The 243,619-nt window shown below is 43.9% G+C and overlaps 1 protein-coding gene across 1 annotated transcript; it reads right to left on the bottom strand.

Annotated features, from left to right (window-relative positions):
• Positions 1–11,289: 11,289 nt before the first annotated feature.
• On the bottom strand, positions 11,290–236,266 carry zbtb16a (zinc finger and BTB domain containing 16a). Its single transcript, XM_067970901.1, has 7 exons — positions 236,192–236,266; positions 222,337–223,634; positions 139,497–139,594; positions 95,564–95,650; positions 33,763–33,933; positions 23,040–23,207; positions 11,290–17,746 (listed from the first exon to the last, which is right to left on the bottom strand). Exons 2-7 carry the CDS (start codon positions 223,545–223,547, stop codon positions 17,517–17,519), a joined length of 1,965 nt encoding a protein of 654 aa, XP_067827002.1. The 5' UTR covers positions 223,548–223,634; positions 236,192–236,266; the 3' UTR covers positions 11,290–17,516.
• Between the last annotated feature and the right edge of the window lie 7,353 nt (positions 236,267–243,619).

Here is a 243,619-nt window from a genome sequence, read left to right as displayed (position 1 = left end):
TGAAAGCTAACCACATCTCGTCCCTCCCTTTCTATCGGAGAGGGCTGTATATTAACTACAGCTCCTCAGTCTATAGCCACAATGCAAACTGCTTCCCTTTAAAAACATTGCTGCGTTAATTGTTCTTCTGAGAAATAGGTCAGTTTAATACTTCATTAGTTGCTATTAGCTCTTCCGATGGTGTCCTTGGGGGAGAATAGGCTTCGAGTTCTGGGAAATCAGCCTCTCGCTAACGAATCATAAGACACCTTGTGACTCCCAAAGGACCAATTTGGCTGCTGGGTCATTTCATCAGAACTGATAATGACAGAAAACATTAAAAAAAAGTAGGGAAATGAGAAAAGGCCGTTTGTTTGTTTGAGCCCATTCTTCCATTTAGAATCTGAACAGTCGCCGACTCTCCCTAATTTGTTAAATCTCTACATGGAAGTGAATAACCCACGTAATGTTTCCCAAAGGCACAAACTCTGCAATTAACTCCCAACTGGAAAACTCCAGGATATCGATTGAAGAGGAATAAGCTGCTCCCTGAGTGAGTCGGTGGGTAAATGTAATGCCCAGTGTGGGAATGAGCCATACCGATTAGAAGGCCATGGGTTTAATCTCCAGGCTGCGCTGAAAGGGTAGACGTAGAGGAGATGTTTCCACTTGTGGGGAAGACCAAAACTAGGAGCCATAAGTATAAGATAGTCACTCATAAATCCAATAGGGAATTCAGGACAAACTTCTCTACTCAGAGAGTGGTGAGAACGTGGAACTCGCTCCCACATGAAGTGGTTGAGGCGAATAGCACTGATGTGTTTATCTAGCTTCCCCTTAAATGCATCAGGGAAATAGAAGGATATGCTGATAGGGTTAAATGAGGTACGGTGGGAGGAGGTGGTGTTGAGCATAAACACTGGCATAGACCTTCTGGGCCGAATGGCCTGTTTCTGTGCTGTAAATTCTATCATCTCGGCCAGAGAAGCTGTAAGGGTCACCACATTTTGCCTCAGTGCCCACTGGCTAGAGGGGAAACACGATCCCGGGTCCCGCTCCTGATTGCTTTCAATCGACCCCTGTGCATCTTTGCGGTGTTGATGGAAGACAGGATCAGACTCAGCTGTGATCCCTACATGGATCGAGTAGCCTGTCAAAACTCATCCGCTCGGACCCTTCCCCCCTCCCCCCTCCTCACGATCAATGGCCGCTTGAGTGAACTACTGGACGGTGGCCAGCACCAATGGAGCCTGAGTCAGCATCTCCGGGGTGGGGAGGGGAGAGAGAAATCGAAGAAGGAAAAATAAACCCTTTTCCATTCATTCCAAGAAGGAGACACAGGAATTTGGAAACAATGAAAGCTTTTCAAACTCTTACTGTACGTCACAAAATAAAACAACGCTGATAGTTACCTTTGTTTCTATTTTTACATTTTGTCTTGTAACGCATGGATAGCCTGGCAAGGCTCATCTTTCGTGATATGGCTCCATGCCAATTCATATCTGTGGTTCCTTGTATGCCAAGTTGTCGATCGTGGCTGTTGGAGGTGTTTCTCCACAGCCTGGAGTAGACAATCAGGTTAAGCTTACACACCTCTTAGCACCTGGGAGCAGGTAACGTGGACACCTGGGAAGGTACCATAAGGACATGAAATGAGAAAAGGCCACTGAACCTATTAAGTCTGCCCCTTCCACACAACATGTATAACCTATCCTCTACTCCATTCTTATAATCTCCCAAGGGAAGGCTCTGTCTGGAATACTCCCTGATCCCCAAAGGTGAACAAGAGAAACTTGATAGAGTGTTCACCCACCCTCATCTTTCTACTATTCAATTCTGCCCTCAACAGACAACTCCTCCCCAGTTTTGACTGGGAGTTCTTAGCACAGCCTCCCTGTCAGAGCAGTGTGTAGCGTGAATGATTAAAAAGGAGGTGGGTGTAAACATTTTTTTTTGGCCACCTTGCCTGCCTTGAATGGTGTAGAGAGTACTCAGCATTTAGAAGGCCCTCGATCTCACTGGCCCAGAAATTGCCCTGAGCGGCGAGTGAACCTCGCCCACTGCTCGTTAGTTATAAACTCACCCACAAACTATTCGCAGGCTTCTGGGCAACAACTTGCTTCAATGGCGAGCTGCAAGTGCGAGCTGTGTGAGCGGGCAAAAAGACCTCTCCGTCCCCATAGCCAATTAGCTTGAAGCATCCTTGAGAGAGTCAGAACCAGGGAGTGAAAGCTGCAACAGTTAATTCAATGCAAAATAAGTTAGAGAAAGCAAAATAAAGAGAGGGCAAGAAATATCAAATTAAAAGACAGAGATAAAAGAGACAGAAAGAGAAAGTAAAAAAATGTTTTAATTATTACATTTCTTTTATATAAATGTCCAACAACAATTAAAATCGGAAGTAATGAGACTCCACATTTTTAAAAGTTAATTTTCAGTGCCAGAGAGATTGTTTGGCAGTCATTAAGACTTACCACATCGTTAAAAGCTAGTTTAGGCCTAAAAAAAAACAGCGGACCTTTTATATGGAGAGATTGGTTCGTTTCCAGCTGGACAGTGCAGAAAGCTCGTGCTGGTTCGTTCAGTCGGTGAGATGTCCTTTCCCGCACAGCTTTCAAACCAGCAAGGCAAATGGTAGAGCAATTTCCGGATTTCCGTGTTTGCTTGCCGTAACTTGCTCTTCCATTTGCCCTGAGATAACGGTGAGCCCTGTTAGCCTCACCGTTATTTCATGAGCAATTTCCGGGCCATTGTCTGTGACACTTTGATGATTTTATTAGACTGTAACAGAAAAACTATATCAATTTAGCTTTTGTACGCAGTGCCCATAATTTCTGACCTCAAAAGGAACTCCCATGTTTCCTTCATTGCTAAAGATGCCACCAAGAAGCTTAGTTTCCTCTTCATTTCCCCTCAACAGCTCTCTACAAAGCCCATACCTGCCCAGGATTTAAGTCCTGCTCCTGTACCTGGACTCTTTCTTCTGACACCTCTTTCACACTCCTGGACAGGATACAAGAAAAACATGTCATTTAATGGATGATCCTTCTGTCATCACTAGCCTCCAACCTCTGTCTCCCTTTATTACAACCTTTCTTGTCTACCTCTAACTTGTCAAGACCCCTATTGGTTATTGCTCTTGTGAACTCTCTTCTCTTGCTCCTCCTAAGCCCTAAATACACCATCCTATATACCCTTCCTCCTGTCTGTATCCTCACACTGCTGAACTCAATTCTTATTGCGCCATCTGCTATTCTGACTCATTGTTTATCTCCTTTAGTCTTGCCTTTATCCGACAATCTACATCCTCTAAAAAGAGTGTTTCCTGATTTATTTGGTCTTCCTTTCTAAAATGCTGTACGATGGGTCTTGGCCCTTCCCCCAGTCTCTCTCAAAACAAAACACCAGAGGCTGTGATTTCCATCAGATAATATTTAAGGGGAAGTTAGATAAGTACATGAGGGAGAAAGGAACAGCAGGATATACTGATAGGGTTAGATGAAGCAAGGAGGAGGCTTATGTGGAGCATAAACGCCGGCATGGACCAGTTGGGCTGAATGGCCTGTTTCTGTGCTGTACATTCTATGTCATTCTATGTAAATCACGAACCCACTTCTGTTACAATCTCACAGCAGTTTCACAAAGTCACTTAACTGCTGTAACCACCCACATTTTCATCTACAAGTGAGCAATGGGAAAAGAGTTTCTTTTTTGAACTAAAAATGACGCAGGGTTGAATTTTGGTTGAGTTCTCCAGATCCCCTGTTGTAACGTCTGCCGTTTCTCCACGGTTCCCACCGATCTTCCACCAAAGTTGTGGCAGATCATCGGGAAAACCCCAGCAGAAATTCCTACCCGCAGTTTTCGGTACGACTGGGAGACCATGAATCATATTCTGACCTGTGCAGTATATGTCATAACTCACCCTGGTTTTTGCCGCCCAGGATTTATTGGGACAACCTCCCTAGTGGAAACTATAAATAATGTTTCATCAATCTCCAGTCAGTCTCCTCCAAACATAACCACGTAGTTGATTTATGGGCCAATAATGACCTGTTGCTTTGATATTTAATAGCACGGGAACTTTTCAATGTTGGACATCAATCAGTGCTACTGGTGCCAAACGTTTGAAATTGGTATAATTTATGCTTTTCAACACTGGTCACTTTACGAACTATATATTATCTGTTTATGGAGCTTTATTGCCACCTAACTGATCCTTCATTCTTTCCTTCCTTACCCTCGAGAAGATCAAAACTGTGGAACTCCTTACCTCCCTCAGTCTTCCTCCTACAATCTACAGGTTTTTAAACCCTAAATTTGACTTTGCCTAACCATTACTTCTTGATTTATCTGGTGTTTTATCCCCACTTTTTTCAACATTGATGACATTTAGCACTATAAGGGCAGCCATTATCTCTACCTCTACACTAATCTTCCCTTAAAAGTCTTATATTTGATAATGAAACACAACATGAATGGTATATTGCCCCTCCAAATTATTTTGCCTATAGGAACAAAGGAAGAGGAGTAGGCCATTCAGCCCCTCGAACCTGTTCCGCCATTCAATGAGATCATGGCTGATCTGCATCCTAACTCCATCCATCCGCCTTGGCTCCATATCCCTTAATACCCTTGGCTAGCAGAAATCTACCGATCTCCGATTTTGAATTATTCATTGAGCTAGCATCTACTGCTTTTTGTGGGAGAGAGTTCCACACTTCTACCACCCTTTGCGTAAAGAAGTGTTTCCTAACTACTCTCCTGAATGGCCGAGCTCTGATTTTAAGGTTGTGTCCCCTTGTCCTAGACTCCCCAACCAGCGGAAAAGTTTCTCTCTATCTACCCTATCACTTCCTTCCAAAATCCTAAATATCATTCTCTTATTTAAGAAAATATATTTGCATTTGATTCCAGTTAATGTTTTTTCAGGGCCTTGTTTCTTCCTCTCTCCAGTTTTCTCCTCTCCTCCCTCGAAGCAGCAGAGTTGTCTTCCTGGAAGGTAAAAATCAGCCAGCGTTCCCACTCCCGATCACAGTCTGACGACTCCTGTTTCAAAGTATCGGGACCTAGATCTTGGGCGAGGGCAGGATTGGGCGTGGCTGTGATGCTTCCCATAGTTTAATAGCCCGCTGGCATGCCCTGTCCAGTTCCGTACCTGGATAGCACTAGATGGCTATCAGCCCCTACGGAATCTCACTCGGGCAGCAGGCAGCATTCGCGGTAGACTTGGGCTAAGTGAAACGAGCAAAGGAAATGAGTGCATGTTTGTTGTATGAAAGCTATTTTTGTGAATTGATTTATTTTATTTTAAATGTTTGAGTAAGGTCACCCATCCGCAGATTCATTGCGGTCTCCTATGACACAGTAGCACATGACCACAGTCACTTTCAAAACCCCTCTGCAGATATTTATGACTATTTCAGTATGATAGTGATCTGCCTTATGGTTAGCAGGTAAAATCAATGTTTTGTTATGAATTATTCCACCTTGCCTTTATCTGGAAGCAGAGTTCAAATGGGACATTTATAGAATCCATTTGGCTTAAGTATTTGAATAACAACAACCACTTGCATTTATATAGCGCCTTCAACATAGTAAAACGTCCCAAGGCCCTTCACAGGAGCGTAACCAGACAAAATTTGACACCAAGCCACATAAGGAGATATTAGGACAGGTGCAAAGAGGTAGGTTTTAAGGAGTATCTTAAAGAAGGGGAGAGAGGTGGAGAGGCGGAGAGGTTTAGGGAGGGAATTCCAGAGCTTAGGGCCTAGGCAGCTGAAGGCACGGCCGCCAATGGTGGGGCGAAGGAAATCGGGGAATGCGAAAGAGGGCAGAATTGGAGGAAAGCAGACATCTCGGAGGGTTGTAGGTCTGGAGGGATTTGAACACGGGGGATGAGAATTTTAAAATTGAGGCGCTGCCGATTGGGAGCCATTGTGGGTCAGTGAGCACATGGGTTGATGGGTGAATGGGACTTGGTGCGAGTTAGGATATGGGCAGCAGGGTTTTGGATGAGTTCAAGTTTACAGAAGGTGAAAGTTGGGAGGTCAGCCTGGAGAGCATTGGAATAGTCGAGTCTGGAGGTAACAAAATCACGGATGAGGGTTTCAGGAGGTTACACATGGTCATTTGGATGGAAGGTTTTATTTCTGTGTGTTGTTTTTGGCTGGGACTGCATGGTTTGGTGAGAAACACATTCACACCATCAGGAAATAAAGAACTGAAAATCTAAAATTCTGTCACAACTGATTGTGTAACTGATGTTCTTATGCAAAGACTGTCAATCAATGGAGCTTAGTCGAGAGTCCCTTAAACAGACAGGAAGCTGTGGTTTTATTACTGTCGACGTCAATGTGACTCACCAACATTTTGTCATCTTTCTAGAGGGTCACTTTCAGGGATGCACAACCTTACAGGGTGATGGGTCAAGGGTCACACCGGTTTGGGAAAAGTGACCTCAGAGCGATGGGGCAAGGGTCGCACAGATGCGCGACTGGCAGTATAACTTGGGTCTGCTGACTCCACATTGTTCTAAACCAGTACTGCCCACAAACTTTAACGGATTGAGTGAAGAAAATATGTGCGGGAAAACAGAATGAGTGAGTGAGAGAGAAGAGAAAAAGGTAAGTGTTTTTGAACTGGAATTTGCATAATTGTATTATTTATGTAAATTAGGTCTTAGAGTGAAAGCTGAAAGGGAAATGTGCATTTAATACAGGAGAAAGCAAGATTAGCTTAATATCTACCAGGGGTGTGGAGAAAGTGCGAGCATGAGAGCAAGGAAAAGGAGAGTGTGTTCGTGTGTGTGTGTGTGTGTGTGTGTGTTCTCGTGTGTGTGTGTGTGTGTGTTCTCGTGTGTGTGTGTGTGTGTTCTCGTGTGTTTGTGTGTGTGTGTTCTCGTGTGTGTGTGTGTGTGTGTGTGTGTGTGTTCTCGTGTGTGTGTGTGTTCTCGTGTGTTTGTGTGTGTGTGTTCTCGTGTGTGTGTGTGTGTTCTCGTGTGTGTGTGTGTGTTCTCGTGTGTGTGTGTTCTCGTGTGTGTGTGTGTTCTCGTGTGTGTGTGTGTGTTCGTGTGTGTGTGTGTGTGTGTGTGTGTGTTCTCGTGTGTTTGTGTGTGTGTGTTCTCGTGTGTGTGTGTGTGTGTTCTCGTGTGTGTGTGTGTGTGTGTGTGTGTGTGTTCTCGTGTGTGTGTGTGTGTGTGTGTTCGTGTGTGTGTGTGTTCGTGTGTGTGTGTGTGTGTGTGTGTTTTCCGGTGTTCCATTAATATCCCATTACAGGTTGGAGTGAATTTAAAATGAGGACAATACACAGTAGGTAGTCAAACATCACCACATTTCCAATGTTCAATTCACGAGGCCTGTGATGGGAGAAATAATCGTGAGGTAACGTAATACAATCGTCCCATCCTGTCGCGTTTAGTGCACTGCATCACTATTAAATAAACATGTAAAATCGATCAGAATTAATAATATTTTGGTTTCATATTTTGGACATTTTTGCTGGGCAGATGGCGAGGGGTTGAAATTATAGAAAATAAATTGAGGAAGTATGGAGTGGGTGGAGGGGGGCTGGTCAAAAGCCTGGTCTACAGCCAGACCGGAGAACCAATCTTCCTTCTGCCCTTATGAGGCGACACACAGCCTTTGTTCAACCACCGCAGGGATGGCCCTGCTGACACAGCATCCTGTTGTCAATTATTGACCGGCAAAAAACAAGGAATTAATTTATTTTGTGACTTTTTTTTTGCTCGTCAAAACAAGGAATGTTAATTCTGGTGAATGGGATGGTTTTCATTTCAGAGACCCAGTGCCAGCATCGAAGTATTCTCAGGTCAGGTGGCGCATGCTTAGATGCAGAGTAAAGCTCCCTCTACTCTGCCCCATTAATAAGCCTCAAAAGTACAGTCTCAGCAGACCTTGTACCTCACCGGTGTGACATTTTCCACACAATTTGCATTTATACAGTGCCTTTAACGTAGTAAAACGTCCCAAGGCGCTTCACAGGAGCAATTATCAAACAAAAATTTGACACCAGGAGATATTAGGTCAGGTGACCAAAAGCTTGGTCAAAAGAGGTAGGTTGTAAGGTGCGTCTTAAAGGAGGAGAGAGGTAGAGAGACGGAGAAGTTTAGGGAGGGAATTCCGGAGTTCAGGGCCCAGGCAGCTGAAGGCACGGCCGCCAATGGTGGAGTGATGGAAATCGGGGATGTGCCACTTACTTTTGCGGCCTCTCCAAGTGAGATTGGCAATTTCGTGCTGTGTTAAGAGCAGTTCTGCACTGTGGGTTCACACCCACTGAGAACTGGTTTGAGACTGCCAAACTCATTTCACGTAGAGCATTTCCAGGAGGCAGCGAAGGAAAACTTTTAATCCCATAGTCTGAGCTGATTCAAATTAAGATCCTGGATGAAAGGGCAACGTGCTAACTCACTGCACCAGCGTCCCCCTGATTTTATAATGTTAATTAAGTGAATCTTTTCTTTTAAGGGTCCCTGACCTCAGCTCTGATAGCGAACACCTCTTGATAATTCCAACTAAATTAGTTATTTAGTATTTATCCTGTATTAGGAGACTAAGTATTGACTGTTAGAATATTTTAAGTGCTGAGCACTGATGATATCAGGGGAACTGAGTGACAGGAAACACACACACACACACACACACACACACACACACACAAAACCTGTCAAATGCACATTTTGTCCATCACACACCAGATGTCACATAGGCAAAAAGTTTGTGGTTTCCTTGCCAAAACAATTAAACTCTGATTGACCCAACCACGTGTTTACTTAACAACAATTATACTCCCTAGTCTTGGATACAAAATTGGATTGACGACAGAAGACAGAGGGTGGTTGTGTTTCAAACTGGAGGCCTGTGACCAGCGGTGTGCCTCAGGGATCAGTGCTGGGTCCGCTGTTATTTGTTATTTATATTAATGATTTGGATGAGAATTTAGGAGGCATGGTTAGTAAGTTTGCAGATGACACCAAGATTGGTGGCATTGTGGACAGTGAAGAAGGTTATCTAGGATTGCAACGGGATCTTGATAAATTGGGCCAGTGGGCCAATGAATGGCAGATGGAGTTTAATTTAGATAAATGTGAGGTGATGCATTTTGGTAGATCGAATCGGGCCAGGACCTACTCCGTTAATGGTAGGGCGTTGGGGAGAGTTATAGAACAAAGAGATCTGGGAGCACAGGTTCATAGCTCCTTGAAAGTGGAGTCACAGGTGGATAGGGTGGTGAAGAAGGCATTCAGCATGCTTGGTTTCATTGGTCAGAACATTGAATACAGGAGTTGGGATGTCTTGTTGAAGTTGTACAAGACATTAGCAAGGCCACACTTGGAATACTGTGTACAGTTCTGGTCACCCTATTATAGAAAGGATATTATTAAACTTGAAAGAGTGCAGAAAAGATTTACTAGGATGCTACTGGGACTTGATGGTTTGACTTATAGGGAGAGGTTGGATAGACTGAGACTTTTTTCCCTGGAGAGTAGGAGGTTTAGGGGTGATCTTATAGAAGTCTATAAAATAATGAGGGGCATAGATAAGGTAGATAGTCAAAATCTTTTCCCAAAGGTAGGGGAGTCTATAACAAGGGGGCATAGATTTAAGGTGAGAGGGGAGAGATACAAAAGGGTCCAGAGGGGCAATTTTTTCACTCAAAGGGTGGTGAGTGTCTGGAACGAGCTGCCAGAGGCAGTAGTAGAGGCGGGTACAATTTTGTCTTTTAAAAAGCATTTGGACAGTTACATGGGTAAGATGGGTATCGAGGGATATGGGCCAAGTGCAGGCAATTGGGACTAGCTTAGTGGTATAAACTGGGCGACATGGACATGTTGGGCCGAAGGGCCTGTTTCCATGTTGTAAACTTCTATGATTCTATGATTCTTAAAGGGACACAACTTTTCCTCAGCAGCAGAATAATACATTTCACATTACATGGTACAACACCCTTCTCTTTATAAAACAGCATTTTATTAAATTCACCACGAGCAAGGCCACAGGAGATCTGCATACATTTATAAAGAGTGCAGGGCATAAGGTACTCCTCTGCAGCAGAGGTAGAGTTCAGTAAACACACACAATTGAAATCAATAGCCCACTGAAGCATTTCACATTATGTTTATACCAAAGGTAGTATTCATTTAGCACACATACCCTTGTCAAGTTCAGTAATTCATCCAGATCTCACAAACAGGGGCGAACGACCAATTAATGAGCTTTTGGTGGCTGGTTGAGGACACCAGGAGAATTCTCTGCTTTTTTTTGGATGGTGCCATGGGTTCTCCATCATCGAGCCTCTTTGGGATAGAGTGGCCAACTCTGGTCGAACGTATTCCTGGAAGTTTCCTCCAATCCTCCACTCTACTGCCATTGGTCAACCAACATTTCCATCCTCACAGCCCACCACCAAAGCAAAAAGCCTCTTCATTACCCAACTAGATGATTCTAGACTGTTTAATCAAACATCCTTCTCCACCCCCATCTCCAATATTTTTATAACTAATAAACAGAAGTGTTCAAAGAAAATGAAAAAAAAACTTTTCTTTTAATGCCCGATGATTTTTCTCCTGGGTTTTGCTCGCAGCAGCGTCCGGGAGATTAATCTACAATTCCTGGAGACTCCAGGCCAATCCTGTGTTGGCAATCGTGTTCCTGAACTCGGTTAAACCTCTCATCGAAAAGTGGGACTTTCAAAAGTTCAGTGCTCCCTCAGTACTAACTGAATGCAAACCTAGATTATGTATCAAGATCTGCTGTGGGGGGAAACCACGATTCAAAGATTTTTTAAAAATTAATTCTCCAGAAGTGGGCATCACTGGCAAGGCTGGCATTTATTCCCCATTCCTAGGTCACTTCAGATGGCAGTTAAGAGTCAACCACGTTGGCGTGGGACTGGAGTCACATATAGGCCGAGACCGGGTAAGGACGGCAGATCCCTAAAGGGACATTCGTGAACCAGTTGGGTTTTTAATGACAATCCGACCGCTTTTAACTGATATCAGCTTTTTATGTCCAGATTTTTAATACTGAATTCAAATTCTCAAAACTTCCACAGTGGGATTTGAACTTAAATTCTCTGGGTTATTAGTCTAGGCCTCTGGATTAATAATCCAGTGACATAACCACTAGACTGCTGTGCCCGGCTTTTAAAAGCAGCCCAACAGCAAGACTCTATGGCCCAAGACAAATTGTTGGGCACCACTGGGTTGTACCTTGTGGAGACCACTTCATGGACAAGTTGGTGGAAGTGATACCCTCAAAAGAAAAACAACAGACACACTTGAAATGCATTTCATCATTTATTTTTTTTCTAACTGCAGATTCAAGGTATACAACTGAAACAATTGTTGTTCTTTTTTTTTACGTGACTTATAAATAAAATACAAAAAAATGTTCACTACAAAAATCTACTGTTAGTAGGATGTAAAAAATATTCTCTTTCGCTATTGAAGGCACAAACTTCACTTAGTGACCACATGAAGAAAAATAACCTGCAGCATTTCTTTCTCCCCCAACAACCCCCCTCCCTCCCTCCCTCCCCATCAGAACACGGAAAAAATTACAAAGAGCAGTGAAAATTACACAGGAAGAGGAGGCGCTAAAGCTCGGATGATTACATCACAACGTGGACGGGCGCGCGCGCGCGCACGCGCTGTTGGTGCTGATGAGGACGGGACCAGCGATCACTACTCCGAACACGGTTCTCATTCAAAAAAGAAAAAAAAACGACAAGAAATCTTAAAACTTGAGAAAAGAAAATGGCACCTTCTAAATGTAGGCTAACAACAGGTGCTGAGGTAGACTCAACTATAACATTAATTCAAAAAAAATAATAAAACACCATTTCTTAAAAAAAAATGTAATACAAAGCAATTAGACTGCCACATGCGCGGTCACAAGTCAAGACAAAAAAAACAAAATGGCCGATTGCCATGGATACACTTGGTCCAAAATGGCAGTCCTCAGTGCTATATATACACACACACATTATATAAATACATATTTATATAATGTGTGTATATTTGTATGTGGACAGGATGCCTCTTTCTGCAACATTACAAGTTTTACCAGCTGAAACTGGCACATGCACAAGAAACAAGAACCCAAAAGTAAAATGGACGTAGGATTTTGCACACTCACAAAACAAAAAAAAAATACACAACACACAAAGCGTGGAAAACCTTCTCTTTATAAATGTAGGCAACACTTGTACGTGACTGCAATAGGAATTTTAAGCCTGATTTTTAAAAAAATGAAAACGTAAAAAAAAATGGTAGACAGTTTAGCCACACTATCATAAACATCACATACCATGTTACTTTGCATGTTTTTGCACTAAATCAAAACGGCCGCTGGCCAGTGCTATGTGCTGACTGATCAAATTTATCTCGTATAGGATTCTCCCCTATGTTGGCTAGCCTCAGGAGAGTTGAGTGTGCAAATAATGTGCAGTATCCATTTCCCATGGCATTTAGTGAAATGTTACTTTTTTTTCCCTTAAAATGATCCATTTGAAATTCATAATCTTTACCCGAATGTTTGTGTCTTGAAATAAAGTCTGGCTTAAAATTGGAGGAAGTCTACCCAACTTCTTAGCATTTAAAAAAAAATAATCCTCACCTCAAACTGGTTCCACCACCAGTGACAGATCCGTACCCTCCAGTACCACACGCTAGTGTTACACAGCTCAAAATGGCTTCTTCCAGACACAACCCAAATTTGAAAGATGAAATCCATAATTGTACTGCTGGGTGTTTCTCAGTTTCAAATGGGCACAATGAACATTTTACACATCCATGATTTTCTGATAGCCCAGTGACAACATGGAAGCCCTTGTTCATCAGAAACAGATCGATTATTTGCACCCAGGCAGCTCCAGGTATGGAGCACTAGATCCCTCCGTAGAGTGTCCAGTGTCTTTCTCTGGTGAGGTAAACTCTATTCACCTCAATGCTTGAGTTCAGATTATGGCTGGGCTGCTTCAGGGATCACTCCATCTCGCTGGAAGCAAGGGGGGAAGAACAATCAGGAAAAACAGTCCTGCCATGGCCCAGCATTAACGGTAACCATGGGAACCCTGTGGCCTGACCTGACCTATTCTCGGGGGAGTGGTAAGTGAAGAAGGGTATCACAAACAGAAGCGAGAGAAATAAGGAGCAAGTCCATTAACTGTAGCAAAAGCCCCAACCACTAAAGTCAAAAAAACACACCTACTTTTGATTTTATGAATTGACTTCAAGTGGATTAATTGATCTGCAGTGAAATGTAGGTGTAATTTCCTCTGGGGCAAAAATTCATCCGGGACCGAAAACAAGAATCGGTAGAAATGAGTCCTCGGGCCTCGTCTGAATGGGTCGCTCGATGGGAAATGTCAATTTCAGGTCACTTGCCTCGCTGGCAGCAGCCCTCAGGTAGGTCCTGGGAAGGAGGTTGGACCGTAGCTATTGGGGGGAGGGGGGCAAACGTGAGTTGGGGGGAGCATTCCTGCTCTTCTTGGCTGCACAGGAAGTTAAGTGCTTCCCTTTGGTTGGCGATCAAACGGAAGTACTTAAGGGGCCGTTGAAGAATTGTGAGCCGAGCAGGCCCAAAGCCCAACTCAGTGACTCATTTCTCAAAGGATTTCTTTAACAGCCATTAGACCCCTGGGATATGTCAATTAGGGGCCTAAAAAAGTTTTAGGCCTAAAAAATAATCACACGAATTTAGCACTGTGTAAATTGAGCGCATGCCATCCCACTACTAAACTGGTATGCATTGCACCCATATTACGTCCGAAAAATGGGCGGAACCATAGCAATTTCTACCCCAATAAATTTTGAGGTAGATTTTGTATGTAAAAAACAAAACGCCATTTAACTTTGAGAAAAGTCAACTTTTGATACTTCTTATGACCACAGTTTGAAGGTGTCTTGTCATGTGGACAAGAGATGCTTGGCATCAGCCAAGGGTTAAACAGATCAATGGAATCCATTGACTCCAGGTGGAGTATGGCTGGTTTACCCCAACTCCACCGAGCTCTCGATTAAAGAGAAGCAGCTTCCTCCTCATTAGGTCAAGAATCGCCAAGTCAGATCAGTTACACCCCAGTGTCAGCTACGCTGGGCAAAGACTTACAGCAGTGACTCAGAGACAAGGGATTTCAAAAGACAAAAACCTAGCTCGCATTAGTGCGCATAACAAAATAAAAACACGATTGGTTAGAGTTCAGCTTGGCTGCACAGCCTTAATTTTCACTTCACTTTTTGTTCACAGTCAAATCCAATACAATTTAAACCACATTAATGGACTTCTCTAAATTCTGCCTCATTCACATCAGCTTAAATCAAAGCTTTGCCTGTGCTCAATATTACCTTTTTTTAATAAAAAAAATGGAAAACTTGCAGAATATATTTTTTTCGGGGGGGGGGGGGTGGATTTTATACTCAAGGTGAGGGGGGGTGTAATGGTGGAAGAATGGACCACCTTCCTATTTCAGGCACAGGGTGTCAGCATCGGGCACTAATCTGGGTCCAACCTGATTGCAACCCCTTACTGCCAGCAGTGGGACAATCTCCGTTTCCTTTCCACAAGACATCCCCTAACCCTCTCAGAGAGCTAATGAGAGACTGTTACGTGCTGCAAGCTTCTGCCCACTCGGAACTGGATTGAGACACCTCGTGGGGGGTCTCTAATGCCAACAGGGCAGAAGCCTTTTCCGCCATCAGTCCTGGGCTGGATTTGAACCCAGCTTCCAGAGATGAAAACCCAACGTCCAACTTACCCTGTCCTCCATGCAGAATAATTCCATCCCATTCTTTTCTTGAAATGGAGTCCCATGTTCCCCAATCGGAGGCTCCTTTCATTTAAATCTGCTCTTTGTCCTGCTGATTAATCGCAGTTTTCTTTTCTCGTGGTACAGGAAGAAATGCAGAGTGCAAGCCAGGTTATTACACACCAGGATATGCCCCTGTATGAAGCCAGACATCATCCCCACAGGCAGATTTTGTATTTTTGTTTCGCTGGTTTGTTGCCCCACTTACAGGATTTAAAAAGAAACACTTTGGAGTGAAGTGAAACGGATTAAATTCTGGAGTAAATCTCTCTGTAAACACTCTGAACTTGGTAACTCTAAGTCACACTGGAATTAAACTCATCTCTTCTTGACTGACTTTCTCGGTTAACTCCAGGAGGCGTAGGCCGCACAACCAAACCTCTGGAGTCACATTTCCAGCATCCAAAGTCCCTCAATGAGGAACAAGAGTTTTCTCAAACAATTAGCAGCCCACCGACTAAACCGTATTCTTAAATTGCAAGTTCCAGCAAATCCGTTAACAGGACATTAATTTTGCAGAAAATTAGGCTTTTTTTGTTAAGAAGGAACATCACTCCTGTTCCACAGTGTTTTCCAACAATGTCGATTGAGTTGCGTTATGATAGGCTGATTGATCCCAAGATAACTTTCAGTATGGAGCTTGGGACTACCTTGTCTGAAGTGCAGCTATACAGAATCAACTTTAAAGGAAAATAAGGAGCATATTTAATAATCCTTAAAAGCGCTAGTCACTGAGTTTGTGTGCTAACCAAATGGATTTCCAGTTTAGTCAAGTATTTTTAATTATTGACCGGGGTTGCATTACCGTTAAACCATTTGCATCTTCAGGTTTCCAACTTATTCGATAAACATTCAGCTATCCTTAGGAAGCTAACAGCAAGGATTTGGTTTGTCACACGGACAGTCAGGATATTATTTTCAAAACTATCTCCAATAGCTGAAGTGCTATAATCGGGCAGAGGGATTCTCAGTGCAGGAGCCCAACATTTTGTCCAAATGTTTACTGCCCATTCCTTACATCCCTCCCTCCAAAACTCGAGCGGACCAACAGTCCGCAATATTCCTTTTTAATAAGAAGAAATGAAGTGCGTTTGATAAACCACTTTATGGGTCAGAGGGGAAAAGGGGGGGGCAGGAAGGGGGGAAATGGGGAAAAGGGAAGGGGGGTTACCGGGCATTTTGGAAGTTTATGACCCTGTACTGCTTTGGCAACAATTTCAGTCTTTACCCAACCCCCCCTAATAGACAGTTGGAGGGACCATTCTTCTGGCCAATAAATTACAGTTGAGTCAAAAGTGGCCGTCTGTCAGATGCAAGAAGATAATAGTCCTTCGCCTGTAAGGATTGTCCCATGTTGCTAGGCAACGGGATCTTGTTCCCCCCCTTGGCCTGTGTATCCAACCTGTTGCCTGGTTTTATTAATAACTAGAGCTTATATTATGAAGTAACTTTTTTGATTTAGTGCTAAATGCATGGAATAACATTGGGATACGACAACACTATGAATTCCCACACATACTCACAAAAAAAAATATTCACATCACAGAGGCAGAAAGGGCTGGAGCCTACCACAAACCTACAAATGTAAAGGACCGACAACTCTTACAAAAATATTACAATTTTGTAAATATCTAATCAATTCTGTCTGAATTTCACAGAGAGCTTTTCCTCAGCCCTAAAGGTATTTCCCCCCCCGCCATTTTCTTGTGGCTTAAACAACTTATTAATATCCTGGACTAAAATCCCTCGTTACACGTGCAGCCATCGATCTCACACTCAGACACTCACAAAGCATATGTCCAGATTCTGCCCCAAGTGATTTTTTTTTTCCTCCTTCACATTTTAGCAAAAAATTACATTACTTTTCTCATAATTCAAGCTTAACACTTTTTTGTTTACATCTCATATGGAAACTAAATCCCCCCGACTGTCGCCTTTCAACTCGAGCATCATACTCTTTCCATTTTAAGGCACCCCCGTTCCCTTTTCACCATCAATCCAAAAGGAAACAGCTGTGTGTAGAAACCCCATCCTTTCCCTCCTATTTCCCCCTTTTTGTTGTTTTTTTTTAAAGCCCCCTAACTACAGCTAACGTCCCTAACCCCCCCCTTTACATACAGGCGCTGCAATCTTGCCCAAACAAACGCAGCCGACAGTGAAGCATGAGATGAACAGTTGTGGCGACAACGCAAAAACACAAAATACTGCAACTGTGCTTTAGTAACTCAACAAAAAAAAATAAAGAGGTAGCTTTCGGAATAAGTTTTGACCCTCACCTGACCAGGTGGGGTCATTTTGCTTCTTTAAAAAAAACAAAACCAAAAAAAAAACCCAAAAAATACCAATTTTGGTAATGAACACACACACACACACACACACACACACACACACACAGACGTACAAATTCGAAAAACAAATTGCTTTCTCTGCTGTGGCACTTTGCAGTCTCTTAAGTATTTAAACTTTTTAACCACTGCCCGTCACGTTATGTGACAACTCTCGAACGACCCAAGCTTGTACACGGAAGAAAGACATGCACACGGGGGGGGAAAAAAATAATATACCATTAGCTGAACGAGGTCATACGACACGAGGTAATCCAAGCACACTTGTGCATAACACAGAAAATGATTCACAAAAAAAAATTTTAAAAAATTAATCTTCTTTCCCACGTTCACAGCCACGGGTTTCTTTATCTTTCTTTACGATTAGACGTAGCACAGGTAGAGATACGTTTTCTCTATCCTCCAGTCTGGTGGAATATCCTCGGGCTTGTGACTTTTCATGTGCTTCTGCATAGCGGAGAGGCTGGGGCAGTAATTCAGGCATATCGTGCACTGATAGGGGGAGGCCCCGTTATGGGTGCGTAGGTGCTTGATCATCGCAGAGTAATCCCGGGACCGTTGATGGCACAGCTTACACTCAAAGGGCTTCTCACCTTCAGGAGGAAAAAATAAGGAGTGAATCCTTTGAAGACTAAGAAATCCCTTTATTTTCCATTAAACAACAATGAACGGCATCATTCCTCACCAGCAATTTTACTCCCCCCCATCACCAATTTCATTTCCCCCCCCCAACCACCAATTTCATTTCCCCCCCCCCAACCACCAATCACCAATTTCAATTCCCCCCCCCAACCACCAATTTCATTTCCCCCCCCCAACCACCAATCACCAATTTCATTTCCCCCCCCCAACCACCAATTTCATTTCCCCCCCCCAACCACCAATCACCAATTTCAATTCCCCCCGCCCCCCAATCACCAATTTCATTCCCCCCGCCCCCCAATCACCAATTTCATTCCCCCCGCCCCCCAATCACCAATTTCATTCCCCCCGCCCCCCAATCACCAATTTCATTCCCCCCGCCCCCCAATCACCAATTTCATTCCCCCCGCCCCCCAACCACCAATTTCATTTCCCCCCGCCCCCCAATCACCAATTTCATTCCCCCCGCCCCCCAATCACCAATTTCAATTCCCCCCGCCCCCCAATCACCAATTTCAATTCCCCCCGCCCCCCAATCACCAATTTCAATTCCCCCCGCCCCCCAATCACCAATTTCAATTCCCCCCGCCCCCCAATCACCAATTTCATTCCCCCCGCCCCCCAATCACCAATTTCATTCCCCCCGCCCCCCAATCACCAATTTCATTCCCCCCGCCCCCCAATCACCAATTTCATTCCCCCCGCCCCCCAATCACCAATTTCATTCCCCCCGCCCCCCAATCACCAATTTCATTCCCCCCGCCCCCCAATCACCAATTTCATTCCCCCCGCCCCCCAATCACCAATTTCATTCCCCCCGCCCCCCAATCACCAATTTCATTCCCCACCGCCCCCCCCCTCCCGCCAACCACCAATTTTATTCCCCACCCCGCCAATTTCGGCCTCCTGCCGAAGGCTCAGACAGACTCAAAGACCGTCTCATAAGGGCCAGTTGGAAAAATGGCCACTCTCTACATGCCGGCCTCGACAGCGACTGCTGGCAACCTATTCAACTGTAGGGGGCACCACACAGCCGTGCCCAATCCTGTCCTTGTTAAGCAAGGTGCCAGAGCCTGAGGAACACGGCCCCAACGTGAGCATTCAGGAGAGGAAGGAGGGGAGAAAATTAGAGGGGGGGGGGGGGGAAGGGGGGAAAAATAAGATATCCAGACATGAACTTAGTACAGTGAAGTGACACAAGGTATTGCCAAAAGCATAAAAATATCAAAGTTGCTTCCCGACAGGTTCTTTCACATTTCAAGTTGCTTTATTTCATTTTTAATTGAAGGAGCAAATTTGATCCTAGATCAGTTTGTGCTGATGGCCAAAAAATGCAAATAATAGCCTTCCTGAATGATGTGACTGCTTTCTTATTGTGGCGGAACAGGCTCGAGGGGCTGAATGGCCTATGCCTGCTCCTATGTTCCTGTGCAAATTTCTTCTTAAAAAAATCATTTGTCTGGCAACGCGAACTGAGCAAACCTACACAGAGACAGAAATTTGGTCTTGTCTCTGTAATGTAACGATATCTAAAGACTGCATTTAATTCAATTTAGGTTGGGAGCATGTTTCACCTGTTTAGGAAACTTATCTCCAAGCCATCTCCTATCCCAATTATAAAGACGTAGAAGCGACAACACAGAAAAATGCCATTCGGCCCATCCAGTCCGTGTCGGTGTTTGCCCTTCACGCGAGCAGATAGTCCCAATCACATTTACCTGCCCTTTTCCCATATTCCTTCGGTCATGCCTCTGGGAGGTACTAAGCATTTGATCAACATGCAGGGTACGGATGCTACCAGCGCACCTTATCTACGACGAAACAGCGTTTCAGCTGCACCTTCCTCGTCAGGGATTGAGTGTCATCTTTTAAAATGCTCGTACGAGTGTGTGGCACAGGCTGCAATTCACCTGCATTGACTAACACATGCAAGTCATTGGGTTCATGCACAGCTGGATGCTGATGTTCATCTCAAAGCAGTAAAATCTTCACATCTCCGAGCAGATTTATAATCAAATTAATTTGCGGCGTTTAAATGCGGCGCTTGAATTATGAACAGCTGTTAATTCGGGAAAATATATAAAATTGAAGATGGTGGGTGCAAACCAATTCAGCTCATTGTGTGCCTGCTTCTTAAATTTACATCAACCCAACTTCCCAAATCAGCGATCTGTCACCCAAGTGATTTATACCCCATTAATTCAACCACTTGGTCTTTGGTGGCTGTGCCGTATTATAAACGAGGAGGGTAGATGCTCCCAGAGGTAGGGCCACCACCCCCCAGGGGATGGTTTCACGTCCCATCTCCACGGGCAAAGTGCCAGCAGCCACAGCAATACGTTAACTGGTTGGTGCAAATAGCATTTGCTGCCAGGGTTACCGTTTGATTCTGGTCGCAGCCTGACTAGAAATTTAACATGGGCCACAATTGCTCAATTTAAATTACATCGAATTAACAGCACAGAAACAGGCCATTCGGCCCGACAGGTCTATGCCAGTGTTTATGCTCCACACGAGCCTCCTACCACCCTACTTCATCTAACCCCATCAACATAACCTTTTATTCCTTTCTCCCTCATGCACTCATCTAACTTCCCCTTAAATGCATCTATGCTATTCGTCTCAACGACTCCTTGTGGTAGCGAGTTCCTCATTCACACCATTCTTTGGGTAAATAAGTTTCTCCAGAATTCCCTATTGGATTTATTAGAGACTCTCTTATATTTATGACCCATAGTTTTGGTCTCCCCCACAAGTGGAAACATCTTTTCTACATCTGCCCTATCAAACTCTTCATAACTTTAAAGACCTTCATCAAGTCACCTGAATTCCTTATTGGATTTATTAGTGACTCTTATATATGGAATATTAATCTCTCGCGCAAGCACATACGCAAAATGGCCATTGCAAAATAAAATGAATATTAATAAAACAATGAAATGCAAATTAAATCCAAACATTCTTTCGGCTTTTACAATATCTCCCACTGATGGAGTCAGTGACTTCCACTCAATCTTACAAGCTGCAAGGGGAACCTTCCTCAGTCAAAAGGCTAAGCAGCAATTTGAGATTGCTGTTTCCCCACCTTCCAGAATCCCGTTCGTTAGCTGCAGGGCAAGTTCAGCGAGGTACCAACAAATTTATTGTCCGGAAAAAAGAAAAGGCCCTCCCTCGCTGTTGAGATCGCAGGACACCGAAGAACTGAACTATACAGATCAAGGAAATGGCAGATTCGATCTCCGCTCTGTGCTGGGTTAGTTGATTCCAGCTGGGGATGGGGAAACCGCAATTGGCCTCAAGGGACTTGGGGCTGAGGAGGGAGGGGGGTGGGGGGAGGAGAAAAAGATCAGCAAGTGTCAGGGTATGGATATCAGGTGAGGACAGGTTTGATCTGGGCTGCGATGCCTCCCATGGTTAAATAATTCCTCTGGTAAACTCTGGCTGGCCTCGCACATGAAGAATGGTAAATGATGTAACTGACGTCAGCTGACAACCCAGAGAGCCAGGTGATCCACACTCAACACAAGGGGAGAGACTCTGGGGGGAGACAAAACCCCAGAATGTTCTTCACTCATTTCAGTGCCGTCACAGTGAAGTATCGATAAGTCACCAAGAATTACATGCTGCAGGATGCCTTCTGCAAGGACTGCCTACTGGACTGGTGGGTTTTATCTAGCACTATAATCGCAGTGATTCTCCTCCAAGTGTCCACTCTGGGCTCTTCCACATCATGAACTTGCCTTACGATTTTTACAGGATTCATCAAAGGTCAACATTTCAAGCTACACTTCCAGAATGGTCAACATTAGGAAGATACCTGGAGAGATGTTAACGATCATGACGACTACCATTAATGCAAATCCAGTTTAAACACAAAGAGGATAAGGAAACAAATGAACACAGGAACAAGAGGAGGCCATTCAGCCCCTCGAGCCCACTCCACCATTCAATTAGATCATGGCTGATCTGTACCTCCATTTCATTAAACCGCCTTAGCGAGAGCGCAAGAGAGTGGGCGAGAGGATTTGAATGCGAGAGATTGCACAATGTATGCCATGGGTGGGGAGGTGAAGAAGCTTAAAATAAACCTCCTGGAGGATTAGTATGAGAAAAGGAAAAAAATCCATTTTAATGGCAATGTTAGGGGGGGGTGGTCTAATTAAAATCTCACCAGGCCACGTATCATTTTTTTTTTAAACTCATGGACAGTGGCAGGAGACTTGCTGCAAGCCTTTGGTAATGCCCAGTCAGATTTTCCACTCCCCATGCTGAAGTGCCGAGCCTTTGCTCAGCGTCCACCTCCAACAGAACGGATACCGACGAAGCAGGAAAATCACAGGCAGAAACCGGCAGCGGTCCCAGGACGGCCAAACTGGAGCATCAACATTAGGCTTTCAGCTTCACTCTACAAATATCACTGTTAAATATTGACAACTGCACTACCAAATTACCAAGAAATGTTCTGCTTCAATCAGCATTTCTATGGCCTGCCTCAAATTAGCTTTCTTTTAAACAAAAAAAAACAGACTACAATTTATAATGCTGAGCATTGGCCCATTTAATCTTTCACGCTACAATGGAGTACAATGTTAAAACACATCGTTACCAAATACAGAACAACCTCTGCAAAAAGTCATTAGTGTGTGAAAGACGACTGACAATGTTCATTGTGCTGGGCCGTGAAGAAATGGGAATCGCAATGTGTCTGGATCAGATTATATATATTCTTGTGGTGTGCTGAGTCAGGAATTTTGTGAACAGGGAAATGGTTTTGGCTATCGGAATTCTACATACTAGGAGCGAATGGGAAGCGGTTTATCAGAATCCTATGTATGGAGAGTGAATGGGAATGGGTTTAAGACCATTGGAATCCAGTATAATGGGAGTGAATGGGAATGGGTTTAAGACCATTGGAATCCAGTATAATGGGAGTGAATGGGAATGGGTTTAAGACCATTGGAATCCAGTATAATGGGAGTGAATGGGAATGGGTTTAAGACCATTGGAATCCAGTATAATGGGAGTGAATGGGAATGGGTTTAAGACCATTGGAATCCAGTATAATGGGAGTTAATGGGAAGGTTTGTACTCAAGTTAATTTCATACAGGAGTGTCCTGTAACAAGGAGGATTGATTGTACAATAGTCAACAATATGGATCCTACAGCTTATTTACTGATGCAAAAATGAAATGATGAAAAGCTGAGTAAGATACACAGATGACCTGGTCCTGCCTGCGGTTTACCTGTGTGAACCCGGTAGTGGGTCTCCAGCTGGTGCTTCAGACTGAACTTCTTCCCACATCCATTGCATTCATAGGGCTTTTCCCCAGTGTGAATGCGTTTGTGACTCTTCAGAGTACACTCATCTCGGAAGCAGCTCCCGCAGAATTCGCACTCGTACGGGTGGTCACCTAGGATGGGAAAGAAAGAAGAGAAATCAGGAGTTGTTGGGGAAAATTTCCAATGAACTGATCAAAACCACACTCGGAATACTGTGCTCATGTTTTGGTCACCACACCACTGAGAAAAAGATCTACTTGCATTAGAAATGGTGCAGAAGAGGATAAGGTTTGATCCCAAGTGTAAAGGGGATGAGGTATGAAAAACGAATACAGAATTATCATCAAGGAAAAACATGGTTGAGGGGGGACCCAACTGAAGTACGTCTGCCTTCAGGGTGGACGTAAAAGATCCCATGGCAATATTCAAAGAGCAGGTGCGTTCTCCCCGGTGTCCTGGTCAATATCTATCCTTCAATAGCATTAAAAAAAGATTATCTGGTTATTATAACATGGCTGTTTGTGGGATCTTGCTGTGTGCAAATTGGCAGCTGCATTTCCTACATTCAAACAGTGACTACACTTCAAAAGTACTTCATTGGCTGTAAAGCACTTTGGGACATCCTGAGGTTGTGAAAGGCGCTATATAAATGCAAGTTCGTTCTTTCTTTTGCTTTTAAATAAAATAGTACACGGTAGCGATAAGGTGAATCCAGTTTTCATTACATTAAAGAAAGCTACGAAAACCGGGCTCGTGAACATAAATGGAAGCTAATGAAAAGCTAAAAGAGAGGAAAGAGAAAGAAAAAGATAGACAGATTAGAAGAAAAGAAGGATTTGCTTTCATGCAATGCCCTAATGTCTCAGAAACATCTCAAAACATTTTACAATGAATTACTTTTGCAACGGGGTAACTTATTATTTAGACCAATGCAGCAGCCAATTTATGGGCACCAAGGTGCCACAAAACCCATCAGGACAGATTTATAGCTCAGCCTCATTCAGGTTTCTCAAGTTTCTAATTTTATCTCAAGTTTTGAAAAGAGCTAAACACAAACTCAACAACTTGTGGATTGAAGAGAGGTGATGGGTGTGTTTGAAGAAGGTTTAAGACTCTAATGGACTGTTTCAACATGAGATCATGATAAAATCTGGATTAAAGGCACACCATTGAGTTCCATCATTGCCACTGTCTCCTACTGTAATTCACTCTTTCGCAGGACCTGGAGAATATAGAACTCCTCACTGCTTTCAGTCTTCCCTTCATCCTACAATTTGTAAGCTTATAAAGTTTGGAGTCACCTAGGCATTACTTTGGTGATTTATCACATCAGCTCGCCTGTTCTTTCCAACCTTGCTCTATGGGCCTTGGTTTATAAGATTGATAGCACCCGATTCTTTGTTACACTCTTAACACCATTATGGTGTACATGCCTCTTTGAACTTAATCAGCACCAGCTCTTCAAAACTGTACAACTACTATAGGTACTAACACAGTGCTTCAGTGATCAGCATGGTCCTCGACAACCTTCCATACCGCTGCGTGTTTCTTGCACACTCTTTGAATTCTACGGTCTTCCAGGAACAAAGGGAGGGGTTAGGACAATTGTTTTTTTTTAAAAAAAGATGGAGGGGGCTGTTAGGACATGGAATGCCCTTGCAGAAACAAACAGCGGGGAAAGCAGAATCCATAACAGCTTTTAAAAAGGGAAGTAGATAAATATTTGAAAGAGAAAAATGTTAAAAGGTTGTGGGGAAAGGGCAGGAGAACAAGAGTACGTGGATTCCTCTTTCAAAGAGCAGGCTAATGGGTGGAATGACCTCCTTCTATACTGTAAAATTCTATTGCAAACTATTTAAATAGGCTTGAAATATTTCCCACCGTTCCCCACCCACCCCCGATCAATATAATGAAAACAGACCCTATTATAATTCTCCTACCCATGACTTATTTTTGACAAATTTAACATCTCACTTGCATGTAATTCACAAGGTGAAACCTCAAAAAGGCAGCTCACCATCACCTTCCCAAGGGTAACTAGGGATGGGCAATAAATGTTGGCCTTGCCAGCGACGCCCACATCCTGAGAATGAACTGAAAAGAAAAAAAGTGTGACTTTTTCTGACACTTCTTGTGCTTGCCTGGAGGAGAGGGACAAAGCATCAAAACTTTTACAGGAGATGATTTGATAATCTTGTAACAGCAAAGTAGCGAGGCCATCATGGCTCCAATTTTCCTTCCGATTGGCTCATTATGCTGGTTGATCACTTGTCTTTGCCTAAATCACCACTGCATTATTTCGGTCCTTAAGAGAGATTCGAGATATGATGCAGAGAGCTTTGTCGGGAAGATGGGAATACCAAAGGGCATCAAGTAGCGAGATGCAGACTTGAATCTTTGGCTAATTGGCCTGAAACATTCCCTCATTCCAGGTATATTTGTGGATCACTTGTAAGCAGCTCACATCACAAGACTTCAGAAGGCAGAGTCTTCTATCTTGATGCAGTTGCAGCTAGACGAACATGACCAGGGCTTTTCACTGTTGTTGGAGATGATACGTTGGATGGTATTTTTTTTTACATGATTTTTTTTCTTCCACTTTCCATCCCTTCTGTCCTGAAACTGTTGACTCCTGCTGGATAATAATTACTTGGGTGTCTTCTTGTAGTGGGCCATCCTTCATGTGTGGGCCCAGACAGCGAGCATCAGTAAGCTATTTGACATGAGGGGGCAGTACAGCTGAACCTGGTCACATCCTCTCCTGACACTCCAAACATGCCTATTTCCAGCAGGAGTCTCCAGATAGCAATCTGGCGCAGAAACAACTCCCTAGCCGAGGGGCCAATTGTAGCCCTCACTCCCTGCACCACCCAGCTCATCTAGAGTCACCCAACTCTGTAGTGACTGGAGCTCAGTGCTACTTTGGAAAACAGAGTCACCAATGAAGCCATGGGGGGAGCTCCAGAACTGCATGCGCACAGTAAAAAATCACTTCATACTAAAACTTGACTGTGACAGAGGGGCAAATTAATAGAAAAAAAAACTTTTCCTTCAAAAGTGACATCTAAAATTCTCCCTATAGTCAAATTATTTGCAATGAATATTAAAATGAAATCTAGCAATAAGCTGGTCAATTATGAATAATTTTTCTTAGTATTAATATCTAATCCTCTTGTTTATGTGTCTCATTATAATGTCATAGTATTCCACCCACACCCACCCTGCTCTAAACCCTGCTAGTATAATTTAGTGAAATGCAGTGGGCAGATGCGTTTTTTTTGTACCCTGTGTATTCTAGCAGATGGTGAGAAGCTGCCAGGCGTGTAACGTTCTCTACATATCAATACATTACTTAGCAGCTATGGGTTTTAAACCATCCGCAGTGACCTACACCTTTCACAGCATCGATGTCAAACTGCACTTGTGGCTTAGCATAAATTGCCTTTTTCTTGATTCATACTGTCAATTCTTTTCTTCTGTGTGTTTTCTCTCTCTCACCACCACCACCCCCCCCCAACTTCACTCTTTTCAAGTTGGTTAGTGAAAACAAATTTTTAAAACCGTCTACATTGTAAATTGATCAAGGTAATCTGAAGCAATTTCTAAAAGCCCCAAAGTTCTGATATTTATTTTCATCGATCATATTGTTACACAGCCGTGAGATTGTAGGAATGGCTCAGATTCCATCGAATCGTTTTTTTATTATTTGATACGGACTTCATAATCCGCACCGTCCCTGGAATCTTACGGCACAGGAGGCTGCCATTCGGCCCATCGTAACTTTCAATAGTAATTTTCAAAAGGGAATTGGGGAAATACTTGCGAGGGAAAAATTTGCAGGGCCACCGGGAAAGAGCAGAGGAGTGGGACTAATTGGACAGCTCTATCAAAGAGCCGGCACCGGCACGATGGGCCGAAGGGCCTCCTTCTGGGTTCTGTGATTCTATGTTGGAGTTGGGGATCCAGCCCTCTCCTACCTCATGCATTCTTCGTTAATAACCAAAGACCACAAGCGTCAGCAGGCTTTTCAATCACAGTTGGACCAGATCCCGTTCTCGCCCGATGTGTGTGCGCGCGCAAACGCCCATGAGTCACTGCAGAGCAGTCAGGAGGGTGAGCCATGCCTAATTTTCTCCTTCTCTAGTCAGAAGCATCAAGACCAAAGGGAGTGCTCCACCAGCACCTCAGTTAATGGTAGAGTCGACTGTGGATTGAACTAGGGACCTGCTTGGTCTGTACGATTCAGTATTACACCAAACGATGTCGCTGCCCCCTTAAAGTGCCAATTTGGTTCAGTGGTAGCACTTTTGCCTCCGAACGAGAAGGCTGTAGGCTCGAGCCACAGTCCAGGTCTTGAGCACGTAACCCAGACTGACGTTTCAGTGCAGTACTGAGGGAGTGCTGCAGTGTCAGAGGTGCCGTCTTTCAGATGATTCGTTAAACTGAGGTCCCTTTCGTCTGTTCAGGAGCACATAGAGAGCCCACAGCACTCTTTAAAAGGAGGGCTTCTATCAGTCTCATGATCTTCAACCAACACCACCAAAACAGCTCAACTAGTTATTCACCTCATTTGTGGGACCTTGCTGTAGGCCAATTGGCTACCAGGTTTGCCTACATGAGGGGAGGCCAAAACTAAGGGTCATAAATATAAGATAGTCACTAATAAATCCACAAGGAGTGATTGAGGCGAACAACAGATAAATTTAAGGGGATGCTAGATAAACACATGAGGGAGAAAGGGATAGAAGGATCTGCTGATAGGGTGAGATGAAGTAAGGTGGGAGGATGCTCGTGTGGAGCATAAACACCAGCACAGACCAGTTGGGCCGAATGGCCTGTTTCTGTGCTGTATATTCGATGTACCTAACAACAGTGACTACATTTCTACAGTAATTCTATGGCTGTGAACCATTCTGAGCCCAATGACAAGCTACAAGAAAAGCCTCTCGTTTTTTTTTCTTTGACCCATCTGGAATACTTTTCCTTTTTAATGGTCTTCTGTTTTCAGGCATACGGATTTATTCCTGCCACATTTGACAGACTGAAGCTGCTGACTGCCAGAGGGACAAGGTTTAGCGTTTATTGTCCGAATTTGATGCAAAACAGCTTTAACTGTAGTTTAAACATTTGATAATTTGGGGAAGGGGAGTTTTAAAAAAAATAATATAGCAAACTAGGTCGGGACAGAGATGCAACTATGTCATCGCAGAACCTTTTATTTGTCAAAAGGCCTAAAAAAAAAAAGAGGACAGTTCCCCCCTTTAAAAATGTACCAGTCCTGCTCGAGTTGTTGCTTGGCAATAGTCAACCTCAAGCAGAATGGCTCAGCTTGTGTGAGTGGAGATAAAAAAAATCCAATATCTGGCATGTTAATTATGTCAAACTGCTGCTTAACGAGCCCAACATTAAGTGTGCAGCAAAGGGGAACAATTAAGAGCCCAACACCCGCCTCCTACAAAACCCCCGACTGCCCAGAGATCTGCACCTGTGACCCAAAGTAGTACATTACCTGTAACAGCTGTTGCTAGGGCCGCAGTGACAACCAACAAGCAGCGAAACACGGCAGCCACGCTGATGAAGGTTTATTGTGCGATAAGCAGCATAAATCATAGATCCATCAATGCCAAGGGGCTCCTGGCCGCTCTGCACAACCAAACACAGCTGCCGGCAGTGAACGCAGACAACAAACAATCCCAGATTAAAACGCACGGGAGAATGTAAAGCCACGTCTGAGCACGTAAGTAGGTAACCTGTCCCCTTTGCTACAGTTGTCTAACCGCGTCCAATCAGATATGAATCTTCTAACGATATCCAAAAAAAAGGACACCACAGATCTTCAATCTCTTTTTTATTTTAAAAGAAACCTAATTTCTCACAGATTGGAGTTTAGTCACCAGTTCTGTATCACGAGTCGGGGGGAAAAGGCTTGGACGCAGCAAGTGATAAGTTATTTATGAAGGTCTTTAAGAACAGAAGGAAAGAAGTGAAGGGTTAGAAAAGGTCCACACTCCAGCTCACCAGCCGAGGTTTCTGTCTGGTTTCAAACCAGGAACATCTTGCACTTGAAGCAATCATGATCACAACTACACTGCAGGAACGACCTTTACTCATTTCCCAAATGAAGAAACATCAAGGATGCAATGTCACCAGTGCGATACTGTAATTATGTACCATATTTAATCCTCACTGAATTTTGGCTTTAAAGAAACGAAGAACTTGCATTTATACAGCACCTTGCACACACTCAGGATGTCCCCAAAGTGCTTCACAGCTAACTTTTAAAGTGCAGTTTCTTTTGTAATGTAGGCAAACACAGCAGCCAATTTGCACACAGCAAAGTCCGACAAACAGCAATAAAATAAACAAGCAGTTAATCGGTTTTTTAGAGATGTTGGTTGAGGGATAAACGTTGGCCAGGGCACCGGGGAGAACTCCCCTGAAGGTCGTAGGCTCAAGTCCAACTCCAGAGATTTCAGCACAAGATCTATGCTGACACTTCTTAGGAATATCGAGGGAGTACTGTGCTGTCAGAGGTGCTGTCTTTCAGACGAGGTATTAAACCGAGGCCTCATCTACCCTCTCATGTGGATGTAAAAGATCCCATGGAACTATTCGAAGAGGAGTAGGGGAGTTCTCCCCGGTGTCCTGGCCAACATTTATCCCTCAACCAACATCACTAAAACAGGTTATCTGGTCATTATCACACTGCTGTTTGTGGGATCTTGCTGTGCGCAAATTGCATTTCCTACATTACAATAGTGACTACACTTCAAAAGTACTTAATTGGCTGTAAAGCACTCTGGGACGTCCTGAGATCGTGAAAGACACTGTATAAATGCAAGCTTTTCTTTCTTTTCTATCTCCTAAGCAAGTTGCTCTGCATTGTGAGATGACGTTTCACTCACACGCGCACAGTCAGTATCAAACAGACGCACAAAACTTGTTGATCATTGCGTGTGCTGAAATCCACGTGATAAGCACCAGTGAGAGTCACTATCCCCAAGTCTTCAAAAGGCAAACAATTATAATCTGACTGCACAATGCAGTTCCAGTGAGAAATTTGGGAACCCAACCTAACTCTGAAATGAATGTTACGTTGTATTTGACTGCACAGGACAATTTAAATCATAGAATGATGAGGCCATTCGGCCCATCGTGCCTGTGCCGGCTGCTTGAAAGAGCTATCCAATTGTCCAACTCCCCTGCCCTTTTCCCATCGCCCTGCAAATTTTTCTCCTGCAAGTATTTATCCAATTCCCTTTTGGAAGCTGTTATTGAATCTGCTTCCACCGCCCTTTCAGGCAGCGCGTTCCAGATCATAACTCGATGCATAAAAAAAAAATTCTCCTCATCTCAATTACCTTCATTCCCCTAATCCCTTTTGCCAATTACCTTCAATCTGAGTCCTCTGGTTACCGACCTTTCTGCCATTTGAAACAGTTTCTCCTTATTTACTCTATCAAAACCCTTCATGATTTTGAACACCTCTAATAAATCTCCCCTTAACCTACTCTGCTCTAAGGAGAACAATCCCAGCTTCTCCAGTCTCTCCACGTAACTCAAGTCCTTCATCCATGGTACCATTCTAGTAAATCCCCTCTGCATCCTCTCCAAGGTCTTGACATCCTTTTAGGATGTTAAAGCTTCTTGTGTATTAAACTGGCAGAAATATTTTATTCACCATCCTCAGCAGCTAAGCACTAAATCACAGAACATCCTTTTTAACAGGCCTGGTTTGGTAATTGTGGTATCTCAGCTACCACATATTTCGTTGCTTACTTCGTGGAAGGATGCAGGGCAAGGGAAAATTTTCATCCATTCTTGATGAAGCTTTGCTGCCGAGCAACTTATTCCCTTCCTCCCCCCTCCCGAGATTTTATTTGGATTTGGCCATTTGCTGCGGTCTGGTGATAAAGCAGCATTTTATCAGCTCCGGACAGCTGCGATACACACTCGGCTGTCTGAAGAGAACAGACCAAAATAAACAGCCCATCTGAAAAGCGTGTGTGCGCCTGCAGCTCCTGCCTGGGAGAGGAGGGGAGGGGGAGGGGGTGGGGGAGGGGGGCGACACAGCAAAACAAGACAGAGGTGTATCAATGGGACAAACCCTGAAGAACATCTTTAAACTTCCCACCAGTGTACACCTATAAAATGGTCTCAAAGTCATCAACATTGGTAAGAGTTATGAGATGTTTCAACGATGTGGCATCACGTCGTCAAAGCAAAACCGCCTTTGATGGAGATAAAAAATTTTAAAAAGCAGCACGAGTGCAAATTTAAAGTAAATGTTCCACAAGGCTGGTTTTTTGAGCGGACTTCTGGCTGTGCTGCTGCTCATCCGACGTAATTGCAGCTTTGGAAAAGAAAATGGACAAAATGTTCAATAAAAGTTCATTATTTTGCTGGAAGAACGAGGTATTTACAATTCTGGAAGGCAGCAGAGTTCTTAAGTGGTGCTCAATTCTGTATAAGGCTCTGACTTCACGAGAGGGAATCGGTTTGCTTTTTAATAAAAAGAGATACTGTCGTTACCCTCCGAGAACTCTCCGCTCCTCCAATTCTGGCCTCTTGCGCATCCCCAATTCTCATCGCTGCACCATTGGCGGCCGTGCCTTCAGCTGCCTAGGCCCTAAAGCTCTGGAATTCTCCCCCCTAAACCTCTCCGCCTCTCTCTCCTCATTTAAGGCCCTCCTTAAAACTTACATTTTTGACCAAGCTTTTGGTCACCTGTCCTAATAACTCCTTATGTGACTCGGTGCCAAATTTTGTTTGATAACGATCCTGTGAAGTGCCTTGGGACGTTTTACTATCTTAAATGCGCTACATAAACGCAAGTAGTTGTTATGAGAAATTTTGGTAAACACATGGCACTGGGATGTGACTGCATCTCCCAATCCAGGTTTATCAAACACTTTTCTTTTTCTGAATGCTTTCAACCCATTCAGCACAAACTTGATGTGTTTACTAACTCAACCATTGGGGCATATCATCGCATCCAGTGCTGATGATGTTGATGGTGAGTTTGGGAGGGGTGGAAATGGGGAAGAACAAACTTGGGGGTGAGACGCAGAGAATCAGAGGCACCGAAGTGCTGTGCCTCGATCTGGGAGATGTGAGTCAGCCCAGAGGTACGATCCTCCCGCAATTATCAGCCGAAGAAAAGACAAGCAGAAGCTCATCGTGGCAACAAGAAAAAAAAAGGACTGAAGTGATTGGAAGTTCCATCAGACTCTGTGCAAATGGGTCTGTCCAGGGGTTGAGTGTGAATTAGCAGCGATTGCATTAATTGCTTCTATTTTAGCTGAAACATTAAATTTCTATTGAGTTAATTGCCACTTTAATCACAATCAGCATTTCAGATGGGACTTGGTTAAATGTTCAATTGTTGGTCTGTTTCATCGCAACTGTGTGTTAAGTTTCCAAATCATTTAAGCAGTGGAATGTCTTTGTCCCGAAAATTATGTATGTACAATAATAATAAATATAAAAAGTCTTATGTCTCATCATTTGTCCGTCATGTGCTACTTGTTGCATGTACAAAACAATCTTAAAAGTAAAAGATAGAAAGCAAGTCATCTTCTGATCCGGAGTCTGAAATTTACAGGCAACTACAATTGCCCTCTAATTGACCCCAGGAATTGAGAAGCAGCTACAACTACCTTGTTTCACATCACCTCCCCACAGGAAGTACCTAAGCAGTGACCTTAAAGGGACATTAGCAGCTAAACATCTTGACTGCTGCAGACCTTGGACTAACTGCGAATATCGCCATCACGCGAGTTATCGCACATGGCCAAATCTACTGAGTACAACCAAGATTGTTCTTTTTTTAAAAACAAAGTCCTGAATGTCCCCCACCCCCATCCCATTAAGGAAGGCCAGACTCTACTGGGGATTCTCGTGGGGGAGGGGCAAGTGGCTCCTGATTGGGCTCCCGGCCTAGCCTGAAGCCGAGGCCCTCGTTAAATAAACGGACCCACTCATGGTTACAGGTGGCCCATCTCTTTAATGCACATCATTGAAATATCTACAGAGGATAGCAGGGTCCCAAAAATGAACTTTTTGAAGTGAAGTCACTGTTGTAATGTAGGTAAATGTGCAACCAATTTGCGCACAGCAAGGTCCTACAAACAGCAATCAGATTAATGAGGGATAAATATTGGCCAGGACACCGGGGAGAACTCCTCTCTTGTTCTTCTTTGAATAATGTCGTGGGATTTGTTCCGTCCACTTGAGAGGGCGGACAGGGCCTCGGTTTAACGTCCCATCCAAAAGACCTCCAACATTGCAGCACTCCCTCAGTATTGCACTGGGGTCTCAGCCTAGATTTTGTGCTCAAGTCTCTGGAGCAGGACTTGAACCCACGACCAACTGACCTACCGAGTCACGGCCTGACACTAGTAATTAAAAGCTCCTTACATTTCTACTGTAGCTCATTCTTTCAGTCAGCCTTCTTCGGGACTCCTCACTCTCTCGCAGGTTAACTGCTAGCTTGGCGCCGTCTAACCACTACTGCTCAATTGACCTTGCCCCCTCTCGGCCTCGCTGGTGTCCTGCTCATTGGGCCTCGCTCCTTCTGCAGGGGCTCCTCGATTAAAGGAAGAGCTGGTTTGACACGAGCTGCCACTGCATTCTGCTCCTGTGGAAGAAGAGGCAACGAGTTTGCTGCGGATCAGAATTCCGTACCTGTGTGAGACCGGAGATGGCGTTTCAGTGCTGTGTGACTTGGGAACGTTCGGTTACAGTCGCTGCAGATGTAGCTGCGGACCCCAGCATGCACCTCCATGTGCTGCTGCAACGCGATCTGCGTCTGGAAACGCTTCCCGCAGAGCAAGCAGAAGACAGCCATGTCAGTACCTGTCGGAGCAACACAAAAACAGAGGAGTTGGTTAAAACATAAATACTCAGACCACCTTCGATGGCCTGGTGAATGAATGCCCATTGTGGTGTGGCAGTAAATCATAAAGTCCAGTAAGGTGCCAAGGTTAATCCCCAGCATGTGTGTTGAGGCAGCAGTTATCACTGGACTGGGATCAGGAGCAGGGAAGCATTATCTAGTGATCAGGAGCAGGGATCCTGGCTGATATTTCCTTTCCATAGTCCTACTTGCTACCTCAGCTAGTTAAGTACAGACCAGGGATTGAAGCTGGGATCTTCCTGGTCATTAATGGCTCAGTACCACACTGAGCAGTGTATTCACCATCTGAGCCAGTAGGAGGCGCAGAACTGAAATTGGAGAAAATTACAGAGAAACCAAAAATATTTCAACTAATTGCAAACTTACAAGCTAACAAACCAATGCCGTTTTTAAAAAAAAAATTGTTGCAAGATTCATCAAGAATGGTTCACCTACTTATTTTAAATGTATTCCACCTTCACTGCATCTGTGCTCATTGCTTCTGCAGTTTATTGGCGGTTGACGCACTTTAAGTTGCCACGGGGTGACTGCATTAGTTTATCTTTTAAAGGTAATGTGATAGTGGGCCTATGGGAAAAGGAAACAGGAAATGGACAAGATAGTTTTGTCACAGCATCCGCACACTAATTGGATGGATGCACAACAATAAGTAGCTGGAGCTCTGGGAGTTTCAGCGTTGTGACCATTCTTGCTGCTGCAGGTCACTATTTAAAGAGATATGGTCTTCACATGACCGTCTGGCAAAGCATTTTCTGCTTTTACATTCCTGATAGACACCAAAGCAGAATTGTCTGATAGACACTCGCTCTTTCACTTCCAGCCTCCATCCCCTCTCTGTATTGCAATCTTTCTCTGTTTCTCTATTTTATCAATAGTACAATGGGGCTAAAAGGGTTAAATTATGAGGACAGGTTGCATAGACTAGGCTTGTATTCCCTTGAGTATAGGAGATTAAGGGGTGATCAAATTGAGGTGTTTAAGATGATTAAAGGAGTTGACAGGATCAATAGAGAGAAACTATTTCCTCTGGTGGGGGGGAGTCCAGAACAAGGGGGGCATAACCTTAAAATTAGAGCTAGACCGTTCAGGGGTGATGTCAGGAAGCACTTCTTCACACAAAGAGTGGTGGAAATCTGGAACTCTCTCCCCCAAAAAAGCTGTTGAGGCTGGGGGTCAATTGAAAATGTCAAAACTGAGATTGATGGATTTTTGTTAGGAGAGGGTACCGAGAGGTACAGAACCAAGGCAGGTAAATGGAATTAAGATGGAGATCAGCCATAATCTAATTGAATGGAAGAACAGGCTCGAGGGCTGAATGGCCTTCTCCTGTTCCTATGTCATTGTTTTAAGCTTCAACTATGTCCTCCAACACACACCTCCCCCTCCCTGTATATTTACTGCATTGTAACGAGGACTCGGTGCACTGTCTCCTACTCTGATTCTTTTTCCCCAGGACCTCAAAACTTGGGACTCCTCATTTCTCCTCGGTCTTCCCTCTCTCCTGCAATCTACAGGCTTTCAAAACCAAAAAAGTTTGGTGTCACCTAACCTCTACCACTTGATTTAATCTATCTGCTCTCCTGCTCATTTCAATCTTGGTGATTTGCTGCATCTTTGGGCCCTTGGTACAGGATCCCCAAAAAGACAATTTAATATTCTTTATATGATGTCATTACAGCCTAGTGAATTACAATTACAAACAAGTGAACTTTAAGTCCTTCAGGCTTGAATTAATACTGAGTTTTAATCTACAAACATTCCGAGTCCACATTAAATTGTGTCTGCTATTTTAAAGGAAGCGTTGACTCATTTATTTTAAACGGGTTAATTCAACAACAACTTGCATTTATATAGCACCTTTAACATAGTAAAATGTCCCAAGGCGCTTCACAGGAGCGTTATCAAACAAAATTTCACACTGAGCCACATAAGGAGACAGTGACCAAAAAGGTTGGTCAAAGAGGTAGGTTTTAAGGAGCATCTTAACAGGAGATTAAAATAGTGGGAAAGGAATTTCATAAACATCCATACTCTTAATATTCATAATTTCATGGTCTAAAGGGTTTTAAGTTTATTCATTTTGTGGAAAGTGCTAAAGAAAAGCATTCTGTGGCACATATTGTCCCCGTTTATTCCCAGAGGTTAAAGCTGCTGCAATAACTCTGGGACCCAAACAATACTCCTTTAAACCCATTGCTGAGGAGAAATTTCTCCTCAACACATCAATGTTTGAATCTGACACCAACTGCACAAAAGAGACACATTCTGTAAAAGGAATCTCAGTTAAAAAGCTGTTTTCATATTGAGAAATTTCACGTGCTCTTTGGAGGAAGGGGCACCCTTGTGTGCACATTGCTTGCAATTTCATGACCACACAATGGACAGTGTCAGTATGTAGACCTAGCATTGGCCAGTAACACTTAGTATTTTGCAGTTCTAAGTGAAGGTGGCTGTACAAAAGGCACCGGGGGAGAGCAGAGCTCATGTGTTGGGACACTGTGCAAGCCAAAAATAAGGCACCCCATTTAACACGATAAGCACAGCCACAGTAACATGCAAGTACGAATTTGGGTTTAATCTAGAGTCTCCTACTGGAGAATCAAACCCTCCCAACTACATCTACCGGGACAGCCATGGGGTGGTTTTGTTTAAAAATCAGAAAGTTATTCAGCAACTTTGAGGGATTGCTCGAGTGGAAAAGGACTCATTTTGGAAGGGATGCTGCTAGGCACATGCCAGAGTGGTTTAGGAGATAAATCTAGAGTCTGGTAATGGAACAGTCTCTACAATTGAACCCCTCGCTGCCACTTTCCACTGATGTCTGCAAAATATACTGGGAAAAAATAAGATTGTGCAGAGATAATCTCTTAGTACAAATCTTTCAAAAACCTGTTCATTTCTGTCCTTTTTCACTGACTCAAGTCCACAGCTACTGGTTGCCCACTGGTACTTTCCCTTAAGTGTCCAATCTTCATGTCTGAGCCACAATGAGTGATGGTAGACTATTTGACCAAGAGTACCTTCAAAGTCCAACCTGATCCTGTCCTCATTAAACACCCACATACGCACAGTTTTTAGCAGAGTACTGAGTGAGTACTGCACTGTCAGATGAGATGTTAAACTGAGGTCCCCTCTGCCCTCTCAGGTGGACATAAACAATCCCATGGCACTATTCAAAGATATGGGGAGTTCACCACGTGTCCTGGCCAATACTCATCCCTCAATCATCATCACTAAAACAGGTTATCTGGTCATTTTTATCTCATTGCTGTTTGTGGGAGCTTGCTGCGTTTCCCAACATTACAACAATGACTACACTTTAAGAAGTACTTCATTAGCTGAAAAGTGGTTTGGGACGCCTTGAGGTCATGATACGTGCCAGATATATGCAAGTTCTTTCTTTCAGTCCTGATGCAGCACCTAATCTTGAGATGGCACCAAAGCAGACTTGAAGGCCTTAGGAACGACCACTTTGGCACTATCTCGAGACTCTCACTTGGCTCTGCGCAGGACTCCCTTTGAGTGTGTTGCAATGCTGAGCAGGCCCAACAATTCTCCTCTAATTCCCTGCACAGCAAGACCCCAATCTTTGCCAGAGTGCACGCATGTAAGTTGTTCACCGAGACCGCAGGAGCAAAATTAGAAAAGAGGGTAAATCAACCAGTACCAGACTCCCACACCTCCCAACGCCTGGATCGACCATTGGTCAAGGTTTGGAAGCAGGCCAGGAAAAGAAAATAGGCAAATCTAGATAGAATTTCACAAACCTACATTTAGCACGAGATCTAGTCGGTCCTGCCAAGTCTGGAGACTCATTCAAAAGCACTTAGTATAACAGCTCTGCTCCGATGAAGAGGCTGTAGCCAAAATCGTTAAGCAAGCTTCTGCCCTTTCAGAGAGGAGATTTCCAGCATTTTCTGTTTTAAATTTATACGATGCAAGCTGTTGGCTCTTATTTTTGGAAAAGAAAAAAGCAAATGCGACCTGTGATCGGAGATGTCCATCACCTATAAACGTACAGGAAAAATGTTGCCAGGCTAGACTGCTGGTGCATAATCTCGCTAGATGTGTACAGGGGTCAGAGTGGAGGCTAGATCACTTTAGCCCCAATTTTCTGACCCTCACTCGCTACTTTTGAGGGTTTTCTGGCAGTGGAAATTAGCAAAATTTCCAATTTTTTAATCCCCTTTTAAATCGATTTGGGCTGTTACTTTTTTAAAAAAGTATTATTAATTCATTGGTGAAAATGATTCTCAGGAAAATGTCTCCAAAAAACCTAATCTTTGATTTTAAAAAGCTTGGTTATTTTGCAGTCAACTAAAGTCAGACAGACTGTTTTATCCCCTGGTGTTTGTTCCACAATGTAGGTTTAACATGGTTTTACAATTTAACTAGAATCCCTAGTTATAGATAAAGTATATCCAAACCGCACTGTATTCTCTTAAAGCTGGTTCCTTAGAAAATCATTTGTTTTGATGTTGCTGAAAGAATTTTTTTTGGGGGGGGGGGGGGGAGGTTTTTTGTTGCATCCTTAAAAAGATCCGATCAGGATTAAACAGAATCCTTTCATAAACGATTCTTTCCATTATAGTCTATCGGAAGGGTCAAAGGCCACCACTCCTTATTGAAAAACAGTGGGAACTTTACAATGCTTATTCGCCTTTTTATTTCCCTGTGAAGTCCCATATTTTCTACACACTTGGAACAGGGGAAGGGAGAGGGTTAAATTTTGCACAAATCTTCTAACAGGTACAAAAAAAACCCCACATTTTTTGCATTTCAGAATTGGCCTGTGTTAGTTCAAAGAGAATTAGCTGCCGTTTTTGCAAGATTCTAAACACTATCGTCACCTTCTCTGCTAATGCTTCAGGCATCGAATGACCTTTTTGCTTTCCAAAGTACACACGTTTTCATTCACATACTAGACCTCAAGTAAGAATTCCTCTTAAACAACTGGCCTTAACAAAAAAAAAAATTTACACCGTAGAAATGCGTGAAAGTCACAGGATAACGACTGAAGATTGAATTTGTTGCAGGCACACTTTTTCTCCCCTGCAGTCCCAAAGGAATTTCTCATGTCAACCTGGGCAATTTGTGCCATTTTTCTCCCCCCCCCCACACCCCAAGTCTCTTTTGAACTTGAATGTTTTATGTCCTGGCTCTGCAGGGGTATTCAATAATGCACAAACAATGCAGAGGGGCAAACTAAAACAGGAAGAAAAGTGAAGAAGATCCCTTGAACCAATTTCGGAAGATTTAATGAACCATAGAATAAGGACTCATTAAGCAGAATGGGTGACTATGTTGTAGAGTTACTAAGCCATTATAGTCGATCGGCATTAAGCTCCACTGAAATGCCACTAAGCCTTTGTGTTTTCCAGTGAATACTGGACTCTCAGAGGTACCTAAACCCCAAAAACCAGTCGCACACAGTAATCCCACGAGGTATGTGGCCCTCTTGTCCGTAACTTTCAAAATGACAGCAGGACCAGGTGAAAGGTCATCAGAGCAGAGGCCCTAAGCACCTCAGCCAGCTGCAGCTTTGAGGCCTCCAATGTTTGAGCCGCCAGCCCAGTATAAATCCACAGTAAGCAGCACCCGCTGGGAGAGGGGGGGGAAACAATAGCGTCTAGCAGGGGTGTGGGGAGAACAAAGCTTTGAGACCGAGGCCTGGGGCCGTGACAAATCCTGCCGACAACTGCTGGACTCTCATTTGTGAAACTAATTGGCCTCAGATATCAGGCCAGCCAAGCTACAGCGCAGGCAAACGTCTAGGATTTTGATGTCGTACACCCAGGTTAAAAACAAATCTGTCACACAATGCAACGTTCCACTAATCTGCAGTTGTTTGATAGTTCGACCTAGAATGCAATAGTTTTAATACAGGCCTGGTACAAATTAACCAAAAGGCAATTGCTAAACCCAACCAGAATGCACAAACATAAGTCGCCAAAGTTTCTGGACTAGTTTATAGATTTTTAAAAAGCTGATGGGGTTTGATAACCTCATGAAATGTTATTGAGTGTTCGTGACCAAATTAAAACCCTCACCCTAGTGAGGTGATAACATCCAGAACAACCATCAGGAAAGGCTGAACAGGCTTGGGCTCTTTTCTCTAAAAGACTCTAAATATAAGATAGTCACTAATAAATCCAATAAGGAATTGAAGAGAAACTTCTTTTCTCAGAGAGTGGCTTGAATGTCGAACTCCCTGCCACATAAAGTGGCTGAGGCAAATAGCATAGACGCATTTAAGGGGAAGCCAGATAAGTTCATGACAGAGAAAGGAACAGAAGGATATGGTGATTGGGTTGGATGAAGGTGGAAGGAGGCGCGTGTGGAGCATAAACAAAGGCATAGACCTGTTGGGCTGAATGGCCTGTTTCTGTGCTGCAAATTCTATGTAATTTGGGTTTCATACCAACATTTATAGAATTGTTAAAGTAACATAATGTACGGGGAGGGGAGAAAAGACCTTGGAAAGGTGGGACAGGACCCACCTATGGTAATTATATGACAGCTACACAAGTCCTGAAAGAGATTCTCTTGTCTTCAAGTTGATTACAAATTATCCAGAACTGCGAGTGGTTTTATTGTTGGCAATCACATTAAGATGGGGAAGGAGGCACCTTAAGCAGCCATCATTCATTTCCACGGTAACCATCACTTAGAGAAAGGAAATCTCCAAGGGGTCCTTCCTGTACTGTACTGCGGACAAAGGCTAAAACCCCTGCCATTAATTTTGCAGGACGCGCCGGGGCAAATTAAAATATAAAAAGATCCAGCCGCATAGATAGAGACCAAGATGGAGGGCAAGAGAGGTCAAGCTTGTAGAATTAAAGTCTTTGTAACAGCGGGGGGTTTAAGAAAAGTCCCATTACAGTGTGTTCAATCACCAATCTCCCCTGTCTTTCAGCTCAAGGCAGTAAGCAATTAAGAATACAGTACATGCCAACACCAGACTTTCCTAAGTAGAATTAAAGCTCTAGTAATTTTTTTCCCCCTTTAGGCTACAAAAAATAAACCTCCCTCCCCAGACAAAAAAAAACAGAATCTCCTTTAAATACAAGGCTTGGGAAATTTATTTTCCTACCGCTATATAAAGTTATTCTACTGAAAGAAGGGCTTTAATTGTAACTAGTGCTTGCTGCTGTGGCCACTGAATTTATGGCGGTTGAATAGATAAGTACATCAGGGAGAAAGGAATAGAAGGAGATGCTGAAAGAGTTAGATGATGTAGGGAGGGAGGAGGTTCATGTGGAGCATAAACACCGGCATAGACCAGTTGGGCCGAATGGCCTGTTTCTGTGCTGTAAATTCTATGTAATTAAATGAATGTTGGCACTGTCCATGGTACAATGTGATTTTTCAATCCTGCAACAAATGCATGGCTAGCTTACACTGGTCAAACATGAGTTTGAAGCTGGTTACTGAGTGAGTGAGTTGGGCTTGGGGTAGGGGCAAGGTTGAAATTGGACTGTGTGCTTCCCAAAGTCCCAATTGATAAATTCACTGCCCGGTGTGGACTGGCCTATTCAGAGTGGGAAGGCTCCAATTCCAATCTCCACTCTGTGCTGAGTTAGTGGTTAAGGTACTACAATTATAATTTTTTTTTTAAAAAAAGATGCTGGGCTGGTGGAGAGGTCAAAATAATCAGCCCGAGATCACCTGCCGCTGATTGCTGTCCACTGACTCCTGCTAGAAAAGTGAGCATGCCTTCGTGCCAGATTAGAAAAGGACTGAATTCAGCCATGATGCCCCTCATAGCCAAATAGCCCACCGACACCAAGGGCCTCGATTTTCCGGTTGTAATGGGTTTACTTCCAGCATCACAATCAGGACATACAAGCCTCACTGTCCAGGTTCACGCACAAGGAAAGATCAGTTGGGCAAAGCTTGGAAGGACTGTTGACATTCATGGAACCACACTCCAGCATGATTCCGGGGGGAGGGGGAAAACATCGTTCTCCACCCCTTCTATTGCGCTGCATTTTTTAAAAAACACATTTAAAACAGTAAGGCCCAGAGTTCCCGTTCAATTGAGTTTGCTTTTTTCAGCACAATCCGGTCAAATCAGCGCAAAAACAAATCGAGGAATTTCGAATTACACCTGGCGGAATTTGAGTTATCGGCATCTTTTGCGCTGGCTTAAAAAAAAAGCTGAAACTAGCCCCGCCCACAAACCTAGCCCCGCCCCCTCGCTTGAAACAACGAGGACGGTGAGTTTCGGCCGATTGTGCCAGCCTGCGGCCGCTCGAGGAGAGTTTTAAAATTACGCTCACTTTCTTAGGTGCAAAGAGAGTCTGTCTCTATCTGTCTGTGTCATCTGACCCATTGTGTATTCAGTATACTGGGATGTACTGTTTTCCGTGGCTAACCTGTCTGAACACCAACGACACCTTTGATTGGTGTGATCGTGTCCCAGCCTAATACAAGATATGCGATTTGAGAACCTTTCACTCACTCACCTGACGAAGGAGATAATCTCCGAAAGCTTGTGATTTTCAAATAAAACTGTTGGACTATAACTTCGTGTTGTAAGATTCCTTACATTTGTCCACCCCAGTCCATCACCAGCATCTCCACATCAAGGTTACTCACAGGCAGAGAACTGAACACCTTTATTAAAAACGCTTTTTTTTAAAAAAAAGTGATAAACCCATTTTCAGCTGAATTAATAAAACTGCACCAGGTTACCACTCTTAAACACATCTCCTAAATACATCAATGAATACTTTTGATTGCAAAAAAATAAAGAAACAATTATGTAATGTTAAGCTGCCAAATTGCGCTGATTTAGGGCAGATTTTACGTTTTTGATTATGTTAATGCATTTTAGCCGAAACTCGGCCTAAAACGCGCCAGCACAATTTTCGGGCGCATTTTCCGCCCAATGTGGAAATTCCAGGTCTAAGTGCTGACAACACAGCAACTTGCATTTATATCATAGAAAAACGTCTCAAGATGTTTCGCAGGAGCCTAAATCAGACAAAAATTGACATCGAGCCAAAGGAGCAGATATTAGGGCAGGTGAACAAAAGCTTCGTCAAAGAGGCAGGTTTTAAAGAGGGTCTTTAAAGGAGGAGAGGCTTGGGGGGGCGGGGGGGATTCCAGAGCTTAGGGCCTGCATTGGTGGGGCGAATGGAGTAGAGGATGCACAAGAGGCCAGAGTTGGAAGAAAACAGAATTCTCAGAGGGTTGTAGAGCTGGAAGAGGTTACCGCGATAGGGAGGGGCGAGACAATGAATGGATTTGAACAGGAGAATTTTAAATTGGAGGAGTTGAGGGACTTGGCGCCAATGCAGGTCAGGTCACTACTGCAAGCATCAGCTTGGAAAGGTCACAACGCTGGACACACAAAGTCAATGCCAAATCATTATCGAGCTTATGAATCTCTCTCTACCAATGTTAAGTTAGCCCCTCACATGCAGCCTGAGGAAGTTCCCCGAGCGAGAACAGTGATACCATTCAAGCAGGAATATCCACCCAGAAACAGGCAGAACAAAGAGATATTAATGAGAAGTCTAAAAAAAATGTTTGATTTTTAAAATGAGATCCTGAAGACTCCCTAGATAAGAAGAGGGCCTGATGGCGAGACACCCTCATTGAAATGTGGTCCCAATCCTGAGACTCACTCTTTGAAATGGGGTCCCGATGTAATAATTCCCTCCTTGACATAGGATGTCAAGACTCCCCTTGTCAAAATGGGGCCTCAGTGGTGGGATGTCCTCATTGAAATAGGGTCCCAATGGTGAGGCTATCTTTGTGGAACTGGGCTGCCTCATAGATAGATCCCTTTTAGTAATCAATTTTTTTTGTTTCTGTCCATTATTCTGAGTGTTGATGGCCAAGAGGAAAGACTGAGCCTGGCAGTGGGAGGAAACTGAATTAACATGAGCAGATACAGTCATTAACCTCGGGTGCTTCAGTGATTGTATCATGCAATGCTAATCGAGCCAACTCACATCACCAGCTCAGTATTCCCTCGAAGCTAGGCTCCCTGATGAAGTCAGCCACACTCAACTGTTTAAGTATTCACACTCTGCAAAAGAAGTCATCGACAGGAAAGATCAGAACTTTCTGGTTTTTAAACAGAGTGTGGCCTCTAAGCAGAGATTTTATTTCAAACAGTGCTGAACGTAAATGAACTTCCTTGATATTCAAACAGATATTTAAAAACCTGAAAGCCAACACTAAGTGATCTCACTATCATTGAAGGAACTGGAGTTGGGTCTTTGGAGATTTGCAGAGTGTCCGATTTGGAATTGGCCTGAACAGTCTCCACCTTTAATATATTTAAGGACCCCACCCCCCCCACCAACCCCACTCCGTATAGAGTGGAAAATGGGTATCTTACATTGAGTGTGAAATACAACATTCAGTAACATTAGGAGGGGCCAGGCTTGGTTCAATATCAAGAGGAGGAAGAGGGGTGAGAGGGAAATGAAAAAAAGAGAAAAAATACAAAGAGAAAATAAGATGGAGAAAAAGGGAACGAAAAGGAGAAAGAAAAACAGATAGTGAAGGAGAGAAAAAAAATAGAAAAAGACAGAGGAAGGGGAGAGAGATAGAAAGAAAATGAAGGGGATAAAGAAACAGAAGTGACAGAAAGAAAGAGGGTAAAGAGAACAAAACAAAGAGGAAAAGAGGGGGAAGGGAATGAAAAGCTAACCTCCTTACTGTTCTCCACCCTACAAATCCAATTTAATCAGAAAAACTCTTGTACAGTGGTCTGGCAAAAAGGGATAATTAGTAAACAGAGAGCTACTTCAGTGCTTCATTGACATTCCAGCAGGGTTAGTATGTCGCATTTCAAATGCAGTCTGATGAAGTCTACAAAATCAAACCATTTGTTACTCACATTGGAGCGCGTTCTGGTGACTTGCAATTAAAATGGAATTAGTGTCCGGACTGAGCCTTGGGAAATTCATACCAAAAACTGGAAATAAGCCCTCCTAAATATTAAGATGACATTTTTGGTCAATGTGCCCCTGTCATGATTTCCTTCGGATCAGAGCAGGGATGTTAAAAAATAAAATACTTTTAATCTGAAACACTTCCATTGAGATAAAGTCGGCATCAAATCGATCGCAGACTACCTCAAACGTGATTTAGAAAGAGGAATCACAGAACAGTGCAATTTATTGTCAGGCCTTTTAACCCCTTCCCTGGCCCATCGTACCCACTGAAACACACTCACTAGCAGCACTACGAGATACATTACATCGCTTGGAAACCAGAAAAGCACAGGTAGCAAAAAAAATACTAAATATATCGCAATACATCCCACCCTGTCGTGACACCGTCCATCTCTCTCGCCCCCTCAGGTGTAACTTACTGAATGCAGTGAAGCATTTCCCCTCCTTCTTGCTGGAACACATGTCCACAGCCACTAGCTCAAGTGGCCATTCTTCATACACAAGCCTAGAGTGTCCACAGACTGCAAGACCGCGGAGGGCATCGTAGCCAAGCCCAAACCAGTCCTCACCCAACGTCCATGCGGGTGAACTTTCCAACATGAGTTAGTGGATAATGATCAAGACTCCCTAAGGGAGCTGAGGCCCACTGGAGCATAGCAACCACCAACCAGGCTGAGGTCAGCTAGCTCTGCACGGACCATTGATGGAATGTGGGATCTTTCTGATCTGTATGGCTATTCTATACTGGGTACTGCACTTAACAACTGAGGTACTAAAGTTTTTCTCCTCTCCTCTCCCGCTCTCCATGCAAAAACGTTTGCTGACTATTTCGCACTGTTCCAACAATGGGAATTGGATAAATACTTGAAGGGGAAACATTTGCAGGGCTATGGGGAAAGAGCAGGGGAACGGGACTAATTGGATAGCTCTTTCAAAGAGCCGGTACAGGCATGATGGGCCAAATGGCCTCCTTCTGCGGTGTATCATTCTACGATTCTATAATGTGCATCAGCATCTGTTTCAATGCTGCACTCACCAACCACAACACAGAACTGTAACTCTTAGCATGCTTCTGTAACAGCTAGTGCAGCACCAAAACTGTGTTGTCTCAATTTTACAAAATTCGAGCTGGGAAAAATATTGTATGCACATACAACACAGGGGGACAGGATTTAACAGTTTACACAATGGAAAGAGGAGCCAGTGATTCAGGTCTGTGTAATTCATTCACCTTTTGGCCTTGTAAGTTATGGAGGCAGCATCACTCAAGAATTTATTTTTCAGTGAACAACTTGCACTTAACATAGTAAAGTGCCTTTAACGTAGCAAAGTGTCCTATAGGGCAACTAAGGGATAGGCAACAACGGTCAGCCTTGCCAGCAACGCCCACATCTCAAGAATGAACATTAAAACAAAATAACTTGGGGGAGGACAGTTTCTTTTTTTGAAAAAAAAACTTACCAGTCTCTGAGCATCTGGTCACTATTATTATTTCATGCTTCCAAATTTACAAGTGTGCGCTTTGATTTCCCGCTCCAAACGTTTGCCTACCTCGCATACAGCACAGTTTAACTGCCTGTTCTGCCCACTGCATCGTGTGATGTTGGAAAGTGCACATTTTATACATATTTTCCAAGTCTTATCGCTCTTTGCCCAGACAGTTCCACAAAAAAGGAACATGTTTGCTGACAGAGGACACCCGTACCCCTCGACCCGTACCCATGCAAGAGAGTCAGTGCCTTTGGTGTGAGGGGATAATATTTGCAAAATGTAAATAGAAAATTACTTTAAACCGAGGCCCCGTCCACTCTCTCAGGTGGACATAAAAGATCCCACGGCCACTATTTCGAAGAAGAGCAGAGGAGTTCTCCCCAGTATCCTGGGCCAATATTTCTCTCTCAACCAACATCGCTAAAAACAGATTATCTGGTCGTTATCACGTTGATGTTTGTGGGATCTTGCTGTGCGCAAATTGACTGATGCGTTTCCTACATTACAATAGTGACGACACTTCAAAAGTACTTCATTGGCTGTAAAGCGCTTTGGGACTTCCTGAGCTCATGAAAGGTGTTACATAAATTGCAAGTCTTTCTTTCTTTGACATTTTCTCCCTCCCTCCCTCCCTCCCTCCCTCCCTCCATCACCGACCGAACCTCCTCACAGGAGCACCACTTAGATCGATAATCAAGTGACTAAGGGAATCGAACCTGGAGAAGATTTTCATCCACCTCTTAAAATGATACAGAACATGTTACAGACACGCATTCAAGCCTTGCATTTCCCGCAGAACTGCCTTCCACCAGCCAGTAATGTATTAAACAATGCACTGATCCAGCCTTATGCTGCTCCACATTTCTTATTAAAAAAATTCTTGAAGATTGTCCCTTTATCTTAGTGACGTACAGTTGTGCAAATTCAGTTCTCGTATCACACAATAAAAAGGGGCGACCATCTCAGGACATTAGAAAAGACACACAGTGGTTTGAAGGGCCTGTGTTGTGTGTCTCAGCTGACTTATTCTTACCACCATCTGGATAGCGGGACAATGCCAGGGCGCCCTGTCTGAATGACCTGCGGATTAGTTCTACTCCCATGGTTCAACCCCTCTGTCCTTTCCCTTCACACACTCTCTTTCTCTCGGTGCTAACTGAGTGACCAGATCATTTCTCTCTTGGCTTCAGCACCAATCGACAGAAACTTCACAGCCCGCATAAAACTCTTCTCCTCCCTCCCTCCCTCCCTCCCCCCCTCCACTTTCTTATTTCATCCTTTTATAGACAGCCAGGACCCATGGTGGCAAGAGGTGGGGGTCCTAAACCTCTTTGAAAGCGACATTATTATCCTTTTTATTCTACTGGACGGACCTTGGTACAATTTCTTCAGTTGCTCGCTGTTCATGAAGTTTATAAGATCATCCATAACCGTTCTTGCAGCGAACTGAGTAACAATAACTTGCATTTATATAACACCTATAACGTTGTAAAATGTCCCAAGACGCTTCACAGGAGCAATTATCAAACAAAATTTGGCATTGAGACACACAAGGAGATATTAGGACAGCTGACCAAAAGGTTTGGTCGAAGAGGTAGGTTTTAAGGAGCGTCTCGTCTAAGAGGAGAGAGTGGTAGAGAGGCGGAAAGGTTTGGGGAGGGCGTTCCAGAGCTTAGGGCCTAGGCCGCCAACGGTGGAGCGATTAAAATCGGGGATGCGCAAGAGGCTCGAATCAGAGGAGCGCAGAGATTTCGGAGGGTTGTAGGGCTGGAGGAGGTTAGAGATAGGGAGGGGCAAGATCATGGAGGGAGCCAATGTAGGTCAGCGAGCACAGGGGTGATGGGTGAACAGGACTTGGTGTGAGTTAGGATACGTGCAGCAAAGTTTTGCATGAACTCAAGTTTACAGAGGGTGCTCGGTGGGAGGGTGGCTAGGAGAGTGGGTACGTTTCACAATACCACGAGAAAAGATCTATAGATTCCACCTTCGAGGCTGATCGTCAGTGTATCTGTATTTTTGCAGCAATATTTGTCTCTTTTCCACTCCCCTTCTCCAAAACAGAGAGTCTGGTCAAGGTGTTGGTGCATGCGACAATATTGCCCATTTGGGTGAGGTGCCATTTGCCCTCGTGTACAGGGTGCATCAGCAAGATATACAACCATGAGGGGCATCACAGCCGAGCACTGCTCTCACCTAGCATCATACTTCTTCGACAGCATCTCCTGAACCCGCGACCTCCATGTCCACCTAGGAGGACAAGGGCAGCAGGCATATGGTGAACACCATCACCTTCAAGTCACACACAAACCATCCTGGCTTGGGACATTTCACTTGGGCCATTCTTTCATCAGCACTGGGTCAAAATCCTGGAACTCCCTCCCTAACAGCACTGTGGCAGCACCTTCACCACACGGACTGCAGCGGTTCAAGAAGGCCCACCACCATCTTCTCAAGGGGGCAACTAGGGATGGGCTCCAAATGCCGGCCTTGCCAGCAATGCCTACATTGCAAGAATTTATCGAACAAAATACACATATGTACTTTCCAGCAGGGGTTATTAGGAGCAGAAACCCTGGCTGATTTCCCGCAACCTCCTCCACCCCTCCCGAGTCCAGAATCCTAGAGGTAATTGCAGCATCCTAAAAGCAATCCAGCTGAGGGCAGCTAACAGCACAGACCAGGGGTGGAACTCAGTCCCTTTCCTGTCCTGCATATCACCATGGAAAGGCGCATTTAACCACCATTCTGGGGAAACGTGCTTCACTTTTAGCTAATGAAAATAGTTTGCACAACCACGTGCGATAAGCTACATTATCGACGTCACTGATTAGATCACTGCGCTCTCCCCGCAGATTGTCCCATATGAAATCTGCCCATGCTCTGGGACACCCTCACCATACCATCATGATGCTACTTCAAAATAATAACCCGACTTTACATAGTTATGTTAGCCCTGAGCAGAGGGGGAATCACTCCGCAGAAGAAAAAATAATTTCACCCAATTTTCTCCTTTCCTCCCTTACAGACAATCATAAAAACAAACATAAAGGCAATTAAAAGCCCAATCACTATGTCCCTCATTCAGAGATTAACTCCACCTACATGTCTTCTTACCATATCCCACAATTTCCTTCACTCTGATTGTCTCTCGTCAGGTGTCAGCCGTGGCTCAGTGGGTAGCGCTCTCACCTCGAATCCAAAGGTTGTGGGTTCAAGTCCCACTCCAGAGGCTTGAGGCACAAAATCTAGGATGACACCCCCAGCGCAGTACTGAGGGAGTGCTGCACTGTCGGAGGTGCTGTCTTTTGGATGAGACGTTAAACAGAGATCCTGCCTGCCCTCTCAGGTGGACGTAAAAGATCCAATGGCACTATTTCGACAAAAAGCAGGGGAGTTATCCCCGGTGTCCTGGCCAATATTTATCCCTTAACCGTCACCAAAAACAGATTATCTGGTCATCATCACGTTGCTATTTGTGGGATCTTGCTGTGCGCAAATTGGCTGCTACGTTTCCTACATTATAACAGTGACTGCACTTCAAAAATACTTAATTGGCTGAAAAGCACGATATAAATGCAAGTCTTTCTTTCTCATGAACCCACTGGGGTTAATTTTGACTTTGCGCGATAGTGAACGGACAGCCCAATTTTACATCTCCCGATTTTTATTTCTATTGAAGTCAACGCAACTAAAGTAGAGAGAGATGTAAAAACGGATTACCAACTCGATATCACCCGTTTTACGTTATCGCGCAGTGTCAAAATTATCTCCATTGTGTGCTCCAATTGCCTTATCTGGTAAATTTTTCTACAACTATTATTCTTTGGGAGAAGTTAACCCTCAACCTCCCTTCTTATGCCTAAATTTCTCATTTTAACTGGTGTCCCCTGGTAGTTCGACCCTTCACCAGACTGAACAACTAGCCTGGATCAATCCCCGTCATAAGTTGGAAAATTACAGTTAGATCCTTAACTTTCCACACAAAACTGATACCAGGAACCACCTTTACCCATTGACGCTAAACAGCAATAATATCTTTCCTATAATGGAGTGACGCTGAATTGTAGACCTAATGGGTTGCTTCATTCCCCCAGGAATAGTGAAGGAATTGCTCCTCGTCCTCACTCCTGCCCCTCATTCCCCACTGCGCCAGCACAGAAACAGGCCATTCGGCCCAACTGGTCCACGCCGGCAATTGTGCTCCACACGAGCCTCCTCCCACCCCGCTTCATCTGGCCCTATCAGCATAACCATCTATTCCTTTCTCCCTCGTATGCGTATCTAGCTTCCCCTTAAATGCAACTTAATTCAGAACACGCAAAGCAGTCTCCAACTGAACTGAAGTGCGCTACACTCCAGATAGAAAAACAAAATTAGATTAAAAAGTCATTCCAGTTTCAGAAACAGTGCTTCATCCCTCAGGAATACAAGTGAAAGTTTTACATCTAAAGGGTTTTATTATTCTCATGAAATTTAAAGTAATTCTTTGAACACCATCAATAAAAATATTTAGCTTTTGGGTACATGCCCTCAGACTCTGTAAACTTGGCAGAATGCCAAAAGCAAGGTCACTGATGCACTCTCCATATATATTATAAATTAATACATAAATCTTTGAAGGTAGCAGGACAAGTTGATAAAGCTGTTTAAAAAAAGCATATGGCTTTATTAATAGAGGCATAGAGTATAGAGACATGGAAGTTATGTTCAATCTTTATAAATCACTGGTTTGGCCTCAGCTGGTGTGTTGGGTCCAATGCTGGGCACCACACTTTAGGAAGGATGTCAAGGCCTTAGAGAGTGTGGAAAAGATTCACTGGAATGGTACCAAGGATGAGGGACTTCAGTTACGCGGAGAGGCGAGAGAAGCTGGGATTGATCTCCTTAGAGCAGAGAAGGTTAAGAGGAGATTTAATAGAGGTGTTCAAAATGGTGAGGGGGATTTGATAATAATGATCCTGATTTTCATCGCTCCACCGTTGGCGGCCGTGCCTTCAGCTGTCTAGGCCCTAAGCTCTAGAATTCCTTCCCGAAACCTCTCTGCCTCTCCTCCTTTTAAGTTGCTCTTTAAAACCTACCTCTTTCACCAAGCTTTTAGTCACCTTTCCTAATATCTCCCTTTGTGGCTCAGTGTCAAATTTTGTATGACAATCGCTCCTGTGAAACGCCTCGGGATGTTTTACTACGTTAAAGGCGCTATATAAATGCAAATTATTGTTGTTGTTGAAGAGGCACTTCAAGCTATCCAATCACAAAGATATTAGTTTGCTGCTTGCAAGTTTATAAACAGTACTCAGACGAGACAAGTTTCCAGTGTGTGGTTATATCAGAGTGCATTAAAGTAGAGGCCACCCTCCATAGAAGGTATTTTAAATGGAAGTCTGGAGTTTCAGGTACCACTATGCACAAGTGGATTCATTGCCTTTTGCATTATTCATTTCGGCCATTCAACACAGTGGGATAGAGTGGTAAGAAAAATGTATAACAAATGTTTAGCAGCAAATATAATTGAATAATTATTTTGCTTTGCATTCCTAGATAAAGACCATACAATGTCAGGCTAAATTTATTCACAACAAAAATCCATTGCAGTCAACGGTAAATGCCTGGGATTGACGTGTGTGGAATCAAACAGCAAACGTGTGCACCTCACATCAGTTAATATCTCAAGGTAACAGTGTATTAATCCCAATAGGGCTTTTTTAAATATACATATTGTATAAATGTTTAGTAAGGCCTAGACTTGACTTTGGAGCCAATCAGCAGGTCACACAGCCTTGTCATGTGAGAAAGAAAGACTTGCATTTATATAGCGCCTTTTACGACCTCAAGACATCCCAAAGCGCTTTACAGCCAATTAAGTACTTTTGAAGTGTGGTCACTGTTGTAATGTAGGAAACGCAGCAGCCAATTTGCGCACAGCAAGGTCCCACAAACAGTAACGTGATAATGACCAGATCATCTGTTTTAGTGACATTGGTCAGGACACCGGGGAGAATTTCACTGAGGGTACGTACAAAAGTAGCCCCAGAAGTAAGGTTGGACACTCTTCACATTACTGGAGCACATCGTCATAACATTCCCGCTGAGAAATAACTGTACAGAGCAGGAAAAATGCACCTTGCTTCGAACAGGGTGGCATCCCGTGCCCTTAAGTGACAGACCACAGGGAAAATAGAAATCTCTTATGACTGCAATATGCAGCAAATAAGAGTTACCATTTCCAAAACAAAACAAGAAAAAAAGCACAGACAAAAAACACTTTCTAATAAAACCAGGTTATTAAAAGAAATTCATTGAGTTTTGTTTCAGGACCTTGGACAGATCACACACAGACTGTGCAGTGCTCGATTTTCATGCTGTAGAGCTGCAGACAGTAAAACCTTCCGCCCTGCTCAGTGATTTATTGTCCTGAAACAGCTCTCCAAATTGGAACACACCTACCCGCTCCAGAGGCCATGCTGTACCTGGGGTTGCCAACCCTCCAGGATTGTCCTGGAGTCTCCAGGAATTAAAGACTAAGCCCCAGGACACTGCTGCGAGCAAAATCCAAGAGAAAAATCAGAGGGGCATTAAAAAAATTTCTTTGGACACTTTTATTAGTTATAAAAATATCGGACAGGGGATAAAAGGCAGTTTGACTGGCAGTCAAGAACCACCCAATCAGGTAATGGAGAGCCTACTCTATGGGCATTTTGGGCAACCAATGGCAGGAGTGTGGGGACGGGACAGTTGGAGGCAGGAGGTCATGTGATGACACCTCCAGGAATATGTCCAGAGTTGGCAACCCCTAGCTGTACTATAAACAAGATAATATCGGTGCTCTCAGTGGCACCAAGGCCCCAAGTCACAAGGTCAGTTTTCCAGAGGCCGGTGGAAGCTAACTCGAATGGCCAGGGCTGGTGGTTGCCATGAATGGATGCAGCCAGCGGTGCTGGAAACTTCCGGCCTCCGTTTTGGTCTGGTCACTGGCGGGCGGGGCACGACGTCTACCTTCGAAGACCAGTAGTTCCGTTCCGACACTGCCGTCCCACATAGACCTTCTCACGCCATCGGGGAAAGTGCACGGCCAGAAACTTTCACGTCGTTATTGTGACATTTGAACAAGCACGCACGTGCGAGCTTGCACACTCGTGCCACCAGCACTCTGAAAGCCACCCTGCAAAAGCAAACGTGCTGTACCCAGAGCGCCAGCAGCCCATCGCAACAGATAGGGTCTTAGTAACATAACTCGGCTTATTCAAACCTTTTATAAAAGGTCAATAAGTCCCTACAGTCCAGCAGAAAGAGAAAAAAAACTACTGGAATCAATCAGTCCCTCTTCCGAAAACAAATGGAGCTGAAATCCTACTTCATTCTCACAGCATCCCTGGAATTTCATCAAGGCTTCTAACCTACACAGACAGGAGCAACTCAAAACCCAGTACACGGTCAGGCTTCAGTGCAATAGAACTATAGTATCTACTTATCTCAGGACTGATTAATGGCATTACACATGTGAACCAGCACTGCTCTCACCAGAATCAAAGACAACTTTAATAGGAAGGGAATCAGTGCGAATCACTGTTATAAAAAGATAAATGAATTGCTCAAACAGAATGCGTCATTTATTCCAATTTAACAAAACAACTGGAGTTTTTGAGAGTCAATATGAAAAGTTGTACATCTACTGCATGACGACAACTCGGCAACAAGTCATTTCTATCACAAAGAGAAAACTGAAATAATCCACTCAGTTTCTATTAAGGGGAGGGGGGTGGGGGGGGGGAAAGATATCTTGTTTCATAGAAGAAGGAAGGAGAAAGGAGAACTAAAAACACATCTGCCAGTGATCCCACTCCTGATCACTAATTACTAGGCTAGTATTCCAGAGGCCTGGACAAATGATCCAGAAAATGCGAGCTCAAAGTCCGCCTCGACTGTTTGAGAATTTGAAATCAAATTGAATTAAAAAGTCAGTATCAGTTAAAAAAAAAAGTGACCGTGAAGCCATCAGATTGTCGTAAAAGTCCGACTGGTTCACCAAGGTCCTTTACGGAAGGAAACCTGCCATCCTTACCCGGTCTGGCCTATAGGTGACTCCAGTCCCACATCAGTGTGGTTGACTCTTGACTGCCCTCCGGAGTGGCCAAACAAGCCACTCAGTTCTACCAAATTCTATGGAAGGAGGCCCATCACCACCTTCTCATGGCAATGAGGGGTGGGCAATATATACCAGCCTTGTCAATGATGCCCACATCCTAAGAACGGATTAAAATGAATAAAAAAGACTATCCAGTTAATCGCTGGAAAGAGCATCAGATGGATATTAAGGCAATGATAGTTTCAGGCTCGGCTGAAATAAGTCCCCAAATAACAACTAATTTCTACAACACTTGTCATGTACAGAGAAGAAAATCATTTTATCACGCAGAGGGGAAAATACAGTGGACCCCCTTGCAGGAGGGAGAAGGGTAGCACTCTCGCCTCTGAGTCAGAAGGTCGTGGGTTCAAGTCCCACTCCAGAGACATGAGCACAAAATCTTGGCTGGCATTCCCAGTGCCAGTACTGAGGGAGTGCCGCACTGTCAGAAGTGCTGTCTTTCAGTTCAGACGTTTAACCAAGGCTCCGTCTGCTCTCTCAGGTGGACATAAAAGTTCCCACGGCACCATTTCGAAGAGCAGGGGGAGTTTTACCTGACATCCTGGCCAATATTCATCCCTCAACCAACATTACTAAAACAGATTATCTGGTCATTATCACATTGCTGTTTGTGGGATCTTGATGAGTGCAAATTTGCTACATTACAGCAGTGACTACAATCCAATGGTTCTTCGTTGCCTGTAAAGTGCTTTGGGCTTCCCTGGGGATGTGAAAGGTGCTATATAAATGCAAGTTCCTTCTTTTTGCTCTTTTCAACCTTGTTAGTGTCCTGTACTATGGGTCTTGTCTCCCAATTGAAACTGGACAATTATGGGTGATACCTCAACACATATCATAAACAGAAACCATTAGAAACATGATACATGCTTACATTTCCTGCAAGAAATACAGTTAAGCCTCACTTGTGCAGTAAGCATGGTGTCACATTACTGATCAGACATCATCTGCTACCTATTTGCATTGAAAGTACCAGTGAACTCTTGACAAATGCATGATTAGTTTGCCATGAGAATGCAGACATGGATCAGAACCCCTGTATAATGGGAGTGAATAGATACCAGGATCAGAATGATGCTTGGATCAGCCAGGCTTTTATGTAGAGTTGACCCAAGCGATACTCAACAAAGCCCTCCTGTAAGTCTATTGATCTTGCATCTGGGCACTGTAAGAAAGGCTTGGATTACAGTACCTCCTTGTCTCTGCCCAATAACATCTTAACTCAGCAGCTGGTTTGTCCACTTGGATGGTTCCGATTTGCACATCGAAATCAAACAGTCAGAAAGCGGAGGACTGCAAGTTTGAGAAAGTATTCGTACTGCAGCTACCGGGCTGAGGCCTGAAGTCGGAGTCTCGTTTGTACTGCCTGGCTGAGGTTGGCTATCGCCTTCCCAGGAGAGCGCCCTGCGGGACGCACGGTTACGAGGATCATGATCAGAACACCACGAGTAGCTGCTAAATTTTAAATATATCGAGCGAGGGCGTGAACGTCCTCCTTTAAATATCAACTCCCAGCTCAGCTTAGAAGGTTCCCAGGAGGTTGGCAGACCCTTTTCCAGATCAGGTTCGGTACTGCTGCGTTCTACGGTAGCGTCAAACTCAAGCTGTGCCAGTCTGCCCCTCTCAAACAGTCCCACGGCACTCCCTCGCACTGTCAAGTTGGGCAGCTTTCAGGTTTGGTACTAGTACCCGCTTTGAGTGTGCCGTGTATGGGTAGCAGCGAGTTATACCTCCCTGCTCGCCTGGCTGCATGCATCTTGCGGTTCTCGAACGTGTGCAGCATTCTGCTCATCAGCCTCCAAATGCCAGTGAAATTCTGACTGCCCGCCTAGCCCCTTAACACCCAAACAATAAAACCTCAAAAGGCAAGTTGGCAGAAAGCTGCCAGTTTTGTTAAAGTATAAAAAAAAATGAAAGTTCATAGAATGATACAGCGCAGGAGGCCATTCAGCCCATCGTGCCTGTGCTGGCTCTTTTAATGAGCTATACAATTAGTTCCACTCCCCTTCAAGTATTTATCCAATTCCCTTTTGAAGGTTATTATTGAATCTGCTTTTCAGGCCGTGCATTCCAGATCATCACAACTCGCTGTGTAAATAAAGTGTTCAGCAGATCTGGTTTCAGTTACAGTGGGCACTGACTGACATCATTAGAAGTGTGGCTTTTATAAATGATTAAAACTGATGGTTTGAGGCAAATTAACACAGAAACACACACAGCTGAAGCACTGTACCCTGGGATTGTGACAGCATCAAGCAAAGTTAAATTCAGCTCTATAATATAGGATAAGCTCCTTAGCACAATCCTATATGCCAGAATGACCAATAATGAATAATGTCCTCCAGAATCACCATTGAAGAAATAATTGGAGAGGGGAGTCTAAAACTAGGGGGCCATAAACATAAGATGGTCATCAATAAATCCAATAGGGTATTCAGGAGAAACTTCTTTACCTAGAGAGTGGTGAGAATGTGGAACTTGCTGCCACATGGAGTAGTCGAGGTGAATAGCACAGATGCATTTAAGGGGAAGCTAGATAAGTACATGAGGGAGAAAGGAATAGAAGGATATGCTGATAGGTGGGAGGAGGCTTGTGTGGAGCATAAACACCAGCATAGGCCTGATGGGCCGAATAGCCTGTTCCTGTGCTGTAAATTCTAGGAATCTTACACCAGGTTATAGTCCAACTGTTTTATTTGAAAATCACAAGCTTTCGGAGGCTTTCTCCTTCGTCAGGTGAGTGTGGGATGATAAATTCTAGATAAGCAGGAGAGAAAATCCAATTCAAGTTAATGAGAATTGTGTAATGGTTTGATTTTTTTTTTACAAAAAGGATCAAGAGGGCGAGAGTCCCTCTTTAAACACCAACTTTTATAGATTCTATTACAGCTGTAGTGCAGGCACACAAAGGCTGAAATAGGTGGCAGAAAGAGAATTAAAGCATTGGACAATAGCAGACTTAATTAGCTGAAGGTCCCAGTGCAGGAGCTGCATGGTCACAAACTAGAGACTCAGCTCACAGTCTTGCTTTTGAAATTCATGATGCTAATTGAATACAGGGCTCTATTCCCGACTGGTGCCTGCTCAATACCCAGCCTGATCCCAGCAATATTTTACAATGATCATTGCTGATTTGGTGTAGATTGTCGTTATGATCTATCATCGATCACTGCGCTCGCCAACTTAAATTGGCTCCCGGTCCAGCAACGTCTCGAATTTAAAATTCTCATCCTCGTGTTCAAAAACCTCTGCACGCCCTCGTCCCTCTCTATCTCTGTAACCTCCTCCAGCCCTACAACCCTCCAAAATCTCTTTGCTCCTCCGATTCCGGGCTCTTGCACATCTCCAATTTCCTTTGCCCCTCCATTGGCGGCCGTGCCTTCATCCGTCTAGGCTCTGAGCACTGGAATTCCCTCCCTTAACCTCCCCACCTCTCTCCTCTAAGATATTCCTCAAAACAGACCTCCTTGACCATTCACCTGTCCTAATATCTCCTTATGTAGTTCGATGTCAAATTTTGTCTGATAGTCGCTTCTGAGAGGCGTCTTGGGACGTTAAAGGAGCCATATAAACGCAAATAGTTGTTGTTGATATTATGAAGTCATACATTGCACAAGAGCAGCCATGCCAGATTGTGACATTACTTGACATTTGGTTTTGTAATCCCAGCTAAGATTCTTTATACTTTTTTTATGCTCCTTTCTCTCTTTTTTTTAAAAATCTGCTTCAAAAGTGTTCATTGGATTATTCCCGCCCCATTGCTTTCCCCAACTTATTGGGTTATGATTTGTGTCGATCACTAGTCTTTGTCTTGTGAATGTAGCTGAATAATTTTCATCTGTATTGTGTATTCTGAAAATTTACTTTACAACTTAGAGTGATAGGGACATAGAAACAGGAGGAGGCCATTCAGCCTCTCGAGCCTGTTCTGCCATTCAGTAAGATCACGGCTGATCTGTATCTTAACTCTATCTACCCGCCTTGGTTCAGTGACTCTTAATACCCTTGCCTAACAAAACCTATCAATCTCGGTTGTGAAATTTTCAACTGACCCCCCCCACCCCCCATGGGAACAACACCACCTGCACATTCCCCTCCAAGTCACGCACCATCCCGACTTGGAAATATATCGCCATTCCTTCATTGTCGCTGGGTCAAAATCCTGGAACTCCCTTCCTAACAGCACTGTGGGAGAACCGTCACCACACGGACTGCAGCGGTTCAAGAAGGCGGCTCACCACCACCTTCTCAAGGGCAATTAGGGATGGGCAATAAATGCCGGCCTCGCCAGAGACGCCCACAGCCCATGAACGAATAAAAAAAAAGCCCCAACAGCTTTTTGGGGGAAGGAGTATTCCAACTTTCCACTACCCTTTGTGTGATGAAGTGACATCAGTGGGTTAAGTTATACAGCAGACTTCTGATCATCTATTTGCTTTTCAAGGAACCTTTTTTTTGCTCCAAAAATATCATCTCCCGATTCACAGGCTCTTTTTGTTTTGTTAAATGCTTTTTCCTCTTCATTTTTCTCCCTCTTTTCCTGAAGGCGCAGACTCTTGCTGAGGTTCAGTTCCACAGGCGCCAACAACTGTCCGCACCTCTTGCCAGCGGGCGCTCTTCATGCGCGAGCCTAGGTAGCGATTTTTCCCTTCCTCGAGGCAAGCACAGGGCCTCCGCGCACGCCCTGGCATCTGACGTTGTGGCCAAGATTGGGAACTCTCAACTTGGGCAAGTTGTTGGGTTTCATGCTGCTTCGCACCACTAGATGGCGCTACAGAATGGGTCATCTGAGAGAGATGTTCCAAGGAGCAGGAAGCAGCTTATTGCGTAAACACAAAGTTTACACTATAAATCCCTCGTAGGCATTCCTGAGCACAATCTGCTCGTTGAGAAACCACTCCATCTCTTACGGATTAACAAGCCATTCACCTCATGTTTGTGGGATTGTGCTGTGCACAAGTTAACCATCACATTCGCCTACACAATAGTCACTGCAGTCCAAAGTACTTCATTGTACGTGAAGCACTTTTGAGGCATTTGCAAGACGTGATAAGGCACTGTATAAATGCCAGCCAAAGGAGGGGGGGGGGGGGGAAGGGCTGTATCTAGCAATTTGAAGTTAGTACACAGATGAGGTGATCCTTTGAGAATCCTCTTTTCCCCCCCCCCCCCACCCAAGCCCGGGTCAGACTGGGACATGAGTATAGACACAAACCTTGGAGATAGGATCGTAAATGCTGCTTCCTGTCCTCTGCATCAACGTTAAAAAACGGATGAACCAGCTAAGCATTCGACCCATGGTGTAATCTCAGTGAAACAGTATTTAATACACATCTCGGTCCACCTCAAAGAAAGAAAGGATTTGCATTTATATAGCATCCTTCACAACCTCAGGATGTCCCAAAGTGCTTTACAGCCAATGAAGTACTGTTGAAGTGTAGTCGCTTTTGTAATGTAGGAAACGCAACAGCCAATTTGCGCACAGCAAGATCCCACAAACAGCACTGTGATAATGACCAGATAATCTGTTTTAGTGATCTTGGTTGAGGGATAAACGTTGGCCAGGACACCAGGGAGAACTCCGCTGCTCTTCTTCGAAATGGTGCCGTGGAATCTGTTACGTCCATCTGAGGGGTCAGAGGGGACCTCAGTTTAACATCTCATCTGAAAGACGGCACCTCTGACAATGCAGCACTCCCTCGGTACTGCACTGAGGTGTCAGCCTAGATTTTGTGGTCAAATCTCATTGTAAACTAAGTCCAAGGACCGAAGTAATGGGAGCACGTTTCCTAATGCCGCGGCAAAGTTTATCAGGCACAGACTTGAGATTTTTCTGCAGAAATTTAATTCAACATCTCCCGCCCTGAAGTTGTGGGTCATTTTCAATGAAAAAAGTGTGAGTCCGACTAATGCACACAACACAACTGGGTCCCAGGATGCCTCCTTTGAGGCAGTGATTCTCCTATTCAGTGAGCTTCCAATCTTCTGCTCCTCGGAGATTGTAACTAGCACGGGGAAAAGTTTCAAAATTCTGTTTGAACTCTTACGAACCAGGGCTGATTCTCTGAGCACAGAGCAGAGCATCGGAGAAACTTCTCCCGCCAGGCACGCACGTCGGAAAAGCCCGACCTGGGCAGCCGTGATTTTCCAACACACATGGGCAGTTGGTGAGGTCCCCACCGCGAAGCAGAAAATCCATCCCCCCTGCCCGGGGTCAGGTTTTAATAAGATTTCAAAATACAGACTTCAAATCAAATTTAGACCAAAAAAAAAATCCACATTCCCTTTCAGCCAGAATGGCAATAAGAGAACAAGTTGGGTCATAAATATGAGATAGAGTCACTAATAAATCCAATAAGGAGAAACTTCTAGAGTGGTGAGAAGTTCTCACTACCACATGAGAGTAGTTGAGGCGAATAGCATAGATATATTTAAGGGGAAGCTCGATAAGCACATGAGGGAGAAAGGAATAGAAGGATATGATGATAGGGTGAGATGAAGTAGGGGAGGGAGGAGGTTCGTGTGGAGCATAAACACCGGCATAGACCAGTTGGGCCGAATGGCCTGTTTCTGTGTTGTAAAATACTATCCAATTCTACGTAAGTGACCACAGCATTGCCAGGTTAGGAAGGGGAGAAGGACAGGGGGAAAAAAAAACAGCCAGTGTTCCCGTTCCTAATTGCTATCCAGCGACCTGTCGGATGATGTGTGCGTGTGAAGGCCGTGTGAGAATCGGACCAGACTCCACTGTGGAGCCCCCCTCCCCATCACCCCCCCCGGTCTAATAGCCTCCCACTGCTGACCGTCTGGACTCGCACCTGTGTGAGGTGTCAGAGGGGGGGTGGGGGGAGATTGGGGCTTCATGGAATATGGCCTCGGGAGAGGAGATAGCAAAAAGGAAAACCTCCCACAAAAAAATATTTCATCTAAATGTAAAAACTAAGCATCCGGGGATCATATATTGCATGCATCCGATGTGCTAACTTTTCACTAAATAAAACTTGCACCTTTATTGTGGGGGGGCCTGTGAAAAAGTAACAAATGGATTGGTGGGGGGGGTCCCTGATAAAAGTTCAGCCCTTTTCTAAGGGTTCAAGAGAGTGTGTGTGTGAAATGCTGAGCAATGTTATGTCCACCTATAGCTGGCAGACAAAGAGCCCTCTTTTAGATTCTCAGAGTAAGATATGCAAATCCTCCCCCCCCCCCACAATCCCTGTCAAGTGGGTGATAGTGTGTTTCAGCACCACTCCACATCAGCTATCCAGATCTACAGGAAATGGAAGCATGGGGACCGAGCATTGTAGCCCCAGGGTCAGACTGTGCCGCACAAAGTGCATCATAAATTGCGACATCTGGTAGAGATTGCTGTCACCCGGGTACCTTGCGGTCATTGTGTCAATTACTCACCAAGATATAGATTCCCCGCCCCCCACCTCCCCCTCACCAGCTCCGCTTAAATTAAAATGGTACAAATGACAGCTGTCATTCTTTCACTTCCATATTTACAGATGAACTGCAATAACACGAGCAGCTTCAGGCTCCCAACTAAACGTGGTTTGGTTACCATTGAGGGACACACACACACACACACACACCCTTTGATCAACTGTGAAATGTAAGACTATGGTTATATCGAGCAGCTTTCACATTGAGTTTTAGTGCTAACAGCTCCCCTGTTTATCACTCGCAGCCAGCATCAAACTACAAGGTGAGAACGGCCTCCCTGCCTCAGCAAATCCGGCAGGTTTACTCTGCTTTACTCTAGGAATGATGTGGAGATGCCGGTGATGGACTGGGGTTGACAATTGTAAACAATTTTACAACACCAAGTTATAGTCCAGCAATTTTATTTGAAATTCACAAGCTTTCGGAGGCTTCCTCCTTCCTCAGGTGGATATTGTGGAAAATTTTTTCCACAATATCCACCTGAGGAAGGAGGAAGCCTCCGAAAGCTTGAGAATTTCAAATAAAATTGCTGGACTATAACTTGGTGTTGTAAAATTGTTTACAATTACTCTAGGAAACCAGTGGCTCCAAAGACCAAAATTAAAAACAGCTTCGAGAGAGGATGCAGAGGATGGTACCAGGGGGATGAGGGACTTCAGTTATGTGGAGAGACTGGAGAAGCTGGAATTGTTCTCCTTAGAGCAGAGAAGGTTAAGGGGAGATTTGATAGAGGTGTTCAAAATCATGAGGGGTTTTGATAAGAGTAAATAAGGAGAAACTGTTTCCACTGGCAGGAGTAAGATATGCAAATCCTCCCCCACCTCCACAATCCCCGTCAAGCAGGTGATAGCATGATTCAACTATCTAGATCTACAGGTAACCAGATGACACAGAATTAAGGCAATCATCAAAGAACCAGAGATGAGAAAGAGAGAATTTTTTTTACAAGCAGGAAGTTATGATGATCTGGAATGCACTGCCTGAAAGGGTTGGTTGAAGCAGATGCAATAGTAACTTTCAAAAGAGAACTGGATAAATACTTGAAGGGGAAAGATTTGCAGGGCTATGGGGAAAGGGCAGGTGGAGTGGGACTAATTGGACACCTCTTTCAAAAGAGCCAGCAAAGACACGATAGGCCAAATGGCCTCCTTCTGTGCTGTATCATTCTATGATTCAACAAGTTGGCCAAAAAGGAGAAAAAAAATGTAAACGTTAGGGTGAAAATTAGAACCTGGATTCCGGCCAGAAGCTTTGCTTTCACTGAGGGACATTGCAAACTCCGCACGAGCGAACTGGGCCGAGACACTCTCCTACAAGGGGGCATGCGTTTGGTGCAAGTGCCCATAATGGGGTGGGGGCGGATTCGAAGAAATTGCTTCATGCAAAAGGGATATTAAAATGTGGAATCCGTTACCATGATTGCTACCGAAGCCGCTTCTATGACAACATGCAAGAGCGAGCACTTGATGGAAAATATTGGAGGGTGCAAGAGACACGATTAGATGGCGTCAATATGGAGCTTGCACAATAAGCCAAATGGCCGCCTTTTTACATGTTGAAATCCCTATGATTCTGACTCTCCCGTCACTCTCTGTCCCGGTACAGGGATCTTGCACGAAAGTGCAGAACTCTGCTCACCGGTAACTGAACGCTGGTTAAATTTTGGTGCCAAAAAGGACCTTGCTGTCTCTGTTGACATGAAGTACAAACTTGGCTTTGCTTTGGAGGGTTCAAGTAAATGTGAAGCCCAAATGGGAGGAAGTGACCACTGGCCTAAGTGCAGTTCAAGTGACTTTACGCCCAAGCTACAATGCACAGTGAGCGTCGATATGAAGCCAACACTGCTTTGCACCAACACAAACTATGTAGTAAAACAGACCTAACAATTAATAATCATCCTTCATTCAATCTCTCCTTCACCTCCAACTTCCCACCTCTCGGTTTGCTTCCTCTCTGTTCCCAAACTACCCTACTCAGCCGGGAGAGTGGGAAATATCCAGGCCATTGCCTTTCCAAGCAGATACAGTCCCTACTCAACCCACAATGAGGTGCTATTTAGCGGCTTAGAACGGGGGTCGTGTCTGATTGTATTGCGAATGTCGATGTTGAGATTACAGAGAATATTTTGATGAGGCCTGAAGACTATTCTGTGCCTTAAATGGGACAACACTGCAAAAAAAACAGCACGATGAGGTAAGCATAGCTATTTGAAATGAAAAGAACTTAGCATTAAAGGACAGTCCATCAAAAAGGGTTGAATTAACACCACCTCCTCCCTCCCCCCCTTTTCCCAAGGAAGAAAAAAAGCTGTTTTTGTTCACTCAAGTCTTCACTGTACAAAAGGAAACGGATTTGCAGTAAGACACACGAGATGACCCCTTGACCCTAAGCTGCTGAAAAGTTCTCAATGGCATAAATACCACATAATCAATCACATACCAGGAGGGCTGAGCCCTCTGCCCCTGCCTCAGTGGTCGACTATACGAGATGCACTGTAAGTGGACACCACCTTCCTAAAGAGGCCCCGGCATTCCAGAGTCCGATGATCCCGAGGAATTTTTTTTTAAAACTACAAACCAGCCTATGTCCAGCTAGTTTGAACTGACTATCAAGTTACAGACCCGTATAGTTTTTGTTTTAAAATCACTTACAGCAAACATCCGATTATCAGGCAATTAATCAACATGGAATTGTTCCCAATTTTCCTCTTCCTCATTCAGATAACTAAGATTTATCTGCATGCAATCAACTTACTGGAATCAATAACAACAGGCCCAACTTGCAAAGGAAGGACTCCCCATTTATAGAATATCCTGTCATATAAAATGCAGAACGCACCTTAGAAAAATGATCGCTCGTTCTCGTCCATTGTTACCCACTGTTTCCATCATATTCTCTTGTAACATCTTTCATTCACTAGAAATACCTCAGCCAACTAGATACAATTAAGCAGATGATTCAACTCTTGTTCATACTGCAGAGCAAATCTTTGAATTAAAAATCACAACAGAAATAACAGCAATAGGCTCCAAAAAATAGAATTCTCAACAAGGTGGGTTTTTTTGATGGGGGGTGGGGGCTGTGGGATGGTGAGGGTGGGGGTTATGGGATGTTCGGGGTTATGGGATGGTGAGGTTGGGGGTTATGGGATGGGTGGGGGCGGGGTGTGTGATGGGTGGGAGTAGGCAGCAAAGGAACTCTCTCAACCAAGTTTTCTGCTTCGCAGCCTAGCGACATAGAAGTGAGAAATGCAGCACACCGCAACCAACCACATACCTGAACCACTCTCAAACCCAACATTCTCCTATAAAAGGAAAGTCGCTGTCATGACGACCCCCGTTCCATTTTACAGTCTCTGCGTGTCGTGTTTTCGAAAGATTCAAAAAGTGACCACAAATATCTCGGATGTAAATCAAGCCCATTACTTCAGACAGGAGAACATCCCAATCGGGCAGGTTTGTTGGAGAGTGGGGGGGCAGTACCAAGTTGCATATTTTTTTTCCTAAACCACAATCCTTGCGTTTCGTTTTGGTGGTAGCAGGCTATTCGACCACGGTGTGCATCACAGAAGAGCCCGCGATCCACACACCCTGCATGGAGGGAACCCTGGCTGATTCGCCCTTCCCTAACTGAGGGTACTGCAGCCAAGTGTAGTGTCCCCATCGCTGCCCCAGACCAGCGATCGATCCTGGGACCTTCCCAGTCTGTACGGCTCGGAGATAACAGTGGGGGGGGGAAGTGAAATTCAACTTTGGTGGGGAGAGCAAAGTGGACAACAGCGGATCGAGCCCCCGTTATAAACCCTCGCCCGGTTTCCCTTTCCACTCAAGTCAGTGGAAAGGCAAATCGGACTGGGTGTATCGCGGGAGACCGATCAGTCATGGCCCTTTTTGTATCGCCGCTGAAGGTGAATTTCACCCACAACGATTTTGCCGCTGAGCCATCAGAAGGGAGTTACAATCCATTTCCCTCTGTTTAAACAGAGTTTCCGATGCGTTGTTTCTAAACGATTCAAAAAAATTCAACATCTTCAAAGCCCGGCATTTAAAAAGGAGAAATTGCTTTCCTGTTTAAAACACTCTCCGCAGTTCCGGGAGCTCAGTTCGCCTGGTTATTTGGTCGCGACACCTTTCCTTCTCCCTCCCCAGGTCCTCCTGTTCTCTTCTTTAATTCTTCTCTCTGGGCCACGACAGCCCACTCTGTCTGGTTTGACGAGCGGTCAATCTATTGTGTTTAGAGGAGAGAGAGAGTGGGGACGGAAGAGAGTACAGCTCTCCACTTTATTGCATTCTATTTTCTTATTCAGTTGTAGCATAATAGTTGTTATTACTTAGGCTCCTACCTGCTAACCTTTTTAAGCAGTTCCACAATACGATCTGTTAGTGTTAGTGGGTAGCACTCTCGCCTTTGAGTCAGATGGTTTTGGGTTCAAGTCCCCACTCCAGAGACTCGAGCAAAAAATCCAGGCGGACACTTCCAGTGAAGTACTGAGGGAGTGCGGCATTGGCAGAGGTGCCGTCTTTCGAATGAGATGTTAAACTGAGGCCCCATCTGCTCTCTCAGGTGGGCATAAAAGATCCCATGGCACTATTTCGAAGAAGAGCAGGGGGAGTTCTCCCCGATGTCCTGGCCAATATTTATCCCTCACCCAATATCACTGAAAACAGATTATCTGGTCATTATCACATTGCTGTTTGTGGGATCTTGCTGTGTACAAATTGGCTGCTGTGTTTCCTACATTACAACGGTGACTACACTTCAGAAGAACTTCACATTGGCTGTAAAGCGCTCTGGGACATCCTGAAGTTGTGAAAGGCGCTATATAAATGCAAGTTCTTTTTTCTTTTTCTTTTATTCACCTCTGCACCTCCCCGGGAGATCTAAATTTGACTGGTAAATCACTAGGAGCAGATTCAGACACTGATGGAGACACTGGAAACTGGCAAGCACTTGTTCAAAAAATTGGGCAAGTGGCACGGTTCCCTAGTCTCGGGGAACTGGCGGGAGACTCCCTACAATAAAGCAGCAGCCCCGACGGCCGGTGGCATTGGCACCTGTGTTGCTAGAGCCCATAGAGGGACATTCACCCCCTCGTTGATACCAGGGGCTCCCTCCGAGGGCAGTAAATGGTGGGATATTACCCGTTTGCACTCCGATACGATTCCCTTCCCATTTTATTAGCTTTTATTCTTACAATAAAATGTTGAACCTGATGACGCCGCTTGTAAAATGTCAAAAAGCACACACACAAAAAAAAATTGGTTAAGCGCATTTTTAAAAAAGTAACCAGATAACCAGAACACTGTAAAAACAGTTTGCCTCACTTGTGAAAGAATAAAGATACATCCAAGCATAAATAAACATTCCCACCATTTATTGTCCGCTATATATTCTGAGCAGTGGCGGGAATGCAAGATAAGGAGTGCCCGTTATACTGAAAGCTGTTTACACGTTAAGCATTTCACAATGTTAAATCTACAAATCTATCTACTTTTTTTTTCCACCACCACCACCCCCTTTGCTGAAAGCTTGAACACATTTCACCTCACCGTCACAAGGTATTTGGTTAAGCAACGTACACAAGGAAAGCTCTTGGCTTTCAGGAGCTTGTTCAACTTTTCTCACTCGTGGGTGAACTGATGCAGAAAGGGCTTTCTTTATTAGAATCGATCTGGTTGGCTGCCGAGAGTTTCAGCTTCGCGGTTTAATAGGATCGTGTTATCGCTGCTGGGTCAAAGGCACTGACATCTGAAGCTAAAAAGGCCCTACAAGACACTTTAGCTTATTAGAGGGGGCTGGGAGGGGGGTAAAAAAAAGGAAGAAATATTATGATGACACCTTTGCATCTGCTGCCGCTAGTTTATTCCCTCCCGGTCTCCTGAAGGCATCATCTCATGCTGGGAGTGCTTCCATGGACACCAATCACATTCTGGTATCTCATCCAATCTGGAGAGACTGGAGAAGCTGGGATTGTTCTCCTCGGAGCAGAGAAGGTTAAGGGGAGATTTAATCGAGGTGTTCAAAATCATGAGGGGTTTTGATAAGAGTAAATAAGGAGAAACTGTTTCCACTGGCAGTAGGATCAGTAACTAGAGGGCATGGATTTAAGGTAATTGGCAAAAGAAACAGAGGGGGAGCTGAAGAGAATTGTTTTTAATGCAGTGAGTCGGTATGATCGGGCGGTGGAAGCAATTCAATAGTAACTTTCAAAAGGGAATTGGATGAATACTTGGAGGGAAAAAGATTGAGGGGTTATGAGGAAAGAGCAGAGGGAGTGGGACTAATTGGATGGCTCTTTCAAAGAGATGGCAAAGACACGATGGGCTGAATGGCCTCCTTCTGTGCTGTATAATTCTATGAATTTCCGAACCTTCAGGTGTGAGAGCAGTGAGTGTTGGTAGGCTATTATATCATTGATTTGATAGAATGTAGGAAGAGGTGTAGGCCATTCAGCCCATCAAGTCTGTTCCACCATTTATGGCTGATCCATGGTATCCATTTACCCGCTTTTTGCTTCATATTCCTTAATACCCTCACCCAACAAAAATCTATCAATCTCGGTCTTGATGGCTCAATTTGCCCCCACCCCAGTATCCACAGCCTTTTGGTTGGGGGGGTGGGGGGGAAGAGAATTCCAGATTTTCACTATCTTTTGTGTAAAGAAGTGCTTCCTGAAATCCCTCCTAAATGGCCTAACTCTAATTTTCAAATTATGTCCCCTAGTTCTGGATTCCCCCACTAGAATAAATAGTTTATCTGTATCTAACTTATGAAGATTTTAATTGACTGAGCATCCACAGCCTTTTGGGGGTGGGGAGGGGAGAGAAGAGTTCCAGAGCTTAATCTGGTCATCACCAAACGTGTGTACACACACGCACGCACGCACGCACGCAGAGAGGGAGGGCGAGGTTACCATGGACCCAAGCTATTCCAGGGGTCATAGTTACATTGAATTACATTGAGTCTACGGCACAGAAACAGGCCATTCGGCCAAACTGGTCTGTGCCGGCATTTATGCCCCAAACAAGCCTCCTCCCTCCCTATTTCATCTATCCCTATCAGCATATCCTTTTATTCCTTTCGTCTCATGTACTTATCTAGCTTCCCCTTAAATGCATCTATGCTATTCACCTCAGCTACTCCTCATGGTAACTGTGAAAACCTTGTATTAAAACCAAAGGCCGTTATTCTCTCCGATGACAGAGTACACTTGATAATTCCAGAGTCAGGTTTGAGATGGAAAGAAAAAGATCAGAGAAAATATTCGCACATCCCACACAGGAAACCTATTAATGCCACAGGCCTTTCCCTTTGGGCTAGGTGAAACGACACATCATGTGGAATGGCTCATAACTGAAAATCTTACACCGAGGATTTGCCCAATATTGACAATTCTATTGTAACCATTAACAAATAGTTGGTAAGTAACAAGGGCTTTCACGGAGAAACGGGGGTAATGAGTTACAGGCTTCCCCCGTTATTGAACCACAAAGATTAAATTGGTGGGGTTAGAGAGTGAGTAACCCAGCAACAAAACATGATAAGGCTTTTGTTCAGACAGAGGGGTGAGTCCTGCTCGTGGTCTGTTGCAGAGAAGTTACAGGGAAGGTTTGCTGTAACTTAGCAAAAAGTTTGCATTCATTACACAAACAGGGTGTTTATCTATCCAATAATTAAATTAAAAGGTGCTTTAGAAAACCATTAGGCAAAAGTTGATGGAATACCAACTAGGCCCACAGAATGATTTGCAAGAATCCACTGCTAAAGTAATTATTGTGACAAGTTATTATGCGCAAGAAAATTGTTTTTAGTGGGAGCTCTTTTAAAAAAAATACCAAGTGAAGGAGATATTTTAAATAATTGGGTCAAGCCTTTAACCCCTTCAGCGCTGAAGTATTTTTCTGGCTAACAATGAGAGCTTTCATTGAATCTCAGGAATTTCAAGGCAGATGAAGTCTGTTTGGCCATGGAGGCTGTGCCATTCCACGCTGCAGCAATTGACTCCAACCCCATTTCCCCGCGTCATTTAATATTTCCCTTCAGTGACACTAAAGTTGATGTGTGCTGCAATCATCTTAGCAAGTGCTGCACTGTCTGAGGTGCTGTCTTTCGGATGAGACGTTAAACCGAGGCCCAGTCTGCCCTCTCAGGTGGACATAAAAGATCCTGTGGTACTATTTTGAAGAGGAGCAGGGGAGTCTGGCCAATATTTATCGTTCAACCAACATGATGAAAACATATTATCTGGTCATTATCACATTGCTGTTTGTGGGACAAATTTGTGCGCAAATTGGCTGCCAAATTACCACGGTGGCTACACTTCAAAAAAGGACTTCTTTGGCTGTAAAACGTTTTGGGACGTCCTGAGGTCATAAAATGTTAGTCCACGGCCACAACACAGTTTATGATTCCCTCTATTATGAGATAAATGTAGACATGCTCTTTTCCCCCCCATCCCGAGGTATGTAGTCATAGGCATCAGCCCCCTGGTACCTTGCCCATTCAATGAGCGAGCGTGGACAGTGGGTGATAGCAGGAGCAGCCAAGCCCAATCCTATCCTCACCCAATGTGTACACACACGCGCACGTGATCAGGAGCTATTACCCGATTTGACTTTCCCTTCCCTGGCCCAGTCCCTAAACTGTACTTCTTCCGACTGCAGCTCCGTGATGAGCTAGCTCAGCGTAGACTGGGAGTTGGTAGCAAAGATCTACTTGGTCTATATTAAGTGTAGTGAATGTACCTGCTGAGTAGACATCGGGTTCCCCTAATTGCGAGTCTAATATTGCCGCGCTTTTTAAGGTAGACTAATTGGGAAACATCAAAAGCCATCTCTAACAAAATTGTTATTTGGTATAAATTTTCCCCATTAATTGCACCACACACTAAAAACTAAATTCCTGTTTAAGCTGGGGATGGGATGAACAAGTGCACACCATGGTGCAGTGCTGTGAGAACGCAGACCTCCACGATTGAGATATTCCAAACATTCTACTATCTTGTCCATTTGCTGCCTCCAAAAGTATTTTACTGGGGGTCAATTTCAAAGCCGATTGCAAAGGACACCTGTTATTATTCATCCCTCTGAACATGTTGTGGAGTCCGCCTCATCCTCGATCACTCAAAAAATGCAACACATGTAACCAAGTAGAAATAACCCAAAACAGCTGCACTTAGCCCAAGACATATTAAGATATCGAACCAGGGTCTGTGCGTGCTACAGCAACTCTCTCATGGGTGGACAAACACCAAAAGACTGTGCTTTGGCTTTTTTTCCTCCAGCCCAAGGCCTGCACAGAGTTTTATCAGCAACACTCCAATATTACACGTGCAATATGCGAGCCAGCATTTTCCCTTTTTAATTAAGGAGCCAAGTTCAAAACTCAGAGTGCAGGACAACAAGTTTGAAAAAGATAGAAGAGCAGCCAGGGTGAATCGAGTAGCTGTTCGGTGGCATCAAGTTTGGTTTTTAAAGGCCTGAGGATTGCAGGAGAAGGAGAAGACTGAGGGAGGTTAGGACCTCCATAGATTTGAGGTCCTAGGAAAGCAAGAGTTAAGAGAACAGAGCAACGAGCCTCGCTTCCAGGGAGGAGGAAAAGTGCGTAGGACTTCAGAAGAAATAGGGAGAATATGGGAAGAGGAGGAGAAGGAAAAATAAACAAACAGCCTGGGGGCTTATAGCTGTGCGATGACACCCAACCCACTGGGTAGAACATTGTACTTAAGGTACCGTGTCAGCTATTTCTCAATTGCATCCTGGAAGAGAGGACAAAATATGTAACGTACCAGATTTATGAAGCAGAAGACACCTTTTTTCCCCTTAATGAGATACAGGATCCTTGACATGTGTCTCACACATGGGGAATGAGACAATATTTATCCTCATGCAGTTTAGCTATGCTAGGAATGAATGCTTCCGTTCAGTTCATTAAAAATTAACTCCTCGCAGCAAATAAAATGTTCCCCTTTATTCATTATTAGGCAACACCATTAACATTGATCCCAGTTGGCAATGCGAAGTTTAGCCCAAGACCAGCCGTTAATCCAAACCTGCTGTTACTGTTGTGTTACGTGATAAGACAACCCAAAACAGACCACTGATCTCTTAAGGGCTAGGAGGAAGTCACAAAAAAAATCACTCATGCTAGTGCAGAAGTACTTCATCTATTCACAGAAACCCCAATCTGTATTTATCACAAATAATCATAGCCCTTGGATGAACAGCTGTCTAATTGGCTCCAGAAAATGTTAAAAAAAAATTGCATTTATATAGCGCCTTGCATGAGCTCAGGACATCCCAAAGTGCTTTACAGCCAATTAAGCTTTTTTCTGAAGCGTAGTCACTGTTGTAATGTAGGAAATGCAGCAGTCAATTTGCGCACAGCAAGATCCCACAAACAACAACGAAATAAATGGCCAGATCATGTTTTCGGTTGGTTGAGGGATGAATGTTGGCCAGGACACCGGGAGAACTCCCCTGCTCTTCTTCGAATAGTGCCATGGAAGCTTTTACGTCCAGCTGAGGGGGCAGACGGGGCCTCGGTTTAACGTCTCATCCGAAAGACGACACCTCCAACAGTGCAGCACTCCCTCAGTACTGCACTGGGAGTGTCAGCCTGGATTATGTGCTCAAGTCTCTGGAGTGGGGCTTTAACCCACAACCTTCTGACTCAGAGGCAAGAGTGTTACCCACTGAGCCACAGCTGAAACCATAGAAACAGATAGTTAGCGCCCCTCGATTGAAGTGTACAGGGTCACAGAATCTCTGCCTAATCAATTGTTCTGTCCAAAGCTCCTATGATTGACTGGATAAATGCAATGCCTGTTATGGTCCTGAGCCCTTCAAGCAAGGAGGATCTCACTTCCCAGCAGAGATGATTGGATATTGGTGAGACCGTACCTGGAATACTGCATACAGTTTTGGTCTCCATACTTAAGAAAAGACATACTTGCTCTCGAGGCAGTACAAAGAAGGTTCACTCGGTTAATCCCGGGGATGAGGGGGTGGACATATGGAGGAGAGGTTGAGTAGATTGGGACTCTACTCATTGGAGTTCAGAAGAATGAGAGGCGATCTTATTGAAACATATAAGATTGTGAAGGGGCTTGATCGGGTGGATGCGGTGAGGATGTTCCCAAGGATGGATGAAACTAGAACTAGGGGGCATAATCTTAGGATCAGATCAGCCATGATCTTATTGAATGGCGGAGCAGGCTCGAGGGGCCGATTGGCCTACTCCTGCTCCTGCTCCTATTTCTTATGTTCTCTTATGATAGTGATCAGGAGGAGGAAAGCCAACTAATTTTTGCGTTCCCCTTTCCCGCTGCTGCCCCATCAGGGACCAGGAGAAAGAATGAACACGGATCTTGTCCTGGGGAAGTGGGCAGGTGCGATGGACATCTACAGCTGGATAATCCACAAGGTCTACTCTGAAGGATAAACGTCGTCACAATTACTGCACGATTACCAACTGATAATCAACAGCTAACCACTGGGGTGTATGATCAGTGCATACATTATATTGAAGTGAACAATTTCTAGACAGACTTGCTCAATGATACGATGACTCATTATCCAGAGTATCTAAGCCTAAGTCCTGTATAGGTGACTCCTCATTATTTATATTGGTATCCCAGATACTAGCAAATATCTCCGGTTTCAGACGCAAAAGGGTAAATCATGCAAAGACAAGGGTGAGCTTTCCTCTAGTCTGCAACAGTGTGAAAGGTGAATGCTACACAGTCAGTTTTCACAAATGAAAACAGGAACTAGGGTAATTATCTATTCTGTACAGTCACAAGATTTATAAATATGCTTTTAACAAAATAATGAATAAGACTCATCAACACACTGATTTGGGAGATTGTAAGAAAGCTTTCAAGGTGGTTCTAGTAAAATCTATTGCTTGGACTGTCCCCTACACCAAGTTCTTGCATAGTGCATCTTACAAGATTATTCTTGTGAGTTCTAGTGGAGAAAAGGAGCATGCAATACTTAGAACAGGTTCCTACAGCAACAACAACTTGCATTTATATAGCGCCTTTAACCTAGTAAAATGTTTCAAGGCGCTTCACGGGAGCGATTATCAGGCAGAATTTGACACCGAGCCACAAAAGGAGATATTAGGACAGGTGACCAAAATGCCACTTGTGCATCAACATTCTGGAACCCCTCCCCGGCATTGCAGAACAGAAATAATTTGCACAGGTCGTCCTGATCTAGCAGTTGCGTTGGCTAAATAACGTCAAGTTCGTCAACAGTCAAACACTTTTCAACAAATAGCGATCAGTAACATATTCAGCGTTAACCACTACCAGCTCAGGCTACTGCAGGTCACTCGGGTGTCTCTCTGTTTCCTTTTGTTTCAGTGTGGTCACATTTTGCCATCTATTGTGTACATCACCGTATTACACCAACAACAATTTGCATTTATACAATGCCTTTAACATCGTAAACCATCCCAAGGCTCTTCACAGGAGAGTTAGCAAACAAAATTTGACACCGAGCCACATAAGGAGACATTAGGACAGGTGACCAAAAGTTTGGTCAAAGAGGTAGGTGCATCTTAAAAGGAGAGAGAGAGGCAGAAAGGTTTGCGGAGGGAATTCCACAGCTTAGGGCCTAGGCAACTGAAGGCATGGCCGCCAATGGTGGAGCGATAAAAATCGGGAATGCGCAAGAGGTCAGAATTGGAGGAGCACAGAGATCTCGGAGGGTTGTAGAGCTGGCGGAGGTCACAGATTTTTTTTTAACGTAGGCTTTGTGGCAACTGTTTCTAAAAAAAAGTATTTCCAGGTCATACTTAAGAACACAACAGTATATATGATGATCTTGGATTATGTTAAAACATGAATAGGTTATAGATGATCAAAAACAAAAACATCCCGATTGTTTGGTTTACTAATATGTGGGACTGAACCGTTTAGATCAGGAAAGTCCCAGCTTTGCGTTCTGATGCACGGTGATGATCTCAGCTAGTTTGGAGGTGCTACAATTTTCCGTATTGTCTCTGGGTTATTGAGAAAGAAAATAGCTGGGGTTATCGTTCATCATTGCTATCGCCTCGTGTGTGCCTTTGCGTGTGTATACACACATGCACAGATATGATCAGCTAATAGCCACGGGGTGCCAGGTGCCCATGAAACTAAAGCCCAGTGGGAGTTATCGCTTTCAAAAAGCAGAGAGAGAAAAACAGAAATCCCCTAAAAATTATGAAAACAATTATCTGCGCTGTTATGTTAACATAATCCACTTAGAAATATGGGAGCTTGCCCGAGATCAACAAATTAAGTTTATAGCAACAAGTAATTCATATTGTTAAGAGTGCCCAGTCAGGAATGAACCGTGAAATATCACACTAGTAACACACTGTTACCGTCTTACTATGAATGTGAGCTATTTGATTTTGAAAGTCATTCTCACAGAAGGCTTTGTATTGCAAGACATATTTGTATTTACTTTTTGGTCTCAGCTGATTTTATTTAGGTTGGGAAATCAGTTAACAACTATCTTGTGGAACATAGGCTAAAAACTCTTCTACTGCCAGCAGATTCAGGAAACTCGAGTCTTCCAGGGCCAACTGGTTTCATTTGTTTTTAGCTCATCCACTGAGAAGCTGAAACAAATTAATATCTTTTCAAATATCGGAGATAACTATTACTGTAAATATCGACCCTAAAACTACTGAATCAAATACATAAAACAATTGGACATAAAAATAACATTTTACCTATGCAATGCTCAATCATCCTCTATTCCATCAGATGCACCCCTTTTCCTTATTTACTTTCCTTTGTCCTTTATTTTATTTTACACTTTTGCTTTACTCTTTTCTAACTATTTCATCCTTTTTTTTTTGCTATTCAATCTTACACTTCCTTTTCTCTTTCTCCCTCCTTGTGCTCACGATCATTATGAAACTTGGTGCATTTTTTTTTCTTTTAAGGCGGCATTTAAGATGCTGCTACATCACTCTGCCAAATCGCAGTTTTTCACTGGCTGCAAACCAACCCAAAGCCAGGTTTCCATAGACGAGACAAGGTCAACAAGGAAAAATTATTTCCAACCACAAGTGAGCTGGTCCAACAGTACCACTTCTGTAAGGCAGACTTATCATTAATGATCAAGGACTGATGTCAGGGAAGGCGTTAGATTAAAATTGACTCAATTCCACACTGTTCTTAAACCAACTCGATTTTCAGCAAGTAAATTTTCCAGTTCAGATACAGTCGACACCAATTTTATGACTCCCCTTTGATCTTATTCTTCGTTACATTGTTCCTACTTTGTATTGATTCTAAGGACGTCGAGCTCGCATGGACAAAATTAAAAATGGCAATCTCAACAATATACAAAAGAAGTACCTGAGCTGCCTAAAACGCAGGATTGTTGCTCAGGTACAAAGTAATCTGTGCTCTCAGTGTTTGCAAAGATAACGATCTTGCACCTGCAGGGTGCAGTCCGTCTTGAGGTCGATGGAGCAACATTAGAGAAAGAGGGCAACAGTATTTAGTTATCTTGTTAAAGGGATAACATTATTGATGACTGTATGTATATTGGTACAAAAACTCATTACATGAGGATATTCATTACACCTCAGCATCTGGCCCAGTCTGTTAATAACATTGTCACTGGGCAGCTTTTAACTGGACTATGTGTGTCTGTTTTGAGGGTCCTGATTTTGAATGTTGGACAAAGGTCACATTTTGAAGATGCAAGTTTTGGTGTAAGGAAGTTTACCCAATAGCTCAGTTGGTTAATGTCCTGTCCAATGTAGAACTGAGGTGTAAAGGACACGAAAGACCCCAGATTTGATCCTTGGTTGACATTGGTTAGCTAATCACAGTCAAAGCAGTGATTTGAACCCGAACAATTGGGACCAGTGGCCTTGGGCTAAGGAGGTGGAGGGTACCGAATTGTAATGACTCATCTAAAATTTGGAATATTAAGAGTTGCTGATTGAAAAAGTACTAACAGGCTAAGTTCTTCATCACTCATACTTTTATACAACACCTGTCTGCTCGAGTGGAAATAAAAATGACTTTGTTTAACCTTTGAGAGATTATAAGAACATAAGAACATAAGAAATAGGAGCAGGAGTAGGCCAATCGGCCCCTCGAGCCTGCTCCGCCATTCAATAAGATCATGGCTGATCTGATCCTAACCTCAAATCTAAATTCATGTCCAATTTCCTGCCCACTCCCCGTAACCCCTAATTCCCTTTACTTCGAGGAAACTGTCTATTTCTGTTTTAAATTTATTTAATGATGTAGCTTCCACAGCTTCCTGGGGCAGCAAACTCCACAGACCTACTACCCTCTGAGTGAAGAAGTTTCTCCTCATCTCAGTTTTGAAAGAGCAGCCCCTTATTCTAAGATTATGCCCCCTAGTTCTAGTTTCACCCATCCTTGGGAACATCCTTACCGCACCCACCCGATCAAGCCCCTTCACAATCTTATATGTTTCAATAAGATCGCCTCTCATTCTTCTGAACTCCAATGAGTAGAGTCCCAATCTACTCAACCTCTCCTCATATGCCGGCCCCCTCATCCCCGGGATTAACCGAGTGAACCTTCTTTGTACTGCCTCGAGAGCAAGTATGTCTTTTCTTAAGTATGGAGACCAAAACTGTATGCAGTATTCCAGGTGCGGTCTCACCAATACCTTATATAACTGCAGCAATACCTCCCTGTTTTTATATTCTATCCCCCGAGCAATAAAAGATTAGATGGAAACCAAACCCTTTCAATCAAATTATTTTCTATCATAAGCTTCTTATGACCCCCAAAATTTGCAACAAGCAATTTTTAAAATCTAACTTGTTCCATTTTGTGTTGCAATGGAACTTGTGTGATCTCCAATAATATTAAAACTTTCACTTAAATGAATTTAGTGCTACATTTACAGGCCTAATGCATCCTATTAAATTTAAAATGCCAGTAACCCTTTGATTAGCTATAACTAGCTGTGAATATATTAGTGCTTGATAGTCCTGACCTTTACTATAAAGGAAATATATGTCATAATTAAAATCACTTTAATGATTTGAGCCAGATCCTATGGGACTAGCACTAATTATTATTCTAATTTTCAGTTGTAATTCTTGTTTTATTGGTCTCATCTCTCTCTTTCCTCCCCCGCCACACCACAGATTGTTACAGCCATCATTTTGGAATCAAGTTTTGAAACACAACCATAATAATAGATTTCCAAATTCTTTTTTTCCCTTCAACAACTCTTTTCTATAAATCATCCAGGATTTGATTACTGCACTCCTAATCTTTTTAGCTCTGCTCTCACATTCTTCCACAGGGCAGAAGAAAATCATAGTCAACTTATGGGTTCTCACCTCTAACTTCTCATCTTTTTTGCCTTTTTCTATTGTATTGATAATACTGTATTCATTGAATGCCCCTACCATTCAATGTACTGCCTGGTGTGGGACTTACCAATACAGAGCAGGAAGGTCCCAGTTCAATGTCCAGTCTAGGCAGAGTTACGGAGTTCAGTCAGGGCAACAGTAAGGACATTACAATTGACCAAAGCGTCCCTGGGCTATGAAGGGAAACATCACCTTGGGTTGAAACTCCTGATCGCCATCCAGCGAGCCCTGCTGGAGCATGTGGGTCGCGGGCAAGGACAGGAATGGCCTTGGCTGCGATGAGTCACACCTGAATGGCCTTCTGACACTCACCATCTCGGTTCATGAAAACCGCCACTCGGGTGAAGCACCCAAGGCATTACGCATGGACCTGTACCTCATTGAGAGTCAGCACGGTCCGGAAATGATGGGAGAAAATGGGGCAAGTTGGGTTTAAAAAAAAGTGAATGCAGAAATGCACCAGGAACTTTTTTTTAAAAACGAAGAGAGAACGTGTTTTGTTGCCTGCTCTTGAGAAATACCTGATAATGGGCCTTCTTGCAAGCACCCAAAGCAACCTATTCAACACCAATCAGTGTCGGTGAGGAATATTTTGTAGATTAGATTCTGTCAATTATAACTCAGGGACAGGAGCCATTTTGAACTTCTTTCCATTAGAAGCAGGCCGATCATTTCCATTAAAACATTTCTTTTTCTCGTTAACACCTGTCCCCTGCTGTCATTTTGCAAAGTGTATCCATTAAAGTGTCAAAATACAACATGCCATCCACAGTGCTCAGTCACCTGTAGCTATCAAAGTGTGGTGTCTGACATGACATAAAACATCATCGCTGATGAGCACATGACAGTGTTACAAATTACCTGGAACCTTGCCATTTAAATTCTGCCCAATTTGAGAGAGAACAGAAAATATCATGTTTTTTAAGCCACGGTAAAACAAACCATTTCTCCTTCAGCATTTTGGAGGAAAGCTGCTGCATCCATTTTGCTCAACTTACAAATTACTGGCCTCTGTTTGTAGGCTAAATTTGATCTGTTGTAAGTGCGTGGTTCCCCTGTTGCTCATCTGTAAGCACGAGACACCAATGAAGGTTGTTGATCACTCATCTACAGGGTGGGTATCTGGTGACGTGCCAGAGTAAAAGAAATTTTTAAAAAGCCCACTTGCAGAAAATTCTACTTCAGACAGTCATGAGAAAACCACAGGATGTACAAGCCTCATCGGTGAATGCCAGTAGGCTATTGAACAATAAAGGGCATCACAGTGAAAGATACTCTCCATGATTACTGATCAGGTGCAGGTAAAGGCAGAAAGACAGACAGACTTGCATTTATATAGCACCTTTCATGACCTCAGGATGTCCCAAAGCATTTTACAGCCAATGATTTACTTTTGAAGTGTAGTCACTGTTGTAATATAGGAAACGTGGCAGCCAATTTTCACACAGCAAGGTCCCACAAACAGCAATGAGATAATGACCAGTTAATCTGTTTTGAGTGATGTTGGTTGAGGGATAAATATTGGCCAGGACACTGAGGGGAACTCCCCTGCTCTTCTTCGAAGTAGCGCCATGGGATCTTTTACATCCACCTGAGAGGGCAGACAGGGTCGCGGTTTAACATCTCATCCAAAAGACGGCACCTCCCAACAGTGCAGCACTCCCTCAGTAGTGCACTGGAGCGTCAGCCTAGATTTTTTGTGTTCAAAATTGAACCCACAACCTTCTGGACTCGGACAACAGTGCTACCCACTGAGCCACAGCTGACACTATGGCACCCTTGGCTGCCTTCTCCGCCTCCCTAAGACTAGTGAATAGTCTTAGGGAGGCGGAGATCAGACCAAGACTAAACTTGGGACCATCCTAGAACACCCCGGGAGGGCGGGAAAGAGGGGAGAGGGTGCATTTACAAACTTAGCATCCGGGCAACTTTCAAAGCAGAGTTTTTAAATCTCCAAATTAACGCCAAATTTTATTCGCACTGCTCAAACAGCTTATTTGAATTTAGTGCAAATCTATGAGGTTATTCCCAACACTTCCTATTTGCTACCACCTAATGTTTAACAAAGGTGTAATTTTCCAATTATTAAAGAAAACGTTATTGCTTGATATTTATAGTAATGTTATGGCAGTAACACTTTTTAGTACAAAAAGTCATTACACCACTGTAATTAACCAGAGATTTCAAGGCTAGAAATAAAATTATAACCAGTTCATAGATATTTAGGAACACTTCCTAATTCACAGCTGTTATTTAGTGACATTGCTTTATTTACAACAACAATTTGCATTTACATAGCACTTTTAACATAGTAAAACACCCCAAGGCACTGCACAGGAGAGTAATCACACAAAAATGATATACCGAGCCACATTAGGAGATATTAGGACAGGTAACCAAAAGCTTGGTCAAAGAGGTAAGTTTTAAGGAGCACTGTAAAGGAGGAGAAAGAGGTGAAGGGGTTTAGGGAGGGAATTCCGGAGCTGAGGGCCTAGGCAGCAGAAGGCACGGCCGCCAATGGTGGAGCGACGAATATCAGGAACGCACAAGAGGCCAGAATTGGAGGAGCGCAGAGATCTTGGAGGGTTGTGAGGCTGGAGGAGGTTACAGAGGTAGGGAGGGGTGAGGCCACTGACTGATTTGAACACAAGGATGAGAATTTTAAAATCAAGGCGTTGCCAGACCGGGAGCCAATGTAGATCAGCGAGCACAAGGGTGATGGGTGAACGGAACTTGTGCGAGTTAGGATACGGGCAGCAGAGTTTTGGATGAGCTCAAGTTTACGAAGGGTGCAAGGTGGGTGCTGCAGTTCTCCAAAGCTGCACTTTCATCCCTCTTCCCACTTTCTCTGTCCCCAACAGCTTTGGAGAACTTCCTACCCTCCGCACACACTAAACTTCATCTCATCCAAAACTCTGCTGCCTGTGCCTTACCCCACACCAAGTCCCGGTCACCCATCACCCCGGTATTTGCCGACCCTACACTGACTTCCCCTCCTCCAGCGCCACCAATTTAAAAATTCTCATCTTTGCATTCAAATTCCTCCATGGCCCCCGTCCTTCCTTATCTCTAAACTCCTCAATCTCTACAACCCTCTGAGATCTCTGTGTGAACAACAGCATCCTGACATCAACCCTAAAATTACCTTTCACTAGTTTCAACTTGTGTCTCTTCATCCTACCCACAGGTTTAATTTGATGTAATGCTCTAGATTTACTTTCTCTTTACCATCTATTTTTCTGCGGTCCCCTCGCAGATGCCTCCACTCGAGGTTTTTTTTGACATGGTCTAGCAGTGTCAACACCCATAACTGTACACACTAAAGATAACAAAGTTTCAGTTTGCAGCAGTGTGACCCTTTGAAGTCGACACATGTACATTGATGTTTCAATCAAGATTAAATCGGCAATAAAGGATTTGTCCTCTCGGGTAGAATCGCTAATATAGTCATGCCAGTAATGGTTTGTAAAATGAGCAGTACTCAATGCGTTGCACAAGATAGACATAAAAAAAATTTCTCCACTGTTTTCACTGGACTTAACCAATTTCTGCAAACACACGATAGAGAGAAAAAAAAAATCACACTTAAACCAGTATCCTTTGATGTTGCGCCAATATGCTATTATCTGATGTTCTCAATTCATCAATTCAAATTGATCCTATTACCTGTATTCCACCCTAGTGTTAATACAGTTCAAAATGGTCTCCCCAGACACTGCTGTATCTGCCACCTGGGGAATCAGCACCCAGCATTGACAAACTTGCTTGTGCTCACCGACCTATATTGGCTCCCGGTCCAGCAATACCTCGATTTTCACATTCTCATCCTTGTTTTCAAATCTTTCCATAACCTCACCCACTCCCTATCTCTGTAGCCTACTGAAGCCCTACAACCCCCCTCCCCCGAGATCTCTGCGCTCCTCCAATTCTGGCCTCTTGCGCATCCCTGATTTCCTTCGCCCCACTATTGGCGGCCGTGCCTTCAGCTGCCTAGGGCCTAAGCTCTGGAATTCCATCCCTAAACCTCTCCAGATAGAGGTCTATGAAGAGGAGGAGGCCATTCTAGCCCTTCGAGCCTGTTCCGCCATTCAATTAGATCATGGCTGATCTGTATCTTAACTCCATTTACTCGCCTTGGCACCATATTCCTAAATACACTTTCCTAACAGAATTCCATCAATCTCAGTTTTGAAATTTTCAATTGACCCCCAGCCTCAACAGCTTTTGGGCCAAGGTAGGCTGGGGGGGGGGTGGTGGGGGGGGGGAGAGATAGAGTGTGTTAGATTTCCACTACCCTTTTCCTTTGGAGAGGTACTTCCTGACATCACCCCTGAATGGCTTAGCTCTAATTTTAACTCCCAACAGCAGAGGAAGTCTATCCTGCATAATTTAACCCTTTTAGCCCCGGTATCATTCTGGTGAATCTGTGCTCCACCCCCTCCAAGGCCAATATATCCTTCATCAGGGGCGGTGCTCAGTCTGAATGCAGTACTCCAGATGCGGTCTAACCAGAGCTTTAAACAACTCACATATTTGTAGCTAAATTAGATGTAATTTAGTCCCCATTTGAAAGTGATACATTCTGGCCTTATTTTTAATGTTTCCAATATTAATTGCTATATATCCACGTTTATAAAAAATACTTTCTTTTATACAGCACTTTTCATGACCTCAGGACGTCCCAAAATGCTTTACAGCCAATGAAGTACTTTAGAAGTGTAGTCACTGTTGTAATGTAGGAAACACTCTTGGCAAGGTCCCACAAACAGCAAGGTGATAATGACCAGATAATATGTTTTAGTGATGTTGGTTGAAGACTAAATATTGGTCAGGACACGGGCAGAACTCCCCTGCTCTTCTTTGAATGGTGCCATGGGACCTTTTAATTGAACCCGAGGGGGCAGACGGGGCCTTGGATCAATGTCTCATCCGAAAGACGGCACCTGCGACAGCGCAGCACTCCCTCAGTACAGTACTGGAGTATCAGCCTAGTTTTTGTACTCAAGTCTCCGGAGTGGGACTTGGACGCACAACCTCCTGACTGAGGTGTGAGAGTGCTACCCACTGAGCCATGGCTGAAACTGCCCATATAAATTTGCCACGCTGTAATTACAAACTGAGAGGGTGCAATTACATGCGACAAGATTTAACATAGGCAGTTTTCCATTCCAAATATGGTGATAGCAATTCATTATTGAAAAAACAGACAGTAAGTAGGCACAGATGCAAGATTTTGAATACATTATAAATATATATTTATATTAAGTCATTTGCTTATATCTCAGCAGGATAACACCTTAAGGCCAAAAATATTAACAGGATTTGCAATGAGTTTCTGTCACTTTACATTTGACATTACCAGGAATTTCTGCTAATCTGCAGCTCTTTCCCAGTAAAATGCCTAGCACAATCACAGAAACATTATACAAATCCCCGTTGATATTTGAAAGTCCAATGCTAAGACATTCTGTATTCATCTGCAACCAAATACTAAAGTAGCAGAAGTACATTTTGTTCAAGCAATGCTTAGTCCCAGAGGGACAAAACATTGAATTAGCATTTTCATCTTTACATATAAAAGAGAACAGTAACACTACACTAAACAAGAGGACATTAAGGAAGTTTAAGAGGCCCTATTTAATTTTGCTAGTTTTTTTTTCCAAGAATGGAGAAGTTACAACTCTAATAAACACTTAAATTAAGATTAATTGTATCTCAAAAGGCCTCAACTTCCTCGTTGATCTAACCATTTGAGGGCTCGATTGCAAAGGAACATTGCTTGCTGTCGTTAATAGAAACACAAACACTCCAATAAGAAATAAAATCAACTATTTTTGCTGTATCAAATCACATGTTGGCAGCAACATTTGCAGCATATTTTAGCAAGATCAAACTGTGCTGCATTCCTCATAGTGTACATTTTGCCCTACAAAAGTGCCAAGTGTGGAATTTGTTACATACAGAATGATACACAACGAGGAGAGCGTTATGCATTGGTTACATCACCGGAAGTGTACGAGGCAGCAACACACCACACGGTAAAAATGATCCACCCGTGGCTAACTAAAGAAGTTAAGGGTAGTATTAGATTAAAAGACGAGGCCCATAATGCTGCCAAGATTAGTAAGCTTGAGGATTGGGAGAGTTTTAGAAACCAGCAACGGACAACCAAAAAACTGATTTAAAAAAAGGGAGAAAACAGGATATGAAAGTAAACTAGCAAGAAATATTAAAACGGATTGTAAGAGCTTAGAAACATTGAAAATAGGAGCAGGAGTAGACCATTCGGCCCTTCGAGCCTGCACCGCCATTCAATATGATCATGGCTGATCCTCTATCTCAATACCATATTCCCCCTCTCTCCTGATATCCCTTGATGCCTTTTGTGTCTAGAAATCTATCTATCTCCTTCTTAAATATATTCAGTGCCTTGGCCTCCACAGCCTTCTGTGGTAGAGAATTCCACAGGTTCACCACCCTGAGTGAAGAAATTTCTCCTCATCTCAGTCCTAGCTGTCCTGTACCCGGAGACTGTGACCCCTCGTTCCAGACCCCCCCCCCCAACCAGGGGAAACATCCTCCCTGCATCCCGTCTGTCTAGCCCTATCTGAATTTTATATGTTTCAATGAGATCCCCTCTCATTCTTCTAAACTCGAGTGAATACAGGCCGAGTCGACCCAATCTCTCCTCAAACAACAATCCAGCCATTCCAGGAATCAGTCTGGTGAACCTTCGCTGCACTCCCTCTTTGGCAAGTATATCCTTTCTTAGGTAGGGAGACCAAAACTGCACACAATACTCCAGGGTGTGGTCTCACCAAGGCCCTGTATAACTGCAGTAAGACATCCCTGCCTTTGTACTTAAATTCTCTTGCAATGAAGGCCAACATACCATTTGCCTTCCTAACTGCTTGCTGCACCTGCTGATGTACAAGGACACCCAGATCCCTTTGTACATCAACATTTCCCAATCTATCACCATTTAAATAATATTCTGCCTTTCTGTTTTACTTCCGAAGTGGATAACTTCACATTTATCCACATTATAATGCATCTGCCATGTATTTGCCCACTCACTCAACTTGTCTAAATCGCCTTGAAGCCTCTTTGCATCCTCCTCACAACCCCACCTAGTTTTGTGTCGTCAGCAAACTTGGAAATATTACATTTGGTCCCCTCATCCAAGTCATTGCTATATATTGTGAATAGCTGGGGCCCAAGCACTGATCCCTGCGGTACCCCACTAGTCACCGCCTGCCACCCCGAAAAAGACCCATTTATTCCTACTTTCTGTTTCCTGTCTGATCACCAATTTTCAATCCATGCCAGTATATTACCCCCAATCCCATGTGCTTTAATTTTGCACACTAACCTCTTATGTGGGATTTTAACAAAGGCCTTCTGAAAATCCAAATACACCACATCCACTAGTTCTCCCTTATCTATTTTACCAGTTACATCCTCAAAAAACTCCAGTAGGTTTGTCAAACATAATTTCCCTTTCATAAATCCATGTTCACTTTGTCTAATCCCATTGATAGTTTCTAAGTGTCCTGTTATCACATCCTTTATAATAACTTCTACAAGTATCTAAAAAGGAAGAGAGTAGCAAAAGTAAATGTTGGTCCCTTAGAGGCTGAGACAGGAGAAATTATAATGGGGAAGATCAGGAAATGGCAGATGCATTAAACAAATATTTTGTATCTGTCTTCGCAGTAGAAAACACAAAAAGCATACCAGAAATAATGGGGAACCAAGGGGATAATGAGAGTGAGGAACTTAAAGTAATTATCAATGGAGAAAAAGTACTTGAGAAACTATTGGGACTAAAAGGCAATAAATCCCCTGGACCTGATGGCCTACATCTGAGGGTTCTAAAAGAGGTGGCTGCAGAGATAGTGGATGCATTGGTTATAATCTTCCAAAATTCCCTAGATTCTAGAACGGTCCCAGTGGATTGGAAGGTAGCAAATGTAACCCCGCTATTCAAGAAAGGAGGGAGAGAGAAAACAGGGAACTACAGGCCAATTAGCCTGACATCAGTTGTCGGGAAAATGCTGGAATCCATTATTAAGGAAGTGGTAACAGGGCACTTAGAAAATCATAATATGATTAGGCAGAGTCAAAATGATTTTATGAAAGGGAAATAGTGTTTGACAAATTTTAGAGTTTTTTTGAGGATGTAACTAGCAGGGTAGATAAAGGGGAACCAGTGGTTGTAGTATATTTGGATTTTCGAAAGGTATTCAATAAGGTGCCACATAAAAGGTTGTTACACAAGGTAAGGGCTCTTGAGGTTGGGGGTAATATATTAGCAGGGATAGAGGATTGGTTAACGGACAGAAAACAGAGTAGAAATATATGGGTCATTTTCAGGTTGGCAGGCTGTAACTAGTGGGGTGCTGCAAGGATCAGTGCTTGGGCCTCAACTATTTACAATCTGTATTAATGACTTAGATGAAGGGACAGAGTGTAATGTATCCAAGTTTGCTGATGATAGAAAGCTAGGTGGGAAAGTAAGCAGTGAGGAGGACACAAAGAGTCTGCAAAGGTTAGACAGGTTAAGTGAGTGGACAAGAAGGTGGCAGATGGAGCATAATGTGGGGAAATGCAATGTTATTCACTTTGGTAGGAAAAATAGAAAAACAGAATTTTTTTAAAGTGGTGATAAACTATTAAATGTTGGTGTCCAAAGAGACTTGGGTGTCCTGGTACAAGTACAAAAAGTTAGCATGCAGGTACACAGCAGGCAATTAGGAAAGCAAATGGCATGTTGGCCTTTATTGCAAGGGGGTTGGAGTACAAGAGTAAGGAAGTCTTACTACAATTATACAGGGCTTTGGTGAGACCTCACCTGGAGTACTGTGTACAGTTTTGGTCTCCTTATTGAAGGAAGGATGTACTTGCCTTAGAGGCGGTGCAACAGAGGTTCACTAGATTAATTCCTGGGATGAGAGGGTTGTCCTATGAAGAGAGGTTGAGTAGAATGGGCCTATACTCTCTGGAGCTTAGAAGAATGAGGAGTGATCTCATTGAAACATACAAGATTCGGAGGGGGCTTGTCAGGGTAGATGCTGAGAGTTTGTTTCCCCTGGCTGTAGAGTCCAGAGCTAGGGGGCATAGTCTCAGGATAAGGGGTCAGCCATTCAAGATTGAGATGAGGAGGCATTTCTTCACTCAGATGGTTGTGAATCTTTGGAATTCTCTACCCCAGAGGGCTATGGATGCTGAGTCATTGAGTATATTCAAGGCTGAGATAGATAGAATTTTGGACTCTAAGGGAATCAAGGGATATGGGGATCGGGCGGGAAAGTGGTGTTGAGGTTGAAGATCAGCCATGATCTGATTGAATGGTGGAGCAGGCTCAAGGGGCCATATGGCCTACTCCTGCTCCTATTTCTTATGTTCTTAAATGGGCATTCAGGTGGCATTATAGCCCACATCACAGAAAGCACAGCATCTATAGGAACATAGGAACAGGAGTAGGCCATTCAGCCCCTCGTGCCTGCTCCGCATCCATCAGTGTTGTCTGGACCCCTCCATATGTTGCTGCTTGCAGACATCCCCTTATATGGTTATTTTTTTTTAAATTCGTGCTTGGATGTCACTGGAAAGGCTGACATTTACTGCCCATCCTTGGTTGCCCTGACGTGGTGATATGGCGGTTTGATACAATTGAGTGGATGGCTAGGCCACTTCAAGAGGGCAGTTCAGAGTCAACCACGTTGTGTGGGACTTGTGTAGAAATTACAGCACAGAAACAGGCCATCGTCATCTGATCCTATCCTCACTCAACTTTCAACTTATCTGCACTTAATAGCTGGCATTATTGGATAGTGATCAGAATCAGACACCCTGGCTGCTTCTTTCCCATCTCTTTAGCCCAGGGATGCTGACACTAATTGTGGCACTCCTATCACTACTGCAACTGACTCAGCCCATGCCGGCGGGTGAGGTGGTTAAACCTGGGCCCTTCCTGATCTGATGGATCAGTGCCACTCCCAGCTACATATTTACCCACTCTCAACCATCTGGGGAACACCTGAAACTACTTTCTGTTCCTAGATGGAACTCTTAAAATAGAAATGCAAAATGCTGAGTCCTTTGCGTTGGTGGAGCAGTCATCTTAACAGTCACCAGTGAAAGATGTTCTAGGATTTTCTTGTCCAATTGAAATAGTTGCTGTGCAGTTTGGCAGTACCGTTTCCAGTGTTGTCATCTCATCTTCCAGGACACCACGTTCAACTCTTGGTCAACACAGAACAGATCAATCTAGAGTTGGAGGGGGCCAGAGGTCCTCTCCAGTTGCACTGGTAGAATAATTTTGGAAAAGCTGCTGACTCATGGTGGCTCAGAAATACCAACTGGCCAGTCAAAGGGTTCAAAGTGAAAGAGGAGAATTCTCCATCACCAAAATACTCTCAAGAGATGAGGGGAGAAAATAAAAGGTTGAGTGGAAATTTTTTTTTTTTGCGAGCTTTGCTACAACTCTCAAATTACGCAAATCATGACAGAACATTTATAAATAAGCTGAGGATACCAGTAATATGGGTAACCCAATCAGTGTTTGGAAGTACAGAAGCTCCAATTGGCCGTACATTCATGTGCTATTGAAAATACTCCTGCTGCTGTCATATTGTGATGGTCAGTTCAACCGGTCACCCTCTATCAGCAATGGAATCTGCTCCATTGGTGGCCACACGTGGACTCTTGGAAGTGTGTCCACATCGCTTTAAAGCTGCCATGGTCCCCAGTAAATTATGCTTTACAGTACGTTTATGATTTTAGTATATTTTGTGTTTCATCAAGATGAGGAATTAGTCAGTGGAACAATTTCAAAGTTTGGGTATCCATTGGCGACATCAAACACTTCTCTGCCAAGTATAGCACAACCAAAACTCTCCTAAGGTGTCAGCCATGGCTCAGTGGGTAGCACGCTCGACTCTGAGTCAGAAGGTTGTGGGGTCAAGTCCCACTCAAGAGACTGGAGCACAAAACCTAGGCTGACACTCCCAGTGCAGTACTGAGCGAACGCTGTATCGTCGGGAGGTACCATCTTCCAGATGAGACGTTAAACCGAGGCCCCGTCTGCCCTCTCAAGTGGACATAAAAGATCCCATGGCCACTATTTCGAAGGAAAGCAGGGGAGTTCTCCCCATTATTCTGGCCATTATCTATTACTCAAACAACAGCATTAAAAAAACCACAGATTATCTGGTCATTATCACAATTTGTGCAAATTGGCCACTGCGTTTCCTACATTACAGCACTGACTGGCTTTGGGACTTCACAAGGTCATAAAAGGCGCTACGTAAATGCAAGTTCTTTCTTTCACTCTTCCCAAACCTTGCAAGCATAACCCTACTGTACCAATGCTAGTCTCCCTGGTGAGATTGCCAATTAGCGTTGAAGTGAGGAAGGTCTTTGCACGGTGGGTCATACCCACGAGGGTGTTGTTTGGCACTGCCGCGCTCTTTTCACACAGGACCCTTACAGCCAGCGGACAGAGAAGATCTTCGTCTGGGTTGTACTTGAATGTAGGTTCCCCCCCCACCCAAGGAGAAAGGCCACTGTCCAACACACTGCGTCATTCTGTTCTCCAAATGCATCTTTTGAGTCATTTTGCTCAGAAAAATAATAAAATATGTTATACTTCATGCCAAGCACAAGCTTTACCCCATTAAATTTCCAAATGAACAGCATGGCTATCAACTCTTGGATTTTCACTTTCCTGTTCAAAATCACACGGGCAGCTCAGACTTTAAGTGAACAATTCTCTCCTTAGAGTTCTCTCATTAACTGCAGTGACTAATGCTGTGATTTGATACTAAAAATGGAAGCGTCCTCATGCTCCAGGGAATGGGTTGGTGGCCACAACATTTATATCTGCTGAAGGTCCTCTATTTACCCAAAAGGAGCAGAATTGCACCCATCAGATCACAGCTCTGTTGCTGAAAACGCAATGTAAAGCAGCATAGAATCATACAGCACAGAAGGAGGCCATTCGGCCCATTGTGCCTGTGCCGACTCTTCTGAAAGAGCTATCCAATTAGTCCCTCTCTCCTGCCCTTTCCCCATAGTCCTGCAAATTTTTCCTTTTCAAGTATATATCCAATTTCCTTTTGAAAGTTACCACTGAATCTGCTTCCATCACCTTTTCAGGCAATGCATTCCAGATCATAACAATTTGCGGCCTAAAAAAAAAATTCTCCTAATTTCCCCTCCCGGATTTTTTGCCAACTTCGAGAAAGATCAGAGGGTGAAGCTCGGTGTTTCTGCAACTAAAATCGCCAAAATGAAAAAATGTCAATTCTCAAATGTCTGTGGAGAGGAATTTCAGCCTCTTGGCCTTTACCTGTTCCCTCCTCCCCTGTTTGTTTGGCAGTACCATGGAGGAGCTCCCCTTCCTTCCTATACATCTTCTGACAAAAGCTGACAGAAAGGTTAAGCTGTCCTTTCCCTTTAATACTTCAGCTCGGATGTCGGGCGAACAAGTCATTTATTTTCACTCAAGATCCACTCAAACAGGAAGGTGCAAATATTACAGTCCCAGTGGATTGGAAGATTGCAAAGGTAACCCCACTATTCAAGAAAAGAGGGAGAGAGAAAACAGGGAACTACAGGCCAGTTAGCCGGACATCAGTCGTCGGGAAAATGCTGGAATCTATTATTACGGAAGTGGTAACAGGGCACTTAGAAAATCATATAAGGCAGAGTCAACATGGTTTTATGAAAGGGAAATCGTGTTTGACAAATTTATTAGAGTTTTTTGAGGTTGTAATTAGCAGGGTAGATAAAGGGGAACCAGTGGATGTAGTATATTTGGATTTTCAAAAGGCATTTGATAAGGTGTCACACTAAAGGTTGTTATACAAGATAAGGGCTCATGGGGTTGGGGGTAATATTAGCATGGATAGAGAATTGGTTCACAGACAGAAAACAGACAGTAGAAATAAATGGGTCATTTTCAGGTTGGCAGGCTGTAACTAGTGGGGTGCTGCAAGGATCAGTGCTTGGGCCTCAGCTATTTACAATCTATATCAATGACTTGGATGAAGGGACCGAGTGTAATGTATCCAAGTTTGCTGATGATAGAAAGCTAGGTGGGAGAGTAAGCAGTGTGGAGGACACAGAGTCTGCAAAGGGATATAGACAGGTTAAGTGAGTGGGCAAGAAGGTGGCAGGTGGAGTATAATGTGGGGAAATGTGAGGTTATTCACTTTGGTAGGAAGAATAGAAAAACAGAACATTTTTTCAAATGTGAGAAACTTAAATGTTGGTGTTCAGAGAGATTTGGGTGTCCTTGTCCATGAAGCAAAGTTAACATGCAGGTACAGCAAGCAATCAGGAAGGCAAATGGCATGTTGGCCTTTATTGCAAGGGGGTTGGAGTACAAGAGTAAGAAAGTCTTGCTACAATTGTACAGGGCTTTGGGGAGACCACACTTGGAGTACTGTGTACAGTTTTGGTCTCCTTACCTCAGGAAGGATATACTTACCTTAGGGGTGGTGCAACAAAGGTTCACTAGATTGATTCCTGGGATGAGAGGGTTGTCTTGTGAGGAGGGATTGAGAAGAATGGGCCTATATTCTCTAGAGTTTAGAAGAATGAGAGGTGATCTCATTGAAACGTATAAAATTCTTAGAGGGCTTGACAGGGTAGTTACGGCGCGGCTGTTTCCCCAGGCTGGAGAGTCTATGGGTGCTCAGTCATTGAGTATATTCAAGACTGAGATCGATAGATTTTGGGGCTCTAAGGGATATGGGGATCGGGCAGGAAAGTAGAGATGAGGTTGAAGATCAGCCATGATCTGATTGAATTACGGAGCAGGCTCGAGGGGCCGTTTGGCCTATTCCTGCTCCCTATTCCTTATATTCTTATGATTATTGGCAACCAACCACACTACTCACGGTAAGGTAGAAATCTGAGGCATTTGTTTCAGGATGTTACGTGCCTTAGCTATTGGGAAGGCACATCTTGACCGTGCGGAGTTTCAGCGGGGAAGTAATTTGAATCCTTTTCTTCGTACGTTTAGCAATGGGTAACAGAACGGCACCAATAGCAGCCCAAGAACAGGTCACTTGCCTGTGTTTTTATTGGTACATAATGGAAAATAGTGAACTAAATTGTGCTGGAGGGTGAGGGTTGGTGGAGTGAATTAAACAGCAAATTAAAGTTGTGCTCCCCCCCACACCCCTCATCCCTTGAGAAAATCTCAACTAAACTTAAGTACTGTTTTTATATATTACAATGCAATTCAAGGAATCAAAACCAGTACTAGTCAAGAAAACTATTTATGGGTCAGTACAGTGGTTACTATATATACACACACTGAAACCCATCAGGGGCTGACAAAGACGAGAGAACGTCATGGAAGAATTTCTACACAGCACTGCTGACAGGAATAAAGTAGGAAACACAAATCATCGCCTACCCATTCCCTCCACAAACTCTCATCATTCATATAAATAAAAATCATTTTCCACTGTACTGGAATGCACGGTTTGAAAGAAATTCTTTTCAAAATGTACTCCCTCCCTCCCCACCTCAAATGTTCTCCTCCTGAAACTACTGACTGATCCTGGGTATGGCTCCATTAGGAACATGGGAATTGCTGGACAAATAAAGACGTCCATCTAGTTCGCCTTCCACCATCCTGGTAGTCGCATGATACAACGATAATGGAGCTGTTGACTAATCAATCTCGATCAATGAGTCTACAACAGACCCAGACATGAGGCGGGGAAAACCCCAGTGGTGGAGAGCTTTGGGAACCATAGGTCCAAAGTCACCTGTTGCTCCCAAGTATGTTACATTTAACACGTCATGTCTCAAATTATTCATGCACTGGATCCCAAAATATTATTTTTGAAGAAATCTATCTACTTTGGATTTGAATGAATCAATACTAACTCCTTCCACCGTCTCCCTCGGGAGCCTGTTCCATAGACTGACCGCTCGCTCCCTGAAATATTGTTTCCGCACATTAGTTCTGAATTTACCCCCCACCCCCACCCCTCCCCCTCCCCCTCTCAAGCGCAGGCAATGTCCTCTGGTTCTACTGTTTTGGGCAAGGTGATAAAATAACTACACAGACGAGGGACACAACCTCGGGCGCTCTGGTCTGTACGACACAACCTATAGGCTTTTGAATCCAAACTTGGTGCCGCCTAACCATTACCCCATCTTCGCTCCTACTCTTCACCAAGGATTCTCAATTAAAATAATAAAAGGCTGCCAGAAACACACACACAATGCAAAGCAGACTAAAATCCATCATACTGGAACATATCCTTTAGAAGAGAATTCCTTCATGAAATCAGGAGGTTTGAACATTGTTTTGGTGTGCCTGGTCTGGCAACGCCTCAATTTTAAAATTCTCATCCTGGTTTTCAAATCCCTCCATGGCCTCGCCCCTCTCTATCTCTGTGACCTCTGGTCCTACAATCCTCCGAGATCTCTGCACTTCTCCAATTCTGTCCTCTTGCGTAACCCCCATTTTCATCACTCCTCAAAAGCAACAGTGTCTTCAGCTGCCTAGGCCCTTAGCTCTGAAATTCCTTCCCTAAACCTCTCTGCCTCTCTCTCTCATTCTTTAAGCCGCTCCTTAAAACCTACCTCTGTGACCACCCGTCCCAATATCTCCTTATGTGGCTTGGTTCAAATTTCGTTTGATAATCGCCCCTGTGAAGCGCCTTGGGACGTTTTACTACGTTAAAGACGCTAAATAAATGCAAGTTGCTGCAGTTGGTGTAATATTGTGATGTACACAATAGATGGCAAAATGTGACCGCACTCAAACAAAAAGGAAACAGAGAGACACCTGAGTGACCTGCAGTAGCCTGAGCTGGCAGTGGTTCACACTGAATATGTTACTGATCGCTATTTGTTGACAAGTGTTTGCAGTCTGTTGACGAACTTGACACTATTTAGCCAACGCAACTGCTAGATCAGGATGACCTGCACAACTTATTTCTGTTTTGCAATGCTGTGGAGGGGTTCCAGAATGTTGATACACAAGTGGCATTTCTAACATGGGGTCCCATCAGTTAGAAGCCCATGTGCTTTATTTTTTAAGATAAAAAAAAAGTCTTTTTTTTTAAGGAGCAGTAGCCTTTTTTTTTGGAATGGGGTAGAAGGAGGGTTAACACCACAAAAGAGCGGTGACCTTTGCAAACTCATTTTGCAACATCAACTCTCTGACCCATACTCCTGGCCAATATAAATAGGTTCTTGGCAGGCAAAAGTGAGAGGGGTGCTAAAAGAGCTTCACTTGATCTGGGGGCAGTATTCGGATGGACTTGGCCAATTAGTACATGCCTCATATCAGCTCTCACCAACAGAATTACAAAATGTCCATCTCATAGAATCATACTGCACGGAAGGAGGCCATTCGACCCATTGTGCCTGTGTCGGCTCTTGGAAAGAACTATCCAGTTGGTCCCTCTCCCCTGCTCTTTCCCCATAGTCCTGCAATTATTTCCCCTTCACATATTTATCTAATTCCCTTTTGAAAGTTACTATTGAATCTGCTTCCACCCACCTTTCAGACAGCGCATTCCAGATCATAGCTCGCTGCATTAAAAAAAAAATTCTACTCATCTCCCCTCTGGTTCTTTTGCCAATTATCTTAAACCAGTGTCCTCTGGTTACTGACCCTCCTGCCAATGGAAACAGTTTCACCCTATCAAACCCCCATAATTTTGAACGCCTCTATTAAAATCACCCCTTAACCATTAATTGTAATCCTGCTTAATGACTTACAATATACAGAAGTTATTCAGTGTTATATCTTCAGTGTCAATTGTGTGTGGTTTACCAGGATTGGGTGCTATAGAATATCTTTGACAACACTTTACTTCATTCGCAGAATTTGAAAATACAACATCTCCATCTGACTAACGAACATACTGTGCATTCAAAACCAGATTCAGGGCAGGTAGGAGCAACGGTGATACTGTCAAAAGGTATAACTAGCTGAATATCAAAAACTCCAGTAGAAATGTGCTGCTCCAGCTACTCTTTAAACTAGAAATGCAAATCTTGACAATCACAAAGAACTGAAAAACAGCAGTGTCTCAAACAACACTTGCAGCTGTGATTTAATAGTAATAATGGACTATCGTTCCTTAAATAAAACTTGGGATTATCAAAAATCAGAAACTTCAAGTTAAAGTTAAATAGAAGTACCAGTGTGGGTCTGACGATGGCTTTCGAGGGCATCTTCTTTAGAGAACTGTGCTCCGCACTGGTCGCAGACGAGGGCCTTCGCACCTGCTAGAAAAGGAAAGAAACAAAAAGCAGTTTAGGGCAGAAAGTTTTGTATCAAATCAAGTGTAACTGGGTCTCTTGACTCTGTGCCCATACACCAAAGAGGACAATTTGGGAAAAGTAACCACATGTATGCATCAGCTGCAAGGCAGAGATCGTGTTACACTTGCCAGGACACTTCAACATGGCTCCCAGTCCAGCAACGTCTCGATTTTAAAATTCTCGTCCTTTTTTTCAAATCCCTCCATGGTCTCGTCCCACCCCATCTCGAACCTCCTCCAGCCGAACAACCCTCCGAGAACTCTGCGCTCCTCCAATTCTGGCCTCTTGCAGCATCTACGCCTTCACCTGCCGAGGCCCTAAACTCTGCAATTCCCTCGCAAAACCTCTCCGCCTCTCTCTCCTCCTTTAAGACGCTCCCTAAAACTTACCTCTTTGACCAAGCTTTTGTTCACCTGTCCTAATATCTCATGTGTCTCGTTGTCAAGTTTTGTTCGATAAAGCTCCTATGAAGCGTAGTTTTACTACGTTACAGCCGACGTATAAATGCAAGTTGTTGTGTGTACCCAAACATCAAAAGTGTTAACCCAATGTTCCAGAGCACATTTCCATTTCCCAAACTGCCCATCGACATGGTATCTCAGTCAAATGTTCAGTTGACGTCAAACTTGACAACAGTTTTACATGATGGGTTAATGTATGCTGGGCACTGGACCATGACTGCCCAAACTCATTACACTAAGAATTCCTTAACAGCTGTGCAAGAGACAGAGGGGGAAAAAAATAAAGGGAAGAAAACTTTTAACTGATGTATACATGTTGGATATGAACTCAGGTCCTAGAGACAAAACTACTGGGTTAAGTTCTGACCCGTAAGAAAGAACTTGCATTTATATAGCATCTTTCATGACCTCAGGATGTCCCAAAGCGCTTTTCAGCTAATGAAGTACTTCTTGCAACATAGTCACTTTTGCAATGTAGGAAACGCGGCAGCCATTTTGCGCACAGCAAGGCCCCACAAACATTAATCAAATAAATCAGCCGTTTGTTGAGACACACCAGGAAAACTCCCCTGCTCTTCTTCGTATAGTGCCATGGGATCTTTTACGTTCACCTGAGGGGGCAGACAGGGCCTCGGATTAGCATCTCATCTGAAAGACAGCACCTCCGACAGTGCAGCACTCCCTCGGTTCTGCACTAAAGTGTCAACCTAGATTATGTGCTCAAGTCCCTGGAGTGGGGCTTGAACCCATGACCTTCTGACTCAGAGGTGGGAGTGCTACCCACTGAGCCACGGCTCACACGTGATCGCGGACATCCAATCGCTTAAAATAGATAGAGATGACAGAAAATGAATCACAAGACTTTATTTCTTGTAAACTATTACCCTCAAATGCATCTCAGATATTCTTAAAATGTGCCTGGATAATAAATGGATAAAAAGGCAAAAAGCAAAGCAGAATATCATTCATCCAATGTCCTCATAATAATCTAGCCCTCACTAGACCAGAATGAGTGAAGGCAATGCTGGGAACATCAATTTATTTGAATCATTGGATTAAAAGTGAATTTCTACCTTGGTGCCTTTTTGCAGACCAATTATTGATCCTTTCAGATCAGTTTATATACAACAAGGTTTTATTACACCAAAACTAGAAAAAAAATCTTAGTAAGCATCACTTTTTTAAAAAAAATTGAGTGCCCCAGGTAAAGGGTCAAGGCCCATAATGGAGGACAGCGCCAAGGTTGTAAAGACTTGAAGAAGATGAAGTAAATTAAGTCATAGTTTACATATATCACAATGACTGCACTCCAAATATAATTCATTGTTGAATATATCTCAAAGTATTTCATGCAATGTACTAAAGGGCAAGTATTTCTTTCTTTTAGTAATTAGGTGTAGTGATACAAATCTTTGACTGTAAAAACCTCAATATTGGGCTTTGCCACAGATCAGAGAAGAGAAATTCATGCTCACTATCCCCCAACCAGCGAGTTCTCAATCTCTGCCTGGTTGTTGGATGATAGGTGTCATGTAGAAGGCAGGCCACTTAGATTGGGGGCTGGGGGGGGGGGGGGGCGCGAGAACTAAGCAGGAGTCAATCAAAGGGCAACTCAATGTGTAGGAACACAATAATGGTCTATTTTCCTCTGATCGCTCGTGTGCACAAAAGAGTCAGTGCGAGTATTAAAGAGAGTGGGGAAACTGTACCCAAAAAAATTTTAGCAATCGGAAAAGGCCAGTGAGCTTGCGAGGGAGTCCAAAACTAGGGGTCATAAATACAAGATAGTCACTAATAAATCCAATAAGGAAATCAGGAGAAATGTCTTCTTGCAGAGAGTGGTTAGAATGTGGAACTTGCTACCACATGGAGTAGTTGAGGCGAATTACACAGATGCATTTAAGGGGAAGCTGGATAAGTACATGAGGGAGAAAGGAATAGAAAGATATGTCGATGGGGTGAGATGAAGTAGGGTGGGAGGAGACCTGTGTGGAGTATAAACACCGGCATAGACCAGTTGGGCTGAATGGCCTGTTTCTGTGCTGTAAATTCTATGTATTGCTATGTAAGCTGAATCAGCCCTTCATCCACAGACAGGAAGCATCAGCACAGGCCTAGTAGGTCAACGTTTCACCTTCTTCACTAACAGAAGAACTGGCCAAGGCCTATTAACAGGTCAACAGCCCACACTCGAGACAGAGCCTAAAATAGAATAAAATCAGTCAAAAAAATAAAAGCGTGTGATCTTTTCAGATGAAAAGCAAAAATGTAACAAACGTGTCTAGAATTAAAATTAAGCCCTACACAATTCTACAAACCACATTGGCAAATGTTAAAACTGAAAAGGTGTGGTGTCTGTAGACATCATCAAATGATTTCTTACGTGAATAAGGCTTTGTGTCTAAACCACACTGTGGCTATGATGAGCAAAACAGGAAACTGCTTATCTGATCAGTAAGCCAGCTCTCTAGGTGAAAACTAGTCTGAAAAGTACTCGAGTTGCAGTATGATAGACACTAGTCACCAGAAATAACTAAATGAGACCAAATCAAAAACAAAACAAAATCTGTTATGTGTTTGTGTATTAAGTGCATTTTATATAGAATATCTAGAAACAGGAAAGATCATTTGGCCCAATAAGCCTTTCCCTTTATCAGAGAGTGGAAGAACAGTACAACCTTTATACAGTACAAATGTATTGGAAATTCCATCAGGCAGGCAAAATAGCATGTGGATCATCAAAAGGATGGAGCACTAATTTTTTTTTGCAAATTCAATACCTTTATTTAATGATGATATCTCAGTAAAGCGCAATATGCCCAGTATGTTGTAGTCACGTGGTCTAGAGGTAAAGGATAGAAGGGGCCATTGGTGGTTGCCCTCAACCTTTGGCATTTATTATTTGTCAATCTCTACCTCTTTTTCATTTACTATCCATCCACAGAACATGTCCTGAAGAATGCAGACATCTCCCCCCACCCCACCCAAAAACCCCATAATATTCCTTTGATGACCATCCTACTCATGCACTCAGCTTTGAGCCTTCCTTGACTTATCCGTTCTGCTACAGTCATTGCTCCTCTGAACTTTCTTCTCTTGCTCCTCCCAAGCTCCAAATGTACAGTCCAACTCATTCTTCTCTCCACTAGGTTGAGATCAAGCTTCATCATTCGGTCTCCTACTCAAACATTTTTTTTTCCCCCCAGGATCTCAAAAATTCTGGAATTCCTCACCTCCATCAGTCTTCCCTTCCTCTTGAAACCTTCAGGTTTCTGAAACCCAAGCTCAGCAATGCCTATTAACTAGGAGCATAGGAACAGGAGTAGGCCATTCAGCCCCTCGTGCCTGCTCCGCCATTTGATAAGATCATGGCTGATCTGTGATCTAGCTCCATACACCTGCCTTTGGCCCATATCCCTTAATACCTTCGGTTGCCAAAAAGCTATCTATCTCACATTTAAATTTAGCAATTGAGCTAGTATCAATTGCCGTTTGCGGAAGAGAGTTCCAAACTTCTACCACCCTTTGTGTGTAGAAATGTCTTCTAATCTCGCTCCTGAAAGGTCTGGCTCTAATTTTTTTTTAAACTTGAAGATATCTTGTAAGCTTGCCTACTTGTTTCAGCCTTGGTGGTATCTTACATTATGGGTCTTAGTCCTTCACACAGGCTTCTCAATGAAGAGACGGATCTTACCCATGGCCTTGTCTCCAAAATGACAAGAGCACGACTTGACCAAATGAGCCAACAGACACTCAGAGGCCCACTGCTGAAAGAAGTTCAGCTTCTAAAGGATGGCAGTTGACTCAGTCATCAGCTTTGGATTCGCTTTTGGTTGTTTTTCTCTTAATGTTTGGCAGTCTGCATATAATCTAAAACAGCCCAAATAGATTCCTGAACTCATGCCCTGGCGAACACAGATCCAATTAATTTTGTTTAAACACTTAGATGAAAATATAAGAAAATTTGCAATAAATTTTTCACTGGGAGCAGGTACACCGGTGTGGAACCTATTCGTGTGGAGAAGGTCATACTTGGAAATTTGGCAAGGGTTTAGAGGCGAATACAAATGAAGTGGAGATGCCGGTGATGGACTGGGGTTGACAATTGTAAACAATTTTACAACACCAAGTTATAGTCCAGCAATTTTATTTGAAATTCACAAGCTTTCGGAGGCTTCCTCCTTCCTCAGGTGAATGTTGTGGAAATGAAATGCAAAGGATTCGAGGATTTCATTTCCACAACATTCACCTGAGGAAGGAGGAAGCCTCCGAAAGCTTGTGAATTTCAAATAAAATTGTTGGACTATAACTTGGTGTTGTAAAATTGTTTACAATAATACAAATGAGGCAAAGGAGAGGGAGGGGAAGAAGACTGAAGTGCAAAAACTAAACATGGTTTTCCCACCGCTCGGACCCTAAACTAAACCCAGTGGGGGTCATTTTCAACTTTGTCTGATTGGTAACCTGGCAGAGTGGATAGTCCGTTCTTTATATGATGAACTCAATGGAACGAATATTGGGCATGTTCTATAAAGGGTGGGTGATCCCCCTCTAGCAGGTTATTGTTCAGGTGGTGAAGTTGAAAATGACCCCCAGTAGATGATAGTTAAGTAGGACTTAAGAAGGAGGCAAGAGCCATGTGCTCAGTTTCTGAGCAGAGTCTGTTTTTTAAAAAATAATTACAAAAAGGATTTACAGCACAGAAACAGGCCCAACTGGTTTATGCCGGTATTTATGCTCCACACGAGCCTCCTCCAACCCTACTTCATCTAACTCTATCAGCATAACCTTTTTTTCATTTATTCCTCACGTACATATCTAGCTTTCCCTTAAAAGCTATTCGCCTCAACTACTCTGCGTGGTCGTAAATTCCACATTCTCACCACTCTCTGGGTAAAGAAGTTTCTCCTGAATACCTTGTTGGATTTTTAAATGGGGTTTCTGGAAATTCATCAACTGTAAGCCAGATGCTAAAAGATAAGCCCAGTTTTACTATTTACTTTTGGGTCTTATGCGGTGGGAGGCATTAGTTATCAATACTCCTAAACTTTCTGTACGGGGTGGTGGAAGGGGGGGTTGCTGAGAGTTAAGATACCAACTTTTCACATCTGGAAGTTGGGATCAAACCCAATCCAGGCTGTTGGGATGAAAGTCTCATCGGTTTTCCGACTGGAAGGGTCTTACTGGAAATAAATTTCATCAGCCCCAATCCGTTCCGGATTAAAAATGGGCCACATCACAGAATAGCTCCTAATTTGGTACTAAACTGGCAATCTCACAGGATGGCTGGTGTGGGAAGTGAGAAGTGTCACGTTGGTGCAGGGAAGAGAGCTTTTCTAAGGTTAGGGCTGAAATATATTGTTACAAGAGAGCAGAGAGCGCTTTACTTGACATCTCGGGAAAACTTTACCTGAGCTGAGAACGTCTGATGCTAGCATTAGGTGCCTGAAATGGAAAAGTCATCCACACCCCAGCAATTACATCCTTCGCCTTAATAAGCATGGCAATGCACCCAGGTTGAGAGGCATCGATTAGTTGCATCCCTTGTGTCACTTTCTGCATGGAACTTCATTTAGCCATCTGTGCTCTGCAGAACTATTGGTATAGTGATAGGATTATCCAAGACCTGTGCCAAACACAGAAGGTGACTGTGGGCGCAACTCCAGAACAGTTTGTGGACCTGACACTTCCAGAGGTCTATTGGGTTCAAAGCTAATTTTGGAATTCATCTTTCAGAAGGTAACTAGGTTAAACTCTAAAATCTTATGAATAATACAAATTAGCGGAAGAGCAAGAGTACTCAGGCATGTGAAATACAAATAACAAAATAAACAATTATGTAGGTTCGCTCACCAAGAGAAGATGATGGAATGCAAACAGCAAAACATTATGGAGTATCAATCTCGCACAAGGTTATTTCTCCTCCCTCCCCCCGCCTCCTGAAAATTCTAACGGCTAACCAGGGAGCTGACTAATTGGGGTGTGAATAATGGAGCTTCCACTACAATGGATGTTGGTGTATTTCAAACTGAGGGCAGACCAGATGGTTGAAGTGAAGACAAAAAAAAAGGACTGTTCACCACCACCAGTTTGGCAAACTCTGTTTCTCTCTCCACAGATGCTGCCTGGCCTGCTGAGTGTTTCCAGCATTTTCTGTTTTTATATCTGTTTACGTAGTATACAGAGTCTGTTACGGCATTTAGTTTTTCCTGTAGTGTTTAATGGCCACTTTAGAATACAGCACTCCCGCTGATGGCAGCCACGGCTTCCAAGGCCCCTCTCTCACTTAGACGAGGCCTTGCTGCTGCCTCCAGAGGAGAAAAGAAAAAGATAGACTTGCATTTATATAGCACTTTTCACAACCTCAGGACATCCCAAAGCGCTTTACAGCCAATTAAGTACTTTTGAGGTGTAGTCACTGTTGTAAAGTAGGAAATGCAGCAGCTGATTTGCGCACAGCAAGGTTCCATTATGACCATCAGTGATGTTGGTTGAGGGGTAAATATTAGTCAGGACACTGGGGAGAACTGCCCTGCTCTTCTTCGAAATATTGCCTTGGGATCTTTTACGTCCACTTACGAGGTTTAATGTCTCATCCAAAAGGCGGCACCTCCGACAATGCAGCACTCACTGGAGTAGTTCACTGGAGCGTCAGCTTAGATTTTGTCTCTGGAGAGGAATCGAGCCCACAACTCTCTGACTCAGAGGCGAGAATGCTACCTCCTGAGCCACAGCTGACACCTTGAGGCAAAGACTCACATCCTGGGCTCGTTTAGAGGTGAGCGTTGCTGCCAGCAACAGACAATTTTCCTGGCCAAAGGCAGCCACCAGGACAGGCCAGCATTGCAATTTTCTACTCACTGGCCTACATAAAAACTCTCCAGCTATGACGGAAGGTTCGGCAGGAAATAATAACATTGTAATTCTGTCTTTCAAGCTGGCAACACACAATTTTAGGCAGACACAGTTGTTTCTCTGTTGCCATTTGTAAGATTAGCATCATTCAGCCTATTACAGATCTGATTCCGCTGGAGACCATTTTATACCATAAAGTTGGCAGTTATCAGTTAGGGATTTTATAGAACAATCTTCTCTCCCAATGCTTTAACGGAAGTCCCTTACATTCCGGATTTGCCCTTAGCAGAGGTACATGCAGGGGGATTAACAATAAGACGACCTGCAGTAGTCTGCTTGCCGGGTGGGTGTGACTACAGCCCTCTCTTCAAAACAGCTGGCATTAAACATACCAGTTTACTTACAGATTAAAACATTTAAATAGTGATATAAAGCACAAAAAAAATTGTCACATTAAAGTACAATATATAAGCACACATAGTACAAGAAAATTCAATAAGTGCCAATTACCCTTCTGAGAGAAAGTAAAGACTCATTTAAATAAATGGAGAAAAGCTCAGTCTTTGACTTGCAAATTCGACCAGTTTTCATTCCTCTCCTTCACAACCAGGACTGGGCTTTGAGACTCCTAAAATTCACCAACATCATCTTTTGGGGAAAAAAAAGCTCCAGTACAGTTTCAGATTCCTGCTTTCAACTTCTTGGGGATCAAATCTAATACTGCAGTTTACTCCTTTCAAGTCTAGTTTTTCAGATTTGTAGGGCACGATTTTAACTTTGGAGTCTGGGTGCGTTTTTGGTTGGGGGGAGCGGCAAACAAAATCAGGCATTTCCGGAGCGGGAGGGAATCCCGGCTCCAACCCGCGAAAAACACGCACGACCCAGAGCCACCTGAGCGCGCACGCAGTTCACGAACCCTGAAGTCCTGTCGGCTACGATATTTAAACCAGGAATTAAACTACTTAAAGTACTTGAAATCCTCGTTAATGTAGTTCATCATGCTGGGATTTCAACACTGCCTCAAAGTCTTTCCCGTGCTGTGTGAAGCACGCCATGGGAAACTGGGCGGATTGCAGCCGGCAGCCATTTGGTCATTTAAATCCCTGTTTGACAGATGGGGATAAAAGGTGAGTAATTGCAGCAGGGCACTCAGTTCTCTCAGACAAACTTTTGGCTGGGAGTTCTTTGTGTTTAGACTGAAAATTCTTGGTTCACACTCAGAATTGTTCTGTTTACACATATTTACCTACTTTTTGGACCCCCTCAAACTGACATCATCAGGTTGGGGGGGGCGCAGTGGCTGACTTCACCAGTACATCCGAGGAGGAGAAGGAGGAGGAACATCATCACCCTTGCCAGGAATGGAGTGCACTTCTGTCACTTGCAGCTCCACAACACAGAGGTGCGCCACAGGGACCCGCACAAGAGCAGAGAGGGGAACAACAGAGGGAACGGCATCGCAGGAGGCACTACCCTCGTGAGAGGGTCAACAGACCGAGGCTGAGCTTCCTGGACCCCTCTGAGCAGCAGTGCCTACGGAAGCTGCGAGTGAATCACGAGGTGGTCGCAGACATCTGCAGCCTCCTTCATGCAGAGCTGCTCCCGGCTGGGCCTGGTGGCATGCCATTGCCCTTCGCATTCAGAGTGACCACTACCCTCAACGTCTTCACCTCCGGATCATTCCAGGGCACCACCGGAGTCTTTGTCGTCTGTCCACAAGTGCATAAAAGATAGGTTGCCGATGGTTTGTTTCGTAGGACGTCCCACTACGTCAACTTCCCCATGGATGACCTCAGCCAGACGTAGAGGGCAGTGGGTTTCCACTCTGTGGCTGGCTTCCCACGGGTACAGGATGCAATCGATTGCATGCATATAACAATCCGAGCATCTCCACACGAGCCAAGACTGTTCATCAACAGAAAGGGGTATCACTCCATCAACGCGCAGCTCGTTTGTGACCACCGGAAAAGATTACTTCACGTGTGTGCCAGATTCCCTGGCAGCTGCCATGATTCATTCATTCTGAGGGAACCCAACATCCCGGCCCTCTTCCACGTGCCAAACAGCCTTAAGGGATGGCTCCTCGGAGACAAGGGATACCCCCTGCACACGTGGTACATGACACCTCTAAGGTACCCCATCAGTGAGGAACAGTGTTGATACAACGACAGTCACATCTCCACCAGGTCTGTTATTGAACTTGTGATAGGACGACTGAAAATGTAATTTCGGTGCCTGGATCGGTCTGGTGGAGTGCTTCAATCAGCACCATCGAGAATGGGTAGAATTATGGTCGTCTGAGGCCAAATGCCCTCATCCAGCATCCACATCTGCCATCAACATTGAGAAGGACGAGGACGAATCCATCGGCAGAGCAGAGGCTCACCTGGCTGCACGCGAGGCCAGGGAGTCATTAATATTTGAACGATTCTCCTAAGGACATTTGCAAAATGAAGGTAGTCCAGTCCTCAGACCATCTGGAAAGAGCAGCACCAACACCAGCTCCCCACCCCACCTTGCACAAATCAGTCCTACAACTAAACATACACCCACTGTAAACTCACCCACTGGGTGGCATCAAGTCTCGCCGTTCATGATGAAGCACATGAAAGGGCACTATCACAAAAGGCAGTCAAGAATGGGCAAAATGTGGCAATAGTGGTGAGGGATGTTAACATTTAATGTGAATTTAACAAAAACCAAATATAAATGAAAAGCATGGCAGTCTGTGAATACCCTTTGTGATCACCAAACTTTAGCCTTTCACTTCCAGCTACTTCTACTTGCTGCACCTCCTGTGGCTGTAGCAGAGGTAGTGGCAGGTTGCTCATGTTCGTGTCCTGACTGTTGAGATGCTTTTGGCCGACGCCCTCTGGAGCCCGTGAGGGCCCCGCCAAAGGCTGCTCCACCTGCACCTGTGCAGGGGCAGACTCGGCCACCTGGAGAGGAGGCAGCACTGCGGGTATTGGTAGAGGAGGGGAAACGGGTGAGACGTGGGAGTGCTTTGAGTGGCGTCCCCACTTCCATGTCCCCTTTCACCATCATCCCTCTCCTGGGCCAGGCCACATCATTCCTACCAAAAACAATTTGGAGGACATGTGTTATGCTTTGGAAGCCCAGTTGTAAAGTATCCGTCTGCCTGTTTAAGGCGGCAGAATGTGGTTCACCCAGAGTCCGAACGGCCATTGTCAGGGCCTGAATGGACTCATTTGTGAGGCGTGAAGCTCCATGGAGGCTAGCCTTCACTCCATCGCAGTCATTCCCACACTTACCTCCGCCACTATCTCAGACATTCCCACACTTACCTCCGCCACTATCTCAGACATTCCCATACTTACCTCTGCCACTATCTCAGACATTCCCGCATGTACCTGTGCCACCATTCCATCCTTGCCGCTATTGCAGAGTGTGTGTGACACCTGTTCCAGTACCTCGCTAATGTGCTGCTGTCCCTCGATCGTTCTCCTTTTAAAGGATGGCCCCCAGGGTTCAGCATCTGTGTCCAGCTGAGCAGAGCCTGGAGACGAGCGCGCCCACCACGCAGACTCTCCACAGGTGCCCCTGCCACCAGTGTCGGCTCGTGCTCATTTGTGTGTAGTGACTCACCAGGTGCCAATCTAACTGACTGCTAGGACCCACCAAGGTGAGAGTATCTGCGCTGGTGGGTGGCTCACTAAGATGTGACGGTGCGCCCTCAGAGGCTGGGAGCTCCTCTGAGGAATCGCCCTCTCCCGTCACTTCGGTCGCTGAACGGCCTGGAATAGAACAGAAGACAATATTAAGCATCATCACAGATGTGCATTGTTACGATGAGCATACTGAGGTGTCCAACATACCAATCAATCATTCATAATATCAATTCACGTCGTGTGTGATGAATGAGACGTTTGTGGGGTGCCAGTCTCGGCCTCCCCGATGGACAGGCACTCGAGGGTGCGGCTGATCTCCAGGGCCTCTTCCTCCGTCTCTGTGAGGACCACTATTTGTTGTGGCCCCCCTCCAGTCCTCGCCCTCTCCCTGTGCATTTTGAGCTCTCTTCTCCTGCAAAAGGGAGAAAGTGCAGACGTGTGAGTGAGTGATGAAGTGGTCAGTTGATGAATGCATTGCTTTGGGTGAGGCTGACTGTGAAAAAGATGCAGAGTATCAGACAGAGACATCACATTGGATCAGGATTGGGGGGAGTGGTAGGGTCACAAATGGGGAGGTGAGGAAGTGCTCAGGAAATGAAGTTAAGTTGACGATGAGCCTTAAGTAGGTGTGGAGGGCGATGTGATGGAGTAGTCTTGGCAGAACAGAACGTGAGAGGTTGGGGGGGGGGGGGGGCAGGGGCAGGGGGGGGGGCAGGGGCAGGGGGAGGGGGAGGGGGGGGCAGGGGCAGGGGGAGGGGGAGGGGGAGGGGGAGGGGGGGCAGGGGGGTGATGTGCAACATGGAATGCAGGAGAATCAGTAAGTTTACTCACTTTTGCTGACCTAGTTAGGTCATTGAAATGCTTCCTGCGCTGGATCCCAGTGCGGCAGATGTTGCTCCCGTTGGTGACCTCCTCTGCCACCTCGAGCCAGGCCTTCTTGGTGGCAGAGGCAGGGCGCTTTCTCCTGTCGGCCGGGTAAAATAGTTCCCTCCTGCTCCTCACCCCGGCCAGCAGCACCTCATGTGAGGAGTCACTGAATCTTGGAGCTGGCTTGCCCCTCTGCTGCTCCATTCTGCATCCTTGCTCCAGCAAAAGCCATTGGTGCAATGGTGCTTTAAATCCAGATGCTCCAGGTAACAGCAGTCATGCGGTTGCGCAGCGGATGGCAAACCCAGAAACAACGTTAAGGGCCATCAATTAAGTCGCGATCGCGTGGGGAACGGTAAGATTTTTTCGGGTTACCTGGGCGCACATTGACCCCCACCTCACTGCCATCCCACCGGCATTTTAAAATCGTGCCCATAGTAATATAGATTATATCTCTCTATTGACAACAGAATGATGATGCTGGCAAAACTTGGAAGTTAATAATATTCCAAATAACTACTTAAATAATTGAACAATCTATTATTTTCCCATTAAAAGTAACTACTGTGCATTCAAATAATCAAAGGAAGTCCTTTGACTGTTTGATAAAAAGGACACAGTCTGATCTTTTAATTAAATAAAAGAACCAATTCCTATTCTGAGACAGTGACATCATTGAAACACATCGCTACACATTGGAGCATGGCAGGGGGTGGGGTTTAGTTGTAAATTAGAGAGTACTCCTCAATTTTAAAGGACCAATCTCTAGTGCTGTGGAAGATTATCTTCTCCAAAATGTTTGGTCCACTGCCTCAGATTGTCAATTCTCACATCAGCCAACTAACAGGTGAGAAATATGTCTCGGTTTTCCATTTTTAATTGCACATCAAGCAAGTAATAGTTTGAGTTATCAATGGCCCTGCTCTCTGAAATAAGAGAGTTACCCTGAAGACTTTATGGATTCAGTAGTCAAATGATAAATTATATATTTACTTGTTTGTTAAGCAAATATTGGCCAAATTCAAACATGTTTGAATAAACCTCAATTACATTTTAGTCTTTTCAATCATCTGGTTTTCAAATGACAGAATGGAACACAACATATAAATTATGAATTCACCATCAAATCCCATTATTAACTATTTTACAAAACTGGTTAGCAAAAATAATAATTGTCACCTAGATGTCGATCCTTTTCTCAACTCTACCTTCCAACCCCTCTATCTTTCTTGTTTCTACTACTTTATTGATTCACTATTTCTGTAGGTATAAGTTAATCACCTGTGAAATTCTCCACGTAGAAACATAATGGGCTGCCCTGCATATACTGATCAGGAAAACTGACTCGTACGGATTGTGGTCAGCTCACTGGGACAATTACTCACAGTGCTTACTTTCAAAGTCCTCTGTGGCCTCCCTCGACCCTATCGCAGTGATCTCTTCCAGCCTAGTATTCCTGCAGGCATCTTTCACACGGAGATTCTCCTTGTCCCTCCTCTACCATCTGTGGTCAATATGCTCCTGCCCAGTTCTCTGCCTGCCCAACTCCTTCAGGCTTTTAAAAACCTCAAAACCCTTCTCTTCAGCCATGTTGTTGGTCCTCCCACCCCTCTCCATTTGTCCCCTCCCCCATCCCATTTTTTTCCCTCCTAATATTAAACACTTTGAGATCTCTTCTTGGAAATGAAGAGCACTATAGAAATGCAAATTGATGTTGTTCGTAACACGCAGTTTAGAAAGTTCAGCCTTGCAAATTACATTCCTATCACTATGTTCATCCCTACAAGTAGATTGTACAGTACAACTATGGTCATGGTTGCTCTAAACATTCATCCCATTAAAAGAATCAAGAAAGGCTTATATTAATATGGCACCTTTCACGACCACAGGACATCCCAAAGCACTTTATAGCCAATGAAATACTTTTGAAATGTAGAGTAGTCACTGTTGTAATGTAGTAAATGCAGCTGCCAATTAGCGCACAGCAAGATCCCACAAACAGTAATGAGATAATGATCAGATAATCTGTTTTTTGTGGTGTTGGTTGAGGGATAAGCATTGGCCAGGGCACCAGAGAGAACCCCCTGCTCTTCTACAAAATAGTGGCATAGAATCTTTTACGTCTACCCGAGAGGGCAGATGGGACTTCGGTTTAACGTCTCAGCTGATAGAAGGCGCTTGATTTTGTGCTCAAGTCCCTGGAGTGTGACTTGAACCCACAACCTACCGCCTCAGGAGGAGAGAGTGCTACCCACTGAGCCAAGGCTTCTGTATACGCACACCATTTTACAGTACTACATATTGCATCATCTTCCATTCTAACTTATTCTCTCCCAGGAGCTCAAAACTGTTCAACTTCGCACCTCCCTCAACACTCCCTTCTTCCTACAGTTAACAGGCTTTTAAAATCCAAGCCTGGCATCACACAACCACTATTTCTTGACTTGCATGGACTTCTACTAATCAACATTGGTAGGGTCCAAAACTTTGGGACCTTGACACTTTACCTAGCTTTTTCAATTTATAAAAGGCAACTATTGATAAAAGATCGAGTGACACTCCCTCAACATGTCTCCGATTTCTCTGTAGACACTTCCTGTCCTCAGCAATGCTTTCAAATGAAATGGATAATCTGTGGGGAAGCCGTAGCATCACAATCCGCTTCCTTTTTAAATCTCATTGACACAGCTTAGCAAAAAAGCAAGTCCAATTAGGAAATTGTATTTATTTAGCTCTCCCGCCCACACACACAGAAACATACACAGCTCCTGTCACCCATGATCAGTCAGCAAGTACCTGCTTTGAGACAACAGGAGCTGGCATCCTTCTCCCTCCTAGATGCCAATTCAGTGTTGGAAATCAGAGTCTAACCATACCAGCTGAGTACTGCTGGCTGGTACAGAGTGCATGACTTGACATTTCCACATTGGCATCTAAACAAGGGGAGATACCCAATGTGGAAATGTTTGAAGCATTGAAGACTCCCAGATGGATGACCTGCTGGCCATCCAGTCTCCTCAGGAGATATCTTGCAGTGATATGGGAGATTTTTCTTTTGTTAAACAACATGGGTTACATGTGAAAGGGATTTTACATTTGTAAATCTGGTCCTTCCCCTTTAAACAATTGATCAGCCAGACTTGTTAAACTGGTACTTAATTTCTATGATGCAACAGCAGTCTCTTGTGAAGCATATCTAAAAAAAAAACGTACTTCAAAAAAAATGACAGCATCAGGATACGGCAGGAGTTTACTACAGTTCAATACCTACATTACACGGTGACATTCCGATCAACCACTCAACACAACAGCGATAAAACAAGCTCGACAAAGACTCTGACCACATTATTAACGAGTCCCTATTGCACAAAAACCACAGATCATTTTATTAATGAGCTTCGATTACACAAGACTCACTGAAAGCATCGAAGACGCAGTGCAATGTTCAACTGGACTGGAAAGAATTGCATTTTTTTTAAAATGACTAAACATATTTTTTATTTCAGAGGTGTGAAAAGGCAAGAAATATAATATACATGTGCTATGCCAGCTGCACACATCCTCCATGTGTTTTCAGATCAGCTGAGTGACATCCATGGTAAAATCTAATCAAGAGGCAAAATCTAATCAAGAGGCATCAGCTGGAATGCATGAATGGCGAACAAATTAGCAACTACTTTGCTGGCACACTTAATAATTTTTTTTAAAAATGAGCCTGTGTTTTGTTACAAATTACTAATTTGTATAATCTTAATTTGTCTTTAAACAAATATGTTGCATGATTTTGAGTTGCTAAAAGAAAAACAGCAGTAGTGCCAGGACTGAAGGAATGAACGTGCTTGGGGAACAAGTACTCTAAACTCGATTAGAATAAAGGAAAAGCACAATGTCTCATTGGTAATTCTACTCTCGGTTCTGGTCTCCAACCCTCCTCGCTCTCTCTCTTTCTCCTTCATTGCATCCTTCCTAATCTCTTGCTTTGTTTTATTGATATCACTGGTCATTGCTGTCAACTTGCATCTCATTTGTTGCTCCTATATTATAAGACTGCCACACCACATGCTCTTCCTCCTCCCTGCATCTCCAGCAAGTTGAAATCAAGACCATTGCATCATCTCCTCCTCAAACTCACCCCTTCCCAAACAGGCCAAAAGATGAAACGTTCAATTTAATTGCCAAATTCAGGTACACCTCCTCTCTCTCTTTCCCCCCTCGCTTCCCCCCCCCCCACCCCCCCAAAAAAAAAGTGAAACAGTAGCATAGTGGCTATGTTACTGGACTAGTAATCCAGAAGCCTGGACTAATAAAAACCCATCTGGTTCACTAATGCCCTTTAGGGAAGGAAACCTGCCGTCCTCACACGGTCTGGCCTATGTGTGACTCCAGACCCACAGCAATGTGGTTGACTCTTAACTGCCCTCTGAAATGGCCTAGCAAGCCACTCAGTTTTACAGTCCCGCTCAGTGGTTCAAGGTGGCCGGTCACCACCACCTTCTCAAGGGCAATTAGGGGTGGGGCAATAAATGCTGGCCTTGCCAGCGACGCCCACATCCCATGAATGAATAACCCCCTCCCCACAAACCACATTTTTAATGTGATATCCCATTGCTTAGGTCATGAATCTCAGCCACGTTCCTTCCAAAACCGGTTCAACAAATGACATCATCCAATGAAATGGTTCATTTGAAGGAGTGGGGTGAAACCTAATTTTGACAACATTTAGAGGGGTCAATTCGAACTTCTGAACACCAGCTTCCAATATGGTACCCACAACCGATAAGAATTTGAAAGGAATGCTACGAGGTCAGGTTGTACTTAAGGATGTACGTAAACAGCAGACACTGGCAAAACCATTAGCCAGAGTTAAAAGGTGAAGGGAGTTGAAACAAATTTTCACAATTTCCTACCAACCTTTTGACACGGGCAAGTACGAATATTTGTGTCTCTGCGTTAGGTTTCAAAATACACAAAAAAGGTTTCCTGTCTTGGAACAGGCACAAAAGTATTTTTTCTGCACAGAAAATGTTGCAAGTACATCACAGATCAATGGGCCACTGAAGGAGAAAGGGGATGGTGGGTAGAAATCAGCGAGAGTTCCCGATCGCTGCCCATGGACCCCTGGATTATGGGTCTGGGTGCGATGCCCTTTACGTTGGGATTACATAGAATGTACAGCACAGAAAGAGGCCATTCGGCCCAACTGGTCTATGCCGACGTTTATGCTCCACGTGAGCCTCCTCCCACCCCCTCTTCATCTAACCCTATCAACTTATCCTTCTATTCCTTTCTCCCTCATGTGCTTATCTAGCTTCCCTTTAAATGCATCTATGCTATTTGCCTCAACTACTCCTTGTGGAGCAAGTTCCACATTCTCACCACTCTCTGGGTAAAGAAGTTTCTCCTGAATTCCTGGGAATAACAGATCTACCTACACTCGCCATCAGGGCTGACAGGAATAATGGCAACTTGGATGAGGCAAGGGAGGGTGAACGCAACCCATAAACTGGAAATCCTTGAGGGAGTCAACACTGCCAAGGAAGGGGGGCGAAAATTGGAGGGGGGCAGGGGTGCGGGGTGGGGAAGGGAACAACACTCTCCTTGAACCAGAATTAAAACAAGAGTTCAAACCTTCTTTAAAAGACTATTGTTTATTTGAAGTGCAATCTTGGCAGCATTCAATGCAGAAAGCTGGAAAATTCATGACAATGTTTATACAAGATTCCTCGAGTTTTTAATTGTATGAAAAAAGAAAAACAACTCTCCGCCTGAATGGTCTTGTGCAATATTTGTCTTTATGAGGAAGTACATTCTGTACTATGACACTGTACCAAAAAAAGCAAGCAGCTAGTACAGTGAGTACAGACACTGGCACTTCACGCTGTGCTCCACTGTTTATTTACAGTATCTCTTATCAGACTTGAAACTCCGCACAGCCTGCCAATTTCAAAAGGCCAGGACTGAGTGTTCTCTCTCCGGAGTGTCGGGAGAGAAGTTTTTATCAGGCAAAATAAAAACATGGGTCGGAATGCCAACATTCCTGAAAAAAAAGTGCGGAGGTTGACTATGCAATTGTTTTCCCAAGGTGACCATTACTTTGTGGCTTATAGGTTGTAATACCAGATGCTAAACTCCAAGTACATGTGACTGAAGAGTGCCTGCTTTCAAATAGAGATATAAAACCCTTATGTTCAACCATCCCCCACACCACCCAAGTCAATAGGTGTTGGTTCATTTCTGTGAGAATTCTTTTTTCCCCCCCAAGGATAATTTTATTGCTCGGCAGATCCACTTTTACAAAAACACTTTTTAAAAAAAAAAATTTATTCCTTCCTTCGTTCATCTTTTGAAAGTCTTTTTCTAGCACCTCTCGTTTTCTCCTGGACAAAATCCAAGAAAAGGCTTGCAGTCTGATAGGGGTCCTTCTCTCGCCTCCACTTTCCAACTGTTGCTACTTGTCGATAAAATAGAGGAAGACAAGACATCACTGTGCTCGCTGATCCTTCCCGTGTTGAAAATCGTGCATCGCCTCCTACTCTAACTCATTCTTTCCCAGGACCTCAGAACTGTGGAATTCCTTTCCTCTGTCTTTCCTTCCTCCTACAATCTACGGGCTTTTAAAACCCAAACTTGGTGTCACTCAATCACAACTCATTTGATTTACCTTGCCCTCTCCTACTCTTTTGAACCTTCATGGTTTAACTGCGTGTCTTGGACATTCGCGGAGATTCTTCAACAATAAAAAAAATCTCCTCCCCTCGATATGGTCACTTTTACAAGGATACTGTTCCACGGGCGTTAGTTGTTCTCAGACATGTCGTTGAAGTGATGTCAGCCGTGGCTCAGTGGGTAGCACTCTCGACCGAGTCAGAAGGTCAAAGGAAAATCTAGGCTGACACACCCAGTGCAATACTGAGGGAGTGCTGCACTGTCTGAGGTGCCGTCTTTCAGATGAGTCATTAAACCGAGGCCCCGTCTGCCCTCTCAGGCGGATGTAAAAGATCCCATGGCACTATATCGAAGAGTTCGCCCCAGTACCCTGGCCAATATTTATCCCTCAACCAACATCACTAAAACACACAGATTATCTGGTCATTATGTTTATAGGACCTTGCTGTAAAACGTTTGGGACATCATGAACGGCACTATATAAATGTAAGTTCTTTCTTTATACGCGGGTTTAAATAGAGCATTAACCAACTGTTCTATAGTGGGATGGACATGGACATCACTACTGAGCACAATTCAGTCCCCAAAAGCAATTTCCAGCAGCGATTATTGGAGAATGATCACGAACCTTGGCTTATCATTGCCCCTTTCTAGCCTGGGACGATATGGTCATTTCCACAACTGCCCTGTCTGGGATCAGTCAACTTGGCACGTTCTGGGGATCAAACCTGGCACCTTCCTGGCTTGTATGGCTTAGTACTGCACCAGGTGGAGTATTTTAAGGCCTGTGCCTTTTTTTTTTACAACTATGATTTTACATTTATTTCTGTTGCTGTATACAATTTTCCTAACTTTTTTGCTTACAAATATTTTCTACTTGGTTGCTCAAATCACACACCACTTGCCGTGACCAAAGTGGGCAGACTGGCCCACTGCCAATGTGACTCCAACTACATGCTAGGGAGGGACACGAAAGTAAGCCCGGAAAATATTTTTTCTTTTCTTCCTCTCCCCATTGGAGTGGTGTCTCGCCCCCATCTGCCTCCCCACTGCAGTAGGGCCGAGATCTGGAACTCGTTAGCGCTTTTGGTAGGGTGGGATTGTACTTATATCGCAGCCACCCTATGGCACTATTGATGCTGCAAATGAGAGGCACCATATCAATCCTTGCAACTCTCAGAAAGTAACTGTGACCCAGAAGTTAGGTTCAGAGACTAAGAGAACTCTGTGGCATTTGATTCTTTGTCAATCAGATCTCTCAATAACTCCAATACTTGGCACATTTAAGTTTAAGTTTTAGTGCTTTCAATGCAGATCTATCTTTTCCCAGCCCACCTCACCCAAGAGTAGAGTAGAAAAATTTACTTTCCTGAATTGGTCCCAAAGATCTGGTGTCCTCGTTTGGGGACAAGAGAGAAAAGAGTACAATTCTGGTTATCTATTGAAAACGTAAACTCAAAGCAATAAGTAAAGATATCCATTGGCCCAAGAAGTTACAGCGTGACCCGATTGCCATCTCCCCAACCTCCGACGCTGGATTCAAAAAGCATTTAAATGCTTCAATCACCGAAAAGAACATCCCTTCGCAAAGTGTAAGATCACTCGGAGTTAAGAAGGGAAATCAGGTGGAACATTTTTAAACCAAAAAAAAAGTTGTGGAATAAGTTACTAAGGAAGGCCATCAAACTGGCCAATTAAAACGGACCAGAGACATTTCTGAAGAGAGAAGGGATTGAGGGGTACAGTGGGAAGGAGAGTAGATAGAGTTGATTGATCAAAAAGGGATGGGATTTTGGGGGCCTAACAGCCTTTTCCTGTTCCTAATTTTTCTTTTGTTCGTCATCCTCAGTCAGTCAGTCATTCTGAATTAAAAGCAGGAAGCTCCAGGAATGGCCACTTGCCCAGACAGAGGCCTCTCAAACAATTGCCCCATCATTTGTCAGTTATCTCCAGCTACCTTTAACACGGAAAAATCGATCTAGTCCGGAGTCACAACAGAGCTAGGAGCCAGGTCAGTGGCATATCCTCCAGAAACTGGAGAGAGAATAAAAGGAGAAGCTTGTGAGAGGCTGGCATGTAGCTTCAGGAACTAGAGGCTCTGCACAGCTGGATCTCAACAAAGGATGTTCTCTGTACTAAAGTGCTCGCACTTGCCAACCAATTGGCTTCCCTATTGTTATTTAAGGAAGAGGAAGGAAAGAAATGATTGCATACATTGATGTTACTGTAAGGCTCTTTCAACCTCGACAAACTACAGCTTGGCCTTGTAATGTTTGTGTGATGAAGAATCTACTATGCCAACATGATGCTCTGGCTCCCTGCACTCTGCTTCCCATTCCCTTCAGTAGGAGGTGGAACTTTATTTTTTTTTAAAAAAAAGACTTGCATTTATATAGCGCCTTTCACCACCTCAGGATGTGACATCAGGGAGAACTCCCCTGCTCTTTCTTTTTCTAATAGTGCCATGGGATCTTTTACATCCACCTGAGGGGACAAACGGGGCCTCAGTTTAACATCTCATCCGAAAGGCGGCACCCGCGACAGTGCCGCATTCTCTCAGTCCTGCGCTGGGAGTGCCAGCCTAGATTATGTGCTCAAGTCTCTGGAGTGGGACTTGAACCCACAACCTCCAGACTCAGAGAAGAGAGTGCTACCCACTGAGCCATGGCTGATGCTTCGTAAAAATACAAATTTCTTCAGACAGAAATTTTTTTTAAAAATTGAAAACGGGTCAGGTTTATCGAATGCATGGTAGAGCCACACAGACCAGGAGGGTCCAGCTTTCTCTGGTGGTTGGTATCAACCACGATGAGACAGGTGGACATAAAAGATCCCACGGCACTATTTCGAAGAAGAGCTGAGGATCTCCCCGGTGTCCTGGCCAATATTTATCCCTCAAATCAACATCACAAACAGATTATCTGGTCATCATCACATTGCTGTTTGTGGGACCTTGCTATGCGCAATTGGCTGCCACATTTCCTACGTTACAAGAGTGACTGCACTACAAAAGTACTTAATTCGCTATAAAGTGCTTTGGGACGTCATGAAAGGCGCTATATAAATGCAAGTTCTTTCTTTCTTCGAAGCATCAAGAGAATTTAAATATTAGTTTAAAAATTTTAAAGCTATATATGTTGTTTCAGGAAGGAACAGATAAGCTAACTGCACCACCGAGTATATCACTGTGCCCCTCCTCCACATGCAAACGTGGCAGAGTCACTTGCAGGGTCCTGCACTGTGGTGACAATGTCCCTTTTTTAATGCCACAGCCAATAGCCACGTGGCTGCACACAGAACTGTGCAAACACAGCTTCCTATTGGAAACTTTATCTAATTCATGAGGTCATTTCTGTTGATCTCATTCTGCGATCCATCCAGTAAAGTCACCTCAGTAAACTTCTTTCAAAAACAAAAGAGGACACAGTATGCCTCATTAACTTCACGGCAAACAGATTTTGCAATGTTCTGAAAAAAGTCCACAACCAGCAGTTTTGTTTTTATCCTGGATTATGGCCCAATAAAATCCCTTAGAGTCAAGTGGGCCGATGGCAAATGAAGGAACCCTTTTCTTTTTCCCTTTTTTTTTCTAAAAAAACCCTAATAAAACACTTTATACTTTACTTTAAAATTTTATTAGAAAACTAGCTGAAAGGGTCAAAGCCCATTGTAACAGAGATCACCAAGATTGAAAAGACAAGGTGAAATATATTAGGTAGGGGTTAGTTGGCACCAAGCTTGGATTTTAAACCAGTCAACCACAGGAGGAAGGAAAGACGAAAGTAAGGAGTCGCACAATTCTATGGGGTCCTGGGAAAGAATGAGTTAACAGTAGGAGATTCAAAGTTTACTGTGATTCCAATACAGTAAAGGAGGCTTCAGTTTGGAATATTTTCCTTGAAATATGAAAAAAGAAAGTTGCCCACAAGCAGACTTGTATTTCAATGCAACAGCCGTTTGCATCGCTGACGACAGATTGGACACCTATTATTAGGTTCATGAAAAACCTTAGATAGCCATAATCGGTGGGAAAACAGCGGCTCCACCTCCGCAAATAAAACATCTTCAGGCGGCTCCCTCAGCCCCTTTCAGGACCATTCCACGTACTGCTCATGGTCTACGCCAGGCCATCTTCTCAAGGAGGAGATAGAAACAACTAACCCTTGAACTAATCGGAATCAAAATATGACTGGATTTACCAGAGACACGTGAATCCCACTGGAAGGTGAAGGGATTTTTCCCGCCCGAGTTAGATGTTTGGACGTTTCTAAAATGAAAACTTAGGACACCAAATAGTTGGTTTTAAAAAATTTTTTAAATCAATTTATTTCCATTTAATCCGGCTGCTGAATTGGAGGGGAATTAACGTTTTCAGCAAAGCAAAAATCAGACCTTCTCGTTGGCCTGTCCAGTTCAGGCTGGCCAACGAGAGAATTGAATCCCTTTAAGTTGCAGAGTAAAAAAAAATCATGTAGAACCCTGAAGGATAGCTACAGTTAGGGGAAATTTTGCAATGCTAATGTCGCAGTTCCCTAGTCAGCGACTGAACACGAGTGCCTTTTGATCTAGTACATAAGATCGTGGTGCTATATCCTTGAACAGATAATCACACGCAGTCTGCCCACAATTTTCCAATAAGCACTGACTACCTGGGTCCCCGTAAGAATTTATCCTACAGTCTTCAGCTAGTTGCAATCTATGCATATTTACTTCAATTTGACTTTAACACAGGACCTAGCAATTGATCACCACACTGAGTCAATCACACTGTCCTTTCACCACTGGATCTTGGGCTTGTATCAAGGCCAGACTAAAGCAATTAAAAAGAAAAGTCTCTCTCCGCTTCTCTCTCTCTCTGCCAACTACAAGGATCCCTTGTAGCGTTCTCACCCTAGCACGGAGTGGGTGTGGGCCCACAGCACTAAACTACTCATAACTGGGCACCAACTGGCCCACTCATATGGAAGGGCTAGTGCAGAAAATGCCCACTAGTGCAGTAGGAGTGCTCTTCTGCAGTTGAGGCTAAAGAACATTGTTGAGGCAGAGTAGAGGGAGCTTTATTCTGCAGTTGACTGTTCTCTTCCTAACCTGGAGGTACTTGAGTGGCCAAAGTAGGAAAATGTTGCATTCCTCAGTATCTTGATAAGGACATTAAGCAAAATAAAAACAAATTGTCCATTACTGTTTACATGTCTCTGAATAAATACTGAGGACTGTGCACGCACAGACGTTGGAGGAAAGTTGTGTGTGGGAGGGGGGTTGTTAGATAATTGTTATAAAGAGTTGCTTAGATGCTGGATCCTCATTGGTTTCCTTCATTTGCAGGACGCCAGGAATGGGACAAGACCCCTCAGTATTCCCAGTACTTGGTACAGTTTGGATAAACATCTTATTATTTTCCCTCCCAAGCCGGGGCTACCTTTCACAGCATCTCAACACATAACGACTGGCTGAGGGATTAATACCTACCCTCTGTTTCAGTGAGATACATGGTTGAGTTGCAGAAGCCCAGAGATGTTGAAAATAAACAATAAAAAACTTCCAGTAGACAAACTGCCAGAGTGGGAGATGTCAAACTAGCACCAACATATAGCAACACACCGCCCCTCAATTAAGATCAGAACGTGGGAGCGTCCTGATCCGCAGAGTTGGGAGCATTTGCCCACTGAGTCTTGGGGGAGGAGGGCCTCAAACTTAAGGGGAAGGAGCAGACTCGTTGAATAAATGGTCTTGAAAGAAAAATCTAGTCAGCTTGCAAAGAAGCTCACACACGGTACAAATGAACAAAATGCATAAAATAAACCTAAACCAGTTTATTATTGAAGTCTGCACTTCAAACCTGGTCAAGGGGAGAAATCTGTCACTGCAGCCAACACAGCAGCAGGCTTGAGACTGAAACTACCTGCAAACTTGGCGCCAAGAGACGAATACTCCCTCTAACAAGCAGAGCTGCCCCTCAGCACGTTTCCGCTTACTGTTCTGGATTTAGTGACGAGCCTGTACGTAGGATTAATCTCCAGGAGGCATCAAACAAAATTGTGCTTTTTTTTTTCCCCCATTAGTTATAAAAATTATTGGAGATAGGGGAAAAAAAAGCTTGTTCCGCCAACGGTCAAGATTAATCCAATTGGGTAACAAAAGGTCTGCTCTTTTTCCAAATGGCACAGGAAGGCAGTGGTGCCTGGAGGATGGACCAATGGCAGGAGCGTGGTGGGCGGGGGGTGGCAGTGTGGTTCGAGGTGAGAAGTCATGTGATGAACCCTCCAGGAATACACCCAGACTTGGCAATCCTACCTGTACATCAGACTAGTTTTTCCAGCTCTACATCGGCCTGACCAGGGGGTCTTGAAAGGGACGGCTGAAGCCCGCCAAAAGACAGGCTTACTAACATTTACTTCACTTACACATTGGCCAAAGACTAGGCGGAGCACCTGCTCAAACTAAAAACATACCCGGAAGATGAATACCGCCCGAGCCAACACGGCCTCTGAGCCATTTCAGGCGCCCTTGTGGCGGGGGGCACAGCCCTGCGAAATTGGACCATTTTGCCCCCATTTATTGCCCGGGAAAAGGGCAAGACAAAGTCCAATTTTGCCCCCCTCACATTGTCCAGGCTCCCACATGAAGAATTGGTTACTTGGATATGGTGCTTTCAGGACAGAATGGAAGAAAATATTGAACACACTTGGCGTATATTGTTAGGGTGATATCTTGTGTTTGCAACGCCATTGGGGAACCTCACCCTCTGGTAATACAAGCTCAGAAAATTACCCCGTTTACCGAAAAAGGGTAAGAAAATTTGTGCACTTAACCAGCAAAAGTTAAATAAAAATTATTTGGGGAAGATTCGATATTCGTGGCATTTGTTTTTGCTTTAAATGCTACATAACCATAATTCTCGGTTCGCAAAACAAAGGCCTCTCCCTAATTTGATGCTACAATTCTTCACATGGTAAGTAAAAGACCGCTGTTCCTAAGCTAAGATTTTCTCTGCGACCTCTCTCTTAGGCAGACCACCAACCCGGGGAAGAGAAGGAAAAAACAGCAGGCACTCTGTTCACAGTTTCCTGGCTGCAGGAATGAGATCTTGTCAAAAAAAAAACAAATCCACACTCGCCCGGGGCACCTCTCCAATCTATTTTCTGCTCAGCTAGCTTTAAATGAAGTTATTATGAGTCATTAAAATACCCGCTAGCCTGTGGAAGTTGGCCAATTACACTTTTAAATTGAGCCTGCTCTCTTACCCCCCCCACTTTCCCTCTCTCCCTACCCCCCAACTATACAGCTTCTTAATTCTGTCGCAGTTAACCCGACTTAGCGGAGAGGAAGAGATTCAGATTCACTTGAAACCCACGGCACAAAGGAATTCTTACTGAGCTTATCGTATCAGCTGTAAATACTATTATCTGCCCAGCCAACCTTGCTGACATGCTGTAGTCTGTCAAATGAATATATTTAATAGAGTGGGAAATATTTTATGTACTGATTTATTGCCAGCTTCTCCCTATTTAAGGAGCGGTTTTTCACATCTCTGGGAAGTGCCACTTAAGTCAGTAAAAGGCCCTTTTCCTCCTCCTCTCTTCCCCACGCCCCCCCCGCCCCATTAAAAAAAATCCTTTCTGCTTGCCAAATGTTCTAAGCAGTTCTCAAACATTGCATCAGCAGCAACCTTAAGTTGAGGTAAACACATTGCATAAAATATATACATTTCAAGGAGTATGGTAGCATAGTGGTTATGTTACAGGACTAGTAACCCAGAGGCCTGGACTTATAATCCAACAAACGCAAGTTCAAATCCCACTGTGGCAGTTCGAGAATTTTAATTCAGTTTTTAAAAATCTGGAAAAATCAGTACAAGTGACCATGAAGCTGTCTGATTGTCATAAGGACCCATCTGGTTCACTAATATCCTTTAGGGAAGGAAACCTGCCATCCTTACCTGGTCTGGCCTTTCGGTGACTCGTGTCCCACACCGACTGTGATGCCCGCCATGCCTGAATAGCCTGTTAACGGTCACTGTGTAAGTTGGTAGCTCTCGCGCCTCGGAGTCAGAAGGTCGTGGGTTCAAGTCCCACTCCAGAGATTCGAGCACAAAATCCAGGCTGACACTCCCAGTGCAGTACTGAGGGAGTGCTGCACTGTCGGAGGTGCCGTCTTTCGGATGAGACCGAGGCCCCGTCTTCCCCCTCAGTTGGATGTAAAAGATCCCATGGTACTATTCGAAGAGCAGGGGAGTTCTCCCCAGTGTCCTGGTCAATATTTATCCCTCAACCAACATCACTAAAACAGATGATCTGGTCATTATCTCATTGCTGTTTGTGGGATCTTGCTGCGTGCAAATTGGCTGCCGCATTTCCTACATTACAACAGTGACAACACTTCAAAAGTACTTCATTGGCTGTAAAGCACTTTGCGACGTCCTGAGGTTGTGAACGGCGCCAAATAAATGAAAGTTCGTTCTTTCGGTCACACCTTAAAAACAGCCATTTGAGGGAGGAACTGGAAAGTTGCTGGGAATGCTTTCAGCATCGCAGCCTAGCAAAGTGCCACTTTGGAGAGGAGTGGAGAAAGTTGGACAATTATAAAGAACGCGGAGGGCACTTGAGTGTAGTCCTGTTGAAATGGTTCTGGCTCTGCATGGAGGGAGGGTTAAAAAAAGTGAGCAATAAAATGAAACTCCGCTTTATACTGCACCCTCTTTGTAAGGCAGAACTGGCGAGCGTCCAAGGCGCAAGTTATAAGAAAAGGTTTTACTGTAACTAAATATAGCATTCTCGAGATACAGATCACTAAAACAAGAGATAGGCTAATGTAACTGAACAAAAAAATACACAAAACAAAATTACAAGTAATGTTATCTTCTATAATGAGTTAAAATATTTACAAAAGCGTGCTGAATTTGGGATGGGGATCCCAGAGTGAATCATCACCATCAGGATAGGAGGGGGAGAAAAAGGAAGGGAATAAGGAATTTGGAGGGGGGGCAGGGTGTGAGGAGAGCAAAGGGGAGGAAAGAGAAATCCTCTTCTTTTTTGGTATGATTGTACCTCGATCAATAGTTTCCCACTGCTAGTACTGGCACTCAAGTATTTTTTAACCAGATAATCAAAATCATACAGCACAGAAGGAAGCCATTCGGCCCATCTTGCCTATGCCGGCTCTGTGAAAGAGCTATCCAAATCAGTCCCGATCTCCTGCTCTTTCCCCATAGCCCTGCAAATTTCTCCTTTTCAAGTACATATATCCAATTCCCTTTTGAAAATCCTGACAGAAAGGACTAATGCAGTTTGATTGGCTATTAGGCTCCTACTATAAATATAATTTCTGTGATTAGTTGAAATCTATATAAAAGTCCACGTCTTTCCAAGCTCCCCTATCTAGGGAGGCTACTCTAGTACCATTCTGGGCAGGAAATAGGAAAAAGCCTGTTGTCTCACAGGTTGCCCCACTCTCACCTCCAGCCTCCATTCTCTCACTCAGTCTTTGTTTTATTAGTAATAAAACACTCATTGATCCTCTGAACTTTCCTCTCTTGTCCATCCCAAACACACCATCCTATGCGTCCTCTCTACATTGAAATCAAGACTTACAATATTGTCTCCTGCTCTGACTCGTAACGCGTCAGCTTTTCTCCTCCCTCGGACTTTCGTTCCGTCCGCAGCCCTACAGGCTTTTCACTTAATTACTACTTGCTGATTTACCTCATTTCTCTCTTACTCTTCAATCTTGCAGTGTCCTGCACTATGAACCTTGGCTCATCACCCAAGTTAATGAGGCTGTAATTCAATTAAGGGAGTTTTGAGAGGAAATCGCCCAATATTAAAATCAGCACTTTGGACCCCAATACCAACTAATTGTCATAATACACAATAAATATAGTCCACACTGGTCTAAGGCCAGGTCCTAGACCAGTGTTGTCCGACAGAAATCATTGACTATAGAATCATAGAAGTTACAACATGGAAACAGGCCCTTCGGCCCAACATGTCCATGTCGCCCAGTTTATACCACTAAGCTAGTCCCAATTTCCTGCACTTGGCCCATATCCCTCTATACCCATCTTACCCATGTAACTAGCCACAGGTGAGACTACAGCAACACCGTTTTAGCCACATACACTAATTTTAGTAGAAATCCCCTTACATATAAATGACTGGAATTTTTTTTAATGCATATCATTGCAATCCTCCAAAGTATGGGCTCCTACCAAATAAGAGTTAATACAGCCCAAAGAATGAAGCAATAATTCCAGCAGGATGGAGTGCCAATGGAAACTTCCTGCAAGTGAATGGAGAACATTCAAATGGGAAGAAGCGCCGATAATATGAATCGCCCAAATGAGAACAAAGAACAAATCCATCCCCAGTGATCTGCTCTTGGAAAAGCAAGGCAGGTCATGCAACATCTCAAGTTTGCTGATGACTACGTCAGGGGCATTGCTTCCTTGGCATAGAATCTTAGAAAGGTTACAGCATGGAAGGAGGCCATTCGGCCCATTGAGTCCGTGCCAGCTCTATGCAAGAGCAATCCAGCTAGTCCCACTCCCCCACCCTTTCCCCGTAGCCCTGCAAATTTTTTCCTTTCAAGTACTTATCCAGTTCCCTTTTGAAGGCCATGATTGAATCTGCCTCCACCACCCCCTCGGGCAGTGCATTCCAGACCCTAACCACTCGCTGTGTAAAAACGTTTTTCCTCATATCACCTTTGGTTCTTTTGCCAATCACCTTAAATCTGTGTCCTCTGGTCCTTGACCCTTCTGCCAATAGGAACAGTTTCTCTATCTAGACCAGTCATGATTTTGAATACCTCTATCAAATCTCCTCTCAACCGTCTCTGTTCCAAGGAGAACAATCCCAGCTTCTCCAGTCGATCCACGTAACTAAAATTCCTCATCCCTGGGATAATTCCAGTAAATCTCTTCTGCACCCTTTCTAAGGCCATCACATCTTTCCTGAAGTGCGGTGCCCAAAACTGGACACAAGGCTCCAGGTTGTGACCAAACCAGTGTTTTATAAAGGTTCATCATGACTTCCATACTTCTGTACTCTATGCCTCTATTTATAAAGCCCAGGATCCCGTAAGCTTTTTTAACCATGCATAGCGTTGGAAACAATCGGTGACAAAAGCCATCTATTCTCACACCAAATCTACCACACGTTGTTAAAAGTCTTAACGCAGCCAAGCTTGGCATATTTTACCAACTTTCGTCAAACAGACCAAACGCTTTGCTTCAAAGGGGAGAAATGTCCAAACAGGAACAACAGTAAGAGGGGAAAAAAGGAACATAGGAACGGAAGTAGGCTATTCAGCCTGTTCCGTTCAATTCGATCATGGCCGACCTGTAACTTAACTCCATTTACCCGCCTTGGTTCCGTATCCCTTAATACCCTTGCCTAACAAAAATTTATCAATCTCAGTTTTGAAATTTTCAATTGACCCCCAGCCTCAACAGCTTTTTTGAGGGGGGGGGGGGGGGGGGGGGGGAAGTGTTCCAAATTTCCACCACCCTAAAAGGGTAAGGGCTTGCATTATATAGCACAGTATCTGCTGTCACTGTAGTAAGGGTTAGAAGTGAGGAAGAGGAAGGCCAACGATGATGCACGTACCAATTGTTGACCCAAGTGAAACGTCAACAGTGGTGAAGAAACTATTAAAAGAGAACATTTATTTTAAAAAGTATAAAAGGAATCTAGATAAGTACATGAGGGAGAAAGGAATAGAAGGATATGCTGACAGGGTTAGATGATTTGGAGTTGGAGTAGACTCATATGGAGCATAAACACCGGCATAGACCAGTCGGACCGAATGGCCAGTTTCTGTGCTGTGAATTCTACGTAATATGTAAACTGTTCAGATTTCCCCTTGGTATTAAGTGGTGACATCATTGTGTAAATAAGCCTCAACACAGTATGGGCTGTGCGAAGAATAAGTGAAGAGCGAATGCAAGCAAAGACCACTGGTCTTTCTTGATCAGAGCTTTACCTACTGTAATACAGTAAATATACTGTAAATGTTTAAAGTGGTTTAATCTGTTACTGTGCAGTATTTTGTAGGCATGAGAACCTGCTTTCATTTGTTATTGTATTCTGTGGTGTACACTCTTTAAACCAGTTTAGCAAAAACAGATTCATGTGCGGTTACTATATGGTACTATAAATCACCATCCTGTGCATTCAATTTAAACCAACCAATTTATTCCACTATAAATGGAGAATATTTTTATCCTCAGTAGCATGAGCATACCCATTTAGTATGAGGGACCTGTTCCCTGCAAAGTCTCTATTTTCTAAATTTCAATACAAAGTTTCCTGTCCCATGAAGTAGATTCAGGTTTTATGATATTTTGAAGATTCAATATAGTTTTTTTTTCAACCTTTGGATCTTTCAACCTCCATGCACGGACTCTCCACATGGGAGGGACAGGCTGAGAATGGTGCAAAAAGGCTTACAAGCAAGACATTGAGGAACAAGTGGCTCAAATCAAAACGACATTACAAAGTAAGGGCAGCACCGTAGGTTGGAACTTCAACCCACTCCTTCTACAGACTGATGGGATGTGGGTTCACATTCCTGATTCCCAACAGGGTCAGCTGTACCAATACTGGAGGGGGCTGGGTTATTGAGAGCAGGTCATTTCTTCCCCACTGTAAGTTGATACAAGTCAGTTTAACAGTCTGCATACAGTATACAGCACATGCTCAAGTGGTAAAATTATGTTATGCATAATTTGGTGCACACATTGCAGGCTGCTTAAGGAAAGCGTAGAGAGTGAATAGCACATCAGACTGGCAATACTTATTCCCAGAACAGTGCCTGTTCGTACGCAAGGGTTCCGGGTTGTAAACCCTCCATGAATTTCAGAGCTTTGACCTAAGTGCTCAGTAATCCCATTAACAATTGTTAACAGCCCAGCTCTGCTGACAGACAGGAAAGGTCCTTGTAGAAATACACTCTTGCAGATTGGAATCCGAGAGCTTAACTCATGGAGGTTCAATGGGGATGTTTACCTCTTGCGAGTAACTCAAATCCACTCCCGCAGCACCACCATTCACATTGTTGCTCTTTCGCCATTTGGAGGCTGCAGTTGAACCAGCCTCACTGTTCGTGAAGGGTCACAGTCCCAATCGACATCCACCTCAATGTTTCGGCCGTGGCTCAGTGATAGCACTCTTGCCTGAGACAGAAGGCTGTGGGTTCAAATCCCACTCCAGAGGCTTGAGCACAAAATATAGTCTGACATTCACACTGCAATGCTGAGGGAGTGCTGCACTGTCAGTGGTGCCATCTTTTGGATGAGACATTAAACCATCCGCCCTCTCAAGTGGACGTAAAAGATCCTGCGGCACTATTCGAAGAATAGCAATGGAGTTCTCACTGGTGTCCAGGCCAATATTTACCCCTCAACCAACATCACTAAAAAAAAATTATCTGGTCATGATCACATTGCTGTTTTGGGATCTTGCTGTGCACAAATCAGCTGCCGCGTTTCCTACATTACAACCGTGACTACACTTCAAAAGTACTTAATTGGTTGTAAAGCGCTTTGGGACGTCCGGAGGTCATGAAAGGCGCTATATAAATGCAAGTTCTTTCTTTTCTCAAGCGCCACTCTCACAATTGTTACCTCCTGCTACGTCATAGAGTGATGGGGCCTGGTCTGCATCTGTGATTGTCCATATCGTGAGTCCTTGATATCATTTGGGCGAGTGTAGGCTTTTTACAAGTAAAGAAGGAACTTTCATTCACAGAATGTCTTTCATAACCTCAGGACGTCCCAAAGCGCTTCACAGCCAATGAATTACTTTTCAAGAGTAGTCACTGTTGTAATGTAGGGAAGTAGAAGCCAATCACCTGTATACAAGCAGGGAAGGGAAGGGGGAGTAAAGAAACTAAAGGGCCAATAGATCCACCAAACAATAGTTAACAGGACTTCCTTATTGGAAACGTTTGGAGCACCAGCTCCGAAGGGCGTCCTCTTGCCTCTTGCTAAAGAAAAAACAACAGGGAAGAGGGCGGAAGACCACAAATGATCCTCAGGTCAGGAGCGCCAATACTGTACTCTACCTGTCTAGAATTCTTGTGTCCAGCACATGCCCACACTTCCAAAAGTCAAAAGTACAGAAAAACAAACAAAGAAAGCCAGTCAGTTTTATCTGACCTTGATAACTTGTCCTCCCAAACAGCAGCAGTTATGAACTTACAAACAGCTGCCAATCTACAGAAAATGTCCCTCAACAATTCCAATTAGCCTCAGGGTGTGCCTATTCACACTGCTTCCCCACTGGAGTATGGGAGCAGTGATCTTAAAGGGACGGCATAGGTTAAACGGCATAGGTTAAACACCATGCCAACTTAACAAGTAAACATCACAAAACACGTTCAAGACCCGACTACCAGTAATTAATGCCACAGGAGATCGGGTATTGGTCCAAAAAAACTACGACTGTAATTAATCTAAAGATGTTCCTTATAGTCTCCTGCTCCAGGAAAGACAACTGACTCACAGGCTATTTGTTTTTTTGCTGCTATCTTGGTTACAATCAGCAACTCAATTATTTGGTTACTTATTTTAAAAGCGTACTGCAGGGTATCATGATGGTTGAAAATAGTTGGGGTGAAGAGGAACTAAATCAGGGAGCAACGGTTAGGTTGACACCAAGGTTGAGTTTTTAAAAAGGCTATAGATTATTGGAGGAAGGAGAGGCTGAGCAAGACTAGGAATTCTGCAGTTTTGAGGTCCGATGGGGGAAAAGCTGCAGAGAGCACGAGAGCGGGAGCGGGAGCTGGAGCGAGAAAGAGACGAAAAGTGAGAGAAGGATTGTTTATCAGATGACTAGCTTTATTTTGTGTCCAGCCACAGAGCAGAAGCTGCTGAGACGACAATGGTTGAGATCATTGGAAACAAAATGGAGGAGAGAGGAGGAGGAGAAGGTTTGGGTGGAAGTCACCATTATGTTTGATAAAATGTTTGGAAACCACCATTACAAATGGTTTTCAACCACATGCGCTGATAAATATTGCACAATCACTTCAGACATATTCTCACAGACAGGGACCTTAAAATGTGGTACAGATTAAAGGTTCTCCAGAAATTGGTACCATCTAATGTGCCTCCTCGAAATACCCACGCAAGCTGTCGAACAATTACAAACTAAAGACACTCACCAAATTACATTTTTATGGGACTCTGCACTGTGCAGTCTATATCTATTCATGCATTATGCAAGCCACACAATTAGGTTTGGGACCAAACATACTTCATTCATGTCTCACGTCAAATCTTTAGGATCAGGTATTGATGCCTGGCCTGTGCTGAGTCAACCATGGGCGATAGGAGGGAGGGCGGGTGAGTGGGAAAGGGTTTCCATTGCCATCCAGTGACCGCTGTTGAAAAGGCAGTCGGGTGAGAGTAGGATCAGACTTGGCTGCGATGCCCTCCCCTGTTGGTAGCCTGCCAATACTCACTGTTGGCAGAGTGGCCATTTGGGTAAAGGAGGTGGGAGCAGTCTGTGCCCATACAACTGTTCCCCATTAAGAATCAGTGTCTTCAGGAAAAAAGACAAAATTAGTCATCGAGGAAAGGGAGGGAATCACCAAGCATTTACACTTGTAGGAATCCTCATCGCAAATTACTCTTCACTTCAAGGTGAAGCTCCAGCTGTTACTGAATTGGTTAAACTCGTACACCCCACCTCACCCGCACTCACTCAAACGTACTAGTGCTGCTGACAACCCAGTAAGCTAAAAAAAAATTCCAAAAAGGAATGGGCCTGTGGCTGTATCACAGCACACAGTGTACTGCGCTGCCATAAAGCTCACAGCAGCCAAGAGGCACTGCTGCATTGAGCCTCCCAACAATGTACTTTGTGCTGCATGCAACAAAAAAAAATAAGACACGCGCATCGAGCTGAATACCAAATCACCCCATTACAGTGCAAAGCCCTTGCCTCTAAGTAACGAGAGGCTTTAAATCAACCTCACTACTAACAGCAGGAGCAGCCAAAACAGGAGCTAGGAGGACATTTATATTAAAAAAAAATAACCTGTCACTCCAGGCCAAATCGATAAAGTCCATTTTTTTTGTTGTGTTGTGTATAATTCACAAAAAGGGAAGAGGGGTTTGAGCTGTCGTTCTAATGTCCCTGTTTCTCCCCACCCCCCCCACACACACCACTCCCACTTTCCTGTAGTCCTGCTTTGGAGTCCCATCAAGCCGATTCAATTTAGGCTCGGTACAGCATGTTCTCGTACACACAGCTGTGAGCTGTCATAAACGCTATGGAATGCTGGCTGGACATTCAGGCCTGCCTGCGGCCTGTGACATAATTCCAAGGAAATGGCTGAATCCCAGCCAGAATGAAAGAAAAAACCTTTGGTTTTTCCTCCAGCTCTTTTTTTTTTTAAATACATGAAGTAGCGAGGCATTGTATTTACAATATGTCTGAAGTTTAAAGAAAGAATGAAGTCGATGTAACTAAACAGCCACTTTAACTCTGAGAGAACGGGTCCCACTCTCTTTCATTCACAGAAAGCGCATTTTGCTTTGAGAGAGAAAAGTTTACCTCACACCCCCCCCCCGTGACTCAGATGGGGGGGAAATGCACCGATACTGAACCATCTGGGCCAGGAAGGTCCCAGGTGCCCTACCCTGCCTTGAGTTAGTGGCTCTCAGTCAGTGTGATGCTACAGCTGTGCAGTGCCCCAGGCTCGGGAGAGAAAAAAGAGAAAAGACCTGCATTTATCTACAGTGTCTTTCACAACCTCAGGATATCCCAAAGCGCTTTACAGCCAATGAAGTACTTCTGAAGTGTGGTCACTGTTGCAACGTAGGAAACAGGCAAATTGCACACAGCAAGATCCCACAAACAGCAACATGATAATGACCAGATAAGCTATTTTTAGAGGGATAAATATTGGCCAGGGCTCCGGGGAGAATTCTCCTGCTCTTCTTTGAAATAGCGCCATGGGATCTTTTAAGTCCACCTGAGAGGGCAGATGGGGCTGAAAGACGGCGCCTCCGGCAGTGCAGCACTCACTCAGTACTGCACTGGGGGGAGTCAGCCTGGATTTTGTGCTCAAGTCCCTGGAGTGGGACTTGAACCCACAACCTTCTGACTCAGAGGCAAGAGTGCCACCCACTGAGCCACAGCTGAGAGGGAGAAGGAAAGAGAGGTGGTCTGTAGTGTTGATTCTTTGGGCTCGATCGTAAAGAGTAGCACTTGGGCAAAGCACTGGAAGGGTGCTGGGAGAGGAAATTGGCAGAGGTGAAGGGAAGAGAAGAGAATTCTCACAGCAGGGAGAAATGGCCTGAGGTGGGGATGGGGAAATTGAACAACTTGCATTTATATAGAGCCTTTAATGTAGTAAAACATCCCAAGGTGCTTCACAGGAGCGTTATGAAATGAAATTTGACACCAAGCCACATAGGGTGATATTAGGGCAGGGCACCAAAAGCTTGGTCGAAGAGGTAGGTTTTAAGGAGCCTCTTGAAAAGGAGAGGGGTGGAGAGGCAGAGGGGTTTAGGGAGGAAATTCCAGGGCTTAGGGCCTATGCAGTTGAAGGCACATCCCCGATTTTCATCACTCCAATGGTGGAGTGATGAAAATCGGGGATGCGCAAGAGGCCAGAATCGGAGGAGCTAGAACGGGCAGATTATTTTATTTGAATTCAAGGTGAATTAATTTCAGCTCAGGCTTGCCTATTTCCAAGATGCTGGTTACAGTGCAGCATTATGGTTGAGGTCTCGAAGCAGGTCACTTTGCTTCTCTCTTGGCTAAGAAATGACATTTTAAGCTGCAGAAAAGCAGCCCAGTTCTCCTTGCATTTTTCCCTCCCTATGGACAATGGCCAACCCCCAGTTCTGTGATAACCGCTGCTGTGCCATTGTGTGCTAAGAGACTTGGCATGTGAAAGGACCAAAGACCCAGCAGGCAGATGGACCACCCCAATGTCCTCTGGGCATGGAAATGGCAAAGATGAGCATTAGCTTGGCGACCAAGTGGTTCAGTAGATTAGAAAATGATACTTTCACCCCTGAAACTTGTGTTCCAATCCAACCTAAACTGTAGGGATAAAAGTCTCCAACAACATATGAAATGAGTTTGGGCAGTCCCAGTCCATAATGGGAGTGGCCCCCAACATAAAACTGTGCACAACTTGGTATTAAAATTACCAATCTTGTTCAGTAAGGTGACAAGAGTGTCTGGTGTGAGAAATGGAAAATGTCTCCATGATGCAGTAATGGCGGTCTTCATGGGTTGGTGTTGAGACACACTGTTGGTGGCAGAGCTTCACTCTGGATTTCGGGTTTGGTGGGGAGCGCATATATTATGATGCACAAAGTAGCGGGATCTGACTGTGCTACACTTGACCTGGCAATACTTGATGTGGATACTGGGTGCACGAGGTGGGAAGTGTTCCATCCCCATACAACTCAATTCCATTTTCATTTTAGGTCTACTTGAACCGAGACAAACATCCAGTGGCACAATTATAGATTTCACCCTTTGACACCTGGGTTGTGCTTGGAGAGAGCACCTAGAGCTGTATAACACCGGGGTGAAGTGCTGGTGGGAGCAATTTAAACTGACGAACTAAGAAAAGCATCACGCAAGATGTTTATTGGCACAACACTAAAGTATATTGACTTGAGTGCGATTTATTTTCTATAGTTTATCAATGTGCTAAATAAGCCAGTGAAAGCACTGCCTCATGTATCAAAAGAGGACTGTTCATCTGTTTCCACAATATGGTTTGGGAGTCAGTGTAAGGAAAGGAGTACACTTTGTACTTTTGTGAAAGGGATGACAATTATAGATAGCTCCTTGAGGGAAATAAACCCCACACACAAAAACAAAACTCCACTGCTGGCATCATTTAAAATATAACACTCCAAAAAGCTTGCTTAGCGCATCGGCAGTAAAAATAAAATCAGTCACAAGGATGAATTGGTGACTTGCAACATGCTTTGCTCTACGGATGTTACGCTTAGTATTATGCTATCCGTTTGGAGAGAGAATGACGTGAGCCAGAGATGTGAGCACATGATCCAGGCTGACACTCCCAGTGCAGTACTGAGGGAGCGCTGCGCTGTCGGAGTTGCCGTCCTTCGGATGAGGCGTTAAATGGAGGCCCCGTCTGCCCTCTCAGGTGAATGTAAAAGATCCCATGGCCACTATTTCGAAGAACAGGGGTGTTCTCCCCGGTGTCCTGGGCCAACATTTATCCCTCAACCAACATAAAGAAATTATCTGATCATTGTCACATTGCTGTCTGTGGGATCTTGCTGTGCGCAAATTGGCTGCCGTGATTCCTACATTACAACAGTGACCACACTTCAAAAAGTACTTCATTGGCTGTAAAGTGCTTTGGGACATCCTGAGGTTGTGAAAGGCGCTATATAAATGCAAGTCTTTCTTTTTATTAAGTGTGCAAGATCTGCAAAGGCACAAGAGTTGCCAATGAGATATAAATGCCTGTCTAACCATTATGCTGGAAGGTTCTTCAAGAGCCTCCAAATCATAGCATGTCCCGGATTACATGGTATTGCATGAAAGATGGCATGGCCAGGGTGACCAGGGGCCAGAGTCGCCCGTCTGGCTGCACTGGTCAAGGAAGCAACCATGCACGTCCGCGAACCCTGGCAAATGCACCTAGGCACGGCAGTGGCAACCTGCCTTCTCCAAGTCTGGATCAGCAGAAGCCGAGCTCTGCCATCTGCTGCAAAGTCAGCAGTGGCTACCATGCATCACAGAGCTTGCACACGTGCAGGCACCTATCATGGTCAGCTGTGGCCTGGAACATTGACTGCACCTTCTTGCAGACGTTCTTTGCAAATCCCCCCATGCCCTCGCCCCTCCCTATCTCTATAACCTCCTCCATCCCTATGAGAATCCCTACGTGGTCAGTTTTCGGTAAAATATTAAAATGTCTACGTGGCAAAGAAGCAGAATGCAAAATGGTCTGAACCAGACTGAGGGGAAAGAATCCGGATCGTCACCTACAACACCCCGCGATCTCTGCATTCCTCCAATTCTGGCTTCTTGATCATCCCCGATTTTCATCGCGCCTCCATTGGCGTCCGTGCTTTCAGCTGCCTAGGCTCTAAGCTCCAGAATTCTCTCCCTAAACCTCTGTGCCTCTCTCTCCTCCTTAAAACCTACCTCTTGGACCAAACTTTGGGTCACCTATCCCAATATTGTCTTAAGTAGTTCAGTGTCAAATTTTGCTTGATAATGTTTCAGTGAAGCATCTTGGTCGTTTTACTACATTAAAAGATGCTATATAAATGCACGGCTGTGTTTTATAGGATGGTGCTGTAGAATGGCACATAGGAAAACCCTCAGGACAACTAGGGACACTGCATTGCCGGTGTTGTCCACATCCCAAGAACAAACACAGGAATATAAGTAGGCCATTCAGCCCCTTGAGCATGTTCCGCCATTCAATTAGATCATGGCTGATCTGTATCTTAACTCCATCTAACCACCTTGGTTCCGTAACCCTTGATACCCTTGCCTAACAAAATCTATCAATCTCAGTTTTGAAATTTTCAATAGACCCCCTGCCTCAACAGCTCTTTGGGGGGAAAAGTTTTCCAGATTTCCACTGCTCTGCTTGAAGAAAAACTTCCTGACATCACCCCTGAATGGCCTAGTTCTAATCTACCCTATCAACTCCTTCAATCATCTTCCACTGTACTTAACAAAATGTATGAAATTAACAAGAAAATCCTCATTCCAAATTTCTGGTTGGTAAATGAGCAGGAAGTTAGTCACTTAACTGAAGGTGCTCGTTTCCCCACTGCTGACTCTTTTCAGATTATAAAACGCTACATTAAAAAGTACAAATTTGGTTAAAATGCAAGATTAATGCAATCCTCAAATCATCCAGCAAACGGGTCAGAACGAGCATCATCTAAAGACGATACAGTACTTGAATATCCAACACCTGCAGTATGATTCATTAACAACCTTCTGCCTCAGTTAACGGAAGCATAATTCACGTCCCACAGGGCATGAAGAATAAAAAGGGTACGTGGAGTCAGTGATGGACAATGTGACCTTTTTGATGTCGCAAGACACCAGTAATTTATGTTACAATAAGACAATACATGAGGGTAACAGGTACTAAGTCAAGCCCAATCCGTATATAAAAAATGAACCAAAATATCAACATTACATCCCTTGATTAATCGCATTCAACTGCAAATCTTCAAAAGAAAATTAAACCCATGATTTTCTCTTGAAGGATTCTAATCTTGTAGGATATTGCATTTTAAAATGGAATTCAATGACGGCGATACCAGCCATCACACTGAGATTACAAGAAAAAGTATTTAAAGCGCTCCAAAACTTGAGAACATCATTTGGGCTGACACTCCAGTGCCGACTGAGGGGATGCTGCATTGACTGAGGTACCATCCACCAGATGACATGCTAAATTGAGGCCCCGTCATCCTGATCATAAAGAACCTAGAGCATTATTTGAAAGGGGGGGGGGGGGGGGTTGTTCCCTCAATGTCCTGACCAACATTCTGCCCTAGTTATTTGCAGTTTGTGGGATCTTGCTGTGTGCAGAATGGCTACTATGTTTACCTACATAATAGCAGTTATGAGGCCAGCCTCTGAACTCAAACTCACAAATGTTTTTTTTTCTAATTGAGAAGTCTAAATGAAGGAAACCACCCTGATTGAAAAAAATAAAAAGAGTAGGAAAGAATGAAATTTGAAAATAGTGGTTAGGCGACATGCAACTTGGGTTTTCGAAGCATGCAGGAGGAAGGGAAAACTGAGGTGCGAGAAATTTTTTTGAGGTACTCTGAAAATGAGAGAGTAGAAGACAGTGCAATGAGTCTTCATTTCAAGGCAGCAAGAATGCAGGGGTGGGAGGGAGGGTGGAGGAAGTGCATGTAGGAAAGGTTAGGAGTAACAGAGGGCAAAGTTCAGAAGAACAATGACCAGAATAGCATCAATAAGATAAAGATAAGAAAGGTTCCAATAAAGAGAAAGTTGCTGGTTGTTGCCCGAGAGGCAGGTCATTAGAGATACTCTCCTTCAAAAGAAGATCCACCAAAGCAGACAAGAGACAAATAAAGCAACCTGAAAAACTAACAAAGGCTAAACAACAGCTTCTAAAAAAACTAACCATCATGTTTTCGGGATTGAAGACAATGCTGCCACAAGTAATTTGATGAACGTATATTAAAAATGCTACCATTAAGCTAAACGAAGCTCTAACGAGGTTAAATTCACAAGACAGCAAGGCTGGTATGTATAGATTATTTTTCAGAGGGGGCACCTGAACCAGTGTGTTGGGGACAATGAAAGATAGTTTGATATTCCAGTGATGTTTCACACTCATTGCAGCTGTGACAACTCTATTCATTTAATTCTGCTCTGGCAAGGAGGAGGGGGGCGGTGTTTATAAGTTTGACTAAAAACTGACACTGAAGTCACGCTTTTAAACAGATAGTGTTGCAAAAGCTGGAGACAGTCAGACAGCAAAGGGGGGTGAGGAGGATGGAATACAGGAGAGAGGGCTTCGCAAAATTAGCTTTAAGTCAAGCAAGATGATCCACTGGAGTGGGGCAACATAGTGCATTCATTATTTTTATATTATTACACAGGCAAGTTGTACTGATGGAAATAAATCCAATCATTACTGTTGTTCTGTACATAAAGCAGCTTAATATCAAGTCCCACCTCACCAACAGCTCTGTGGAATCCTTAACACCGGCCTTTACCACAGGATGTGTCAAGGAATGCTGACACACTGATTGGGGCCCCAAAAAGTTACTGCCTGCATGGAACACTGATGGTTGGCATGACAGCAGGCAGGACCTCAGTTTAACAACTCATCTAATGGATCGCATCTCTTGACAATGCATACAGTCCCTCAATATACTGCTCTGAGGGTTATCAGGCTGGAGCATCCCAGAATGAGGCTCGAACTTAGAACCTTGTGACTTTTTTTTATTCGTTCACGGGATGTGGGCGTCGCTGGCGAGGCCGGCATTTATTGCCCATCCCTAATTGCCCTTGAGAAGGTGGTGGTGAGCCGCCTTCTTGAACCGCTGCAGTCCGTGTGGTGACGGTTCTCCCACAGTGCTGTTAGGAAGGGAGTTCCAGGATTTTGACCCAGCGACCATGAAGGAACGGCGATATATCTCCAAGTCAGGATGGTGTGTGACTTGGAGGGGAACGTGCAGGTGGTGTTGTTCCCATGCGCCTGCTGCTCTTGTCCTTCTAGGTGGTAGAGGTCGTGGGTTTGGGAGGTGCTGTCGAAGAAGCCTTGGCGAGTTGCTGCAGTGCATCCTGTGGATGGTGCACACTGCAGCCACAGTGCGCCGGTGGTGAAGGGAGTGAATGTTTAGGGTGGTGGATGGGGTGCCAATCAAGCGGGCTGCTTTATCTTGGATGGTGTCGAGCTTCTTGAGTGTTGTTGGAGCTGCACTCATCCAAGCAAGGTGCTACTAACAGAGTCTAGTGGGCACTTTTTGACCTCAGGATATGCCTATTTAGACCACTACCCCACAGAGAGGATCTGAACGGTGGCCTTTTTAAAAAAAAAAATGGGACAGACTGGAGTAAACAAAGGCACATCCTTAGTAGCTAAACATCACAACCCAGCTCCAGATCACAGACTGCCTGAGAGCATTGCCAAAAGAAGATTAACTTTTTATAATGAATAAATCTTGTTAGTGTATTAAAAAGTCGTGCCCCATGCACAGTTCCTGTCAAATCTTTCCATTATAAATTCCTCTCTCCATTATTAATAATGGGAGCTGCCCCTGTAAACTTGTTGTGCTGTAATTACACTCTCCAGCCACTGGAGGCACTGCAGCGCCACCACTGCCAGGAAGGTGTCATTACAACAAGTTTACATGGAGAGTTTTCAGTGCAAGTGTGGACAAACTAACAACTACTTGCATTTACAGAGTAGAACACCCCAAGGTGCATCACAGGAGCTTTACCAAACAAAATGATACCGAGCCACACAAGGAGATATTAGGACAGGTGACCAAAAGCTTGGTCAAAGAGGTAGGTTTTAAAGGAGCGTCTTAAAAGGAGGGAGGGAGAGGTAGAGAGGTGGAGAGGTTTAGGGAGGGAATTCCAGAGCTTAGGACCTAGGCAGCTGAAGGCACGGCCGCCAACGGCGGAGCGATGAGAGGCCAGATTTGGAGGAATGCAGGGATCTCGGAGGGTTGTAGGGCTGGAGGAGGTTACAGAGATAGGGAGGGGCGAGGCCATGGAGGGATTTGTAAACAAGGTTGAGAATTTTAAAATCAAGGCGCTGTCAGACCGGGAACATAGGAAGTTATAATGGCAGTATAAAAATAAGGACAGAATGTATGACTTTAAAATGATGACTGATTATATGTGTCCCTGGTCTAATTATCCCTTGCCCTCTCACCCGCATCACCTGAAGACTTCTCATTGTAATTTAATCGCCTATGGCATTGACCAAAGTATTTACTATACAGAAGCAGGCCATTTGGTCCAACTGGTCTATGCTGGCGTTAATGCTCCACACGAGCCTCCTCCAACTAAATACTTCATCTAACCCCATCAACATATCCTTCTATTTCTAGCTCCCTCGTGCACTTAATTATAAACAAATATACTTGGCTCAAATAAAAATAAAGTATATAAAAAAAAAGATAAACAGACTTGTAACAGTTTGTAACAAGGTTTATTTGTTACAAGTCAGAGAAAGAATTCAGGAGAAACTTCTTTACCCAGAGAGTGGTTAGAATGTGGAACTCACTCCCACGAGGAGTGGGTGAGGCGAATAGTACAGATGCATTTAAGGGGAAACTGGATAAGTACATGAGGGAGAAAGGAATAGAAGGATGTGGTGATAGGGTGAGATGAAGTAGGGTGGGAGGAGGCTGGTGTGGAGCATAAACACCAGCATAGATCAGTTGGGCCGAACGGCCTGTTTCTGTGCAGCAAATTCTATGTAAGCTTAACAAAAAAAAAAATTAACAGCACGCGCTGGTTGCCAACTTTTAAAAAAAAATCAAAACTGTTTTGTTTACAGCACAGGAAACCTGCTACTCCCTCCTTCCCCCAGACTATGACAAATTTGGCGCAAGACTCACTGTACATACTGTACCCACAGGGTTGGCTCCGAGCCCAGGTTGGCAGAGCGCCAGTTCCACAACAACAAGGGCCATCAGCCAGCACAAGCCACAGGGAAGGGAGGGAGCTGAAATATACACCACAGTGCACACAGCATACCACAGCTTTTTTAAAAAATTGCACAAATTCTTTTGTTTTAATTAATTAAAACAAAAAAGAGAGAAGAGATGACGTGCCCCATGGTTACCTGTATGTGAAAGCAGATGCATCCTTAGCCGTAAGCTGTCCAGGAATCGTTTGCCACATAGCTCACACCCGTAGGTCTTCATTCCACTGTGCAGCTTCCTACAGCAAAACAAGAAGTGGGGGGAGAGAATGTCAACAAAATACGGTAGGAATGTGCAAAAGTCATCATACATTATTCCTCCACTTCATTAATATCTCTTCAGGCACCTGAAGCAGCTGCTTACAAGCTCTGCTGCTGTGTGCATTTTGCTTACATCACAGAATATAGTTGCTAGGCATTTTCAATACACCGTAAGGGAAATATAAAAAGGCATGCGTCAACCAACATGCCTCAATGTTGAGTGATACCCTCGATTCATCACCTGAAATGACTCCCAGCAACAATGACAGACCTGTAAAACACAAGTACATCAGCCCTGTCCTGTACAGCTCAAAGTGCACAAACCATGATTGAAAGGAGAGGGATAAAAAAGTGTGGCTGGATGATTTTCAGCAATTTAAATATGCACAGAAGCATAATATCTCTGCTCGTGCACTCTGAGGAGCTGCAGCCTGACCAGCATCAGCCACGTCGGAGAACAGATATATATATAAAAATTTTAAAAAAGTAATTCAGGCGAGAGGGCGCCCAAATCAAATAAAGGCAAGTGATGCAAGACTACATCGAGGAGTCAGTCTCACATTGCTTGAGCTTTGCACCACCTGTAGCAGAACCACAATCGGAGTGAAGCTTAAAGTTTACAGATAGTTTTTTGATGCCCTGTGAGCTTTAAGAGGGGAGGGGGGCCTGAGGGGGGAGAAAGAAAGGGCGAGGGCGGGAGCACGCATAAGAAATTGAAGAAACTTGCATTTATATAGCACTGTTCATGTCCTCAGTACATTCCAGAAAGCGCTTTTAAATGTAGTCATTGTATGGAGACAAATCCAGCAGCCAATTTTGTGCACAGAAACAGCAATGAGATAAATGACCAAATAATTAAGTTTTAGCGGTGCTGGTTGGGGGATAAATGCTGGCCGGGGCTCTTCATATCTAACCTTCGCCAAAAGCTGACTGTCCGACTGGCTCTTTTCTACCATAAATTTAACTGTGAAGCTCTGTTCATTGAGGATTTATAGTGCGGATTTTGCTTCACCTGATCAGAGATCATTGCAGCCAGCAGTATCACTCCTATCTGCACAGGAAACCTGCTGCTCCCTCCTTCCCCCAGCTCTATTCAGATCCTGGCCTCAAACAAGGCTTCTTTATTTTGTGGAAGGCTTGTTTCGAGCTGTTCTGGCCTCACTCTATAATCCAATCCACTCTCACAAGTTACAGGACTGCCACATTTAAGTGCAGATAATGCTGGAAACACACAGCAGGTCCGCCAGCATCTGCAAAGGGAAAAGACAAGTTAACGTTTCGGTGCGGACCCGTCGTCAGACACAAGTCCGATTAAAGGGCCCGTGTCCAAAACATCAAACCGTCCGTTTAGGGTTGCCAGCCCCGCAGGATTGTCCTGGAGTCTCCAGGAATTGAAGATTAATCTCCAGGACACCACTGCGAGCAAAACCCGGGAGAAAAATCATAGGGGCATTAAAATGTCTCATTTTCTTGGTTGAACATTTTCATTTATTAATTCTAAAAATGTTGGGAGATGGGGAAGAAAGGCTGTTTGACCAGGGGGGTCATTTGATGATGGGAGGTCATGTGACGGAACCTCCAAGAGCACATCCAGAGTTGGCGAGACTACACCCGTTCTCCTTGTGAATGCCGACCGACCCGCTATGCATGTCCACATTTGCAATTTTCCTCCTTTCTATTACATTTTAAGAGATTGCATATTAAAAAAAAATCTAACTCCTTTCATCAAAGCTGCGTTTTTTTAATCCCCTTCCCCCCCCAAAAAAAACAAATTGCAAATGTAAGATTGTTAAGACCCAACCTTATGTCAACATGGGTGACTGTTTGCAGAACCATATGTCCCCCCCTCCCCCAGCCCTATTCTTCATACACTTGTCAAATGGCAAAAACCGTGAACTACACCAACTGCCTCTTGAGAAACACATTGCAACACCCACTAAAATTTAAAAGATTGCAAAAGACCACAAGGGCAATGAGACCACAGAAATGCAACCGCATACATTGCAATCGGCCACTCGATGCCAATCCCTGACACTACAGCTCACTGTCGTCTTGACCCTCCTGGGGTTTTGGGGGGGGGGGGCGGGGGAAGGAGGGAAGCGGAACTGTAAAGTCCTCCCCCTTTCTGTTTGCCATAGTTTCATCACTCGAGTCCTTTAAATCTGCACCAGGTTTGTAACCCGGGGCTATGTGAAAATGTTTTACAAGTGGAATTGATTAAAGTGTACTTGTGCACATGTGAAGGTTTTTACAGATGCAAAAACATTTTTAAAAAAAAAAAATTTTTTTTAAATCGCACAGCTTTCACAAGATTCTCAGTGGTCATTTACTGAAGCAAATTCAGAGCTTTGTGTAGAAATCTGTAGTTGGGGTTTAGTTTCTCTTTGAATAGCTGCTGGCTCTATTTGTTTTTTGTAAATATAAATTCAAATTCATTCCCCCTCGCCTGCTACAGATGCCAAATCATGCTGGGTGGGGTAGGTCCAGTTCTGGACAACCATCTAATACCTCGTCCAAACGGCCATTCTTTGGGTGTGAGCCTGGGTAGTAAGTGTTGGTAGACTATTCAACCATGGGGGAAATCACACCTGATCCTTATCTCATCTGATACACTTGTAAGTCAGCTGGGGTGGGTGGGGGGGTGGTCATTAGATGGCAGTTGGGAGCAAGAACCATGGCAGGCTTTTCCCTCCCTAGACAAGGTGAGGGGGGGGGTGAGGAGGGGGAAAAGAGAGGGGGGGGGGGGATGACTGAGACCGATTGCATCGCCTTTACTGAGACTCCAGCGTACTTGGCACACACCAGGGACTGAATCTGGGACTTTCCAGGCTGTATGGTTTCAGTGTTCCTGCCTATCTTATCATCGCCCAACTGAACCACCAGGAGGAACTAATTAAAAGGATTCTTAGTCTTCCCATCCAGTTATTTGATGCTCCCCGCTGTTATTTTAGGCAATACAACAACCAATATAGCACCTTTAATGCAGTAAAACGTCCCAAGTCGCTTCACAGAAGCGTAATCAAACAAAATTTGATGCCGATGGAGATATTACAACAGGTGACCAAAAGCTTGGCCATAAAGAGGTATATTTTAAGAAGCGTCTTAAAAGGAGGAGAGTAGAGACACGGAGAGGTTTAGGGAGGGAATTCCAGAGCCTACGGCCAAGGTAGCTGAAGGCATGGCCGCCAATGGTGGAGCAATGAAAATCAGGGATGCACAAGATGCCAGAATTGGAGGAGCGCAGAGATCTGGGAGGGTTGTAGGGCTGGAGGAGGTTCCAGAGAAGGGAGGGGCGAGGCCCTTAATGTTGTACCAGTAACGCTCGGTGGGAGAGCTGGGTTTGCCCAACTTGGGGTGGGGGTGGAAGGGAGAGGAGGGTCGAACTCCAGATTTGGCCGACTTAGCTGGGACCCAGGGGACGCCAGATTACCCAGTCCGAAGGCTGAGCCAGGAACAGCACAGACTCAGGCCAAACCTGGAGGACAAAAGGTGGGTTCCTGGGAGCCAAATGGAGGCGGTCCTTCAAAGCCATGTTGGCCAACCTCAAAATGATGGAGGGTCATGACCTCCCCCGGTCCCCACCACTGAACACACTTCCACTGTGGCGGCCTTCATTGATCGCTTCGAATTGCTACCACCACCAATGACAGACCTGTACCCACCAGTATTGCACCCTAGTGTTATACAGCTCAAAGTGCTCCCTCCGGACACAAGCCAAGTTCGGAAAACAAGACCTATAATTGTTCCTTGGTTTGATTTTCACAGTTCAAGTGGGCACAGTATTATAATTTCACACACCCGTCACTATGCTTTACAGCAATCCTCCTTACAATAACAGCGTAATAAGATAGTTCAGAGGTGTTAATTTCACACCGTCTACCTGAGCCACACAGACCAGAAGGCCCCAGGTCTGATTCCCAGTGTGAGTTGGCTGATCTGACCAGGGGAGGTAGTGAGGATGCTGCAATTGATGCATTTAAGGGGAAACTAGATGAGGAAGAAATGGAATAGAAGGTATGCTGATAAGAGTTAGATGAAAAGGGGTGGGAGGAGACTGGTGTGGAGGATCAACACCAGCACAGACCAGTTGGGCCGAATGGCCTGTTTCTGTGCTGTAGACTCGATGTAATTCTACGTAACTGATCTCGGTGACCCTGGGTTAAAAAAAGAGGGGGAAAAAAAAAGAGAAAAAGGTCAGCCATTCCTGATCGCCATTCCATGCTGGAGAGAGCGCACTTGTGTGGATACTGAATGAGGACAGAATCGGACTCGGCCGTGCTGGATTCCATAGTCGAATAGCCTGCCAATAGATGAAGTTCACAAGACGAAGAATTACCAGTTGGGTGAGGCAAGAGTAGGCTACAGGGAGCTATAGAACCCATGGTTCAGGATGAATTAGCACGGTCAGGAGAGAAAGGAAGACCCCCTTTTCACAAAACGGATGCAGGGCTACTATATCCAGAAAGCAAGCAGCAAGCATCACGTGGGCCCATGTTACACACGAGCATGTTCAGAAACTTTAAAGAGGAAGTGCTATTCTACTGATTGCTCACATAATTGTAAAAAGCCCTTAAGGGGAGATGACAAATGGAGACTGCTCGTTCAAGAGTCATTTTGCATCGAGTTTCTCCCTCCCCATCCCCCTCAGGTGCGACATCATTGAGTTCTTCGGCTATGAATGGGAATGGAGGGATACATTCCCATTCACAATTTTACTACAAAAGACCTTCTACATTATTAATATTAGGAAGAGTTCCAGAGAAAGTATCTGCTCACAAATTTGGCTGTAACCAGCTGTTTTACAGCACAGAACATCAGCAACAAGGAACAACAGAGGTTATGGTTAGCCCATAGCCATCTGCTTTTATTACATGTAGCATTGTGAGATGATTCAGTGCACTACACTGCCTCCTTGAACACTCTTCCATCAGCCTTTAGCACCTTTGGGCTAAGAAGGCGTTTAAAAAGAATCAACTCGGGTCCCGGTCTCCAGGCTCACACAGTGAGAATGGCCACCAGAAGGTGGGTCACGGTCGCCTGTGGAAGCAAACCCCTCTCGGAGTCGGCGCCTTCAGGAGAGGCGGGGAGAAAACCGGAAACACCGCACCCATTACAGGCATGCTGATAAAAGGGGCAGACAGCTAGACCCGGCCCCTTCCCCGGAAACCCCCTCCCCTCCCTCAGAACGACAGATTTTCAAAGAAGATTTTCCTGATTTGTTATAAAATAGACCAGGCATTCCGGGAATGAGGTGCTGCAAAACGAGTTTTGGTGGGAAGAGGGCTGGAAAAGGTAATCATTTGTGCAAGTTATTTCATTGCCATGATCAATTAAGTTGGCCGTCATTAACAAATAGATCAATATACGCTGAAAATCCTTAAATGACTGGTCCAGTTGCAGCCCCGCTCTCTCAGTTAATAAAAGGTCCTATTAAAATAACTACATACTGCTCTCAGTGCTGATATTTGGTTCTTTGTGGACAATGGACTAGTTACTGATCTACTGCTGGGATTTTACGAACTGTATGGTTCCCATTTGTAGCAGTCTGCTGGGGCTTTGCAATTCACGTTCTGGAACACTGTGTACACAGGTTCAATGTAGAAATATTGATTTATTAACGCATTCCTAGCAGCTCGTTTCCAACCCAAATTGGAGTTAGTGCAACCCTTGTATGCAAGAAAAGGAACTCATTTCAGATGTGCCAGGAAAATGTGGCAAACCCACAGTTCCCGATCCCTGCAACCAACCCCATTCCTTAAATCAGGATGTCTGAATTACATGAGCGTAATTGTCCAGTTTGGTCTCAATGACAATTTCTCACCCTCTGACCCACCTCACACAAGCCTGCTGAACCAAAGGTTGGCAGTCCACCTCTCGCTTCTCAATAGTTAGCTGCGGCTCAGTGGGTAGCACTCTTGCCTCTGGGTCAGAAGGTTATGGGTTCAAGTCCCACTCCAGAGACTTGAGCACATAATCCAGGCTGACACTCCAGTGCAATGCAGAGGGAGCGCTGCCCTGTCGGAGGTGCCGCCTTTTGGATGAGTCGTTCAACCGAGGCCCCGTCTGCCCTCTCCGGTGTCCTGGCTAATATTTATCCCTCAACCAACATTACTAAGACAGATTATCTGGTCATTATCTCATTGCTGTTTGTGGGACCTTGCTGTGCGCAAATTGGATGCCGCATTTCCTACATTACAACAGTGACTGCATTTCAAAAGTACTTAATTGGCTGTAAAGTGCTTTGGGATATTCTGAGGTCATAAAAGGTGCTATATAAATGCAAGTTCTTTCTTTTTTTAAACTCTCTTTTATGAAGACCATCACTTGGGAATCGTCTCCCTCTTCCTCCAACCCCACACCAACACGCAACATACCTCCCAGCAACCTTATCCACCAAACCACTGATACAACAGCCAGTGCCTACAATTTCAAGGACGCCTGACATTTTTAGCATGACTGCCAATAGATTTCCCGTGACAAAATTACAGCCTTATTTAGAGAGAAAACAAACTGTACCTATGACAATCTACTTTAATATTATGGGAATCTCTTAACAGATCTCAAATTGGTCCCATCTGATACAAACCAGTACTTCACCGTAGTGTTGTACAGCTCAAATTGCTCTGTGCATATACAGTCCAAGTTTGGGAAAACAGACTCTAAAAAGGTGCTTTTATGTTGGTCTATGATCACCAGCTCCCCTAGCACAACAACTTACATTTATATAGCACCTTTAACATAGTAAAACATCCCAAGGCGCTTCACAGGAGCGTTATCAAACAAAATATGACACCGAGCCACGTAAGGAGATGTTAAGACAGGTGACCAAAAGCTTGCCCAAAGAGGTAGGTTTTAAGGAGCGTCTTAAAAAGGAGGGGAAAGAGAGGTAGCGGGGTTTAGGGAGGGAATTCCAAAGCTTTAGGACATAGGCCGCCAATGGTGGATCAATTAAAACTGGGGATGCGAAAGAGGCCAGAATTGGAGGGTTGTAGGGCTGGAGGAGGTTCCAGAGATAGGGAGGGGCGAGGCCATATTGAAATTTGAAAACAAGGATAAGAATTTTAAAATCGAGGTGTAGCTGGACCGGGAGCCAATGTAGGTCAGCGAGCACAGGGGTAATGGGTGAACGGGACTTGGTGAGAGTTAGGATACGGGCAGCAGAGTTTTGGATGAGCTCAAGTTTATGGAGGGTGCAAGTTGTAGCTCTGGGCAGCTGCATTAAAATAAACTAGATGGGTTCCTTAATTTTTTTATATATATAAAGGCAGACGACCAGGAAAACCCTTGCTTTTTTCACTGGGTCTTCTCTACCAAAGTAAGTCCCCCTGGCGCCAGTCAATGTGTTGCCCCAGCAACCACCGCGTGCTTCTGTGGAGACGTCACGATGCAACATCACTGCGCACGCACCAGTTAGTCTCGCCGCAATGACATCACGATGCAATGCCAAGAAGTCATGATTCCTCCCACACTCACTGGCCAAAACATTGTCTGTGCAGGTGCAGTATGGCGGGCTGCACAATACAGCTGCTTTACAGGAAGGCTGGCTGCACGTTTCAGGTAAACATGGGAGAGTGGGACATGGTAAAATTTTAGAGGGGTGCAGGAACCCCCTTTAAGAGAGACCTGGACGTACACAAGTCTTTCAATGTGGCAGGACAAGTTGAATAGGCTGTTAAAAAAGCATTCGGGATTTGGCTCTATAAACAGAGGCAGGGAATTTGTGCTAAACCTTTATACTGGTTAGGCCCCACCAGTATCCAATTCTGGGCTCCACACTTTAGGAAAGATGTCATGGCCTTGGCAGAGGAGATTTAATAGAATGGTACCAGGGATGCAGGACATCAGTTACCTGGAGAGACTGGAGAAGCTGGGACTGTTCTCCTTAGAGCAGAGAAGGTTAAGAGGAGAATTAATAGAGGTGTTCAAAATCATGAAGGGTTTTGATAGTTCCTCCTTATTTACTCTGTTTCCAGTGGCAGAAAGGTCCTAACTAGAGGACATAGATTTAAGGTAATTGGCAAAAGAACCAGAGGGGAGTTGAGAAGAATTTTTTTTTAACGCAACAAGTCATTATGATCTGGAATTCACTGCCTGAAAGGGCAGTGGAAGCAGATTCAGTAGTAACTTTCAAAAGGGAATTGGATATATACTTGAAGGGGAAAACATTGCAGGGCTATGGGGAAAGAGCAGGGGAGTGGGACTAATTGGATAGCTCTTTTCAAAGAGATAGCACAGGCACGATGGGCTGCAATACAAAAGCAGGTTAGAACTGCACTCCTGGGTATTTCCCACAGTTCAAGTCTACATAGTATAAAAACTTCACACACCCAACACTACACCTTACTGGTGGAATCAATTACTTATATTTATTTTGGGAACCAAGAAGTCTCAAGAAAATATTGCCAGTCAAATAGCTGAAAGCGCAGAACAATGGGTTGCTACATCCCCGGAAATAGCAAAATCAATACCATATTGACTGGGTTATTTCATTTTAATTGATCAGACAACCACAGGAGATCGATGCAGGTCATGATACGGAATGTGGCTGTAGTTGTAATTACAGTTGTTAACATGGTTAATTGGGTCGTCTGGTCAGTTTCTTGCTCTCGCCCCTCATGTGCACATTCCACATTTGGCCTCTCTCTCTCTCTCTCTCTCTCTCCCACTACAAACACCCACCAATGTATGAGATCTCGTATCCAAACGGTAACCATGTTTTGCTTACGGATTTCTCTATCGGAGAAAACCATATAAAATATTACATAGATAAAATATTACATAGCACAGAAACAGGCCATTCGGCCCAACTGGTCTGTGATAAGTTTATCACAGTTATCTGGGGATAAGTTTATGCTCCACACGAGCCTCCTCCCACCCTACTTCATCAAACCCTATCAACGCATTCTTCTATTCCTTTCTCCCTCATGTTTATCTCGCTCCCCCTTAAATGCACCTATGTTATTCGCCTCAACTACTCCATGTGGTAGCAAGTTCCACATTCTAACCATTCTCTGTGTAAAGAAGTTTTTCCTGAATTCTTCATTGACTTAGTGACTATCTTATATCGATGGCCCTTAGTTTTGGACTACCCCACAAGTCTCTACGTCTATTCTGCAAGTAAACTGACCAGGGAGGCCAATTCATTATCGGCAGAGGATAATTAAACAAAGCAACCCTGGGCTAAGCAACTGGGGGAAATTAGCCACAGCTCTCACTGGGGATCACCAATTCCTGCCGGAAAGTGTGGACAACAGCTTGGGGACCAGATTGCCAATACCCAATGTCCAGGCACATGCGTGCAAAATGCCCCTCTCCTCCCCAAAGTAGCTGCACCAATGATTAAACGTACAATGCTCGTGCAAGTATGCGATTAGCAAAGTGGGTTTAATTTATTAATACAAAAAAGGTGCTGTTTGGAAAGATACAGTTTACAGCCAGGCATGTGAAGGCTGGATTGTTATCCCCTGGTCTAGGACCACTCCAGGCAGGAAATGTACCTATAAAGAGAAAAGATCATTTATAGATTTAAAAGAGAGAGAGAGAGAGAGAGAAGCTGTTGATGGAAGTGTTTTTCCTTAAACAACAGCCGTGAAAAGGCAGGGCCACTGCAGCAGACTTCACATACTTTAGACCCACGGGGCAAATCTTCCCAAGAACGGATTGCTCAGAACAAACAAACAAACCCAGAATGAAGTCTGGGCCCCTGGCAAGCTGCAAGTAATTAAGTGGGCCTATAAACAGCTCGGAAGAGCACTTCAAAGGGGCAGCAACTCCTGTATCTGCCTCTCGCTCTCGGTCTCTCCTTCTACTGAAGCAGCTCCGAGCTCTCTGAAGCCATGTGCCTAGTGGTGTACTGTTCACATCAACACGCACGTGTTATCAAAAAAAAAGTGAGATAGAAAAAAGTGCCATAAAAATGCCTGTCTGAGCAAGGAAAGGAATGTAACACAATTAACCACTGATACGAAGAATTCAACCACCTTGTGAGGCGGATTCACCAAAATGTTACCAGAGCTCCCAAGGTTAAATTGAGATCTCACATAAACTAGGCTTGTATTCCCTGGAATATAGAAGGTTACAGGTGATTTGGTTGAAGTTTTTGAAAGGAATTGATAGGGTAGATAGAGAGAAACTTCTTCCACTGGTGGGTGAGTCTAGGACAAGGGGACATGACCTTAAAATCAGAGATAGGCCGTTCAGGAGAGAAAAGTTAGGAAACACTTCTTCAGGCAAAGGGTGGTAGAAGTGTGGCAAAAGCAGATGCTAGCTCAATTAATAATGTTAAATCTGAGATCGATAGATCTTTGCTAGCCAAGGGTATTAGGGGATATGGAGCCAAGGCGGGCGGATGGAGTTAGAGTATGGCATGATCTCATTGAATAGCAGAGCAGGCTCGAGGGGCTGAGTGGCCTACTGCTGTTCCTATGTTCCCGTCTCTGCTCCCCTCTTGAAGGTGCCGATTCACGCTGGGATAAGAGTGGGGTTGCCAACCCTCCAGGATTGGCCTGGAGTCTCCAGGGATTGAAGATTAGTGTCCGGGACACCGCTGGGAGTAAAACACCTGGGAGAAAAATCACTGGGGCATTAAACAAAATTGTGCTTTTTCCTCTCATTTTCTTCAAAACACTTTCATTTATTAGTTCTAAAAATATTGCAGATGGGGGGCAGGGGGGAGGGCTGTTTCACTAACAAGTCAAGATTAATCCAAATTGGGTAAGAAAGAGTCTGTTCCCTTTCCAATCGGCTGGGAAGACAGCGCACCTGGAGGATGGGTCAATGGCGGGAGTGTGGGGGGCGGGGCAGTTCGAGGCGGGAAGGTCACGCGATGAAATGTCCAGAGTTGGCGACTGCTATGTACGAGTGCCAGCTACCCTCCTGCTGTACCTTTTCTCACCAAGTGTGACAATATGCTATTCCACCATGGATTGCATGCCACCCGAGCTCAAGATCATGCTCACCCAACATCCACAAATGCTCCTTTTCAGCACGGATCACAGGCACCAGGGTTAATTACACCCCCCACCAGTCTCTTCCTGTAAAGTTCGAGACGACTTGTGTGGGCATTTATAAGCCAGTTGTGGGGGGGATTGGCAGAATGACAACCACCACCATTTATAGGACACCTTTAACCTAGTAAACGTCCCAACACTCTTCACGGTAACGGGAGAGTTGGCGGTGCATAGCCGGTTTTTGCCGAGTGAAGAGGTTTAGGAAGGGAGCTTCAATCAGCTGTAGGCTTTTGCACCAGTGGGACAATAGAGGCCAGTCAGAAGACCAAAGGTCAAAGGCCTGCAGAGGTAGGGTGGGGCACAGCCGTGGAGGAGTTTTTAAAAAACAAGGACGAGGGAGCAAAGAAGAGGAGCAAGCAAGGTGGGAACTGAAGAAAAGGACAAAAAAAAATAGCAAAAGACATCATTACTGGCATCTGATCACTTTGAAGTTCTGGTCGAATTTCAGCTCATTTGTTTGAGAGATTTATAAAGCAATGGGACAGTTTGTTGGGGTAAGGAAGTCCAGAGAGAGAGCAAAGGGCAAGAATTTTGTTCCATGGTACAAATGATAATTAACTGCAGTGTAATTAAACATAAGATAACTGATATGCCAGAGGCAGCTTAAGCTGCAGTTCAATTGAGGGGCTTCATATACACCAAGAATGATGCTCAAGCACTTTGTCAACATCAGGACAGCCTAGAGATTGAATTACAGCCTTAAATTCCCTGATCTGATATTAATTACTTCACAAAATGTACAATAATTTAATAAGATCATTTCAGCTTGTCTCTCAGTTATACTGGAGAGGAAGGGGTAGCGAGACGGTGTCTTTCTGATTACTAATTAACTTCCAATAAAATGATTCAGTATATATTAGAATCCGTTTCCTCAATCCTCTCGTGGCCATGGTTTCTCTTAATATTCCTCTCTGGTTGCTCCTCAGCTCCAAACACACAATCCTACACATTCTTTCTCCTCTCAATCTCACTGTGTTGCAATCAAGGCCCAATCGCACCATCTCTTACTCAAACTCATTCTTTCGCAAGATCTCAAAATTGTGGAACTCCTCACCTCCCTCGGTTTTCCCCTTCCTCCTCTAATCCACAGCCTTTTAAAACCCACGCTTGGCGTCACCTAATCACTACTGAGGGAAACGCTGCACTGTCTTTCAGGTGAGACGTTAAAACCGAGGCCCTGTCTACCCTCTCAGGTAAAAGATCCCATGGCACTATTCGAAGAGCAGGGGAGTTATCCCCGGAGTCCTGACCAACACTTATCTCTCAATCCATTTTTTTTTAAAAAAGCGATGTTGGTTATCTGGTCATTTCTCTCGTTGCTGTTTGTGGGATCTTGCTGTGCACAAATTGGCTGCCGTGGTTCCTACATTATAACAGTGACTACACTTCAAAAGCTCTAAAGCGCTTTGGGACGTCCCGAGGTCATGAAAGGCATAATTTAAATGCAAGTCCTTTCTTTCCCTCCATTTTTTCCCAATCCTTGGTGCTGTCCTGCATTAAGAGCCTTGGCTTTTCACCTCCGGTTTCTCAATTTAGAAAAAAAGGCACAAGATTGCTGACAGGTAGGATGGGGTTACGAGACAACTGAGGAGATCAACAAAGCTTACAATCTGCCAGAGTGTGATGTACGTACACTGTCTATGAACGGTCGTATTATTTTATCACCTCAGTGATTGCAGGATTATGCAGAGTAAGTTCACAAAAACCCTGAAAGTTTCGTGGTGCAAATATTAGTACAAGAATAATTTGGTCTTTCATGAAATATCTTCGCCTTCTATCTAAACTGAGGCATTAACCCGTTCATTTGAAGCAAGTTAAATCCTCCATTACAACAGCGGTGAAAGCAATTTCATGCAAACATGCAAAGCATCTGTACACTGAAATTACGCAGTGCAAGTATTAAGAGAGGGGGAAGAGAATTAACGTGACGAGCTGTAGCAAACCCTCGAGGAACGGATTCAGTAAATTAACAATGAATGGACGGGTGTTTTTGATATAATTTAATCTAGGATATTGATCATGACCTGTCCAACAGGCAATTATTATTTTTTTTGTGTGAAGATATACTGGGCGATGTGAGTATTTTGCATGATGTTTCACACAAGTACAACACAACCTGAAGAAAGGGGGCATTAGATATAATGGAGTAGGTTATGAGACAATACGTCGAGTGCTTCAGACACCATGAATCGCTCCCTTTACTCTCCCACCGGTGGCAATACCTTCAACAACTTGCATTTATATAGCAGCTTTAACATGGTAAAACGTCCCAAGGTGCTTCACAGGAGTGTGATCAAACAAAAATTGGCCCAAGCCAAAGAGTGAGACACTAGGACAGGTAACCAAAAGCTTGGTCAAAGAGGTAGGTTTTAAAGAGCATCTTAAAAAGAGAGCAGGAGGTAGAGGTTTAGGGAGGGAATTTCAGACCTTAGGGCCGAGGCAGCTGAAGGCAGGGCGCCAATATTGGGGCAAAGGAAGTGAGGGATGCACAAGAGGCCAGGGTTGAAGGAACGCATTCTCGGAGGGCTGGAAGAGGTTACAGAGATAGGGGTCTGTGAGCAAGCCCCCAGTTTGCAACACAGCGAGAGTTGAAGGCAAAAAGAATGGAAATAAAACACCATCTTAAAAAGACACAAATCTTTTCAGTTCAGCTCTGGGTTTGGAGCTAAAAATTGTGCAGAGCAAAGTGCAAAGAACAGCATCAAACTGCTTTATGATATAGTAACAGCAGGTTTAAAACAGAACTGAACTGCAGTTGATTCCAGTTCCATTCTAAAAAAATACAACTCAAGAACTTCCCAAAAATCAAAACACACGACTTCTGCATAAAATTTGGAATGTCACAATGCAGAGCTCCCGGCAGCAACAAAATAAATTTCTATAAAAAGCAAACCTCTTCAATAACAGTGTAAAACACTAACTTGCTCTGGAGTGATTTCAAGGAAAGCAGTTAACAAATCTCAGACTCAAATGGATTTGAAGTGCTCAGAGTTCACTCACATTTAGTGGTTTGCTGGAATGCAGAGACTGGATTGATGCGCTGGGAATGTTCCTCACTATCCCCGATTTCCTGTGTAAACCCTCCGTGGGTATCCCTTATCCTCCGAGGGATTCCTTCTAGGTTTTTAACCTCTCCCCAAAGAACCTTCATCTTCTATTGAATTACCTCCCCACGCCATTGTGGGAGCACCATCAGCATTCAGAGAAACCAGGGATGGGCAATAAATGCCAGGCTGGACCAGATTTTAAAACGAAAATCACTCTACTTAGCCCACAGGACTGGCTGCAGAACGAACGAACGAAAGCAAGCAAAAGAGAGAAAAAAGAGAGAGAGAGAGAGAAAAAGAGAGAAAAAAGGAGAGAGAGAGAGAAAAAGAGAGAGAGAGAGAAAAAGAGAGAGAGAAAAAGAGAGAGAGAGAAAAAGAGAGAGAGAGAAAAAAAAGAGAAAAAAGAGAAAAAGAGAGAAAAAAAGAGAAAAGAGAGAGAGAGAAAAGAGAGAGAAAAAAAGAGAAAAGAGAGAAAAAAAGAGAAAAGAGAGAGAGAAAAGAGAGAAAAAAAGAGAAAAGAGAGAGAGAGAAAGAAAAAAAAGAAAAAAGAGAGAAAAAAAAAGAGAAGGGGGGAGGCGGAAAGAGAGAAAGAAAGGAAGGGGGGAGGCAGAAAGGAGAGTGGGGTTGGGGGAGAGGAGTGGGGGGGCGGGGGGAGAGAAAGAGGGGAAGGCCGTACTCCAGCAAAGTACAGCGCCCTCACAGCAGGAGGAGGAGGGGCGAGAACCGCAGACACGAGATCATGCACAATAAATACGTCGGCCATTTTAGATTTCAGCTCATTTGACATGCGTGTTGAGTTGAGGAGGGGGCTTCGTTTACCCAAATCACACACGAGGTGCCCACCTGAGCCAGAAAAAACCTGCAGAATTGCACCATTCAGAAAAGAAAAACCTTTCAGCAGCATTTAGGAGTTAACAAGCTTCTCCAACCAGCAGTCACGTTTGGCACTGGCAATAAATTTGAAATTTATGTCTTCAAAACATATGTTTGAACACCTCATTTCTAAATTTAAGAGGCACACGTACCCATAAATCACAGTTGCATTTCAAACGAAAGCAGATTACAGCCTTGTGTTATTGAGCAGTAATAGAGTTAGCCAAATAAATCAGTACTTTTTAAACTCGTGCTGACCAATCTGCCATACATCAATTCCTCCTGGGGGCTTGTTTCTTCTCATTCCTTCAAGCCTTCTGTGCTTGTTGGGGTGCAGGAATAATTAAAAATTATAAAAAATGAGGTCTTCGGTTGACGAGGGCAACTTTTGTTTGTTCCCAGCACAGGCCTGTGCTCCAACTAAACATCTGTCAGTGAATCGTAAACGAAGGGCAACGCAGAAACAGGCAGCTCTCTGAAGTGCACTTGGGAGAGGCTTATCTTGTAGGCGAGATATTCTAAGTCCAAGACTGCTGCTCACCAGACAGCCATTCATTTTTCCACCATCATTCCAAAGGTTGCAATATATTGGGTGCTCCAGCATTCGACAGCTCAAAATACCCCCTCCAGACATAACCCACACATGTAAGGACAGAATCAATAACTGTAGAGCTGGGTGCTTTTCCACAGTACAGGTGGATGTAGGGTGAACATCTCGCGTTATAATTGATTGAAATCCTGATGATGATACTCTTACTGCTGTAATTATACAAATCATTCCCCCAACCAATGCACTAGACCCCCCTTTATGATCTAATTGGCCCCAGCTGGAGTATTGTGGCCAATTCTGGGCACCACACTTTAGGAAGGATGTCAAGGCCTTAGAGAGGATGCAGAGGAGATCTACTAGAATGGTACCAGGGATGAAAGACTTCAGTTACATGGAGAGACGAGAGAAACTGGGGTTGTTGTCGTTACAGCAGAGAAGGTTAAGGGGAGATTTGATAGAGGTGCTCAAAATCATGAAGGGCTTTGATAAGAGTAGATAAGGAGAGACTGTTTCCAGTGGCAGAAGGGTCGGTAACCAGAGAGCAGAGATTTAATGTAATTGGCAAAAGAAACAGATGACATTTTTTTTTTAAATGCAGCGAGTTGTTATGACCTGGAACGTGCTGCCTGAAAGGGCAGTGGGAGCAGATTCAATGTGAACTTTCTAAAGGGAATTGAAGGCAAAAATTAGCAAGTCTATGGGGAAAGAGCAGGGGAGTGGAACCATTTGGATATCTCTTTCAAAGAGCCAGCACAGGCTCGATGGACCAAATGGCCTCCTTCTGTGCTGTATCGTTCTAACTTTTAGCAGCTGGGAACCCATCACTTGGAGGACCTGGTAGAAAATATGAGTTTCAGCAGGAAGACTGCGTAAGGACTGCGAAGATGCAGGAGATGGGGAGCCTCTTCTAGAAGGCTGCATACAGCGACACCACTATTCCAGGCCAGAATAGAGACGATTGGGTAATTCTCCAGTCAATCAAGCCTGGAGACCGCACCGCACCGCTGGAAATGACTGGGATTGATTTCACACACATAATTTGTATGTAACTATCCTCCACTCACTGCATTTTGCTGGAGAAATAATCCTGTTGTACACAGGAGACTGTTTGCTGTAGTTTGAGTAAATTAACACCACAAGTCCTGTCCCCACCTCCAACTCATTGACACCACTGTGACGGTCAATATTCACTCCGCTTCTAGAATCCCTCCCCTCACCATCGGAGAGGGTACAAGAAAATGGACAGAGTCGCTGCGAGGTCACGACCTTTTGTTTCTTCCCCCTTACACCCTCCATGGTCTTCCCCACTCTCTGTCTCTCACAACTTCCTCATCTTTCTCTATTTTATCAATGCTACTCTAAGTCAGTGTTGCTCTGAACTCTCCGCTCTTGTTCCTGCTAAGCTCCAAAGGCAATGTTGTTATGTAAAGTTCTGGTTAGACCCCATCTGGAGACTGCGTTTAGTTCTGAGCACCGCACCTCTGGAAGGATACATTGGCCTTGGAGGGGGTGCAGCGCAGATTCACCAGAATGATACCGGGGCTAAAAGGGTTAAATTATGAGACTAGGCTTGTATTCCCTTGAATATAGAAGATTAAGGAGTGATCAATTTGAGGTGTTTAAGATGATCAAAGGAATTGGTAGGGTAGATAGAGAGAAACAGTTCCCTCTGGTACGGGAGTCTAGAACAGGGGGGGCCATAACCTTAAAATTAGAGCTAGGCCATTCAGGGATGATGTCAGAAAGCACTTCTTCACACAAAGTGCAGTGGAAATCTGGAATTCTCTCCCCAAAAAAGCTGTTGAGGCTGGGGGTTAATTGAAAATTTCAAAAGGGAGAGATAGATTTTTGTTAGGCAAGGATATTACAGGTTATGGAACCAAGGCGGGTAAATGGAGTTAAGGTACAGATCAGCCATGATCTAATTGAATGGTGGAACAGGCTCGAGGGGCTGAATGGCCTCCTCCTGTTCCTATGTTCCGACACGCGTTTCACCATAGGAGTGAGTGAATATCTTTACCATTGTGTATAGAGCAACAATAGACACATCTTGGTCTTAAAACTGTCTCATTCTTATTGAATTTTCTTTCGCTGTTAAAATCAGGACACCGACACACAACAGCAGTATCCTCTACTGCTTCTATGTTCATCGTTAATTTGAGAACGTGACCACCGACAATCAACTGGCAGAAAAGAAAATTAAAAATAAAAAAGAACTCTGACCCACCTTCCCTACACAAACAAACAATCTGGCTTGTGTTAGCTCAGTGTTGTCCACTACGTTAGCCACATGTGGCTGATTGGGAATCCAGATGTGGCTAATTGCATTTCTGATCAGTAAATAAAAAAAGTGAGTAATAGACACAGTCGTGTTCTCAATATTCATATTTGCACAGCGTATGGATGTGAGCTTCATCCTTTGTTGGTAAAATGGCAAGACGAAAAGCAGAATGTGAGCGTTTCTTGACCATTGCGAGTGCTTTACTTCCTTGGATACTAAATGGTGGTAGAAGTTTGTTCAGTGAATATCCTCGTGGTGTACATTTACCTGTAGTGTGTATAAGGTGTTTTCTACTAAAATTAGTGCATGTGGCTAAAACGGTGTCACCATTATCGCACCTGTGGCCAGTCAGCGATTTCTATTGGACAACGCTATTAGATGATCTCAGCCAGTGTAGCACAGGAACAGGAGGAGGCCATTCAGCCCCTCGAGCCTGTTCCGCCATTCAATGAGATCATGGTTGATCTGTGCCTCAAAACAATTAACCCCCCATTGTTCCACATCCCTTGATACCAACAAAAAAAACGATCTTGAAAATTTCAACTGACCCAGTGTCCAGGGACGCTACAATCGGCCACAGTGTATCTAGACTAGGGAGAGGCCAGTGTTCCTTTCCTGCTCGTCAACTAGCACCCCCTTCTATAAAGTGTGGGGATGTTAGGCAAGGATAGGATTGGGCTTGGCGGAGACTCTACTCTCTCATACCCTCCCCTAACCTCAGTCGCCTCTCAAGTCAGATGGTTGTGGGTTCAAGCCCCACTCCAGAGACCCGAGCACAAAATCTAGACTGACACTCCAGCTAGTTCCGAGGGAGTGCTGCACTGTCGGAGGTGCCGTCTTTCAGTTAAAACGAGGCCCGTCTGACCTCTCAGGTAAACGTAAAAGATCCCATGGCACTGTTCAAAAAAGAGTTCTGCTTGGTGGTCTGGCCAATATTTATCCCTCAACCAATATCACTAAAACAGATGATCTGGTCACTTATTTCATCGCTGTTTGTGGGATCTTGCTGTGCGCAAATTGGCTGCCGCGTTTCCTACATTACAACAATGACTACACTACAAAAAGTACGTAATTGGCTGTAAAGCACTTTGGGACGTCCTGAGGTCGTGAAAGGCGCTATAGAAATGCAAATCTTTCTTCCACTTTTTTTTTTAAAATTACAGTTCAGGGCTCACTCTCCTTCACAGAAAACTATGGAAAACTGGAAAACAATAAGCCACACAAAAACCCCTGAACAATGGCGGTTACATTCCAAGAAAACGAAACAGAATTAGATCAAGTCCTGATATTATTCATTCACCATTATTTAAACCCAATTACTTCAATTGTCAAACAGAAATCGCTGACCACTTATTACAAAACATTTTACACACACACACCAACTCTGTCATTATCTACAGTAAAACGACACTTCTAAAATTGGAAATCTTTCAGGAACGAAAGTTGTTCACCAATGTTGCCTTGGCAACCAGACAGCCAGTTTTTCCTGAGTGTAAAAATGTGTTTTTTTTTAAAAAAGATAAATAAAGCAGGTGGGATCGTGTGTGCAATCCTTACAATTTAAAACGCTATGATGCACAATTTTAATGTCCCATCATAAAAATAAAATCTGGAGACAGCTCTCTTTACCCACCACCCCCCCCCCCAAATTGGGAGGAAACCAATTCTTCAACCCCCTCTGACGCAACATTAAAACCTTTTCAGTTTGAAGTTGGATGGGATCGGAGAATCGGAGAACAGAACACGTACCACTGCCTCTTCTATTAAACCCCTGCGGCACCGCGTTTAATATGGAATTCTAGCCACACGCTCACACACACTGAACAGCTCGTGCGGAGCATGCAAGAGTGGTCCAGTGGCTGCAGCTAAAACCCTGGCTCTTTGCAGACTCACAGTAATCTCCTCTTATCTCGTTAATGAAACACACACACACATATATATAATATATATATTAAAAAAAAATCAGTAGAAGCAGTTATGATTTCATAATCTTTGGATAAAAAAAAACACCCCCACCCCACCCTACTGGAACGGTGCACATTCCAGGTTTGTGTTCAAGCAGATTTCAGCTCTGCACGCAGTGTCTGTTTGTAGAGGATTCAGAGTCTTTAAGGTGCAGTTAGATTGTGCATACACACACACACGAGATGTACCCCGATTGACAAGCAGTGCTTTTGTATCTAGCAGTACTTGCTCACTCCTGTAAAGCTGTTGATGCTAGGTCAATTGAAAATTTCAATCCACCCCAAGAATGAATGGCTCCTTTCTGTGTTGGGTCGTATCTAAACGTGATTTTGGGCACTCGCAACCCAATACACAGTGGCATGGACCCACAGTACCAATAGGTCCTTAATTTGGTAGTAAGTCACCAACCTCACTCCCAACTAGCATCCAGTGGTTGCAGCAGGAACATACACAAGAATTAAACCATAGTCTCCGGCCCCCACCACCAATTCCACCACCCTCCCCAGCCATCGTCTCAGGCTGAACCACGCTGTTAGCAATTTGAGCATGCTATTCGATCCCTGAGCTGAGCTTACAATGCCATATATTCTCCCATCACCAAGACCGCCTACTTCAACATCCGTAACATCGCCCGCCTCCGCCCCTCCGCTACTGAAACCTTCATCCATGCCACCTCTAAATTTGACCTTTCCAATTCTCTCCTGGCCGGCCGCCCATTCTCCACACTCCGTAAACTTCATCCCAATTTCTGCTACCTGTATCCTATCCCGCACCAATTCCCACTCACCCATCACTCCTGTACTTGATGATAAACATTGGTTTCTGGTCCCCAGTCTCAAATTTAAAATTCTCATCCTCGTGTTTAAAATCCATTCCTGGCCTTGCCCCTCCCTTTCTCTGCAACCTCCTCCAACCCTTCCCATTAGAACTGTCCGTTCCTCGGACTCGGACGTCTTGGGCATAACCCACTCTTTTCGCCCCACCATTGGCGGCCGTGCCTTCAGCCACCTATGCCCCATGCTCTGGAATTTCATCCCTAACTTTCTGCGCCTCACCTCTCTATCTCCCTTTAAGGCCCTCCTTAAAACCCACCCCTATAACTTAAGTTTTTAAAATCAAAAACTTGAGGGAGTAATAGATGAGAAGTAGCAACAATAGACAAATCAGAGTACAAAATATCAAAATGAGTAGAGAAATATTCTATTATAGAATAAGAGAAAGAAAGAATGAACTTGCATTTATATAGTGCCTTTCATAACATCAGGACCTCCCAAAGCACTTTACAGCCAATGAAGTACTTTTTGAAGTGTGGTCACAGTTGCAATGTAGGAAATGTGGCAACCAATTTGCGCACAGCAAGATCCCACAAACAGTAATGAGATAAATGACCAAAACAATCTGTTTTTGTTTAGTGATGTTGGTTGAGGGATAAACATTGGGCTCCTCTTCGAAATAGTGGCTGTAGGATCTTTTGCGTCCACCCAAGAGGGCAGACGCAGCCTCAGTTTAACGTCTCATCTGAAAGACGGAATCTCTGACAGTGCAGCACTCCCTCAGTACAGCACTGGGAGTGGCAGCCTGGATTATGGGCTCGAATCTCTGGAGTGGGGCTTGAACCCACAACCTTCTGACTTAGAGGCGAGAGTGCTAATGACTGTGCCACGGCTGATACCCATAGACTGGGAAACTTCAGAAACTAATGCTAGTTCAAAAAGTAATTAATTGCTTTTCAAAATGTTATTTTAAAACACACACACAGAATCGGTTCTGTAAAGAGTTTGAATAAATCAACTATGCAATAGGTCCAGGGAGGCAGCCTCCAGCGTGCACTTGGGGCCGAGCGGATAATGGGTTGGCAGCATTTGTGTCAATTCAATTTCCATCCTCTCCTGTGCCGTCCGTGTAGTTTTCGGCAAACATCACATAACAAAAGGATAATGAAAGACAAGCGTCAAGCAAATATGCCCAAACACACGGGGATTCTTGGCACAGGCAATTTGCTTTCCGTTCGCCTGCTGAGCATCTTCGATCTTTAAACGAGTGTCGTGTACAATCCAGAATATACAAACGGACAGAGGCGGTGAATTATGGAGAATAAACCACGAAATGATGTCAGACACTGACTTCAATCACAAGTGGCTCTCAGGTGAACGGAAAAGATTCCATGGCACTATTCGAAGAGGAGCAGGGGAATTCTCCCCGGTGTCCTGGCCAATATTTATTCCCTCAACCACTAACAGATTACTTGGTCGTTTATTTCATTTGCTGTTTGTGGGACCTTGCTGTGTGCAATTTGGCTGCCGCGTTTCCTACATAACAGTGACTACACTTCAAATAACCTTCATCTGGATAAGCTAAGAGCGTGAACAAAACACCTACACACACAGTACATGTACCTGTGTGGCAAAGGCCCGGGTTGGCCTTAGCTGTGGTATTACATGATTACATAGCCTGCCGATCACTCACTAACTGGGCTCACACAGTAACGAGGGACCCATTGGAAATACAGTACCGCAGGGTCACAGAACTGGACGCAAGAGCGCGAACCCTCAGGAACGGAGCAGAGAAAATGGCAACATAAACCTACGAGCACTCGAGCGTACAGTCCTCAATACAGGGGAGGGAATCATAAAAACATTACAAACCAAATATTGGTATATGTAGAGAAGGTGCATTTGATTCCGTTAAGACTCAGCATAAAAGTACAAGGCAACAAACTTTTTGCAAAAGTATGAATCGTTCATATTACAAATTAAGAACTATATTGAAGCCCAGTGGTTACTGGCTACTGTATGCTTTGCAAAGAGAAAGAAAACAGAACTAAAAGGGACTGGCATAATTAGTCTACCAGAGGTTCTGTCTGGTGGCATTTCAGAAGCTCAGTACAACAGGCAGGCCGCTTTTCCACAGAAGATGAATTGGTGAACTGCCCACGAGAGACAGCCAGGCCAGTAATGTTTCTGTAATGGGACAGTGGATGTGTCTTTGATTAATAGGACCACGATGTAAAACTGCCTTCATCTGGATAGAATGATGGAGCTGACGATCTCTGAAGACCGTCTGGACCAGCAGAGTAAACAGGAGAAAAAAGGAAAAGGAGAGGGGGAAAGAGAACGTGCGAGAGAGTGAAAAAGGAAATTAATGAGACGACGAGAATGTTAGGGAGCGAGAGAAATAATACAAGAACAAGAATGAGAGGACGTGTACAGTCTGCAAACGAGACTGAGGGGAAAACAAAAAGACTAAAACCAGACTGAGCTGGGTAAATGGGAGGGATGAGGTGTTGAAACATGCAATCTTATAAAACCTCCATTTTCCACCAACACAGTTTTATATATTCTGGTACTGAAGGATGGCCAGCACTTGCTCCAGCACAAGTCAGCACCTTCAGAATAGAAGGGCAGGCAATTTTCAGGAAAAGAAACTATTTGAAAATGCAATGTTTCAGGGAAGGGGGGGGTTGATTTTAACCCTATCGACCTGGCAGAAACCAGGCAGGTGGATACAAAAAATTGCCCAGGTTACAAACCCGCTGGAAGGCTGCCAGGAATCCACCGTTCAGAATTTTAACCTGCTCTACCAAGGCGGCGGCAAAGGACACCCGCCAAAGCTGCAATTTTAACTGGAGGCCAGAAGAGGCCCAAATGGGTAAGTTCTTTATTAAAAGAAAAACTCTTCTTTGTGGAGCCAGGAGTGCTCATCCAGGCCCCACACAAGGAAAGATTAGGTCTCCACTCCACACCCTCTCCCCTCCCCAAGCACGAGCCTCACCACCACCACCAATATGGCCCCAGAAGCCGATCCCACCATTTGCCTCCTTTGTCGGCAGGCGGTCTCCGGGACGTGCAATTCTTCACCCGTTGGGATTTAAATGAGACCCGGGAGCCTCATTTCTGGGGCAGCAGGTCAGTTTCCATCTCCTCTCCCTACCCGCCCGCCCAGAGTTAAAATCAGGCCCCAATATTTTTATGGGTCAATTCCACCAGACTATCAACAGCAACTCTGATTAGTAAAAGTAGATGCAACTTTCAGAATTCGCCACCAACACCACAAAGGTCTCGAACTGTTGGATAATAACAAGAGCTGCAACCACAAGCTTTTAAAACCTCAGCTTTTACTTAATTTTTTTTTTAAAAAACCACAGCGTCTTGGCTTGCCAGTTTTTTTTGGGAGCACACAATACACGAAAATGTGGGTTTGTTCACTTGTCGTTAGATGTCCTGCTTGGCTCACCACTGCCGTTAAAACTTAAATCCAAATTGGGTCATGTAGGCCTTGCTCTACTTCGTGACTTCACCACAAGAACCAAACCATTCTGGGCAAAAAAAAGAACATTCTCAGCAGGTCAACAGTCAAGTTTCCAATAGGAATATTAATCTTAAATTTTTCTTCCACTCACCCATCACCCATGTTCACTGACCTACATTGGGTCCAGATATCTCGATTTTAAAAATTCTCATGCTCCGAGGTCGAATCCCTCTGTGACTGCACCCCTCCCCATCTCTGTAGCCTCCTCCAGCCCTACAACTCATCGAGATCTCTGCGCTCCTCCAATTCTGGCCTCTTGTGCATCCCCGAATTCCTTCACACCACCATTGGTGGCAGTGTCTTCAGCTGCCTCGGCCCTAAGCTCTGGAATTCCCTCCCTAAACCTCTCTCTCCTACTTCAAGTCACTTCTTAAAACCTACCTCTTTGACCAAGCTTTTGATCACCTGTCCCAATATCTCCTTACATGGCTCGGTGTCAAATTTTGTCTGATATCGCTCCTGTGAAGCGCATTGGGACATTTCACTCAGTTAAAGGTGCTATATAAATGCAAGTTGTTGTATATCTTATTTGCATTATAATAAACAAAAAATGTATTATCAGGTTCATTTAGTGTACTAGTTACAACACATTATAACAAAAAACAAGCACTTAGGCAATATGTTTTGAGGTTATGCAAATGCACTGAGAGATACTCTGATCCACCGTTTAGCCAACAGATCTCAGATGATAGCTATAGGGCGCATTCCAGCCAGGCAATACATTGCTCACACTGCTTGGCTTCTATCCAGCTGGAACACTGATCCTTTTACCTGGGAGAATACTCTGTGCGTGTGAGGTTCTACACAAAGACAGACCAATTATATTTGAGTACGGGGTAGCATTGCCTGAATTACGTTCCAGTTGATTGCAGGTAGATTTTCAAGGAACATCGAGGAGTGCAAGGGAGTGAATGGATTCTTCATTACCCGATTGAATGTGAAGAATCATCCAGTCAACAACCTTGTTTCCCCCATATCTGATATTTTTATAACTAATAAACAAAAGTGTTCAAAGAAAATTTTATAAAAGCACAATTTCTTTTAATGCTAGTGTGATTTTTCTCACTGGTTTTGCTTGCAACAGCGTCCTGGTGATTAGCCTTTAATTCCTGGAGACTCCAGGGCAATCCTGGAGTACTGGCAACCCTATTTGACACGCCACTGAGGTGACACTAAATGCCATGCCAAACCAAAGTGGTGCGAGACTATTGCTTCGTTCAGAACCACGGGCCACAAATGGAGGTCCAAAGGCAGCAAGTGAGCGTGCTGAGGGACGCAAGTGTAGTGGGGGGGGGGAAAGAGGGGATGGGTGGGTGGTTGGGGTGGTCGGGGTGGTCAGCAAATGGCCTTTAGATTGTTCATGCAAGTACCAGAGTCAGACCAACTCCAGAGTGCATCGTAGAGTTGTAGTGTAAGCATGCCCTTAATTCGTCATCTCCCATCACTGCCAGCCCTGAAGCCACCAGTACTTCAACCTAACGAAACACAACTCAAAATGATCTCATTACACAACAAAAGTTTGGTAGCACACAGAGTGTACTGCCCTGTACCATTGGGGTTTAGATTTATATAGCACCTCAACAGGTCTCACCGACACTTCTCAAATCACTTCATGTGCAATAAGTAACAGTGATTGCTGTTACCGAGGCAAAAGCAGCAACCATTTTGCACAAAGCAAGATCCCACAAACAGCAAAGAGATGAATGACCAGTTGATCTGTTTTTGTAGACTTGGTTGAGGGAGGAATGCCGACCAGGGGACGATGAGAACTCACAGCTGTCCCTCGAATGGCGCTGGGAGATGTTTAACGTCCACCTGAACTGGCAGACGAGCCCTGGGGCCAAAGCATGAAACTTCTGGCAAAGCAGCACCCCTTCCTCAGCTGTGCATTCACGTCAGTCCAGATCACCAACACAAACCCTGGAGTGCTTCAGCCCACAACCTTCTGACTTGGAGGAGAGAGTGCGACCAACTGAGCCAAGCTGACGAACAGACATAAGTTTGATCATACTTTGCAGATTGAGCAGTGTAAAAAGAAAAAAAGACTTGCATTTATATAGTGCTTTTCACATCCTCAGGATGTCCCATAGCGCTTAATAGCCAATGAAGTATTTTTGAAGTGTAGTCACAGTCACTAATGTAGGAAATGCGGCAGCGAATTTGCACACAGCAAGGTCCCACAAATGACAATGTGATAACAACCAGATAATCTGTTTTATTGTTATTGGTTAAGGGATAAATATCGGCCAGCACACCGCGGAGAACTCCCTACTCTCTTTCGAAATAGTGCCATGGGATCTTTTACGTCCACCTGAAAGGGCAGACGAGGCCTCGGGTTAGTGTCTCATCCCAAAGACAGCATCTCAGACAGTGCAGCACTCACTCAGTACTGCACTGAGAGCGCCAGCCTAGATTATGTGCTCAAGTCTCTGGAGTAGGACTTGAACCCACGACCTTCTGACTCAGAGGTGAGAGTGCAACCCACTGAGCCACGGCTAACTCCAATGTACATTGCAGAAATGCACATGATCCTATGTCCGGTTGGCTCAGCCTTTGAACCACTGTTAAAGACACAAGTCTTGGAAGTGGTACTCCAATTTTTATATATTATACACACGTCCTCACTACTTATACCCAAGAGTGAGTTAAAAGCTGTAATTCAATCTTGGAGATCAGGCAACATTCACCAAACCGATCATGCTTCACTTTTTGCAGTTTTCAGGGCATCTTCTGAACACTTCAATTGAATTACACCCTTATAATATACAGGAGCTGCACTTCCCACACCAGTCAGTACAATTAACTCTGCTATCACTTCTGGCCTAAGCAGGAGTTAACTGTCCATTTCTTTTCACCCCAACTCACGCTGAAAAAAAAAAGTGGAAACCAATAAACAATCTAAATGTTGTAAAGGTCAAGAGACTCCAGAATGGGAACCAATGCACTAACACAACTTGAGCTGGACACTGTGTTCACTGAAATCCCATCAGCTTCACTCTGCAAGGTATCAGCCATTGCTCAGTGGGTAGCACTCTTGCCTAGGTCAGAAGGTTGTGGGTTCAAGTCCTACTCCAAGACCTGGGCTCATAATCCAGGTCGACACTCCAGTGCAGTACTGAGGAAGTGCTGCACTGTCGGAGGTGCCAGACTTCAGATAAGACGTTAAACCGAGGCCCCGTCTGCCCGCTCAGGTGACCATAATAGATCCCTCGGTACTATTCGAAGAGCAGGGGAGTTCTCCCGGTGTCCTAGCCAATATTTATACTAAAAAGAACACAACACAACAGATTAACTGGTCGTTCATTTCATTGCTGTTTGTGGGACCTTCCTGTGTGCAAATTGGCTGCTGTGTTTCCTACATAACAACAATGACTATACTTCATTGGCTGTAAAGCGCTTTGGGAGATCCTGCGGATGTGAAAGACGCTATATAAATGCAAGTTCTTTCTTGGGAACATCAGGTCAACTCTCAGAAGATTTATTGCCTACATTAGGTCAGTGTCAATCACTAACTTTTGTTGAGCATCACTGTAGCCACCAATATCTCTGAAGGATGTCCACTTACATCACAGCTCAGAGTGATGGGATACAGGTCGAAGCCAGTGAACTCCCAATTTCAATCATGGAAAAGTGGCTGCCGCCTAGTGGAGGAAAAGCACTTTGCCCCGGAGAAGGGGAAAGAGAAACTTTTGGTCCAATAATATTTAAATAGCTCCATTTTAATCAAACTCTTTCACTTGCTGGGATAATCACGTCCCCCAGTAACATTCTCTCTTCACTTCTCAGAGTGTAGAGCAAGAAAAGGAGAAGGAATCTGAACAAATCCCAGCTCCACCAACATCCGGCAGCCTGACTGGCCATGAATGGAGACCCAGAAGCAGCAGGCAAGTCTTCCACGATTCACAAAGGAAAGGCCCCCGGTGTAATGTGCTCCTAGTTAATCATTTTTGTGCACCACATAGCTGATCACAGATTTTGCACTGTTCACTAGTCCACGTGCACACTTCACTTTGGCTGCAAGTTATTACAGACTATGGACAGAATGATGTATAGAGCTGTATGCATTTCTACAGTTTTGAAAAAAAGGATTAAGTTTGTTAAAGCTATTGGAATAGCAATACAGTTAAAAGTAATTTGTCTTTTTTAAAAAAAAATTGTACAAGGCCTGTAGGTTTACCTTTTTTGACTATGCTCATTTAGTCGGTCTCTACTTAAGGTTTATGGGTCTCTTGGACCCATTTAATTATGGCAGGGAACATTTAAAAAGTTAGGTTGCGGTTTGCAATCCTGTTATCAGACAAAATATGCTATTAGCTATTCAGTCAACTAAGGCTTACTTTGGCAAGGAACTTTACACACGTGGAGAAATCACGCACAATCGAATAGAAAATACCAGTACTAGTGTAGCAGGTTCCCTCGTATAAGTCTGGTTGTGGTTTTTTTAAAGTAGTAATTCGCCCCTCAATAGCTCAACTGGTAATTCCACTGTCCCGTGTAGAACTGAGCAAGAGACCAGGTTCAAGCCTCTTGCCTGCACTGAATTGGCTGATCTCAGGTGGTCAGATAGGGTTGCCAACTCTGGTTGGAGGTATTCCTGGATGGGACCTCCCGCCTCCAAACACCTCGCCCAGTCAAACAGCCTTTTTGCCCCACCCCCAATATCTTTTATTATTAATAATTGAAAGTGTTTAAAGAAAACGGAAAAAAAATTTTTTTTTTTAAATGCCCCCATGATTTTTCTCTCCCGTTGCTCGCAGCAGCATCCTGGAGACTCCAGGCCAATCCTGGAGGGTTGGCAACGCTAATTGGTGGTAGGGAAGCAACAATTGGCCTCTGTGCTAGGGAGCAGGTGGGCAGAATGGTCCTGATCACTAACCAGTGACTGGTCTAGAAGTGCACTGGTAAAGGTGTCAGGTGAGGACGTGATGGAGTTTGGCGGAGACGTCCGGCCTGAGAAACACAGCCTGCTTACACTCACTGACCAGGCCCACCGACTCAGGATCACGACAAGGATGAGGTACCACTAGGATGTGTGCGTGGAAGTGTACCAGAGAAAGTAGTCAATTTTGGGCAGCGGAAGAAAAGATTGAGAGAAAGACCCTTCACGAGTTGAGACTGTTTTTAAAATAAAATGATTTAGAAGACGTTCAGTGGGTCAGAGGCTTCTCACCCACAGCCCTAGGACCACATGGACCTTGGAAACCCAGCCTTCCACATCCATGAGGCTCAATCCTATTTGCCCTTACATGTTCTGTTCATTGGTTCGCCCTGTTTGAATTTTCTAGGCCTGAAAATTTGGAAACAGCAATTTAAGAACATAAGAACATAAGAAATAGGAGCAGGAGTAGGCCAATCGGCCCCTCGAGCCTGCTCTGCCATTCAATAAGATCATGGCTGATCTGATCCTAACCTCATATTTAAATTCATGTCCAATTTCCTGCCCGCTCCCTGTAACCCCTAATTCCCTTTACTTCTAGGAAACTGTCTATTTCTGTTTTAAATTTATTTAATGATGTAGCTTCCACAGCTTCCTGGGGCAGCAAATTCCACAGACCTACTACCCTCTGAGTGAAGAAGTTTCTCCTCATCTCAGTTTTGAGAGAGCAGCCCCTTATTCTAAGATTATGCCCCCTAGTTCTAGTTTCACCCATCCTTGGGAACATCCTCACCGCATCCACCCGATCAAGCCCCTTCACAATCTTATATGTTTCAATAAGATCGCCTCTCATTCTTCTGAACTCCAAAGTGTAGAGTCCCAATCTACTCAACCACTCCTCATATGTCCGCCCCCTCATCCCCGGGATAAATTTGTTCTCAGTACCGTAGCCTTATTGGTGGATAATCCTAAATCAGACCACCAAGATCTGTATGTATCAACAATGTGAGATACACACAATCAACATCAGTTTAAACTTTATACCTGAGGCTCCACTATAAGCAGCGCATTAAGACAAAGAGGTTGGACACAAGTCTGCAGCTCTCTTGCATCATCCCCACTATTCAGCCCTCCATTGGAACTCTGGGCATATGCAAGTCAATGGGAACATGGATTTAAACTTTATATGTGGTGTTCAAGTTTCCAGGTACCCACTTACGAAGACAAAAGCTTGGACATTTCTGCAGTAGATAAATTTCAAAAGAATGGTTACTAAAAGACAAAATATTGAAAAAACCTGAAATGATAAAGCAATTCATTCATTCATTCTTTGGTCAAAAACAGGCCACGTTTTCATGGTTATTTTCAGAGACCAAGTTCCAATTGAATTGCGTTTTTTCTTCCAGCTAATTTTCTCCCCCTAACCTACCCTCCATTCTTGAGGACACTGAGCTACAGCACCAGATGCCCTCTGGAACCTCAGCGAGGGTCAGCAGGCTCATCGATTGTCAGGTCCCTCACAGCAGAGCTCAATCCTATCCTCCCCAACAGTCCATAAACGCACAACTTCCAGCAGGGATTGCCAGATAGTGATCAGGAACAGGAACCCGAGCTGAATTTCCCTTCCCTCACCCAACAGCATATAAGTTCATTATAGCACCCCAACTGGCTGAGATCCACACAGGCCAGGGAATGAATGAGACACCTTTCTCATCTGCAAGACTCAACAAGTCGCTAAATAAACTCACCGAGGAATCAGGAGAGCCTCAATTAAACTATTAAGAGATTTACACACTCGCTAAACTTCAAGTCAGCAGGGCTCTGGAGAAAGATGCATAAATGAGTCACATCTGAACACAAACTAAACTTAGGTGCAAGAAGAGTTCTTTTTCAGTTCCTTATTTTGCTTTGCATTGTAACATCCACCTTCAGATCATCAAAACAAAGTACAAAGGATGTTTACTTTAGACTCAAGAGTTTCAGGCTGTAAAACTTTTCTCAAGGGAACCAATTCTCCATCAGCTCAGTCAAACACCGTCTACAAACCATCTGTTCCCATTAGGACTACAAAACAAAAAAAAACTTAAGAATATATTAATTTTGGAATTTGCAGCTTCTTTCCCTCCCACCTAAACCACCCACTTGCGAGTATCACAAGTGTTTTCACCAAAGGCTTACGTTCAACCATCTGCAGGCTCCTGCTCATCAGAAGCAGGTTGAATGAATCCACAAAAAAAAAATGAATGAATGGAGTGGGTGAATGAATGAATGCATGAAAGAAATGCATGAATGAAATGATTAAGCGATATTCTCTCCGTCAACTGCTCCCCCACTGATCCTTCCATTTTTAAACTCTCTTACTTGCATTGAAAGTTTTCTAAGCTATCCTAACTCTGAGGAAAATGGATTTTCTTAGTCCTTTAAGAATTTGATATTAAGACCCACGAACAGCAATTCCACCCACTGCCTTATACCGGGCGGCATCTACACTCTTAGTGCTGTAAATCAGCCAGCCCAGGAGAGTGGCCATTGGCAAAACATTACTTTTGCACCAGTCTAGCTAGTAATGCAGCCTTGATTTGTTTGCTGCAAGCTTACCCGAGACACTTCACAAGAACACAAATCAGACAGACCCCGTGAGAGCCTGCACACAGCAAAAATCAGCAGCTAATCCAGCTGTCTGCTGCAAAGAGACAGAGGGTGCAACTATATGTAAACAAGTTGGGGGGGGGGGGGGGGGGGGGGCGGTGGGAGAGAGACAAGACACGGCAAAACAATTTAGGGTGGAGGGGAGCAAAGAAATGTCCCTCCTATTCTCCACCACCTCCCCCCCCCCTCCCCCAAAGTTGGCTGGGCCTAATCAACTCAATAAAACTTCTAGCTGTTATTGGCCTACATTTCACTATAATCGTGTTTTGCGAGTCAGTCATTTATTCACAAATGTTAACAGTTCTGACACATATACAAATGTGAGTAACGGGTAAGAGAAACACACACTCTTCAAACAGAAATAATGTTTGGTTTGAAGCTTCTGCAGTTCAGCCATCTTTGATAAATGAATTAGCTCTTTAATATTACTCTGGAGACAGGCCTTACAATATAAGTAATATCCACATTGTGCACGATCTGTTCTAATGTTACCATAGCCGGCAGCACTATTAAAGCAAACAAAAAAGTGCTATGTAAATGCAAGTTGAACGTAGTCAAAATGTCCCCAGACACTTCACAGGAGCGATATCAGACAAAATTTAATACCAAGCCACATATTAGAACAGGTGAACAAAAGCTGGATCATAGAGGTAGGTTTTAAGAAGCATCTTAAAGGTTCGCCAGATTCGCTAAGGCTGGCTATCAGGAAGACCCTTTTTTTAAAAAAAAACAAAAAAAAATTCCAACCATTAGGAACCCATGCATGCAAACATGGAACCACGGAACTTTGCTTTCAGAGGCAGCCTTCACAGATGGCAGAACCAGTTCACTGCATAAAATGAGAGCGAGTGGCAGGATAGGCCAGCTACTCAAACCACAACATGCGGTAAAGTAAAAGCACCTCAAAACAGCACAGAGTAGTTTTACATTGTATGGATGTTTGCTGCAGATACATGTCTGTTAGGAAAGTACACCAAGCTCTCCAAACTCCCATTCCCTTCGTCCCACAGCCTCTTGTGTGAGTGGGTGACTAAGCTACAAAACAAGAAAAAACAGAAATCTTTTATACCATCTGTCTGGGCTGAATTTGAAGGCAAGTTGTCAAGAGGTGACAGAGCAATGTTTTATGCTGGCGAGTCACAACCTTCTTTCACAGGTGTTGCACCGTTAAACCTACGCCAGATATCAATTTGATCAAAGCAAAAATTGTACAAGTGTCGTACAGGTGCAATTCCAGAATATAAAAAGGTACACTTATATCAAACACAGGGCCAGGCAGTGAAGAGAATGAGGAACAGTACATGAGTATGTCTGCTGAACTGGGGCACTCATTCTCATCTCCCCCTTGCAATAAATTTACTCTCTTCCTCCTCCCCCCACCTTACACTATTATAACCCATAATCTGTACATTATTGGACTAATAATCCAGAGAATGAGAGTTCAAATCCCACCATGAGAATTTGAATTCAGTTTTTTAAAAAAACTGTCAGATTGTCATAAAAACTCTACTGGCCCACTAATATCCTTTAAGGAAGGAAGTCTGTCGTCCTTACTCGGTCTGGTCTATATATCACTCCAGTGCCACACCAACGTGGTTGACTGTTAACTGCCCTCTCTAAAATGACCTAGGAAGTCACTCAGTTGTATTGAACTGCTACAATAATATCAGCCAATTTCCCAGACTCACCATCCCTGAGGATGTCCTGCACCACTGGTGGGGGCACACTGGTATACAGTTGGGTGGGAGTGGACCTGGGAGTCAACATTGACTCTGGACCCCATGAAGTCTCATGGCTTCAGGTTAAACATGGGCAAGGAAACCTCCTGCTGATTACCACCCCTCCCTCAACTGTTGAACACCACTTGGAAGAAGCATGGAGGGTAGCAAGGGCACAGACTATATTCTGGATGGAGGACTTCAATGTCCATCACCAAGAGTGGCTCAGTAGTACCACCACTGACTGAGTCCTGAAGGACAAAGCTGCCAGACTGGGCTTGCGGCAGGTGGTGAGAGAACCAAATCGAAAGAATAACCTATTTGACCTTGTCCTCACCAAACTACATATCGCAGATACGATTGTGCATGATGGTAATGGTGGGAGTGATCACCACACAGTCCTTGTGGAGGCCAAGTCCCATCTGCACATTGCGGACACCCTCCAACGCATGGCTCTACTATCATGCTAAGTGGGTCAGATTAAAAGCTCAAAATTGGGCAGCCAGGAGGTGCTATGGGCCATCGGCAGCAGCCGAATTGTATCCCACCAACTGATAGAGAAAGCTGAGGGAGTCTATAGTTTTGAGATGTTAGAAAATAGGTTATAATATGTGCAATGAGTAGAAAGTGGACAGAGTTAAAAAAAACAGGACACTAGAACATCGTTGGACATTTGAATTCAAGAGTTAGCGCCAAATACGATCTGTCACTCTCAATAATACCGCCAGCGTTCAAGCAGGTGATGCAAAAGAGATTAACATTCACTGCATTCCTCAGCTCGCTCTCTCTCAATCACAAGCCTGCCAGGAACTTGAAAGGCAGAGTATGGCTGGTGGCTGTACACTTAGCCAACACCCCCCCCCACCCCACCCCAGGCTAAAACCACCCAGGACAGCACAGCATTCAGGTGGGCTTTCAACAGCTCACCTGAATGCACGAGTAAACAGAAGCAAATTTCCTGGGTGTGCATGGTTGGTTGACAAAAGGCCTCAAGCAAACGGCAACAGGTAGTGTATTAACGGATTGAAAAGGAATGCACAGCTCCAGACACACAGGACATTGTGAATTTTTGTATACACAAGTGTTGTTTCTGAGCTTATTTAATGCATTAGTTCCAATACACCACAGGTATAACACTTAATCAATGAACTATAATGTTGTGCCAATTTACATCTTGTGGGATACTCAAATTATTCCAACCACTAACACTAATGAGAGACTTGTGACTACCAGTTCGTCAACCTAATGTTATACTAGGGGCCATCAATATAAGATAGTCACCAATAAATCCAATAGGGAATTCAGGAGAAACTTCTTTACCCAGAGAGTGGTTAGAATGAGGAACTCGCTACCACAAGGAGTAGTTAAGGCGAATAACATAGATGCATTTAAGGGGAACCTAGATAAACACATGAGGGAGAAAGGAATAGATTGATATGCTGATAGGGTTAGATAAAGTAGGGTGGGAGGAGGCTTGTGTGGAGCATAAACACCGGCATAGGCCTGATGGGCCGAATGGCCAGTTTTTGTGCTGTAAATTCTATGTATAAGCTCAAAATGCTTTCTCCAGACAATACAAGTATGGAAGGACAGAATGCATAATTGTATCACTAGTTGTTTTTCCACAGTTTAAATTGACACATGAAAACATTCACACGCCCACTGTTACACTTTAGGTTAATCAAAAACAGAGTACTGGAAGAACATTTTGCGTGCGCATCATGTTGCTTTATGAAAAGTCTAGTTGCAGTAGCAATTAAAATAATTTGCTTTTTAAGATGCCTCCCGAAAGTGTAGACTTACAAAAAGGGAAGTTCCGAAAGTAGCTCCAGCAATTAGCAGAATCTAGTCGTTAGATACAGATTGATAAGGAACATAATCGAATACTAATACCACTCCTCTGTTGGGTTGTTAGGGAGCAATGGCAAAACATCAGGCAAGCATCAAGTCAGTCTGCAAATTGTGATATTTATTGAATGGAACTCTTTTTGGGTGTTACAATTAGTTAAAGCAGGAGAGTCTAGAGGGAGTATTTTTTTTTAATTCAAAATACTTCCTCTAAAAAAAGAGAAAATGATAAATCAAAGAGATGATGATTATTTTCCTCTATAAAAAGGGCTGTAATTTAAATAAAATATCTTGCCCTCTGATTTCCCTTCTCTTTAACTTGTTGAAAATGAAGTCCAATTTTAATCTTCTCTGTCCCTAAAACAAATGTTAAGCTTCAAAAGATTCTGTTACTTCACCCAACATATGATGGATTAAAAGGGATTCATTAAGATGCCTCAAGAAGCTGCAAATGGATCTGGCCGTGGACAGGATTGTAGGCCATTAGGGCTAGGTATAGACTGGGGTGACTGGACACTGCAATGGGGCACAATGGTTCTTGTGCTGTTGCACTGGTAGGGGGGTGGGGGAAGGAGAATTTGGTGTGTGGAAGTCAGTCGGCCTGGGTTGAGCAATGGAAATTTGGAGATGGATGAATATTCTAGAGTTTTGCTCAATTACCTTTGGGTATCAGGGAGTATTAGCGAGAGTTTTCTCTCAGGAGATTAAATAGTGGGGTAGAATCTATAATTGGGTAGATTGTACACTGCTGGGTCTGGGGAAGGAGTGAGCAGGATACACTTTTCTCATTCCATTCTTTCTTGTATCCTAGTTGTTTAGAATAGTCACAGAATGGAGTATCGCAGAGATAAGTTTCATCAACACACTCCCTCAAGGTTATAACTTTAACTAACGGGTCATTTATGAAGTATTATATCAGTCATGTTTTTTAAATACTTAAATGTGCTCTAAAAGTTTTTAAAATTATAATTAAACACTTAAATACTCTGCCCAACTCATCACTCAAGTCTCCGGCTCCAACACATTCATCCTGATCCTCAAAAGAATGGATCTCGCCCTCCCTCGGTCTTCCTCCTACAATCTGCAGGCTTTTAAAACCCAAGTTCATCATCACCTCATCATTACGTCCTGATCTACATAGAATTTATAGCACAGTAACAGGCCATTCGGCCCATCAGGCCTATGCCGGTGTTTATGCTCCAAACGAGCCTCATCCCACCCTACTTCATCTAACCCTATCACTGTATCCTTCTATGCCTTTCTCCCTCATGTATTTATCTGGCTTCCCCTTAAATTCATCTATGCTATTCACCTCAACTACTCCATGTGGTAGCGAGTTCCACATTCTCACCACTCTCTGGGTAAAGAAGTTTCTCCTGAATTTCTTCTGGGATTTATTAGTGAGATATTATCGAATGACATAGTACGTCAATTAGCTTCTTACTTAACAGGCTACGTTTGATATCAGTTTGAACATATGTCAATTAGAGACAGTCCTTTAACAGTCAGAACCTGACAGGGCAACTGATTGGACCCCAACTGCACAGGGCAGCAGTCCGCAGGATAGAGTATGTAAGCAAAGGTTAAGCTGGTTTAAATCTTAAAAATCCTTTTCATTCATTCAATCATGGATTGCAACGGACCCATGAAGTTCAAAAGAAGCATCTTGATTGACCTCATCTTCTCCCCTACTCTTTTCAACCACCTCAGTGGTGTCCTGAATTTCGGCCTTGGCTCTTTACCTGGTTGTCTAGGGGCATAAAAAAGAAAGTGGGTACTAGGGGTGTGGAATCAATTGTTTATAGAGATTAGTTGTTAAATGAGGTGATCTTCCATGCCTTTCCTCATTATGAGTCCTCCATTACAATAGTGACTACACTTCAAAAGTACTTCATTGGCTGTAAAGCGCTTTGGGACATCCTGAAGATGCTATATAAATGCAAGTTCTTTCTTTCTTTCAACGGATGCAGGGTTTGTGCAAAATTTGCTAAGTTTTTCTGCTTTGCTGCGGAATTCAGCCCATGTTCCACATGTTTTAAAAAAGGAAAATATAAATACCCTTCCACAGAAAGCAAAAACTGCTGTTTTGGGAAATTAATACTCACCGAGCCTGTAGTGTTCTGTTTGTACACACAGGTTGGAGGGCAGTCATTTTATTTTTAAACTTCTCCCTGTTGAGTGTTGCTGTGTTCTCCACTGCCACAATCATATAAATCAGCAGGGGTGGGGGGGGGGGGGAAAAACTTAAAAATGAAATAAAAGCTCTCCATGTAAACCAGAATGATGCAAGAATATAACAGCAACTCGCCATGGGGGATTAGCCTTGTATTGAAGTCTATCTACTGAATTAAAATGAGATACTCTTGACGTTTCCTTTTTAAAAAGATAGGTCTTGTTTCTCCAATTTTGGCCTCTTGTGCATCCCCGATTTTCATCGCTCCATCATTGCCGGCCGTGCCTCCGGCTGTCCAGGCCCTAAGCTCTGGAATTCCCTCTTTACTTCTTCTTAAAACCTACCTCTTTGACCCAGCTTTTGGTAACCCGTTGTACTGGGGGTGATTTTAACCCCCAAGAACAGGTGCGTTGGGGGGGGGGGGGGGCGGGTGGGAGCTGAAAATAGTTGTTTTTTGGGTCGCGACCGCAAGCCGGCTTTATTTCCAGGTTTAACTTGGGCGTGTAAAAGTACAGGCTTCCCACTGGGAATGCAAAGTCCAAAAAATGTGCAGTTGCGACCCAAAAAAAACTATTTTCAACTCCCACCCGCCCCCAACCCACCTGTTCTTGGGGTTTAAAATCACCCCCAATATCTCCTTATGTGCTCAGTGTCAAATTTTGTTTGATATCGCTCGTGAAGCGCCTTGGGACATTTTACTACGTTAAAGGCGCTATATAAATGCAAGTTGTTGTTGTTGTTGTTGTTGCTCTCTTTTCAGATCCAGAGATTGAAATAAACCTTCACCCCTTTACAGTAATATTGCAACTTAAATAACGGGGAAGGAACAATGTGTGCACGTCAACAGATCAAGTTTGGAGGTGATGGCTTGCATGTCACCTGTACCTGCACTAAGTGTCATCATCGAGTCAGATGGTAGCACTCTCACCTCCGAGTCAGAGGACTGTAGGTTCAAGCCAGGACGTGAGCACCTAACCTCAGCCAACACTTCAGAAAGAGCAGTGCACTGTCGGAGGTGCTGCTCGTTGGATGACACCTTAAACCAAGGCTCCGTCTGCCTGTTCAGGTGGACGGGAAAGATCCCATAGCCACTTGTTCCAAAAAGCAGCAGGGAGTTCTCAGTGTCCTGGCCAACATTCATCCTCAACCAACACCTACAAAACACATCAACTGGCTATTCATCTCATTGTTGTTTGTGGAATCTCATGATGTGCAAATTGACTAACTTGTGCCTACAAACCAATACTGACGACAACTCAAAAGTAATTCACTGGCTGTGATCCTCATCTTGAGGATGTGATAGCTGAAATATAAATAAAAATGCACGTTCTTTGTTTACTTACAGTCTAGGCTCACATGCCACCGGCCACATGTTTTTAAAAATTCATTCTTGGGATACAGGTTCACTGGCAAGGCCGGCATTTATTGCCCATCCCTAGTTGCCCCTTGAGAAGGTGACGGTGAAACACCTTCTTGAACCTCTACAGTCCATTTGGTGAAGGTGTTCCCACAGTGCTGTTATGTAGGTAGATCCAGGATTTTGATTCAGTGACGATGAAGGAACGAGCAATATACGTCCAAGTCAGGATGGTGTGTGACATGGAGGGGAACTCGGAGGTGGTTTTGTTGTTCCCACGCACCTGCTGCCCTTGTCCTTCTAGGTGGTGGAGGTCGCGGATTTGGGAGATACTGCTTTGCTAGGTGCCAGAGTCCCACCCTTGGGCCAGTAGCCAGTACGAATCACTAACTTTAGGAGAGGAGGAGTAAGGAGATAATAATCGGAGACAAAATTGAAGGAGGAAAATAAAATGGTAACAATAAGTCAGAGGGAGGTCGACTTGCTCACTGAGGTTTCACTATGCCAGGATCTGTCTCTCCATTCAGCTTCACCTCATGTTACAAAGAGTTCAAAATAAACTATACCCTGAATTAGTTACTGCCTTGGTAGCAAATTCATAGAGTACTTGGGTCCTTTAGTCTCCATTCACCGTAGTAATCTCCAATTTCAGCAGAGTTTGCACTGAAAATCAAAGAGGGTTTGGAACTGGGCCAATTTGGATCCAATTAGATTTGTAACTAAGTTTGACTCCCAACAGCCCTGTCTTTCCCTGGGTCAGGTATAGCGATAGACAATAGAACGATCTCCCTGGTATCTGTCCATGTGCCACATCCAGTCTGGGAAAGCAGTTCAAACAGGTGGGCATGCATACATCAAATTAGAGACAATACAACACAGAAAGAGGCCATTTGGTCCAACCAGTCTGTGTTGGTGTTTATCCTGCATATGAGCAGTTGTCCTAATCCCATGTGCCTGTTCTGTTTCCCCATCCTTTTGTCCCCTTTTCATAGACTACATATTGAACCTATTCTTAAATGTAGACATGACCTCGGCTTCAATCACTAACTCTGGTAATGAATTCCACAGCCTCACAACTCTAAAAATAGTTTCTCCTGCTCTCTGTCCTAAATCTCTGACATTTAATCTTGTAGCTATGCCCCCTCATCCTAGATCCCTCAACCACTGGAAACAATCAGTTTCTATCTACTCTGTCCCATCATCTTCATAATTTTAAACACCTCTATCAAATCACCCAGTAATCTCCTCTGTTCTAAGGAAACCAGCCCAATTTTTCAAGCCTTTCTTTGTATTTCTTCGAAACAAGTACCAGCTTAGTGAATCAGTGCTGTACCCTCTCTGTTGCCTCAACATCCTTCCTATAGAGGAGAGCCCAAAACTGCATACAGTATTCCAACTGCGGTCTTTATAAGGGTTTGAACCCACAATCTTCTGACTCAAAATACTACCACTGCCATCCAGATCAGAAAGGTTGCAAGTTCCATCTTGAGCTTAGTTTGCTGATCTCAGCCAGGCAGTAGTTGGGTTTTCCACAAATGCCTTCGCACCCCTGGGCTAAGGAACTGGGAAGCCAAGAGGACACGGTCAGTGATCGTAGTCTTGGAAATCAATAACAACTTTAATTTGGAATATCTATGCACATATTGTCCATTATACCACCACATATACCCCTGTACAAGACTATCTCTCAACCAAAGATCCATCCAAGCGGGCTGAACAAAACTGTCTAAGATGGCAGTCACTATTACAAAACTTCGCACCACCAAAATTCTCACCTTTATGTCAGTTGGTACTCACAAATCTGTTTCTTACATTACAACAGTGACTATGCTTGATAAATACTTCATAGGCTGCAAAGCGCCTTGGGACGTCCCGAGGTCATGAAAGGCACTATATAAATGCAAGTCTTTCTTTCTTTTCTTCCTCACTTCTGACGGTGCACGCTTGAAAGCTACCGCTGGTCCACGCCTGCAAAACATCTCTCCCTCCCGACTCCAGCGCTGTCTGGCCCCTGTTTCTATCCCACTGGCCTGTCTTTGATTTTAAAATCAGCAGCAGGAGCTAGACCTGAAGTCAGGTGTCCGGAGGGAAAGTTTCCGTTGAAATATTACAGTGGCGAGCAGCAACTGATGAGCAGGCATGGTCCTGTTGCAGAGTTCACTGTCTTTGGACAAATGCCAAGGAGGTGATTATAGAATCATACTGCACAGAAGGTGGCCATCTGTGAAAGAGCCGATAAGGCCCAAGTTTAAAATGACCTCCACCCTCTCCCCCAACTTTTAGCCCCAGAGGAAAGGGAACATAAATTTGTAAGCTTACAGACGTATAAATATGGTAGTTCTCATTCTCGCCTTTGTAAATGTTAGCCTGCTAATTGCTCATTAATTGCACCAGTTTAACAACTCATTGCCAAGGCTACTGGTTTTTAGGGAAAAAATAAATGGGAGTCATGGAATGTGATCAAAATCCCAGAATCCCAATACAATAGAATTATTCAGTCACCGTAACACAGTGGGACATGATCACTACTCTCAAACAGTCCAACAAAACAGACAAAATTCTCTCTTTTTAAGAAGAAGTGTTATATCTCCCACCCCCTGCCCTCCATTTTGTTCATTAAGTTTTCCAATCGGCAAACATAAATTTTAAAATCTGGTCAAGTAATGGATTTCAAATAACTCAAATCATAAAAATGTACCTTGTGTTTCATTTATTTTACTCCCCTCTTTCCACCAAGTTGAATCTTAAATCATCTTCCACTATCTCACCTGTTAAACACTATCCATTTAAACTAAACTGTCAGTTTGAAACAAAGACAGCACTGCTTGGTAGGTTAATTACGCTTCCCAGTTTGCTGCTGAGCCACACGGACCAGCAGATTCCAGGTTCGAATCCTTGTCCGTGCCAAGTGAAATGATCTCAGCAGTTGGGAGGTACGATTGCCTCAGTGTCCCTCGGCTAGGGAGAGGCAAAATGAAAAACAGCCAGGGTTGGTTTTCTCAAATCGCTATCCTGCTGACATTTTATATCCAACTCAGTAACCACCAGCTCCGTCACTAGTACACTGCAGCTGTACGTATGATCTTGTTAAACTTGCATAGAAGCTTGGTCAGACCACACTTGGAGTACTGTGCGCAGTTCTGTTCTCCAGATTATAAAAAAAGGATATAGGAGGCACTGGAGAAGGTGCAAAAAAGATTGACTAGGATGATACCAGAACTGAAAGGTTATAACTATCAGGAAAGACTGAGTAGGCTGAGCTCTTTTCTCTAGAAAAAAGACTGAGGGGTGACCCGATAGAGTCTTTAAGATTATAAAAGGGTTTGATAGGGTAGACGTAGAGAAGATGTTTCCACTTGTGGGGGAGACCAGAACTAGGGGCAATGAATATAAGATAGTCACTAATAAATCCAACGGGGAATTCAGGAGAAACTTCTTTATCCAGAGAGTGGTTATAATGTGGAACTCGCTACCACAAGGAGTAGTCGAGGTGACTAGCGTAGATGCAATTAAGGGGGAGCTAAATAAACACGAGGGAGAAAGCAATAGAAGGATATGCTGATAGGGTGAGGTGAAGGAGGTGCTTGTGGACCATAAACACCAGCACGGACCTGTTGGACCGAATGGCCTGTGTCTGTGCAGTACGCTCTATGTAATTCTACGACCTGCAGGATGAACCAAGATTACTTCAACTGCACCTCCCTTCCCCCTGCCACCTCTGCTAACGAGAAGGACAAGCGAGCAATGTCATGGGAACGCCATCAACTCCCAGTCTCTTCAGTTTGGTTCTCTATCCTATCAGTATAACAAATCAAGAGCAAGGAAAAATTTGCAGGGCTATGGGGAAAGAGCAGGGGAGTGGGGATGAATTGGGTAGCTCTTTCAAAGAGCCGGCACAGACATGATGAGCCAAATGGCCTCCTTCTCTGCTGTATGGTTTGAAGTTGATGGGCGAAAGAAGAGAGAAGCTGTTTGCAAATGATAAAAATGCCTATTTTTTGTATAATGCTAGAAAAGAAAAATTGGAAATAAAACAGAAAATGCTGGAAATCCACCAATTGGCATCCGGAATAGTAAAGATACATTAACAACTTGGATGTGATTCTTCCAATAAAATATCAGTTCTGATGAGAAATCATACCCGATGTACGAGCAGATACTTTGATTGATGTGCATTCCCAATCCTTGTGTTTTTATTTCAGATTTCCACTCTGCTAAACAAGGCTACTATTTATGGTCGTGTCAAAAACCAGTGCACATCCTCCTCAAAAACAGCTTGCCTGTAGAGTGCCAGTTTATTGCCCTTTCCTAGCAGAGGTGGAGGGATATTTTACTGCTGTAAACTGACTCCAGCAGCACTGCAGGGCTTAGCCTTATTGGGCTCATGACTTAGAACATAACGGTACATCGTAACATATCGCCGACAAATAAAATCGTCCTAAGGAAAGTTTCTTGAGCAGATCATGGAACAAATGGGCCTTTCAGGAGATCTGCACTGTCCAGCCTTCATGTAGCAGATGTTGCCGACAAGGAGTGGTCAAACAGCCACATATCGATTGCTTGACCTCATCACCCAGCAACCAATGTTCAGTTACTAGGCAAGTTTAATATGCAATTTACAACCCAAGAAACTTTAAAAGGCTTACTAGAAATTGTTATAGTCAATAAAAACACTGAACTATCCTTTGTGCAAGTACATGCTAAAGAGGTAATTTTAAACAAAATAAACTCTACGGCATTTGTATGTCTTACGTTTCGACAAGGCAACGCGTGCAGCCACCGATTCTGAAGCAATGTTAAGATGGTCGTCATTGCCACTCAGTATATTGGCTATTATAGGTGCAGAACCCCAAGAGTTGGTTGCCAACGAGGACTGTATTCACTGGGGCACAGCAAGTGGGATCAAATAGAAATGATTGGAATTTTGAAAGCATTTGAGGGTAGTGAAAGATTATTTCTACTGAATCTAGATCGGGGGCAGAGTATATTTTTTTTTAATATGAGTACGAGAAGCATAAACGGGGAGATTAGAAGTAATAGTTTCACACAAAGATTATAGAATGGATTACCATAAGTAGCTATTGAAACAGAGTTCATCATAATATTTAAGAGGGAATGTGAAGATAAGAAACATTGAAGTGTACAGGGAAAGGGGTGGGGAATGGGATAGGAGCAGAAAGTTCCAATGTGGGGGTAGCACTGGTATATACACAATGCCTCCTTTAGTTATTGACATTCTAGAATGTCCAACAAGTATTATTGCACACTCTATTACTTGTAGGCAACCTCTCAAAACTCAGTGACTTTATACCAGAGTAAAATATATGAAATTCATCTCCCCCACATCACAAATGGTACAAGTATCTCTAAGTTGGGGATGGAGGGGACCCAGTCCAGAGTGCCCAGAGTCGCAGCTAACAACTCACTCAGAACTTCCCTCGCACACAGTGGTACCCAAGCACACACAGCCTGGCCAATACATTCAAGGCACAGCTGCAAGAAACTCAAGTACAGAGTATCACGTCAACACAAAGTAAACTCAATAGCCCAATATGTAAATTTTAAATTAAATTAAACATTTTCATTACTTCACCATTGTCGGCAGTGCCTTCAGCCGCCTAGGCCCTAAACTCGAATTCCCTTCCTAAACCTCGCCACTCCTTAAAACCTACCTATCTGGCCGAGCTTTTGGTCACCTGTCCTAATATCTCCTTATGTGGCTCGGTGTCAAATTTTGTTTGATAATCGCTCCTGTGAAGCCCCTTTTGACATTTTCCTACGTTAAAGACGATATATAAATGCAATGCTGCTGTTGATGAAGGTTAGTTTTTTTTTTAAAAACTGGTTTAAACAAATACCTCATGCCTGCAAAGCACAGTTCAAACTCAGTTTATTTTTGCAACAGAACTCTCCAGATTCTGTTGAAGTCTCCCTTTGTCAACTTTTGATTGTTACTATGTTTAGCTCTGAAACAACAGGATGTTGGCATTCAGCAGTCAGTCAATAGCCTCGCACCCTATACAGCTGATCCAAGAACTAAAACAGGAGGCAGCCATGGCCACCACAGTAGTGGCAACATAGAACCCTGTAGGCAAATATTCACCCAGGGCATCCGGAGGGTGAGCCTGATGGCAATACAGGTGAAATCACTGATCCAACCAAATCCATCATTATTCATCTCGGAAATCTCTTGGAATTTGTGCTCTGTTTATTTAATTGACCGAAAACAAGGTTTTAAACAGTTGGTAATTTAATAATTACCAATTTATTTTTTGTTTTTGTGTCTCTTACAGACCAATCATCCTATATTGTATTAAAGAGGTCTACCAAATACAGTCAGTGAGACCCTTAGTTAGTGTCAAATAGTCTTGGTTTGTCCCAGATCATATATCAACTCTTTGCATCATTTATTCTCCCCTTCCTTCTGCACAGCACAAGAATATTCACCACTGATTCTTCCATTAACTTGTGGATACCATCATTTTGGGCTCTGAAAGGTACATTTGGATTTGAGGAAGAGACCTCCAATATCAGGCAAGTCTAGTTGTTAGGAAGTGCGAGTGTAGTTCAGCGTGACTCACCCTCCAAAGTTGCTCCTACCAGGGGGGGGGGGGGGGGGGGCGGGGAGTACCAAATCCTGCTCACTACATAAGGTAATCACACAATTTCCATGACGTCAAAGAGCAAACAGGAACTAACACGTCATGTTGAACCAGCATTGTCGAATAGGACCTTCTCCATTATTGCATCTAGTAGCAGCGTCAGATGCTGCCAAGTCAGGTACAACATGGGTGAGATACTTGTTGAAGCTCCCCCTACGCTGGCAGTGAGAGTGTCTTGAAGTAGGACCATCAAATTCTAGGCAGTTTTGATCTACTGCACAAGCAAGCTATAGCCTGGATGAAGGCTGCCTATACTCATTTGGCATGAAATATAGGAATACAGCCATGAGGAAGGAGATATCATCAGTCCATCCACCTGGGAAAGAGATGAAAGGACTTTTTCTAGCCAACCTGCCAGACAGTTAGTGGAAAGATTCTTCCATTCAGATTAAAAAGACAGTAAATAGCAGAGATATTGTACATTCAGAGAAGCTCCAGGTTAAAAAGGTGCGCCCTAAGCAGTGGTGGACTTACTCCAGGTCGATTCTCATGTTCATCTGGAGTAACTCCACATGAATGATCATAGAAATTTACGGCACAGAAGGAGGCCATTCAGCCCATCGTGTCTGTGCCCTCCGAAAAAGAGCCATCCAGCCTAATCCAACTTTCCAGCTCCTGGTCTGTAGCCTTGTAGGTTACGGCACTTCAAGTGCACATCCAGGTACTTTTTAAATGCGATGAGTGTTTCTGCCTCTACCACCCTCTCAGGCAGTGAGTTCCAGACCCCCACCACCCTGGGTGAAAAAATTCTCAACTCCCCTCTAATCCCTCTACCAATTACTTTAAATCTGTGCCCCCTGGTTATTGACCTCTCTGCTCAGGGAAATAGGTCCTTCCTGTCCAATCTATCTAGGCACTCAATTTTGTACACCTCAATTAAATCTCCCCTCAGCCTCCTCTGTTCCAAAGAAAACAACCCCAGCCTATCCAATCTTTCCTCATAGCTAAAATTCTCCAGTCCTGGCAACATCCTGGTATGTATGATGTATCCAAATAGACATCACAATGCACGTCCCATCTCGGTATGTGCTCAAACCGCTTCTGTGACCAACGTAAACCGAACTGATCCAAACTTGCTGCTCTTCAGCTCTGTAAATGTTCACAAGCCAGAAGTAGAACCAGTCCCGTCCTCCAACCCTCGCGGCGCTGTCGAGCCGGTTTGATTTGCTGTCAAACTTTGCATGGGGAGTGGGACCGTTCTGGACTTAAACGCCGCTTTTCCTGGTGTAGGACAGCTGCCCTGCTGAGGACAGAGTGCTCATCTCTGGCTATGCTGGAGTTGGCATCATCCAGAAATCTACATTTACATCAGCAGCCTGCCTCACTGACCCAAGCAAAACCCAGAAACTAGAACCTGGAGCCGCACAAACCAATTCCCCAGGTCCGACAGCACCACACCATTCATTGTGCTCAACAAACTTCACAAGATACGAGCAGCTTAAGACCTAGTGTAAAATATACTCAGCTTGAGCTTTTGTCCCGATGGAACCTCTTGAACAATTTAACTGAAGAACACGACAATTGGCTGGCTATTTTTATCTGCGGTTCATAGAAAGCTCTGATCCCAGCAACAATCGTTCAGATAAGACAATAAACTAATTTATCAGGGTCCAAGAACACTGCTCAAAAAAAATCAGTGACAGAAACACGAGAGAATTTAACACATGGTTTAATTTCCATCCATCAGTTTAACATGTCTTAATTCTGCACCTTGGTCTTTTACTTTTTATAAAAATAACTTTTCCACAATTAAAGTTTAACATTGTTATAATATTAACTATTTGGAACAGGTGCAATTCTACGGATCTGTAGATCTGACTCAAGGCGGCCTCTCTGATGACCAACAGTTTCCAATTTAGAATTGCCCAAATAACCAATTATTTTTGAAACGACACTATTTTACTACATTCAAAAGCCAAACATCCTAATATTGTGTAGAAACGTATTTTTCTAAATTGTTTTTAATAGTACGATACTCGTTCAGAATGAATTGAGAGATTTTTTTCACCTTAAAAGACACACTAGGATATGGGGTGGAGCTGGGACCAGCCCGAGATGGGATCAACTTTCCAGCTTTGTCCCCGCTGCATAGCAAAGTAATCCGCCTGCTAACAAGCAAAGCAGTGTGTTCCCTGCATCACTGTAACTCATCCCTGATTCTCGCCCAACTCTCCCTCTGCACCAGAAATGTATTCTGGCTTAGAACTAGTTCTTGCTTTTGACTATATAATAAAAGTAGTGTCGTTTTAAAAAAATATATTTAGGCAATTCTAAATTGGAAACTGTTGGTCATCAAAAGAGGCAGCCTTAATGGTCAGATCTACAGATCAGTTGAACTGCACAAACACCGACCAAACGTGTTCCAAACAGTTAATAGCGTAAAATGTTAAAAATAACTTTTCCAAAATTAAGCTTAGCAAAAGGTGCAGAATTAAGACATGCTAAACCGACAGATGCAAATTAAACCGTGTTAAATTCTCTCGTGATTTTTGTTATCATTTCTCGTGAGAAAAAAAGTTAAAATAAAACTAATTATTTTTAAAACGATAACTCGTTTCCCAGCACTGGCATTTTCATTAGATGTCTTGTTACTCATTCTAACGTTGTACGCTCATTGGTTTTCGAGACCATGCTAGTTTGTATGTTATTTTAAGTGGGGGGGAAAAGGAAAAACGTTTCTTTTGCAAGATTTTGCACAAATACTCCATGATGAAATTGTTGTGATAGGGAAGTAGAGAAAAAGAGAGAGATAGAGAGACAAGCACACACACACACACACACACACAGAGAAACAAGCAGAGACAGGAAGGACAGGGCAAAGGAGAAAGAATGCATGCAACAACCAGGCAATGTAGACATTGCTTTATTTATTTAACTCGAGAGAGATGGTGCAAGGCAGACAGCAAGCGAGTAAAGACACACAAACAGGCAAAAAGGTAAGGGGATTGGTGAGCGCAACACAGACAGGCAATGTAAACATTGCTTTATTTAACACCACGTGATCAATAAAATAAAACATACTATGACCCTCCACCTCCTATATATATGACATTTCGCACTAGGATACCAAAGTGTTACTGTAGGAATCAAAAGAGCTTTCACACAGCCAACAGTGTGCCCTTTAACAGTTTATAATCAGTGACATTAAACACCTCCATAACCTTCTCTCTCCTTCCCCTGGTATCGGCAGTGGTCTTCAAAAGCTCCCTGATCATAAATCCTCCACTCTTAGTCTTTCCAATTGTGAGCACAGTACAGTCCTGTTTGCTCGACCTTCCTGTTAAATCAGACATTACTTCCCCCACCGCCCCCCCCTCACCTCCAATCTTTCCCTTGAAATTCGTAGCTGGTAGGACCCAGTCCAATAGCTAAAGTACGAGGTTCCAATATAAACACAGGGATACTAGCGATAAACAAAAAAGGTACATACATCGCAGGTAAATATAGTTACTGCGCAGCAAACTACTGGGAGAACACGAGTGTTCACGAGGTTCCTGAATTCCAACTACAGTCTTGTACCATTCAAAACAGCTAAAACCTCTGTGTGCCTGGCTCCTACACTACAGTACACTGCACGCTTTATTTCAATAATATTTATCAACAGTTTACTCTTTAAACAGTTGGCTTAGGTCCAAGTCCGCAGAGTTTGTGTATATCTGTGCATCTGTTTATGTCTATCTGTGACAGTGTGTATTTTGAATACATATTAAAAAAAATTACACATTTATATAGTTGATCATCTATGGTTTTACACAAATGGAGACAAGATCAAATGTAGTCTTCAGGTGAAATTAGTTTACAGGGCTACAGGATAATGGGACTAAAATCATAGTATGGTTACAGCACAGGAGGAGGCCATTCAGCCCATCAAGCCCCTGCCAGCTCTTTGTAAGAGCAATCCAGTTAGTCCCATTCCCCCTCTCTTTCCCTGTAGCCTTTCAAATTTTTTCCCTTCAAGTATTTATCCAATTCCTTTTTGAAAGCCACGATTGAATCCACCACCCTTTCAGGCAGCACGTTCCAGATCATAACCACTCGCTGTGTAGTTTTTCCTCATGTCACCTTTGATTCTTTTGCCAATCACCTTAAATGTGTCTCCTTTGGTTCTCAACCCTTCCGCCAATGGGAACAAAAATAAGTTTCTCATTATTTACTTTATCTAAACCCTCCATGATTTTGAACACTTCTATCAAATCTTCTCTGCTCGAAGGAGAACAACCCCAGCTTCTCCAGTCTTTCCATGTAACTGTAGTCCCTCATCCCTACAACCATTCTAGTAAATCTTTTCTGCACCCTCTCTAAGGCCTTCACATCCCTCCTAAAGTGTGGTGCCCAGAATTGGACGCAATACTCCAGTTGCGGCCGAACTAGTGTTTCACAAAGGTTCAACATAACTTCCTTGCTTTTGTACTCTATGCCTCTATTTATAAATTGTTAACAATTTTACAACACCAAGTTATAGTCCAGCAATTTTATTTTAAAATAAAATTGCTGGACTATAACTTGGTGTTGTAAAATTGTTAACAATTGTCAACCCCAGTCCATCACCGGCATCTCCACATCATGTCTATTTATAAAGCCCAGGAACCCCTATGCTTTTTAAAACACTTTCTCAACCTGTCCTGCCACCTTCAAAGATTTGTGCACATATCCCCCCAGGTCTCTTTGTTCCTGCATCCCTTTTAGAATTACACTTTAGTTTATATTGCCTCTCCTTGTTCTTCCTGCCAAAATGTATCACTTCGCACTTCTCTGCGTTAAATTTCATCTGCCATGTGTCCGCCCATTCCACCAGCCCGTCTATGTCCTCTTTAAATTTATTACTATCCTCCTCACTGTTTACTACACTTCCAAGTTTTGTGTCATCTGCAAATTTTGAAACTATGCCTGTACACCCAAGTCCAAGTCATTAATATATATCAAAAAAGGCAGTGTTCCTAGTACCAACTAATGCACACGGATATAATTCACTCCCCATTTTGAAGTCATTCATTCTGACCGTATGTTCATTTATATTGATTTTATATTATGTACATTTAAATAGCAAAACACAGACAATTTGAGAAGTAGAAATAGGAGTTTCTCTGCAGTACAGCCTGGGGAGCTGAAGATGCAAAGCTGAGCCACTTCAGCATCGCCACTGGCAGGAGGGTGTAATTACAATGTGACAAGTTTACATAGCCAGTTTCCATTGTTCATGTGGATATAGACATTTATAATAGTAAAGTTAATGCAGAATGGTGACAAAAATGTGAAGGGTTTGTAGATAGGAAGGAATTCTAATTTATTATACAGATATACTGGAGATAAAAAAAAGAGAGAAAGACAAAAGGAGAGAAAGACAGACCTAAGTGAGTGTGTGTGAATATGAATACCTGTGTGTGGACTCCAAGATTACCGTCAATGTAAAAATGTTGCCTCTGTCCAAGGTGATGATTTGCAGATTGAGACGTCGAGTTAGGTTGCTGGCTTTGAAAGTGAGAAACCCCAGACCAAAATATAATTCCTGCCTCATGATTGATGTGCATTATCTTTCCTGTCCCGTTCTCCTCCCCTTCCCTTTCCCTGCCTTCCCCCTCCCCACCACCATGTCTTGCAACTTTTTATAAAAAGTGCTCATTTATAACAGCACCTGGGTTCCAAGCCCATTTTCCAATTTAAAATGGTGTATCATACAGCCGCAAGCTGCCCCCCCAGCTAGCTTTCTCCTTTCGGTCCCTTTCCCCAAGGTACTGACTTATAGTGAGTTCCAGCTGTCCTCTTTCTTTCCCTCCATCCCGTCCCTCAACAAAGTGATCATTCTTTACATGCGAACCCGGACAGCAAATGTCATCAGGCTATTTGACTGTGGGGGCATCACTGCCAAGCCAAATCCTGTCCTCACATGTGCAGTTTTCAACAGGGATTGCTGGACAGTGATCAGGAGACTGGAGCACATAATCTGGACTGACGCTGCCAGTGCAGTACTGAGGGAGTGTTACACTGTCGGAGGTGCCGTCTTTCAGATGAGTCGTTAAACCGAGGCCCCATCTGCCCTCTCAAGTAGATGTAAAAGATTCCATGGCGCTATTCAAAGAACAGCGGGGGAATCCTCCCCGATGTCCTGGCCAATATTTATCCCTTAACCAACATCACTAAACAGATTATCTGGTCATTTATCTCGTCGTTGTTTGTGGGATCTTGCTGTGCGCAAATTGGCTGCCATGTTTCCCTACATTACAACAGTAGCTACACTTCAAAAAGTACTGGCTGTAAAGCACTTATTGACATCCTGAGGTTATGAAAAGCACTAAATAAATGCAAGTTCTTTCTTTCCTAATCACCATTAAGAGATCCTCGCTTGAAAAGTGCATGTTTGAATGTCAGGTGAGAACAGGATTGGACTCGGCTGTGATATCTCCACAATCAAACAGCCTGTCAACACTCGCTGTCCAGGCTCTCACATGAAGAATAGCCTCTTAAGCAAGGGTGGAACTGTAACCCAGCGAAAATCAGCACCTTCAGGAGAGGAAAGAAAATTGTGGGGGGGAACTAAGTGAAAAATGATGAATGATTCTTTTCAATCTTTGGTCCCCAAACCAAAACAGGCTTCAGAAACACTTCCTTGTGGAACAAATAGGCAGCACTTTCTGAAGGAGCTACTTACCATAAAGTCACCTCAACTTTAAATATACTTTGTTTTGACACAGTAAATAAGGAGAAACTGTTTCCAGTGGCAGAAGGGTCAGTAACCAGAGGACACAGATTTAAGGTAAAATCGGCAAAAGAACCAGAAGGGAGATGAGGAGAATTTTTTTTTTTAAATGCAGCAAGTTGTTATGATGTGGTATGCACTGCCTGAAAGGACGGTGGAAACAGATTCAATAGCAACTTTCAAAAAGGAATTGGATAAATACTTGAAAAAAAGAAATTTGCAGGCTATGGGGAAAGAGCAGGGGGAGTGGGGCTAATTGGATAGCTCTTTCAAAGAGCACAATGGGCTGAATGGCGTCCTCCTACGCTGTAAGATTCTATGATTTAGACCAGATTTTGAATGTGGAGTTCCTGAAACCCAAGGAACTTGTAAGGTGATCGGATTTCTGAACCTTTCTCTATTTGTTGGCTCACGAGCTGGTTGTACCTGTTGCTGTAGCTAAATCATTTTTTTAAAAATTGACAGCATTGTTTTCCTATGGGTAGCCTGTCCCTTTTTTCTGTAGTTAGCATGGGAGGGCGCGAGTCTCCAGGAATGTGTAAATAACTCCACGCACAAAAGGGTTAAAAACCCCTGCTGCAAATAATAAAAAAAAAAATTACTGGAAGCATACTCCAGTTGATCAGTGCTCAAAAAGACAAAAAAAAGGCAGGTTAATGTTTCAGGTGTGGATTCTGCCTGAGAATTGCAACAACTTTCCAGCATTTTGTGCGTTTTTTTTATTTCACATCTCCAACATTCCCAGCTTTCTCTGCCTCTACGCAAATATCTTGATGTTCTTCTGCACACTGGGCTGGATAACAGCCTACATTTCTTTTTAAGAAAAGTTAACTTTTTAAATAGTTTGCAGTTCAAAATACTTTGCACTTTTAACAAAAATTTTTTTTTTAATGAATTGGAATCTACCATTGCAATCGTCCTTTTTTAATTAAATAAAAACTAGTTAATTAAGAGTTTGCAGAATGATATAATTAAACCTTGCCACATCTCTTAATTTTCTGACTGGACAATGGCAGCATTCTAGAAGCTGTACTATTTTGACAAAAGGTGGAGGATATATTTTGGAGGGAATTTGACCTTTGCTCCTGCACAGATACATGAAGCTCCCCCTCCCCCTTCTCTGGAGGCCCAGAGTTCTGTTCTAAATGGAGCCCCCCCCCCCACCCAGTCCTCGTCAAGCCTGACTACCCTGTACAATGAGCCCCTTCGGTCCACTTTGGAGCCCCCCCCCCCACCGCCCCCCCCGCCTCAGTGCTCTGTGCTCCCAATCCCATAAAGGCCTGACTGAACAAACACAGTGCCCTTTCCATATGGCCTCCCTGGCTCCCATTTCAGTCCAGCGATGAAAAGGACTACTGTAAATAAAAGAGGCCCCTTTGACCTGCCATTGTCTGCTCCCAGACCCCTGCATCCACTCTACTGTAACACAGCCACACTCTTCACAATGGACCCACTGATGGCTGTGGTAACCTTTGCTGGAGAGTGGTACACCCATAGTTTCAGGATAAGAAAAAAAAGCACCGTCAAAGATTTCCCTCCCCACCAAGTTTCCCAAACTCTAAACCTGCTGAAGTGGCCTCTGTGGCTGCAAAGCCCCATTAATAATCTTTATTTTTATTTGTTTGTTTTTTTTTTAAAAAATAAAAAGACCTTCCAGATTCCACTCCAAATTATTTTGGGTAAAAAAAAAATCTTTTTGCAACAAAAAGTGTAAAAAAAAACCCACTACAATATCTATTCTAACAACCAACTTGTAAAAAGTGACTAAAATAAGCAAAAATTTAACACTTCAGTCACCAAAATAAAAAAGGTCTGTCCATCTCCATAGGTGTGACGAAGGAGATAATCTCCGAAAGCTTGTGATTTTGAAATAAATTTGTTGGACTATAACCTGGTGTTGTAAGATTCCTTACATCTCCATAGGAACAACAGGCTGAAAAGGTTACTTAGATTTTGCTTGCTCGCTCACATACAGATCAAGCCTTTTCTGTAAAGGGGTCAAATTTAAACCACACATAGCGCCAGGAATACACAGCCAATTCGTCCCAGGAGTTAAAATAGGATTTCTCCAACCTGAACCCAGAATTGGTCAGCATTAAAGATTTTAGCTATTCTGCTGCTGCTGTTTGATTCAAAATGGGCTGCGCAGAAGTTGTGATTCATTGATAACTTCGAGAGCTGACCCGCGCGTAACCCTTGCGGTGTTTTTTATATCACCCAGAACTGAGTCAGTGAGACGAGTTTCTATCTGTCGAGGTTCTGGTTGGTGCTCTGGACTCTGTCCCGTTTTACATCCTGGGTGGATTTCAGAGTACTAGCAACAACGGATAAACACTTGCACGGATGCAGTCCTTTCAAAAAGTTGCAATTGCAATATTCGTCTCCAGGCTGGAGATTAGGCTGTCAAACTATACAAGTGGCTGAGCCCCCAGTCTCCAATATCACGAAGTGGATATAGAGGCACTGGAGAAAGGTGCACAAAAGATTTACGATTATGATACCAGAACTGAGAGGTTCCATCAAGATAGACTGAACAGGATGGGGCTTTTTTCTCTAGAAAAGAGAAGGTTGAGGGGGTGACTTGATAGAGTTCTTTAAAATTATGAAGGGGTGCAATAGGGTAGACGTAGAGAAGATGTTTCCACTTGTGAGGGGAATCCAATCTAGGGGACATAAATATAAGATAGTCTCTAATAAATCCAATAAGGCAATTCAGGAGAAACCTCTTTACCAAAGCCTTGATCCTTCCCGATGCTCAGCAACTGTTCGCTGTGTAATGGACAAGAGTTGAGGGCGATAACTGTATCAGGGAATTGTACAAGGCAGAAAGAAAGTTTTAACCGCCAGGCCCTCACCAGCAGGGGGAAACAATTTAATGTGGAAGAGAACTTTTCCTACATTTCCAAACAGCACCGTTCTCATTAAGCAAAGGGGCTGGGTGTAATCACAATCTTAAATCAGAAACAGACTGAAATCTAACATAAATTGGCCAGAAAGATGGTTTGCATATTTAATAATCTTTCAAAACAGGCTCAGAATAGCGAATAATCTAAATCGGCAGCAAGAGCAGGTGGAACATGTGAATTTAATGGAAAATTCTAACCTTTCATTATTTTCCTTTTCACAATACCCAAAGTGTTACGCTTGTTTAGAAGGGTAATCCCCTTTGCAGTTAATCAGATCCCTGCCCCCACAGTCCAGGCTGCACACAGATCAGGTAACCATGTTTATCAACTCCACTTACAAACTGTACCGAAGCCTTGTTTCAGGAGAGAATTAATCTAGAAGGGGGTGTACAATTGGTCCTTGTCCTTGGCCCAGTCACCTAGCCATTGTATTAGGGTGAGCAAACACGGGCTGGACTACAGCAGTATCGGACTCTGCACAATGAAGCATTGTGCAGCCCTGCGTTCTTTTTTCATTCTGTAAGAACAGCCCGTTTTCCACAGATGCATCAGCCTACCATCACGCCTGTCAATCGCTCTTAAAACTCATTCAACCTTCCACAAGCTGCCAATTAGAAAGATTTTTTTTGTGGGAGAGCTGAAATGTTCTGCTTTGCCGTGTTGCTGACGTGTATATATAGCATCTTTCGCATGGGTCGTTGCTTGCTCGACTTAGTTTTCATGTTTAGCGGTGATCCTAACTCACACTAAGTCCATTCACCCATCACCCCTGTGCTCGCTGACCTACATTGGCTCCTGGGCTGGCAATGCCTCGATTTTGAAATTCTCATCCTGGTTTTCAAATCCCTCCATGGCCTCGCCCCTCCCTATCAGCAACCTTCTCCAACCCTCCGCAAACTCCGCCCTCCTCCAATTTTCATCGCTCCACCATTGGCGGCTGTGCCTTCAGCTGTCCAGGCGCTAAACTCTGGAATTCCCTCCCTAAACCTCTCCACCCCACTCTCTCCTCCTTTGACGCTCCTTAAAACCTACCTTTTTGGCCAAGCTTAAGGTGACCTGTCCCAATATATCTTTACGTAGCTCGGTGTCAAATTTTGTTTGATAATGCTCCTGTGAAGTGTCTTTGGACGTTTCACTTTGTTAAAGGCGCTATATAAATGCAAGTTGTTGTTACTGCAAGTACACTTGTAGGATGTTGAAGGAGGTAACTGTTTAAGCCTGAATTAGGAGTCATAAATATAAGATAATCACTAATAAATCCAATAGAGAATTCAGGAGAAACTTCTTTACCCAGAGGGTGGTTAGAATGTGGAACTTGCTACCACATGGAGTAGATGAGGGGAAGCTAGATACATACATGAGGGAGAAAGGAATAAAAGGATACGCTGATAGGGTTAGATGAAGAGGGGAGGGAGGAGACTCGTGTGGAGCATAAATGCCAGTATAGACCTGTTGGGCCGAATGGCCTGGTTCCATACTGTAAATTCTATGTAAAAAAAATTGAAGAGTCCGCTGACCCTCATTATTAGGTCTCAAAGCACCACAAAGGACCACCTGGGCATGATACTGGGTGGCTGCCACATTGATCAGCAGAGGACTAAATTGGAGGAACAATAAAAGGAATCACTTACCACTTCAATGCAACTCTTAATCATTGACCTGCCAACCACAGAACTATGGACAAATCAGACACATGTACGGAGCCGGGCCATTTCACAATCTCTCTGACAAATTTGGTGTGCCTGGCTGACATGACACTTAGTCAAACATTAGATGCTCCAACCTCCAAGATGGCAGTACAGAGTTCAGAGTGATAAGCCCAACACTCACAAACACAATGGCAGGAAAGATTATTGCACCATACACATTTGCCAGAAGTCATACAGTGCATCTTGTTTATACATTTTTATTGCAGTGTTCCCATCACATTCAGGAACCTTTTTTTTGACCTTCACCTAAAGACTTTTAGAAGAGGCCAATTCTGTGAAACATAAGACACAGTTTATGGCTCTCCCTCTTGCACTACGAGCCTTCTCTCTGTACACATCTGCACTTCAAAATTAGTTCATTGCTTGAAGCATCTTGATGTGCCAAGCTATACAAATACAAGAATGATATACATGCCCTTCACTGCAATCCTTTGTATTGCCCCAAAACAAACACGTTGCAGAAAGGATTAATAAACTATGTAAACACAAAGTGCAAAAGGGATTTGCTGGTATTTACAGTCTTATGAAATATTCCAATGTTGTTAGTTATTTATCTTATTTAGTAATGAACAGGTTTATCAGACATAGAATTATAGACTGATACAGCAACAGGAGGCTGCCATTCAGCCCATCGTGCCTGTGCCAGCTCTTTGAAAGAGCTATCCAATTAGTCCCACTCCCCTGCTCTTTCCTGCAATTTTTTCCCCTTCAAGTATTTATCCAATTTCCTTTTGCAAGTTACTATTGAATCTACTTCCACCGCCCTTTCAGGCAGTGCATTCCAGATCATAACAATTAGTCATTAAACCATATTTTGTGTTTAAAAACAAATTAAAATTTAGCACGTTTATACAAGTAATTAAATACGTTGAAGGAAAGGATTATCATCCTCTGTTTTCACCTTGCCTCTCTGGAGGGTGCTGGGATGCAGTTTCAAAGGTTCCAGCCACCCTTTGGAACTAAGTGAATCATAGCTGTCCTGCTGTCACTAGATGTTCACTTTCTAGCAAGAATCACAAGTAGGAACCCGGGCCGATTTAGCACCCCCATCCCATCCCTTCCCTAGCCCAGCAACATTGAGGCCAATCTACCACCCTCGCTAAGATGAGCTGACCCAAGGTCAGACCAGGGTTCAAAGCTGGGACTTAATGTCTTTGCTGCACACTGGGCACTGCATTTGCAAAAGAAACCGAGCCCATCATGGAACACCGGAAGATGATTCAATCAAAACATCCATGCTGACAGAGTTTGCAATAGTCTGGGATAGAGAGAAAGAGGATGGAAAAATACCCAGCCAGGGCTCTGACTGGCAGGCACAAGGGTGAGGACATCTGTTTAGACACTGCCTCATCAGCATTCATGGCCATTTTATTGAGCTGCTTGGTTCTCCTGGGAGAGGAAGAAATCCCATTGCCGCAGACTTCACTCTAAACTGATTTTTATATTACTGGGATTGGGGGGGGGGGAATCTACTTGTGTCAAAAATACTTCTTCCTCCCCCTTACACTTTTTTTTCCTTTAACTTTTCTTCTCTGTCTCCACGCCCCCCCCCAAAGAAAGAAAGTAGTTCCTTCAACCCCCATTGCACAGTTCAAAGTCAAAACTCATTGTGCCGTCTCCAACGCCAACTCATTCTTTCTCATGATCTACTCAGTCTCCCTACAACATTCAGGCTCTTAAGACCAAAGATTGGCATCATCCAACCACTACCACCTGATTTAGCTCCTCTTCCCTCCTGCCAGTGTTCGACACTATGAACTTTGGCCCCTCACCTTGCTTTCTCAATTTTAATAAAAATGGCTTCTGCCTACTTGCAAGTGCAGCAATCAAAAAGGGTTTCCAAAATCAACTTATAAAAAAGTGTCAATAAAAACAGATAGTGCTGGAAAGTGCTCAGCAAGTCAGGTAGCATCTGTGGAGAAAGGAAGAGTTAACATTTCAGATCAATGACCCTTCATCATCGACCTGAAACGTTAACTCTGTTTCTCTCTCCACAGATGCTGCCTGACTTGCTGAGTATATCCAGCACTTTCTGATTTTATTTCAGATTTCCAGCATCTTTGCTTTATAAAGTGCCAGTAGTTTGTCACAACTTTCCATTCTCTTTGACCATGTGTTGGCTGCAATTCCCAGGGTAAATCAGCTCTCCCAAATTTCTCCAGTGCTGCTTTATGTTTAATGAAATAGCTTTTATTGTGTAATCATAAACTTCTCATTATTAAATTCCATTTGCTGTTGTCTGCCCAAATTGCTAAGCGGCTGTCGGCCTTTTTGAATTATAGCAGCCTGCCCAGAACATTCTGGGTTTTCCCCACAAATAACAGTTTTCCTTAAAATTTCTGTGGACGCTATTCACTAATGACCCTAATAAGATTCCCACCTGTAGCAGTTCCAAACCATCACATCCATAGTTCAACAATTGAGCTTTAACCTATGATTTATCCCTCCCCCCACTTACCCACAATATAAAACTGCCAATGTTCCAATCGTGTGGCCATCAGCTATTTCTCCCATAAATTTGTGTTCTCAGAGTTAAATCCTTAGTTTACTTATAAGCTTGAAGGGAAAGGACGCACCGTTTCTCCTTCATTCTTTTTCCGATCTCTTGGCAATAAACCCTGGCCAAAATCACGCAGTTCTGTTTCACAGACATTACTTTGCAAGGCTCTGCAAGTCATATACAAGATGTGTCATACATTGGATCTTCGACACTACATTTACCACGCAGTCTTCTGCTGACAGTAGTGCTAGGTTCAGCAGCAGAACCCTCAGAGAAATGGGATTGTTCGGCTGCTTTGGGTTCTTTAAGGTCGCAAAACGTCCCAAGGCGCTTCACTGGAGCGTAATCAGACAAAAATTGACACCGAGCCAAAAGAAGGAGACATTAGGACAGGTGACCAGAAGCTTGGTCAAAGAGGTAGGTTTTAAGGAGAGATTTTGAAAATCGGTGAAGTAATTGACCCAGCTCTGAAATGAAAAGTTTTATTGAGTTTCACGCAGACGATTTCTTTCCGTGCAGTTCAGATGTCCAATCGGGACATTTATCGCCTTGCACGTCAAGGATTAGAGTCAACATCAATCATGGGAAAGATTTAAATGTTTCTCATTGTAGATTGTTTACAAGATCCCGATATCTAACGTCTCCCAAGAGAAAAAGTTTTTCTTCAAATGATCAGTTGAAAAAAGAAAATTGGATTTTTTTTTAGGGAAAGAGGAAACACTTAATCAACCAATCACGAGACAACTTCAATGCGCACATTACCAGGTAACCAATCGCAACCGTGTTGCTATAGGGGAATGACCAATGAAAGCTCCCATGATAGCCTAGTGGGTAAAAGTACTACCCTATGCAGTACCGAGCCATACTGAACAAAATGTCCTACATTCTACTTGTGGCGTGCTAGCTAATCTCATATGGGGCCAGCAGTAGGGGTGCAACTATAGGCTTCAGCATATCTGGGCTTTTTGTTGAGGGGGAGGGGCGGGTGGTGATGGTGGAAGAGGAGAAAAGGGAAGAAATCAACCAGGGCTCCCTCCCCTGAGTGATACCCCATGACTCCTCCTGACCACATGCATCAGGGGAACATTAGGAGTGTGTCGGGCTCAACTATGAAGCCCCCACAGTTGAATATCCTGTGGATGCTCACTGTCTACACTTACACATGGGGAAGGGCCGCCACTTGAGGCAAAAGATTGTTGGTATATATGTGGAGCTGTAGCCCATTAAAAAGGGCAGATGAGCAGAAATGAGAGAAAATTGGAAAAAGAACATATGTAAATATTATGTTGGCATTGGGATTCCAGCAAAAATTCACCATCTCACCAACAGCCTATAGGGAGAATATAACGCTGAGCAGTAAAAGGTGTTCTTCGAAAGGTTGTGGCTGAGGTACGTTGGTTTTTAAAAAAGTGCAGAATTATTTTACTATTATCAATGCACAAAACACATGGATGACAACTGTTTATGCTGCTTGCCTTTGTATAGTACTTAAAGTTCAGCGACTTCCCTTAAAACACTCACACTTTAGATACTCATTATTTTTAAACTCGAATAGATATGTGGCTTTTATGCAAAAATCACAAATATTCCTCTATTTTCCCTTCCTGCAGTTTCCCCAAACCCTAACCCTAAAGTTGCTACGCCTAAGTGTAGGCTGGACAGTAACTCAGGCCCTCTCTCTACCTATGCTTGTCTTTTGAACAGGTCCTAGGAGATGTGGCCTGTGATAACTTCCCCTCTGGCTTTCTCCCCCTGGGGGGGGGGGGCAGGGGGGAGTGGAGACCAGGACCTCACCTGCATTCAAGTCTCTGGAGTGGGGTTTGAACTCGAGGCGAGTGCTACCACTGAGCCAAGGCTGACATTGAGGAGAACGTTTCTCTTGCAAATTGTGAAGGGAGGAAAAAGGACGAAGACAGAATTTACAAAAAAAAAATTATTTTTAAAAATAGAGACTAGCCATATTTTCATCAGGTTGCACCATATTGCATGCAAGATAGCCTGTAGGAAATGCTACACAGTAAAGACAAGCAATTTTTTTTTCTTTTAACGAATCTGTGCGATAGGTCTTCTGCGAAGATGTAGAACACTCAGACATTCTGTTTCCTTATCTCTTAACTTCCTTATCTAACCACAAGTGCACGGGTTCCGTGTCATCGAGCATGGTGCACAGTTTCACAACAGTACCCCTACTAGATCAATAGGAGGCCCAAATCCCCATTGAGGTTTGCACTTACCCGTTCGTGCTGGATAGAAACGAGTGAAGAAATATAAAAAAAACTGCAGTTATGCAATTGCAGAGCCTTATCTCTGGTCCTTGAATTCAGTTGGCGATATCTGCACTGCCTATACAAACCACATTCTATAACTAGTCCGGGTTACCGGATTAACTGTCTCATTACTAAATCTTAAAAAGCACACTTGCAGCTGTGCACTGGTCAGTACACATGTGTTTTTATCTTGAATTAAGTAACCTAGAAATTGAGCGATAATGGGAAACGCCAAAGTCTGTTTTTTTTTTTGCATCAACCTTCAATGGCACAAACCTGCATTTGGGTTCAGTGATTTTTAGGGTAATTCTTTTTTAAAATTACCCTATTTTTTTAGTCCGGTCTCCGAAGAGTGACACCCCCCCATGCGTAACTTTCTCTCTCCCAACCCCGCACCTCCCACAATGGGCCGCTCTCTTTCTTCCGCCCTCCCTCTGCCACTGCCCCATTTACATTCGTTTTTGGGTGCCAGTCTATGTAGGTCTTTTAGTGCCAACAGAAGGGTCAACTGTAGAAGGGGGTTCAGATACACAGGGTCACAGCTCACTGCATTTAGCCCACGACAAGTGGCACCTGATCCAACACTACAAAATCCTTGTGGGTCAACCATATGAGCTCCCTTGCAGGTTGGTTGATACTTAAGAATTGTGCATCTGCTGTTGGCTACTCTCTTCAATGTAAAAGTGTCTCAGGTGAATGTTGGGTCCCACCTCAGCCTGTACTCATTGAACTTTGGCAATACCTCAGATCCCTGAGGGAACTATTTCTCTGTGCTTTAGAACCATTTCCTCTGATTTTAAAAGTTAAACGAGCTACAAATAAATTGTGGTTTGGACTGTTAGAATAATTCCCACCAACACTGATCACTGTTTAGCAATTACTCTTGAACCCCTCATTTGTTTTAAATTAAGAAACCCTGATGAAGTGCCAAGGCCCAGAGTACAGGACACCAAGGTTGTAGAGAACAGGAGAGAAGATGAGTTAAATCAAGCAGTAGGCAGGGAACAGCAAGCTTGGCTTTTGTGGCATCATTTATTACATAGAATTTACAGCACAGAAACAGGCCATTCAGCCCAACTGGTCCACACTGGTGTTTATGCTCCACACAAGCCTCCTCCCACCCCTCTTCATCTAACCCTATCACCACATCCTTTTATTCCTTTCTCTCTCTCATGTACTTATCTAGCTGCCCCTTAAATGCACCTATGTTATTCGCCTCAAGTACTCTGTGGTAGCGAGTTCCACATTCCAACCACTCTCTGGGTAAAAAAGTTTCTCTTAAATTCTTTATTCAATTTATTAGTGACTATCTTATAATTATGGCCCCGAGTTTTGGCCTCCCCCATCTTCTCTACATCTACCCTATCAAATCCCTTCATAATTTTAAAGACTTCTATCAGGCCACCCCTCGGTCTTTTTTATAGAGAAAAGAGCCCCAGCTTGTTCAGTCTTTCCTGATAGTTATAACCTCTCAGTTCTTGTATCATCCTTGTCAATCTTTTTTGCACCTTCTCCAATGCCTCTATATCCTTTTTGTAAAGCACAGAAACTAGCCATTCATGTCTGCGTCAGTGTGTATCTCCACTGTGTGAGTCACTTAAGTCTAATCCCCCTCGCTCCCCAAACCCTTTAATATTCTCTCTTTTCTAGCAACTATCCAATTCCCTTCAAGAATTTATGGACTCTGCTGCAATAACAGTTGCGGCAGAGAATTCCACATTCTAACCACTAACCCTGCAACTGATTTTTTCTTTTCTAAACCCCACAGACTGTAGTAGGAGCAGAAGGTGGGAGGGGGGGGCGGGGGGGGGGGGGGAAGAGGCAGGAGACGGGAGGCAAGCGAGTTTCACAGTTTGATACCTTGGGAAAGAATGAGTTAAGAGTAGGAGACGGTGTGATGGGTCTTGATTTCCACACAAGTGAGGGGTGAGGGTGCAGGGAGAAGTGAAGTCTGTAGGACAGCAGATTTGCAGCTTTGGAACAAAGTCCAAGGAAATCGCTGACTACTGTAGCATCAATAAAACAGGCAAGAAGTGTTGAAATGGAAAGAGAGACCAGAGGTGAGAAAAGCATCAACTGGTCAGACAGCAAACTTTTTCTGTGTCATCTCCAAGTGTTAAGCGCGATTCTAGCACTAATGGTTGACGGGTATTTTCTGCAGTTAGGGACTTTTACACAATAAAGGCGTCCTCAATTTTTTCTAATGTTCCAAAGGGGACTTCATTTTTAACAAAAAAATCATTTGGCAGTGTTCAGGAGGTTGATATTTTACTGTGTGGGTTGAATGCTCTGCCTTCTGTTGTAAAAAGTCCAACTTTTCTGGTCAAGGTGAGAGTTGTGGTCATCCACACTAAAAGGGCTTTGGTACTGACCACGTTTGACTCTCAACCATAGGCTGCAAGAAAAGGAGGATTATAAATGGTTTGTATTTTGGCTTTGAACCTTTGCGCTACAAACGCAGGCTGGAATAAGTTGGCCAAGGTGAATAAGTTGCCCTTGGATGGGGTGTGGCACAGATTCACCAGAAAGGGTTAAATTGTGAGGACAGTTTCCATAGACTAGGCTTGTATTCCCTCAAGATTCGAAGATTAAGGGTTGATCTAATTAAGGTGTTTAAGATGATTAAAGGATTTGATAGGGTAGATAGAGAGAAACTATTTCCTCTGGTGGGGGAGTCCAGAACAAGGGGACATAACCTTAAAATTAGAGCTAGGCCATTCAGGGGTGATGTCAGGGGGCACTTCTTCACACAAAGGGTAGTGGAAATCTGGAACTCTCTTCCCCTGAAAGCACGAGACTGGGGGTGAATTGAAAATTTCAAAACAGAGATTGATAGATTTTTGTTAGGCAAGGGTATCAAGGGTTACGGAACCAAGGCGGGTGGATGGAGTTAAGACACATGGTCATGGTCTAATTGAAAGATGGAACAAGCTCAATGGCCTACTCCTGTTCCTAAGAAGCTTCCTCAACTATACCCCCAGTAATGTGCCTCAGCCCCAAACCCAGAAAAACAAGCTCCTGTGCACTAGTATGACTTTTCCCATTGCAGTCCTGTGGCCTAACTGAGTGGGTTTGCAAGTTAGGCTAATTACTACCAAATTAGGGGTTAACGTGCCGTGGGAACGGAGAGTGCGAAGAGAAGTTGATAAAACTTGAGGGGAGGGTGGAAATAGGATCCTATAAATAGAGGCATGGAATGAAAGAGCAAAGAAAATGCTGAACCTATAAAAATAACTGAATTGGAACTGGAACTCCCTTGGCCTTATTTACACACAGGTGTCATCCTACGACTGAAGTGCTGTTGACTGGGTTTCTTTTTAAGGAGTTTTAACATTGAAATACTGAAGTTTTGCAATGTGCTAGTACAGATAGATATTTGATAACTAGCTGCTAAAACTAGTAAAACCAGCCAACTGTAAAAGGCCACAACAGCGGACACAGATTGGGAGCAGGAAACTAGACTGGGCTCCCTGCACCCTTATGTCTCAGCTTTAGGTACCCCCACATCCACTGTAGCTTTGGCTCAGGTCAGCTACCTCTGGGACTTCCCTGGCCTGTACCATTTATCTATTGGGCCAGAGGATTAGTGTTCAACAAAACGCAAAATACTGCAGATGCCGTTACTCAAACATAAAAACAGAAATCGCTGGAAAAACTCAGCAGGTCGGGCAGCACCTGTGGAGAGAACAGACAACATTTTTTGGGTATAGACCCTTCCTCAGAACTGACTAGTACCATCGGGCATACATTTTAAATGCAGGTCAAGGGAGACAAAGGCTGTGCAGTTTTTTTTTTAAAATATAATGCGTTTTGTGTTCTCATGATTGAAGCGCATTGAAACTGGATGGGAGTTTAGGTTAAGATTTATGTGTTTCACAGATAAATGAGAGAAACGGGCCTTTAAAAAAAAAAGGTTAGAGGGTAGAGAGAGGAAATGGTCATTAGGAGCTGGTTTGTGAAGGCAGATAAAATGGAGGCAAGACCCTACCCAGGGGGATTTTGTGGCATTCTAATAGGGAGAAGAACATGCAGTCGAAAAAGAACAAGGGAGATAGTTCAAGAGGAACGGCACCTAATACAGCTCCAGAAGATTGGCCAAACTGTTTTCACTATGGTCTGCTAACTAACAAACAGGCAATAGGATTGATATCACTGACATCAGATTATAGGTTAGAGAGTTTGGCCTTCAGCCTCAGGATGTAACATTACCAATATCGACCAATTTTTGGTGCTAAAAGGAAAACAACTGACCCAAGGGCAACAGAAATGGCATCCAATATACACGAGTGGTCTCAGCTGAACCTTATCTCAAATTAACTCTACGACTCTTGGGTTATGAGAACAATAAACGCAATATTCTCTGAACCTCTCTCATTGAGTTTCACGCCATAGATATTTTATCAAAAAAGAGTAGAGGTGATTTAAAAAAAGGAGCTCCCTCAGTGGCTCAGTTAATAAATGCACCACAGTATACGGACCAAAAAAAGCCCCCAAAGTTTTATCCCAGTCGCTGCTGAGGGACTGAGGGAGCTGTAGAACTGGGAATACTATCCCTGGACTAATGCAAAAAAGGAGAAATTAGACTTGGTCCAGTCTATTTGGCCCAGCGATATTCGAAGTTCGAAGACGCCCAAGGGTCCGGTGAACTCATTCTATTGGAAGGTGGACTTGCTGCTGTGTGTTTCCAGATGCAGGAAGCTTTTAGTCCCAGTTTAAATCGTATTACAGCAGTTGTGTACACTCAACAGCAACTCACATTTATATAGCGCCTTTAACATAGTGAATCGTCCCAAGGCTCTTCACAGGAGCGTTAGCGAACAAAATTTGACACTGAGCCACATAAGGAGATACTAGGACAGGTGACCAAAAGTTTGGTCAAAGAAGTAGGTTTTAAGGAGCGACTTTAAAAAGGAGGTAGAGAGGTTTAAGGAATTGCAGAAATTAGGGCCTAGGCAGCTGAAGGCACAGAAATAACTAATATCCAAAAACCAGCCTCTAATATTGATGGAACGCTGACTACTTATCCTGCAGTCCGTCGATTCTGGAACTGTGGATTATAACCTGATTACTGATGTCAATAATAGATGTGACTGGAAAATGGTCCAGCTAAATGGTTTATGTGCTTTAATGGGTATAAACCTAAGCAGAATGTGGTCTAGAGGAATTCTACACGGTAATTTGAGGGTAAACCTGGGACCCATTTATTATAACATTAAAACAAAAAAATCACATTCTTCAAGTACCGCAGGAGAATTTCAAATCTCCAGAAGGACAAAGAATTATTTGAAGAGTTCCAAGGTTTGAGGATTGATTCGAACTGCTGCATGATTTACTAATTCTGTTTTTCTAATCACTTTTAGACATTTACTGAAAATGCTTTGTTGATATTGCAACATGTTATCAGCATATTTGTGAAGTGTCGACACAAATCATAAGTTGGATGTTACAACTCGAGAACAACTTAAAAAAAAATGTATCAGTGCAGTGCTCATTGTTTTTTTGTCTCTTTCTGTTGTAAGGATGCTACTGTACTATTGGTTACAATGGATTGTTATGCTCAGTTATCCTAGTAAATAAAGGGCAGGAAGTTCCCTGGCTTGATCCTTGATTTTGTGCTGAGTTACCAAATAACAACTGGCAGGTATGGCCGATATTGTTTCTATATGATTTGGAGCTCATCCAAAATTCTGCTGCCTGTATCCTAGCTCACAAAAAGTCCCATTTACCCATCACCCCTTGGATCCCGGTCCACCAACCCCTCGAATTTAAAATTCTCATCCCTGTGTTCAAATTCCTCCCTATCTCTGTAACCTTCTCCAGTCCTACAACCCTCCGAGATCTCTGCGCTCCTCTGATTCTGGCCTCTTGCGCATCCCCGATTTTCTTCGCCTCACCATTGGCGGCCGTGCCTTCAGCTGCCTAGGCCCTAAGCGCTGGAATTCCCTCCCCAAACCTCTCCGCTTCTCTCTCCTCCTTAAAACCTAATCTTTGACCAAGCTTTTGATTGCCTGTCCCAAAGTCTCCTTCTTTGGCTTGCTGTCAATTTTTGTCCGATAACGTTCCTGTGAAGCACCTTGGGACGTTTTACTATGTTAAAGGCGCTATATAAATGCAACTGCTTGTTGACTTCAGCACCCTTGAGGTAAGAAGAAGGGAAAAAAAATAAAATCAGACAGAGTTCTTGCTGCTGGTTGCTATGCAGCAATCCCTTCAATCTAGATCGAATCATGCCATATCTGTTTGAGATGGAAAGTGTTCCAGTCTCCAGCATTAGCCTCTCTCTCACCTGGGTGAACTCAACGGAAAGATTTATATTTTTGTACCGAGTCTACCGTTAAGAGATAAGCGAAGAAGTATAGCGGAGGTTGAATATATTGGGTCACAAACATGATAAGTTTGCCAATTAATTAAGAAAACCACAATGGAACCAAACTGTGGCCTCACCACACATGGCTGTGGTATAAAACAATGAGTATTATCCAGTTCCCAAGTTTTAAAGTTCGAGGTCTCAGCAAGAAGGAGCCATTATATTTGCAGTTCACCTCTCAACAATGGAGAATGTGCCTTTATCAGAGCATCTGCTCTCCATATATTGTATAACAGACCACAAGGTTATCAGTTAGACTGATAATACCTCGATGGAGTGCCTGCTGCTCAAACACACACATACAAAACGAGTCACATGCGCACAGTAAAGTACCAGTTATAAGCTATTTCTGTTGAGATCTCTCCAGCGTGCTCAGTAGGGTTGCCAACCCTCCTGGATTGCCCTGGAATCTCCAGGAATTAAAAGGTTAATCTCTAGGACACTCCACCGCTGCGAGCAAAACCCAGGAGAGCAATTATAGGGATATTAAAAAAACTAGTGGGTTCCCCCCCCCATTTTGTTTGAACACTTATTTATTGGTTATAAAAATATTGAAGATGGGGAAACAAAGGCTGTTTTACTGACAGTCATCCAATCGGGTAAAAAAGGAGTCTGTTCGTTTTCCAATGGGTGTGGGAAGGCGGGGCGCCATGAGGATTGACGTGTCAAGCGACCAATGGTGAGAGGGTGGGGGAGCGGGGCAGTTGGAGATCATGTGATGAATCCTCCAGGAATAGGTCCAACCAGAGTTGGCAACCCCGACGCTCAGACTTGACAGAGGCAGACCGCAAACAATCCTAATAATTTGGGGCATAAAGAGTAGTATTTATCCAGAAAACAGTTACTTCTCCAGCATGGAGATCTACAGAAATCTTTGGGTATTAAGTAGCTGGCATGCACCTCAAAAGAGTTATCTAGTATGAGGCCTTCTGTATCAAATTCCTTCCCACCTTCCAATCTATTTCTCTCCCTATCATCTTCTCTCCCTTCTCTCCTGAAAGCACAGACTTCCAGTGGAGTAAAGCTCCCCAAGTCTCTGGCTGCCCTCACCACCTCAATGGGGTTGCCAACTCTGGATGGACATATTCTTAGAGGTTTCATCAAATGACCTTCCATCTCTACCTGCCCTGCCTGGTCAAACAGTCTTTCTCCAACACCCCCCATCCCCAATATTTTACAATTTAAAGAGTTCATTGAAAAAAAAAAGTAACTTTTTAAAAAAAAATACCCCTATAATTTTCCTCTTAGGTTCTGCTCGCAGCAGCGTCCAGGAGATTAATCTTTCATCCCTGGAAACACCAGGGCAATCCTGGAGTGTTGGTAACCCTATACCTCATGCAAGTGGCCATTCTCTTGTGTGAGCCTAACCGATGGAATGTTGCTGGACTATTACATCACGTGGTGCATCATGGTCTAGCCATATCAACTCCCAGCCAACGTTCACACTCTCCTGCAGGGATTTCCAACTAGTGAACTGGCCTGTTTCTCCACCACACCACCTGAAGCAAATGGCAACACCCTACTAGTGCTGTCCCGACTGAGATCAGATAACTCAGCACTGACCAGTGGTTGAATTAGGAATCTTCCCAGTCAGCCTACCTCAGAGCCACACTGGTTTGGGGGGTTGGGAAGGTGCATTTACCAAAATTGAGGCATTGTAAGGGTGCTTTTTAAATCATTTCCATTGATTTATGTTACCTCTGTAGATGACCACTCATCATGTTGAACAGGTTGGGGTGAGTGAACTTTGTTTGTCCCAATTCAAAAACACGCTTTTTTGAAAAATGAAAACATTCAGCAGAAATTACAATTCCAGATGTGGTGAATTTGGGGATGAACACAATCCAAATTATGGAAGATTGAGCTCAAACTTAAAAGACAGAATAACTTCTAGTCGTAGGGAACAAGCTGGTCCTTCTCAAAAGAGTGACAAAACACTCTACAGCATGCTGTGTTAGCAGTAAACAGCTCTGAATGAGCCAAAATAAATAGTGAGCAGGAATGTTTCCACTCAAAAAAAAGAGGTTCAGATCACTGCAAAAAAATGAAAAAGCTTGTGCAGCAAGAAAAAAATTGTTACACATTCACTTCCTCTCTCAATTTCATCTCCGCCTCACATATTTTTGGGAATGCATCATTCTCAAATAAATCTTCAATAATATTCCTAGATTCCCCTTTTTCAGGTAACCGTGAGTCATGCACTCTATCCCAGTGGCCAAGCCACTGCCAATTCTGCTCGAATATTTTGCCAAAATCATTGCTCCTCTGAAATTTCCTTTCCTGTTCCTCCTCAGCGTCAGCTAAAAATGTCCCACATGCTCTTCCTAATCAGTTCACCCTCAAGTGCTGAAAGCAAGACTCATCGCACCGTTTCCTACTTAACTCATTCTTTCCCAGAATCTCAAAACAGTTTAACTCTCTACATCGCTAAGTATTCCTTTCCTCTTTTAACCTACAGGAACGTAGGAACTGGAGTAGGCCATTTAGCCCCTCGAGCCTGCTCTGCCATTCAATTAGATCGTGGCTGATCTGTACCTCAACCCCACTTACTGGCCTGAGCTCCATATCCCTTGATACCCTCGCCTAACAAAAATTTATTGATCTCAGTCTTGAAAGCTCCAATTGTCCCCCAGCATCCACAGCCTTTTGGGGGAAAGAGAGGTCCAGATTTTGACTATCCAGTGTGTGAAAAAGTGCTTCCTGATTTCCCACCTAATGACCTAGCTCTGATTTTAAGATTAAGTCTCCTTGTTTTTGATTCCCCCACCAGAGGAAATAGTGTCTCTGTACCTACCCTATTGAATGCTTTAAACACCTCAATCCAATCACTCCTCAATCTTCTATATTGAAGTGAAAATTGACTTAAAACCCAAGCTTGGTGGCACCTAATCAATACATATTAATTAACCTCCTCTTCTCACCTACCTTTTCCAGCCTTCTTGTTGTCCTGCACTGTGGGGCATCCTGAGACATAAGGCACTTTACAATTGCAAGTTCTTCCTCTTTCCCCACCCCCCCACCCAACGGGCCTTGGCTCGTTTCTTGGGTTTCTTCATCTTGAAAAATAAAACACAGACCACTAGGAGAGGAACAACACAACGTAAATCCAAGGCAACTCCCACCCAGTCTCTTTCCTAATGGACGACAGCTCCTCTCTGTGAGACAGTGCGGCCAGGATCAGGCATCTACCTGCCGAGGGGGGTCACCAGATAAAACCCTTCGCTCAGCAATTCATAACAACGTGAACCAGGGGAGCTTTAACCTGCAGTCACATACCAGAACTGTCCAGCAGCTCTTCAAAAAAAAAGCACACAGCTTCCACTGCTATTCTTCCCTGGCTAATCAGGAGCTCTTACTGGGATTACAAGCCTGCTGATAATTGCTGGCTTTCAGATCTGAGAAACGGTACACACACACACACACACACGTTTTCTATCCCCTCATGTAAGAGAGGAATGTAAATATTGGGTGCACGCCAGAAAAACTAAAATTCAGCGAGAAAAAAAAAACTATAAAAAGCAGGGCTCCGACATACAAACACTACAAGTGGCAATGATTTCACAGTCATTCATTCAGGCAGGGTGTTGTAAGTGGGGCAAAGCACTCCACGGGGCTTAGGATAATAGGAAATGAGGAAACGTTGCTAAAATCTTTGAAAAGATAAGACGTGCAGAACTGCGCAATTTTAACTCATTAGATTCCAACACTACAATGAATGTCTCCACCTAACATTTATCTCCAAATCTTTACAATATTCAGTTAAGCTGCTTTATAAGCTACAAATCCCACGTGCTACCTCCGACTTTTCCATGTCATAATTCCCGCTCTCCACCCCGATTAAATAGTGACACAGCCCCGGGAACCCCAACTTCCAAAAAGCAGTGTTGCTTCGCAGAAGGAGAAAAAAAATGATCATCGTGGAAAGCATTTATTTATATGCAGCAAGAGGAATAACTTGGGAAGGTAAAATCAACAAATACAGAAAGAAACCTTAACACCACCTCCCTGGATCCCACTGTGAACCAGTCAGAGTTCAGATATCCCAGCTTTACAATCTGCCCTATACAGCAACGTGAGCATTGATTATTTAGGTTTTTTTTGGTAAGAGACTTGTATTTCCAGTGATTTTGGTTTGTAAGGTTCCAACTTTTTAAAAAAATAACATTTACAAAAAACAGTAACCCTATCAGTTTTACTGGTCATGAATCACTTAATGCCACGTCATATTCCTTCCCAGTTTCAGAGAATCCTTTTGGTTATAAATTTGTTAAATGACAACTTGACAGGATTAAACATTTTTGCCTGAATTATACCTGAAGTATTTTTCAGGAATTGTATATCCCGTTGCTGCAAAAAAAGTCTATTTAAAAAGAAAAGTTTTATATTTCAGAAAGTATGCAAGAAATCATATAGCAGTTTATTGGGTATTATTTACTAACAAACAGAAATTCAATGCAAACTACGTTTGCTTTTTTTTTTAAAAAGCATTGATCTGCAAAAAGCACAGGCCACTTTAAGGCACAATATGTAAAAGTTCTCAATGGGACTGGCCAATGAGAGAGGAAAGGAAACCTTCACAGAATATAGGCTAATGGAGGTTGCCAAGCAGGAGTCATCATCTAGTGACATCACTGGATGAATGATGCAACTGCTTGGTGATGTCACAAAGCACAGATTATACTAGGAATTTGGGAACAGGAGTTGGCCATTCAGCCCCTCGAGCCATTCAATTAGATCATGGCCAATCTGTACCTCAACTCCACATCCCTTGGAACACGCTCCAAAATGGATGGAATAATATTCTGTGTACATTAGCTCAAAAGGGTATAATAAAATATTTATGGAAATTTTCAGGCTATAAATGATGGACTCTAGGGTCAAATTAATGCTTTTGTACATCCCCTTCAACCCTTTGTTTCAGCAACGTAACATGCATTAGTTAGCAGATTACTCATTACACATTAATATTACAATACCAGATAAAGAAGCATTTTTTTTTAATCCTGAAGACAAATTTACAAAAAAAGGCAAAGTTCACCCTGCGACAGGAGAGAAAGCTAAAGAGAAAACTCAATGAAACAGAAGACATGCAGGTTGCCATTTCCACACCTTGACCATATTAAGGGCAGCATTATAGGAGGAAAGGTCACCTGTCTGCCCTATCGGACAGAGAGTGGTGCATTTTCGGAGAGAGGATGGAAATACAGACAGCAAAAGGGAATAAAATTGAACATTCTTGACTTTTCAAAATACATATACTCGGGAACTAATAAAGACAGCATTTGGAGTTATGCCTGCTGTAATTTCTGGTCTGGTAAGATTGCAGAAGATAACGTACTTGCAACTACTGCAAGATGCCATAGCAGTACTGAGGAGGCAAAACAGGAAAACTGAGAAAAAAAGTTTGATTCACAAGAAGCTAAACAAATACGAAAACACATTAACATTTCAAGAGTTGAGGACAGCCAAAAGTTAGGAAAGAAAAGTTAAGTTACGTCTCATGTAATCTTTAGTTATTCCTTTTGGGCTGAGCACAAAGTTATTCCAGGAACTTTGGCTGAGTTATTACGTGATTAGCTCAGTCTGAATTAATTTGTGTTCTAGCACTAACCTGGAAAACAGTTTTGAAAAGAATGACACAGTCCAGGACTGCCCAGAATGAATAGAATAACCAAATTTACACAGGAAGCTAGCACTTACCAGACCCTTCATTCTAACACACATAACCCTGTGTTATATCTGGAAGCAATTACATAAAGTTAAACATGATCTACCTTCAATCTGCCTTCCACTAAAATTAAGTCCAAAGAAATATTTTAAACATTTGTAAAAGGAGATGACATGGTCTGTGCAGACTGCCTGGCTAAGTTTACTAATTTGCCACTCAAAAACAATTCCACATGCAAGATTCTACATAACTGCCTGAAATATTTTTTTTTAAAAAAAAGATAATTCAGGAGGTATTATGACAGATAGGAAGTATCTGAAAATGATTTTCTCTTTTGCGAGTCACATGAAGCAGTTGGTCAATTTCATCGTTATGTAAAAATTGCCAAACTCAAAGACAATCTGACAGTAAAAATTTAAAGTGTCCAAACTTTAAAGTTTTTCTCATTTGTTTAAATGATTTTGATTATTTTATCCTCTAAAGATATAATTCCTTCTGGTCAGTCAAAACCTTGTGATTCATTAATCCAGCTTACTTAAATGCCCACTAATTCAGATTCATTTAAAAACAAATTATAATTTTCCATTTTAAAAATTGCAGCTATTTTATTCAGCAATATGGCCAATTCTGAAGATTCAGTGCTTTTTTTTTTAAACATACATAAGTTTATTTTGCAGTCCAGCTATTAAATCACCACTAAATCCTACTTATGCATCAAGATTCTCTTTCAAAAGTACATCGGATTGACACCGAGCCAAACAAATGCTTAAGCATTTAACTTAAAGTTTCAAATAAACAAGTTTAGGAGAGTTTCAATACCTTACTATAGCACACAAGGATTATAATCTACACACACTGAAAACCCCAGACAAAATACGTTGAAAGACAGACAAACTAGAGAAGCACAAGTCAGCAGAAAAGAGCATTAAATTATATCTCAGACTGCAGACTTGGAGAATCACAAAACCCACTGAAAGTTTTTTTTTCTGAAATAAACTAAAGTGATACGAGAGAGAAGCAGGTCATTTTAAGTTAACCCGCTCGGTGGGAAACTGAAATGATCAGATCTTATCAAATGGCGGAGCAGGCACGAGGGGCTGAATGGCCTACTCCTGTTCCTATGTTCCTATGTAGATCGACCACCCTATTTTACTTTCCATCAACTTTTTGGGGCTTATAACAGACGGGGCGTATAACGGGCGGCCGATCTGATTGCGCCAGTTTCACACGGGGTTAGGTCATAATTACCCAACATCAGCAATTTCAAAAACCCATCCAAACCCAAAATCAAGGCCAAAATTCATCCTCCCCAAAATCAAGTTACCCAAATCATCCCCATTGCGACTCAGGGCCCAATATTACGAACTAGAGAAATCAGACAAGTCTTGAAAATAATTCAGCAACTCTTCACTGAAATGGTTCATTATACACTACATGGTACGCCAATATTTTTATGCTAATTTACAATCAGATTATGCTGGCAGTGAGATGTTGAATATTTGTGTCATTGAAAACGACCTAATAGTTTAAGGAAATAACAGAAAATGCTCAATATACACAGCAGGCTCACCAACATCTGGAAAGATGGAGGTTGCAATAAAAGACTTGCATTTATAGAGCTCCTTATCACATCTGTCAAACACCCCAAAACATTTCACATACAATGAACTACTTTTGACGTACAGTCACTTTTGACACGCAGGCAAAGGTGGCAGCCATTTTGTGCACAGCAAGATCCTAACGACAGTAATGAGACGAATGACCAGTTAATGAGTTTCCTCTTTTAACCAATTCCGTGGAATGTGGGAGATAAACGTCTGATGAAGGGTTGCCACCCAAACAAACAGTTAACCTGCGATTTTTCTTTTCGGGTGCTGATGACCTTGGGCTGAATTTCATAGAATTTTACAGCACAGAAACAGGCCATTCACCCCCTCTTAGCTTAACATATACTTCTATTCCTTTATCCCTCATGTACTTATCTAGCTTCCCCTTAAATGCATCTATGCTAATCGCCTTAACCACTCCATGTGGTAGCGAGTTCCACAGTCTCACCATATTTCCAGCATTTTTTGCTTTATATTTCATATTTACAATATTTTCTTTTTATCTTAACAATTTACTGAGGCCATTTGTCTACTAAAGGTAATGTCTTACACAGTGAAGGAGATCTGCTGAATTTTAAAAAAACTGATATACAAAATGGCCGGACAGAACCTCTCCGACGGCTCAATGGACTTATCAAGAGATGTTTTCGGGTAGGAGGAGAAGGTGGCCTCCATCGCCAGCACTCGCAGCCTTAACTGGCCCATTGCCCCGTGTGGATCCACACCCCAGCACGAGTCACCAACGTTTTGGGGGGGGGGTTGGAGAAAAGAGAGAAAGAATGTAAAAGCCACACAGAGGGAGATCTGCAATAACAATCCCCTCCCTCACCCCGAACTACAGTTCAATCTTTAAAAAGTTATTTAAAAATCAAATTAGATGCACTACTATAGTCTTAAATTATCCATCGTGTAAAAAAAATAAACAACTCGTGTTCCTCATAGGGGGAATAAGTCAGAAGCCGTAAGCTTACTTCTTTCCAAAGGAATGTCAATCTGTAGACTTTTTGTTAACCTCGGGACTGAGACGAGAACCAGAGTTTACAGAAATCCCCAGTGTGTTGACAGAGGTCTTCCCAGTGAGCAAGGGTTACACGAGCAGGTCAAGATCTTGTGCCTAACTGCAGCACTCATTTCCTGAGCAGTCCAGGATCTTCCAGCAATAAAGCTAATGGGACTTCCTAGCACGGCACGTTCGGACTGACAAAGCTGTCTGTCACTGGCCATGCAGAAGGGAAATGCTGGTTTCGATTATGAGGTTACATTACCAGGTGCCACTAATAAGCTCAACAGTGAAAGGGAAGGGGATTGGGTGGGGGGGGAAAAGGGATTGGGTTAAGGGGGTTCCTCCGAGGAACATCGCTTGAAATCTGGAAATTATCAGCAGCAGAGATTGCATGAGCTGAATGGGATACATAGTTCTCATAAGACATCAATATCTTCTGTCAAGTGCTGGTGCATTTTAATTTGTAGTTCTGCAACAGCATTGACTACTGTATTGAAGGCACTGACAAAGCAGGACAAGAGTAGAATCATATAGCACAGAAGGAGGCCATTCAGCCCTTCGTGCCTGTTCCAGCTCTTTGAAAGAGCTATCCAATTACTCCCACTCCTTCCCCGTAGCCCTGCAACTTTTTCCTTTTTAAGAATTGATCCAATTCCCTTTTGCAAGTTACAAATGAATCGGCTTTCAGGCAATGCATTCCAGATCGTAACAAATTAGGTTTTTTTTACAAAAAGGCATACTGGATCCTCTAGACAGCAAGTTCTGATTTTCCCCTGTGCCAGTAAGGGTCAATTACCAACTCTCTTCCCCCTCAAGAGTGATTTTTCTTTTTAAAAAAACAAAAACCTCAGCTACATTAAAACATTTCGCACTGATGCACTCATTTAGGTTTCACAGCAGAGTGCAACGCATGGTATATCTCGCGTGCAAAGTCACTCAGGCTTAGGTGAGCAGTGAGATACCATTTCAAGGGAGTACGCACACCAGTATAACTGCACCCAGTGCAAAATGTACTTCAAAAAAATTTCAAGATAGCCCAACTAAATGAGAACTTTTTAAATTTGTTAGTGGACAGCAGTTTGGCCCTTCAGCTTTTTAATACTAAAGTTTAGCCAGCATTTGAGCGCTGGCGAGAACCTTGTGCAGAGAGCTACTGAGGAGTCGCCAGTATAACTCAGGTCTTCATGCCACACGTCACTAACAGGTACCTACAGCATAAGTGGATGAGAGATTTATCCAAAGTGCGTTCCCAATGGTTTAAACCCAATAAACGTGGCACCTAATTTACCAACAAATATCAAATAAATAATATTTATTTCCGTCTTTATTGTAAGTGCTGATTAGTCAAATGGTTTACATAAGAACATGAGAAATAGGAGCAGGGGTAGGCCATACGGCCCCTCGAACCTACTGCGCCATTCGATAAGATCATGGCTGATCTTCGACCTCAACTCCACTTTCCCGCCTGATCCCCGGTTTTAAAGTAAAGAGTTCTGATATCAGGATTTCAATTTTAAAGTTCAACATTTACGTAATGCAGAACACAGGGCAAGGAAAATAAAAAAGTTCTCCTGAGTCGGAATCAGGTCTTATACCTGGGAATAAAGTTACACATCTTATTACCTAAAAGAAAGCTACCCCTACCGATCAACAGAAATCCAACTTAAAAGGGGTGGTATCTTTATGAGAAAATGTTCAGCAAACATTTCTGTTTGGAGGATGGAGAATGGAAAGTCATCATTTTCATAAAGGCAGCATCTCACACACAAGGAACATAATGGTGGCCTTCAATACAATTTACACCGCAGTGCTGTGCCATTTAGAAATAAATGGAAAAAGTTGGCCAACCGGTTTCATGTGAATACATTGCTTAAAGTATCAAGGCAGAACTTTTCAGCTCCATAACAGGTGATGGGATAAGGCCATCCAGAGACTGGACATTATTTTGGAGCAATGAAGAGAGAGTCAATATAAAATTTCACCTGTACCAAGTATGAAGCAGCTAATTTCATCAATAATTAGCCCATTTGCCCAATTTAAGTTCAAAACCAATTTGTTGGATTCCCTATTAAACTGTGCTTCAAATTGATTATATTATCGCGAAAGAGCCCTTATTAACAAACACAACTGTGACATCAACCCTGAAGCACTCTGGATTAATGCACACATTTCTAAATGTCCGTCCCGCTCCCTTGCATGGTCATCCTTGGTGCCTCATCTTGGTAACACAAAAAAAGAGTAAATAATAGTGGAACAAAGACACTTTGTCAGAAAAAAAGCAGAGTGCCAGTTAAACAAGATGCTGATCTACAAGGAAAGCAATGCTGAAACTGGACTTCTACAAACTAGCATGGATCCTAGTTCATCACCAACCCAATCTTCCTGCCCTTCAACCCCCAGCCAACCTGAATTAGAAACAGAAATGCTTGTCGAGCTTAACTTGAAAGACACACTCTTTTATGGATGTGGGGAAAGAGCATATTCCACCTCCAACCTTTCCACTTCCTCAGTCCCAAGAGAGGAAACAGGTGCCCAACTTCTAGGCTTCAATCATGTTGCTTCAGCTAGCTGGCAGGTGCTGTACCAGGTGATATGGAAGAGAAAAGCCACCCACGTTACCCACTGATCGCATGGAGAAACATCTCACAGTCTCCAACAATGAGTTGAGAAGAACTTACATAGGCAGTCGTGGGGGAGGGGTAAAAGCCCACATCCTACTTGTCTGTGGTGCGATACGGTGACACGCTCTGCCAAGAGGCAGCCCAGGGTTTCAACCCTTTCTCGTATCTGTGCTGCACACATCACATTACTACTTGCTTGCTTAGCCAGGTGACAGGTGAAGGAAAACACCTGAAGCCTATCTCTGTTGGACCAGCAGTTGGGTTATTCTCAAACTCTGTTTAAACTTACTCAGAGCATAAAGCCAGACTTCCGTCCCACCTTTTGGGTAGAAACATGATGTTCAATGTTAGTGCTGAGGAAAGAGAACACTTTCCATTTCAGGCAGAGTTAAACCCAGTCGCCTCTGCTCCAACAACGGATCTTGGCCCCCAGCCTAGCGTCCCCTACTGCAAAGGTCCAACAAAGTGGAAGCGTCACACTAGTGCAGATGGGGGCACTCTCCTGAGGTTGGGACTGGCTCAGAGCGAGGGGTTTCAGTGCTGGGCAATGGTAAACTGCCGAAATGCATCCATCACAAAAATAAATATATAGACAAAGCCTCTGGTCTGGAGCCAATCGGCAATATATCCATTAGAATTTTTCACTCAACAGGCCCTTACTCCAAAAGAGAAATTTGCTATTGGACATATATGGTTGGGGCAGGAAGGAAGTAAAGGGAATCTGTGATGCCTCCCTCCCTAATTCTCTCCCCCTCCCCAAAGAAACAGCCCTCCCTCAGCTAGTATTAGTCAGCCAGAACCACGACTAATATTTTGAATATTCTAACATACAATCCATTCCAAAAATATCCAAAATCGGTGCCACTTCCTAGTCCTAGATCAACTCTTAATTCATCACTTTATTTTGTTCCCATCCTTAGGGACAGGCCTGTACCCACCAGTGCTACACAGCGACAGGCCTGTACCCACCAGTGCTACACAGCGACAGGCCTGTACCCACCAGTGCTACACAGCGACAGGCCTGTACCCACCAGTGCTACACAGCGACAGGCCTGTACCCACCAGTGCTACACAGCGACAGGCCTGTACCCACCAGTGCTACACAGCGACAGGCCTGTACCCACCAGTGCTACACAGCGACAGGCCTGTACCCACCAGTGCTACACAGCGACAGGCCTGTACCCACCAGTGCTACACAGCGACAGGCCTGTACCCACCAGTGCTACACAGCGACAGGCCTGTACCCACCAGTGCTACACAGCGACAGGCCTGTACCCACCAGTGCTACACAGCGACAGGCCTGTACCCACCAGTGCTACACAGCGACAGGCCTGTACCCACCAGTGCTACACAGCGACAGGCCTGTACCCACCAGTGCTACACAGCGACAGGCCTGTACCCACCAGTGCTACACAGCGACAGGCCTGTACCCACCAGTGCTACACAGCGACAGGCCTGTACCCACCAGTGCTACACAGCGACAGGCCTGTACCCACCAGTGCTACACAGCGACAGGCCTGTACCCACCAGTGCTACACAGCGACAGGCCTGTACCCACCAGTGCTACACAGCGACAGGCCTGTACCCACCAGTGCTACACAGCGACAGGCCTGTACCCACCAGTGCTACACAGCGACAGGCCTGTACCCACCAGTGCTACACAGCGACAGGCCTGTACCCACCAGTGCTACACAGCGACAGGCCTGTACCCACCAGTGCTACACAGCGACAGGCCTGTACCCACCAGTGCTACACAGCGACAGGCCTGTACCCACCAGTGCTACACAGCGACAGGCCTGTACCCACCAGTGCTACACAGCGACAGGCCTGTACCCACCAGTGCTACACAGCGACAGGCCTGTACCCACCAGTGCTACACAGCGACAGGCCTGTACCCACCAGTGCTACACAGCGACAGGCCTGTACCCACCAGTGCTACACAGCGACAGGCCTGTACCCACCAGTGCTATACAGCGACAGGCCTGTACCCACCAGTGCTATACAGCGACAGGCCTGTACCCACCAGTGCTACACAGCGACAGGCCTGTACCCACCAGTGCTACACAGCGGCAGGCCTGTACCCCAGTGCTACACAGGGGCAGGCCTGTACCCCAGTGCTACACAGGGACAGGCCTGTACCCCAGTGCTACACAGGGACAGGCCTGTACCCACCAGTATGGCTCAAAATGGTATCTCCAAATACAAACCAGGTTTGGGTGGACACAATCTGTGACTGCCCTGTGGGATGCTTTTCACAGTTCAAATGGATACAGTATCAAAATTTCACCCCCCACCCCCCATCCTTACACTTTATTGAAATCCTAGTGACAACATTGCATGTCCTTTTATTGCACCATATGGGAGAGATTTTAAATCAAACAATAAAATTGAACAGCACCAGATGAGGAAAAGCCATTCCTTCCAAATGCAAAATTAATTTGTCCCAGGAATTGCAGTAGTTAGTTTGAACAGCAATGCAACATTCTGCTGATAGCAACACAAAACCAGCATCCTGCAATATACCCTCTCTTTCTATAGACAACAGCCCTTCCAAAATATTAAAATTAAACTAGCGCTTACATTTCGTACTATATTACTGGCTCTCCCGTGGCGTTGCTCAAGGGGAGTTGAGGGACACCCTAGTTTCAAACTCCGTTGGGCCAAGTGGTGATAGGGAATCTCCATCACAGGAAAACCCATTGGCAGATCTAACTTAAAAGTAGGATAATTATGGATGAGGGAAGACAGTGCAGCCCATGTTGGCTTCTGGATAGATAAACTCTACAATCCCCCATTTCAGCATCCAATTGCTTCTTAAATACATACAAGATTTTCACCTTCAACCAACCCTACTAGAACTTCATTCCAAGCGTGGATCACTCTCTGCGTAAAGAATCTCCTAATATAAGTCCAAAAGTTACCGTTTGCTCGTTTGAACCCATGTCCTGCTCCCACAATTTAATAAGTAATTTTCCATAAATTACCTTTTCCACACCATTTACCTCTACAAGATCACCTCTCAGATGCCTCCTCTCAAGGTTGAAAAGCCCAAGTCTCTCATAGTCTTTCCTCTTAACTCCTCAGATACTCGACAATAGGAAATCAGCCTCGTGACTCTTCTCTGCACTGCCTCTGCCACTTTAATCTCTCCCTTGTTGCTCAGCGAACACAACGTGTGACCTGACCAGAGCCCAGTACAGTTTGATAACCACATCCTCGGACTTGTAATCTACTGATTTGTCTATGCAGTTCAACATTCTATTGGCTTTGTCGATCGCTGCTCTGCGTTGGTTGGACACGTCGAGCGTCAAGTCTACGAAGACTCCTAGGTCTAGTTCCACTTCATCAACACCATTCAAGAGGTTTGCATGTGGCTTATTTTTCCATCTTATGGACAGTACTTTACACTTGTCCACATTGAATTTCATCTTTCAGTAATCTGCCGCCACATCATGCCTAACACCAATGAGATCCATACAAGTGTCTCCCATTAAAAGTGAAGATAACATTAATTTTTTTTTAATAAAAAGTTGGTTCACCCAAGCTTCCACTGGTTGGGGGATGGTACCAAGAGGGCACAAACTTTTAAAAGTAATCGCAAAAAGAATTAAAGGGGAAGTAGAAAATGTTTTTTTAAGAAAAACCACAGAAGGTGGTTAGATTGTGGAATTCTCTGCTACGAACAGTGTTGAAGTGGAACCCATAAATTCTTTTTAAAAAGGGGAATTAAATAGCAGATTGAAAAACAGGAAAATTAAAGGGTATGGGCAGTGAGCTGGAAAATGGGACCAGACGGCTTGTGGAGAAAAATACCAGGACAGACTTGATGGGACAAATGGCCTGTTTGTACTTTTTTTTTTTTAAAAACCTCTAATATTCCATAATAATCAGCGTCTCATATTTTTTCAGCTTCCCCGCTTCTAACCTCTTATCAGCTCCCTGTGCACAACACCCGAACGCAACATCCAATAATATGAAGAGCTGTAGCACAGCTATTGGGTGCGCTGTGCCACTGGATAAACAACCCCACTTTCGTCAAAGATGATGAAGAAATGTCCTTACCTGTGCTGTTCAATAGCTTCATTGTCTGATAATTCCATGCCGCATACGTTGCACCTCTCGCTAGCAGATCTGTTCTCTGTCTTCATGCCCGCGGCAAGCTCGCCCAACTTGTTGAAAAGCTCCCTCTGAATGAAGCCTTGAGGCAGAAGCCCTCCGTAACCGCTGAAGTCCATAGCGACGGAGAGAGTCGGCTGCACGTGGATGGTGGAGGATAAGGAAGTTGGCACCTCTAGCAGGCCGTCAGTTCTGCGGTTGAATGGGACGGGGTACAAGGCAGCGTGTTTCTCACCCTGCACGCTGGAGTTGTTCTCCATCCCCATTTGTACGCCCAGGCCTGCCTCGGGTGGCTGCTCTCCAGAACTCTCCTCACGGACGTAGTGCAGTTCACGGGCGCTGGTGATGACGCTACTTCGGGTTGGCGTGCCAGGGGCATCAGATATCTTCTCACCCCCCGTCGAACCAGATTCGCCCGTCTTAGGACTAGAGGCCTCCTCCACCTGCATCATTTCATGCTTAACCTCTGTTATCATGGGATGCCTGCCACCAGCAGAGAATGCTTCATCTGCTGAAGTTTGTTGTAAAGACCCTTGTATAATTGACTGTCCAATACTCATAAGACTATCTACAGCAGCTTTGGTGGGGCTCATTGCGGAAAGTCCAAATGACGTTGACACAGAGGGGCTTTGTTCTTCCATAGTCCCAGTGGGTAAAGCTTGGTTAGCCACATTAGTGTAACCAGCCTCTTCACCAGAAAGTTGCTTACTAACCAATATATTTTTATTAAACCTGGCCTTCTCTCCATCCTCATCTTCAGTGACTGTCATATCTGTATCATTTTCATCCGTTGCCTGAATAGTCTCGAGTATCTTCAGACACTGTTCCTCCAAGTACTCGATCTCCAGTATCTCTGCTGCATACAGCAGATCATCCAAGTCTTCGACTTTTGCTTGGAGCGTGGCTGTGTAAGCGTACTCGAGGATCTGCTGGAAAGTCTTTGGTGAAAGAAAGTCCAAGGTGTAATGCTGACTGTTGCGAAGAAACAAAATTTCAAACATCTTGCTCGTGCAGGCCAAGACGGTCCTATGAGCGTGGAACTCCTGGCTGTCCACCAGGATCACCACATCGCACAGAGTCCCTAAAAGTCGCATCTGGTTGGCTTTGTGAAGGAGCCCCGAGGGATGGCTGGGGTTCTGAAGCTTTATTATTCCCATTTTTAATCAAATCCACAGATCTGCTGCACACTGGACCAACTCATTAGGCTGTCTGTTACACTGCTTGGAGTGGAGGTGCTCAGTTAGCTGTAGGAACAAAAGACGATAGATATTTTTAATCTCATTTTTCATGTGAACAAAACGTTAAGCACTTAAGTTCTGATATGCATCAACCCCGTCTTCACTGATCTACAGACTCCCCATTCCCCCACATTTAAAATCCTTGCCCTCGTCTTTAAATTCATCCAAGATCCCACCCCATCCTACTGTTTTTGTTTGTTCAGAGAGAAATGTTGGCCAGGGCACCAGGCGAACCCCTTGCTCTTTTTCAAATTGTGCCAAGAGATCTTGAACATTCACCCGAGCAGGCATACAGGGCCTCAGTTCGTTGAAATATAATTAAGCCTACAAATTGCTAGTTACGATATTAGCAGTCAACACTTACCATTCCCTGGTCCTCTATTTTAGCAGGTGTACTAACTCCTGCTTAAAACAGTGAACAGAGGAATGTCATATGGATGTAGTAAGTATTTATCCATTGATATCAACAGCACTCATTTCTGGGCTGTAATGAGCATTTGATGATATCCCTTCTGAAATCTCACCCCTAATCACATGCATGAATATTTTACCAAAGACCAAACAACAACTTGCATTTATTTAGCGCCTTTTAACGTGGTAAAACGTCCCACGTCACTTCACAGGAGCGATTATCAAACAAAATTTGACACCGAGCCACATAAGGAGATATTAGGGCAGGTGACCAAAAGTTTGATCAAAGAGTTAGGTTTTAAGGAGTGTCTTAAAAAAGGAGTGAAAGGCAGAGGAGGAGAGGTTTAGGGAGGGAATTCCAGAGCTTTAGGGCCTAGGCAACTGAAGGCACGGCCGCCAATGCTGGAGTGATGAAAATCGGGGATGCGCAAGAGGCCAAAATTGGAGGAGCGTAGAGATCTCGGAGGGTTGTAGGGCTGGAGGAGGTTACAGGGTTATGGAGGGGCGAGGGTATGGAGGGATTTGAAAACAAGGATGAGAATTTTAAAAAACCGAGGAGTTGCCGGACCGGGAGCCAATGTAGGTCAGCGAGTACAGGGGTAACGGGTGAACGGGACTTGGTGCAAGTTAGGGTATGGGCAGCAGAATTTTGGATGAGCTCAAATTTCTGGAGGGTGCAAGGTGGGAGACCGGCCAGGGGAACAGAATGTCTCTCACCTGAAAACACAATAATCATGCTATATAGGATTTCTTCAAAATTAAATTGTTTCCAATTCAACAGTTTGAAGAAAGGAAAACCCTGAAAATAAATGATCACTGTAGTGAAAAACTGAAAACACAATGCAGCCGAAGAAATAACAAGGATTTTTTTTGAAAATTGTTCATGGTCGTCCTTGGTCAAACTCCCAAAACCGCTTTGGTTTTTGCTATAATTTTCTTACTTGTCCCTGTAGAATTCGCCCTGGTTATTGTTTATCTTGTGCTCTACTGTATAACATTAAGTGCTTTAGTCATAAATCAATATAACCACAAATATAGTACTTAATCCATGGCGACAAATGTTTTTTGTGAAGGTTATTTACTGTCGTCTTGTATTCCCAGATGCAGTACCTCCATCTCCCTAAATTAATTACCAACCAATATGATTGCCATCTCTGATAAAACTTTGATAGTCAAGATTAATTATTTGTCATTTCCATGGGACAAAGAATGTTGGTAATTTGATTGCTGAAGTATGGTATGGACAGAGTACAATTTAGTGACTGTGCAAAGTCATTACCAAGTTTCAGCTATATATAGGGACAATTTCACTGAATGTGAGCATGTGAGGAGAGGGAAAGGAGGCTGGAGAGAGAGAGAGAGAGAGGGGGAGAATTGACAGCAAGTGTGAGCAAAAAAGACACAAATATACCATGAATATCAGTGTTCATTGTGCAAGAAATGCCTGTGTGGTTTAGTGCCAAAGAAGCCAGGAGATATTGCAACATCACAGCAAGTACTGCACAGTTAATCCAGCCTCCTGTTGCCTCCCCACATCCTTGAGATGGCACTCATTTTACCCTGAGAAGGATGCATGGCCGAGTTAAACCTCCAGAATTCAACCCCAAGACTTTCTGGCTGAGTCCAGAGCTCAATTGAAAGGAGCTACACGACAGTACTGTGGGATCAAGAATCCCACTCGAAATGCATTTCAGACACGGTCAGCTCAGTTGCTGGCCTGGGTGGCTCCACAGCACAAAACCATCCAGAATTCAAACACCCATTGTCAGTCTCACTCCGAGGATGGCTGATGTATCAATGGGATGCTTCCATTTCCCACAAGGGTGTCCTCTTGGAGATTGGGGTAGATGCTCACTGTTGGCCATGGCAGAGTGCGCATTGCTCTGTATTTTGGCCATCTGAGAGACTGATATTGGAGCTGACGATCCAATATCAAAAGCATTCTATTGCTATGCAATGAAATTTCACATAAAAGGCAAAAATTCACCCCATTAAGTGGAGCATAAAATAGGTACCTAAATAGTTAAGAATCAACTGCTGCTTTCCACTGGCACCTTGACTTTCAGTAATTTGATATGGCTTGACTCCAAATGGCTTTAAATTGGCTGCTAACATTTGGTTCGTCAAAACCAAATGTTGTCGGGTAGAACAACTAACCAAGGTTTGTAACCTGTCCAACTCACGATTACAACCTCACCGCATGGAATATATCTTCAGATCAACCCTCAATCTTCGTTTCTATTAGAAATCAGGCTGCATTTCACGGTCACTTTATGTTGGTGGTGGGGCTCCTCGCACTTGGGATCTGACCCATTTAGTTCGTAGGATGGATCTCGGAGCACTGGCAACAACACAAATAAAGCACCAGCAGGCATTCAAAATTCATAATTGTTACTTTCTGGCCGTGGACTTTTCATTATATAACTGGAGGAAAGATCTGTAGTCACCAGCAATGCATAGAATTACATACATAAAATTTACAGCACTGAAACAGGCCATTTGGCCCAATTGGTCCGTGCCAGCGTTTATGGTCCACACGAGCCTCCTCCCTACCTACTACCATATCCTTCTATTCCTTTCTCCCTCATGTACTTATGTACCCCTAAATACATCTATGCTATTCACCTCAACCATTCCATGTGGTAGCAAGTTCCACATTCTCAACACTCTGTGGGTAAAGAAGACTCTCCAGAGTTCCTTATTGGATTTATTGGAGACTATCTTATATTTATGACCCCCCAACAAGTGAAAACATTTTCTCTACGTCTACCCTATCAAATCCCTTCATAACCTTAAAGACTTCTGTTTGGTCACCCCTCAGCCTTCTTTTTTGCTGGAGAAAAGAGCCCCAGCCTGTTCAGTCTTTCCTGATGGTTATAACCTCTCAGTTCTGGTATCTTTCTTGCAAAAACACAATCGCCAGGCTGCAGAGACAAGCTCAGCCTACCCTTAGGCAGAAAGAAATGAGTGGCTCTATGGGGACGCATTATGCCGGAGGTGACTGTCTACGTTCATCGCTGGGTGCACCGGGTCTCTGAAAGGGGTGAGGAGTGAAAAAAAACTCTCAGGAGGTGGTACTGCATGCCAGAGGCACCAACACCACTTCCCTTATATCACAAGAGATTGCCTGAAGTGTGAACTGCCCACAGCAGCAGTGCTGCAATATAATGCACCAACGAACATTCATCGATGTCCTGTCAAGATTTTCACCAGACAAGCCAAGTTAACAGCAGGACTCAACTTTGCATCTTATGCGAGTTGGCATTGGCCGTTGTTACACAAAAGAACATACAAGGAGTCAATGACTCAAGACTCCAGGGACAGCGAGGATATCTTCTTACTGTTTGCACAAGAGAAACGCATGGTAGGAGATGGGGGCCTGTGTGTCTTCGTGCTGAGACTCAACTATTTCTATTTTTATATTTTGCAAATAAGAAAAGTAAAACTCAAGGCAGTAGTGTTTCATCATACCCCATGAACGAAGGGCTCACAAGTGGTTTCTGTGCGTGCGCGCGACAACAGTTGTTAATGCGAGCCTTTGCTTAGTGGTAACATTCCTCCAGAGTCAGAAGGTGCAGGGTTCGAGCCCTGCCCTAGACAGTCCCGGCAAGTGAAGACCAGAGCTCCGGCTTTAAATTCTGGGTTGACACCCGGTGGGATACTAGCGTCCAGTGGGTGTGGGTGGCCCCCTCCTCATCTTATGGGTTGTGGGACCCCTTAAACCCTCCTGCCATATAGGACTAACCACCCTATCAGCTGGTATGAAGACAGTTACAGCCATGGAAGGATCATTCATGTCATGGCCTGTTGAACTGAGAATCCTTCCACTTTTTTTTTAAACACACTGTTCTCTAAGGAAAGAGGGAAAATATGAACGCAGTTGTTAATATTGAAGATTACTTAAAAAGTACTTCAGGTGAGGTGAGTAATAGAACTACAGGACTCAAAACCAGCAAATCATATGGGCAGAAATACCAAAATGAATAATTAGAGATTTTTACCCTTCCAAATGTTTGGTGGGAGTAATTTTACGTGATCAATTATCATACAGGACACATATCACGTGACGTTGAAAGTTAATCATCTTAAGTTTAATTTTTCCTATAGTCCGTTAGTATCTGGACACTTCAGTTGCATTCAGCACACACAATTCTCTCACATCCAGTTACCATTACAAAATATCGTCTTGGTTGGCAATATGGCCTTTTAGACACTCAAAGGAGAAGCTTTCCTAGCATCAGGTTTCATAGAATCAGAGTAGTACAGCACAGAAGGAGGCCATTCAGCCCATCATGCCTATGCCGGCTCTTTCGAAAGAGATATCTGATTAGTCCCACTCCCTTGCTCTGTCCCCAAAGCCCTGGAAATTTTTCCTTTTCAAGTATTTACCCTATTCCCTTGTGAAAGCTACTCTTGAATCTGCTTCCATCACCCTCTCAGGCAGCACATTCCAGATCATAACAACTTGCTGCGTAAAACAATCTCTCTTCATCTGCCCTCTGGATCTTATGCTAATTCTCTCAAATCTGTGCCTTTTGGTTACTGACCCTCCTGCCAGTAGAAACAGTTTCTCCCCATCTACCCTATCAAAACCCCTTAATATTGAACACCTCTGTTAAATTACCCCTTAACTTTCTCTGCTCTAAGGAGAACAATCACAGCCTAGTACAAACCTAATTACCTGGATCGATCAGAGTTTCTTTTACAAAAGGTAACTGTACATAAAGTACATCAAGTTCATCTCCAAAAAAAATCATATGCAACTTTAATCGACTCAGCTTTCAGCTATTATCTCCACGTTAGCTTGGCTCCATTGGAACCACTCTCACCTGGGAGTTAGAAGGTTGTATGTTCAAATCCCACTCCGAAACTTGAGCACCTAATCTACTATTGCATTGTCAGAGGTGTTGGCTTGATGTTCATCTGAGCCACCAGGCGCAGTTTGGCATTTAAACATCCTATGACACTATTTAGAAAGAGTAGGAAGTTCTCCCAGAGCCATGGCCAATATTCCTATCTCAACCAACACCATGAGAAAGAGGTCATTCATCTCACTAGCCGTGGTACACTGGTATGCATAAAATGGCTGCCATGTTTATCCAACATATCATTAACAGCATAATGTAATTAATTGTATGTGAAGTGCTTTGGAATGTAATAAGACACAATATAAACACAAGCTCTTTCTTTCTTAAACCAGTAGTGGTTCAATCGCTGAACTGGATAAGCATTGCATGTTCGTTTAATGATTTCGCACACACCATTTTTTTTATTTAACTAAAACGTTCTGAGGAAATGAATCAGTATTTACACAAGCATTTCTATTAACACTAAGAGGCACGTACTGCAATAGACTAAAACAAATTTCTAATTTCCAGACAAATAAGAACTGCCTTCCATTTGAGTGCAAGCTCTAATTTATTTACAAAAAGAACATGATGTAGAGAAACATCCTACATAGATGTCCATTAGAAGAGGTCACTGACTCGTGATATGTACAAGCCACTGGTCAGTTTGACGTATGCAGCAGATACAGGATTTGCTGTTGCTTCTATGTCCAAGCCATTACCCTCTCTATTTTTAAATTTCTTTCTCAAAATGTTTCGTTTCAAGGCAGTAACACACCTCAGACATGCAGCTGGTGGTTTAGGAGCCTATTTGACGATGATGTCAAACATTGTACAGAATTGCTAAGCATCCATTATTCTATGTAGTAAAGGTGCATTGTATTACGAAACAAACAATTGCCTCTAAATTTGTATTTTCAATGTTTGGACTACTTTCAAAATAATAGCAATGTTGCAATTAACTATGACAGTTGCAAAAATCTCGGTGTCCTCACTCTAAACAACCCCCCCGCCCCATCTCTCCCTCCCATGTACTCAATGCCAAACCTTTCAAATTCCTGTTCCAAGCACCACTTTCCAACATAAATGAGCCAATGGCACACAAGCAATTTAAGTGCAGTGATGACCACAAAGCATACTTTTAGTAGGGATGTCACCATGCTAGTCCTTTTAGGACAGTGTCTCACCCGATGCCAAAACAATCCCTCAAAAAGGGAAAAGGCTAGATTGTCTGCATTGTTCCTGGTTATTTCTATGCCCAATTAAAAAATAAAAATAAAATCACACTCAACTATTTTTTTAATACATCATATATCACGCATACAAATATGTCTTTGCTAAGAGACCATTCAACTCAAAGCTCCCCCTCCACGTGAACTTCAATTCCTACACTACACTTCAAAAAGTACTTCTTTGGCTGTAAAGTGCTTTGGGATGTCTGGAGGTCAAGAAAGGCACTACATAAATGCAAGTCTTTTTTTTAAGAAAAGTGAACTGCTTTTAAACAAACCCAATGTTTTTGCCTCAGTTGCATTGCTGGGTAGATTATTCTAAATGTTTCTCCTTCTTTGAGGATAGAAATCGTTTTGAGCATCTGTTCCAAATTTGCTTGTCGTTAATTTCCATTTAAGTTCCCTGATCTACTATTTGTGATTTACTTTAAAGCAATATTCTAGTTTTACCTAATCTATACTATTTAATATTTTATCAGTGTATTTTATTTTCAGAGGTCCCTCTTAAACTGTTTTTCCAAATTGTAGAGCTTAATCTCTTCCAGTCTTTCTTCATAGATCATTCCACATACACTGCTCCTTACTTACCGTGTCCTCGCCAAAGCAAGTTTGTCTTTTTTATGCAATGATCAAAACTGAAAACAGTATTTTATGTGTGGCCAGACTGGTATGTTGTAAATCCTTACGATACCTTCTGTAGACTTCTATTTTATTGGTCGATCCATTTGGCCTCCTGCTGTGCTGTAAGATTCTATATAAATCGAGATATTCTAATAGTTTAAAAAAAAATCTTTTGATTTCATTTGCCATGTGTCTGCCCAATTGATTGAGTCTCGGGTATTATATACAAAAGTCTGGTGTCCAGCTTGCACATCACACTCCAGATATCAGACATTGTTACAGGTACAAAACAATCTTTTTTAAAAAAAACAAGCCAGTCATTGACCAGTTCTGATTGAACTCAAGGGTTTAACAGCAGCAATCTGCCTATCTAGATCACGTCCTCACTGGAAAACCTTGAGCAATGGCCTGAAGTGGACAGGCAAAGTTAGTAGCCAATCCATAGCAACTGTGACCTCAAGATAACTCACAAGCCACTACAAGGGAGATTGTCCAACATCATTAAAACAGCCAACAAGTAAGACAAAACACCAATTTTTACACATTGCCTGATCTGTGCCTGGGAAAGGGGTGAATATCCATTTTTAATGAATCAATGCTCGCTAGAGATCAAGTTACACATAATTGTCCTCTTAGGTTTTTGTCTTAATAACAAACTATAAATGCCTGCAATAATATCAGCCATTTTTTTTGGAAAGTGTGCAACAGTTACACAGGTACTGCTCAACAGATGCCAGGCACACTCCAACATGTTACTGAAGCATTTAATCTTTCTATGCTAGCCAAAAAAGTGAGCACCTGCAGCTACCAACCACAAAGTGCATCACATCAGATTCCAATCCGGGGGAGGGGAGAGGAGGGGGGGGGGTGGTGAGGGGAGAGGAGGGGGGGGGGGTGGTGAGGGGAGAGGAGGGGGGGGGGTGGTGAGGGGAGAGGAGGGGGGGGGGTGGTGAGGGGAGAGGAGGGGGGGGGGTGGTGAGGGGAGAGGAGGGGGGGGGGGTGGTGAGGGGAGAGGAGGGGGGGGGGTGGTGAGGGGAGAGGAGGGGGGGGGGTGGTGAGGGGAGAGGAGGGGGGGGGGTGGTGAGGGGAGAGGAGGGGGGGGGGGTGGTGAGGGGAGAGGAGGGGGGGGGGTGGTGAGGGGAGAGGAGGGGGGGGGGTGGTGAGGGGAGAGGAGGGGGGGGGGTGGTGAGGGGAGAGGAGGGGGGGGGGTGGTGAGGGGAGAGGAGGGGGGGGGGTGGTGAGGGGAGAGGAGGGGGGGGGTGGTGAGGGGAGAGGAGGGGGGGGGGTGGTGAGGGGAGAGGAGGGGGGGGGGTGGTGAGGGGAGAGGAGGGGGGGGGGTGGTGAGGGGAGAGGAGGGGGGGGGGTGGTGAGGGGAGAGGAGGGGGGGGGGGTGGTGAGGGGAGAGGAGGGGGGGGGGTGGTGAGGGGAGAGGAGGGGGGGGGTGGTGAGGGGAGAGGAGGGGGGGGGTGGTGAGGGGAGAGGAGGGGGGGGGGTGGTGAGGGGAGAGGAGGGGGGGGGGTGGTGAGGGGAGAGGAGGGGGGGGGGTGGTGAGGGGAGAGGAGGGGGGGGGGTGGTGAGGGGAGAGGAGGGGGGGGGGGGGTGGTGAGGGGAGAGGAGGGGGGGGGGGGGTGGTGAGGGGAGAGGAGGGGGGGGGGGGTGGTGAGGGGAGAGGAGGGGGGGGGGGGGTGGTGAGGGGAGAGGAGGGGGGGGGGTGGTGAGGGGAGAGGAGGGGGGGGGGGTGGTGAGGGGAGAGGAGGGGGGGGGGGTGGTGGTGAGGGGAGAGGAGGGGGGGGGGGGTGGTGGTGAGGGGAGAGGAGGGGGAGGGGGGTGGTGGTGAGGGGAGAGGAGGGGGAGGGGGGTGGTGGTGAGGGGAGAGGAGGGGGGGGTGGTGGTGAGGGGAGAGGAGGGGGGGGTGGTGGTGAGGGGAGAGGGGGGGGGGGTGGTGAGGGGAGAGGAGGGGGGGGGTGGTGAGGGGAGAGGAGGGGGGGGGGTGGTGAGGGGAGAGGAGGGGGGGGGTGGTGAGGGGAGAGGAGGGGGGGGGTGGTGAGGGGAGAGGAGGGGGGGGGTGGTGAGGGGAGAGGAGGGGGGGGGGGTGGTGAGGGGAGAGGAGGGGGGGGGGGTGGTGAGGGGAGAGGAGGGGGGGGGGGTGGTGAGGGGAGAGGAGGGGGGGGGGGGGTGGTGAGGGGAGAGGAGGGGGGGGGGGTGGTGAGGGGAGAGGAGGGGGGGGGGGGGTGGTGAGGGGAGAGGAGGGGGGGGGGGGGTGGTGAGGGGAGAGGAGGGGGGGGGGGGTGGTGAGGGGAGAGGAGGGGGGGGGGTGGTGAGGGGAGAGGAGGGGGGGGGGTGGTGAGGGGAGAGGAGGGGGGGGGGGTGGTGAGGGGAGAGGAGGGGGGGGGGGGTGGTGAGGGGAGAGGAGGGGGGGGGGGTGGTGAGGGGAGAGGAGGGGGGGGGGTGGTGAGGGGAGAGGAGGGGGGGGGGTGGTGAGGGGAGAGATGGGGGGGGGGGTGGTGAGGGGAGAGATGGGGGGGGGGTGGTGAGGGGAGAGGAGGGGGGGGGGTGGTGAGGGGAGAGGAGGGGGGGGGTGGTGAGGGGAGAGGAGGGGGGGGGTGGTGAGGGGAGAGGAGGGGGGGGGTGGTGAGGGGAGAGGAGGGGGGGGGGGTGGTGAGGGGAGAGGAGGGGGGGGGGGGTGGTGAGGGGAGAGGGGGGGGGGGGGTGGTGAGGGGAGAGGCGGGGGGGGGGGTGGTGAGGGGAGAGGAGGGGGGGGGGGGTGGTGAGGGGAGAGGAGGGGGGGGGGTGGTGAGGGGAGAGGAGGGGGGGGGGGGGTGGTGAGGGGAGAGGCGGGGGGGGTGGTGAGGGGAGAGGGGGGGTGAGGGAGGGAGGGGCCGGGCGGCAGACGGGGAGGAGGGAGGGGGACGGGGCGGGGGGGGAATGTGATAAGGAAAAGGGGAAGTTGAGGACATGACCGTGGTTTGAAGGGGGTGGGTGAGGCACCGACAATCTTCTAACTTGGAGAAGTTGTATCCGACTGACTGAGAACATTTCTATCCGGTCGAGGGGGAATCCTGCGCTCCGCTCGGTGCGGGACTCAGGCGGCGGACAATTTCACACCTGACCGGACATTCAAACAAACTCGAGCGTCAATCAATTTTTTAAAAAAAACTTCTGCAAAGTGGAGCCAAAGAAAACTATTATTGGCCGTTTAGTCATTTAATATCAATAAAAGCACCGCCGGGGGCGGGGAGTGAGGGAACAGATCGGAGCCGTTGTGATCCCCACAGGAGGTGGCGATTACACGGACGGATCCCAGGAGGAGGTGCTGTCGGATGGGGTGGGGGACAGGGCAGAAAAACTACCCCCCCCCCCGGGGAAAAAAAATCTCTCGGGATGAAATACATGACCCATGAACATGTTTCCTGTGTAGGGGATCCCCTCTCATTGTGAGGATGGGGAAATTCCCCTTTACATCTCCACCCCCTGCCTGTATATAATATGTATGTCGATGACTCTTCCAGTCCTGAATAACACCACGTGCCACTAATCTATAGAATTTTTTTTTCAATAAGTGTGATTAAAAACCCTGGACACTGTGTAACCTGCCAGTACTGTGATTAAATCAGAGTCAGTCGCTATCCTCCCTCTGAATCTATTTCTACTCTTGAATTTACTGGATACAAACAGCCCCGAAAACCATCCCCCAAACTACTTCACTTCAAGCATTGCTTAAAATCCCCCCCACGCCGGAAAATAAACCAATTTATATTACAATGGTCAGACCCCACATGCAGAATCAGTAAATGATGGAAGAGAGGCACCTTTTTAAAGTAAACTAATTTACTGTAATTGTAATCATTAACTGCACAAGCAACTAAATATTTAAACCCTCCCACTAATAATAGACTCGCTGCCACCTGCCTACGACCAATCTTCAACTAAACCATGCTCTGGTGAGAAAATAAAATTCTTTTGTTTTAAAAAGGAAAAAACTATTTAAATCATCAAAATTTTCAAACTGTAACCTTTTTTCTTAAATTTAGCACATTTAAAGAAAACAAAAGCACCGTTGGATATCCGAATTTATCTATTTTAACTAAGGAGGACACGTCTCAAAACACCGTCGTACGTATGTTAACACTGCACAGTAAGGGAGTTCCATAAACAGTTGCCAGTCAAGTCAACATTTTAAGTTCGGAAGTCCAGTGTGTGAAAAGATCCCCATGATCATTAGTACAGTCACCCAGTCGGTCTCTGTTTCAGTTACAATGCCCCTAACTCGGCTACTCGCTGTAGCGGCTATGTCTGTCTGTGTCTCTCTCTCCCCAGCCTCTTCCTCCCTCTATTCTTTTCCATCACCCCCTGTCCCCCCCGCTCCCTCTCTTTCTCCCCCCGCCGCCTCTGTCTCCACCCCATTTCTTCACCTCTATTTTCGCCTTAACCTCTTCCACCCCTCCCCATGGTACTTGTCCATTTCAAGTCAGTTTCGGTGCACAGTAAATCACTCGATACCCCGTGGATAGCATATTGTTATATTCATAATGTATAATTAGGCATCTGAGCCATTACAATAGATTTAAATTAACTGGTGAGAGGGGGGGAAAAAATCATTTCACAGAGGAGAATTACAAGTCAGAAGACGAGGTTATGGTAGATGTCAGAGGGACAGAGAGAGAGAGAGAGAGAGAGGGCTGCAGAAAGACGTGTATAACGGTACTTTGCACATCCAGGCACCGCGTTAAAATATCACCGCTACAAGCCCAGAGATTTAAAACCCACACCGACCTCTGCTCGCGTAGCGCTGCCCAGATCGAAGCGTGTGATCCCAACAGCGATTTCTCAATCCTCCCTCTGCCGGCGCAAGAAACACTGAACAAACGCAACAACACTCGGGGAGAACCCTCGCCATCAACAAGCACACCAAAAAAACACACACACACCCGGACCCGTCCGTGCTGATCACCGTGAGAGAGGGGGAAAAAAAACAAGCCGGCTCCGCATCCACTGCGAATTAAACAAAATGTATTTATTTTTTTTATATATATATATAGTTAAAATTTCTAAGTGCCTGGTAACAAAGACGGAGCCAGCACCTCTCCCACACTCTGCAACAAGCACGTTACAATGTATTTCACACTGGGTTACAGTTTCTACCTAACCTTCTGAGGGATGCAAGCCCGGTATCTCCCATCAAGTGAGTTTTTTTTTAAAAAATGGACAAAATATTCCTCTTGCGGAAACAAAGAGTCGAGCATCAGGATTGTAAACAAGCAAATGCAAAAAAAAAAGAGAACACAGAGAGTCAGAGACACACAATTACAATTATCATACAAACAGGCTTGTTTGCATTATTTTTTTTTTGCATACCTTTTTTTTTTCCTCTCCCGTATATAAATAGGTTGCTTTTTTTTCTAAATACAATCGTCTTTTCATTCAGCAACAGCCTCAATCTGGAGGTACTTACCGAATTATGCACGCTATTATTAGCGCAGCATACAAAAACAGTTCACAGTCCGCGCCGCACTCATACACATACACCTCTCGCTTTTAATGTAGCAAATCAACAGATTGGAGACGTCATCCCCTCGCGTCTCTGACTTAGTCAAGTCCACATCAGAGAGCTGCAACCGACCGTCAAAGTTGCAGACTTGGCGCCCTGTGACAGCTGCAGGGCTGCCATCTTTGATACTGGCACACACACACACACACACCCACCCCGCATAGATATAGATATATATTCATTTGTAAATACAATGGGATCTTCATCAATCAGTTTTGTCCCAATGCAATTTTTATGCGCGGGTCAGTATTTTTCTGTATTGCAGGAGTGTGATATACATGCTACGTTTAAGGTTATTCACGTTTATCTGAACTCGGTAGTACTGTGCCAACTTGTACTAATTCCGAAGCAGCACGCCGCCGGTATTGGGAAGAAACAGACCCACCAGTCTCGGGTATTACCTTTTGTCTATTTGTGGCTACATTGAATTATAAAGCAGAGCAACGCATTCTCTTCCGAACCTTTATGCAGTTCCGCTATTTTACCGTCTGGAGCTGATACTGAAGTTTTCAACTGCATAATTGAAAGTGGGGCTCACCGTTTTAAGTAATTATTTTAAACTCCGTTATCAAGTACTCAGTTTTAGTCTGGCTAACACTTCTTTGAAGGAAATCAGGAAGGCACTTTAGTCCAACTCTCAAAAAAAAACGATGTTACTGGTTTAACCACGCAGACTTGCCTGTATGTACAAGATTCATCATTTGTATTATGAACAATATATTTCGAAAACATACAAACAGGTTTTATTCACACATTGATCATAATACAGTTACCATTGCTTTGCTGCAATCGTGCATTTATCGAGTCATATTTCTCGCCCAATGCCAGGCAGAGAGTAATCAATAGTACCTCATTATTTTAAACTCCGTTATCAAGAACTCAGTTTTAGTCTGGCTAACGCTGTTCTGAAGAAAATCAGGAAGGCACTTTAGTCTAACGATCAAAGAAAGAACGATGTTACTGGTTTAACCACGCAGACTTACCTGCATGTACAAGATTCATCATTTGTATTATGTACAATATATTTCGACAACATACAAACAGATTTTATTAATATTCGACTTCATACCAGATAAAATTGTTGTTCTGAAGACGTGGTTAAAACATTGCTAATATATTCTTGGTTATCAGAAACTTTTGTAAAGAATTATTTATTGCATTTTATCATACAGTTATTAAACAAACAATAAGTCCGATATCTTCATTCTAACATGCGGTTAATATTCACCATCTATTGAATGAAGAAAAAAATGCTGTGTCACTAAAAGGAAATGACTCAATTATTTTCCTATTGCATCAAGAAACTTTAATCCAGATATTTCTAGCCAGTAATGTTTTGCATATGGGCCAAATAATATTCCCAGTGCGTTTTATTTAAGGCGGAATGCTATTAAATATTATACAAGAGTCAAATCAGAACTTGCATATAGCAGACTGACTTGCATATGTAAAACATTACCGACTACATATGTTGCAAGTCACGAAACCATTACAGATTATATACGTAAGAAGTCACTATAAAATTAATGACTAAAAACATGTAAGGAGGAGCGATACCATGACTTAGTATACGCATACTGTACATGTAGGAAGACACTACATTACTGACTTTATAGAGTCACTATACTATTAACTGTTAGCAATCATCCTATGCTATTATTGACTGTATAAGAGTCACCATACTATTACTGACTATGTGCAAGGAGTTACTATATTATTGTATATTTAGGAGTATTCAGTATACTAATACTTACTCCTGAGTAAGGAGTATTCACTATACTATTGCTGATGTTATATTTAAGTAGTCACTATACTATTACTGATTGTACATACAAGTATTTTGAATAATATTACTGACTTTATATGTAGGAAGTCACTATTCCATTACAGGCTGTACGCACGGTATAAGGATTACTGACTATATGCAAGGATTCACAATACTATTACTGATGTACATACAAGGATACATTACACTGTTACTGATATACATGTAAGGAGTCAGCATAACATTAATGACTCCACTATTACTGTCTATATATATGCCACTGCTCTGTTACTGACAGTATGTGTCAGCAGTATTCAGTAGTGTTAGTGCCAGTGGGATGTGTATAGCTAAGCTTGCACAGGCCAGGGCTGAACATATTACTACACATTATGCAAGAAGCGACATTTAATACCTACGGTTACACCCCGGCGTGGACACGCATTGAATAATCACAAGAGATATTGGTCCGAGCATATTATTCGTAAAACGTGCGTGTTGGGCGCACAGTGAGCGATGCATTAAAATGCACGCGAAACAACACAACTGAAGGAAATGAGGCAATACAAGTTGCAGCATATCTGCTAATTAAAATACAGCGGCTTTGCAATCAGGGACTAGATGAGCAGCAATGCCTGCCCCCTTTAAACGAGTACAGCCCACCTCCGTAAACAAAGTGCATCTGAAAAATTAATCCGAAATGCTTTTACATTTCACAACCGCAGCGAAAAAAAAAGCATTTGTAAACTTTGTTGATATTGGTTCCATCTTATTAGTTTGAGTTAGACAACTGCCAATTGATTGTCCCCTGATCTGTTTTGGCCAGTAGTTACCCCCTAGTCTCTGTTGGACAGCGCACCTTCCAGCTCAGAACAGAAACCAATAACCACTTAACTCGTGTGCGACTCGAATCTCAAACTCGCAGCAAGTTTACTGCAGGCACCTTGTGATTGAAGTTCTACTCAAGTGATTTAATCGCATTTTAAATGCATGTATTTGCAAGTGACGTTTCCACCCCTGATTGATGTTTGTGCCTAGAACAAATATGGAGGCAATGCCCTTACTCCGGGTGTGGCAGCAATTTAGAAATACTTATATTTTAAATTTCAGCTCCTAACGCTCCCGGAGATGTTTTGACTGAACTGATTTTCAACGGGGCAGTTCTACGTTTAAAAAAAAACCATGTGCAATTTGCAAGAGGAATAATGGAGCCGGTAACATGTACATCCATGTCAATCAAGCAGGCTTAAAGTTAACCATGTATTTCAGTTAAATAAACCTTATTCTAAAATATTTACTGGGCGAGATAAAACACTTTTAGGAACAAATTTCCATTTTGAATTGAAAACAATAATTTGCCCCAAGACGATTAAAATATTTTTTTTTGGAAGAGTTCATTAACAATCAGGAGGAAAAAAAAGGAAACCTGAATTGTTCTCCTAAAGCACTGGGGGGATTTCAATCGCCGAAAGATCAATGGAAACAGTCCATAAAGTTGTTTTGCCTTCGCACAGTGAGTCACCCGCATGTCATTTAAAAATCGTTAGTTTAAAAAAACATAACTTACCAAATTAAGTCAAAATTGATCAGGGGAAGCTCTTCAAAAATCTCAAATGATTTAATTTGTTCTGGCCCCAAGGAACTTTTTTTAAAAAATCATAGAAAAGCTAAATGTGAAATCAAAACTAAGTTGGGGAACTCTGCTAAAATTCCTACTTCACTGCAATACTTTCCCGGCTACTAAAAATATCGTTCTAACGCCTACATGTAAAATGGATTTGAAATTACAAGTCCTAGAAACTAACCTGCTTGCCCACTTCCAGATTTTTTGTGACGTCTACTAAGAAAGTTTTTTTGATGCCACGTTTAAAAGTTGGTTAAAGTTTCTGTCTTGCTGCGCCTTGTATTGACTGCCTCAGAAATTAAGTCCAGCAGTGCGAAATGGTTTAAATTCACCCCTGACCCGCCATCATCCTCTTCCTTCCCAGCGTATAGAGCAGCGGAGCAATCAGCCTCTGTTTAACTCTGCCTATAGAGTGGACCTTACTTACTTTCTAATGTTTATAACTGCCGGTTTTTTTCTTACTAGGTTTGAGTTAGACACAGATAATTGCGGCCAGTTTTCTAGCCACGTGTAACCATCGCCCTCCATAGGTTACAGGACTGACAGTGTGCTGTTGTAGAGTTGGGGTCACTTCTCGTGTGTCAAAGACCAACAGTAAACCTAGAGCTTTCAAGAATTCGGTCGCTATTGAAGCTTGCTGCTGTTATTTCATTGCATGTTCTGTATTCCTTCTAATCCCCAAACTGTAGTCATTGCTACTTATTTCAACGATTCCTCAGTTACAACGCTACCTTTATGCGTTCATGTAATTTTTATGCTAGTTTACGTGGTTCAATGCATACTGTAAAAAGTGGTTGGGAATGGGCTTTCCAAACGTGGGCTCAAGGGGTCGGTTCCGTCCAGTGCTATTGGTGTTGGGCTATATTGTGGCTACCTGTTACACCAAAGTTGATTAGATGTTCTTTGTCTCTGGGATAGCTTTATGGGCTTCTATAGACAGGTGGATTGGTGCAGGTCACCTTTGTATGTTGCCCAGTTAAAAAGGGAAGAGTCTGGGATGTACCAGCCCAGCCATTGGCAGTAGGCTGAGAATGGGAACCACTTTTTTTTTGGCGGGGAATGTGGACTTCTCTCCTGATTGGGGCTCAATTCATATTTTGCTTACTTATCATTTGAAAAGTTGGCTAACCATTCACCCGTTCACAGAGTTTATCCATTGACGAGCTGAGCCTTGCAGACTACGATGATTCTATATTCCATCCCCAGCCCAGTTAGTTGATCTCAGCTAGGAAGGTAGCAGTGGGTCCCTGGATTAATGAAAGGGGAAAATCAACCAGTGTTCCTGGTCCTGACACTATCCAGCAACTTCTGCTGGAAAGTGCGCGTGTGTGAATCATAGAATCTTACAGCACTGAAGGAGGCCATTCGGCCCATCATGTCTGTGCCAGTTATTTGAAAGAGCTGTCCAATTTAGTCCCACTCCCCAGCTTTTTGCCCATGACCCTGCAAATTAGTTCTCTTCAAGTACACGTCCAATTGCCTTTTGAAAGTTCCTATGGAATCTGATTCCACCGCCCTTTCAGGTAGTGTGTTCCAGATCTTAACCCTCTGTGTGAAAAACAATCTCCCCATTTCCCCCCTAGTTCTTTTGCCAATTATTTTAAATCTATGACCTTTGATTACCGACCCACTTGCCAGAGGAAACAGTTTCTCCCTATTTGCTCTATCAAAACCCCTCTTAGTAATTTTGAATACCTCCATTAGGTCTCCCCTCAACCTTCTCTGCTCTAAGGAGAACAATCCCAGCTTCTCCAATCCCCCGACATAACTGAAGTCCTCATCCCTGGTATCATCCTGGTAAACCTCCTCTGCACCCTCTCCAAGGCCTTGACATCCTTCCTAAAGTGCGGTGCCCAGAATTGTACTCAATACTCCAACTGGTGCCTAATCAGTGATTTGTAAAGGTTTAGCATGACTTCCTTGTTTTGTAATTTAATGCCCCATTTACGAAGCCAAGTATCCCATCTGCTTTTTTAACTGCCTTATCAACTTGCCCTGCCACCTTCAAAGATTTATGAATATGAACCCCCAGGTCCCTCTGCTCTTGCACCCCCCTAAAAATAGTACTATTTAGATTATAATGTCTCTCCATGTTATTCCTCCCAAAGTGCATCACTTCACACTTATCCGCATTAAATTGCATCTTCCATGTGTCTGCCCCTTTCACCAGTCTGTCTACGTCCTCCTGAAGTCTGCTACTATGCTCCTCACTATTTACTGTTGGGATAGCTTTATGGGTTGCCAGGTTTTGTATCATCCGCAAACTTTGAAATTGTACTCCCTATATCCAAGTCCAGGACATTTACATATAAGAAGAAAAGCAATGGTCCTAATACCGAGCCCGGACGATCCGACTGCATACTTCTCTCCAGTCAGAAAATCATCCATTCACCACTAATCTCTCTGCCTCCTTTCCCTTAGCCAATTATGAACCCAAATTACCGCCATCCCTTTAATCCCATGTGTTTCTATTTTTGGAATAATTCTGTTATGTGGTACTTTATCTTTTGAAAACCCATATATACAACTTATCTGGTAATGTAGGATTGGTTCAATTGCGATTAAATGACCTGCCTGACACGCATTGTCAAAGTCTATCTATGAATTAATTGCTAGTTGGGTGGGATATTATAGGATGGTCACAGACCTGTGCTCCAACAAGGAACCAACAACTTCAGTAAGAGTGAATTTGGTGACCAAAAAAAAGGAGATCTTTTCAGTTGCTTTGTTGAATCAGTATATTTCTTACTCTATTTCTCCTTATATCAATTCCTGTCAGATTATCCACTGATGTCAATTAAAGCTAACAAAGAACATTATTTTCTCACACCTAATGGCTCTTCAGCTAATCACATTTACTGTTTATGTCAACAACAACATTTATTTGGCACCTTTAATGCAGATAAAAGTCCCTCGGTGCTTCACAGAGGCATAAACAGAAAAATGGACACTGAGCTAAGGGAAATATAAGGAGGGCCGGTCAAAAGCTTGATCAAACAGGTGGTTTTAAGGAATATCTTAAAGGTGGAGACGTAGAGGAGTTTGTGGAGGGAATTTCAGGTAGAGCCTAGGCGGTTGAAGGCATAGCCACTAATGGTGGGGAAAAGAGAGGGGGTTGAAGGAGGTTGCTGGGATTGAGGGAGGGGCAAGGCCATGGAGGGATTTAAACACAAGGATGAGAATTTAAACTGTCAGGTATTGGGGGACCAGGAGCCAATGTAGTTCAGCGAGGACATGGGTGATGGGCGAGTGAGACCTGGAGTGGGATAGGATGCTGGCAGCAGAAATTTGGAAGAGCTGAAATTTACAAATGGTGGAGAACAGTAGGCTGGCCAGGAGTGCATTGGAATAGTGGAGTCTAGAGGTGACAAAGGAATGGATGAATGGTTTCAGCGGCAAATGGGATGTAGCAGGTGATGTAATTGAGGTAGAGGTGATGGAGAGGATATGGGGTGGGAGGCTCAGCTTGGAGTAATATAGCATGCCGGACAGTCTGGTTCAACTTGAGACAGTGCCAGGGAGGGGGATGGAATTGGTGGCAAGAGTATTGAGTTTATGTTGCACACTGAGTACAATGGCTTTGGTCTTCCCAATGTTTAATTGGTGGAAATTGTGGCTCATCCAATTTTGCCTTTACAATCCTCATACTACATTGCAGAGGGTGGTGTAGCTTTAGAAGAGAGCAGTGTAGTTACAGAATGAAGTACTCAGCATTTCTGTTTTACAAATAACGTGTAGAATTGTTATTTTTTAGTATTGAGAAGCTTAGGTGGAGGGCTAAGGTCCATAGTTCAGACCACTACCAAGGTTGAGAAAACAGGAGAGAAGATGAAGTATTTTTGGAAGTAGTGATCAGGTGATGTTAAGCTTTGGTTTTACAAACCTGAAGGTTGTAGGAGGAGGGGAAAGCTGGGAGAAGTAAAGGATTCTTGCCTGACATGAAAAA

Source organism: Heptranchias perlo, chromosome 33 (assembly GCF_035084215.1).
Source record: "Heptranchias perlo isolate sHepPer1 chromosome 33, sHepPer1.hap1, whole genome shotgun sequence".
Lineage (NCBI taxonomy): Eukaryota > Metazoa > Chordata > Chondrichthyes > Hexanchiformes > Hexanchidae > Heptranchias > Heptranchias perlo.
Note: the sequence above shows the minus strand (reverse complement) of the source record. Positions and strands in the feature narration are given on the sequence as shown.

Bases quoted from the DNA above. Each gene is read 5' to 3' on its own strand.
- zbtb16a (XM_067970901.1), bottom strand. From the start codon at position 223,547: ATGGGAATAATAAAGCTTCAGAACCCCAGCCATCCCTCGGGGCTCCTT. The intron at 23,208-33,762 runs GTACGGAATTCT...TTCCCATCCTAG, and splicing joins CCATCTCCGGTCTCACACAG to GTGACCACCCGTACGAGTGC. The intron at 17,747-23,039 runs GTAAACCGCAGG...TTCCTCCTGAAG, and splicing joins CCACTACCGGGTTCACACAG to GTGAGAAGCCCTTTGAGTGT.